Here is a 288,358-nt window from a genome sequence, read left to right as displayed (position 1 = left end):
GAACAATGCAATCTCTAAGTGATATAACCATTGAAAGGAATAATTTCTAACTTTGCCAGTTTGAGCTACTCACTGTTTCCCATCTCATCCTGTAAACAGTTCCATCACTCTGGCTAAAGGCCAATTAATTCTTTTACAGCTATCATATGGCACAAGCACATCTCTTACTTGAACTACCTCTTGACTACAAGCTCAGACAGATAGTCTTTTTGGAATCTCTTTCAAAAACAATCTCGAATACTTTGCAAGTAACCTATCCTTTTCTTCAAATGAGTTCCATCGATAGTGTCAAAATCAAGAGTACCACAATAAGTACAATTTGGAGTTACACGCAGGAAATGTGCCACTGTTAACCGTAATGGTTAGTCTGGATTCTCCAACAAATACGTGAATGGTCTCTTATTAATTGTATTCTCACAGTCACATAAAAACCATTGACATTTCCTTGTAATTTAGACTAACTCTGATAAGAATTCAGTACACCTTTCATACTGCATATCACATGCTTCCACCATCCATCATACCACAGTGCACTTGTTGTGCTAAAATTTCTTTTCATCTTCTTTAGTGCACTATCTTCTTGAATGACATTCCAGTCTATTGTTTCAACACCCTTTGAAGTGCCCACAAAGTTTGTTCCATTATGAGTGAAAATAACTGAAACTCTGCCTCATCTAGGAATGAATCTTCTCAAAGACAATAAAAACTTCTGTGCATGATGCAGTTATTAACACTGAATGTACCACACGGTACACAGAGCAGGTGAAGAAGACAATCCAAGCCTTCATCCTCCCTGAAGGAAAATAGGACCGGCAAGATCTGCACCTGCTACTCTTGCTAAGGGGACCGAAACTCTGCCTCATCTTAGCCATGAATCTTCTCAAAGACTGAATAAAAGCTTCTGTGGCCAATGCAGTTATTAACCCTGAATGTACCACACAGTACACAAAGCAGGTGAATATAACGATCCAAGAGTTTAAAATGCATTCAAATGTGACATTGTTGTGAATCAAATTCTAAACTTTTTTTTTTTCAGAGCAAGTGAATATAACGATCCAAGAGTTTAAAATGCATTCAAATGTGACCTTGTTGTGAATCAAATTCTAAACTACAGTCAAAAGTCTTTAATTCGGACACCCATAATCCGGAATGATCTATAATCCGGACCTCAAAGCTTCAAACTTTCTGCGCACAGAAACATCTGTAAAAAATATATTTGTGTTCTAAAACAATGACCCTGACGTTTGTTAAAAGCGTCACTTTGCGGCCACTTGTTTTCAGTTTTTTGAGTGTGTTCTGAGACGCCGCCGAGAGATGTAAACTAACTAGTAACTAAACTAACTAGCGGCTTTAGAGTAATTAATAAATTTTAGTATACAGTCCATTTTTGAGTTTTTGTGTAAAGTGATTTATTTAATTATGAGTTTTACTGAGCTATTGACGGGCCCATTGTTGGTCCTTAACGAGCTGGAGCTCGAATGTGTGTCAAAGTCGGAAGACAAGTGTTATGGAAGAAAACTTGTGGATTACTCTTAAATAGAAGGTATGTGGCCTTAATTGTAATAACTGTGTAATTGAAAAAGTAGATTCAAAATGTTTAAAAGTGAAAAAAAAAAGATTATCAGCGTATTGCTGTAGAGCTGAATTTAGACATTTCAGAAGCGAAAACTATATCAGATTTAACTGATATAATTAAAAACAGTGAAAGCTATAAGAAGGATCCTGTATTAGTTGAAGGTATAGATATTATCGACGAAAGGAAAAGTGACGAGAGCCGATTGCTCGAACTTGAGAAATTGAAAACGGAACGAGTGAAATCGGAACTAGAACTCGTGAAGTTGCGAGCAGAATCAAAGAGTAAAAACCTCATACAATATGAGAAAAGAGAAAATGTAGAATCTCTTGACTCTCTTATTAAAAGTATACGCACATTAACAACTAAAATTCCAATTAGACCAGAAGGTTGGGGTTATTTCTTTTCATCGTTAGAAAGGGCATTCATTTCAAAAAGTGTTCCAGAGAAATTTAAATCGAAAATTCTTCTAAATTTGTTGGGAGATAAAGCCACAAATGTTATTACATACATTAAAGACGACGAATTAGGAGATTATTCGAAGGTTAAAGAAATAGTGTTAAGAGAATTCGAACCATCCCCCCAAATTTGTTTAGAAAATTTTAGGAAGACACAACAGATAACGAATGAAACTTATGTGCAGTTCGCATCTAAATTAACCACAAGTTGGGATTATTATTTGAAACTGAGAAAGGTAAATGATTTTGAAACATTAAAACAATTAATGGTTTCTGATAAAATATGTCAAACACTTGATAAAGAGGTTATGTGTTTTATAAATGTAAGGCAAGGAAATTCTTGGCTTAAACCTGTAGAATTGGTGAAGGAGATAGATTTATATTATACATCAAAGGGAAAACCTGTAGTGGATAATTCTAGGTTAAGTAATAATAACAGTTATCCTAAAAATATGTCAAAGGTTTTTCTAACTGATATAAAAAATTCGAAATGTATTTTATCATGCGATGATATTCATCCTTTGTACAAATGCCCTGTTTATAAAAACATGACAGTTAGCGATAGAGTTGGGCTAGTGAAATCGAAACAGCTATGTTTCAACTGTTTAGGAAATCATAAGGTGATTAAATTGTGCAAAAATTCAGCAGCAAAAATTCTCTTGCGGTATTTGCAAAAAGAAACATCACGTGACTCTTCATTTCCCTAGCGAACAAAAAATAAACATAGTTGCACAGGTGGTGAGTCATGAAAATAAAAATATTCCTTTGAATTTGGATGCTTCAGCTCCATCATTTGAACCTGTGCAAGCTAAAACAAGTACTGATCAAAATTTATTATCAACAATGTGCAATCTCGCGAATGAATTAAAAGCTGTCTTACTCAGCACTTTTGTTTGTTTAATTAAAGATGCATCGGGTAACTTTTTTAAGGTTAGAGGTTTGTTAGACGTCGACGCTAATTCAAATTTTATGAGCAAAAGATTAGCAGATTTGCTTCAATTAAAGGGAGAAAAGACTAACATTTCTGTTTCAGGAATAAATAATTTGTCTTTGAATATAAAATCTAGAGTTAGTGCAACTATTTTAAATAGAGGCAAGAGTTTCGATTTAAGTTGAAATTTTTTGGTGGTTCCTAAAATAACAGAATATACGCCCTCTAGGCCTCTTGACATTAATGTTTCATCTTTAGATAATATCAATTTAGCAGATGACAAATTTTTTTAGCCAGGCCCAATTGAATTTCTGATAGGTGCAGAACATTTCTATGAGCTTTTAAAACCAGGTCAAATTTCTCTTCAGGATTCAAATTTAAGATTACAAAATAGTGTTTTCGGCTATGTTTTAAGTGGGACTCTTCCTGCTAAAGGGGAAAGTAAATTACATTGTAGGTTTATTACAGATAATTTGGAGTTAGAAAGAGCAGTAAGAGAGTTTTGCGAAATCGAAAATGTAGAAAGAGAATCTGAGATTTGTGAACAGCATTTTTCTCAAAAACTATTACAGGACTGAAACCAGAAAATATGTAGTCAAGATACCGTTTGAGAAAGATCCAATGTGTTTAGGGAATTCGAAACAAATCGCGCTTATGAGGTTGAACTTGTTGTGGACTCGTTTAAGTAAGGATGAAAATTCCTTATTATTGTACTCCGATTTTCTACATGAATACAGTGAACAAGGTCACATGACTGAAGTGAAAGATGAAGATGAGCAAAAGGGGAAATATTATATTCCACACCTTGGTATTTATCGCCCTGAGAAAAGTTCGACACCTTTAAGAGTAGTGTTCAATGCTTTGACTGCAACCTCAAAAGGTAATTCGCTGAATTCAATTCAGTATAATGGTAGTGTAATTCAATAGGACTTGTTTTCAATTATGGTACGTTTCCGAAAACATATTTATGCTTTTACAGCGGATATCAAAAAGATGTACCAAATGATATCGATTCATCCTACTCAATGGCAGCTATAGATAATTTTGTGGAAAGAGTCAATTAATGGTCCAATTAAAACTTTTGAGTTGAACACGGTCACCTATGGCACAGTAAGTGCACCTTTTTTAGCCATGAGAACATTACAACAGCTTGCTATAGATGAGTTCACAAATTTTCCATTAGCAGCTGCAGTTCTACAGAGTGACTCTTCGACAGTCTTGGCTTGGCTGAAAAAGGAGCCCTGTTGTATGAAAACGTTGCAGTGGTTCAAGAAATGACGGAGGTGCGACAGTGGCATCACGTCCCATCTAAGCAGAACCCTGTGGATCTCATATCAAGAGGTGCTGATCTGGTCAAATTTCAACTGTGTGAACTGTGGTGGTGCGGTCCCCCATTTCTTCTTCAACCTGTGATGACTAAATGCCAAGATGATATCCCCGAGGAGTCCGAAGAACTTTATCTTCGCGAATTAAAACCACCAGCAGTAAGTGAAATATGTGCACTTATTAACACTTATGAGCTATTAGAAGTCATCAATAATTGTTCATCTTACAACAAATTGCTAAGAGTAGTGGCTTGGTGCAAGAGATTCTTGCATAACACCAGGTATCCATTGCATGCTACACGCAGAACGTTGACAACCAGTGAACTTTCTAGTGCGTTATTGTGTATTGTGAAATACGTTCAAAAAACTTCATTTGTGACAGAAATCCAGTGCTTAGAAAAGGGTGCTCCTATTCCTAATAATAGTAAACTATAGAATTTGTGTCCATTTTTAGATCATGATGGAATACTCAGAGTGGATGGAAGACTGAAAAACAGTGACTTAAGTGAAATGAGAAAATATCATATGATTCTGCCAACTAAACATAATTTTACTGTAATTGTGATTAATCATTTTCATGCAGGTGCTGAAACAACCCTATCACTTATAAGGAGTAAATTTTGGATTGTTTCTGCAAAAAATTTAATTAGAAAAATTATATATAATTGTATGATTTGTAAAAAGGTAAATTCTAGGTCTGTGCAGCAACAGATGGCTGATTTACCAGCTGTGAAAGTGACCATATCAAGAGTTTTTGCTAAAACAGAACTCGATTTCTGTGGTCCATTTGTGGTAAAAAAACTTTGTAGGTAGAAGTAAACAGGTAAGAAAAGTATTTGTGTGTATTTTTGTATGTTTCACTACGAAGGCCTTGCACTTTGAAATTGTAAATGATTTAACAAGTTCAGCATTTATAGCAGCACTTAAACACTTTATTGCCAGGCGAGGTAAACCCTCAGATATTTTCAGTGATAATGGCAGAAATTTTGTGGGCGCTCATAGAGAATTAAGAGCGATTTTAAAATCTTTATTTAAGGATAAAAGTGAGGAAGAAATCAAAAGTTATTTGGCTACTGAAGGCATAAATTGGCATTTTAATCCTCCCTCTACTCCTCACTTTGGAGCTTTATGGGAAGCTAGTGTGAAATCCCTTAAATATCACTTGAAACGTGTGGTGGGAAAAACCATTCTAACTTATGAAGAATTTTTTACTCTAATTGTTCAAATTGAATATGTACTTAATTCTCGCCCTCTTTGTCGCATATCAAATGATCCAAATGATGTAGGCACCTGCTCACTTTCTTATTGGTTCATCTTTAATCGCATTGCCTGAACCTAATTTTACAGAGATTCCTATAAATCGGATAACTAGATGGCAAATAGTTCAAAAATTAAATCAAAATTTTTGGAAAAAAATAGTCGTCTGAATATTTAAACAAACTTTTAAATAGACCTAAATGGTATAAAGGAAAAGTAGAAATGAAGGAAGGAGATTTGGTTTTAGTAAAAGATTCGGATAATTACTCTCATTTAAAGTGGCATTTAGCACAAATTATTAAAACCCATCCAGATCAAGATAATATTATACAAGTTGTGACACTTAAAGATAAAAATGGAACCTATAAAAGGCCAATGACAAAAATTGTACCTTTGCCTTTTGTTAACGAAAAAGTTTCAGTTACTTAAATTTTATTTGTAGTTAATTATCAAGTTTGAGTTAGTATAATTGTTATCACCATCATTATTATTATCTTTGAAGTATTGTGTTTGTATTTTATAACTTGTGTTTTAAATTTATTGTTGAATGTAACATTCAAGGGTGGGCTGGATGTTGACGCCAGAGGCGCCATCTGTGAAAAATATATTTGTGTTCTAAAACGATGACGCTGATGTTTGTTAAAAGCGCCACCTTGCGCCCACTTGTTTTCAATTTTTTTAGTGTGTTTTGAGACGCCACCGAAAGATGTGAACTAACTATGCGGCTTTTTGAGTAATTAATAAATTTTAGTATACAGTCCATTTTTGAGTTTTTGTGTAAAGTGATTTATTTAATTATGAGTTTTACTGAGCTATTGACGGGCCCAAAATGTAAACTTATTCATGCTTTATGACAGACTTATAAATCTCTCATTTCCTTAATTTCCCCTAAAGAAGTAAATAAATAAGTTTCTAAAATTTGAAAATATTCCAGTTAGTTGAATCTTGGATAATCGGATTTTACTTAATATATATTCAAATAGCTATATAGCTACAAAATGTAACCAACTTTATGGCAAGTTCATATCTTAGAGATAAAACAGGCTGGCTGTTTTTATGGCTTACCCAATATGCTACCTTACACAATTTTTTTTTTTTTAGTAGTCTTTGACAAAGTCCTTATTTCCCTTAGTAGAAAGCCATTACATACTTAACTATAACTAAACAATCAACTAATATACAGTTACATACAGAATTTATGTCAGAAATGTTCTGTGCCTGAACAATGGGCATATAAATAATGCCAAGCTCCTTAAACATCATACCAATGCCTCTTGTAAACATCTACAGTCAAATTGAATATACAACTGCAAAAGAATTTCATTATATGGAATGAAGCTAGAGAAATTTACTATCACACAATAATGATAAATAAGAAATATTTATGTACAATAATATAAAAGTAAGAAACATCTTAATGGCAGTCTAGAATAACTGACTAAGAAAACACACAATTAACTTTAAAAAAAAATACAATTGCAGAAATATTATCCAGTTAATGTAATAAAAATATATTTACATAATCAGCAAGAAACGAAATTCCTCTTGGAAATCTTACAGGATCAGCAACCAATTTACCAGTTTCATCTCTGAATTTGGACATCCAGCAATCATCAATATTTATATATGTATAGCCCACATCTCTATAACCATCTGATACAAGTTTGTTAGCCATTTCCATAAATAGCTGTTCACTGTAAAGAGAGAAAAATGAAACTGTATAGTTGGTTTGGTACTCTTCTGTTATCAGGACAGATTCAGAAACATATGTATGTATACAAGTGTACATGTGTAAGGATTATGTTAATTTTATTAACCCTCTGAGCGTTATGGTCAGCTTTATCCGGTCATCAGAAGTTTTGCTGCTTGTCATATATTAGCTTATAATTTAAGATATTTTGCTTACCGTCTTTAATAATGCAAATATCAGCTTAATGAATGTAAGTTTGTGAAAATACAGACTAAAATAAGTAATTAGGCAAACTCAATTAACCTTTAACTGCTGTCAGCGGTCTATGAGACCGCGCGACATTTTCCATTAAATGCTTCCACCCCTTAGAATAATTAATGGTTATTGCCACTCTTAGTACTTTCCTAAACCAGTTGTCCAAGGTCACATACCAAGTTGCATTTGGCTAGTTCTATTTCTTCTTTTATTTTTTTTTTAAATTTTCCTCCCTCAGCGGTCTGTGGGACCAGTCACAGCAGATACGATTCAAATTTCGGCCAATAAAGTTCACTTTTCGTTGTTGTTACATATTTCGTTTTTTTATAAATATTCTTGAAATGGCTTCATGCAGAAAACGTTCTATATATCTTACCCAAGACCAAATTGGATAAATAGTTCGAAATTGGTCTAATTTACAGTTCTCTGATTAAAGTTCAAATGATGAAATTATTGAGAGCGACCACGACACAAATTCAGAAATATCTGCCCATGAAAATGAAAATCCATGTTGTCCTTCTACAAGAGATTTTTTATTGAAAAATATGAATTCAAATGGTCTATTCAAGAGCCCAACAAGGGTGTTCGAACTCGTAGTCACAATATTATTCTTTGTTCAATCTATTCAACTGCTCGTCGAACCCGACGTTGGCCTATGGCAATATTTTTCAGAAACTTGGTTATATGTGCAATAAATGCACTCGTATTATTTCAATCTTATCCCATTTGCTCTGAAAATGAAACAAAAAGATTTCATTTACAATTCAGTTGATGCAGTCTCCAGAGTCGTAGCTAGGGTTTTCAGCGCCCAGGGGCAACTGAAGATTTTGCACCCCTACTGCTTGCCAAGGATGGAAAACATTTAATTCTAAAATGTCGTAACATCAATTTGGTGCCCCTTGGATTCTGTGCCCGAGGCAGATGTCCCCTCTTGCCCCCCTCTAGCTACATCCCTGGCAGTCTCATATAAAACAGAGGATAACTTCATCGTTTTAACCTAAAGAACTCAAACTTACAATAAGAACAGTTTTCGGAATAAATGATGATGAAGGAAACATTGCGATCGAAGACGATAAATTAAAAAAAAAGAACGTCCTATGTTTGTCTCCCAAGCAAAAAAAGGAAAAGAGCTTACAAATGTATAGCATGCAAAGAACCAGTGTGTCTACAGTGCTGTAGAAAAGTATGTATAAAATGCAGCTCGAATTATAATTTTTAAAATAAAAGTTAATTTTCTATATTCTTATTAAAGCATTCTTATCGCAAATTTTAATGTAAAATAAAAAAGTTGAATTTTAAAATTTACTTCTTCCATCCAGATACATAAGCAAAGGAATTATTATCATAGTATATATTTTATTTTAATGAACTGATTTAAGTATAAAAATTGCTTTATATCTTCATGAAAAAGTTAAATATATGAAATTAAATAACATTTATTCAAATAAGAAAAATAAAACAATATCTTATTTTGTTTTTAGCAGAAGCGGTCTCAGAGACCGCTCACAGTAATTACGCGACAATTTAAGTCACAGTAGTTAAAGGTTAATAAATGCTGTTTAAATACTGATCTTCATCACAGATCTAAAGTCATGTAACGCTCAGAGGGTTAACAGTTAAATTTTAAGTTCCTTTCCTGTTGATTCTTAACTTCAACTTACTACTTCCGGCCAGAACGTAGTTTTAGAATCACGTCTGAATACATAATGAGGAAGAGCGGTATTTAACCGTGAAGTTCTTCAGTCTTAGCGAGAGAGTTACCAGGTAATCTGTCTGCACACGTTCACCTTTTTAGGCTACTCTCTCATAAGCCTAAAAAGGCAGACTCTTGGTGTTTCTGGAACCTATAAACTGAATTATTTCAGGATTTTTCGTGGATTTCAGGAGTTGGCGGATTTTTGGTATTTGACTGTATATTCAAAGAAGGTGGAAAAAAACAAATCAAATGCCTTTTCACAGGCACTGAAATGGGCACCACGAAACCAACCATCTATTAAAGAAAATGAAATCCTTAGCAACCAATGATATTTCCAACATGGTACTAAGAACATTATGGATTGAAAAATTGCCATGCAAAATTAAACATATATTGATAGCTAATAATGAAGGTATTGATATTGGCGATTGTAGCTGATAAGATTTTTGACATGCATTAACAAACTGAAGTGAATGTTGTCAAATGAGAATCAGCTCATTCAGCTACTAGCATCGGAAACTGAGGAGCAGCATAAAAAAATATCTTGCATTTTTTTTTTCTTTTTCGAAATCTGGTCGCCTTTTCTAAATGGGACTGTTAATGCTCTCAATTCTTGAATTTAAGCAACCAAACAATTTCATGCATTTCAGGAAATATCACTGCATTCACCAAAATTCACTGTTTGGTGTGGCTTCACAACAGATTTCATCAGTGGACCATACTTTTATGAAAATATTACTCTAACAAGACCACATAAAGGTATCGATATTTTGAATAGTTTTCTCATTCCCCAACTTCGGCACATGAAATTGCTGTACCAGGTAACTTTTATACAGGCCAGAGCACCACCACATACTGTCCTACGGGTAGAGCAGCCGTTGTGCCACCCTTTACAGAAGAAAGATTCATAAGTTGTTGTTTTTATTTTTTTTTTTTTTTTTTCATTTGCATGGTGGCCTCACTCTCCAGATCTAAACCCATGTGACTTTTTCTCTAACGTTATTTGAAATTTCAAGTCTAGCTTGGTGGAGTCCCAACCTTGAAAACCTTAAATAACAACATATCACTTGCTGCACTGAGCATTCATGGCGACACGTTACATTTTGGCCGTCGAGCATGCTGTGTACAGGATGCATTGTGCAATCCACAAGAAGGGTGGTCACATTGTAAGAGGTCTATGGCCATGCTGAGGAAGAACTTCTATTGAATAAAGTGCAATAGTGCACTGAAATATCATCTCTGTAACCCATTGGGGTAGTTTATTTGCTGCATTAAAGCAGCGTTGTACTGAATTTCTTCTTTACTCTTAATTTATCTAGTTTCAATAGCGTAAAGTACAAAAGCACTACATTTTCTTCTATCAGCAACTTGCAGAATTAATTTTTTTTCACAGTCTTTTTCCCCATGTCATCATTAGACTTCCTAAAAAATCTGGTGCCATTCCAACTGACAGATCCAGCTAAAGTTGGTTGAGTAGTGTCAGTTAATATATATATAAACCTACAGTTAAAAATTGAAGAACCTTTGTTATTGATTTATCTAGTTTCAGTAGCGTAGAGTACAACAGCATTACATTTTCTTCTATCAGCGACTTTTGGAATTAATTTTTTTCAGAGTCTTTTTCCTCATGTCATCATTAGACCTCCTAACAAATCTGGTGGCATTCCAGCTGATCGATACAGCTAAAATTGGTTGAGTAGTGTCAGTTAATATATATACATATACAGTCAAAAGTCTTTAATCCGGACTCGTCGGGACTTCGGCGATTCCGGATTATCGATTTTTCCGGATTATAGATCATCAGTTTAAATCTGGTAAGATGGCATGCAGAAATTATAAAACTAAAAATATGAAACCGTAATTTATAAAATAATGAGCAATTATGATCTAAAGGGTATCCAAATTTACCAAAAAAGAAGCCTAATATTTATTTGTTTACTTTATTAAACATTTCTTTTAACGCGCGGATGCGTAAAGCATACCTTACTCATAGCCGAAATTAGAAAATTGCAACCAGAAAACTATGTGATTTGTATTCGTGATATTTATAATGACGAGGAATTTGATTTAAATCATATCAAAGACGGAGTACATCGAAATTAAATACTACACTTAGTAAGGAATTATAAGCCGACTAAAATAAAAACATCTGCCCTGAAGATAACGATAGTGTTGACAGATCAACTTCCAGTTCATTGCGCGCCGCGCCGCGACCCCCCCCCCCCCCGCAGAGCAGCGTGAAATTGATAAACAGATTTCGGAACGGTTAGATAAACAAAGGATATGCTTTTATTCATTTTTTGTAGCAATTCGTTTTTTGTTTGATGGACATCGAAACATACTTTCGTTTTCTAGATCCTTTGGGAGCTCCAGCATCGGAAATTCTATTTGACATAATCGAAAGTTCAAGCTTACTTTTAGAAAATTGCTCTTACAGTCTGCAAAAAATAATACGCCGGATCCAATTTGAAGATTAAGAAACAACGCAATTATCAACATTAACTGAAATAGATAATTATATCATTTTAGCTTATACCGTCCGTCATACATTAAACGCGCACGCGAAAACGTATTCTGCACTTGCGCAGATGCATATGCGCAGTCGTAAATGTCTTGCGCACACGAGTAAAACACCTATGCGCATGCGTCAATGCGGCGCATGCGCAGAAAGATTTTAGCTTTGAGGTCCGGATTATAGATCATTCCGGATTACGGGTGTCCGAATTAACGACTTTTGACTGTATAAACCTACAGTTAAAAGTGAAGAAACACACACTGCTTGGCACAATTTTCCAAATCGTTAACTTTGTGAGCTCTCATGTCTTCAAGTTACAAACGTGAAACTGTGCTTTACCTCTAAATGGCAAAATCCTTTATCTTTCAGATATCAATAAGCAGCTAAACAGTCAAAAATGATTGTGGTGCCAGGCAACACCCATTCACTAATCACATCAAGCAAGTAGGCACTCTTCAACTCGGAACCACTCTAAAAAGACATTTGTGCATATCTCTTTCAATTCCTCCAAACACCCATCTTCCTTTCATGGCCTTCATACTTCATCTTCCCAAACTTACTTTCATCAACCTCAACAATCGTACCCACACCCTCCAATCTTGCAACTATCTCTTACTGTAACATGAATACAGTCAAAAGTCGTTAATCCGGACTCGTCGAGACTTCGGCGATTCCGGATTAAATCGCGTAAGATGGCATGCAGAAATTCTAAAATTAAAAATATGAAACCCTAATTTATGAAATGAAGAACAATTATGATCTAAAGGGTATCAAAATTTACAAAAAAAAAAGCTTAATATTTTTTTGTTTACTTTATTAAACATTTCTTTCAATGTAAGTTATTTAAGTTGCTTCGTTTTATGTGATAATACTTTCTCTTTAATTCTATAAACAGACATAATTTCTTCTTCAGTTACAAAGTTCCGCTGTTCAAGTCCCGTTAATTGCTGTGCCGAGAATACCGACTAACTTGTCAATCGAAATTTTTTCGTTTTCACTAACCTCTCTGTCACATTCTTCATGTCTTTATCCATTTTTTTGTCTTTATCCATTTGACTCATACCTTATCGAATTTATATGGCGTCAAGCTCAAGCTGTTAATGGCGAGGACGGTTTTCAATCAGTGCTAAAAGCAATAGCCAAAAGATTTCCGCCAAAAAAATAATTCTGCAACTTATTCAAATTCGAAACCGGAAGGGTTTAATTGCTATTTTATATTTTAAAACAAAATAATATAAAAAACTGTATTAAAAATTATCTGTAATTAATAAATGTACATTTTCTTTGTATTCATACTTTTTTACTCAAACTTACAAATCGCGTCAACCTGGTTGCGATAATACGTAAGTACCAAATATTTTATATCACATAACTTTAGAATTCTTGATTAAGTGTTAAATGTTGACAGACTCATTTTCTTTTTTATGTTTGTTGCACTATTTCTTTAAAAACCATACGTGGTGTTAACATTTAGTGGCGATACTTGAAATGTTGTAGTAACACAAAAGTAAAGTTTGACACTAATAGCACAGCTGGTGCTAATAATGAAACTAACAAAATAATTAATAAGTTCAATTAAATGTAAAGATACAAAACAATATTTAATAAATTATTAGACTAACAATAAATAGTTAAAAATAAAGTAAAATAATGGACCTTGTGTATTTGGGGCTCCAGCTGGAATTATAATTTCTCTCAAAACTAAGAAATAGCTCGACTAGACTTTAGCTGAATTTAAGTCCTGAATATAAAGTATAATGGGTACAAACACAGCCCCCTTGGAGCAATTTGGTGTTTTTTTTTTTTTTTTTTTTTTTTTTTTTTTTGTGTGTGTGTGTGAAAAGATAAAAGTTACTTACTGGGTGCCAGGCGATGGTTTTCGGGACTTTCTTAAAAAGGTTCCCTAGCTATCAATACTTAGCTTAAGTTGCCAAACATTATTACCTTATAAAGAGAAAATATACTTTAACAATTTAAAATACACATTTTAATTATAAGTAAGGACACGTGATACATTAAAAAAAAAAAAGAAACACATTCTTTTTAATATCCTTCTTTAATTTCTTTGCACTGTTCTCCCCAAGTACACAGTGATCTGTTTTCGGCTTAAAAAAAGCATCAGAAAAGTGCGCAGAGTCAGCATCATAATTATTTCAATTTTATGAACAATGATGTGGAGGTAATTGCAATTAATTGCAAAGGTACTCCATAATCCAAACACCTTAGTCCTAATAGTGGTTTAGAAACAGTCTCTCCTCATTGTTTTTTTTAGAAATGTTTCAAAAAAGTTCTGTATTCTTGGAGAAATTTTACCACAGTTTCTTCTACTTGTGGCAAATTCCATAAGCCCGTATTTTAAAATTAAGTTTAAAAGATAAAATGTGTCATGATTTGCTTATAAGAAACATTAAAATTTGGAAAACAATGAAAAGAACACATATGAAAATGGCGACGTTGATGAATGAAGGATCATTACAAGCACCATTGCTAGAATTTGGCACATTCCAAAAACTTGGTGACTTCTACTAAAGTGGCTGAGATAACATATTAAGTACCACATAATGTATAACTTTAAGGGATGATGGAAACAAAGATCATTCTTTTACCAGCACACTAGTAAAAAAAGGCAAAACTGTTAAAAGTGCCACTAATAAGAACAGAAAGAATGCTAGCAACAGTATGAGAATATGAAAGGAAATTGTAACAAAGATACGTAGGTATGAAAAAGAGGAGCAAAACAATTTCTCATCATATTCTCTCAATGATAAGATTCTAGCTGTCAAGCAGAATGTGACAAGCCAAAAGAAATTTGCCCCAAATCTGAGAGTTGATTTACAAGATGAAACCAAATATGAAATTCTATACAAGTGACAATTTTTGTCCTCCTGTATTCAGCTAAATCATTCTAAAACATCTGTAGGTGCTGTTTTCCACGGCAAGTCGCTAGTGTTGGACATGCATATCCAGGTTGATTACCTCTAGCACATTTGGAAGACAAAAATATTAACTGCTCTTATAACTTTATTGTATTTTCTGGAGAATAAACTTTTGACATGTGGGTGGATTTTTTATTTCAATTTACTTTACTCCAGGCTTTACGATCTCTGTCAAAGGGGCTTATTTGCCAGGGAAAGACGGGCATGCATTCAGAAATTAGAAGCAATTTTTAAGGTTCAAAAATAAATTTTCAAGTTGAACACTTTCTGCTAAAATTATAGTTCTATTACATAAAATAAGTGCCACAGTCATCTTATTCAGGGCTCCAAAGTACTCTGCTAGAATTAGGATTTATCTAAAAAAAAAACAAAAAGAGAGCTGGGATCCATCACAATTTAAGCTCTGCTTCACAAGGGTTACATGCCAGAAAGAGGTATCTTTGTGACAGACTTTTGAATAGAAACTGGCTTGTATTCACATTAGATAAGAAAAAATCAAAACGCTTATGAATCAGCCGATTCATTAAGGATTCATATTGCAATAAAACTACCAGCATTCAATAGTTCTACTATCTCTCATCTTGCTTGGCTCAGATATAAATGGGCTTGCTTGAGAATATACATACATTGTACCACGTGTCCATGTTCTGATGTTTAAGTTACTATTATCAGTTAGTATAAGTTTGCAATGATACTTATATAATCACTTAATTTTAAAAATATTTTTAAATGACACTGAAGAGATCTGAGGAAGACTAACAACAAAATCTAATTTCGGGAAACAGAGGTACAATGAAATAGCTCCATTTTTTATATGTACGGCTGGTGTTAGGCATTTTGCTGCCCAGTGCAAGTTCTATGGATTATAAATTCTGCTGCCTCTTTAAATTCTAAAAATGTTGCCACCCCTAAACTTTACTGCTCCGTGCCTCCCTTAATTCCAAATATTTTGTCAGCCTTAAATTTTGCTTACAGGTAATTTTAAAAATTTTGCCACTCCTAAACTTTGCCGCTCAGCATAGCTACACTCGCATCAGCCCTCTTGACATGTTAGGACAGAATTCATTGAAACTATGCTCAAAAAAGCAAAATGTTACACAACAAAAATTTTGAATATTTTTATGCGTTTGATCATTAGGAACGCCAGCTGCTGAGCAATTTTACTTCTCATGATACAAATAAAGAAACTTGTTTCTTCTTATCAATATAGCACTTTGTGTTATTTAAAATCATAAATAATGAAATGTCTTTGTTATTTTCTAAAATTAATTTGTTGTGCACATTAGCCTTTGCAGAGTAATTCTGTATTATAAAATGATCCCAAATGAATAATATTACAGACATTTGGGAGCAGTCAGACTTAATAATTTACAAAATAGGCTGGCTGCACAAAAGATTTCGAAGCTTCTTTACCACATATAATGAAATTATCTACACTTTTCTTAGCAATGTCTCCAAGAAACAGGCATTAAATATTTCACTGTACTTTACAAGTCAACAATTATTTTGTTGCAGAAAATAATCTCCTGCAAAGTAACATTATTTGTGATGCTGAAGTTAAACATCAGGTTTGTTGTTTTTATCCCTCTGTTAAATGTAGGCAGAAATCAGATATGCTGAATCAAATTTGCTTAGCACATATATTTTTTACTAAATTATATAATCTATAAGAAAGATACATAATTTAAATGAGGAAAACATACATACATTTCATACAAAATATAATTATAAAAACTATTTTCTCTTACAAGCTGTTTCTTATTTAGATATAAATGCTAACTCACAATAATCTACTATACATCTTTGTTATCTTCATCAAAACTTCAATCTATAAATACTGTATAGTATTATTCACAGACAACAGCTTTTTATGAATAAGAGTAACATTATTGATTTGCAGATATGTTTTGCATCTTAAGTCCTTGTACGTTTTTTTCAGTGTAAAATTCTACTGATTAAAACTGATCTGGTTATATACTACTAACATGGATTTAATCAATCATCATCAGAAAAGATCATTTATGTTATCCACATTGGTCAGAATATATTAATTGCTACATACTGCAATTAGTTGCAGTCATTTCATATGTTCAGAACAATTTATCAGAACTAACCGATTTTTAAAATTTTAATATTTATGCACTGCCTTCAAACACTAAACAGCTTAATTTTTATAAATGATGAACAATGTTTTCAATTTTTAAAAAATAGGATAAAATATAATGATTTTAGAAGTTTAGTCACATTACTTCATACAAACTTGCACAATAATCAAATAATCTTCTCGTTAACAGATTAAGTAGCAAATCAAGAACCTGCGACAGTACTCAAACCTGTAAAACCTGGTTTCTAGCCCTGCAACTGAGAGTAAATTAATTTTAAAAAATCTATGCACCAAAAATGTATAAATCAACTGAAGCAATGAAAACACCAAAAATTTATACATTTTTGGTGTTTTCATTGCTTCGGTTGAAATATTTTTTGTCTATACATTGAACTATTTCTAGCATAATCTAGCTGAAAAAATATACGTTCTATTTTAACATAAAACCAGCAGTAATAACAGTTTGGTAATTAAATGTTTCAGAGATTACGATTTATGCACACAAATACAAAAAATATACCTAATACAATTTTTGGGATCGTTCTCACAATCGACATTGCACTGAAATCGCTCCCATGCAAGCCATCCCATAGGAGGTGTTAAAGCGAGCCCATTATCTAAACATAAGGCACTACGAACACAGGACACAGTACACACTAAAAAACACAAAAGAAACACGCTCATACTTTAAACAAACCCGACTACCAAACCATAACAAATAGAAGTACAGTTCTTTTACAGTGCGGCGCTAAATCCCGGAACGCACAGGGAGGTCACGTGACATCTGTCAAGATAATGTCGCACCAAAAAGGTTAAGTTAGGTTATTTAATTATGGCAAAGTCTCAAGGGCTATCTGCCTGACGGATGCCTTCGTGGAGGACTTTCTAAGGGGGCTGGCTCGTATACACGTCACACATGGGGAAAACCACGAAAACGCCCATACAGCCAGCCTGTTCGCAAGATTCGAACCTCGGACCGAACTACCAGTGTTCAGCGACTGTACCGCTCGGTCGCTGGTGGGCCGCACCAAAAAGACTTCATTGATTCCCAACTCCAACCTAACCTTCATTTACCCCACTAGGGGCAGAAAGACTTAACAGATGATGCAAAACAAAACCTTTGTCTGTCTCATGGAGGTAGGAAAGGGGGGAGGGGCATTCCGCGCTAGAAGTGAAGCACTGCTTTGAAGCTTGGGTCACCAGACGGGGTGTTCTTTGTTTACATTCAGAAGCTCGCTTGACAAGATTCTTATAGTATTTCGACACACGACAGTTCCATAGAAATCGAAAAAGGGACACTCTCGCATGAAAGAAACATTCATAGTGTGATGGATAATAGCAATTTGTATAGTTTACTGACATTTACGCAAAAATCACATCTTGGTTATTTTTCGATAACTAACAACAGCGATTTTGATTATGAATTTGTTTTATAAAATTATAAGCTGTTGCACTACAAAAATATAGATTTTAAGAAAATTGCTAAAAGAGATCTGCCAAAATTTATTTTCTAGAAGATTTGAAAAGTTTGAAACTTGATGGCTAAATGTAAATATAAAATTATGTATGTTAAAATATTTGTAATTAGGCACATAGGTCAGATTAAGTTTTTATTAAATAGAGTAACGCATGCAAGGGCTATCTGCCTAAAGAGAGAGATGCCATCGTAGAGGAATTTTGAAGAAAAACTGACCTTTGAGTGAGTATTAAAAGTAATACTAATAATTTTCATTCAAATTATATTCATATATATTTTTTATGTAAAACTTTCGGGTGTATGCTAAATTAGTGTAAATTACTTTACACGAAAAATATAGTGAATGCACAGAAATTAAAGATTTGCACATGCCCGAAATGATAAATAGGATATATGTATGGGTATTTATGCATGTGCTTGCAAAAAGCATGTATCTGCCTTTGACAAGATACTTAAATATTCATTAAATTATTTATAAATGTATTTGAAATGAAGAATTTATTCACTTATAAACAACTGTGAAAGTACTGTGAAGAAATCTAATGATTAAATGTATCTAATTTATAATGATTATAAATGTTATCTAAATATATAATAACATTAATATTGAATTGTAAACATAAATTGAAATCCTGTTGACAAATACGTTATAAAACTATTTAAGCAAGAATTGTTCGTATTGGAAAGCAATCTGTTAAAAGGTATTGTAAAGCAAATGCTATGAGATGCGCACTTAAGAACGTAATAAAGAGTTTTGGAATATGTATTGTTGAAATGAAGGGTTAAAAAAAAAAAAAAAAATCTGATAAGTATAATTAAAAGAATTATTCCCTTTACATTTTATAATAACTCAGTTACAAGTTTTAAATAATACTTAAAAAAAAAAAAAAACTTATTTTATTTCCTTTCAAAAATGTTCAGAGAAAGTCAAATACTATTTAATACCTATTTAATTATTAGGAATTAGCGAAATACTTATTTAAAGTATTTCTCTAATTCCTAATAATTCTCTAATTTAAAATGAACCGAATAGAGCATTAATTATAAATTGACTTACATTTTTCGATTTAAAAGAAGCCAAAAAATCATGTCATATTTAAGAAAGTATTTTAGGAAGAAGCTTTATAAATAGAAAAGAAATAATGCATAATTTTAATATTAATAATACAATAAACTTTGATCTTAATTTTTGTACCTTAACCGAATAAAATCGAATTGCTTTAATTTTTTTTCTAATGTAATTAACGAAAACTTGTGAAAATATTTCATTCAAATTAAACCATTCTGAGAAAACTGTCCTGTGAAAAGTATAGCATTTAATTCCGTTCAGAATGAAATGTTGTTTAAAAATATGTTGTTTTCACATACTTAGGACTCTGAAGTGTTGTAGAAAAAGAAAATATATACATTTATATGTATATTTGCGACGTAATTACAAAATATTTACACCCGAACGCGTCAAATCCCATAGAACTCAATGGTAAATGACCCAATGTTTTGGTCACCACGTAGGGATCGCCGGTGCTTCAGAGCAGGGTACGGAAAAACTTGTTTAGGGCGACTCCATCTTACTTTCTACCTCCATTGTCTGTCTGTCTGTCTGTTCCTACTTCAATGGTAAAACGAACAGTACGGGTAACCATTAACTGCGTTTATTAGGTGGAAAACTGTGTAAAAAAATATATGTTTTAGTAAGTTATGTGATTAAACTTTTGAGTATTCGTGAAAATTTGACTTTTCTGGTAAGAAAGAAGTTTTCTTAATGTTATAATCTATATTTAGAGAGACTGTATTAGCTTTTGCTCTTTGTTACAGTTTAGTTACGTAATATGTATGTAAAACGGAACTGTTACATTACATATTTTAAATTTGCTATTAACGTTTATGCAGATTATAATGCTTGTGAGTATGTTCATGGAAATATTTGTGCCCTATATTTTTTGTAAGAGTACTTGATATATTTTGGATAATCTAATGGAATAAAATTGTGTGGTATATGAATTAGGTTTATTACTCATATCAGTCTTCTCTTAATTTCGGTATGATTGTTTGACATCTGTAGTGAAATAGTGTGCATTTAGTGAAGTAGGTTGTTATTATGTTATTGTATCATTACTTCCGTTTTTGGATATATTTCAGATGAAACGAAAGTTGGTGAAATGTTACCCATAAAATATAACAAGTCATATTATAAAATTCTTTACTTATTGAATATTTAATTCTTGTTGTAGTTGTGTGGAAGTTTTCTCGAAAGAAATAAGAAACGTCGAAAAAAAAATGTTAAATATATTTTTGGATTGTTTGCTGCCATCATTAATGTACCATCAACAAAAATGTAATGATTTTTATAGAGAAGTTTAATTTTTTTTTCATTTATAATCAGTTTTCCATGGAGTTGCATTGAACACTAAATGTAAAAAAGCCAAAATGGCATGTAATATTCAGTATTTATGGAAGTTATAAACTGTCATATTTTGACATTCACTGATCAGAACAATATTTTTTGTGCACTCTATAGTAATTTTTGAACTAATATAGATGCTGCTTCCAAAATTTACTGGTGGAAGTATCTGTGGTTGATCTTTACATTATGGTACCTTGGCGTTTTTTTGGTGAAAATTTGCCGACCAACTCTCCTACAGCAACCCTCTATTTTTTTTTCCCCGCCGCCATTTTGTCTTCACGAAGTAAAGACATGTTTCTTTTCTTTTTATCTACTGAACACTTCTTCCAACAATCTACTAGCCGAATTACACTTATGCTAGAAATTTTATATAACAAAACTGCTGGTTGATCTTTACATTACGGTAATTTGGCGAAAATTTGGCGACCAACTCCCCTACAGCAACCCTCTATTTTTTTTTCCCCGCTGCCATTTTGTCTTCACGAAGTAAAGACATGTTTCTTTTCTTCTTATCTACTGAACACTTCTTCCAACAATCTACTAGCCGAATTACACTTATGCTAGAAATTTTATCAAACAAAACTGCTTAATCATGACAAATATTCACTGCAAAATTCGGAAAAAGTGCACAATACCATACACCTTACGCGTTTTTCAAAATAACACATACACATAAACCATGTACACGCCGACTTATTTTTACTTAAAAAAACATTCCAGGATTGCACAAAAATGGCATTGCACACACTCTTCACTATATCCATGTACACTGCTTTTTTCTCATAAATTCGAAAAATTTCATGAAAATACATGACAATTTTCTCAATCTTTAAACCCGGTAAAAAGAACATATATGAAATTACCTGATCACGAAAAAGTATTTACCCTTTACAAATATGAACATTTCCACATATAAAATAAATAAAATATCCAAAAACTTTTACCTCTAAATCATCTATTACATTATACACGTCACCAACGAATTCATACATGAAGCATTACAAATATTTAGTATCAAATATTTAAATTATTTCCATGCACGTTTATTTCAACTTAAACGTAAACCAAATTCCTACAAGCATAAAATTCACAAAATAACTATCATTTCATTAAAATATCACTGAACCATGTACACGTCGACTTATTTTTACTTAAAAAAACATCCCAGAATTGCACAAAAATGGCATTCCGCACACTCTTCACTATATCCATGGACACTGCTTTTATCTCATAAATTAAAAAAATTTCACGAAAATACATGACAATTTTCTCAATCTTTAAACCCGGTAAAAAGAACATATATGAAATTACATGATCGCGAAAAAGTATTTACCCTTTACAAATATGAACATTTCCACATATAAAATAAATAAAATATCCAAAAACTTTTACCTCTAAATCATCTATTACATTATACACGTCACCAACGAATTCATACATGAAGCATTACAAATATTTATTATCAAATATTTAAATTATTTCCATGCACATTTATTTCAACTTAAACATACACCAAATTCCTACAAGTATAAAATTCACAAAATAACTATCATTTCATTAAAATATAATTAAATTCAAAAACACCACTTAAAATATACATGAGCACATACATTCAATTAATAAAAATTACCTTACAATCCTAATTACTTTAAACTAAATCATTGCTAATAACAATTTTCCCAATAATACCAAATTCCTTTCCACCTTACATTTCCAACAATGCATAAAAATAATTAAAAATACTAACTTACCTAATCTCCTTCAGAATCTTCATTACGTGGCGGATACACTTTTCTTCATTCTCTTTCAGAATCTTTAAAATCATACTTATCTTTCAAAGCAAGATACCAGGTAAAATAAATAACATAATAAAACATGTTTATTTCTCTCTCACACAACCTTAAAAAACATTTCTTACTATCCTTTTCAATACCACTAAATACCCATTTCGAATTCACTTTACTTACGGCCATGGGATCCAAAAATTCACAAACACTATTTCACACAACACAGAATAAAGCCAAATACAAAATTTCCAGATTTTTTCCCGATTTCCCCCCTTTTCCGATTAAAGAACCGTAATTCGTCCATTAATATCACATGACATATCCCATGATCTCTCATTTCCCCCACACAAAATAATGCGTAATCGGAACTCAGTACTGCTCACATTATTACCAAAGTCCCAGGTAGTAACCTTTATCGCCTCCAAAATGTCGTCAAACTACCAGTTACCGTAATGTAAAGATCAACCAAACTGCTTAATCATGACAAATATTCACTGCAAAATTGGGAAAAAGTGCACAATACCATACTCCTTACGCGTTTTTCGGTAAAATCCTAGTATACGGTGCAGCCTTGGCGCGATTTTGAAAATTATCGCCAACACCAAAAATGACCCAGAGAACGTCTATGTATATACTATACACTATCACTACATAGTACATACTATATAACTATGTATAACTATATACATTCTTTGAATGGCCCGTTTACTACTCATCGTATATGTTTCGTTTTTACTGCTCATCATAAAGTCGCCAAAAGTAGCCAAATCCCGTATGAACCGGATACTAGGATTAAGCCCGTTTTTCAAAATAACACATACACATAAACCATGTGCACGCCGACTTATTTTTACTTAAAAAAAAATCCCAGAATTGCAGAAAAATGGCATTGCGCACACTCTTCACTATATCCATGAACACTACTTTTTTCTCATAAATTAGAAAAATTTCACGAAAATACATGACAATTTTCTCAATCTTTAAACCCGGTAAAAAGGACATATATGAAATTACCTGATCGCGAAAAAGTATTTACCCTTTCCAAATATGAACATTTCCACATATAAAATAAATAAAATATCCAAAAACTTTTACCTCTAAATCATCTATTACATTATACACGTCACCATCGAATTCATACCGCAAGCATTACAAATACTTAGTATCAAATATTTAAATTATTTCCATGCACGTTTACTTCAACTTAAACGTGTACCAAATTCCTACAAACATAAAATTCACAAAATAACTATCATTTAATTAAAATATCACTAAACCATGTACACGTCGACTTATTTTTACTTAAAAAAACATCCCAGAATTGCACAAAAATGGCATTGCGCACACTCTTCACTATATCCATGTACACTGCTTTTTTCTCATAAATTAGAAAAATTTCACGAAAATACATGACAATTTTCTCAATCTTTAAACCCAGTAAAAAGAACATATATGAAATTACCTGATCGCGAAAAAGTATTTACCCTTCCCAAATATGAACATTTCCACATATAAAATAAATAAAATATCCTAAAACTTTTACCTCTAAATCATCTATTATATTATAAACGCCCCAACGAATTCATACCGCAACCATTACAAATACTTAGTGTCAGATATTTAAATTATTTCCATGCACGTTTACTTCAACTAAAACGTATACCAAATTCCTACAAACATAAAATTCACAAAATAACTATCATTTAATTAAAATATAATTAAATTCAAAAACACTACTTAAAATATAAATGAGCACATAGATTAAATTAATACATACATAAATACCCATTTTGAATTCACTTTAGTTACGGCCATGGGATCCAAAAATTCACGAACACTGTTTCACACAACACAGAATAAAGCCAAATACAAAATTTCCAGATTTTTTCCCGATTTCCCCTCTTTTCCGATTAAAGAACCGTAATTCGTCCATTAATATCACATGACATATCCCATGATCTCTCATTTCCCTCACACAAAATAATGCGTAATCGGAACTGAGTACTGCTCACATTATTACCAAAGTCCCAGGTAGTAACCTTTATCGGTTCCAAAATGTCGCCAAACTACCAGTTACCATATTGTAAAGATCAACCGTATCGGTTTTAATCATTTAGAATTCTTTTTTCGTGATCTGTTGTTTTATTGAAATAATTATTAATCTAGTTTATACTTAAGAACTCCAGGGGATGAAATCCAAGGGTAATGTACAGTAAAAGCTGAATTAGCTGGGGTTTAATCCTAGTATCCGGTGCACACGGGATTGGGTGACTTTATGATGAGCAGAAAAAACATGACATGTACAAAGAGTAGTTAACGGGTCATTCAAAGAAAATATGTAGTTAAACATAGTATATACTATGTGTGTATAGTATATATATATAGACGTTCTTTGGATCATTTTTGGTGTTGGCGATAATTTTCGAAGTCGCGCCAAGGCTGCACCGTATGCTAGGAATTTACCTTATCTGGAAAGTGCTGGATTCCGGATGCGTATAAGAAATGCAATTCATGGTAGAAAAGATGGGGGGGGGGGAAGTGCAGAATCGCCCACTGCTTGGTGCGTTTTTAAGAATTGCACATACTAGAAATCCATGTGCACATTGACCTATTTTCACTTTTAAAAAAAAAAAATCCCAGAATTGCGCACTCCCTGACCATGTTGACCTATTTTCATGTAAAAAGTCAAAGAAAATTGACAAACATCCAATTCTTACTTTTGTAAAAAAGTGCTAAACAAATAAGTGGGCTATTCTGCACTTTATCCAAAAGATGAATGAAGGGAAAAAATTATGGTCTAATAGAGTCATTTTATTTGTTATTAACTTAAATATCAAATGCCTAGATTTAAATTATGTAAAATTTCAAAATAAAAAATGCCATTTTAGTCACAAATAGTGAAGTAAAATGTATTTGATTTCAAAATTCCATCAATCATGAAATTGGCAGAGATATTGCCAACCTTGCATCAGTCATTCCAGCAAAAGCTTGAAGAATTAGATATAGCATATAATAAACAAAACAAAAAAAAAAAAAGTTCATCTTCGGATTATGGTAACTTGGCAAAAATTTGGCGACCAAGCCTGCTACAGAAACCTGCTAGTTTTTTTTTTTTTTTTTTAAACTGAACATTTTTTTTCCCAACAATCTGCTAGCCGAATTCCGCTTTTGCTAGAACTTTTATGGAACAAAAGTGCTTAATCATGATGAAGATTAGGTGCAAAATTGGGAGAAAGTGCAGAATCGCCCACTGCTTGCCGCGTCTTTAAGAATTGCACATACATGGTATCCATGTACACATCGACCTATTTTCACTTTAAAAAACATCCCAGAATTGCACAAAATTGGCATTGCACACACTCTTGACTTTATCAATGTACACTGCTAAAGTCGTAGCTAGTAACCTTTATCGCCTTACCAAAATGTTGCCAAACTACCTGTTACCATATTCCAAAGATTAGCCCAAAAAAATCGCTTGTCATAATTTTTCATGTGTTTTTCCATTTTCACATAAGTACCACTTTTCTTGACAACGAGGTTGTACAATTTTGAAAGTACTCTTACTGAATACAATTAAAGTGAAAGCATATGAGCCAATGTTTTTTAGAAAGTCCTCCATGAAGGCATCCCTTCCCTTAGCAAAATAGCCCTCGATTGCTTTGCCATAATTAAATGAATCAAACTTGAAAGCAAGTTCCAAATTTTAATCAGTTCTTCAAAATACGATTGAAAAACAGCTAACTAAATAGTCTGTTACTGGTTTACGTAAAGCCAAAGCAGATAAGTGTGATGTTATGCTTATGCAATATTGCAGCTAAATCGCACTGTACAGTGAAATTTTTTGTTCAATTCAAATTATCCTGTTTCTGTTTTAGATAGAGTTAAGAAATCTTTTATTTGCTTAATTTTCTATAAAAAAGAAATAAAAAGAGTCCTTTAAAAAAATGAGCTGTTCGGTTTTTTGAATGATGGATTGTCAAGCTTTGACCCTCTTTTCCTGTCACAAATTTCTTGAAAGGACTTGCTATATAAGAACAAAACTCACTATTTATGTATACTTATGTCCAACTTAAATACAGTTTTAAAAGAATCATACAGCTTAATATTTGAAGCATATGTACTGAAATATGTTGACAGACAAATTATCCCAAAACATCTGAGCGCATCTTTTTGTATTCTGCTTTAACCCTTTGCGGCACAGTGTGTCCGGTCAGGACAGACCTAAAAATTTTCTTCTGTACGCACAGAAAAATTGAATGGAAAAGGATTTATAGATTACTCTGAACCTTCTTTATTTATAGCAGATCGCAGCTCAACACAAACCAGTCCATATATTTTAGCCATGTTTAGTTTTTTAAGACCCTCATTTTTCAAAGAAATCTTCCAGGGTTGATCTTTACAATATGGTAACTGGTAGTTTGGCGACATTTTGGAGGCGATAAAGGTTACTACCTGGGACTTTGGTAATAATGTGAGCAGTACTCAGTTCCGATTACGTATTATTTTGTGTGAGGGAAATGAGAGATCATGGGATATGTCATGTGATATTAATGGACGAATTACGGTTCTTTAATCGGAAAAAGGGGGAAATCGGGAAAAAATCTGGAAATTTTGTATTTGGTTTATTCTGTGTTGTGTGAAACAGTGTTCGTGAATTTTTGGATCCCATGGCCGTAACTAAAGAAAAGTTTATCGGACACGTAATCAAGATTCTGAAGAAGATTAGGTAAGTTAGTATTTTTAATTATTTGAGGATATTATTTTTATGCATTGTTCTAAATGTAAGGTGGAAGTAAAGGAATTTGGTATTATTGGGAAAATTGTTATTAGCAATGATTTAGTTTAAAGTAATTAGGATTGTAAGGTAATTTTTATTAATTTAATGTATGTGCTCATTTATATTTTAAGTAGTGTTTTTGAATTTAATTATATTTTAATTAAATGATAGTTATTTTGTGAATTTTATGTTTGTAGGAATTTGGTATACGTTTTAGTTGAAGTAAACGTGCATGGAAATAATTTAAATATCTGACACTAAGTATTTGTAATGGTTGCGGTATGAATTCGTTGGGGCGTTTATAATATAATAGATGATTTAGAGGTAAAAGTTTTAGGATATTTTATTTATTTTATATGTGGAAATGTTCATATTTGGGAAGGGTAAATACTTTTTCGCGATCAGGTAATTTCATATATGTTCTTTTTACTGGGTTTAAAGATTGAGAAAATTGTCATGTATTTTCGTGAAATTTTTCTAATTTATGAGAAAAAAGCAGTGTACATGGATATAGTGAAGAGTGTGCGCAATGCCATTTTTGTGCAATTCTGGGATGTTTTTTTAAGTAAAAAGTCGATGTGTACATGGTTTAGTGATATTTTAATTAAATGATAGTTATTTTGTGAATTTTATGTTTGTAGGAATTTGGTATACGTTTAAGTTGAAGTAAACGTGCATGGAAATAATTTAAATATTTGATACTAAGTATTTGTAATGCTTGCGGTATGAATTCGTTAGTGACGTGTATAATGTAATAGATGATTTAAAGGTAAAAGTTTTTGGATATTTTATTTATTTTATATGTGGAAATGTTCATATTTGGAAAGGGTAAATACTTTTTCGCGATCAGGTAATTTCATAGATGTTCTTTTTACCGGGTTTAAAGATTGAGAAAATTGTCATGTATTTTCGTGAAATTTTTCTAATTTATGAGAAAAAAGCAGTGTACATGGATCTAGTGAAGAGTGTGTGCAATGCCATTTTTGTGCAATTCTGGGATTTTTTTTTAAGTAAAAATAAGTCGGCGTGTACATGGTTTATGTGTATGTGTTATTTTGAAAAACGCGTAAGGAGTATGGTATTGTGCACTTTTTCTCAATTTTGCAGTGAATATTTGTCGTGATTAAGCAGTTTTGTTAGATAAAATTTCGGTACTTTTCCGTTTCGTCGGCGCAAATCTCGCCAAGCAGACTTTATTGGCGACAACATACAGTATGCACAGAAAAAATATTAAAAAAATGTTAGTTCTAAGAATTCTTTTTTTGAAGGCATAAACATTTTAATATCGCTTAAAATTTTATAAAAAGCCAATAAATAAAGGCAATAAATTTGTAAAAAGACATTAATTTATGAATTTACTATGCTTTCATGGTTCAACATCCTGATTCGCCGGTTCATATCACGTGACCCCAAGCGATCTCATCTCACGTAAACTACTACAAAAATCTAATGCTCTCAGTAATTATCTACATTCATTTCAAGTTAAATCTTAATTTGGAACACAAGTTTAAATGCAAGAAATATTTCAATTCGTACGAATAGCTTACTCAGAAATTATGTAAAACTGCAGTGCTTTACTTCGCTAATGCATTCTCATTAGAATGGATGAATTTAACCCTTGACTTTATGTTTTCTATATTTTCGGCTTCGGGTAAGCGCTGTGATTGCATCCTAATTGACTTAATTACTGAAAATGGCCTTAGACATAAAACTGAACTATCTGATAAAAATTATATGTAATTATATGCCAGTATTGAAAGAAACAATCAATCTGATAAGAAAAAGCTGCGACTTGTTTTGAAAATGAGGCGTAAAAGGTTACCAGAGAGAATAATCCATTTGGCATCTGTTGTACCATTATTGGCGACTTCATCGCTTGCGCCGGCAAAACGGAAAAGTACCAAAATTTCTAGCATAAGTGTAATTCGGCTAGTAGATTGTTGGAAGAAGTGTTCAGTAGATTAAAAGAAAAGAAACATGTCTTTACTTCGTGAAGACAAAATGGCGGTGGGAAAAAAAAAATAGAGGGTAGCTGTAGGAGAGTTGGTCGCCAAATTTTCGCCAAAAAAACGCCAAGTTACCATAATGTAAAGATCAACCTCTTCCAGATTTTTTTAAGGTATAAAAGGAATTGTTTGAAAAGAAATTTCTATTTTTTTTTTTTCCCCTTCTGTATGCTAATCTCCTTATTCTATATTAGTTTTAAATTTTTACCTTGAAAGCTTGCCTAAAATCAAACGGCAAACCCTAGGTGTGCCCAGACCGGTCTCACCAATAATCTAGGACAACAGAGTCTGTATTCTTTGTTTGTCTGCATCTCATTGTTCAGTTCATTGACAACAATGCTCGTTTCGGCACTTTTTCGAAGCTCTATTTAATCAGTGTGCCACTTTGGTCACACCCACAGAATTAAAACGATAAGTGCTATCTTCACAAAATTTTACTTGTGTACTCCTCTAGGCCTAATTAGACTGCCTACTTTTTTTTTTTTTTTTTTTTTTTTTTTTTTATCAAAACTCCAACTTTAAAAGGTAGTGCGCCGGAAAGGGTTAACCAACCACACTTACAGATGGAGTTGATTTAGTATTTGTTTTTCAGCATTGCATTGACTTATTGAAATCTCTTGAGTCTTCTGAATGATTTAAAATAAAATGCAATTTCTATGGCTGCATTTGCCTATAAAATGTATACAAACTGAATAAACACAGTAAGTCATCTCCGAATTGAGTAGTTTCCTTGAGGATTCCTTGTGATCGAACAAAAGGATTCACAGTAACAAAAACTGTACTACTAACAACAGTATTAAACAGTAATCTTGTCTTTGGTTTTCTATTATTATCTTAATAAAGGAAATATTTAATAACTTCTTAAGATCTTGTATAAATTATAAATATTATGATGGTATTCCAAAGAGCTAAACTCCTGGTTTCAATCCTCAGTGATCTGTCAGGGAAAAAAAAATTATATGGTAAGATAGATGTTGACTGTCATTGAGTTTAAATTGTTTTACTCCTCAGTGTTGGTGCTAACTTGTCAAGTGCACAGAGAGCTAAAATTTTTTGACTGCTTAGTATTGATGTTAACTCGTTGAGCACACAAAGAACGGAAATTTTTTGACTGCCTAGTGATCTTTTTTAGACTGTTACTGTGTGTGCAGGAACGTGCAGCCAAATATTGTTTGCAGTTTGTAGAAATACTTTCAAGTGGCTATAAATAGAAAGCCTAGTAAAAGTATATTTCAGGGTATCCCTTGGAAAAAATTACCAACTTTTTTGTAGCAATTCTGTTTACGTCCAACACCCACCCAAGTAAAATGGTATCGAAAACATAATGCAGTAAAACATAATTAAAACAAAAGGAATATAATCTCAATAAACGACATTTTAAATCAAACAATGAAATAACATAAGAATGCAAATACATGTTATGTAATCTACACAATATAGGGTCTGCTATGGTTCCGCTACGTAGACAATACTTTTACCCTGTTTGACGTTTATAAAGATAATTTAAATAAAGTTTTTTCAACATCAAGTTTTTCCTGTTATTCAGTTCACTTTTGTACTTGAGACATGCAATTCTCATGTGCCTCGACATTGTGGTCACACGTCCAACTTTAGTACTACTGTTTACCATAAACCCTCATCAGTTTGCATTCCACTACACTTCAAATCATGTCATCTGACTAAACAAAAGTTAGCTTCATTTTATTCCTATGTTTTCCGTGCACTTAAAGTTTGCTCTTCTAAATTGGCTCTTGATCAGAACTAAATTCTTTAAAAGCAGTAGCTATTGACAGGGCTTTTCACCCGATATTATTAATCAAGTAGTTAAAAAATTCTCATCTCAACACACCAAAAGGCACACTCTTAATTTAGGAGATTTTTAGAATTCTGTTGTCATCTTTTTCTTTGCATAAGTTAGCTATAAAATTACACGTATTTTTCAGAAATTTAACTTTCATTTATTGTCCTATCAATAAAATTCCGAGTTCCGTTCTCAAAGACCCCATTCTGGATACAAATTCCTGGGGTATTCGCAGAATTCGTTGCCAGTGTGGTTTTATATACATTGGTCAAACTAAGAGAGCCTTAAAATTTCGCATTAAGGAATATGAGGCATATGTTAGAAAAAAGGAAACACAGAAGTCCTCTGTTGCCTAGCATTGTTGGTCCAAAAATCACACTTTCAATTTTTCTGTAGCCAAAATTATCCAAAAAACATCTTCCATTGGTGAATTAGATTTTCTAGACGCATTTCACATTTAATGACCTTAATTCCAATCTATCTTTGCCCTTAGCATTTAGGGAAATTATGTTTTAGTTCTTGTTTCATCAATAGGTGCCACCGGTAGCTTAATTTCAGTCCAATCATTTTTATCTTATCTCATTCATTTGCTCTTTGGCAACTGGTTGATAGTTCGTTAAAACCATCGAAACTAGTCCTGTGAAAATTTGCAAATATATCGCTGATTTTTGTTGTTTGACTTCTAAATTAATACTTGCTCGGTGTGTTATTTTACCTTAATAATAATGAGTATTTTAAAACTCCAGTTGTTATAAGGGAACAGTGAAAAAAATTGTGATTTCATTAAAAAAAAAAAATTGAAACTGAGAATTTATTAAAGGAAAGGAAGAAAAAATTAAAGATATTTAATAAATCTATGATAGATTTTGATGAATAGCATTATAAAACAACTAATTAATATCATATATGTGAATATATATGAAAAAGAATTTTTACCCAAAGATAAAAAAATTAATTCATCATTGTCATTAAACTGGAAAAAACGAAAGATATAGTTTGAACAATAAAATTCCAAATTTTGTAGCTGTAATTTAATTATACATAATTTATCTGGTTATGATGGACATTTGTTTATAAAAGAACTTGAATTCAATAGTTCAAAATTAAGCATTATTTCTAGTACTGAAGAAAAATATATATCTTTCACTTAAAATTTGGGGGTTGATCTTTGGATTATGGTAACTTGGCGATTTTTTGGTGAAAATTTGGCGACCAACTCTGCGACCGCAACCCTCTGTTTTTTTTTTTTTTTTTTTTCCACCGCCATTTTGTCTTCACGAAGTAAAGACGTTTCTTTTCTTTTTATTTACTCAACACTTTTTCCAACAATCCACTAGCCGAATTATACTTATGCTAGAAATTTTATAGAACAAAACTGCTTAATCATGACAAATGTTATCTGCAAAATTGGGAAAAAGTGCAGAATCGCAAACTCCTTGCCGCGTTTTTCAAAATCGCACATACACAGTAACCATGTACACGTCGACTTATTTTTACTTAAAAAAGCATCCCAGAATTCCACAAAAATGGCATTGCGCACACTCTTGACTTTATCCATCTAAACTGCTATTTTCTCATAAATTGCAAAAATTTGCAGGAAAATTTTGTGAATCTTTAAACTCGGCAAAAAGCACATATATGAAATTGCCTGATCGCGAAAAATTATATACCCTATCCAAGGATGAACATTTCCACTTATAATATAAATAAAATATCCAAAATCTTTTACCTCTAAATTATCTATTATAAACGTCACCAACGAATTCATAACAAAACATTAAAAATGGTTACAAATACTTAGTGTCAAACATTTAAATTATTTCCATGCACGTTTACTTCCACTCAAACGTATACCAAATTGCTACAAACATATAATTCACAAAATAACTATCATTTAATTAAACCATGTACACGTCGACTTATTTTTACTTAAAAAAACATCCCAGAATTGTACAAAAATGGCATTGCGCACTCTCTCCACTATATCCATGTACACTGCTTTTTTCTCATAAATTAGAAAAATTTAACGAAAATGCATGAAAACTTTGTGAATCTTTAAATTCGGTAAAAAGGACATATGAAATTACCTGATCGCGAAAAAGTATATACCCTTTCCAAAGATGAACATTTCCACTTATAATATAAATAAAATATCCAAAAACTTTTACCTCTAAATTATCTATTGTAAACGTCACTAACGAATCTATAACAAAACATTAAAAATGGTTACAAATACTTAGTCTCAAATATTTAAATTATCTCCATGCACGTTTACTTCCACTGACACGTTTACCAAATTGCTACAAACATATAATTCACAAAATAACTATCATTTAATTAAACCATGTACACGTCGACTTATTTGTACTTAAAAAAAATCCCAGAATTGCACAAAAATGGTATTGCGCTCACTTTTCACTATATCCATGTACACTGCTTTTTTCTCATAAATTAGAAAAAATTCACGAAAATGCATGACAGGTTTATTTAATTAATATCACAGCTAATTAAAGTTGTACAACTTCAAGAATGTCATCATTTAAATTTAATGTAATATAGCAACTTTTACTCAATATCAATAAAACAATTAACGTGCCAATAACATATCGTTGCAATTATCCTAACCTGAAATTTAAAAAAAAATTGCGAAAAGCAGCTGTTTCTTAAAAATGCCTACACTAACTAAATATATTCAAAATACAGTGAGGCAATCGTGTGCTTTATTCAACTTTAGAATATAACCTTGATTTGTATCTCCGGCGATTGAAGAATCCGTTGCAATCGGAAAAATGAGAATGGTATCAATGGATTCGCAGAATTTTTTAGAATCTGAGGATACCTGTCTCGAATTCCAATTCAGCGCCGTTCCATAGATATTTAAGGAAAAAGAATTTTGCTAACACAACGCTCTAGTGGAAGCCAGCTGTTCCCCCCGGTTGCTTTCGAGAAAGTATTTTTATCTCATCTAATTCCGACACAGTTGCCACTCTGAAAAATGAAATAATTTTTTCCCAGTTTTTAATTAATAAATCTGCCGATTATTGGCGTATGAAGATGAGACCGGTATCGATGGATTCGTTGATTTTTTTTGGAATCCGCGGATATGCGTTTCGAATTTCAACTCGGCGCGGTTCCGCAGATATTCGAGAAAACAGAATTTGGCATTCAGCCAAATCCCTAAAATAGGGAAAACCCGTGAAAGAAAGTGCAAAATGTAGGGGAAACGTAGGAGAAAATGAGTTTTTAATTAATATCTCAGCTAATTAAAGTTGCACGAAGATGCCAGTGGTCAATACGGCGAGCCACGGGAATTCCGAATCCAATGGTATGCTCCACTAAGCTCTACACCCAGCCGTTCCCGAAGAGATGATGTTACAAATACACAGATTTTAATAGTATAGATGCCAGTAAGGAAAGAAACAATAAATGTGGTAAGAAATGGCTGCGACTCGTTTTGAAAATGAGGCATAAAAGGCTATCAGCAAAGATATTCTGTTTGACATCAGTTGTACCATTATTAGCGTTTGCGGCCGGCAAAACGGAAAAGTACCAAAAATTCATTAGGCATGGATATTAGCCTAAAACTGTAAAAATTGAAAGATATTGAGTGTGGAAGATATAAATCTGATCTTATTGAGAAAAATTCAAACTAAAGAATCTTTAGAATATCTTATTATTCCAAAAAACTTCAGATTTTCAACTTTTTTCATATCTAAAAAGTGTACGTTTTTATGTAAATTCTTTAATTTTCTTAATACAGTCAAAAGTCGTTAATCTGGACTCGTCGGGACTTCGGCGATTCCGGATTATAGATCATCAGTTTAAATCTCATAAGATGGCATGCAGAAATTCTAAAATTAAAAATATGAAACCGTAATTTATAAAATAAAAAACAATTATGATCTAAAGGGTATCAAAATTTACAAAAAAAAAAAAGCTTAATATTTATTTGTTTACTTTATTAAACATTTCTTTCAATGTAAGTTGTTTAAGTTGCTTCGTTTTATGTGATAATACTTTCTCTTTAATTCTATAAACAGACATAATTTCTTGTTCAGTTACAAAGTTCCGCTGTTCAAGTCCCGTTAATTGCTGTGCCGAGAATACCGACTAACTTGTCAATCGAAATTTTTTCTTTTCACTAACCTCTCTGTCACATTCTTCATGTCTTTATCCATTTTTTGCAGCAATTCTGCTTTTTGTTTGTTGTACATCGAAACATACTTTCGTTTTGTAGATCCTTTGGAAGTTCCAACATCGGAAATTCTATTTGACATAATCGAAAGTTCAAGTTTACTTTTATAAAATTGCTCTTACAGTCTGCAAAAAATAATAAGCGGGATCCAATTCGAAGATTAAGGAACAACGCAATCATTAACATTAACTGAAATAGATAATTAGATAATTTTAGCACCGTCCGTTATACATTAAATGCGCAGGCGAAAACTTATTCTGCACTTGCGCACACGTATATGCGCAGTAGTCAAGGTCTTACGCGCACGCGTAAAACGCCTGTGCGCATGCGCAGAAAGTTTCTAGCTATGAGGTCCGGATTATAGATCATTCCGGATTATGGGTGTCCGAATTAACGACTTTTGACTGTACTTGTATTTTATTGCAAAATTTACAACTGTGGTTTTTAAAGTTTTTTTTTTTTTTCCATGCTTTAAAAAGAGGTAAAAAAAAGTATATATGTATATTTTTTAAAAAGTGTCAAGTTTTTGACAAAGTGAGAGAGAAACATAATTTTCACTCTATCTGTTCAGTTTTATTTAATTTAATATTTTGTTAATTCCAGCTTTTAAATATTAGAGAATCTTTCTTGTTTAGTGTGGTTACATTTTATCATAGAAAGTAATAGTGCAGGAGCTAGTTGTACCATTTTAATAAAATGAATGAATTTTTATATTTGTAATTTAATATATTTTTTAAATGAAAAACATGGTTAATTATAAATTTTAGAAATAGTTTTTTTTCCTTACCCTACTCAACATATTTAGAACAGTAAGCTGCAAATTACATAACAAAATTCTGATCATATAATATTTAATTGCTGCATTATTTGACAGTAATTTCTAGCCATGTCTAGTGTTTGTAGATAATCAGCAAGTAACAAAATAAAATTATATATATATTTTAAAGTTTTTTAGTAATTTCTCTTGTCACATGTATATTGATTGAGTTATGTGTATCTCATTTTAGTGTCTCAGCTCTGAATAAATTTTGTTGAGAATAATAATGTTAGCTGCTACGCGAGAAAGGAGAGCAAATGCGGGAAATCGCATGGCCATGTTGCTGGAGAGTGAAGATCCTGATCAGTTTTATACCAGTGTATATGGTGGATTTCAAGAGGTGAGTGAGTATTTATAAAATGGTTTTTGATTTTTAGTTTTAGGCCACATGTTAATTCTCTGTCGGTATTTAGCCGAAGTGGCACGCCCTTTTGCATATTATCATTAGAATCTGTATTTAAACAGCTTTTTATTAGCTAAATTGTTATAGTTACTACTTATATTAGGTTTGGTTTTCATAACTTCTATTCTTTAAGATTATAGTTATAGTAATAAAGAAAGTAAGAAAACGAAGGATTTGTAATTAAAATCCAATGTATACTAAGTGACCAAAAAATTCTCATGACTGGAGCTGGCATGCCAGTCGGAGGGTTAATGTAAGTCGGGAAACATTATCAACATATCAAAAGAAAACATGCTTCAGCAATTTAAAGTTCAGATTTTAAATATTAAGTTAGTATTATATGGTGCATTAAAAATATGCTTAGCTTTTTCTTGAAATCCTCCTGTAATTTTTTTGTATTGTTATTCTCTCATGTGCACTGTGATCTGTTTTCTCTTTAAAAAAAAAAAAAAAAAAGATTATTGTACAAACTTAACATTGTGCATTTACCTTTTTTGAGAACCCTGTAATTCCTCCCCCATGCTGTTTTTCTCCCCCTTGTACACAGTGATCGGTTTTCAGAAAAAAGTCGGGTAATTGCATAAACCCGATATCCTGCACAATCTTCGTATTGTGCACCAACATTGATCCTGATGAAACTTCATCATACTTTCTGTAACAATAAAAAGAGAGATTCTATTCTCAATATTTAAAAATAACAAATAGTAATCAAAAACAGAATACGTATTTGAAAAAGAAATATTTCATAATCCCACTGAATTGAGTCAGCCAAAACAAAATAGAGGGTGGTAGAATAATATCTGTCGAATCAGTTTTTTTATTGCAAAAAGTATAGTAAAATTCGCATAACTCGTGCATCTTCATTTTTCGTAACACCAGATGCTCGAATAATCTTTTCTTCAGAGGCAAACTTGTCTTTATATATAATTTAGTCATAGGAAAAACTAAATTACACTGTTTGATCGTAACTTTTAAGTTTTTTGCCTAACTTTAAAGTTTCTAACTTTTAAGTTCTTTGCCGAATACTTGCTTTTGTACAATTTTAAATATTTTCTTTTCTGCGATTGTACAAAATTGGTAGTAAACATATTAACCCTCTAAGCGACAAAGTTGTATATATACGGCCTAGAATATTTTTTGTGATATCTGCAAGAACGTATATCACGCTACCTGGAAAACCGGAAAAAGTCAGGGAATTTAAGTATTTTAGTCAAAATCTGGAAAAGTCAGGGAATTTCATACAACGATCCCGCCAAAAAAAGCAAGTTTTGCGCCGACGTCGGAAGAGATGACTTTTTTGGCGAATTGTGTATCACGTGAGTCATTCGGGCAGCTGGCATAGAGCCAATTTTCGCAGCTCCAATTTGATTGTCTTTTAGAAAGGCAGAGCAAGTTTCCTGCAACTTTTGGTTTCCAGTAACCTCGAGAATCGGGAGAATCGCATGTGCAGTGCATGAACTAAAGAAAGTATCTATTCTCGTATAACCATAATCAATCACTCACTCACTATTCTCGTATAAAACAAAATGGGTTTAATCTTATTGTACGATACCATGGAGGTTAGAATCAAAGAATATGTATTGTAAAGAAGGAAAACCTCTCTGCAACAGACGTGGCTCCGTTCCGCCATAGAAGGAAACAGCTGTGCATGCGCGATATATCTGTCGCCAAAGCTCGAAACCGGTGTCGAAGTTCACGATACCAAGAGTTCATAAAATGAATATTGTTTAAAATTTCTATAAACTCTAAAGGAAAAGAAAATATTTTTTGGCACAAGTAAATTAATTCATGGATTAGTTATTTTGAGGGGAAAAAAAACTACGAAAATCCTTTTTAAAAATTATTGCAAAAAATCGAATAAGAAACGTTCTTTGATAAAACGTTTCTTCTTGGATTTTTCGCAATAATTTAAAATCAGATTTTTGTAGTTTTCTTTTTTGTCAAAGAACGTTTATTCTTAACACGTGTTTCTCAATTTCCTGTACACATCGCGGAGAGGGAATTCTGGCCGCCAGGTTCCGTCGCCAAATCCCTTGGCAAATTTTTCCCTCCACATTCTAGCGGGGTAATAGCATTACGTGTATGGAACCTTTTCTTTACATAGACGTTCTTTGGTTAGAATAATCTTCATGTATGGTACAACAGGATTTGGTGACATGATGATGAGCAGTAAACGGGTCATTTTGGTCTTGGCGACAATTTTCAAAATCGTGCCCAAAGCCTTACCGTATACTAGAATTTTACCGCAAAATCTTTTTAAACCTTTTTTTTTTTTCTTCTTTTTAATAAATATCTTGTCATTTTGCAGTAAAATAAAAAAATAGTGATCAGTCATCTAGACTAACCATGTAATATAACTATTCGCTAAATATCGTTGATTATTCTAATTAAATTTTTAAGTAATTATTTTTATTTTTTTGTTATTCATATTATTTAATGCTGCTTCTTCCCTCTAAATTTATTTATTATTAGTAAATAATATTTCCAAATTTCAGGAAATTTTCTCTGGCATAATCCTGAAATTAATTCTAGCAGTATGATGACATACCATCACGAAATTTAATGCACATTTTTTTTCCTTATGTATGCTGCGAAATAAATATAAAATACCTCAGTTTATTAAAAAAATATCGTTAAATAGATTTTTCATTCGTTTAGCTGCAGAATGTCTGCAAAAAAAAGCCTTATTTTATTCCTGATTGGGCAGATTCTAATCTCAATCTTCAGGGAGAAAACAACTCCTATTATAATTATATTTGTGTTTCCAAGTGTTAAGGTGCCTTTTTAAGAAGACACCTCACACAAATTAAATTTACCTAAAATCTAACCTAACTATTTAGAATTGCGTTGTGATTTATAAGGACCGGATTAGCCTGGTGTTGAACTGGTGATGATCATGAGTAATAATTAAATATAACATACAGTTGTTATCCATTGTATATATCTTAAATTTTTTTAAGTTTCTTAAGTGGAAAAGTAAACAAATTTATCAAAAAAAGTATACCAAGAATAATTAAGAATAAATGACCTCTGGGATTTATTGAATAATTAAGTGAATTTGCTACACAATACAAGTAATACCATAATTAATTTACCTCTTAGCACAGCCAACATACATTACGTGGATAGACTGGAATTTTCTTGAAACAAACCTGGAAAAGTCAGGGAATTTCATTCTCCTGTTTGAGTGGCAACCCTGGTATATATACATGCATATTAAAATATGTCAAAGAAATTAAGACAATATATCAAAAGTGCACAAATCGAGGTATGAAATACTAAGAGTTTTTACATTAAAATAATAATTTGTTCTCATAGTAGTTTTGGGAAATTTGTGCTTTTTTAGCGAAAACCCTGGCTGCTCAGAGGGTTAAAGCAGCTATCTCTTCTTATTATATCTTAGCTGCAGATAACTGCAGATTTAAATGCTGCAGATGTTTTCTGTTTTTTCTTGACGCTACTTGGAGCGCATTCAAATCCATTCTCATTCTTGTGATCTCAATTAGAGAAAAAGTAAAGAAAATGAAAGGACACTTGCCATCTAGTGACAAGAATAAGACATTCTCCCACCTTTTGATTTTACATCAATGAAGAGAAAATCAAAACAAAATCTCTCAATATCAAACAATAGTTCAAGTTTGCAAATATGAAAAATTAACAAATGATGCTTTCAAAGGAGTGTTACACATCTAAGTATTTTCTTACCATAACCAGATAACATATTCCAGCTTACTGCAGTTAAGACAAACTTCTAAAATACTGAAAAGGGACAATAATTACTGCATCAAATTATATAATAGGTCTTACATTTTTATGTCCGTATCTAGTTTGATAGTTTATATCAGTTTCGCTCATCGGGAGAGTTGTTCATGATCAACTCGCTAAAAATGTTTGGTCTATCAAGTTCATGAGGATAAATATGTTTAACTGGTCTTAAGAGTTAACCCATTGCAGTTTCCCCTTTGACAACATGTACTTCATTGTCTTTTCTGGAATTTGTTTCTACAACATGACCTGTTGGCCAGTCTGTTCTCCTGTTGTCACTGTGAACAAATGGAAGTCATTTTTGTTAATAATTTTTTGTCATTAGTCCCAGGTGATTGTTAGGTAATATTTATATCAACCTCTCCCACTGCCTGCCCCACCATGAAGCGGTTGGGAGAATAAATTTCCACTGTATTCTCATAGCAGTAGAATGGTCTTATGTTTCTTTCAAGTTTTTCAATCTTAATAGAGAACCGGTTTGTTGATAAATTTTCCGTCAGCTCAAGGTGTATTTGTGCGGTAGACTGTGCAAGTAAAGAGCAAGATCCATGCCTTTTCTCTTTCTTCAAATAAAGAGGACCAGCTACATTGGCTCATCTCTAAAACAATCTTCAGGAAGAGGTGCTGCAACAGTTTCTAGATACTTTGCATTGTATCTTCTACAGGAAACACATTTTATCAGAACTCTACATACTATTTTTTATTCTTATGATCTTTGTACATATTCTCAGGATGCAGAAGTTCTGTCAGATATTGTCTAGTGTAAATTGTATACCAAGTATGAGGTAATCAAAAATGGTAGTCTAATTGATGAGCTAAGTCATGATTTTGGTGGCAATACAATTGAACAGCAAAAATTCTCTTCGTGATTTGTTCTGGTAATCTTGTTCCAAAACCAAATAAGGCCATTTGAATCAACAAATGTGTTTAACTTTTAAGTTCTTTGCCAAATATTTCCATCTGCACGATTTGTATCTTTTTTTTCTGCGATTTCTGTTTCAAGAACAGTAATTGTTTAGAATCTGGTCTTCTGCAATTATTGATAAGTCTACATATCCAAGCTGTTATTCTTAACATTTTGTAGTAAGGTGGATATTTTTTATTTTCTTTTGTTTAGGCTTGTTTGTTCTTTTATTCATCTTCGGTAATTTAAAAAATGGAGGCCCCTTCCACCACTGAGACATGGATAGGACATAGACCATGTGGACATTTCAACCACGACACGAAGTCTGCCAGATTTAAGACTCTAGGGAAATGACTCGATGCCTCTGTATCCCTCAGAGATCTAATTTCATTTACTCTGTTCATGACAAACATAGCCCAACAGTCTTCGTTCTGAATCCAATACAAGACATTTATTCTGTCCAGTAAAATATCTTTCAAGCAGAAAATCTTTCTTAATGAAATTCATCTGTTTGACACCTATTATTAACTCGTTGACTGCCGTGGTGGCCACGGGTAACCGGCACTCGACTTAGCTATAGCCCCATGCCTGCCACCCATGACCGCCGACTTGACAATAGTAAAATACATAATTAGAGTAAATATCAATACTGATAAATTTTTAAATAGTACCATTGTTACTATAATAGTTTGAAGAATAATAAATCGTAAAAATTTTAGTTATAAATCGCAATAATTGTCTACAGAGGGTGACCCCCACCATGAAAAATGCATTAAGCACGATTATGTAACTCGCATTGTCTTCTGTAGATAATATTTCAACATAATATACATTGCATAATGAAAATTTCAAGTTGGCATCATGGGCAAACCACGTAAAATGCACGCGGCAGTCAACATGTTAAGCATGATAAAAGCTCAAGTCTAGAAAGAGACGCAGATTTTAAAGGCATGAGCTTATATCATTTAACTACACTGAACCACTGTCCTGCCTGCGTAAACGTATTCTGAAGCATCACAAAATACATGAAACGATAAATCAGTTTCTTATTCAGAATCATTTAATGTCTTTTTGGAAACCTTCTTATCTTCCTCAAATTTTAATTCTCTTTTTCATTTCAGAAATTTCTTTTCTTGGTTAGTAGGTAATTTGGCGTCCCAGTATAATTTTCTTCTCCAACACTGTTGCATTAGAATTTTTGGAATTAAAGTTACAGGGCGCAGAAATCCAGTTGGATCAAACAGTTGACTTGTTAAAAACAAAATGATTCTTTTGATTAAATTTTCATCATTGTAGTCATTAAATTTTTAATTACAAACAGAACATCTGCTGAAACATCCGAGTTTAAACTAAAGTAGGAACAATTCCATCACTTAAAACTTCTTCCAAAATGTCTAATGTCTTTTCATTCTTAGTGCAAATTTCTGAAATATTTAATTGTATGCCATTATAGATCTATTCTCTTAGATCAAAACATGCTAGAAGCATAACTTCTTTTGACAGCCTTATAAATTTCATCAGTTATTTGGACTTGCTTGTGACGCAATTATCTACATATAGGGATTTTAGATGCTGTTTCTCACAAATGATCTGGAATGTTGTCTAAGTAATAACTCAGAGTAGCCTTTCAAAGGAAGAGACTCGAATTCACTCCAAACACTACTTGTAAGTGTCTAAAACTTTCTTATTATTGGGATCATTCTGCTTCCACCATCAGATTCTGAGCAAGACTCGATCCTTATTTTTTATTCCTATCTTCAAAAACACTTTTCAGGTGTTGGCTACTACCCTATACTCATACAAGTGAAATTTATGTAGAATGCTGGGAATTAATTCTATGCAGTTGTCTCCTTAGTCAGACAGTCATTTAAAGAGAGACTGTTCTTTTCTAGCAGAAACACTGAAGACTGACCGGATTTTAGTAATGGAATGTTCTTAGATGACTGCCCTGTGTGTGAAATAACATTTTGTTTCTTCTAATTCAGTAGGTTTTACTTTTAAGATTATTTGTTCATCAAACTATTGTTTGAAGATGCTTTCATAAGCTTCCGCCAGCCCTTTATTTTGTTAAGTCTTCAATGGTAGATTTCAGTCACCTTTCAGCTATTATCATTTGGAAAAATTTGGTGACCAACGCAAGGATACTGTCTGCCAACCACGTCTTCTGAAAATATTCCTTGGATTCTTCTAGTTCTTCTCTGGACTTTTATTCCAAAAGTATCTAATCCCTAGAGATCAGCAATATGTGCGGCAGAAACAATATAAGTCAATATAAGAAGATAATGAAAGTGTTTGAAAAGTTTTTCTTGTTAAGAATCGAGCATTTCATGAAGGTTAGAAAGGAAGGAGCGGCCAAAACGGAATTAGAAGTGAAGCACTGCTCCGAAGCTTCGGTCACCAGATGGGGTGTTTTTTATTTACATTCTGAAGCTCCCTTGACAGCGCTTGATAGTATTTCGACACACGACAGTTCCATACAAATCGAAAAACGGGACACTTCCACATAAAAGAAACATTCCTAGTATGATGGATAATAGCAATTTGTATAGTTTAGTGACATTTACGCAAAAATCACATCTTGGTTATTTTTCAATAACTAACAACAACGATTTTGATTATGAATTTGTTTTATAAAATTCTAAGCTGTTGAACTACAAAAATATAGATTTTAACAAAAAGTTATGCTTAAAGAATGAAAAATACCTCACCGTCCCTTTAAAATTGTATATGTTTTTAGATACCCTTCATACGGTATTCGCTACTTTTATTTTATGTTTCAAATGCCAAAATGTTTTAAATAAAATAATTTTTTTTCACATCCACATATTATTGTAACATGTACTTTTTAAAATTAGTGTAAATTACTTTACTCAAAAAATATAGTGAATGCACAGAAATTAAAGATTTCCACATGCCGGAAATGAAAAATATGAAACATGTATGGGTTATGCATGTGCTTCCAAAAAGCAGCCTTTAACAAAAAATTGTAAACATAAATTGACATCCTGTTGACAAATACGTTATAAAACTAGTTAAGCAAGAATTGTTCATACTGGAAAGCAATCTGTTAAAAGGTATTGTAAAACAATTTCTATGAGATGCGTACTGAAGAAAGTAATAAAGAGTTTTGGAATATGTATTGTTGAAATTAAGGGTAAAAAAATCTAATAAGTATAATTAAAAGAATTATTCCCCTTATCAGTCATATATTCCCCTTATATAACTCAGAAGTTTTAAATAATATTTAAAAAATAATCCTTATTTTATTCTCTTTCAGAAATATGCAGAGAAAGGTAAATACTATTTAAACTATTTCGCTATTAAATTAAAAGGTGCTCTAATTTCAAATGGACCGAATAGAGCATTTGGTCTATTCGGTCCATTATACTTTTCGATTTAAAAGATGCCTCAGAAGCTAAAAAATCATGTCATATTTGAGAAAGTATTTTAGGAAGAAGCACTATAAATAGAAAAGAAATAATACATAATTTTAATAATACAATAAACTTTAATCTGAATTTTTGTAATCCTTAACCGAATCAAATCGAATTTCCTTAATTTTTTTCCCCTGATGTAATTAACGGAAACTTGTGAAAATATTTCAAATTAAACTGTTCTGTGAAAAGTATAGCATTTAATTTCGTTCAGAATGAAATGTTGTTTAAAAATGTATTCTTTTCATGTACTTAGGACTCTGAAGTATTGTAGAAAAGGAAAATATATACATTTATATGCATATTTACGACATAATTACAAAATATTTACATCCGATCGTGTCAAAACCCATTGAACTCAATGGTAAACTACCCAATGTTTTGGTCACCAAAGATGGGATCGCCAGTGCTTCAAAGTAGGGTATGGGGAAACCGGTTTAGGGCCACTCCATGTAATTGATACTATGTGCAGTTTCAGTGGCATCATTGTTATGTTGTTTTATTATGCTTTATGCATCTGACATCACTATTATTTTTGTCATTCTAAAAGTTGTCATGTAAACAATAAGGCGTACCTAAGTTGTTCTCTTTAACTTTTTTTTTTTTTTTTTTTTTTTTGTGTTTGTTAATAAAGTGTAAAAATTCAATTAGCAATTACTTTGCGTGTTGGTTTTATAACAGTTATGGGATTTAGCCACGTTTATCTGCGCAAAATAAAGAAAATAAAGTAACGATGGCTATGTTGACATATCTGAATCGCGGATTTTTTTTACTTTCGTTTTTTATTTCAACACTTCGGCCTGAACATTGTGTAGGTAGAGTAGACGCTACAGTGTATCAATAGTCTTTTTTGCTGCATATTTCCTAGTTAATGAAGACGTAATATAGAAGCTATTTTTTATTTATTTTTTTTTTTTTTTCCAGTGTACCAAATTGGAAGGTTTATCCAACTGGACTCAACATCTTCGATAATTCCCTTATCGAACCAAAAGAGTCAGCAAACGGCGCGAATGAAAAGACGATACGCGAGTGCAACGAAGCTGCAAAAGCATATGCATATGCAAAGGCGAATGCGAAAGCTGCTGTGATCATTTGCACAAAAGCAGCCTATGTCTGGAACTATGCAACACCATATTTTTGGACATAGGCTGCCTACATTAAACCATTTTCGAACTAAAACATATCGTTTTTCTATACCTTCATGCATTCACCTCTTTATTTTCCTGTTTTCTTTAAATCTAAAAAAACTTAGGCAACATTTTCACTAATTTCTATTAAAAAAAGACAAAATACATGAAAAGAACCAAAAAAAAAAAAAATCAAAATAATTTAAAAATCAAATGAGATAAAAAAATATTAAAATTTCAGAAAAAACTATAAAATCGGGGGAATATTCCCTCTCTTCCTGAAAAATGTAAAAAATTAATCATTCATAATTCCTATTAATACTTGCACATATATGTGCCAACAATTTAATATGAATTATCTCACTATGTCTTTTAATAAAATTTTCAGATAATTGTTTATATATATTTGGGTTACAACTTTGATATTTCATAATTTCATTCCAATCTTCTACATCTTATCTACATTTATTAACTGCATCTTTTTCATTTATTGGATCATTCACATTTCCGATCTGTTTATTTTTCGAATCAAAAACATGACCATCTTTTGAATGCAAATAATTATCCATTTCTTTTCTAATACAGTCAAAAGTCGTTAATTCCGACACCCATAATCCGAAATGATCTATAATCCTGACCTCAAAGCTACAAACTTTCTGCGCATGCGTCTCATTGACGTAAGCTCGTAAGACCTTTACGGCTGTGAATATGCCTGTGCCTGTGCGCGTGCTCAAAATAAGTTTCCGAATGCGCGTTTAATGTATAACGGACAGTATAAGCTAAGCTAAAATTATCTAATTCAGTTATTGTTGCAGATTCCATTGTTCCTTAATCTTCGAATTGGATTCGGCTTATTATTTTTTGCGGACTGTTAGAGCAATTTTATAAAAAGTAAGCTTGAACTTTCGATTATGTCAAATAGAATTTCTGATATATATTTACTAATACGTAAAGGATCTACAAAGCAAAAGTATGTTTCGAAGTCCATTAAACAAGAAGTGGAATTGCTGCAAAAAAAATGGATAAATGCATATCCTTTATTTATCTAAACTTTAATGTTTGTTTATCTAAACTTTGTTTATGTTTAACGCCGCAGCGCGCAATGAATTGGAAGTTGATCTGTCAGCACTATCCTTATCTTCAGGGCAGATGTTTTTATTTTATTTGGCTTATAATTCCTTAGTAAATGTAGTATTTCATCTCGATGTACTCCGTCTTTGATATGATTTAAATCAAATTCCTCGTCATTATAATTCGCTTCGGATAGCGAAGAAAGTGACAGAGGTTATTGAAAACGAAAAAATTTCGATTGACAAATTAGTCTGTATTCTCGTCACAGCAATTATAGGACTTGAACAGCGGAACTTTGTAACTGAACAAGAAATTATGTCTGTTTATAGAATTAAAGAGAATGTATTATCACATAAAAAACGAAGCAACTTAAACAACTTGCATTAAAAGAAATGTTTAATAAAGTAAACAAATAAATATTAAGCTTTTTTTTTTTTTTTTGTAAATTTTGATACCCTTTAGATCATAATTGTTCTTTATTTCATAAATTACGGTTTAATATTTTTAATTTTATAATTTCTGCCTGCTATCTTACCAGATTTAAACTGATGATCTATAATCCGGAAAAATCGATAATCCAGAATCGCCGAAGTCCCAACGAGTCCGGATTAACGACTTTTGACTGTACTTTGATCCAATGGTTGTATTTTATCCACTGTTTCATTAACAAAATTTAAAAAAAAAAACTGTCATCAATATTATATTTATTTAAATCAACAATTTCTCTTAAATTTGCCAATGCACTCAAAACATATATTTCTGTATTAACATCCTGATCCATCCTTACAATTTTTCGAAATTTTATTATCCATATCATAATTTCCATCATTAGTTAATTTAAAACCTCCAGGTCGACCAGTTTTTCTTTTATCATCAAAGGATGGATAAATGGCAATAATTTATTAGAATCGAAAAAACTATTACTCCTATACTATCAATTAATATAACTTTTTGCCCTTTCATATAGAATTGGGTTTTTCCCCCTCTTCAACAATAAAATATATAGTTTTTAGCAGTTACATGTTTTAATTTATAATGCAAATTTAATGTTAAGTTTCGTACAGTATGTATAATTTTCATGATGGGATAGATCAAAAGCAATAATGGGATATAATTTACCATAGTATAAATAATCTGTCATACATCCTGTTCCTTTGTTTCTATTATTTGTAATTTCTAGAAAAGCTTCATACGGTTTATTCCAATCTTTACTAGAAAAATCCATATTATATTTTTCAGATGGTATGACTTTTGAATTTATCGTAACCCAACACTTGGTCATATCTAAATAATCAAATACCATATTATTTTTCTTATAATTTTCATTTCTGTCTATATATTGGAGAACAACATGTAATGTTAAAACTTCATTCGATGTAGTGTGTTAGGATATGATCCAAATTGTGCATTTTCAATTACGTTTGATTCATGAATGACATATTGATTCCAATGAATATCTATAGGTTGATTGGATAATAGTAATTGTTTATATAATATTTCTTCTTTATTTTTAAACTTAATATGAGCTAAAATGAGAGGTAAATCTTCAATTTCTGTTTTATAATCAGGATTAGCAACATCCGTATATATATCATATTTTCATTATTTTTTTCTCTATCAAATTCTATTTTTATTAGGAAATCTGTTATCGCTTTCCTGAAATATTTTAGAAAATCAAAAATTTGATCAAGTGGTAACCACATTGTAACGGATTGACTATCTTTTGTCATTTTCTATCTTTTATCAAATCCTTTGTTATAGTTTTCATTTTTTTTTCAACTTTTAATTTATTAGTTATTTCAGTGATTGCTGTTTGAGCTGTTACAAATCCATTGTTTTATATATTTTACTCGATTAGGATGATCACTCATATCAAAAAAACAAAACATATCAGTCGGTTGTGTTGTTGTATAATCAGGTGTATATTCACAAAGTCTTACAACATGTTGTATAATAGAAAAATAATCACTAGTATGTTCAATAGCTTTACCACCTATTGTCAGTTTTTTACCAGTAAATAAATCTAATCCGCAATTTGGTCTTACATTATCATTACCTACAGAATGACCGTTATTTTTCAGAATTTTAAATTTAATTTGAATATAAGACTTTGAAAGTTATTCTTGCTTCTTTATTTCTGATAAAAAAATTCATATTTACTAACTTTATTATATTCCACATTTGCTTTTTCTAATACTGACAAAATGCAAAATTTTACATTTTGGCTGCCAATAAATGAAGGGTTTTCGCTACAGCGCATCTGATCTGCACAACTGGCAGGATATTTAAGAGGAGAAATTACGATTCCAGGTAATAAATTCTTCATGAATTTCATTCTGTGTACTCTGGTAGACAGTAACTGTGCCTCGCATACAGGTGCGCAAACGATATGCGGAGATGTCAGAATTTGAGAGAGGTCGTGTAGTTGGGCTCTAAGAAGCCGGTTCGTCTTATCGGCAAATAGCTCGACATTTGAGCAGGAGCGATGCCGCTATTAGACGATGTTGGCAGGAATGGGTGAACTATGGCCACACACAGTGTCAAGAAGGAAGCGGTAAGCCTAGAGAAACGACAGAATGTGAAGACAGCAATCGTCTGAGCGGCACTCACAGCCCCAGATGCATCATTATCATCGATTGTAAGTGCAACTAGTGCTTCAGTGACCACAAGGACTATTCATATATGGCTCACAAAAAGAGGGCTGAGGTTACGGCACCCCTTGCGCCAACTACCATTGAGCTCTGTACAACGTCAAGCCGTTTGCAGTGGTGTCGGGCCCATTTGCACTGGAATGTCATTGAGTGGAGTAGAATAGTCTTCAGCGATGAGTCCTGCTTTGAACTGAGCCCCCAATAACCAGCGAAGGCGAGTCAGGAGACGCCCCGGACAGCGGTGTGATACCAACCTGACTGTCTTCTGGCAGACAGGCTGACAGCCAGGAGTGGTGGTCTGGGGTGCCATTTCATTTCATAGTAGGACCCCCATTGGTTGTCATCTGTCGCAACCTTACAGCACAGCGGTATGTCAACGAAGTTCTAAGGCCTATTGTGTTGCCCTCCATGTCACACCACCCTGGGCTTACATTTCAGCAAGATAATGCCTGCCCCCCACACTACACATTTCTACTGCTTGCCGAACATTACCTTGGCCAGATATTCAAATTACTATATTTTGAATATCTAATATAATCTATATACTAATCTAATTAAATCTATATACTGAATAACTAAGGCCCGTTGTGTTGCCCTTCATGTCACGCCACCCCGAGCAAGATAATGCCTGCCCCCACACTGCACATTTCTACTGCTTGCCGAACGTTACCTTGGCCATATGTTCAAATTACTATATTTTGAATATCTAATATAATCTATATACTGAATATCTAAGGCCCGTTGTGTTGCCCTTCATGTCGCGCCACTCTGAGCTTACATTTCAGCAAGACAATGCCCGCCCCCACAATGCACATGTTTCTACTGCTTGTGAAACATTACCTTGGCCAGCAAGGTCGTCAGATCTCTCTCCTATTGAGCACGTTTGGAGCATTGTGGACAGGGCCCTCCAACCAGCTCGGGATGTTGACGATCTAACACGCCAGTTCGATAGAATTTGGCACAATATTCTACAGGAGAGTATCTGCAACCTCTATCAATTGATGTCAATACGAATAACTGCTTGCATAAGGGTCAGAAGTGGACAAATGCGTTACTGACTTTTTCACTTTATGAATCTCGATCGCTTCAATAAATCATCCAATTTTTCTCAAACTGTAATCATTTGTTTTTCTGTACATGTACATCACCTCTACCGAGTTTCGTCCCATTCCAATAACTCCTTCTTGGTGCGTAGTTTTTTTTTTTTTTTTTTTTTTTTTTTTTTTTTTTTTTTTTTGTTTGTGTGTGTGGTTGTAAGAGTGTAGTTCATAAGTTCATTTAAGATCGGTCGTTTAATTTGTTTTAAAATATCGAATAATAATGAACGGCCTTTTTTATTTGATTTAAGTTGTGTTTTTACTTAATGTAATTCTTTTACTATTATAAAGTTGGTTGATTTGTGCTTTTGTTAAATATAAATCATAATTAGGAGTTTTAGTTTGATCAATCTGTAAAGTTACTTCATCTCCTGCAGATTTCAATTTATTAACCCTTTGCGCTCGAGGCGCTTTTCCGCTTTTCTGTCGGGTGAACCAGCAACTCGAGAGTAATCAGCCACTCCCGCTTATATCATGAATTCCTTATTGTTAACTTAAAATAATTTTAGTCACAATAAAACACTTTAAACTCGTATATTTTAACATTATACACATTTTTTTAACTTAATGAAATATATGTATTAAACATTACATTCTAAAATTTTGCTTCGTATGATATTTTACAAAACAATCTCCAATATGCATCCTTGGCTTGTCGGGGCATGTGTCACAGTAGTATACAGTTTGTCTTCTTTGAGAGCAAACCTTGCAATTTGTTTTTTGCCCCATCAAAATAATATGCAGCTTTCCATTTAGTCGGATCGCTTCAGAAATGCTATGTGAAGTAGAAGCTGTGCTGGGTTGTTTTTGTCGAAAGTCTCCTCTCAGTTGATCCACTAAAGTTTTCAAATATTGTAGGTGACTAAGCGGCCGTTCGTTTCTCTGCTTCTTTACTGATTTATAAAGAATGTATGAATTGACGGAGCAGATTTCCTAAATTTGATGTAATTTACAATAACATTGGGCTTTTTTATAACGACTTCAATATTGCCTCGTAGAGTTCTTCTTACAGGAGTTATTCCTGCATTATTCCAAGTAGTCCAAGCCGTCACAATCCTCTTGCCCTTCCATGCAAGAACCAAAATATTACCTTTACGATATGCACATGTGGTTCAATTCTCAAATTTTGGCTTTCGTATTTCACATGGCAGGTGCTTTCTATTTGTCATGATTGTCCCAGTTAAGTGGCACTTTTGTTTGCATAATTCTTCCGCCAATATGTCACTCGTATAATAACGATCCGTGAACATGTGGTGTCCCTGAACACCGGCAATTTTATCTTGTATCATTTTGTATTGATGTAGCGGTATTCTGGTTGATACCAGTAGATCGGGTCTTATCAAAGTCTCTGTTGTTAGAGATCCATAATACGGCAGAATAGCACAAATGAAGCCGGTATTTGAATCTGTGAGCGTATAAACCCGAATACCCCATTTTGTAGGTTTCGTTGGATTGTACGTAATGAATGATATGCGACCTTTAAATTTGACAGTCGACGCATCCACACTCTGCTCTCCGGTTACAAAATAATTCGAGAACCTTTCATTTATACATTCGAGGAAACCAGATACTAACTGCAAACGGGTTCTAGGGTTTGTATTTTCTGAGGGTATTGTCTTAAGGTGAAGTCTCCAAAATATTTGACAAAATCAGTCTCTCGTAAACGTGTCTGAGTAAAACGGAATATAACTAGTATCATTTTTCGACCAGTATTCTTGTATGTTTGCCAGTGGCATTGTCCCCATATTTATGATTGCCCCAATAAACGCCCAAAATTCGGTAACTGTTACATCGTACCATGATCGCTTTATAGAACGAGATGATAAGGTCTTCCCTTCCACCTTCCTTGCAGCGTTATTGTTAGTTTCCTGCACTATGTCAGTAACTAATTCCTCGGTGAAAAATAATTTGAAAAAATCTATTGGTTCTTTTATGTGTGCAAATATGTGCGGTCCTACTTGTCTTTCACCGGATACAAACGGTATTCTTCTGGGGATTTCTTCGGATTCTGTGCACACTGTCCATTTTGAAGGTTCAGTCTCTTCTGTACAATCACTTCCAGATTCACTATTGATTATTCGGATTTTTCGTCTTCTTGCTCCTCTAACGTCATCACTATCTTTATCACTTCCGTCTTCGTTCTGATGGGCAAGCTGTCTATGTAGTGATGTAATTTCGTTCGTTATTGCCGAAAAATTAAACTCATCTTTGCTAGAAGTAACTTCTTCGTCGTGTTCCATACTTATTGGGCTCAGTAACTTTTAAAGAAATACTGCGATAGGCAAGAAGTTTGAGTTCGAACTGATGGCGAAGACAGAGTCCTATCCGCTGTTGCAAGTATTTTTGAGATAAGACATTTAATCGCATAAGCATTGCAAAGACAACCTTTATTTGAGATAAGACATCCTTCCTTTGAGATAAGACACCTCGTAATATGATCTACAAAAGGCCAAGTAGATGTCTCAAGCGATATTCCTTAGGTCAAACACAAATAAACACATTGATTCGAATGGTGCCTCTCAGGCACCGCTCGCACATATGCAGTGGTGCCTGAGAAGCACCGCTCGAATGCAAAGGGTTAATCTGTCTGTCACTCAAATGTACTTTCTTTTTCATATAATTACTCATTTACTAGGATAAAAACTTATTAAAATATTGTTTTACATCTGTTTCATTCATAGTATAAATTTTTAATAACATAATTAACAATAAAACTATTTGATTAAATATTTTTTTAGGTATTGAGCCGATAGGAGGTATTTTATCTGCTAAATCTGATAAATTATCTAAACCTTTTCCTGTCATCATTTTCTCTTTAGAGTTTAGCCAATCAAGAACATTATGCAATTTTTTTCATGTACGAATCCAAATGACTGGAAATGTGTTCACTATTACTTTATATATATACATATATATATGTATGTATGTATGTATGTATGTGTGTGTGTGTGTGTGTGTGCGTGTGCATCTTTTGTTCTCTTAATAACAGACCCAGATGTTGCTAATTGTTGAGATTTTTCTTTTTTTATACTTTTTGCTTGTTTTATTGCATCTTTTAATGTTTCTTTATTTTCATTCAAAAATTCACTAGGTAATTTTAATCCCATGTCTTTAATTTTTATCAAAACTGGTATCGATAAAAGAATCTATTATTTCCCATAAGTTTAGTTTGTGTACCTGTTATAGATTTTTCTTGAAATAAATTTTCTAAATCATATTCAATTTCAGTTCTTGATGACTCTAAAGGTGGAAAGGATATATTTGCAAAACATCTTGAATATTTTTTACAACTTCTTTATTTGATGTCTCATATTTTTCTATTTCTATTAACATGTTTATGGAATTTATACAATACTTTTTGAACTAATTTTTCTCTCAATTGTTTATCTCTACTTTTTCTAATTTCTTTATCTAATTTTACTTTTCAGTATTTTGTTTTAACTCCTGTCTGTGGTTCCCCCCCCCCATATTCTTTTTCTAATTGATTCAAATCCATTTATTAACAGGAAATTTACTCAAGTAATTATGTCTCCATGAAGTGAACCTACTTGCCATCTTTCTTCATATATTTTAGGTTCAAATCCCAAAATTTTATGTAAATTACCTTCGGATAAATCAATTTTATAATTTTCAGCTAATTTAATAATACTGAAGATATTTTCTTCTATTTTTCCGATTTGAATAGGAGATATATATTTTTAAAATTCCTTTTCTCTTTCGTTTTCAGGTCCCTTAAATTCCTCGTTAAATAGTAAATACTGAATGCGTAAGTTCAATCTGTCCAATACATAAAATCCACTAGGAATTTTAATTTTAATCCATTCATCTCCATTCCAATGACTAAATATATTATTATTGTAAAAGTTGTTTATATTATCCCATGAAAACTCCATACTAAATTCTTGTAATGCAATTTTTGAAAAGTGAAAAGATTTTGAAAATTCTACAGTAAATTCTTGTGAATTCTCTTTTGCTTTTAAAACAAATGGTTTCATTTATTTAGTATTGAAAAAAATGACTAAATATATTATTGTTGTAAAAGTTGTTTATATTATCCCATGAAAACTCCATACTAAATTCTTGTAATGCAATTTTTGAAAAATGAAGAGATTTTGAAAATTCTACAGTAAATTCTTGTGAATTCTCTTTTGCTTTTAAAACAAATGGTTTCATTTATTTAGTATTGAAAAAATGGTTTAATAATAAATAATGGAGAAGTATTGTTCATACTGTAAAAAAAAGAAACCTACTTACGAAGTTTATCATAAAATTAATAAATTATAAAGTTATTGCAAATCTTGTGATAAAAAATATAAATATCAAAAGTTAATTTGCAAATGTGGAAAATGTTATACAAAAACTCATTTTCAAAGACATTTAAGAAGTCTTTATCATATCAGATGTCCTGAAGTCAAAGTGCTTTAAAAAACTCTCTTATATAAATGGAGCAACTAAGGGATGCAGAGGCCAACAAAATTCGTTCCATTTTGAAAAACTTAATATCAGACAACCTAAAGGAGCTAATAAGGATGAACTAATAAAAATATTGACTAAACATATAAGAAAAACAAGAGATTCTAAGTATGTTTTAGTTGATTAGGAGATTATAAGTATGGTTTAGTTGATTTATTAAATTTTGATGTAACAAATTATTTAAATAAAAAAAAGAAAGAATTTATTGAGAAACCTAAAAAATGTAATAAAATTAAGAAAATTTTTTACTCTTTTAATTTAAAGTATGATCATAAAATAAAAGATTTTAAACCAAAAACATCACAGTATGAGTCCTGTCCTATTGATTTAAGAGGAATTTTTTATCGAAAGACTACAAAAAGAATTCATCAAACATCATAAAAAAAGTAAAAGATCCATAAAAAAAATTTTAAACCAAAAACATCACAGGATGAGTCCCATCCTATTGATTTAAGAGGAATTTTTTATCCTGATTAATTTTTTATCCAAAGACTACAAAAAGAATTCGTGAAACATCCTAAAAAAAGAAGTACAATTTAAAAATGTATTAGATTCGTACAATTTAAAATTTAATAAAAGTACTAATCAATTCAAGCCTAGAGATAGTAAAAAGAACTTACAAGATTATAATCTAAAAAAACGTTTTTAAACCAGATTATAAAATAAATTATAATCATAAATATATAGAAAAACATGGTGTTTGGAGGAAGTATTATAGTGTCATAGCATTAAATAATTTAATGCATGTATAATATTATGATATTTTAAAAGATTTATTTAGAAGAGCGATCGGAAGAGTAAGAGGTAAAGTTGATGTTATTGTTCAAAGTCCTTTACTCAATGAACCTTTTCATCCTCCTATGATGTCCACTCAGGATGCATTTGAAACATATTTAGATGTTTTGAATCATAGAATCAAATACAAAGAACTGGATATAACAGAATGTTTATTCAAATTTACTGTAGTGGAATTACCAGGAGGTGCTTATTTAAAACTATTGAAAGAAGAGATATCCAACAAAAGCAGTATCTGTCAGATTAAAAATAATGATAATATTTGTTTAGCTAGATCCATAGTAACAGCTTTAAGTATTCAGAATCCTGATCATTTATGTGAAGAATTGAATTATGAAAAATTAACTAAAAATGATATTACATATATTAAAAAAATAATATTATTACAAAAAACATCAGCAGTCAAACTACATGAAATGTATGATATTGCTTTAAATGATGTTAAACAGTTTGAAGATTTTTTTAGATATTCAAATTACTATATTTTGCAGAGAAAATTTTAATCAAATAATATATAGTGGTGAAAATAGACCTGTAGGTGTATATTTATAAAAACAGAAATCACTTTGATGTTATTACTTCTGTTACAGGGTTTTTAGGAAAATATTATTATTGTCATCATTGTAAAGTGAGTTATAATAAAAAAGATATACATAAATGTCCTCTAAAATGCAACAGATGTTTTCTAAAAAATAGTAATTACGAAGGTGAAGAAATATATTGTAATGAATGTTTTAGATATTTTGAAGGTGAAAGATGTTTTAGAAATCATAAAGCTGTGATATGTTATGGAAATGTCCAAAATGCAATAATTTTGTTTCTTAAAAAAAAAAACTGCTTTAGGAGGGTTATGTCAAAATATTTGTATTAAAAAAGGTAAAATATGGTGTGTACCATGTAAGTTAGGTGGTGTAATGCACTGTTTAGATATGTGGGATTTGTTTTAATTAATTATGGGCCAAATTTGGTCAAAAGAAAAATAATGAATCCGTTTAAAAGACAGTAACCGTATTTCACTATGTTCATGAATCACTATGACAATAAATAATCACTGTGTCTTTCATTGCATATTACTGGTAAATTGCTAAATGATTAAAATTTTGAACAGTGAGATAGGTGCGAGTTTTAAAAATCGATTGTGTAAAAAAAAACCTGTTTTTACCCTTCAGAATTTAGTGTCATAATATTACAGAGGTTATTGTTTGGCAATTTTATATTATTTAAAATGATAGATGTAACTGCTTCCCCGTTACCATTTTGTAAACAAACTTCCATTCCAGAATTTATTTGTAATTCTTTTTTAAAAATACAGCTGTCATTCATGACATACAATGGCGAAAAAAATCCGATATTTAAAAGTTTATGCATAGCATTGAAAATCAATGAATTTGTTTTCTGATGTTGTTTATTACTTAGTGGTTTTTTTTTTTTTTTTTTTTTTTTTTGTGTGTGTGTGTGTGTGTAAATGTATGTTTTTATAAGCATGTAAAATTTTAACTTTTTAAGTTATACTTTTAACTAATTATCTTTGTGCTGACGTTTTATTACAAATGTATTTCAGTGTCTGTTACTGGAAATACTTCAAATGCACTAATAATCAATTCTGGCATTATGTATTTTTTTCATGTAATGAAAAAGGGAATTTATTTGGACTAACTTTGTGATACAACTAATTGCTAAAGGAATGTTGTTTTAGTATGTTAAATATTGTTAGCAAGTTTACTTAGTTTGGCAAAAACTTAATTTGAAAGTTACTGAGGACAACAGTTCCTATTATATACAAGGTTTCCCATAAATCTTGCGACAAACTTCTGGGAAAGGGCACATCATAAGAATTAAGAATTGCACAGAAACCCATGCCCAGAAATGTCATTGTATGCCACCAGGTGGTGCTGTACAGGAGAGTGCTAGTGGAAAGTGAGGATTGCCTTATTTGACCGGTAGGTACCATACGAAGAGAATGGATAGTTGTACAAACCTACTCCATCAAATGTGTGGCGCAACATGCGATTCTAACATGATGGAGTACCTACTTATTTTGGACTGGATGTTCGAAGCCTTGAACAGATCATTACTGCATCGATGGATTGGCCATGGTAGACCAGTTATCTGGCCCTTAAGCTTGCCCGATTTATCGAGCCTTCATTTCTTTTTGTGGGAAGCCATCAAAAGTGTTGTCTATCACGATCCTATTGTATCTGAAATGGATCTCGTGGTAAGACTCGTCTGTGCAGCTGTTACAAAGAAACTCCTGTTGTGTCAGGCATGTTTGGCAACTGATTGTGCAGTCTTCGAGCATCTGTTGTAACATTCAAGCTGCCGTACACCATTTGTATTCATGTCCAATTAAATGTTTCAAACTCTTTTTTTCTTTTCCCAAGTTCTACCTCTGCTACCACTTACCCCTGACATTTCTGGGCATGGGTTCCTATGCAATTCTTAATCCTAATGATCTGCCCCACCTTCCCCAGAAGTTTGTCGCAACATTTACAGGACACCCTGTATATAATACTTGTAATATTTTGGGAGATTCAAAAGTAAATATTTCCCCTTTGTTATCAAAGTCATATGTAATCAGCAAATTTTTGTGATTTCAAGTGATGCCATAATTAATTTACCCTCAGCGCAGTCAATGCGCATTACACGGCTAAACTGGAATTTTCTTAAAACACATCTGGAAAAATCAGAAAATTTCATTCTGTTTGAGTGGCAACCCTGCTTATGCAGTCAGACGTTGCTAAGCACTGGGCTCAAGGTGAACTGCCAATGGTCACTGATCTTTTTAATTTGTTGGCCTTCATTTTGAGATTTGTTTATATGAATTGTGCTTAGGAAAAACTTTCTATGGTCAGTTTGTTTCACTTAGTGTAAAACAATGCTTTCAGTAAGTTTAGCCATTTGACTGCTAAGGTTGTAGGTAATTAGTGAAAAGGTTTGCAATGACAATTCATCAGAAAAGAAAATTTTTCTCCTTTATTTACATTTGCATTTCTTTGAATATTTTTTGTTACTTGTTAAAAACCGAGAATAAGCTGTCCAACAGGTATAGGGTTGAGCGTCGCTGACAAGTAGTGTCTGTGCAGCATAGGGGCACTCTAAATGTACGGTGAGCCGAAAGTGCAAATAAATTTCATGATATGAGTTGCAGAGTTGCCAACTCTCCCGACTTAGGCGGGCTCTCCCGCCAACCCGATTTACAATATATTTCTCTCGATTCTTTCTTATTAATATTTCTCACGATTTTTATAGAACTTGGCTTAATACTTTGTTATATGAACCAAAAAAAAAAAGTGATTTTGGACATCTGAAAGCAACTGAATTTTCTCTAGATTGTATCTAAAACAAAACCTTGTTAATCAGATGAGAATTTCTGCTTTGTGAGTGACAGCATACGTATTCAGAAACATCGTTCCTCAGTTCTCCAATGGGCATCGAGCTCCACTGCGTGTCATCTGGCATATATTAGCCAATGAGCACAAAGCAAGCTCAAGGCCGTTATTTGATGTTCTTTCGTTATTTCGTTCATCTTGTCCTGAGTTGTGTGAGTATACGTGCCTTCGGGAAATAGTTTTAGAAATTATCATCGTTTGTTATGTCTGCGAGAAAGGTGAAATACTCGTGCACATTTCAAAAATCGTACACAATTGACTTTCCTTCCATTATTTCCTCAAGGAAATGTAATAAATTTGCGATGTGTACCGTGTGTCGTGATTTTTCGATTTCGCATGGTGGAAGGGCAAATGTTCTCAAACATGTGCGTACACAAAAACACAAGGACAACATGAGTTGTTTTGAAAAAAACGAAAAATTATATTTTTCTTCAGAAACAAAAGACCAAAATGTGATTAATGCAGAATTCTGTTCTCTGCCTTTTTACTGGAGCACAACCTGCCACTAAATGCATCGGATCACGCTGCAGTTTTATGTAGAAAAATATTTCCCGATAGTGAAATCGCTAAGAAATACTCAAGTGCAAGGACCAAAACAGGTGCAATTGTTAAAGAAATGGGTTTGAAAAATAAATCTTCAGTTATTGATTGCATTAAAACAGCTCCATTCTGCCTCTCTACGGATGGAAGCAATAATACCGATTCAAAACTGTATCCAATTGTTGTTTCTTTTTTAATCCAGAGTCTTCAGAAATTGAGTGCAGTTTACTTTCTGTCCCCACTTTAGGACATTCGACAGGCTTTAATATAGCACAGCTAATTATTGAAACTTTAAAAGAAAATGCAGTCCCTCTGGATAATTGCTTAGCACTTGGTGCCGATAATGCACCAGTAATGGTAGGCTTGAAGACTGGTGTTGCAGCCATCTTAAGAAAGGAAAATTCAGATTTGCAGATTATGAGGTGCACCTGTCACCTCTTAAATTTAGCAGCTGAAAAAGGGGCAGCTTCTTTACCAATAAATGTGGATGAACACATTGTTGATATTATTATCTTGAAAGGAGTTCTAAAAGAAAGGGAAAACTGAAACAGTTCCAACAGCTGCATAATACTGAAATGAGAAAATTTTGAAACGTGTGTACACGCTGGCTGTCTTTAAAGAAATGCTTATCTAGAATCCTCGATCAATGGAACCCACTTCTTGCATTTTTTAAAGTCCTCACCATGAAATAATGATAGCTGGCCATAAGTTATGCCAAGCATTTTTTAACACACTGTGCTTTATGGCAGAGTGTGTGAACACAGTATCAACAAACAAATTATCAGAAACTAAGCTTTCAAAGCAAGAAATATTTTTTTCGGGGGGGGGGGGGTAAATAATACTCTTCCTCTCTTTATCAGAAAAGTTAAGTAGTAGCTTAATATATGAAATATTAGACCCAATGAAATTGCAAACATGTTCTTTTATTCATTTTTCCTTGTCGATAATATTCACTGATAATATAAACAGATTGATGTTTATTTTGGAAAAACACTTATTATTTTATATGTTAGTATTATGCACTGGCTTTTATGAATTACTTTTTGAAAAATTTTTAATTAGTGTTTTTGAATTTTAGGAGGAAGATGATAAAGATTATTCATCTGAAGAGGAAGATAGTGAAGGCACAGATTCTGACATTTCAGTGGATGAAAAAGATGGACAGGATGAACCAGAATCTGATCATGAAGAAGAGGAAAAAACAAAACGGCAACGACGGGTTGTTACTAAAGCTTATAAAGTAACGTTCATTGTAACAAAATTTGTTTTTTAAACATTTTAAGAACTTGGCTGTTATCTTTTTTTTATCCCAGGTTTTGCTCACTAAAAATGTATGAAATATATATTATCAAGTTAATTACCTTTATTAATAACCATTGGCTACAGAGATATCCTATAAAAAAATTGTCTGAATTTGTTAAATATTATCTTTAAAATGTAAATTACAGTACAAAGTCCGTAATCCGGACTCGTCGTGACTTCTGCGATTCCGCATTAGGGGTTTTTCCGGATTATAGATCATCAATTTAAATCTGGTAAGATGGCATGCAAAAATTATACAATTAAAAATATGAAACCGTAATTTATGAAATAAAGAGCAATTATGATCTAAAGAGTATCAAAATGTACAAAAAAAAAAAGAAGAAGAAGCTTAGTATTTATTTGTTTACTTTGGTAAACATTTCTTTCAATGTAAGTTGTTAAAGTTGCTTCGTTTTTGTGCTAATACTATAAACATTTAATTCTATAAACAGACATAATTTCTAGTTCAATTACTAAGTTCCACTTGTCAAGTCCTGCAATTGCTGTGTCAAGAATACCGACTAACTTGTCAATCGAAATTTTTTCGTTTTCAATAACATTCTCTGTTACTTTCTTCATCGGAAGCGCGTATGGGTAAACGCTTTACTGGTTTTACGCGCATGCATAAGTTTGTGGCTTTGAGGTCCGGATTATAGATCATTCCGGATTGCGGTTTTTGTACTGTATTACTATGCATTTATTTTAAATATTAAAGAAAGCTGCAACTTAAATCATAGTAAAAATAACTGTGAATTTGAACTTTGGTTAAATTGCTGTCAAACAGAGGTTAGAACAGCATGCATGTTATAAAAATTTGGAAAAGATCTGTGCTGAAAAGTAAGCTGAAATTAAATGTGTAACTTTTTTATAAGTAAAAAAAAAATGACTGTGAACATTACAAAAATGATTTTTGTAATAAATCGCACCTGCTTTTTCTCGTGTGGCTCTAAAAACTGAAAATTTAAAAACAAGTAATTGTCATATTAAGGAATCCTGCATAAGGTATTAAATAAATGCTGAGCCTTCATATAATAGAATTTATTCATTGTAGCATATCAAGGTAACCCATCCACTGCATTTGTGATAACATTGTATTGGTTTGAAAACATTCCATTCCCAAGACATGCACACTGTTATCCTGTAACAGGATTTTAATGGGTCAAGGTAATTCATCCATTGTAGCTCTTGTTATACTCTGTTTGATAGGAAAATATCCGACTAGATTTTCGCATTTTGTTACTTCATTCTTCCAAAAAGCATTCCCTTCACAGTGGAAGTAAATAGTCATAGCATAGGCAAGTTTTTCTTGAAAATAGATAGTTGCTATAAATCACAAATGGCAGCCTCCAAGAAATAGCTGTTCTTCAATGTTGATGCAGTACATTAAGATGGCTAATATTTTGCATGCAGTCTCTAAATTGGAATTTTTCTGCTGATTTTCTGTGTGTTGATAGTGTTCTGTAGTTCCTTCATGCGTGGCCTTCACCATTGCCATTCCAGCACTTTAGGGTCAGTTTCTAGTCATTCTTTTTTTTCCATCTCAATGTGTTGACCTGCCCAGTTAATTGGTTAATTCATCTAGATGAGCATTCACTTAATCCACTGGCCCCTCTGAACTTTGGCAGCTCTGATTAGATGGCAGTCTATATGAGTTGCTTGCTGGGCTACCTTAAACTTTATGGTGGACACTAAAGCTCTATTAAATCCTTGACATGTGACATTCGCAGTGCTTTCTATATCTCAGGATCCCGTATGCCATCGTCCATGGTGAGCTCCTACATGTTTCAATAGGCTTTTGTAGGCAAGATTGTAACTGAAGTCTGCTATAGTCTTTTTAACACTTCTTATCAAAGCACAGCTCCAACGTGCTGTAATTCGAAATTTAGCCTCTGGTTTTCGTGAAGAGGTTGAAGAATATCCACTGCGTCTGCTCTCAAAGAAGCAGCGACATGGCAGGTATTAGTCTGGAAATCCCATCCATTTGCATCTGCCACTATAGAGAACTGAGCCTTATAACCTTGCTAGGAGGGCCCATCTTGTAAGTGGGCAGCGTGCGAGGATCCGAGAAGCCATGGGTAGAAATTTAAAACCTTCGGATTGCTTCCTGCTGTCGCTATGAATTTCTTTAAGCTGTCAACTTCTTTGGTGATAACAGAAATTGTAATCGAATTTTCTCTACAATCTGTTAGAAGAGACTCTCTGATTGGTTTTTCAGCAGCAGACTGCCTTCCATAGTTTCAAACTTGTTTTCTGTTATGGAAGTAATTTCTTTTTTCATTTATTTCCTCTTCATTTGTTTCAATCTTTTCTTGAACTAATTTGACTGCCTCTTCATCTTTTTCTTGACCTGCTTTCATCTCCTCATTGAAGGCAGCAAATGCTGCCATCAGCTGTCTTTATTGCTTCTCCATTGCTTAAAAATTTATTTTACCCAAAGGGACATTTTACAGTTTTGGAAATTAACACAAAAATACTCATGCAGCTCTTCATGATATCAGAGTCCAATCAGTTGCATTGCCTAACGCATCTAAAACGACAAAGCTTCTACAGAGATATCTCGATATTCCAAACGCTCGCTAAGCTAAACTACTACTCGGAAACTAGTGCTGTCCCAGGTCTTATGTAGTCTTTAGCCAGCCACTGAGAAATCTGTAGTACCTTCCATTTTTCAAATTTACTGGAAGGCATTTACAGTTAAAATTGCAAATATTGACCCATTCACAATATCAATTACACTTATAGAAGGGCCAGACAAAAATGCTGACCAGGTTTGGCGATTTTGTGCCAGTTTAACGAGTGGATTTTGAAGGTAAATAAATTAAACCTTTAAACATGGAATTGTTAGTAAAGAAACTCATCTGTTAGAGCCAATTTTACTAAAACTTTTAAATACTTTGAGTAATTTATTAAATCAGGAAAATTCTAATGAGGTAGAAATTACTAGTTTAAAAAGGATATATGCAGGGCTTTCTAGTTTTGATTCTGAAATAAATGATTTATTAGTCGCAGATTTTGATTTGGAAAAATATGCACATGAGTATTTAATTATTGAAAAATACAATGAGAAGATAGATGGAATTACAGTAAAAAGAGACATTTGTATAAATAGAATTTTAAAACATCAGTGTAACCAGTCAGTTTGTTCCTTTCCTATTCAAGTTAAAAGGAACTGAAATTACCAGAGATCAAATTCGTTAAAATTTATTGGTGAAATTAAAGTGAAGCACTTCGAATCTGCACTGGTGCCTAGAGATGACTCTGTGCTTAAGACATGAGCATCTTTTGCCGTAAACACTATCTTAAAATCATGTCGCAGATCCAGAATCCAATCCTCTTTTTATCCTATAAGCCTGTTTTTCTATTAAACTTGTAATTGCCTTGAATTTATTTGTGGATGTGACTGCAACTTGTTTTTCTTTAAATATCATGTGTCTGGTGCTAATAACCTGTCCAGGTTGTGCACCATAATCATTACCATTACCAGAATCCAATCCGTTTCCATTTACTCAATGATTAGTGCTCCTGTTTATGTCAGATGCACCCATCTTGTATCCTGTCATTTGGTTTAAGAGTTGGCAGCTTGCTAGAACAGTGTAGTATATCTTGTATAAATACACAGCTGCAGAATCCTTTTGAGATTCCACCATGGGAGAACTGTAAAATTCAATTTCTTGATACCTTTCAATACTAGGATAAATCTAGCACAAGTGATGTCATTTGCTGGCAGGTCTTTGCGAAACATAGACATAAATATAGGAATTATATCCCTTTTTGTACAGATGGATTAAAATCTCAATATCACATTGGTGCAGCCTTTGTGGTAGAAAAAACAATTGTGAGGCTTCGATTACATCCAACTTGCTGTGAACTTACTGCAGTTGATCAGGCTTTAACATTTCTCTCAAAACAACATTACAGGAATTTCATTATGTATAGAAATTTCTTGAGTACCCTAACATCATTCAAAGAGCCTACATATCATTCACATCCCATTATTACTAGACATCTGAAGCTTAATCAGACTCTACAATGTTGGGGATATCAGATTCTCTGTTCCTGCATCCCTGGCCAAGCTGGCATAAAAGGGAATGAACTAGTGGACATTACAGCTAAAACTGCTACTACAATGTTTTAATTCCCCGATCCCACTCACAAATATTAGAGTGATGATCAGCTGCAAAATTTTTAATAAATGGCAGAGGCACTGGGATGGTCAACAAACTGAGAAATGTTAAACCCACAACTGAATGCTGGCTGTCTACCATAAATAGAAGGGAGCAAGTTATTTTAACTCAGTTGAGAATAGGTCATTGTCGACTGACTGACAAATATCTGCTAAAAAGTGAAAAAAATTCCTCATTGTGCAAACTGTAATGCAGATCTGGCAGTCCACCACATTTTATTTGAATGTCATAGTTTTAAGTTTTTTTTTTTTTTTTTCCCCAATAGCATTTTAATTGTTTAAAATTAGATTTTAGAAACTTAATCCAGTTTTTAACTCTTTGAGGGTCGGTATATAAAATAATTAAAATTGTGGTAACATTTTGCGCGAATTGTAATTTATGAGTTCTAAGAACACAAAATTAGGATTTTAAAAAAATGTAGAGCGAAATTCTGAATTTTGAGAGTTTGTATATATTTTATACCAGGAGCCCTCGTAAGACTTTTCTTTTTCTCCCAGATAGTTCATTTTTGTTTTTTTAATCTATTTTTGTGTGCTTTTGATGTGCATCTATAGAGATGGGTGCTTCAATATATTTATGCAAGTGTAAAGTTAAAAACTTAAAATTTTGCTAGAAATTTAAAATTTTGGAAATAAAATTTATGTTTACGTAAACATTGATGATGCCACCCAGGTGAACATACTGATGTAAAAAACGGGTAAAAAGCTTTTGAAAGTGATTTAAATTCAATATTATTAGTTTATGAAAAAATTAGCAAATATGACACTGCATGCATAAAGCGTATCATGCTGTAATTGAACTATTACATTGTTACAAGGAGATGTAACTCGGGCAAAAAATTAAAAAATGAAGCACTGTGACTCAGCTGAAAAATAGTGTTCATTTTTGAAGTTATTGTGTTTAATGCTTCAGGTAATGTATAAAAAGGTCATGCTTCATCAAAACTGAAAAAAATAAACAGTTGGCCCCTTTTTTTTCTTCCAAAGATTAATGCTTTGCATCTAAAACTGACCTTAGATATTTTCCCTCTTTTCACCAACTGTGAACACTTATTTCGAAAGCCATGTACTTGCATCCTAACCTGGGGTGAGGAATTTCTCTTGTGTTCCTTAGTTTCTTGTCTGAAATTAACTAAGGTGATACCCTTAAGTATAAAAGCATGCTTTCAAATCATCAGGTTTTCTAATCCACTAAGATACGGACCTAAAGTGCATTTCTATTTCTCATGTTTATGAGCTTTCCTTTTGTGTGATCTTATCACAGCCTCTTCGTGAAGATTGCATGAACCCTGCATGATAAATTAGCTGTCGATCACTTCTTATCATTTTCGCTGCATTCTAGGATTTTGGAAAACTTAAAGTGATAGGTGTCGTTAGGGGCTAACATGTCACATTTAGCCCCTACATTTGTGTAACGGTTAAACGGTAGATGTCAATTTTGAAATTGATCAGTCTTTACCCGGGGAAAGAGTGAAGTGGTGAAATTAAAATTTTAGCTAAACAGAGACGAATGAGAAACTCAACAGGAGTAAGCAAAGAATAAAAAGAAACTAAAATACTTATATTCACTCTTAGCACAGGGGTCAGTGAACTCCCAATCCCCCACGAACACACTATTGAATCCTAAACAACTTGTAAATTAATCATAGACAAATTATTACATCACAAACAATTATAGTATAAAGAAATTCTGTCATCTCTCAGAGTAGAGAAGAAGCCTTGTCCTGCCATCTATTGGCATGGTACCCTCAGTGTAGACGCCGGTATATATTATATACTAGTTTTAAAGTCGTATATATAATCTTTTGTTAATTATCACTTCTGACTGAAATGAAGTAAATGTATAAGATTCAGCATGTGTATGTTATATATTTGCTGATTTTGAATGTTTTCTGCCCCTACAATAGAATTTATGAGTCTTCAAACATGATACCTTGAAACAAGGTGTATTAATTTAATAACAGCAAAATATTGAGCTTTCATTGGGTAGTACTCCCATTTAGAATCGAAAAAACACTAGAAACTTATCACTACAGCTTTTTGTGCAGTAAAAATAGCAATTTTTAGGCGGTTAAAAAATTGATAAACATCCGGTATATAGCCCTTTAAAGGGTTAAAGGATATTGACTTTTATTATAAACTGTAATCTGTTTTTATCTAAACTAAGACATTTGGTAATTGTCCACATGTAACTTCTTAAACATCAAAGAACACTGTTTTTACCCTTTGTTTGGAGAAAAATAACCTCATAAAGTTTTGTGGCAGAAATTACGATAAATCAAATCAAACCATTTCACAGATCTTTTTGTACCTCTGTAGGTGTTAAAATTAAGGCTACAATATTCCTATCGGTTTCTGTGTTGTCTGCCTAGGATACACCATTAAAATTTTGATTGCATATCAGAAAATCCTGATTTCAAATTATTTAATCGCCCAGTGACTATTTTCCCAATTACATCAACTCCAAACAGTATCTTAATATGTAGTTCATCTGATCCAACATCAGATAAAATTATTCCTTCTGTGGCAAGCTGTTCAGTCTGTTGTGAATCGAAACTCGTGATAACCCTGCACCGGCTGATCCAATACTGATAATATGCAACAAAATTTAAAGCTTTCTAATTGTACATCATACATGCTTCTGCAATACTTTCTCAGCCAAAAAGCGCATGCAATAACATTTCTCTCCCAGACAGAGGCAGTTTCAATGTAAGATTGATTCGTACTGTCGTCTTCTACTCTTATGTGTCTTGGTTTTCCTTTGTTATGTGTATGGCAATTTTTAAATATATAATTTTCAAAAAATGACTCCATAGAACTCTTAATATCTCCAGCATTTTTTTAATCCTTTTTGCATACATAATTCTGAACGCAGCAATGCATAATGCTGTGTGTTACATGTTATTCATTTTACAAAACTTTGGCATCATTTTGCCATGTGACCAGCTTTTAACCTTTTGCCTTATGAATTGAGGGATAATTCTGTGTGCCAGTTTCAATGAAAGCTTTTTTCATGGGTCTTGATCAGAAGCAGTTTTATCACAGGCCAAATTTTGTGCAAACTGGTAGACATTAATAGTACTGCGTTTACTAATTAATAAAACCACAGAAGTTGATTATTTTACTTGTATCATTTCACTTTTATTAAATCGTACATTAATGTTTTTATTTCGTACATTATTTTTATGGTTATACAGTCAAAAGTTGTTAATCCGGACTCGTCGGGACTTCGGCTATTCCAGATTATCGATTTTTCCGGATTTATAGATCATCAGTTTAAATTTGGTAAGATGGCATGCAGAAATTATAAAATTAAAAATATGAAACCGTAATTTATAAAATAAAGAACAATTATGATCTAAAGGGTATCAAAATTTACCAAAAAACAAGCTTAATATTTATTTGTTTACTTTATTAAACATTTCTTTCAATGTAAGTTATTTAAGTTGCTTCGTTTTATGTGATAATACTTTCTCTTTAATTCTATAAACAGACATAATTTCTTCTTCAGTTACAAAGTTTCGCTGTTCAAGTCTTACAATTGCCGTGTCGAGAATACCGACTAATTTGCCAATCGAAATTTTTTCGTTTTCAATAACCTCTGTGTCACTTTCTTCACTATCAGAAGCGAATTATAATGACGAGGAACGTGATTTAAATCATATCAAAGACGGAGTACATCGAGATGAAATACTACATTTAGTAAGGAATTATAAGCCAAATAAAATAAAAACATCTGCTCTGAAGATAAGGATAGTGCTGACAGATCAACTTCTAATACATTGCGTGCCGCGTCATTTCCCTCCCCCTGCAGAGCAGCGTGAAATTGATAAACATATTTCAGAATGATTAGATAATCAAAGGATATGCCTTTATCCATTTTTTGCAGCAATTCCACTTTCTGTGTAATAGACTTCGAAACATACTTTCGCTTTGTAGATCCTTTACATATTAGTAAATATATATCGGAAATTCTATTTGACATAATCGAAAGTTCAAGCTTACTTTTATAAAATTGCTCTAACAGTCTGCAAAAAATATAAGCCGGATCCAATTCGAAGATTAAGGAACAACGCAGTCTGCAACATTAACTGAATTAGATAATTTTAGCTTAGCTTATACCGTCCGTTATACATTAAACATATTATGCGCATGCGCAGAAAGTTTGTAGCTTTGAGGTCTGGATTATGGGTGTCCGAATTAACGACTTTTGACTGTATAACAAAAAAGTAAAAATATTCAGTTATTTAAATGTTTTCTGTGTAAAATTTATTGCATGAATCATAATAATTTCTAACCTATAAGTAAAGAATGTATTAGTGAACATTTTATTTAAATATATTAGGAGGAGTATTGTTTTATATTTTAAATCAATGACAGAAAATTTAAAATACTCCAGCGTGTGGTATTTCTCAAACAACCAGGAAACAAACTTTATCAAGTCTTTGCTGGTTTTTTTATGATGTTGAATCAGTATGTTTTGGGAAAAGATCCCCAGTTTCATCCTTGTAGTCTCTCTGGTGTATCTTCATTGGGTTATCCTTCATAAGCTGTTATAGTTTGATAGTGTAGTTTGCTGTAATAATTTTGTTATGTCTAGTGTATGTTCAGTTTTGCAAATATATTGCACCTATGCCTAACAATAAATGACCAGCTCATACATAGCAACTGTAACAAACAATAACAATAGCGTAAAAACAATCATACATCCGATTCGAGGTTGTTATTTTAGCAGAGAAAGGGATCTTTTGTCTGATACGTGGTTCTCCCTTTTGACTAGAACGAGACATTGTATGTGTGATACATGGCTCTTTCTTTAGCCAGAACAAAACATCATGTCTCTCACATGTTGTTTTAAGGTAAAGGATTAAACAGACCTGGCAGCACCTTTTTCGTATAGCTTCTGATTTCTTTTCTAGTAATGACATGCGCAGCTTTTGCACAGTCCTGGCTGTTATGATTTTTATCACGAAATAGGCACTTTATTTTATATGGTTAGATGATGCAGACAAAAGAGTTAGTTCAAAAGGCATGGCAGTTTCATGTATTTCCCCCCTTAACTTTTAAATGTGATACAAACCCATATTCTGCCATGTAATGCTCTTCTACCTCACTGTGGAAAAATATCGACTCTTCTAACAACTTCTCTTCGAGCGTAACTTGTATAAAGAATGTATTCATTCGCATTATGTATGTTCAGGAAAAAACATCCTTACTCGTATGCATTACATTACATGTGCATGTGCATTGAATAATTTGTAAATTTTAGAACCCAATTAAAAACTTATTATTTTATTAATAAGACATATGCACTTTTATTATTAAGACATGCACACTTTTATTTATGCCAGAATTAAAATGTCGATTTGCAACAGTATGGCTAGAGGAGAAAGTATTAGTAGTCTGAACAATGTGTTTTTTAAACTTTTCTCACTACTACTCATTTTTAGGAGCCTAAGAAAACGAATTTGAAGAAAGAAAGTACTGGAACTAAAACAAAAAAGGTTACATTTCAAGTGGAACCTAAAGTGAAAAAGATTGAACCTAAAGGGGAAGCTAAAATGAAAAAAGCTGAATCTCAAAGGGAGTCTAAGCAGAAAAAGGCTGAATCTGAAGTAGAGGAAGGTATGAATGTTTTCGTTACATACGTTGGTGGATATAAAAGTGTATAAAAGTGTACAAAAGGACTCTTTTTCATATGATGTGCATTTTGCCAATAACTTGTCATAAATATTACAAACTTAAATATAATTTCTAAATTATGCTAGTTAATATTAAAATACAAATGGATAAATGTATTGGTGTTTCATATGTGGGGTAGCAAATTTATTTGGTGGATGGTTGGTGTTTGATTCGGTGTTTCAGACATGTGTGAATGTGGTTTATGAGAAAAAACTAACAGTGGCAGGCCTTCAGTTGTAAATATTATTAATGCATTTTTACATTTAAAAACTTGTTTCAGCATACCATTATGTAACTAAATTTAAGTTAAAGACTTTTATTGTCTTATCAAATCACGAACGTCACTGAATTCCATTAAAGAAAATCAGCCTGAAATTATTCTAATTTATTATTCAGCCAATCCCTTAAAGTAATTTAAAAAAATCCCAAATTTTGAAATAAAGTAGCTTGGTTGATTAGTGTCATACAGGAGTCTGAACTTTTTGTTCATTTTTAATAATAAACTTCTACTCAGTATAACTAAAGGGATGAAGGTAATCATATGAAAAGTTAGTTTTAGTAAATTTTTTTACAATGTTTGTTTTAAGAGTGCTAAAACATCAATATTTGCATCATTTAAAACATTTTTATAGATGAAAATGCAATTCTAAAATCATGGCTTGTAAAATAAAGGCTTCAAAGCCTTTCATGCAAATGATGTATAATTTCTGTATGCAAAAGCTTTTTGTATTAAAAATATTTGCACTTGTACAAAAGCTTTTGTATATTTCTTTGCAAGAAACTTAAAAAAAGGCAAAAACTGAATGACAGAAAGAATAAGACAAAATGTCTTCAAATAAAGTTCAAGACATGGTTAAATTATTTAATGCTGGGGTTTATTATATTTTATTAAATTTCCTAATTCCTAAATTAACTAAATTAACATTTTCTTTTATAGCTTTGAAATAATAGAAAGAGCACTTATGTTCTGACTTAATCACTTTTGTTTTAACCAGAAATTAATTATGTAAAATATTTTATTTATTTTAAACTTGAAGTTAGGATTAATGAAATAATAGGATTATTGAAATGGTCCTTATAAGTAAAAAATTGTTTTATCAAAATTGATACGTTTGAAAGTTGCGTTATCTACAAAAATTTTAATTTATGTTTTCTTTTAATGGGTTATTTGAAAGTAGTATATTTAACTGAAATTGCAAGAATACTCATCATCTTAAAGATATTTATCAAAAAACTGAGTTTTATTGGAGATGAAACTAAAAAGGGGGCAATTGAAATGTCCTAGCAAGATGATAGATGTAATAGAATTAAACTTTTTTGACTGAAGATCCAGAAATGGTACAAGCTGTAGTAAGAAAATAAATATGTTTATGTAAACGTTATGTAGATATACTGAAGAATCAAAACATGATCTCATGTGGATGGCAAATGAACAGTTGGAAATGATACTTAACTGCTGCTCGGAAGGCATCATGCTTGCAATTACTTCTGCATGTGATTAGAAAGGCTGGTGATATAAGCAATTTGGATAGAGGGCAGTTTGTAATGACCTATCAGCTTGGAATGAGTATCTCTGAAATTGCATAACTTGTGGGTAATTTGCAACCTGCCTAAGTGGATGAATGATGGAGAAACCGTGGCATTGTATGTTCATGTGTTAACATAAAAAAAAAGGGTTTCAGAGACTGTCCACTTGGTGAAGCAAAATCAACAGCAGACAATGGTTCAGCCAGTGTATTGCACGTACAAATAGAAGGGTTTTGGAGCACACAGTTCAAACACTGTTGGATATGGGATTATTCAGCAGACATCCCACTCGAGTGCTTCTGTTTATCATGTGTCATCGCCAACTATGCCTATGCTGTGCGTGGAAACACTGACTGGTCATGTATCAATAGGAAGGAGTTGCTCGGTCAGATGAATCATAATTCTTCGTTATGTTGATGGCATGCCAAGGTAAAGCATCTTCCAGGTAAACAGTTGCTTCACCAATATGCATCAAGTCATAGGCATTCCGGTGGTGGTGTTATTATGCTTGATATGCTTTGGAGAACATACTCATGGGTCTATCCAAGATGCTTGGACCTTAGCACTGTGAAAAGGATTAGGATCATGAAAACTGTGGATTATCTCAGCATCATTACGGACCAGTTACATCCTTTTATGTCTTGTTTTCCCAACTGGAAATTCCCACCACTACCCATTAAAATTGCAATACCAGGAAGGAATGATCTGACGAATGTCAAAATCACGTGAAAGGAAGAAGTTGGGATATGCAAATGATTAGTGTTTTGGCGCATTTAGACGATGCAATAGGGAGAAACAACATCAGAAACACTGCATAAAAGAAGAGGTGTGTAGTGTATTTCTCATTTGGAAAGGGCTTTGTAAGGTAGCAGTTTGCTCAGAATATCGTGTTATGCTTCGAACAAGAGGAAATGCTTACCCGCAAGTTTCAAAATTCGATAGAGGCAGGATTGTTGCTTATCGAAAATGTAGATTATCGTTCTGTCATATCGCCAGTTGCACTGGTCAAGATCCAACGGCTGTTATGCGAATATGGAATCAATGGATTGCTGAGGGTCATACTGAATGGCATGCACATTCATGAGATGAAGTGAAAGGGTCACTTCAGTACTTGAAAACAGTATCATCTAGTTTGAATAAATTCAGAACTACCATTATGTTGACAGGGGTGAATACTCTTCACCTTCCCTCGCACAGTGGTTTTAAAATCATAAGTGGTTTAAGCCGAGCTTTATTGCTAGGCAATCGATCTCTCTACATCAGTAAAGCTGGTTTAAGAATGTTGCCTGAATGTTCTAACTTTTCAACTTGGCTTTTGGTATTAGGAGCCAATCAGTTATAATGAAGCAAACATTTGCCGATTGTTTCATGCAGTCAGCTTCTCATTTATGCACATTTCCCTTCCTTTGTTGGCTATGGCTTAAACCTTACTAAACAGTAGTGAATGGACATTGACTTTTTATGCCTGAAATTACAAAGCTTTATGATGACAAAAGTGTCACATGAATGAAACTTTCAGAAACAATATAATCACCTTGAGCCTGTGTCTAGAAATTCAGAGCTAAATATGGACCAACACATTATTAGAGATTTTTGATATTTTGGCCACTTGCTGTAAGTGCTTTGGTTATTTCTGATTTCTCTTAATATATTCGTAAAGTGTGTACTTTATACTGCATTTAATTTCTGTAACCTTGAAACATCTGGAGTTTAATATTGTATGTGATCACATCCGTAATAAATACCATGTTTCCATCCATTGATAAATGTGAGAATTTTCTAAAGGAGGCAGACTACTTTTGATTTGGCTTTGTTTTAGAGGGTGAGGAACATTTCAGCCTTTCAAATTGGTGTAAAATAATTACTCTTAATGCTCTTTTTCCATTGTAATTAAAGGCAGTTTTTAAATCTTTTGTTTATGCTGAGTGCTTATCTGACTTATAAAGAATGGTTCCTGTATGCATAATACTATTAGACACCCAGTCAGAATTTTTTTGTTTTTGCTAAACAAAATTCTGGTCTGAAGTTATATCTTGTCTAAAGCTGAAGGATTCAACATAAATTCATGCTTGCTGGTTTAACTTTTGGATTTTTATGATATTCTTTTATAATGTGAATCTAAAGCTTTTTTGGGGGGTAGATGATCTTCCAAGAAGTTAACGCTCCCATAAGCATTTAGATCTTTCATATGCTTTGTACCACAGACCAATATCTATTTGCTTAAGGTACCAATAGTAGCTGAAAGGATTACACTGCTGGTAACTCAGTTTGAGTTCTTATCCCAGCAGACTGGGCTGGCTACATGGGAGTGTATTACTGCCTACTTGTGTTTACCGAAATTCTAGATGGCTTTACTGGTCCAACCTACGGTTAACCCCCTTAACTGCCTTAGGCATATTATATACACCTTGCTCAGCCGATGCGTTAACTGCCCCGGGCATATATATACATCCTTCCAAAATACTATCATTTGCTGCTACCCATAAAATTATTCGCAAAGCTTTGGACTGCAACACCACAATGACCTTGACAAAGTGTGCGAAGGACGATAGTATTTCAGAAAAGTGTGGGGAGAAATTGGAGAGAGGGATGCGTCTAAAGTGGTGAAAGTAATGACTGCGCTGTATTGGCTGGTGTTTGGGTAAAACCGGTGGGTTTATATATATATATATTCATATTCTGTGTCCTCCGTTTTCATTTGCTTTTTGTAGTAGGTTCCAGGAATAAAAAAAGATAACGGATGTTTCCAACCCATTTATCCTTTTTGAATTAATTTTTGATGAACTGCTCGTGCTTCATATTGTTACTGAAATTAGCCGTTTTGTAGACGAGTATATGAACCAACACCTTGCTAAGAAAAAAATCGAACAAAATCGTGGCATTCAACCAGTTCAGAAGAAATGCAGTCAAAAAGTCTTTATTCCGGATTATAGATCATCAGTTAAAATCTGGTAAGATGGCATGTATAAATTATAAGATGAAAAATATGAAACCGTAATTTATGAAACAAAGAGCAATTATGATCTAAAGGGTATAAAAATTTACAAAAAAAAAAGCTTAATATTTATTTGTTTACTTTATTAAACATTTCTTTCAACGCGCGCATGCGTAAAGCATTCATTACGCATAGTCGAAATTAGAAAATTGCAACCAGAAAACTATTTGATGTGTATTCGTGATATCTATAATGACGAGGAATTTGATTTAAATCATATCAAAGATGGAGTACATCGAGATGAAATACTACATTTAGTAAGGAATTATAAGCGGAATAAAATTAAAAAATCTGCCCTGAAGATGAAGATAGTGCTGACAGATCAACTTCCAGTTGATTGCGCGCTGCGACGTCCCCCCCCCTGCACAGCAGTGTGAAATTGATAAACAGATTTTGGAATGGTTAGAGAAACAATTGTCATATACAGTTGACTTTTCAATGTCATACTTCTCGCATAATTTTGAGACAGATATGCCTTTATCCATTTTTTGCAGCAATTCCACTTTTTGTTTGATGGACATCGAAACATGCTTTCGCTTTGTAGATCCTTTGGCAGCTCCAGAATTGGAAATTCTTTTTGACATAATTGAAAGTTCAAGCTTACTTTTATAAAATTGCTTTAACAGTCTGCAAAAAATAATAAGCCGCATCCAATTCGAAGATTAAGGAACAACGCAATCTGCAACATTAACTGAAATAGATAATTTTAGCTTACCTTATGCTGTCCGTTATACATTAAACGTGAATGCGTAAACGTATTACGTTCATGCATAAAGATATTTGACACGTGCAGAAAGTTTGTAACTTTGAGGTCAGGATTATAGATCATTCCAGATTATGGACGTTCGGATTAAAGACGTTTGACTGTATATGTTTTTTAGGCATACTGATTGCGGATTTAGAAATTACGACATTTTGAGAATCTGAAGGTTTAATACTTACCGAGCAAATTAAATGTAGGGTTCCTATGGAAGTAAAGGATCATTTTCTCAACCAATGGATGAAATTAAAAACTCCATTATTAGCCATCAGAAAAATTAAACGAGTATGAGAGTGTTAAACAGAGTTTCAAGAGTGTAAATCCTAGAAAACAAGTTCTAAAACTTCAAGAAAGTCATCAAAACGTGAACAAAATGCAAAGTGGTTATCATAATAGACATAATCCTAAAGAAATCTCAAAAGATTTTAATCCTAAACGTATAATTAAGACAGAATGTAGTAATAAAATTCATGAAATTGAATTTGAGAAACAGAGACAACCTTGTGAATGCTGGTCCTCCTTGCATCTTCGACCTCAGTGTGATAAACTCAGGAATTTAGAAACTGTGGCATCCAATGAAACTGTACCTTAAATGAATTTTCCATAAATAGTTTTAAGGATATTATAGCTCCATATACCAGCTTAGGTAAAGTAAATGGCTATAAAATTCCCATACTTAGAGAAACCGGTGCAACTTTGGATTTAATTTGCGAAAAATGTACGTGAACATTCTTCCATGTACACGGGTGAAACCATGTGGATACAAACACCTCTGGAAGGACATCCTGTTCTAAATTACTCAAGCATTTGAGAAGAATAAATAAAATGTTTAAGTCACTTCTCGTAACCCTAGAAATGCCAAGCATCAGCTATGTTAATCACGTGATATTATTATATCCCATGATCCATTTGTTCTTTTATTAATATTAAGCTTCTGTATGTGCTTGTATTAACACTAATGTAGCTATCGCTTATATTGTTTTAGTTGCAGTTCAATAAGTATGTTATTAATGTTTTAATTCTGCATCTTATTATTAATGAATATATTATCGTATCATCCCTCATATCATCACCAAGAATAGTTTCATCAATGTTCCTGTGTTAACTGAGTGCACAAAAGGTAACTTGTATTTTGCTATCGTTATTCTTCGTTGATTATTGAGATTGATATTGTTATACATCCTGAAATTAAAATTTAAACTGTGCATATAATATATAAACTTTCTGAAACTGCTAAGTAAAAATTAATAATGGCACAGTCAAGTCTTAAAGATTGTATGCAAATAACGAAACTTAATTCCAAAAATTACGCTACTTAGAAATTCAAATGCTTTTAATGCGTGATGGGTTAGATGATCTTTATTCTCCCCCACCTCGAAAACGTGATGATGAATTTTTAAAGAGGAATAAACAAGCACGAGGTATAATAAATCTATGCATTAACGACTCTCAGATTATTCATGTTAGAGATGAAACGACTATCGCCGGTACATGGCTGAAATTAAATTCAGTTCACGAGTGCTCCAATTTGAGAAGCAAATTTATCTTTTGAGAAAATTATATTCAAAAAAAATGACAGAACACGTTAATATGATTGCACACATCACTCATATGATAGATTTAATCGAAAGACTGAAAGCTGTCGAGAATATTCCAGATCAGCATGTAGCTGCACTTTTGTTAGTTTCAATTCTCAAATCATACAGTAATCTTATAACCGCCATTGAAGCTAGAGAAAAAACTCTTATAACTACAGATCTTGTAAAAACGAAACTTGCTGACGAGTACAACAGAGAAGACTAGAACAACAAGCAGATCAAAGTTCTAGTTCTTCAACAGCATTTAAATCTGCAATAACTGCAAGAAATTATGATAATAATATTCAAAAGAAATTTTGTACCCTTTGTAAACGCAGTGGTCGTACTCATGAGTGTTATAAATTGGAAAAAAAAAAAAAAAAACAATTCTTCTCTTGATAACTCAAAATCAGAAAATCCCGTGACCAAACATGTCGGAAAATTGTATGAAAATTATATCAAAAAGTAATGCCATTACATTACTCCGAACAGACAAGTTAGTTATTCCATCAATTAATTGTTTATTAATAATGTCAACTAAAAATTTAAATTTATTTAGAAAATCAGCTGCTGTAATTGCTTTACCTACCAACTTAGCTAATATAAACTGAAATTGGAATTCTGTGTCTAAAATTTAAAGTTAAAATTTTGGTTCCATAAGTGGGAATTTTCCTTCCATAGCATTGGCTAAGTATAACTTAAAATCATGTACTGTTGTATTATGATGAGTTGCGGGAAGGAGGATAACATCAGCACCTTAGTCTACTAAGAACTGTGGTGCTATGTTCTTGTCCTTCACAAATAAACTGAACTTGCAGCTGTCATTAATATCAGCAACAGGGGAAGCCACTAATCCTGTTGCACTGTGGAATTTTCTAACTTTCACCAAGTATATGGTGAATAACATTTCTAAGGTTGACAGTGATCTCCAAATTTAAAGGGAAAAAATATTTACCTTTCGTATTGAATCACTTTTCCAAATGGCTATGATTTTGAGATGTTATTTTGGTGATAATGTCCCAAGTGTTGATCTAGAACGTTCATTTATTTGTATTGAACTGATTTTATGTTCTTTCTTGCAAATAAAGCATCATTAACATTAGTATTTGGTGAAACAGCATAAATTTCTTTTTCAGATCCCTAGTTCACCCATTTTAGTCAATTTGTCTTAATTTTAATTATTTACAAGAATATTTTTTTATAAAATCAGGCATTTTAGCCAGCCATAAAGATTTTAGTCCTTTTTTAAGAAAATCAACTGTGGCTAGACTTTTCATTTTCTGCGAAAGCTGACTTATAATCTCCTAGTTCTAATCCAGTAACCAGATGCTGAATTCGCTTGTTTTGACTTTCCGTGAAAACATTTAAAAGTCTGTCGCCATAGAATATTTGATTAGGCCTAGTGTCTTTAATAATGTATTTTCAGCACACTTGGATTCAAGCTGAGGATATCAAAAAAATTGAATTTACTTTCTTCAGTGATGATTTTTATTTATTTGAAATCTGGCTCGTAGATCGAACTGGGGAGGGGGGGAACTAAACATTTTTATTAGATGTGAGTTTTTATCTGTTCTGAAAATTTTCAATGAAATTTGAATATTTATTATAAATATTAAACAAAAATCAGTTGTTTAATTATTAATTTTTATTTTTAATAGGAAAGAAAAGAATGCGTGAATCTACTACTAGGAAATCTTTGGAAGTGCAGGAAAGGATTGAAGCTAGAGCTAAACAAAATCAAGATCGCCGTAAGAAAAAGATTCAAGGAAATGTTCTTACTCAAAAAGAACTTTTAGAAGAGGCTAAGTTAACAGAAATAGAGAATTTAAAATCATTAGGTAAAGTGCAGTTACTGAAATTCGAATTCCCTTTTTTTGCTCCATTGAAAGATGAAAATGTAAATTTTGTAATGTTACTGGAGAATTTCTTAATCTAAGTTTTCTTCTAGTTTTGTCTAATTTTGAAAAAACACAATTCACCTGGGGCCATGTATTGATCTGTTGGGTATTATAAAATTAATTCCTTAATGATCAGAATGCATACAAATGTAATTCAGTACTTAGCCTAAGATCCAAACGCTTCAGGACTTGTCAGATTTGAGATTTTCCCCAATATTATCATCAGTTTGAATCAATAGGCTGATATGTAGAAATAGCAAAATCAAAAATATGAAATAATGAAGCATTTATGACCTTAAGGGAATCAAAATTTAACCCCCAAAAGAAAACCTCAATATTAATTTCTTTGTTTTGTGCTTATACTTTCTCTTTAATTCTACACACATAATTTCTAATAATAATCTTCGTAATAATATACGTAATTTCTTGTTCAGGTACAAAATTGCATTTTTCCAGACCTGTCATTGCTACATTGAGAATTCCCACTAAATTGTCAGTCTAATTTTTTTCCCTTCTTGACAGCCTCTATTGCTTTAAATATTGTTATAGATATTATCTGGATTAACAGATTTTGCCATCTGTTGATTGATGATTGTCGTCACAATGAGAACTTCTGTTATCTTTATTATCACAAAATTCCATCCAGTGGAAGCTTCCCGTTTTGTTTGCAGAATGTAAAGTCTTCAGGTTTGCGGATATCATCATAAAGTTTGGCTTGCTTCCACTATACACTATTAGCAATGTATCGTGAGATTGGCGACTAGAGACGTTATTCCATTCAATTTTGTACTACTTCTATCACACACTGATGAAGTTAAGCCTGAATTGTGTTAATTTATTATATTTATGACTGTTTCCCACATATGCTTATCTCCATGTCCTGAATAAATATATTCCCACATACACACTGCACTGCAAATATATATATATGGAGACAGTTCTATATCTCCCATTCTACTGGGCCGATTGACGAAATTCAGCTTGTGATTTTCATGTCTCAAAAGCGCAACATAGGATATGTAAGAGATTTATAAATAGCATTGTTCTAATGTAGGTATTTTGACACAAAATCAGACTTTTTCTGAAATAACATACCAATTTTTTTCCATATTTAAATTCTATGACTCAAATTAAGCCAAACTACCAAGCTTTGTAAAAATCGCACCAGTAGTTTTTAAAAAATTAGCTCTCGAACGTTTTTTGCCGCAATGTTAATTGAATTTTATATATATTTATTATCTCTCTCTTTTTTTTTTTATTACACTTATTTCATTCTTCCTTTCACAATTCGAAATTGAGGTTCATTCCAAATAAAATTCACCCATTTTTTTATGATTTAATTTTAAAATTTGTATTTTCAAAATTGTCTAAAAAATTAGTTTTTCAAAATTTCTGAAGATATATATGAATTTATATATTTTTGCATTTTCAAATTTGGCATATTTGTTGAAAGCGATAAAACATCAAATGTGGTTTTGACACTTTGCTAAAATTATTCGGAAGTAGGAACAATGGGACTTTTTTCCCGCTCATGCACAATGTAAAAGTGTAAGAACAAGGTGCCCTTTTTTTCACTCCAGCATAATGGAAGGGAAAGGAAAATTGGTTGCCATATATTAAGAAGTTCGCCAAGGGAATTAATTATTCCTGGCGCAAACTGAAAAAAATTGTGCCAACATAAATTTTTGAATTTCTTCATAAATTTCACACCAAATTTTACAAAATTTAATATCTAGGCATAATTTGAGTCTTAGAATTCAAATAATGAAAAAAATGGGTATGTTATTTCAGAAAAAGTCCGATTTTGTGTCAAAATACGTATGTTAGAACAATGCTATATATAAATGTAATATATATCCTAAGTCCCACTTTCGAGACATAAAAAATGCAATTTGAATTTTGTCAATTGGCACGGCAGAATGGGAGATATAGAACTGTCTCCTCCTTTTTTGGCACAGTGTACTTTAGTTTTTTGGGGGGGAGGGTGCTAAACATTTTGCGGAAAGGTGTAGCACTGCCTTTTCACAGGTCTGAAATTTTGCTGCCAAGTGCCTCCCTAAATTCTAAAAAAATTGCATCCCAAGACCTTTCCTAAATTATAAAGATTTTGCTGTTCCTTTATTTATTTCCTCAGTGATTCTCCAAGTTCTAAAAATTTTGCCTTCCTTAAATTCTGCTGTCCTGTGCAGCTGTACCAGCTATGGCAGAATAACAAACCTGTTATTCTTAATTCGAACAGCACTAAATGTAATCTTTTGGGCTATGAGTTCATTTACCAATGTAACTTATGCTCACTTGTCTGACATGGTCAACCTAATGCCACGATAATCCTCGTGGCAAGGAGCGCAACATTATGCCTGTCGTTGGCAGCAGCCTTGAGCAGCTGGCAGTGTGATTTAGCTTAGTTCTGCCAGTTCTATCAGGTGGCAGTGTGATTTTGATGAAGAGCACTGGGGGGGCGAGGTTCGCCCACTTCTCTCCACTTCCACCAGACCACACGAGAGGACTTTCGACTTGCCACATATTTACAGTGCTGCCATGCTGCACCAACACTGTACATTTACAAATATCCATAATTTCTCTGGGATTCGAACCAGGGTCCTTCGGCACGGCATTATCCACTATACAGGTTGGGCAGCTCATTTACCAATAATATATGTACATGACATTTCTGTTAAATTTCTTCTCAGTAGACTCACCAGTTTGCAGTAGACTCCTGTTAGACATTGCTGCGTGAGTCATTTTTTAAGCTGTGGTTTGTTGATAATCGTGCAGTGGCAAAAGCAAAAAATAATAGTGATTCACCAGGTTGGGTGTCACTGCCGAAGTGAAATTATGAATCGGGGCGCTGCATGTTTATTTACCAGGGTTCGTAGCGGTCCTTATAAGTTCTTATATTTGAAAATAAAATATAAAGGCCCTTATAGGTGCTTACTTTTTCTTTAAATCCCTTTTTTTTTTTTTTTTTAGTGCTTATTTTGTGCTCTTAGTGCCCTCCTTTTTTTATGAACGCACTATTTTTTTCTGGTACCAAAGTCAAAACTAAATAAACAACTTTTCTTCCTAATATGGAATGTCAGATGGTGAGTCATACTCCCGGAAATAGATTTTCCCCTTTCTCTGCATTAGCATAACCTTTGGTGTGCACGAAGAGTACAGACAGGTGCCCGTCGTTCTATTGGTCAAAGAAATGCGAAAGCAGTAGAAAATTCCGGTACATTCAGCATTCTTTTCCTCCCACCTAAATACTACACACGTTTGAATTTCTATCAAGATCTTAATAATTTGCATTCTTGTTCCGCTTGGTCAGTTCATATTCGTGTTTATTATGATCGTTATGCTTATATTAGAGCATATGTATGAATATTTATAATAACATAGTTGCAGTAACTGCTGAAGTATAGTAAACTTTCAAAAATGGTTGTGTTTTAACATAGATTATCTTTCTAAGGAATAATATTCGGAATGGCTTAAATAAAGGGAAAGTAATCGAATAGTCAAAATAATTTTGTTTTTGTTTTTTTGCCAATACATTATACAGTACGGAGATTGGTAGGTTCTCCGCAAAATCTCGAATATTGAAACTGTTACAGTTCGCTGCAAAACAAGCAATGGACATTCTTTTTTTTTTTTTTTTTTTTTTTTTTTTTTTTTTTTTGTCACTTTCCAATCTGCATTGAATAGGTCTAAAAGTTCTGCAGTCTACCAACCCAAGCGAAAAATGATTCTATTCCGGAAATTTAACGTTGTCTGTTGAAAATTAGAATAAAAAACACCCAAGTTATTTAGTTCTTTATTCTCCCAATACCGGCAGCTGTTGATTCCGATTGCGTAATATCATGTAGGGAAGAATTACAGCGCATGTATTGCGCAATAACGCTTGCTATATTTTGCAGAGATAATTAATTTTGATGTTCTGTCCGAGATTTGTTTATGATCACTTAAAAGAGTTTTACTGTGCTTGCTAAGCAGAATATTTTTCAGTTCCATTGGTTTATTTTTGTATGATGCACATATCGAAATATCAAATGCATTTATTTAGTGGAAAAATTTAAAGAGTGGCTACAGTCTACACCCCCCCCCCCCCCCCCGCTCCTCTTTTTCAAGTTATGCTCGACTGTCCGATGTCCGAGCATTCGCCAATTTCCAAGTATATGCGGGTTAATTAAGCTTTTACTGTTAAAGGATGACTGCATGAAGCAACTTTCTGTCTTCTGATTTCAGAAATGTTCCTCTTTTTTACTTATATTAATTTGCTTGCAATATCTGTTAAGGGAAAACTGATATACAATGAAAATTTAGAAAATGTTCAGAATTTTGATTTAAATTATTTAAATATCAATATTGAGTGGAAAACTAAATTGTGTTTATTATTAGGTTCCATGTGAATACAATAAATATGCCTTATTATTATTTATTTTCTCTATTTTGAACTGAAATTTCATCATTAAATCTTGTAATATAGTTTAGTCCTGCATAGTTTTTTTTCCTCGCATTGTAAACAGATTCTGTAAATTGAACTGTTATTTAAAATTAAAAAAAAAAAGTAATTATTTTCCATGATTGAGGTTATGCTTATTCTCTCTTAATAAATACTGCATTTCTCATATTTTAAATTACAAGTCTAATTTTTAAGGTTATGCAGTTGTGTATAATGTAATTAGACAGGTGCTTATTTTTTTTTTTTTTTCTTAAAATGGGCTTGAAAAGTGCATATAGGTGCTTTTTTTTTTTAACTAAAATGTGTCTATGAACCCTGTTTAAGAGTAAATTATCAAATGACCTAATTTAAAGCATAAAAAGAATTTCTAACAAAAAATGTTGCTGGAGTTCATTTCCAATCATTACAGGTGTTGTCTGCATTTCAGAATTTGTACTGTAATGTCACATTTTGTGTTATTATAATACACTTGCCTGTAGAAACATACACAAGAAAAGTTTTAAGGAAGACATGATTCTATTAAAGAATAATTATTATCCAGAATTTAATAATTTTGTAACCTTTCATAGGCTTTGAAATTATTCAATTGTATCCATCTCCAAGTACATTTTTAGTTGTAATTGAATGCTATGCAAAATGTATTTACTTTTTCTTTCTTTAGAACTGTTGTTAATTATTTTTTATACTTTTTATGTATTGAAAGATCTTACTTAATGAGAAAAAAATAAAATATAGAATACAATACTTTTTATGTATTGGATGCTATATTTTATTTTTTTCTCATTAAGTATAAGTACTTTAAAGCAAATCAGATTTTGATGGATGTGTATAATTTTTAAGGCAGACTATGCATTAAATTTAAATTAGTGGTATATCAGTTTTATAAATGCTTGCCTATATCGGTTTTATCAATGCATTCATGTTTTCCTTTACCATCCTTTATTGCTTTCTTGCATGGTTATTTTGCATAAAAATAAGTTTAATTTTTTGAGTAGTTACTTTACAAATGATATTTTCTCATATGCTTAATGTTGCAATAACAAAACTCTGCAGAGTTACCGATTTTTCCATATAGCTGAACATATAGCCTTAATACATACCAATAGCCATAACATAACATAACATTAACATATAGCTTAATACATACTTCCATGTAGCCTTAACACATACCAAAGTAAATTTATCTCAGAGTAGGTTTAGGACATGATGTGCTTATCGAAATTAGAAATAAGTAAAATATATCTTTAAATGTAAAACAATCTTTGTGGTTTATGTGTTACGAGCAATTTAGAATTGCAGAAGACATTTTTTAACACTATTACAAGGGAATCACATTAAAAGCAAATCATCTTGCATACAGAGTGCTGTTTTCCGTCTTCTGTTTCTAGTATGTCACGTCAAATGATAGTTATCTCAAATCTTTTTCTTCTCTCACTCTCTCTTTTTTTTTTCCCTCCTTTTTTGTATGATGTGAAATAACTAAGCGTGGAAAATCATTCAATAATATTTAACAATAGACTAATGTACATATTTGCAGTATTAGACTGTCAAAACTGTTTTTCTCATTTTGATGTTCGAGGTTTACCTACTTCTTCCTCTCGTACGTACTATATATTATTTGGCTAACATATTTGAAGTATAATTGTTTTCATTCATAATGTTGTCTTACCTATAATTACTACTGTTTTAAAAGAAACTGTGAGATATAATTGCAGTAAATTAGAATGAATGGTGTGTGTGTATATATTATATTTCAATAATTAAACTTTTTATTTAACCCTTTCCGGCACACTACCTTTTAAAGTTGGAATTTCAACCAAAAAGTATTAGGCAGTCTTATCAGACCTCGAGGGCACATGTAAAATTTTGTAAAAATAGCACCATTTTAATTTTGCTCACTGAATGAATACAGCTGCGAAAAAAGCGCTAAAGTGGTGCTGGGAAGCATGTAATAGAGTAAAAGGTTTTCCCTACGATTAAAAAAACCCTAGATTCTGATTACCACAGCAGATTTAGCATTACCCAGGGTGCACCATGGAGAGCTCTTCTTGGTTATGTAATGATTACATGTTTGTAAATGAAGGAAAGCTAACTTGGGTATATGATATTTACATTTCATATTTGCACTTTCATCTATTTTTTCCCCATGGTGGTTGCTTTAGAAATGTTCATCTTTCTCCAATCTGTTTGCAAAATAATAAAAAATCGGAAAAAAAGAAACTAATATTAAATCTACAATTAAGGAAATATAAACTATAAAATAAAATTAAATAAGCATCTAAACTCAGAACTCTCAAAATGTAAGGCTGACAAAAAAAACGTCTGTCAACGAACGCAAAAGAAGAAAAAGCGAACTGCTCTAGTGAAAAATCTGAGCTAACTGATAAAATTACCCCCCGACCTTCAGAAAAACACCCCAGCAATTTTTTAGTTTATAACCAAAGCTCCCATCCCAAAAAAATAAGAAAAAAGGCGGGAAATGAAATAGATGTGTTTCTATTGGGAATGAGCTTACCGAAGAAAAAAACTGCAGTGAAACAAAGATACAGTTGTTGGTCTGGTCCTGATGTTTCAGTGATCGCACTTTGGGCACACCAGATGTTTGTCGTTCAATTTTAGGCAAGATTTCAAGGTAAAAATTTTAAACTGATGTAAAATAAAGAGATCATCATACAGCCAAGAAAATATATAAATTTCTTTTCAAACAATTCTTTTTATATCCTAAAAAAAATCCAGAAGCTTTCTTTGGAAAATAAAGGTCTTTAAAAACTAAACATGGCTAAAATGCATGGATTAAGCTGCCATCTGAATAAGGAAGGTTAAAAGTAACCTATAATAGGCTATAAAGCCTTTTCTTTTCAGTGTTTCTGTGTATACAAAGGGAATTTTTTGGGTGTGCCCTGTGCCAGAAAGGGTTAAACCTTATAGTTTTTATGTTTCAAATTAGTATTATGCTTTATGTTCTGTGTGACAGAAATGTTTCAACGCATGGAGCTTGAGAAGAAAAAGAACAAAGCAACCAAGAAGACATGCACTGGGCCTATGATCCGGTACCACTCTGTGGCTATGCCTAGTATTGAAGTTATAGAGGAAACCGATGGGTAATTTCTTTTTACAAAATTCTATATAAATAATTTATAGTTGTAAAATTTATTTTGAAAGATCAGGTATATAGAATTTTTGTAAAATTTACTGAGCTATTTTATAGAGGAAACAGCTGAAATAAGCTATGCATCATGTACAATTTCCTTTATCTGCCTAGTTAATTAATGAAATTAAATGTACCTTTTGCCGTGTGATAAATTGATTCTCACTAAGAGTTTGGGAATACTTTTAGTAGTTTTAGATGTTCTAACTGCAGGTATTTGCTGCATGTCTTATACGGGTGTCCAAAATTAAGGTGAACAAACCATAATATCCAAGAGAAAAATTGGTTTGTTCTATTTAAATTTTGTACACAGATGCTCAATAATTTCAGACAGCTAATAGTAACACGAGATAGTAAACAAAATAATTATTTTATGATGTGCAAATGGAACTACCATCTCAGATTTCTAGAATGGTGTAATTTTAAGGAGTGAGGCATTTCACACAGCTTTATTTGCTTCACAATCAACTCTCATTATATGAATAAGGTTATAGTGACAAAAAAATCTCATTTTTCAAAAAATGAGGATTTTAATGCCAAGTGTCTTAATACTCCCGTTCACAAGAGCAGATTTGACTGGTGGCGAAAACAAGTTCTTCCAACGTGTACCATTCACACGACGAACAAGCATTAACTGCCTCTCGGAATTGGAGGTAAAAAAAAATCTGGCAGAATGCTGTTACCTCTCTGGAGCAAGGCAAATGGGGAAATTTCCCATACTGCACTAATTGTACTAATTGCGTAGTTAACTTAATTTTAGTAAATAACATGGCTGACGTGCAAGTAACTGCTTGCTGGACTGTCAGCAAAACAATCTCGTTGATAGATATGTGGGAATACAATAGTATTCGAAAAAATTAGATAGAACCGTACAAGTTACGGAAATTTATGAACAGCTACAGACAAAATTATCTAATGCTGGGTATTCCAGAAATGCCTTTCAAATTAAAACTAAACAGATACACGCATATAGGCATCAATGCAACAGAGGGACTTGGTACCCCTTTGAACTTTCATCTACCTTTTATTCATATTATAAATATCATTTAGCGAGACAAAATGATTTCAAGCTGAAAAAAATTTGCTAGTAATTTCTTTTTAAATTTTTTGAAGAAAAGTTTAACAATTAAAATGTCTGTCTTCTATAATTTCCAATGCTTTTCCCACAGATTTTTTAATTGTATTTATTCCAGTATTCTTAATAGTTTTAAAGATAGATTTTGTAATTAATGAATTAATTTCTGAGGAGAAAATAAAACATTTTTGTGTAAAAACTTTGAAATATGAAAACCAAATAGGATCTCAATCACATTTTGACTTTAAATAATATTTCTTTTCAGTATTTCACAAAACCACTCTTTATTTCTATGAAGTATATAATTTTAAATAAGCAGTAACAATATTAAATTATTTAGTCCATATCTGTATAAGATTTAGGACTTAAAGGATTTAAGGTGGAGTAAAAGGATTTATTGAAAAAATGTGAACTGTAGAACGCAGTTTAAAGAATGTAAACTGTCTGGGGATGTGACATTTAAAGGGCTGTCAAAATTTTGAACAGCCTTTTTTATGCTAATTATTGTTAGATCATTTCGAAATTTCTCTTCAGGGTAGCAAGGGTTATTAAATTTTTTTTAAGCAAAAAATTTAAAAATTGGTAATTTTAGCGTTTTGGGAGGGATACGAGTTCTTTTTAAGAATATCTGGAGCCGATGGTAAAATTATTTTCAGGTTTTATGACCAAGTGGATAGAATTTTAGGATTCATAGATATCATGATGAAAACTATCAGGTTCACATTTGTGAGATCATTGCTCGCAGTGGATTATGGGTTAAGGGATGGAAGACGATGTGTATCTGAACAGGTCCTGAAGGCAAAACTGCTTCATATCCCCTTTCTCCTTAATACAGAAGGTGGCTGTGCAAAAGAGCGTTGCATATGAACGAGCCTTAAAAGGTGAAATTGTGCAGTGTCTCTTCCTTAAAACATTTTAATTATACTGTGTAGGATTTAAATATGATGACTTTTTATTTTAACTTGTATAACTTATTATTTACAATTATTTTAACTGTAAAACATGTGATGCACTCATGCACAACCTTTCAAACCATATCTTGATCATTTATAATCCAAAATTTACTTCTGACAGTAGGTTAGGTTGGGTGGGGTTTGTGCAACAAGATGAAGATATTTGACCCAGTACTCCTAGTAAATACATGACATTTTCTACATTTGGAAGTTTATTATAATTAAGTTGCTATTTGTAAATCTACCTCTTTCTTCTCTGATAAGACCTTGTTTTAAAATAGACAAAAATTAACTTAGTTTTAGAAGAAACTGTTATTGTGGTTTATCCACGCCTTATGATTTTTTCAGCATTATTCAGTTTTTGCAGAGTTAGAAGGCCCTTTTTATTTTCTTTTATAAAGCCAGTAAGTTTATGAACAAAACTTAATACACCTGTACTGCAAGCAGTTTTACTGATATTATTTTCTAAAACAAAGGAAGTAGAATTAACACTTAAGTCATCTATGTACGAGGCGTATTTGGAAACTAAGTACCGTTTTGGAAAAAAAAAAAATAGTAAAACAGTTTTTCGAATCCAATTTTATTTTTACATGAAAATACATGTCTTAAACTATTTTTCACCATAGTTTCCGCCAATGATCGAACACTTGTCATAAAGGGTGACCAGTTTTTGTATACCATCGTCAAAGAAACTTCCCGCCAGTTTCGATAACCACGAACGACTCCTTAGCATTTTTCGTGTTATCGTCAGATCCAAAGCGCTTGCCACCAAGCTCGCACTTCATGTGCAGGAACAAGTGATAGTCGGACGGCGCCAAGTCCAGGCTCTACAGCGGATGATCGAACTGCTCCCAATGAAACTGTCGAATTAACGATTAAGTGACACCAGCAGTATGGGGCCGAGCATTGTCATGGAGCAACACAATTCCTTTAATGAGCATTCCTCTTCATTTGTTTTGAATGGCACGCCTTAGTTTTGTTAAAGTCTCACGATATCGTGCCGCATTAATGGTTTCACCTCTGGGAAGAAATTCAGTAAGCAAAACGCCTTTCCTATCCCAGAAGACAGTGCACATGATTTTTTGTGATGACATTGTCACTTTGAACTTTTGTTTTTTCGGAGAATGAGTGTGTCTCCACTCCATTGATTGTTGTTTCGATTCTGGTGTGAAATGACACACCCAAGTTTCATCAACTGTCACAATTTGGTTTAAAACGTTTTCTCCCTCATCACTGTACCGCGTGAGAAATGTCAGGGCATTACCAAGTCGCTTTGTTTTGTGAACATCAGTGAGCATTTTTGGAACCCATCGGGAACACAGTTTGTGATAATTCAAGCGGTCAGACACAATTTCGAACAAAACAGTACGTGAAATTTGTGGAAATGCCTCTGAAAGAGTTGTCATTGTGAAGTGTCTGTTCTCATGAATTGCTTCATCAACTTTCCTTACCAAATCATCGGTGACAACAGAAGGCCAACCACTCCGAGCCTCAGCGTGGACATTTGTTCGACCTGCATTAAACATTCTTACCCACTTATCGCGTATTCACCGTAAACTTCTGTTACTTGACAATAAATTTCGGCCGGTTTAACATTCCTCGCGTTAAAAATTTTAATCACGGCACGAATCTTACAGTCAGCGGGAGTACTAATTGTCTTAAACATTTTGAATGTGCACAGCAAACTGAAAACACAACATAGAGCAACCAAAATGGCGACAATTGAAAGTCGGTGAACAAGAAAGACTAGTGCGCCTGCGCGGGACGCCTACCACAGCGCAGCGACGGCGCTAGAATGAAACGGTACTTAGTTTCCGAATAGGCTACTTAATAAATTCTTAAGTTTGAGTTCCTTGGTGAATTCTGCATCACCTAGATTAGACAAAATTGTATCACAAGGCTTCACCTCTTTTGTCAAGAATATTAGTACATGCGACCACAAATCATATGAACCTTCACTTCCATAGGATATAAACTCAAATGGGCTGTTACTAGTGCTAACTTGATACCATAGCATTGTGACACAACTTCATGTAGATTTTAACAATCTATTCACGGTTCCCCTTGGAAAAATATATAGGTCTGTGCGTCCACCCAAAGAGATGCCACCCCAAACACAGGCACTGCCTCTTCCGTATGCATCTCTCTCTTTCACGGATGTTTGATGGATGATAACGGGTTCCAGGTTCTCTCCATACGAAATAATGCCTGTTATCGTGTTCTAGACTGAACCTGGACTCATCCGTCATCGTGCCCACTGCAAATGGTCCCTCCTATGGCGTGACTTGAGCAGCACTCAAATGGTTGTTCGCCTCGCATACAAACGACCTTTGTGAAGCCTTCTACGCACAATTAACGCTGACACCAACCTCCCGGTACCTGCAGCAAGGGAGGATCTAAGAAGAGTCGTAGTAGTGGTTCTATTCTTCAGTCCACATAATGTCAAATATCGGTCATCAGCGCTCGTCGTAGCAGTTGGCCGTCCTTGGCTGAACCTCCTAGGTGCCAAATCTGTGATTTGAAATTGCCTCCAAAGTCTATGAACCATAGAAGGACTCCCATTTAGCCATTTGGCCACTTCTGTTCGACTTGACTATCCTGCCTCTAGTCTCCCAATGGCTCTCCATCGTAGTTCTGCACGCAAATGGTGCCTGGAGGTCATTGTTACGAATTGGCTATCTCAGATTTCTGATGTCGATGTCACTGTCACAGCGAAATATGTGGGCTTGCTCTCAAACTTGGACTTTTATGCTCCTTGCAGGTGACGTATTCCGAGTGCAGCACCACTAATTTGCATATTGGAGTTTCTCAGCTACTCTTACTTAGCAACATATTCGAATATTACACAGTTTGGCTTATTATTGAGGGAGTTATCGCTATTTTTGTGATTTTTCCTTAATTTATGATAACCAGTGTAGTATCAGTTTAAAGATTACAATTATTAAATTTTCTTGTGACGTGTTTATTATTCTAGTATTTCTGATAGTAAAGGCAATGTTCCTTTTTATAAAATTCAAACGGTGAAAGAAAGCCGGAATCAAATTTTTGTTTTATAATATCTTTATTTTTTTTTCTCTAGCGCTCGGTTTTTACTTGTTACTAAAATGTAATTCCTTGTTCATTTCAGTCATGACAACACTTCAGTAGCTATTGATGGATAAAGTAAAAGATAGTTATTGTAACTAATAATAATTGTTGCCTACATCACCCTCCTACCAGTAGCCAAGTTATGTTACTCTGAAAACATGGTGAGACAGAAGAGACAAATATCTATACAATACACTGATACAAATATATACAAATTGAAATTATGCACAGAAACATAGTTAAGCTTTAAATGAATATGAAAGAGTTTTAATTTCAAGAAAAGCCAATAGCATCATTGAAACGAACAGGAAGTTTTACTTTTCTTCCATCGCGTGTTGATTTTTAGGTTGTTCTAGTTGCTGACTTAGCACTGATGTATGATCATTTTTTTAAGGAGACGATGGTTCATTAGGTTGTAACACATAACCTGTCTTTAATCTATCCACGGAGATATTAAATTGTTTATTTTTAATTGATAGAAGAAAATATTTCGGGGTTCTTTGCAATACCAAAAAGGGGCCTTCATATGGGTGCTCCGAAGGTTTTTTTTACTTTCTCAACCTGCAGAAACACATGCAAACATGCTTAAAATATTTTGTTTACATTTGGATTGGTAGGGTTTTAAGAGGGCCATCTGATTTCGAGGATTACTTGCAAAATTATCATTAGCTATTGGCAAGTTTGATTCTTCAAAAAATTTAGCAGGTAATAGCTTTGCTATAAACTGTTTTAACTATTGTATATTTACAGTCCTCCTGTAGAGCAGCTCGCAAACCCATAAAAACTATTGGTAATTTTCTGTCCAATAAAGAGAGATATGACATCTAATAGTTTTTTTAAAGTACGGTGTAGACGTTCAATTTTCAATTACTCTGAGGATAGTGAGAAGTTTTATTGTTTACTTTTACACCACATTGCAAGGCCAAATTTTGAAATAGTTCTGAAATAAAAAGTTCCTTTGTCAGTAATAACACAAGAAGGTGCAACAAATTGGGTAATCCAATGTTCATAAAAGGCTCTTGCTATACTTTCTGCAGTGATATTTGATAATGTTACCACTTCCATCCAAGAGGTAAACCGATCAATACACGTAAAACAATATGTGTATTGATTAGAAGGTGAATAAAGCCCAATTAAATCAATGTGCACGACACAAAATCTTTCATCTGGTGCTCGATATTGAGAATATTTCGGTTTTGTATGTTTAGTTAGTTTATTTTTCTGACTGTTGATAAAATATAGGGCCCACTGTTTAACATCTTTTTTTATAAATTGCCAAATGAATCATCTCGTAATTTCTTTAACATTACTGAGGATTCCGAGGTAAGCTAAAAAAAGAATTGTATTAAATATTTTCATCCGAAAGTTTTTAGGTATGAATGGTCTGATGTTGGAAGTGGAGATATCGCAATATAAGTTTTCCTGATGGTAATAGGTGCTGCTTAATATGCATTGATTTGGAATGTTATTTCAATTGTTGCAGTTCATCATCATTAATTTTTGCATCCTTGCATCTGTTAACAGGTCAAAATCAACAACAGGTGAATTGAAGTCCTCAATTCTAGATATCCTCTCTGCAACCACAATGTTTTGACCACTTATATGGCATAGGTTAGTAGAGAATTGTAAGAGATATTGTAGCTTTCTAAGTCGTCTGGGAGAGGCTTTGTTATTATTATGTTTAAAATCAAATGTATGTGTTTGAAATGTTTAATGGATAAGTATATACCCAGAAGCTTGCAGTCGTAAGCGCTATAAGTTTTCTGAGCATGATCATTTTGGAAAAAAATGCAGTAGGCTTCCATCCATTTAGTTTTCTTTGTTGAATAACTAAGTCCAATAGCCAAATCAGATGCGTGTGTGAGAAGTGTCAGAGGGTAATCCGAATTGGGGTGGGCCATCAACGCTACTCGAGCAATAATATTCTGTTTGCATTTTCCAAATTTTTTGTGGTCTCATTGGTCCATCGTATTTTGTGTCGATCTTTTATTGTAGATCCTTTCAAAGCTCATAAAGAGCAGCTTGAGTTTCTACGACATTTTTTATGTAATTACTATAGAAATTGATTGTCCCTAAGTAGGAATGAAGTTCATGTATAGTTTCTGGCGATGGATATTCTATGGTAGCTTTAATTTTTTGAGGTAGAGGTTTTGAGCCTTCAGTGGATATTTGATAGCCCAAAAAGTCTATTACAGGGACTCCCGAAACTGATTTGCTAATATTAATTTGGAGACCATATTTATCTAAACGCTGAAAACTTTTAAGATGTAAACAATGTTCTTCCTCACAAGAAGGGGAAATCAACACATCCTTCAAATATGGTAACACAAAGTCTAAGCCATAAAAAACTTCATTGATGAACCTCTGAAAGGTTGCAGGGGCATTTTTGAGACCAAAATTCATTATGTTGAATTGGTAAAGACCAAAAGATGTGATGATGGCAGTTTGTTTCTTCATCCTTCGTCTGCTACTGAAATGTGAAAATATGCTTTAAAAGGGTCGATTTTAGAAAATATGGTGAGTTAAAATATGTTGAAAATCATGAATTCGAGGAATGGTATAACGATCAGGTATAGTTAAATTATTCAGTATTCTATACTCGCCACACCATCTTTCTTTGTTACTATGTGTAAGGGACTTGGCCCATTCTGAACTAGAAGGACTAATGATGCTATTGGCTAGCATGTATTTGAATTCTCTTTTAGCTGTTTTCAACCGTTTAGGGTCTAATTGTCTTGGTTTACAATTTACAGGTTGTCGTTTAGTTACATTTTGATGTTTCACATTATGTTTTACACAAATAAGAAAATTTGGTTGTGTTATATTGGAATATATGGCAAATAAATTGGAATATTAACAAAAGCTGCTCGTTGTATTTACACTTTCATTAATAGAGATGGGTGCAATGTCACCATAAACTGCAAGGTTTATCACACCATCAATTAACCATTTATGCTTTATATCAATTAATAAATTGAACTTATTCAAAAAATCTGCACCTGATGCGGGTTTACTAATTTTTGCGACAAATCAGAATTGAAATTCTATGTGCAAACCAAGATCAAGAATTAAAACTTCTATTCCGAACGTATTGATTTCTGTATTATTTGCAGCATATAATTAATAGTCACTAATAAGTTTGTGTTTCGCAGTACGAGGAATAAGGCTTACCTCTACTCCTCTGTCAACCAGTTGTTTTGTCCGTGATAAATAAGCAGAATCTATGGCAATTTTCTTTATTTACAGTAGCAGAGCCTGCCGCTAATTTTGATTTTCCAGCAGGTTATTTTTCCATGCAGAGTGGGCTTTGCATCTGTCAGGAAAACACTTTTCACGAAAATGGAAATAACAGTATTTGCTATTCAGATTATAACGGTTGTGAGACTTACTTTGATCATAAGAAGATCAACTGCTATATCTTGAGTGAGAACGAGAATTCCTTGTGGCACTCAGTTTTTCTAGTTTATTATCCAAATTTTCAAATTGTTGTCGTAACTTGGGAGTGGCATCTGCTCCTAGAGAAACAGCACTGCTGGCACAGTATAGTTTTTGTTTCAGTTGCATTTTGATGATACAATCAGCCATTAGTGCCAGTTTTTCCATATCTTCATCACAAACGATTAAAATAATGTGTTCACAGAATCCGGCATTTTCTGCAGGAGAAGTGTTTTTAAAACTTTATTTAAAAATGCCATCAGTAGCAAGATTTTTCCTTTTTTTGTAAAAGTTGACTAGGTTTATTGTCTCCAAGTCTGTGCCTGTAAGCCATTTGTGTAGACAGTCATTTTCACTCTTTTTAAAAGTGTTTAGAAGACGTTCTTTAGCAGCAATATATTTTGTTTTGCTATTGTCACTTAAGTTCCACAAACTTTCAACAAATTTTGCTTCCAATTCCGAAACTAAGTAGTTGAATTTAGTTTCTTCGGAAGTTACTCCACAAATAGAAAACTGTGCTTCTATTTGGTAAAACCATATTTTCGGCTTTTCAACCCAAAAAGGAGGTATTTTCACACCCATGCTATTTCTTTTGTCTCCGACTCTTCAGGTTTTGCCATCTTTATTTATAATTCCAAGGTTACCAAGGATGATGCCATTTGTTCTTTTTTGTAAAATTTAGATGGCAAAAGAAAGCAAGAATCAATTTTTCGTATTATACCATATTTATTTGTTTTTCTATCACTCAGTTTTTACTTGTTACTAATAGGTAATTCCTTGTTGATTTCAGTCATGACAACACTTCAGTAACTATCGATGGAGAAAGTGAAAGGAGAGTAGTAATTAGTTAGTAGTAGTTATTGCGACCAATAACAAATGTTGCCTACACATGTTTCTATGTTTATAACATCAATATCAGTCTTATGCTGTCAAAAGTCTGTCATTGAAGCATTTATTGCATATACAGTACAAAATCCGGACTCATCGGGACTTCTGCGATTCCGGATTTGTGATTTCTTCGGATATTAGATTATCAGTTTAAATCTAGTAAGATGGCATGTAGAAGTTATAAAACTAAAAATACGAAATAATGAAGTATTTTTGATCTAAAGGGTATGAAAATTTAAAAAAAAAAAAAAAGCTTAATATTTATTTTTTACCTTATAAGGTATTTCTCCCACTTTCCAAGCGTCCTTCGTGGTGTAGTGGTTCTGCACACTGGGCCGGTATTCCAGAGGTCTGTGGTTCGAATCCCGGCGAAGGCGGTTGCATATTTTTCATCTTTTCTACTTCCAAATTACCTAATGGCTTTACAACCTTATTAAACATTTCTTTCATTGTAAGTTGCTTCGTTTTTTGTGCTAATACTTTCTCTTTACAGACAGACATAATCTTTTGTTCAGTTACATTGTTGAAGTCCTGTAACTGCTGTTTCGAGAATTCTGACTTAACTTGTCAATCGAAATTTTCTCGTTTTCAGCAACTTCTCTGTGACTTTCTTCACTATCGGTAGCGGTATTTATTTTCTGGATCTAGAACCATACTACAGATTTCGCCATTCATTAATTGGTTGATAATTGAGAAGCAATGTCAACATAATGAAAACTTCTTTTATATCATCTTCATTTATTACCCCTTCTCCACATTTCTTTACAAAAACCTTTAAAATTAGCGGCTATCATCTTCAAATTTAGCTATCCTACACTATACATATTTGGCTATGCCTCATGAGCTTGGCGACTAACGACAAGTTGTTCCGTTAAATTGTATCTTGCATTGAGACAATTAAGCCTCAATTGTATTAGATTAGTTATTTATTATACTTAACGTCTATTTCGTGCACATGCTTAAGGCAAGCTTTATTGAGGGCTGGCTCTAGATATCTTACCACCTGATGCAGTCTCTGTGGGTCCTAAATTCTGCGACTCGGTGCGACCGTACGAGCCCTGGCGCTTGTTCTGGATTTTTGTGAATAACAAATTAGTTATTCTTGATTCAAATAGCCCTAAATGTAATCTTTGTGTCTATGGGTATCATCAACAAAATCTATTTTTAGCATATGGAAAGAAATTTTTGGTAAATTTTTCTTCGTCAACATTTTTTAGCGCATTTAACTTAAATCTGTAATCATTGCCAAGTGTAATGTCAACATAAACGGGTACCCTACTCCTTTATTAGTCAATTGCTAACATAAAAAAAAAATTGTTTAGGCATCGCTACATGAGTCATTACTCAAGTTGTCATGTGTTGATAAACATGCGGTGATGAAAGGAAAGTATAAATAATGATTCGCCAGGTTGGCTTCAGATCAACGATGTATCTGTGTGGAATGTTTCAGTTTGAGATGTGTGCCAAGCAGATATGCAGCAATGGAGCCAAATTACTGATCGTACAAATTTATGCTAAAATGATTGTTTCTTCAATAACAAGGTATTTTATTTAGGGAAATGAAATTAAGGATCGGGGCTCTTTAGATGCCTTATTATGCGCAGAAGGGGGGAATCAAATGCCCATGCGTAAAGCCTATGAGAAATAATTTGTTTATGGTTTTGAAGTCCGGATTTTAGATCATTCCAGAAAATGAACGTTTGGATTTCGGACTTTGTACTGTATAACTTTCAATACGATGTTGATATGCTTCTGTTAAAACAAATCTTCATTTAATGTTAAGGTGCATTAAATCATTAAAATTTTGAAATTTATTTTAATGATTCTGTCCGATTTATTGTGTTGCAGATACTGGATTCTAAAGTTTAAAAAAAAAAATTAATTTTGAGTAAGTGCTCTGAATTTATATGTTGGCTTCAAACTGTAAACCAGATTTTAATTGAAGAGCGGCCAAAGGTTCAATGATTTTTATTCTCCATATCTGATATTGGATGAAGAAATAAATTCTATTTTTATTTTCAGTACATGTTGAAAGTATTTCCGCTCTTTTGGCTAATTCAGTAGCAGTATTTAAAATGTGAGCAAAATATTGATAGATTTTTGGTGAAGCAGCATCAACCCCAAAATAGAAAATCATGTAAATATATGTCATCATAGAAAATGCATCAGAAGTTATGCATCAACCCCAAAATAACAAGCAAAACTTCAGAAAGGTGAAGCGGCTCCCAGCAGGGGCCCTATTCATTCGCTCCCAGCGGAATTGCCATGGAGGTAGGAAGTAAGATGGAATGGCTCTAATCGGTTTTCCCCATACACTGCTTTGAAGCACTGGCGATCCCTTCGTGGGTCATTTAACCCCTTAATTGGTCAATTTTTTTCCAGAAATGTTCCAAAAAAAGCATATTTTTTATTGCATATAATTAAAGGCCTAACTTAGTATAAAAGGAAAATGAAAGAATTTTTTAAAAAATTTTGATAAATAATGAATTTAAGCATTTTTTTATTTTATAACTTTGTGTAACACAAATGCCCCTACATGTTGGCTTTTTGTAATCACGGAGTTTATGCAGTGAAGCCTATTATACAGATCTCACGAACTGCAAGTCTAAAAGAAAACTTACCATACGTTAAAAATTCATACTTCCAATATCATTGTTGAGTAGTCCTTTTTTGTGTGATACAATTTAAAACACGGTGTCAGACAAAGTCCTACATCACAATCAGGACAGAAATACCGTGTTTCCTTTCGGATTCTCTTTCCACTTTCATTCCTCCTGGAACAGCATACAACGCATTGTCTGGCAGGTCTTAATTTTTTTCTCTGTTGGAGCAATAACTTCTATGAAGTGTCTCTCATTGCAAGTCATCCCAGAATGGTATTTCTAGATAATTCTGTTAACAAGATCAAGTCTGAACTGTAACTGAGTTTTCTTTCCACCTTTTTTACAATATACGACATACGAGTTCCATACGGCAATATCAAAAATGTGGGAAAAAAATTTTCTATAATATTTTTTTCCTCTCTTTCTAATGACTTCAAAATTTTTCAAATTTTGGTCTATGCGGTCTACTCCTCCCATTGTGTTATTGTAATCCATAACGATTTTTGGTTTCAGTTTCGTTTCAGAGCGGACCTGTATTTCTACCTTTGCAGTATTATGAATAGTAGACAGTAATGAAACATTCTTTTTGTCCAGCCACTTCATAACAGTAACTTTTCCTCTCTGAAATGCAGTAATTTCTCCTTTTTTTAGTTTTTTCTTTTGCATTTCCTTTGGGACTTCTTTTCTCTTTAGATTCAGGGTGCCATATGTATCCGTTCGACACGAAATTGATTTATCAGCTAATTCTGGCGACAAATAATAGTTATCCGTCGTAAGACAATATCCTTTATGCAGTAACGGAGCATCATTGTCATAACAACTTGTGACGAAATACATAGATTTGAAAACTCTGGTTTCAGAATCGTGTTTTTGCCTGTGTATATTATTACAGAGCATACATAACCAGAAATCGATTCGCACAGCATGAAGCATTTTATTCCAAATCTTGCTCCTAAAAAAGGGGAATATACTGCTTCCACCCTAATCTTCCTTTGAAAAGCATAAGGCTTTCATCTATAGTTACATCACGTTGTGGTGTCACCGTCGAGCGAAACTTCTCATTCAGATGTTTCAAAACTGGCCACAATTTCACTAATTTTGGGCATTCGTGACTTTGTGCATCAAATGCTGAATTATCTGAAAAATGTAAGTATCGTTGCAAAAGGTGAAATCGACGATGAGTCATTATTTGGGGGAAAAAAGGCATGTACATCTCTTACTCCAGTACTGATCAACTGCGGGCTTCCTTATAATTCCTTGCAGTATAACCAGAGCAAAAAATATATGCATCTCTTCCTGAGTTGTTTGTTTCCAAAATTTACTTCATGAGAATTTTTTTGCAGTGCTTGACTGGATGCACTGTGTCGCATATCTGTTTGTTTCTTCCACAATTTTATTCATCAAAGAAGAATCAATAAATGCTTCATAAAATTGTAGTTCATCAGAAGTATCATCAATTTGTATATTTACTGCTGGAACACCAGTAAAATTTAACCTGGGACACGGAAGAGGCAGGTTTTCTACATCAATTTCAATAAAATTTCTAGCAGAAGTCAAGTCTTCATCGGAGCTGATCTCACTACACGTGTCATCTGAAGAATTATCCAGAACATTACAAGACAGTTCTGAATTTGTATCCGAATCATTAGAAGCATCTAACAATAAAGTATCATCATCTATTGTATCATCCATAACTAAAGAGCTTTGAATTCACAACCAAAAAACCGTGTAGCAAAACTTTCAAGAACCAAGAATGCAAAATATTTTCGACTTCCGGTAACAAAAGAAAAAACTAGTTAGAATGATTTTAAATAGTGTGGAAAAGCTACACCATCTATTGAAATCTTCTAATACTAAAGCCTCTCTTTCAATATATTAAAAATACGGGCAAATTAAAATAAGAAAGGGGGAAATATCGATGCATGTACACCGTACGGGCAAACCAGATGTGCCCAATGATCAGTAGCCCGTACACTGTACAGGCAAACCAGTTAAGGGGTTAAGTTCAATGGGTTTTGACACGATTGGATGTAAATATTTTGTAATTACATCGTAAATATACATATAAATGCATATATTTTCTTTTTCTACAATATTTCAGTCTTAAGTATATAAAAAGAATACATTTTTAAACGACATTTCATTCTGAATGGAATTAAAATGCTATACTTTTCACAGAACAATTTGCTCAGAACGGTTTAATTTGAATGAAATGTTTTCACAAGTTTTCCTTAATTACATTAGAAAAAAAAATTCAGGTAGTTCAGTTTTATTCAGTTAAAGATTACAAAAATTAAGATCAAAGTTTACAATTAACACTCTAGTCCAGGGGTAGGCAACGCGGCGCCCCCGATCGATTTTTAATGCCCCCTGGCTGGACTAATGTAAATGTATGATAGCCAGAGCAATTTACTTACTCTTGTCAAACGGCAGTATACAGCAAGTACTGTCTGACCACGTATTCCAGATCTATGTAAACATCCGGTTTGGGGCGGAAGTGGGCACGTCTATGAGTTATGTAGGGGTGAGTGCAGTAGCCCGGTAGACACAATGTCCCCTGACCTTCGATTTCACCCACACCCCTTCGACCTTCGAGAGGGAAAAATACCTGCGCTTTTCGCCCACACACCCCTTCAATTAAACTGACCCATCTTGGCCCTCAGCCAAACTGCTCTCGCTAGCATGGTTAGACAGTAGTCAGTTGAGTTTAGGATTGTGCATAGATTAGCAGTTTGCTAACCTTGAGCGTATCTAATAACACGCACGTATTTTTTGTTAGTGTGTGATTGTATTTCGAATAGACCACGCGTAGACCGTGCATTTAAAACTACCAAGTAATCTGAAATAATTCTTTTCTTTCAAAACCCTTCATGGATAAATGTAAAAGAAAAAGAACATATTATTTTAACGATGAATGGGAACATCTATATTGTTTCTTTGATTACAAAGGGAAGTGTATTTGTTTGTTGTGTAATAATAGTGTGGCGATTCCCAAGAAAAGTAGTATTGAACGACATTTTAAGACCGCTCATACCAATTTTGATAGTGACTATCCAATGAACTCTGAAATTAGAAGAAAAAAAATTATTTCTTTAAAATCTTCAATAACTAACCAGCAAAGTTTTTTTACTAAACCACTGCAACAACATAAAGCAGCAACGATCGCGTCATATAAAATATCGCATTTGCTAGCTAAGAATAAAAAACCATTTACAGATGGAGAATTAGTGAAAGAAGCCATGTTAGAAGCTGCTGATTCACTTTTTGAAGAATTTAAAAATAAAAATTAAATAGTTTCAGCTATAAACACGTTGCAATTATCAGCACAAACTGTTACTAGAAGAATTGAACTAATTGCGGAGAATTTGGAGGCAGAATTAGCAAATGATATGGAAAATTGTATTTTCTTTTCGCTACAGATGGATGAATCCGCAGACGTGACAAATATATCACAATTAGCAATTTGCGTGAAAATGGTATTTTCTGATTTTACAACAAAAGAAGAATTCCTTAAAGTTCTGCCATTAAAGGGAAGCACCAGAGGAGAAGATATCTTTTCTACTTTTAAAAAGTATATAATAGATGTAAAATTTCCTGTACAAAAGTTATCGTCAATTACAACAGACGGGTCACCAGCGATGACTGGTAAGAAAAAAGGATTTATTTCATTATGTAGACAGGATTCCTTATTCTCGAAATTTATTTGTTATCATTGCCTCATACATCAGGAAATGTTATGTGCAAAAACAATCGGTTTTCAACACGTATTTACGATAGTAACAAAAATTATTAGTTCCATAAGATCGGGAGCTATGCAACACAGATTGTTTAAATTACTTTTAGAAGATGAGGACGTTCAGTTCACAGATCTTCTTTTACATACTGAAGTGAGGTGGCTGAGCAGAGGTAAAATACTTGAGCGGTTTATCATGCTTTTGCCACAAATAAAGGAATTTATTGCATCAAGAGGCGAATTTTACGAGCAATTAGAAAATAAGGATTGGCTAATCGACCTCGGATTTCTGAAAGATATAATGGCAAAGTAAAATGAATTAAATGTAAAAATACAAGGGAAAACTCAGCATATCGCTGACATGATTAGTGCAGTAAATGCATTCAAATGCAAGTTAGTGTTGTTGAAATCCCATCTATAGAAAAAATCATTATCACATTTTCCAAATATAAAATATACTGTTGAGAGTTTAAATTTGAATAATGAAAATTTTACTGCTACATCATATTTAGAAATTATAGATAAGCTAATAGAAGAGTTTTCTTCTAGATTTGAAGATTTTGCAGCATTAGAACCCGTTCTAAGATTTTTCATAAATCCATTCAATGTTACTGAAGATGATGTCCTTGAAATAGTTTCAGTGTGTTTCGAGCTTCATAATATCGAAGACCTAGAATTAGAAATAATAAACTTGCAAGTGATATTATTTTAAAAGCTCATAGTAATGATAAAATGTTTTGGAACTTAGTCGATGAAAATAAGTATCCTATTTTAAGGAAATGTGTGCTAAAAATTTATTCATGTTGTGCAACAACATACAATTGCGAGTCTTTGTTCTCAAATATGAAATATTTGAAATCAAAATACCAAACAAAGCTTAATGACTCACATTTAGATAACTGTTTAAGGACCAGGAACTCTAAATATATCCCCAATTATAAGAAATTAGCTGAAAATATGGACACCCAAGTTTCACACTGAATTATATGTATCATTATGTATGACACCAACAAATTAAAGTTATAAAAAATCTTTCTTTTTTTAATGCCTATTTATACCTGTTGATTATCTGTAAAATATGTGCCCTTGGTGATTTTCAAATTTAGTATTGCACCTTTTTAAGGACAAACAGGTTGCTGGCCCCTGCTCTAGTCGGTTCATTTCAAATTAGAGCAGCTTTTATTTTAATAGTGAAATACTTTCTAAAATATGATATGATTTCTTAGCTTCTGGGCCATGTTTTAAATCGAAAAATCTAAGTAAATTTATAATTATTGCTCTATTTGGTCCATTTCAAGTAATAGCACTTTTTATTTTTAATTTCATCCGTAATTTCAACAATGCATATTCTAAAAATCTTCTTTATTACCACCTTAAGTACGTATCTCATATTGCTTTCCAGTATGAACAATTCTTGCTTAAATAGTTTTATAAACATATTTATCAACAGGATTTCAATTTATGCTTACAGTTAAATGTTAAGGTTATTATATATTTAGATAATATTTGTAATCATTATGAGTTTAGATACATTTAATAATTGGGAGTGCTTCACTGTAATTTTCACATTAGTTTATGAATGAATAAATCCTTCATTTCAAATACATTTATAAGTAATTTTAATAAATATTTACGTGTTTTGCTAAAGGCAAATGACTGCTTTTTGCAAACATATGCATAAATCCCCGTATATATTTCATATCTATGCATTCAGTATAGTTTTCGAGTAAAGTAATTTACAATAATTTAGCATATACCCAAAATTTTTACATAAGAAATATTTATAAATGTAATTTGAATGAAAATTTCATGCATTATTTATCATATCCACTGAAAGGTCACTTTTTCTTCGAAATTCCTCTACGATGACATCTCTCCTTTAAGGCAGATAGCCCTTGCATGCCTTACTCTATTTAATAAAAACTTAACCTGACCTATGTGACTAATTACAAATATTTTAACATGCATAATTTTATATTTACATTTATCCATCAAGTTTCAAACTTTTGACTTGAAACACGTTTTAGGATACATTCATCATCAAATTTAAATCTTCTAGTAAATATGTGAAATCTAAAATTTTGCCCCTTTTTAATTATGATACTGAGAGCAAATATTGAAATATGCTCCTGTTAGCCATTCTTTTTGTGTAGAAATGAGACCTGCGTACGTTAAGCGAGCACAAATCTCGAATTTCCGAGAAAAAAAGACTGATGGGAAACATTTAACAATCTTGAATGAATAAGATGATTCATGGTCGGACCTTCTTTGGCAGGATACACAAATGTTTTCACCTCCGTCAATTGCCCTGTTTTCAAATTCTTAATAAGCTGTCTTGATGATGTGGCACGTTCAATTGTTCACATCATCTTGATCGCACAGGGTACTTTTGCCGAATTTGCAAATGTATCCGTTTTTTGTTCCACACATTTATGTAAAACTGTACATAATTTTACACAAATGTAAGGTTACAAATCAAAGCTAACTTATTGGCATATCTGTATGTATATTTATTAATTTTGATGGGGATTGCAGCATTTGGTGATTTAATTTTTACAGCATTTTTTAATTAACCCAAATAAGTAAAATGTGTAAACCCAATGTGATCATTTTTAAGTTATATAAAAGTAAAATAAGTTTAAAATTATCAACTATAAAGCCTCTCCTCTAAAAATTTTTAAAAAGTACATGTCACAATAATATGTGGATGACAAAAAGATTATTTTATTTAAAACATTTTGGCATTTGGAACATAAAATAAAAGGAGCGAATACTCTATCAAGGGTATCAAAAGTCGTATACAATTTTAAAGCTACCGTAAAGTATTTTTCATTCTTTAAGCATAACATTTTTGCTAAAAGCTATATTTTTGTAGTTCAACAGCTTAGAATTTTATAAAAAAATTCATAATCAAAATTTCTGTTGTTAGTTATTGAAAAATAACCCAGATGTGATTTTTGCATAAATGTCACTAAACTATACAAATGGCTATTATCTATCACACAATGAATGTTTCTTTTATGCGGAAATGTCCTGTTTTTCGATTTTTATGGAACTGTCGTATGTCGAAATACCATCAGAGCGCTGTCAAGGGAGCTTATGAATATAAACAAAAAACACTGCAACTGGAGACTGAAGCTTCAGAACAGTGATTCACTCATAGTGCCGAACTGGCCGTTCCTTCCTTTCATGCCACTATGGAAATTGGTGGGGGGGAAAGAAAACATGAGCATATATATTGCTTGTTGGTTGCTTAGAGCAAGATTTTGGTTGGACGTATATGTGCTTGCTAAGCGCTTAAAAGAGTATTTTAGTTGGGTATATATATATATGTTTGCTGGACGCTGAACCCTCTGACTGCTCAGTTTGTGGACCAAAATCACTTCCCCCTCTCTCTACCATATTTTTAATCAATATATATTGGAGAATTGAAAAATGCACTTTTTTCCCCTAGAAAATATTTTTTTAATAGATTTTTATCTTGAGAAACTAAGTTGCCAGAAAAAACAATTTCAAATGTTATCACCAAAAAAATTCTTTTTTTTAACAAAATTTAGTCTAATTACAGTTAATTTCTATTTATTGCATAATATAAAACCATAAAATGTATAAAATTTAAGAAAATGTAAAGCGCTGAGGGAAAAATACCTTAGTAATGCAGTTTAGTATGATAGAGTTCAAAACAGGGTTCAAGGCAAAGTCCAACTTCACAGTTTTTGCACCAGATTCAATAAATCTAATTAATAATTTAATTGAATAATCGAGATAATCACTGAAGGTTTTCTAGTAGCCATTTCTGTAAGAAAAAAAAGCAAAAAGTGAAGTTTGAGCGCTAATACCACGTCCTTTCAAATGCCGCAATTTAGTGGACAACTAATGATATCTCTTGGCCGAAACGTAAACTAAATACCTAATACTGTATATAATTTATTTCAATGGTTAAACAGGGAAAAAACAGGATGCACTCCTCAATAAAGTAAGAACAACATGCCTGCGGAAATCGCGGGATAAGCAATTTTTGCTACATTTGAGTTGTGCGAGAAAATCAGCCAGATGGTTGCAAGCATGACTTTGGTTGAACGTTATATATATGGTTCAGCCACTTGAAGGGTTACGGCTTTCCTACATCTGTAAAAGGCCACTGCATGTACTAAGCTATAGGGGGTGAACTATACTAAAGAATTAAGGCATAATTAATGCCAATTAAATGATAAACATTCCACAGACATGCTGTGGCATGTTCCCTTAACTAGATATGATGACTAAGTGAACAGTTATCCTCTTTTTACATAAGGTGGGACTGAATGGAGCAATATGCTACCTTAACTGTAATAAACGACGAAATAACTCCGTAGCTAGCATAGCAACATAGCTCATCTGTCCAGTTAGAAATGTTGAAAAATTAATTTTTAAAAGAAAACCTTTAACCCTTTTAAGGCGGGCGTCCCATATACACATTTCCTAAGAACGTCTCTTACAGCCAGTCGTCCCATCCACGCATCACTAGAGTTTGCATTCAGAGGAAGCGTGATGCGTATACGCATTTTAAGCTAGAATGTTTTTCTGAAGGCCACTAGTTGGCATTCTATGTCTATTACTTTTGAAATAAACTCAATTTTAGGTTCCTGACCTTGAGTTTGATGTATTCTGTCTGACTTTGGTATTTTACTCATCAACTGTTGCGAGGGTGGGGGGAGGTAAAGTGTAAACAGAGGTGGGCTCTTTAAATCGCCGCGTGATAATACAAATATTCTGATTTATATCCAATTCCTTATTTTATTCTATTTTTTCCCTCTACTATATATGGTCTTTTAGGGCTAATATGTTAAGTTCTGTTACGTTTTGCATTGTCTTCAGATATATTTCCGTTTCTTCTCTTTTATTTCGGAGACCTCACCTCCAGTCTATTATGGCGGGAAGGCCCTATTTATCAGAGGAAGAATACCCTCGTATGGTTAATGAACCATATAACTAATTCAGATGAGAGCAATGATTCTTTTTCTAAAGAGTTAGAAAGTGATACTTCTTCGTGCTTCGAGATTTACCACACTCAGTCTTCATTTTAAATTTTGTTACTTCTTACTGTAAATAGTCTTTATTGTGTTGTTTTATTAATTTTAAACTTTATTGATTAATTTTATCAATTAAAACTTTGGAATAATTTGAATAGCACTTCCAAAAATTATTTTACAAGATCAGGAAATTTTTAAATATATTTTCATGTAAAATAAAGGAAAAAACATTATTAAGGGCTAATTTTAGCATATATAACAGATGAAGTAATAATCTAAAATGATAACATAAATTACAATGCTAGAAGTGAAACTTTTTTTAAAAAATAAAATTAGGTTTAGCGATGCAAAACCTCCATCCTTTACGGTGACTGCCTTCGATTCCCTTCTGTCCCGCACGAGCGTCTTAAGCAAAGGTGCACCGTCGTGAAAATGTTAAATCATGAAAACATATTACAGTCAAAAGTCTAATCCGGACTCGGCGGGACTTCGGCGATTCCGGATTATCGGTTTTTCCAGATTATAGATCATCAATTTAAATCTGGTAAGATGGCATGCAGAAATTATAAAATTAGAAATATGAAACTGTAATTTATGAAATAAAGAGCAATTATAATCTAAAGGGTCTTAAAATTTACAAAAAAAATCTTAATATTTATTTGTTTACTTTATTAAACATTTCTTTCAACGCGCATATGCGTAAAGCATACATTACGCATAGTCGAAATTGGAAAATTGCAACCAGAAAACTATTTGATGTGTATTCGTGATATTTATAATGACGAGGAATTTGATTTAAATCATATCAAAGATGGAGTACATCGAGATAAAATACTACGTTTAGTAAGGAATTATATTCCAAGTAAAATAAAAACATCTGCCCTGAAAATGAGAATAGTGCTGACAGATCAACTTCCAATTCATTGCGCGCCGCGGCGTTCCCCCACGCCGCAGAGCAGCATGAAATTGATAAACAGATTTCAGAATGGTTAGATAAACAAAGGATATATATGCCTTTATCAATTTTTTGCCGCAATTCCACTTTTTGTTTGATGGATATCGAAACATGCTTTTGTTTTGACATAATTGAAAGTTCAAGCTTACTTTTATAAAATTGCTCTAACATTCTGCAAAAAATAATAAGCCAGATCCAATTTGAATATTAAGGAACAACGTAATCTGCAAGATTAACTGAAATAGATAATTAGATAATTTTAGCTTAGCTTACACTGTCCGTTATACATTAAACGCGCACATAATGTGTTTACACATACGCAGAAAGTTTGTAGCTTTGAGGTCCGGATTAAAGACTTGACTGTAGTAATATCTAGAAAATACTTTTCTAATGCAATGGTAATTTTTTATTTCTAGGAAGGAAGAAAATAAGACAGTAGGTCAGTATTCAAGAAACTTTATAACATTCACAGATGAAGATACAATGAAAGAAACTTTTAATTATGAAAAACCTGAACCTGTAACTAGAAGTCGATGTGTTGTGACTGGTTTACCTGCAAGGTATTTTGATCCTCTTACGAAACAACCTTTTTACAATTGTACCGCATTTCGAATCATTCGTGAAGCTTATTACCGTCAAGTGGAGAAAAAGGTTAATCCTGAACTCCCACATGTTGCCAAGTGGTTGGAATGGAGAGAAAATGTTAAGGCCGCAAGACAAGTATCAAAAACCTTCAGAACACCTTAAAATTTTGTTTCTGTAAATTGCCATAATCTTTGGTACATTTTGTTACAATAAATTGTCATCTTTATTAAAATAGTGTTACAGTAAATTGCCATCTTTATTAAGATTTTGTTGTAGTGCGTGTTATGTGTATTAAGATTGTGTTATTAAATGTATTTGTGTATATTTTAAGTTGTTTTAATTTTTTTTAGAATATAAATGTTTGAGTAAGTGAGTTGCAGTTATCATAATCTGTATTCGAAAACTGTAGGGAGAGTCGGCCAAATAATTTTGAGTATTATTGTGTTTTACTTAGACTGTGAAGTTTTTTGCAGTTAATTTGCACGTCCAATCACATAAAATAATTATTATGAAATGGTTTTAATGGATCCAATGTTTTTTTTTAGATTTGGTAACAAAAATATCATAGCAATATACAAAGGAAATTGTTTTTAGTCTACAATATTCAGTGAACCATTACAGCATTGAAAAGAGATCCACTTCTGTCAGAAATATTTTAGGAGATTTGAGCATATTTTTTGTTGGGTTAAAAAAGCAGGGTATAAAATTAGTTTTATTATTATTATTATTATTATTTAAATAAGACTAAAAAATTGTACATCACACATTGAAGATTTTCAAAGTAATTAAAGAAGTAAAAACAATATTAGTAGAGATCCAGCTAATAATTAATAACAGACATGGAGATCTGTGCTTAGTGTTTTAATATTATTCAGATTGTTAATTAATAATAGATTGAATTTGAAAGAAAAATATTGTGCGCTTTGCCAAATGGCAACTTAGTGCCATGTGGAATATAAAAATATTTTATTTCTGCCAAAGTGCCAACATATTTCTTTTAAATTGCAGAGTTGTTGAGTCAAAAAGTCTAGACGTTAGCGGCCAGTGAAGAGAAATATGAGCCCCCTCAGTCAAAACTCTTGAAACATAGGCAGATGACCCAGTGTTTAAACCTGTGAAGCCTTTTTTATGCATCACAAATGTATTTAATCACGATTGATCAAAGTAGAGAACAGCATTTAAGGAAGGCCATGTCAAAATACCTTTTATAAATTGAGTATTTTATCCACTGACTGTTAAAGAGACTATTCAACACATTTATATTTCTTGAAGATCTACTGAAGTACATCATATTCACACACACATTGTGGGCAAAAAATGGAATATCAGGTTTTAATGAATGTTTCCCGCCACAACAAATATAATCTGCGCAAACAGTTCGTGTTGCCTTGTTTAATCATATTTTATCAATCGATTTTTGACATATAAAAAAAACTTTCTTTAGAACACTGTGTTGTGTAATTTAAAAAATATCATTAAGTGCAGCGTGTCTGAAATGGAACTATCATGCTATCATTAGAACCATCATTTTGAAAAAGTCAGCTGCAGAATGTCACCAAATCATCTGTATAGCTTTAGGTACTAATGTATCATATGACACTGTGAAGGTAGGCTACCAAAAGTTCAAAAACAAGAACTATGACATTCAAGAAAGCAGAGCAGCTGGCCGGCCTACTGATGTTCATGATGCTCCCTATGAGAACTTATGGAAGAATATCAATATGCAGCCACTTGAGAGCTTGCTAAAGTGTTAGACATTAGTGCCATGTCAGTAGTAGGCATGTAGCAGCTACCTCTAACATGATTTATGTTTCATGCATGCGTAATAGACATATTTTCAGCATGGTAACCTTCGTCGCTTGGCCAAAGAACATCTATGTATGTTTGGTTTGGCGATGAATTCACAATTCAGACTTCAGTGATGCATAAGTGAAGTGCTGCGGAGTGTGGAAAATTTGTTCACTCTGTGCCCAATTTTGCAAGCAATTATTTACTGGGGACTTAAAAAAAGTATGGGGTCAGCTTTGTGCCCAAATATGCGAGAATTTTTTTACAGGAGACTTTAAAAAGAATTTTGGGGGATAGACGTTATTCTTTCTTCACTTGTGTTGATGTTTATTAACTGCTTAACCCTTTGAAGGATGGTATATAAAATAATTTATTAAATTGTGGTAAATTTTTGCATGAACTATAACTTATGGACTCTAAAGACACAAAATTGAGACTTAAAAAAAATCTAGAGCGAATTCCTAAATTTTGAGAGCATTATATATTTTATACCGGTTAATGAAATGTATACAAACAAAAGTCTTTAATTCGGACTCGTCGGGACTTCAGCAATTCCGGATTATCGATTTTTCCGTATTATAGATCATCAGTTTAAATCTGGTAAGATGGCATGCAGAAATTATAAAATTAAAAATATGAAACCGTAATTTATGAAATAAAGAGCAATTATGATCTAAAGGGTATCAAAATTTACAAAAAAAAAAGCTTAATATATATTTGTTTAATTTATTAAACATTTCTTTCAATGTGCGCATGCGTAAAGCGTACGTTATGCATATTCAAAATTAGAAAATTGCAACCAGAAAACTATTTGATGTTTACTCGTGATATTTATAATGACGAGAAATTTGATTTAAATCATATCAAAGACGGAATACATCGAGATGAAATACTACATTTGGTAAGGAATTATAAGCCAAATAAAATAAAACATCTGCCCTGAAGATAAGGATAGTGCTGACAGATCAACTTCCAATTAATTGCGCGCTTCGGAGTCCCCCCGCAGAGCAGCGTGAAATTGATAAACAGATTTCAGAATGGTTAGAGAAACAAAGGATATGCCTTTATCCATTTTTTGCAGCAATTCCACTTTTTGCTTGATGGACATCGAAACGTACTTTCGCTTTATAGATCTTTTACATATTAGTAAATATATATTGGAAATTCTATTTGACATAATCGAAAGTTCAAGCTTACTTTTATAAAATTGCTGTAACAGTCTGCAAAAAATAAGCCGGATCCAATTCGAAGATTAAGAAAATGCAATCTGCAACATTAACTGAAATAGATAATTAGATAATTTTACCTTAGCTTCGTCCGTTATACATTAAACGTGCATGCGTAAAAGTATTACGCGCATGCATGAATGCATTATGCGTTGACGCATGCACAGAAAGTTTGAAGCTTTGAGGTCCAAGATTATGGGTGTCCGGATTAACTTCTTTTGACTGTACCTATATATATTTTATACCCTCTAAGACTTTTTTCCAGGTAGGTGCCAATTGTTAATTTTTGATTTTCAAATTAATTTTGCATACTTTTGATGTGCATCTGTAGAGATGGGTGCTTGAATATAGTTATGCAAGTCTGAAACTGTAGAAATTTAAAATTTTAGAAATAAAATTTATGTTTTTATGCACTTTGATGATGCAACCCGGCTGAACATACATATGTAAAATATGGGTAAAAAGCTCTTGAACTTGATTTAAATTCACTATGACACTGCATGCGTAAATTATCATGCTGTAACTGAACTAGTGTAATAATTACAAGGAGATATAACAGCCAAAAAATTTAAAAATTGAAACACTAGGACTCGGATGAGAAAGTATGTTGCATTTTTGAAGTCATATTTTATGCTTTAGATAATATGTAAAAAAACCATGGTTCATGCTATATGAAGAATCGCCCCCCGTACACACACTTTAGATTATCGAGGACCGTAAGGGCCCCTTTTTTATTTTTCGTAAATATAGGTTGTAATATATATTTTTGTTCAGGAAGAAATGCCGTTAAACAACTTTATTATTTTACTCAGTAGAGGTGCCTATATATATTATATATCTGTATTAAAAACGTAGACAGTCAAAAGTCGTTAATCCGGACTCGTCGGGACTTCAGCAATTCTGGATTATAGATCATCAGTTTAAATCTGTAAGATGGCATGCAGAAATTACAAAATTAAAAATATGAAACCGTAATTTATGAAATAAAGAACAATTATGATCTAATGGGTATCAAAATTTACAAAAAGAAAGCTTAATATTTATTTGTTCACTTTATTAAACATTTCTTTCAATGTAAGTTGTTTAAGTTGCTTCCTTTCATGTGATAATACTTTCTCTTTAATTCTATTAAACAGACATAATTTCTTGTTTAGTTACAAAGTTCCGCTGTTCAAGTCCTATAATTGCTGTGTTGAGAATACCGACAAATTTGTCAATCGAAATTTTTTCGTTTTCAATAACTTCTGGGTCACTATCGGAAGCGAATTATAATGACGAGGAACTTGATTTAAATCATATCAAAGACGGAGTACATCGAGATGAAATACTACATTTAGTAAGGAATTATAAGCCAAATAAAATAAAAACATCTGCTCTGAAGATAAGGATAGGGCTGACAGATCAACTTCCAATTCATTGCGCGCCGCGGCGTGAAATTGATAAACATATTTCGTATTTCGAAACATACTTTCGCTTTGCAGATCCTTTACATATTAGTTATTATATATTAGAAATTCTATTGGACATAATCGAAAGTTCAAGCTTACTTTTATAAAATTGCTCTAACAGTCTGGAAAAAATAATAAGCCGGATCCAATTCGAAGATTAAGGAACAATGCAATCTGCAACATTAACTGAATTAGATAATTTTAGCTTAGCTTATACTGTCCGTTGCACATTAAACGCGCACACGCGTATTCGCAACCGTAAAGGTCTTGCACGCACTCGTAAACGCCTATGTGCATGCGTGAATGCGACGCATGTGCGAAAGTTTGTAGCTTTGAGGTCCGAATTAATGACTTTTGACTGCACATAATCTTTTAATTATCAGTTTTGATTGAAATGCAGTAAAGATAAAAGGTTCAGCATGTGTACGTCATATATTTACAGATTTTGAATTTTTTCTTTCCCTCCAATAGAATTTATCAATCTTCAAACATGATACCTTGGAACGAGGTATATTAATTTCATAACTGCAAAATATTGAGCATTCATAGGGTGGTGCTGCCATTTAGAATCGAAAGGAAACGCTAGAAATTTACGATTATAGCTTTTGGTGTAGAGAAATTATAATTTTTTCCGAGGTTAAAAAATTGACAAGCAACCGGTATAAATTATATACCGGTGCCCTTCAAGGGGTTAAATTCATGTTGTAGGTTTTTGTAGTGCGCAGTAATCAATTAACCATATTTTACACGTATTTCCAAATGTATTTTTGTTAAGACATTTCATATTATATTTACTGTTATCATAAAATTTCTTTTCAAATCCATGCCTTCCACAAAGGCATGTCTCATCCTAGATAAATAATTCTTGAGAGCTTAACATAATTAATTTAACCTGATCTTACAAATTTGTTTTTTATTTCATATTTACAGTTATAAAAGTTCATATTTTAACAGGCATTCAGAAAAATAGTTTATAAAATAATAAATATGTCCTTTCTTTTCGTATTCTTGATTACATTATTTTGTAAGGTATTTCTCCCACTTTCCTAGCGGAGTGTAGTGGTTCTGCACTTTGGGACGGTATTCCAGAGGTGTTCAGTTCGATCCCTGGCGAAGGTGTTTGTTCATTTTTTATCTCTCCGGCTTTTCCACAAAATTACCTTCCATACTAATCATGCTAAATATAAGAAATCAGTAACAGCTTAACTTCTTCGAGCTTAATTCCTGCAACGTGACAAAATTTAGTGGAATAACAGCATGTCTTTAGTTGCCAATTTCATGATACATCGGCAATTCTGTATAATGGACTCCAGATAATAATGCCAACGAAGCTTCTCATTATGCATGCGTGAAGCATAAACCATGCTGGGGCTAGACGCTACTGTAGTAGTAGGCAAGGCTATTTGGGATACGGAAATGACGTCAAAGAAAAGGGCTGGGGCCTCCCACCATCTGGGATGACATGATATTGCTATCTTGGAACCACAGGATCAAGTCTATACATCGGTCGAGATTGATGTCGGAAAACCAGTCAGGATTCTCTTTCCACTCCGCAGCAGACTAGAGCGAGTCTGATCCCTTCAAATTCCTTCCGGAAGTGACGTTTATTGCACAGCAATTAGTCTGTCTCAACTCTACAAGGTTCAGGGGAAGGGGGTAGTTTGTTTTCGAAAGTGCTGTTTCGCACGTGCTCATCACTGAGGGTGGCAGTAGCAAAAGAAAAAATTACTAACCAGTTCGAGTAAATGGTGAAATGTTTCGAAAAAATCCGCAGCTGTTAAGTGGTGAACTTGATAGCACATTTAGTAAAGAGCACAAAAAAGCAATGGGAAGAATTAATAGATATTTTAAGCACAGAAAGAAATGGCCTTTCCTGAGACGTAGCTAGAGGGGGGCAAGAGAGGGCATCTGTCCCCGGGTGCTAAACTGATGTTACGACAATTTTAGAATTAAAGGTTTTCCATCCTTGGCAAGCAGTAGGGGGCACGAAATCTTCAGTTGACCCTGGGCGCTGAAAATCCTAGCTACAACTCTGAGCCTTTCCAAAACTAGATATGTCAAGAAACGTAAGCATTATTTTACGAATGATCTTTTGCAAAATAGAAATTTCCTAAAAGGTTACGTGTTTCTAAACTATTTGTTAAGAGGAATTTTATGATTAAAACATTTTTTTGTCTTAAAAGGTTATGCAATATTGTCAATAAATCATTGAAATGTAGCATCGCGTACGTGTATTTAATATTCCTATTAAATTTGAATAAAAAACTTTTAGCAATGATGATTATATCAATAATTTTATTTGTTCATGAATTATACGTATCATGTAACTACAGATATGCTATGTATTGTAGATATCAATAAGCAGAAAATTTTGGAATGATGCATTAAAAAATGATTTGCTACTGAGTAAAAATATAACAAATTTTTAAGAAAAGTAATAGTAGGGAAAAAAATATATAACTATAGGTTAAATCTCAAAGCATACTATCTTGCATATAAATGGACGCTGTAGCATCTGATTTCGAGAGTATCAGTACTCTACCCGAGAACCTCTGTGTAGAGTAGAATGTAATGTAACTGCGTAAAAAGCGCATCGCTGCTGTCTTATGAGTTAGAAATAAATGTTTGTGCCGTGAACTAGTCTGTTTTGGTTGCGTCATGCATTTCACTGAACCCACACCGCTAGACACAATAGTTGGCGACGAGGATGGGATCGTGAAGCCACAGGCTCCGGACAAGGACATCGAACAAAGAAGTGAAGCTGTGCAAACTTCAGCCGGACTTGAAACATCGTCAGTTCCAAGGAAAACTGAGCCAGTCAATCCTGATAAAGAGTTGCAGCAACCCTAGCCTGAACTTAGACGATCTTCGCGCATCCGCATAGCTCCTCAGAGATTGAATCTCTAAATAAGTGGGGAGGGATGTAGCATCTGATTTCAAGAGTATCAGTACTCTTATACCCGAGAACCTCTGTGAACGAGAGTAGAGTAGGATGTAATGTAACTGCGTAAATAGCGCATCGCTGCTGTGTTATGAGTTAGTTAGAAATAAATGTTTGTGCCGTGAACTAGTCTGTTTTGGTCGCGTAATCCACTTCATTGAACCCACACCGCTAGACACAACACACGCACACATGTATACACTGCTTGACATTGAAAATGCAACACCAAGAAGGAGTGGTCAGAAAGTGATGAAATTTGGAAGAAAAGAGACAGCAAGCAGCAATAAGTGGGCTTTATTTCAAAATGATAGAATACAAAGCGAGAACGGCGTCGGCTCAGTAGGATGTAGGACCACGGACAGCGATGCACGAAGAAACACGTCTAGGCATAGAGTCAATAAAGCTGCGTTCAGATGGGGGTGTAAAGGGCATAAGTGGTTAAAGCCGAGCTCCGTTGCCAAGTCCCAACCAGTCTGTGCTACGTCACAAAATCTGGTTATGGCTCGTGGCATAGGGTTCAAAGTTTTCAACTTTACGCCTAGTTTGGGATAAGCGTCGACCAATCAGAGCGAAGCTAAAATGAAGCGGCGTTCTACAGAAGATTTCACTGTTACAAAACAAGCAGAGTGAACGCGGGAAATCAATCGAACAAGAGAACAGCGCTGGAAAGTTGTAGACACATTCACGCATGCGCAAATTTAGCTTCTCTCATTGGCCACGGCTTACACCCCATTCTAGCAGGTGTGAACGGAACTCCCGTATTTTATGCTCTTATGACTATGCCTCTATGCCCTTTACGCTTCCGTCTGAACGCAGCTTAAGAGTGCGGATGGTGTCCTGAGGGATGGCTTTCCGTTCCCTTTCAACCATTCGCCACAGTTCGTCTTCTGAACGAGACAAGGGCAGAGTCTGCAAACGGCGTCCAATCACATGCCACACATGTTCGATTGGTGACAGGTCAGGAGAGTACGGTGGCCAGGGAAGCATCTGTATACCTTGCAGAGCATGTTGGCAGATGCGAGCACTGTGTGGTCGGGCGTTATCCTGCTGAAAAATTGCATTAGGCAGCCCCTGAAGGTAGGGGATTGCCACCGGCCACAATACATTATCTAAGTATCGTTGGGGCGTCATAGTGTCTTGAATACGAACTAAAGGTGACTTGGAATCGTAGACAATAGCGCCCCAAACCATTATGCCGCGGTGGGGCGTTCCACAGTTACTGCCGGATTAGATCTGTCCCCACGTCGACGTCACACACGTATGCGGCGACTGTCACTGGATAAACAGAAGAATGACTCATCTGAGAACACGACGTTTCGCCATTCTATCATCCACGTCGCTCTAGTCCGGCACCATTCTAAACTTTGGCGTCTATGCTGTGGGGTCAATGCTAGTCTTCTTAACGGACGCCGTGATTGCAGGCCACGTTCAACCAATCGACGAGAAATGGTTCTGGTCGGCACGGGAATATCCAGGGTATCTTGCACATGCTGCAGAATCGCGGTACAAGTGACTTGCGGGACCGCCACAGCTTGTCGGCGGATGCGTCGATCCACGCGTGCTGACATCAATCTGGTTCACCTGCACCCCTCCTTCCCACACTTCCTTATCCCAACCATTTTCGCCATAGTCGATGCACCGTGCTTCCATCCATGTGGGTATCAGCTGCGATATGAAGGACCGACCCGCCCTTCTGTTCGATCACCATACCCCTCGTAAAATCGTCTAGCTGGAAATGCCTTCGTTGACGGCGGCCTGGCATTCTCTCCTATTACACGTATCCTCCGGGACAAAAACCAACTTTCTTCGATAATTCGTCTGGCAGAAATAACGACATGAATATTGCCCACTCTGCACGTTCCTTCCCGTATATCTTACTTCACGGGCGTGGAGAGCTGCGCATTTCACATCATTCGCATAACTCAGTGACGTGCGTCTACTCTAAAATTTGCATAAATTTCTGACCCCTCCTTTTTGGTGTTGCATTTTCAATCTCGAGCAGTGTATTATATAAAATGGAAGGAAAAATTACATAACTGCACATTAAGCAAATGAAAGGATTTTCTGTTTATATAAATGTAACTTAGCATTCTTCTGTGTCATTAAATGCAATTATAGATACGTGGGTACCATCTACAGCGCCGATGACATCAGGAAATCCAAACTTTCGATTGAATTGTAATTTTATTTTGTTTCGTTGCAAACTCTTTACTGTAAATTTTATCCATTTGGTAAAAATACCAGAAAAAATAGCGTCTGTAACTTCTCAAATACGCCAACTGGAATATTTCTGACCAATTTCTTTCTTCTATGTATCTCTCATTACCAAAATATCTCTCGTAACTTCCAGAAGCATAAAAGTTTAAGGCACACAAAACCTGTTTTAAATAAATAAATAACTATATACATATATGTAAAACTGTATTATAAATATATTAACATATGCAGTGAAAGAAATTGCAATACATATTCCCATTTATACCCTTTCTAAATCGATCTCAGCCCACCAGCGGCCGAGCGGTAAAGTCGCTGAACACTGGTAGTTCGGTCTGAGGTTCAAATCCTGCGAACGGCTGGCTGCGTGGGTGTTTTCGTGGTTTTCCCCATGTGTAACGTGTATACGAGCCAGTTTCCCTTAGAAAGTCCTCCACGAAAGCGTCCCTCCCCTTAGGCAGATAGCCCTCGAGACTTTGCCGTAATTAAATAACCTAACCTAACCTAACCTAAATCGATCTCACCAGCGGCCCTGCGGTAAATAGCTGAACACTGGTTGTTTGGTGCGAGGCTCAAATCCCGTGAACGGGCTGGCTGCATGAGCGTCATTACCAACGTATCTCTGATAGCCTCTAGAAGCATAAAAGTTTTAAACACACAAAACCTGCTTTATATAAATAAATAACTATACAGATATATATAATTGTATTATAAATATATTATCGTATGCAGTGAAAGAAATTATAGTACATATTTACACCCTTTCTAAGTCGACCCCACTAGTGGCCGAGTGGTAAAATCGCTGAACACTGGTACTGCGGTTTGAATGCAGCGAATGGGCTGGCTGCATAGGCGTCATTACCGATATTTCTGCCATTACCAACATATCTCTGGTAACTTCCAGAGGCGTAAAAGTTTAAAGTACACAAAAACCTGTTTTAAATAAATAAATAACTATATATATATAACTGTATTATAAATATATTAACATATGCAGTGAAATAAATTGCAGTACATATCCCTATTTATACTCTTTTCAAATCGATCCCAACAGCGGCCGAGCGGTATAAACGCTGAAAAATGATAGTTCGGTCCGTGGTTCGAATCCTGAGAACGGGCTGGCTGCATGGGCGTTTTCATGGTTTCCCCACGTATTCCTCCATGAAGTCAACCTTACCTTAAGCAGATGGCCCTCGAGGCTTTGCCGTAATCACATAAAACCAAAAGCAAACACTTTTTAAATCTGAATAAAAAATACGCAAAACTGATGTAATATCTAAAGGTAGGTCACATAAAAAATTTGATATATAATTATAAATCATGCATTACAATATTTACAACAATTTAATTTAACTGAAAATTATATAGGAATTTAACTTGTTATACAGGAGATTCTAAAATTAACTCAAAGCAGTTTAATATGAATGTTGAATTTAGGATGTGCATAAGTTGAATATATACTGCCTATTCTTTAATGTATTACATCTTTATACATTGCAAATTAAAATAAAAGTAGAGGCAAATACATTATAATTTAAAACATAAAATTTATAAATTACTCATCAGAACATGAAATTAATTATATTAATATATGCATTAGATTAAAAATTACAATTTAAATTAAAAGTAAGCACTTCTTTACATGTGAATAATGAAAACACCAAATATATTGTTTTCACTAAAATTGAATTAAGGAATTGCTTATGTGTTAGATCAATAGCAGAAGCCTATACCATACAGATATGAAAACAAACGAATTATTCCTTACCTTTAATTCAGGAGTTGTTGCTGTCTTTGATGTGGATGCTCCGGTAAAGTATGGCCTTAGTTTGTTCACGAGTCCTTTAAGTGGAAATAATCCAATAAAAGTAGAATCGGCAGCATCAAATTTATTTCTTTCGTGAAGCACTCGAGTTTTTTGCAAACCTTAAGAATTTAAAATGTCCATTACTCACACTTCCAAAAACTATCCGTGATTTCCACCGCCTTCAGTTTAGCTCTAAACCACAGTCAGAAACTTGGAGGGCGCTGCGATCACTGAAGCAAGAGGCTGCACGTTGGCAGCGCTCTGTAAAAAAGTGTAAAACATTCCTTTCTTCTTAGTGATTCTCAATTAAATTACTTTGAAATAGTGTTTTTTCTACAAAACCTACAGGTTTTCAAAAGATTTTCGGCTCCGATGTTGATGAGAATGAAACAGCGGACAATGTGAGGACATACTACGAAAGCCTGGAATTTTAAGTTAAGTACCCTTCTTTCAGCTAAACTAAATCAAATTTCTATAAATAAGTGCCTTTAAATCAATAAAGTTTAATTTTTCATCAGTTTTTAGCATTACACAATACTTGAAATTGCTCATTGCTAGTGGCTTCCTTTGTGGTTACAATTCCAAAGAGACGCCAACATTATCAGTTCACATCTGTCACCACTTACAAAGGCCACCCCACCTTATCTTGTTTTGAGGAATCTCGTGAGAGGGAAAATTGGGGATTCGGGGCATCGCGCTACTTCCCTCTCTGATATTCTGGTTTCTCTTTTTTTTTAGATTGCTTAAATATATTTTCACCTTTAAATAATATTATACCTCACCGATTTTTTTCTCATACTGTTCCTTGCTGTCTGTTAAATGTCCATATGTAAGGGATGTATTATTCTTCACTGCCTTAAATAAATTCTTAGAACTATGAGCTTATATAAATAACAGTATGCCTCATTGTGTTATACTAGCATTAATTAACAAGTAATAAATTATGATAGTAAAATAATTAATCTTGTAATAAATTATGATAGTTAAATTAATAAATACTATGTCTAATTTGTGATTTTAATACATATACTCTGCAATTTACACACACACACACACACACACACACACACACACACATATATATATATATATATATTGTGTGTGTGCGGTTGTGGTCTTGTATTGTATACGGTTCTATGTTGTTTGTCTGCTACTGTTTTTTGAAAAATGTATGAAAATTTTGGGAACGGAAATAGCATAAATTACTTTAGTTAAATTAATATATACTTTTGTTTGATGACTTTTGTTGATGTCTCAGGATGCAAGCACACATATTACTTTGTATTCCATGCTAAATACCTTGATACGAAGCATTTTAACACTGTCAATATTTTTTTTCCCAGCAACCATTACCAAACACACTCACTATTCACCATTACCAAACACACTCACTACACACACACACCTGTGAGACACTATTTATTGTAAATGAAGACAGCTTCTTCTCCTTTTAGCTACACTCATGGACACAGTCGTATTTTAGGATATTTTCTACTTTTCCTTTTCTTTCTATAGGCCTTTTTTCCCCTCTATTATTTTTGGGCCATTTATTTTAAATTTTATTTTGTCCCATCTTTTCTTCCTGGCCTTTCGAACAAGTACAAAATGTACGAAGTTCCTTTTTACTCTCCTCAAATACAAAATTGCCCCCCTTTCTATATACCTTTCCTTCGCACCTTTGCTTGATTTTTCGCCCATCGGTGCAGAAAGACTTAGCGGGTGCAAAACAAGACATCTGTCTTACTTTGTCTGTCTGTCTGTCAGTCAGAAACTTAAACGGCAGCTACACAGCTGACGGAAAAATTTCACACGCGTCGATCTCTGTAATGATCAAGACGATGACACCAAACTCGGTCTCTGTCGAGTGGATCGCAAAAAAGGAACTGTTCTTCCATCTCGACGGTGTGAAGACTGGGGCCCCCATATGTCTTCGTTTTTATTTCGTGGCAAGAGCCATTTTTTTCAATGTTTCATTTTTGTGGGGATGGTTTTTTTTTTTTTTTTTTTTTGTTTTTTGTTTTTTTGGGGAAATGACAATATGTTTTCAAAGTTTTTATTTTCTGGCATTTATTTTCCCCATGAAGCACATGTTTTGGAATTACATCAGCGTTATTATGTTTTACTTATTTAATTATTTAGTACGTCATTATTTTTAATTATTATTTGTTTTTATTTAATTACTTCTAATTTAATATAGTAATTTTTAATGAATAAATTTTATGGAATTGCACGAAGTTTAAAAATAACTCCCACGGTCGGGTTTCGAACCCACTATCTCTGGGATGGGAGACACATAGTTACATCAAGACCACACTTTATTTCAAACTGTTACTTCACCTTGACCGCACTCTTTGTTCATTGAGCTTGAGCAGCGGAAACCATTGTGATAGTATAGTGTGAATAATTTGTCAACAGAATTATCTGTTGCCTGTAATTCAGGCCACCTTGCAACAGCTTTTCTAATTATGGTAAATAATGAAAGTCCGTTACATAAGTTTTTGAGTTCAATAATAAATTTTATTTTGTCTTTAAGAACATCTAAGAGCACGCCAAACTTTAGCTCAGAGGTAGATTTCTCACAAGAACTGTTAGTATTTCTCACAGTATTAGGATAATATATGCCAAGAGAAGTGGTAAAAGTGCCGGTTTTCGGCTGTGTTGGAATGACTTTATCGTTAGAGTTTTGGATTGCTTTTTTAACATTTCTCAGAAATTTAGCACAACCCCTGTAATTCGCAGTGTGACCAGTTTGCACACAAATTGCAGCGTTTCAAAATGTTGTGGACTACAATTTTCCGCTCGGTACGGGCCGGCACATTTAACACAAGGAGATGTCAATTTGCAGACTTCTGACGAGTGGTTGAAATGCCCGCAATTGTGGCATTGTACCTTAAATTTAAGTGGTTCAATAGTTACATTAAACAACATAATATTCTTAATCTCATAAATCCGATAAACATCTGGATCATTTCTTATCTGAACCTGAAAGACAAGCATTTTAATTGGTTTCTCAAATTTCTCGCTAAATGTCTAATAATCAATACATTTATCATCCAAATACTTAGTAATTGTGCCGTGATCATCCTCATTTTGGGAAATATGTTCAGGAATTCATCTTTTTAGCGCACAGAAAAATTAGTTAATGAGTTCTAGTTAGTGCAAAGAGTTACAAGTGTTACATTTAACGTTAGAAAGTTTTTAGACTTTAAAGTCTTAAACAAGGTCGTTTAGAGACCTTTAATTTTCGACAATTTTAAGTCTGGTCGGGAGTTATGAAAGGATTATGTTAATTTAATTAACAGTTAAATTTTGAGTGAAACTTCCTTTCCTATCGCTTCTTAATTTCAACTTACCACTTCCGGCCAGAACGTAGTTTTAGAATCACGTTTGAATGCAAATTGAGGAAGAGCAGTGTTTAACCGCGAAGTTCTACTGGCTTAGTCAGAGAGAACCAGAGATTCTGGCTAGCACGCGTCCGCCTTTTTAGACTACTCTCTCTTAAGTTATTGTTACGCTCGGGTTCGAAGTCAATTAGCGTTAAGGGGCTAACTCCGTTAGTATCTTGATAGTTTCGGCTATATCCTTTTAGTTAAGATTAGTTAAGTTTTAATTCTTAGTTTCCTAAGTTCAAGCCCGAGTGTCGGCTTTATTGTACAACTCGAAGACGGAGTTCTGTCGAACTTTAGTTGGAATAATAAAGGGTTATTTCACCCTTCTCACTTGTTGTTTTCTATCTCACGAACTTAAGCGATTATTCGCATACTTGTTCTTAAGATTCTTCACATTCAACTGAAACTTAAGATACACAGTGGAGAGTCTTACACTACCATAATAAATTGTTTCCCCCCTTTTTTAAATTAATTTAGTCCTTCAGTGTTCTTGCCTTTTTTTTTTCCACTGTGGAAGGCAGTTTATCTTCTGTTATTTTGACAATTCGACACTAAATTTTACCTCTTTGAGAACCCTAATTTTGATGATAATTATTTAATCTTTGATGATGTGGGGATAAAGGCATTAAGCCTATGAGCTTCGTAATTGAACCCTTCCTTGATCATGCCCCTTGTTTGGCGTCATGGCTGTTCTCGGAAAAATATCCTCCTTGTCCTAATAATCCGACGCTAGCGCGGAGTGAGGCTACTATAAATCTCTAGTAGTATCTGTAGTAGCTCTAGCGCGGACCAGATTCTCTTCTCATCCCCTCCCATACCTTCTTCTTTTAGCCTTAGATTGCTTATCAGATGCCTAGTAAAAAATATTTTCTAAATCTTGACACTCGAGAATAAAATAAGATCTTCATCGTAAATCATAGTGCAATAAAGTAATGGGAATGCCTCGAAATGTCCAAGACAGAAATAAAATCCACGGGTAAGATGTGATTCTTAAGCGAACAGACTGATAACATTGCAGATGAGCAGTAGTAGTTGAGATAAGGCATCTGCAATTTTATGACAGAGTGGCATGTGTCACGTGAACTACGTTCGCGGTTGGGGATTTAGCGCCGACCAGGGGTTGGCTGCAAAATCTACCATGATAATAATGTATTTACAAAAGGCGTGTCTCGAAAGCGTGGTCGATTTTGCAATGCAAGAGCAGTTGCCGTGATAAACATTGCACTTCGCCCCTATTTCTCACTCTCGAAGTGCAAAGGCTCATTCGCACGGTGCACTAATAGTGGTTTTCAAAAGTTCGTTCCTTGCACTTTAATAAAATCAGTTTATCTTGCGGTTTATGTTGTGTTAGAGCTATTTTCGTCATGTCGTTGGAAATTGCTTCGGGTTTTAGTATAAAGTTGGATGACACAATCGAAGAATATTTAACGTATGCTGAGGTGGGATTTGTAATTTTACATTCCTTTATTAAATTTATATATATTTCATGATGCTTCAGTGCTAGTGAGATAGTCCGTTCTTGGAGGGGGATGTGCGATTCTGTTCAAGCAATCCAATTATTTTCCCACTTTTAGTAGTTTATTTTGTATTTTATGAGAGCAAATATGCCTACTTTTTCATATTTTTCTGTGAAAGCTTTATTTAAATATATACATATTCGAGAATAAAATGATTATTATTGCTTCAAGTAATCTAAGTATTTGAATACATGTTTTCGAATTATTGCACAATTTAATCCCCTTTCTAAAATTAAATTGTTATATCTATTTGTCGCAGAAAATGTAAAGTGAACTTTCATTTTGTAGTTTTCCGATTTCATGTAAATCGGTGTTTTTTTCTGCTTTTGATGTCAGTAATAAGGTCTTTCTTTCATTATCTTCTGTTTACTGTGGTGCGCATTTTGCGTTAATATTGCGTTTCAGTAAAATGTTAAAATTTAAGAATTAGTTTACTGTATTTTACTGTAAATTCCCGTTCACTTAGTTCTAAGTATGAGTGTGATTCAAGTTTTTCACTGTTTTACATGAACAGGCTGTAATTTTATGTAAGTGATAAACATTAGAGAAGTAAAGTGCAATGAAGATGTTATTTTGAAATTACACTGTGAGTTTATGTCCCTTCCTTGAAAAAATAAGCTAATCTTTGATAAAGACTTATATATACACATTTCGTTTTATTCAGATGCTATGAATTTGCTGCACGTTTAAAAAATACAGTGTAATCATAAAATATGGAAAGAGATTGTATCTCTTTTAGGAAATCACTAAGCAGTTTGTAATCTTTTATTGGTTACTAAAGCAGAAATGATGCATTTTATATGCTTAGCATTGAAATTCAACTTTCATTTCGAACTCTTAGTAGTATGTATTCCGAAGTGATAATTGTGAAATAACATGTACAAACCTTTTTATGATTGATATGCATTAATCATTAAATGTAATTATGAAGTGTTTTATGTAAAAATGTAACTTGAGAAAGAGATTATCTCAAATTGGAAGAGAAGCATGCCAATGTAAGATTTGGAGTTAAGTGAGAAAGCAACCTTAGCTTGGGATAGGTTTTGAAAATGTTATCGCTTTCAAGGGCGATCAGACGGGGATCTTCACCGGAGACCTGTGTCTTCCTTCAAGAGCAAGAAAATTTCTGCAAAAGTCATGTAAAGTTGTTTAGAAGTCTTTAGTGTTATTTGAAGTAATTCAGCATTTCATATTTGTTTCACCAGCTGTACGCTAATAAGTCCTAGATGTAAAATGGCATTTTTCTTTTTTGTTCTTCATCTGTTTTCGAAGAGCAATTTTTTTCTTATAAAAGTAATGACAGCTTGACTAAAAGCATTTCTTTTTCTGGTTGTAACACTCTATAGTTCCATTTTTATTGTGTTTCTTTTGTAAGCTTATTTTCCAGAGTAACTATTTAACGATTCTTTACTACTTTTTAATATTAACTGTGTTGTAAACAATGTTATATCAGCAAATATTTCCCATTCACAAATTGGTAAAAGGTTACAAGTGGGTGCCCCCACTTTTTTTTTAGATTTTTTTTTCGCCAAGATCGCCACTAGGGAGGCACAATGTAAGGATCGCTGCTACACAAAACCAAAATAAGAAGTCAGAGAATTGCACAAACTCCATGTCCATGAACACATCAATCTATTTTCACTTTAGCATCGAAGAATTGCATAAACTAGGTACTGCACACTGCCTTAACCCTTTCCGGCACACTACTTTTAAAGTAGGAGTTTTGATAAAAAAAAAAGAAAGTAGGCAGTCTAATAAGGCCTAGAGGAGTACACAAGTAAAATTTTGTGAAGATAGCACTTATCGTTTTAATTCTGTGGATGTGCCCAAAGTGGCACACTGATTGAATAGAGCTTCAAAAAGAGTGCTGAAACGAGCATTGTTGTCAATGAACTGACCGATGAAAAGCAGAGAAACAAAGAATACAGACTCTCAGTTGTCCTAGATTATCCTCAGATGTCCTAGATAAACCCGGTCTGGGCACACCTAGGTTTCGCCGTTTGATTTTAGGCAAGGTTTCAGGGTAAAAATTTGAAACTAATATAGAATAAGGAGATTAGCATACAGCCAAAAAAATAACATAGAAATTTCTTTTCAAACAATTTCTTTTATACCCTAAAAAAAAATCTGTAAGATTTCTTTGAAAAATGAGGGTCTTAAAAAACTAAGCATAGCTAAAATATATGGACTGGTTTGTGTTGAGCTGCCATCTACTATAAATAATGAATGTTCAGAGTAACCTATAAATTCTTTTTCATTCAATTTTTCTGTGCGCACAGAAGGAAATTTTTAGGTGTGCCGCAAAGGGACACATCAATCTACACTGACTACCAATAAGTATTTGGACACCTATGAAAATGACGATATCTGCGGTCCAAAGGTATGCCATGGACTCCGCCGGTATATATCGTGTCGGAAACAGCATCGGCTTTAGTCGCATGCAAGATGCCTTGCAGTTCGGAGCTCTCTGATTTCGAGAAAGGTATAATTATTGGGTATCACAAATGTGGCCGATCCTTAAGAGACATATCTAGCGATCTGAAGTACCCAATATCGACAGTAGCCTATGTGATTAAGAAGTGGAAGGTGAGCGGTGATTGTCGGAACGTGCCCCGAGTCGGCTGACCAACAAAACTGGGGGATAGAGACCGACGAGTGCTGTTCAGAGAAATTTGGAAGAACCGCACCCAACCGATAGCCCTCATCCGCGAGGAGTTTCAACAGGCATCTAGGAGTATTGTTTCAATGAATACCATTCGTAAGGAAGCACATCTGCTTGTTTTTCATGGTCGTGCTGCTGCCCATAAGCCTTTGATCACAAAGTCCAACCGTGCTGCTCGGTTAATGTGGTGCAAAGCACATCGAAATTGGACCGTAGATCAGTGGAAACGGGTTCTTTAGGGTAACGAATCAAGGTTCACCCTTTACCGTTCGGATGGCAGGGTCTGGGTCTGGCGTCTACCTGGAGAACGTCTCTTGCCAGAATGCATTGTGCCAACAGTCAAGTTCGGCGGAGGTGGAATTATGGTCTGGGGGTGTTTCTCCTGGTATGGGCTGTGACCCTAGGTCCCCATTCATGGTAAGCTCAACTCCGATGCCTACTGCACTATTTTGGATGACAATGTGCTTCCTACGTTGTGGCAGTTTTACGGGTTGGACCCCTGTTACTTTCAGGACGACAATACCGGTTGTCATGTTTCGACGTTAACCAAGGCTTGGTATGATGCCATTGGAGTTCATCGAATGGACTGGCCTTCCCAGAGTCCAGACCTGAACCCTATCGAGAACCTCTGAGACGAGTTGCATCGCCGAATTCGGGGGTGCACTACCCGTGCAAAATCGGTGAAGGAACTTCTATGTGTTCTCCAAGCCGAGTGGAAGAAAATACCACTAGCTGTCATACAAAGACTTGTGGAAAGTATGCCCCGGAGGGTCCATGCTGTAATTACCTCTTGTGGAGGCTCTACCAACTATTGATTTTGAATAAAGTTAGTTTTTCTTTTCTATCACAGGTGTCCAAATACTTATTGGTAGTTGGTGTATTTTCACTTAAAATCAGGAAGTTGAAACCAAGTTAAAACTATCGTGGTAACCAGAAAAGTGGTTTCAGTGTCAAAATTTAGCAAAATTTGTTGCCAATTGAAGGGCACATAATTCTACCCTAGAGCCCACATATTTTCTATTAGTGCAATAAGACAAAGGAAGTTTTAATTTTTTGAGGTGATCATCAAGTTTGTGCTGTTATTTCAAGCTTCTGATTTGTGTTCAACGAGATAGCCATCTATTTATTCATTGCTACCTGCTAATTATTGCTACCAAGTGTGTAAGCAAATAAAGTTTGACTTTCTTAAGCAAGAAAATGTAATTGTTTATTTAAAATATTTCTTTTCAAGTGTTATAGAATAGAGTCAGATTTAATTTAAAGGTGAGAATGACTGAATGAAATGATATTTAGGTAGATTCAACGCAACATATACAGTTTATTTTTAATATCAGGTTTTATGTTGTGCATCTTGAATTTCTGGAGATGAATTTTTAAAATAGCAGACTTATTGTAATTTTCTGAAAATTATTTCAGGTGCTAAACTGGATTCTGAATACAAAAATTAGGTTGCAATTGTTTATTATTTTATATTTCTAACTTTTTGAATTTTTAATGGTTTAAAGATTCCATTTCCAGTTCAGAAGACCTATGCTATGTAAGGGGCAACTGATCTGCAGTTATGTTCAGAAAGTCCACAGCTTTCGTGGTCTGTTCTACCACAACTAAGGGGCCCATAGCTGTCCATCAAAATGTTTTCTGAAGCAAAGCCCAGCAGCCTGTGTATGACATGCTGTACAGGGGAGGCGGGAAGCAACTGTTTGCTGGGATGATGGCTTACCCTGACTCGACCATCGACGTGATTAATGAGAAATCATGATGAGTCCAACTAGGCAAATGTCTTCCACGTATCTATGATCCAGTCTCGATGTCCCCGGGTCCTCTGTAGGTGTAGTTGACAGTGACGCTTGGTCAACAGAGGCATGAGTAATACATCTGCTGTGTAGTTCCATATCCAACAATGTCCCCAGAACTGGGTTTTCTAAAACTGGGGACAAGCATTTTATTGGGCTGTTAGCTGAGCTACTCTGCCGACGATTTTGTTGTACCAAGCAGGACAGTCTCAAACATATTTTTCTCTGATGATGCGTGGACATTCAACATCTCAGTGTCTACTGCTAGTTTCACCTTCATTTATCCACTTTGCATAAATACTAACAACGGCAGTTCCTGACCAGCCTGCCAGTCGTGGAGATACTTGTTCCAAGTCTTCCGGCCATTACAATCTGCCTTCTATCAAATTCGCTTAGATCAGCAGCCTTTCCCTCACTTGCAAAAGTAAGTGCAATAATGAGTCCTTACCTTCTCCAGCAGCAGTTAAATGGCATTCTTAGTTAATCATGTGCCCTCCAAGTCATCCAGACACGTTCATTGAAAAATGTGGGGTAGTTATCATGTTGATCAGTGTATATGCACGAAATGTTACGTGATGCACGAAATGATATTGAAATATTCAACAAGAAGCATCGCATTCTAAGAATTATTGAAGAAATGAAATTTACCTTAGCGAATCTGTTATAGAAAACAGCATATCCCTAATATTTGAACAGGGGAGTAGCTAGAAGAAGGGGCATCTGTCCTTGGGCACACTAATCAGTGGATACAAAATGATGTTATGAATTTTTAAAATGAAATGTTTCCCACTCTTAGAAAACAGGAGAGACTCGAAATCTTCACTTGTTCCCGGATGCTAGAAACCTTAGCTACAGTTCTGAATTTCAAAGACTATTTTAAATGCATTTTAGTTGTGCTTTATGAAGTGCTGAATATATAAGATTGTTCAGAAAATATAAGTAAAATTTGAAGGCATTGTTTTTCTATGATTTAAGCTCTATAAGTTATCCTAAAGTAAATATTAGTTAAGCATTCAAGATTTTACGTCGAGTGGTTCAAAGTTGGTAACTAAGGCAATTTTAAAATATCTCTAACACTCTAAGAAAAAGTATTGAATGAGCTTTCTGTGTTTTTGCATAACTCTTCCTTCGTTATTTATTGATAGTACAGTACAAAGTCCTTAATCCGGACATCCATTATCCGGAATGATCTATAATCTGGATCTCAAAGCCACAAACTTACGCATGCGCATTTGATGCACGCGTCCGCTATGCATACACGTAAAGCCAGTAAAGCGTTTACCCATGCGCGCTTCCGATAGTAAAGAAAGTAACAGCGAATGTTGTTGAAAATGAAAAAATTTCAATTGACAAGTTAGTCGGTATTCTCAACACAGCAATTAGACTTGAACAGTCGAACTTTGTAACTGAACAAGAAGTTATGTCTGTTTATAGAATTAAAGAGAAAGTATTAGCACAAAAAATGAAGCAACATAAATAAATTACATTGATAGAAATGTTTACTAAATTAAGCAAATAAATATTAAGCTTTTATTTTTGTAAATTTTGATACTCTTTAGGTCATAATTGCTCTTTATTTCATAAATTACGGTTTCATATTTTTAATTGTGTAATTTCTGCATGCCATCTTACCAGATTTAAATTGATGATCTATAATCCGGAATCGCTGAAGTCCCGACGAGTCCGGATTACGGACTTTGTACTGTATTATGGGCTTCCCAAATCAGTAATTCAGGGAGTTTAGATTTTGACAGTAGTATAATAGTATGTTTTTCATCCGTAGATAAAGGAGTTTTCTGAAGCCTTCCAGTCATTCACAATACAGCTTCATAATCTAAAAATGGGATTAAGTATAGCAACTCAAGAGTCTTTTTTGGTAAAGGCTTGCCATTCTTCAAACAATTAATTTCCACAGGGAAAAGCGTCCTTTTAACAGTTTTTACCGAAAACTGTTCAGCACGATTATATTCTTCGGTAATAAGAGGACCCATTATACTAGTTTTCCTCCTAAGAACATCAACAAACCATAATACCCAAGAAATCACCTTCAGTAGTTTGCATATGCAACTAAACCTATTAACATCAGTTACCTGTTTGGAAACAATTGCGGAGCTAAAGCTTTATATTCAGCTTCAATCTCCTGGTCTGTTGAATCATATTCAAATCTCTTTGGCTTGGGCAAAGTACTCTTCCGGGTACAATAACCATTTTGGGCCCTGCCACCATTTTTTTTTTTCTTTTTTCTGAATTTAACAAATCTTTTCTGGTTAATCCTCTTGTTAACAAGTCTGCAGGATTATCTTTACCTATACAGTGTATGGGCTCTTTAGTTTCTTGAATTTCTAATACTCTGGAACAAATTGCTTCCACTTCGATGCTGTGCCTTTTATACAGTGTATAAATATTAAGCTTCTTTTTTGTAAATTTTGATACCCTTTAGATCATAATTGCTCTTTATTTCATAAATTAGTGTTTCATATTTTTAATTGTATAATTTCTGCATGCCATCCTACCAGATTTAAATTGATGATCTACAATCCAGAAAAAGTCCTAATCCGGAATCAATGAAGTCCCGACGAGTCCGGATTACGGACTTTGTACTGTATTGATCAAATAATTTGAGTTATATTTAGCAGAGAGCCAAACATTGTGCTAGAGAAATTTTTCGTTAAATATACTAACTCATTAGCTGAAGGACTGTGGGAGGGATTGTTCGTACTGGTTTCCAGAGTCTACTATTCCGAAGTCAAGTTTATTGAAGACATTCAATATTCTGTTCTAAATTGTTTGGCCAAGGGAGTATATACATTAGTAAAACCTGTTCAACTGTGCAGACAATCGACAGCAAATGCCATGAAAAAATTTGTGTAATGACCATAAACCTATTTAGGTTTGCAAAATATTTGAATATAGTTGATGCTTTTTTTCTGCCATAGGAATGATGATTTGATGAATGATTTGCATCATGGTGACTCTGGAAGTGTTACTTCATTTCCAGAGGTGAAACAATAACCACTTTAATGCAGAAAATTTAAATGCTCCCCAAAATGAAAATCGACTATCAGCCCAAATGGAGTTGTGGCACCCTCTATTTTTCAACACTGATACTAATAAAAAGTAATATTTAACAAATATTTATTAACAACATGATTTGTTCTATGTAGCAGGAGTCCTTTTTCGGTACTTCGCTGCATTTTTTATGTAATAATATACCTCTAAATTTGCTTATATTGAAAGAGTAGGCAAACAAACATTTGTCAATAAACCGCCTTATAGCTTTTATGTCTGTCATAATTGATCAATCTTACATATATAATCTTACATGTATAATCTGCTTTATTCCGTGTATGGTTAACAGAGCAAGCTGCTATATCATGGGGTTTCAAGAATGAATCATAAGAAGACAGGATTATTTGTAAATATATAGTGTGTTTGCGGCATGGATGCACTTAAAATTCCATGGAGCCAAAAGTCACATTTAGGGCTTGATGACAAAGAGATTGGGTCAGATATCCAATGTTTCATCCCCACAATGCTCTTGATCAAAATTTGGCTGTGGATGGGGCAAAATTTTAGTTTCACCTGTAAGGTGCACAAGGCCGTGGCTAATGACAGGCCTCTTTTCCTCTTGTTCATGATGAATTCATACATGTGATTTAAATTTTAGTTCAAATCAGGAGAAGGAACAACAACAAAAGTATACAGGGAATTGTTATTAGTTAATTAGGATGCAGTCTCATTGATACCAAATCACTTTCAAACTGATTTTGGATACTGTTAAGTCTGACATTTGGTATTTCACCTTGTGATAAGCGATCCATCTGATAGTTGCCCATCTTAATGGATGTGCGATATAAACAATAGTTACCCATGAAACTGCTAATATTTCTTGGAGAAAGCTTTCGGAAGGTGTACATTTTTATGTATATTTAAAGTGTGCTATTACTATTTTCATTAAATACTTATGGTACGTTACCTTTGTTTTTAGTATGGTAAGAATAAAATTTTGATTCTGTGATTTTTTTCGGAGCAATTTATTTCAAAAAGGAGCATTTTATTAGACAGCTTACCTGAAATTAATATATGACTGATATATAAATATTCTTTAATGCAGCTAGCAGTTTTAAAAATGGTGTTTAGATTTTCAAAGATTAAGTTGAATTTTTAAGTAATAATTGTCTAAAAATCTGAAATGCTTTGTAGTTGAATTTTCTTTATAAATTTCATCAAGGCAAGGAGTGGTCCTTCCAAAAAGATGTTGATGCAAGTTAGAACTTAATTTTATTATGGTGTAATTTTTTTTTTGGTAGCATTTAAGAGAGAAACAATGAAATAAAAAATATGAAATACTGTTAAATCAAGTGGTGCATTTTGTAAGCCACATTGTTTTATGTACTAATCAAATATGTTGACATATTTCTTTCTGCATGAATATTTTATATATTTACATTCAAATATTTCCTTTGAATCGACTGTTAAGTAAGGAATTTAAATTATTTTAGTCAGAGGATGATTTTTAGCAAATTTTAATGTACTGTCTATCTAAAGAGAATTTTTACTTACTAATTTTTACTTAACTTAATCTCTTTATTTTCCCAGGGTCTTTCTACTGCAGAAGATGTAAAAAAATTAGTATTGCAGAAAAATTATAAAGAACTTGAAAAAATCATGATGAACCGTCTTACATTTGGCACTGCAGGTGAGTTTGGGTGGTAATTGCCATACTGTATTCGTAAATTTCTATGATAAATGCTTTACATAATTTAATCTTTTTAAAAGAAGGCTGAATAATTTTTTATGTTGTTTATCTGATTAATCTATATAGAGTGAAAGAGGTGCAGTCTGTTGGGGGAAAAAATTATTTGAAAAAAATTAGTAATATCACTAGAAAATTAAATGAGATTCTTGCATAAAGAACATGTTGTCCATTTTTTTCTTATTTTTATTCACATCACATATAAAAACATATTAGACTGAAAAAATCCAAATGTAATTAATCTGAGAAAAAGGAAATAATAAGCTAGCTTAATACGAGAAGAAAAAAAACTGTTGCATAGAATTCTCAAGATTTTTTTTCATAAACAAATAATGCGAGGCCTGCCAGGAAAGAATTCAGATGACCACAATTCACGTCATCTGATTGCATGATCATTTTATTTTTAACAACTTGCCCCACCATGAACCACAAGAGGTTCATCAAACTTGTATATAAACAGTATACATTCATACTAAAAAAAAACACTTGAGTTTCAGACACAATGAAAAAAATATATATCATCTAAATAACTGAGAATTTAAATGGAACATTATCCAAATTCAGAAAAACAATAGTCACCTTTTTAAGATTATTCAATGGCCGCCTCTTAAGAGAACATACTATAACTATGTGAACTTAAGCACTTTTTAAATAATTAAATTTGTGCATGGATGTTACTAGAATTATAAATTTTAACAGAATAGTTCAAAAAATAATTAACAGCTGTAAAATGATATACTCGCAATACATATTTGTAAATCAACACTAAAGATAAAACTTTAGTTCTAAATTTTACAAAAGTTGTACAGGTCGTCTGATAACCTATGACTCTGTTTTTACCTTGCAAACCCTCTCCTTGCCATCGCTTCCAGGAAATAATTCAAGGTTCTTCCCAATCTCCAAAAATTTTGGATTAAATGATTCTCCTTAACTAAAACTATCATTAAATTCGGGAACATTTAAAACTATCATTAAATTCAGGAACATTATTCTTAATCAACCTCGAATGGGCAGATCTTAAATTCAACGAATATTCTTTTTTTTTTTTTTCCCCCACCTGAACCAAAAAGGAATTCATTAAGATTTCATGATAATTATAGGCCTGTATCAAAGAATTCCTGGAACAAAAATTTGAATCAAGGTGAAGGTCTCCCAAAAAGCAATGATGATATTCTTTTTCCTAAAAGGAAATGTGCTGGAGTTAAAGCATGCGGTTCAACTAAGTCACTTTCAACGTAGGAAAGTCGCCAAAAGTTAATCATCCCTTCAATTTAAATGAGAAGATTTTGCAACTGCTCAGTGGTCAGAAATGACTTTCCAAGGATTGTCCGTAGAGCGACTTTCATGAAACGCACCACATATTCATAAAAGCCTCCCCACCAGGCTGGCTGCTCTTTCAGCAATATACTCCCACTTAATTCCGTTAGCAGAGTAAAAATGTTTTACTTTTGGATGATTCATTAATGACCAAATTTGTTTCAAGTTCAGCACGTTTGAAAGTATGTGCTTTGTCAGAAAAGATTAAAGAACACAAGCCTCTTCGAGGTAAAAAACGTCGAAAGGCAAGCAAAAATGCGTCTGTCATATTACTGACTAGTTCCAGATGAACACCTCTTGTAATAGCACAGGTTATCAATAGAGTATATTGTTTATTTTTACTATCTTTCACAAATAACAGACCAGCATAATTGATCCCAGTTACCGTAAATGGGGCTGATTGTTCAACTCGGAGAGCTGTTAATGGAGCAACTGGTCTTTTGGGGAAATGATAAATTTGCAAATAACACACTTACCAAGAAGAGATTTTATAACTTGTCTGACCATCAGTATCTTGTATTTTTCAATCACCTGCACTGGAATGAAATACAGTACAAAGTCTGTAATCCGGAATGATCTATAATCCAAACCTCAAAGCCACAAACTTTGAGCATTTGATGCATGCGTCCGCTACGCATGTGCGTAAAGCCAGTAAAGCGCTTACCCATGCGCGCTTCCGATAGTGAAGAAAGTAACAGAAAAAATTTCGATTGACAAGTTGGTCGGTATTCTCGACACAGCAATTACAGGACTTGAACAACTGAACTTTGTAACTGAACAAGAAATTATGTTTCTTTATAGAATTAAAGAGAAAGTATTAGCACAAAAAATGAAGCAACTTAAGCAACTTACATTGAAAGAAATGTTTACTAAAGTAAACAAATGAATATTAAGCTTTTTTTTTTTTTTTTTTTTTTTTTTTTTTGTAAATTTTGATACCCTTTAGATCAAGGATGTCAAACTTGCGGCCCACAACAAATATTTTGCGGCCGGGCCAATATATCGGCAAATAATAATATATAATAATAAAATAACATATCAACGAAGAAAACAATGAAATGTTTACTGCTAAGTAATTAACGATAATTTATTCAGTGTTGTTAGATTACTCACAGTGAGCTGACACACACTATTTAAATTACAAATGCGTCTGAGTAGCTTGCGTTCAGCTACCTTCGGCTTTTGGGGGACACGTGCACTCAGAACTTGTGTGCATCTTCCGATAGCCGAATGTGGCCGAACTCATGGTCTCAGTTTTCCAATCATAGTTTTGTACGATATATTGGTGCATGCATGTGCATGCACTTTGCTTTATTATTAATTATTACTTAATTCATATAGTTACGGATTTCATAGTTATTTATTTAGTTAGTTTTCTTTTTTTAGAATTTTAATTAGATTTGCTTCATGTTGCCTTAGCAACACAGATGATTTTTGAAAAGACAGCTGCGTTGGAAGGTTAAAAATAGAACAGCGCGTGCATTTAATACCTAATAAATAAATATCTCGTAATTGCTGTTGCCATCCACAAAAATCCAGATATTTATAGATGTTTCCAGTATATTCGAGAAATTAATTATAAAGCTTATAAAAGCCAAGAACAAACAACTCATCTCAGTAGTAGCTGTAGTTCTAGCAAACTGTTTGTTTACTTAATGCTCTGATTGATTTGTAGCGATTTCGCTGTGAGATAGAATTAGTTTCTCTGCTTCGTTGATTGATTTTTGCTAAACGTTTGACATTTTGTGATATTGTTAGAATATTTTTGAAGAAATATTTCAGCATTTTGATTTATCTCTTGTGGAAAGAATAAATTTTTGTTAACTTTTTAACGTTAACCGTGTTTATTCCAGCCCTTTGTATTCAGTATGTCTATATCAAAACCAAGTGGTAGTAAAATTAAACGAAAAATCTCTGACGAACATAGAATATTCCAAGTAAAATGGGAATTAGAATATTTTTGCTGTGAAATAAAAGATAAAATAATCTGCTTGATATGTAATAATACTATTAATGTACCAAAGTTATATAATATTAAACGTCATTACGAACAACACAAATCGAAATATAACAATTACGAAGGATTAATGAGAGAAAAAAAGTTGAAAGAGCTCAAGTTAGGAGTGAAAAAGCAACAGTCCATGTTTAGTAAAGTATTGCAAGAAAGTGAAGCGGCGGTGCATGCAAGTTACGTCTTGTCCGAGTTGATAGCTAAACATTCGAAGCCTTTCACTGATGGTGATTTCATCAAGGAATGCCTAATGAAAGCTGGAGAAATTGTTTGTCCTGGAAATGTGAAGGCTTTTCAATCAATTTCATTGTCTCGAAATACAGTTGCGGAAAGAGTTACTGATTTAGCCGCGAATTTAAGTGATCAGATCAAAGCAAAATCATCTAGTTTCGAAAGTTTCTCCATTGCCTGTGACGAGAGCACGGACATTAGTGGCAAAGCTCAATTAGCAGTGTTTTTTCGTTCTTGTGACAAGAATTTTAACATTTTTGAGGAATTACTGGAACTAATACCGATGCCTGGTACTACCACAGGAGAAGATATATTTACTTGTGTTTTTGGACTTCTGCAGAAATACAATCTACCTTTGGCAAAATTAAATTCTGTAGCTACAGATGGCGCTCCATCAATGACCGGGAAAAACAAGGGCTTCGTAGCATTACTAAGAAAAAAACTTAGTGAAATTCACGGTTCAAACATTCATCATATGCATTGTATTATACATCAAGAAGTTCTATGCACGAAAGTAATAAATATGGAGAATGTTTTGTCATATATAAAAAAAGTTATAAATTTTATAAGATCTCGAGGTTTAAATCAGCGTCAATTCACTGCTTTCTTAAGTGAGTTAGATAGTAAATATTCGGGTTTGTCCTACTATACTGAGGTACGTTGGTTATCTTGCTCCAAGATTCTCAAACAATTCTGGGATTTGAAAGAGGAAATATGTCAGTTTTTAAAAACGAAAAATCAAGACGTAAGTTTGTTTTACGATCTAATATGGATACAAGATTTATCTTTCTTGGTTGATATAACCAAACACTTAACCGATTTAAATTTATCGTTACAAGGAAAAGATCATATCATTACGAACATGTTTGACATAATTAAAGCATTCAAATGTCAACTAGTTCTTTGGGAAAAACAACGTAAAAATGAAGATTTGACGCGCTTCTCGACGTGCAGCATGAACAAATCAAGTTTAGATGATACTTGTTCGTATCAAAAATACGCAGAAAAAATTGCAAATTTAACAACTGAATTTGAAGCGAGGTTTAATGATTTTAGTTCCCTCGAAGACAAATTTTTTTTTGTTTTCTTCGATTTTGTCACTAAGTATTGACTCAGTACCGAGCCATATGCAAATGGAGGTGATCGAGATTCAATGCAACTCAAATTTGAAAGCAAAATTCATTGAAGTGGGTGTGCCTGAATTTTACAAATATTTACCAGCCAGGTTTGAAAATACTCGGAAATTCGTATATGAAATTATTTCCATGTTTGGTAGCACTTATTGGTGCGAGCAGTTATTTTCAGTCATGAAAGGTAATAAGTCTTCTATTAGAAACCGTATTAATGATGCTCACCTTGGGTCAGCGTTGAAAGTTATCACTGCAAACAAAATTTCTCCCGAAATAGGAAAGATAATAGCAGAGAAGAGGTGTCAAGTATCAGGATGTAAACATTAAATGTTTCTTGTTCTTTTCTATATAAATATATATATAGGTTTATTATTGTATTATTCGAAATAAATCTACGTTTCTATGAATATTGGTTTTTTTTTTTTTGGCGGCCCGTCTAAAGTTAAACCTTGTTTGTTTGGCCCAAGTGTACCTATGAGTTTGACATCCCTGGTTTAGATCATAATTGCTCGTTATTTCATAAATTACGGTTTCATATTTTTAATTGTATAATTTCTGCATGCCATCTTACCAAATTTAAATTGATGATCTATAATCCTGAAAAAACCCTAATCTGGAATCGCCAAAGTCCCGACGAGTACGGATTACGGACTTTGTACTGTATTTTATTATGGGTTTCCCAAATTAGTAATTCAGTGAGTTTAGATTTTGAAAGTAGTATAATAGTATGTTTTTCATCCGTAGATAAAGGAGTTTTCTGAAGCCTTCCGATCATTCACAATACATCTTCATAATCTAAAAATGGGATTAAATATAGCAACTCAAAAGTCTTTTGGTAAAGGCTTGCCATTCTTCAAACAATTAATTTCCTCAGGGAAAGCATCCCTTCGAATAGCTTTTACCGAAAACTGTTTAGCACGATTATATTCTTCAGTAGTAAGAGGACCCATTATACTAGTTTTCCTCCTAAGAACATCGACAAACCATAATACCCTAGAAGTCACCTTCAGTAGTTTACGTAAGCAACTAAACCTATTAACATCCATTATCTGTTTGGAAACAATTACAGAGCTAATTATAGCAGAAGTTTTATATTCAGCTTCAATCTCCTGGTCTGTTGAATCATATTCAAATCTCTTTGGCTAGGGCAAAGTACTCTTCTGCGTACAATAACCATTTGGGTCCCTGCCACCATTTTTTTCTGAAGTTAACAAATCTTTACTCGTTAATCCTCTTGTTAACAAGTCTGCAGGATTATCTTTATTTATATAGTGTATGGGCTCTGTAGTTTCTTGAATTTCTAATACTCTGAAACAAATTGCTTCCACTTCAATGCTGTGCCTTTTATACAGTGTAGTGCAATTATTGAATAACTCCGGAGAAAATAATGTTTTCTAACTATTTAAAGAGATTTTTACAATATTTGGTTAATTTTACACAGTGTATGGGCTCTGTAGTTTCTTGAATTTCTAATACTCTGAAACAAATTGCTTCCACTTCGATGCTGTGTCTTTTATACAGTGTAGTGCAGTTGTTGAATCACTCCATAGAAATAATCTTTTCTAAATATTTAAAGAGATTTTTACAATATTTGCTTAATCTTGCTGCAATTACTGCACCCATGAATTCTAGTCGGGGCAGTGTCACGTTTTTAATTGGCACAACTAGTGATTTGGAAACTATGATGCTAGTTTTAAAAGTGCTTTGTGATGTCTTGAACCTAAAGTATGCCACGGCTCCAAAAGCTTTTAATGAAGCATCAGGGAATATATGGATCTGTAAATCTTCTTCCCCTTTCAGATTTGAGCCGGGAAAATAATGTCAAGGAATCTTCAAATTTTGAAGTTCTTTCATTTCATTACACCATGCTTGCCATTTTTCTTTAATTTCTCCAGAAAACACCTCATCCCATTCTACACCTAACTGCCTCTGTAAAAAACCCTTCACTCAAACTAGAAATGGAGAGATAAGTCCAGAATTGCAAAATTCATCAGCCAATTTGTATCACTAGAATTTTTAGGATCTTTCTTGCAATAAAATTCTATTACTAAATCCTGAGGTAAATGTTTTAAAAAAATTTTTATTAGCAGATGAGTGTAATTTCCGGATGCAACTCCCATAGAATTTAAATTTCTTATACTAATTTCACTTTCTTCATATAATTTTCGAAGTGCGAGGAGATTTGAAGGAAACTTAACTGGATCAGTTTCTAATAGTTTATGCATAAAACAACTAATAAAGTGTTCTTATTTACCATCTTGCTCCTTTAACAAACACGAACAGGATTTAGAATTTTTTTCGTAAGTGCGAATCCCGAAACAGTTCTGTAAGCATCATCCAAAAGAAAAGATTTTAGATATATGAACTTGTCAACATTACTTAATGACTCATTAGAGTCAATTGCACTTGAGAAACTATTGAAGAATCCTTGAAATAAACTAGAATCGCCATTAAAAGTGGGAATGCATAATTTAGGCAAATTGATAGAAGATGATGCATTGTAAATATTCGAATTAGAAATGTTAACATTTTGAGAAGATTTAAAATGTTCAGTTTCATACTTTTTAAGTTTGTTTTGATTTTGAATTTAACATTACTTATAGATTAAAATTATACTCGAGTGAATTTTGAATTTGCGTTTCAAACATTGTACTATCATGAATTAGGTCTTCGATTTTCAAGTTTCAAGTTAGAATTTCATTCTATTTTTCTTCTAAACTTAACAAAAATTCCGACAAATTCTTTTGAACGCTTTCATCTTAATTAATATCCAGACTATCAAAATAAGAGTCAATTCTAATTATTAATATTGTTCAACCACTTCTAATGACTTTGCTCTTGGATTTCAACTTATCAAAAGTTTCCATTTTATACATGAAACAAAATTGAAAGTGTCAACAATTCAAGTGATAAATAAACTATTAAATTACAAAGTGACAGTACTTGCAATTCAAGTGCTCAAAAATTACCCTAGTGCAATTGAAAGAAATAATCCAAACAATTCTCGCGGGTTTCTAGCACCGTGAAAAAAATAATATCACTACAAAATTAAACGAGATTCTTGCATAAAGAACATGTCCAGTTTTTTCTTATTTTTATTCACATTGCATACAAAAACATATTAGATTGAACAAAATCCAAGCGTAATTAATCCGAGAAAAAAATAATAAACTAGCCTAGTGAGCAAAAAAATCCTTTACATAGAATTCTCAAGATTTGTTTTCATAAACATTTACTGCAAGGCCTACGGGGAAAGAATTCAGAGAACTTCAAATCACGTCATCTGGTTACATGATAATTTTATTTTTAACAATATTGTTTGATAGTAATGACGATCCATAGTGATAAGACAAAGATAAAAAATTAATTAAAAATCAGCAGTCAAACCATTTATTCAGCAAATGCAGGTCCACATTTTATATTAGTAAAGTCAAAAGTCGTTAATCCGGACTTGTCAGGACTTCGGCGATTCCGGATTATCGATTTTTCCGGATTATAGATCATCAGTTTAAATCTGGTAAGATAACATGCAGAAATTATAAAATTAAAAATATGGAATCGTAATTTATGAAGTAAAGAACAATTATGATCTAAAGGGTATCAAAATTTACAAAAAAAAAAAGCTTAATATTTATTTGTTTACTTTATGAAACATTTCTTTCAATGTAAGTTGTTTAAGTTGCTTCGTTTTATGTGGTAATACTTTCTCTTTAATTCTATAAACAGACATAATTTCTTGTTCAGTTACAAAATTCCGCTGTTCAAGTCCCGTAATTCCTGTGTCGAGAATACCGACTAACTCGTCAATCGAAATTTTTTCGTTTTCACTAACCTCTCTGTCACCTTTTCCATGTCTTTATCCATTTTTTGCAGCAATTCCACTTTTTGTTTGATGGACATCGAAACATACTTTCGTTTTGTAGATCCTTTGGGAGCTCGAGCATCGGAAATTCTATTTGACATAATCGAAAGTTCAAGTTTACTTTTATAAAATTGCTCTTACAGTCTGCAAAAAATGATAAGCCCAATTCAATTCGAAGATTAAGATACAATGCAATCATCAACATTAACTGAAATAGATAATTAGATAATTCTAGCTTATACCGTCCGTTATACATAAAACGCGCACGCGAAAACGTATTCTGCGCTTGTGCACATGCATATGCGCAGTCATAAAGGTCTTATGTGCACGCGTAAATGCCTATGCGCATGTGTCAACGCGGCGCATGTGCAGAAAGTTTTTAGCTTTGAGGTCCGGATTATAGATCATTCCGGATTATGGGTGTTCGAATTAACGACTTTTGACTGTATGATGTTTTGTTAATTAACCTAATGAAATTCTTGAACTCCACATATTCTATTGTCACCTGTTATCTAATCATACATATATATACTTTGATCATTAGATATGTTTTAAAAATTTGTAATATTTTAATAGCGTAATTATTTAATGATATTTTACTATCATCATGAGGCTCTTAAAACAGGTCTGCTAGGCCTTAAATATAGGTAGGTGCTATCCAAACTGGCGTGCTGTTTACTGTTCACAAAGGGTTATTAATCATGTGAATTTTTATTTATAATTGAGTCTGTAAAGCAATAATTTAGAAAAGCTGCAGTTGCGTAAAGCATATTTAATATAAAAATAAGGTATTTTCATAAACTAAGCTTTTCTTAGTATTGAAAAGTTTAAAATTCTGAGATTTTTTACCATGCAAAAGCCATTCTGTTTCAAACTGCTTTGATGACTGTTTATTACTTTATTTTAAAAAGTTATAAAGCGCCAGACTGTCCCATCTCATAAGTGAGTGCTGAGAGTGTTGTTGAAAAATAAATGTCCATTATGCTCCTGATCATTTACACGAGTTTAACAGCTTACGTTTATTATTCATTATGTCTTATTGTAGTGATGAAAATCTACAGACAGTGAAAATTTTTCAAATGTAAAACAATATTTATATAAGTTATATAATAGTGCATTGATCATTCAGAACTGATCATTCGATTATTTAAATGCAACTTTAAAACATTTTTGGAAGAAAAAATTCTAAAATCAAAATAAACATTCCTGCCAAAATGGAAGTTTTTTCCAAACTTAAAGTTCAGATTGGTTTGAAAAAAATGTAAAGCTGATTTTATACAAACAAAAATAACAATATCAATTAAAATTAGTTATTAAATCTCTGTAAAGAATCCTTAGAGTTAGAATATGCTATAAAAAAGGAAGTTCATCTACGAAAGTAAATTTTCTTACGAAAATTCGGCAGCATTTTGGAAATTTAGAAAGTCATAAAACATTGCATTGTCAAATATAACATAAATATTTACATACAGAGTGAGCCAAAAGTTTGTTAAAACTTTAAAAATTCTTAAAAAATGAAATTGTGATAAAGAAGTGCAGTTTGCAAGAAAGGACGGTACAACTCTGATAAACGCCCTAATTTCACCAAATGTGGCGATATGTGTTTTGCACTGATTTTTGACGTGATTGTGTGTTGTATGGCAACCATGTCGACGTTGAAAAATCTTTTGGTGGAGTAGTTTAATTGCTAGTTGGTTCGTGTCGCGTGTGTTTTTGAAATGGCCTATGTTGTGATGAAAGACATGGTGGGAAGGTTTCAGCCACGTATTTTAGATTGTGTTCAGAGTAAATTTAGTATGAAACGGTACGATGTTGGAGTTGTTAACAAGTCTTTTGTTCACGGATGTATTTATGGGGATCATAGTGTATTTTTGGAATTTCTGTGGGAGTCGGGTCTTTTAAAACGGAGTTTGACATGTCCGAAATGTTAAGCTGATATGAGAACTCGGACGAAAAATGGTGTTTCTGATAGACTTGTGTGGGTTTGCAGTAAAATTGTTGCTGATAAAGTATGTGGGTGTCAGCGGAGTTTAAGGTTTGGATCTTGGTTTTCGTGTAGCAAGTTAACGTTGGAGGAAGTTTTTATTGTTACTTTCGAAATTTTGAATCGTAGGAAGGCATGTGATATAGCAAAATCGTGGAAGTTTTCTTCACAGACGTTGTGTGACTGGCGAAATTTTATTAACGAATGTATTTTGGACTTTGTATGCTCTGTATCTGAGAAGATAGGGGAGAAAGATATTTCTGCTTTTAAAAGAAGCTTTCATTATGGTAAGTGCATTTTATTTTATTGTTTTTATTTTGTAGAATATTATATTCATTGTTTTTTGTATGAATTTCCGTTTTTATTGTTGTTTTTTGAATTGTCTGAAATTTATTTTAGTTTATTTTCTTGATTTGTTTTTAGTGTAGATTGTGCAATTCGTAGATGTTTTTTAAAGTTGAAACAGAACGCTGTGTACATGGTGTTCTTTGAAATTTATTGTTGTTATGTTAATTTATTAAAGCGAGGTGTGCATAGTTCGTAGATTCATTCGTTGCCTACAGTGTGCCATTCGTAGATGTTTTTTTAAGTTAAAACATGTCGCTGTGTACATGGATTCTTGTCAAATATTTTTGGTTAGAAACTTTACGTTTTTGCTATCTAAATTTTTTGTTTTTGTTTTTCGGATTTTTAGCTTAAATCGTGTGTTCAAAACGTAGTTTTTGCATGTGCGAGAACCGTGTTTTTGGAGACATTTTAGGCTTAAAGTTCGAAATGTAAACAAAAAATTTAGATAGTAATATGGCAGCGTGAAGTTTCTCGCCAAAAATATTTGGCGAGAAATTTGGTGACTTGAGGGCGCATATCAGAGTTCCGAAAGGACTCATGAGGAAGTATATTTTTTAGCAGGGGGGGAATATATTTAAAAATATCACCGGTAGAGGGCGCTGACATGTGAGAGATTCAGCATAATTGTGGAAATTAACTTTGAAATAAAAAACCGTGATACATGAGGATTTTTCATTCGCTTGCGGAATGTTATCATTACCAGAGCGAATGTTGCTGGTGAAGTTGTTCTATTTGAAACGAGAGTCAGCAACTGTTACATTATAAAAATTTTGCACAGCAAAAGGACTGAAGACAAAGAATGGCCCTATATCATGTTCTGGAATAGTGAAGCTTCTCAAACTGTTTGAAGAAACTGGCTCCTTATAGGATCAGTCAGGAAGTGGAAGACCCTCGTTGGGAAAGGACTCAATTCCTGTCGTGGAAACCACTATGAATGATATAGCGGAGGAATCATCCATGGGAAATAGTAATGCTCGCATAGCTGGAAAGGATATTGGATGTACCTCGCTCATCCATTTAACGTGTCCTCCATGGGATATTGCATCTCTATCTCTATTATTTGCAATCACTGCGTGAGTTATATCTGGGAGATGCAGCTATGATCCATTTGCCGAGTGGTCTATGTCAAGAATTGAAAGTGACTCTCAGTGGTTGTTCAATGTTTTTTGAATGGATAAGTCACACTTCTCACTACACGGGATGTCAACACCCAGAACAATTGTATATGGGCAATGTCAAATCCTCATGAATACACGATGAAGTCCAGCCAAGCTAACGGTCTGGTTTGGCTTCACCTCATCTTTCATTTTCGGACCACTCTTCTTTGAAGAACTGTGTCACATTTCTGGCAGAAGAGCATTTATCTTACTCTTTTGCATGACAAAATCGTGCCTGCATTTAAATCAAAGAGGTGTGTTATCTGTAAAAAACTGTGTGTAGGATGTCGCACCGCCACACTATGCCAATCCAATAAAACAGTTCCTGTTGAGAATCTTTGGTGAAGACAGAGTGATTAGTCAAAACGGCAAGATCGCATAGCCTCCACAATCACCCGACCTCACTCTGGCTGTGCATCTATTTGAAATCACTTGTGAATCATGTATCACCTTCAAAATCAGCCAACTTCAAAGATTCTATCTGTCACAAGGTTTTCACAATTCATTCCAACATGTTGCCTTCAGCTGTACCAGGCATTGAGAATCGCCTTAGTTGTGTCATACAGTATTCTGGAGATTATGTTGAGCAATTGCTACTGAAAGAATAAATTAATGGAGCGTACTTTTGACCCATTCATTGTGTTTTGGGTCATGAGTGCCCTCTCCTGGTGACATTTCAAACCAAAAAATTTTTCACTGCTAAAAAAAATCCAACTCCCTTGTGAACCTGAATTTTTAAAGTTTTAACAATAAACTTTATATGCATTTATTTAGCATTATGTATTTTTAAGTGAGCAGAAGTGTTTGAAGTCTTTTGTATGTTGTTTAGTTTGCAGTGAAAAAATTATGTATTTCTTTGTTAAAAAAGTTCATGGTATAAAAGTGTATTAAAATTTGCAATACTTGAATTTGGTTGCTAGATGGCATTTGTATATTCTGTATAGAAGAACTGTGGGAAATGGCATTATCGTGGATGGTGGAATTCATGTTGTAGTGTCACACCATATCTTGGAATTCATCAGTGCAGTGTCACATTTTGAGCAAACGGCGTTTGATGAAAGATGCTTGAATTTCTTTGATGAGAAACAGGCTGTAGACCATATTTGGCATTCTGACTTGTAACTCTTTTCTTATTGAGATGAGTCTGTGGTGTCAAAGTTTTGAGGTTATTCAAGCTATGCAAAATGATGTGATCAGCAATCTGCGACAGATATTTAAAGAGACTTTCTGCCTATTCTAGGAAAGTCAGGAGCATTGAAACTAGCAAGTGTGTGTTTCAGTAAATGCTGTGTCAGAGATGGCTAGGCAATAATTTTCAGGATTATAAATAAAAGTACAGTAAAAGTCCAGAAATGCGCAAAGCTTGGGACCAGAGATTGTGCGGATTTTAGGATTTCAGGACAGAAAAGATAAATCATGATATTCAGACTAAAAGTGCAAAATAAATAAGGCATATTACATACATTTAATTAAATTATTATATATATTATTACAATAACTTATTATATGCATTAAATTATTATTACATATATAAATTGATTATATTATTCATTGTATTATATATACTCGAGGTTTGCCAATTTCGCCTCATGCAAAGATTTCCGGTTTCGGATTCCAGTGTTAGAATCGCTGCTGCTGTAAAATTTCAACAGCTTTTCTTTATTTTTCCGTATATCATACACAATTGTATCACAATTCCATACGATTCTGCTATAAAATGCACGTCTCCATCTTTTTGCAGAATTTGCACTTTTTGCATTACCGTCAATCCAATGTGCTTACATTTTTCAACGTTGCAAGCAGTAAAATCATGAGTGCGTTTCTTATCTGTAATTGTATTAAAATCAGGAAATTGAACAAACTCGCCATCGTGTGTAGCTGTGGCATTGGGTATGATAAATAAAGCGAATAGCTGTTGTAAATGTGATGTGATTATCTTCAAACTAATATTTAACCCACATTCTAACTTTGACTGCAATTTTCATGTTGCATTACCATAAAATTTGGCTGTTTTTAAAATTTTTATTAAAAAAATTCACAATCTGTGAAGCTGGAATTCTTAAGAAGTACAGCTTCATACATTGGGTGAATTTTTGCTTTCTTTATTGTTGGGCAAAATGTCATATTTCTGCAGAAATGCAGCACTTTCATTTTCATCAGCCACCAAATATCACAGTCTCAGTATGATTAATTATGAGAAGACCAATGTACTCAGTATGAAAAGAAACAGTAAACAGAAAAATCTTATGCGGACGTGACATGACTTCCTCGTATGGCCATATTATATGCATTTTTTACTGCATTTCTTTTTTTTTTTTTTTTTTTTGTGCAGGTGCCAAATTTCTAATTTTATTTTTCATAATGAGTATTATAAAACTTTACCAGGTATTACTGCAGAAACCAGGAGATAACATACAAAAGACTTCAGACAAATCTGCTAACTTAAAAATTAAATTTTGTTACGTGTCGATTTTTTAAAAAAATTTGACATTGCCGAAACATGAATATTTTCAGCATTTAAAACACTTCTGTAATTAAAAGTATATGACTACAGCCAAAGATTGTGAAAAGCAAGGCTGGGTAAGGAAGTTGGGTGTACGATACCACATGCACACATATATATTTGGTACTGCTGATTGCAATAAAAGTGGGAGGTACACAACTAGATGCTATAGGAGTTCCATATAAAAAATTTCAATGTTGTATGACTAATCGCTTTTGGGTTGTGCAAGATACATATATACTTACGAATTTCAGATGTAACAAAAAACAATTCACTATCCATTTTAGAAATAAGAGTCCTTTATTCTGTCCATATGTACAGGCAGCACATGAAAATTTGTCTAAATAGATTTAGAAAATGTGATATTTGAATATATACCACTGAAATATGATATCTGCAATTTTTCATGATTACAGAATTTCCTTTTCTTTGTGCAAGAAGAAAGTAAAAATGATAGTTGAATTTCAGAAGTACAAATCCACACATACCTAAAGAGGTGTGTGCTTCATGCATATTTGGGTTCCATGTAAGTCCTTTTGGGGGACATCCTGATTTGCTTTATAACTATGTTGCGACATATGGCATTGCCTCATAGCTATGTTTAACAAATTTCCTGATGGGTGTGCAGATAATCAGGAAATACCTTTTATATTTTTGTTTTGAGAATTGCTGATTGTGTCTCAAGAAATAGCAATCTGAAATTTGGGAATTGCAAAATAATGCTGCTTCACCAAACATCATGATTTTAAATATTTTAGTTCTTGATTTACAGCAGTATAGCACCAAATTTTTCTATCTATCTATAATTTTAGCTAAGATGATTAATGTGTATCTTAAAAATATAGAAACTCGGTATTTATCGTTTTCTTCTAAACTGCATGTGGGGTGCTGTTCCCTGATTTTTATAAACATGGAGATGTATTTTACTTTTCCCTATGCAGTAAGCCTCAGAAAATTACATAAAGCATTTTAATATGGCTACTGTATTTCTGATTTGTTAGATGCATTCAGGGTTGCCACATTACCTGGAAAACTGGGAAAAGTCAAAGAACATAAATATTTAAGTAAAATCTTGAAACGTTGGGGAATTTCATACAGCAGTCATCAAAAAAGGGATTTTTTTGCCAACATTGGAAGCAGATCACTTCCTTGGCAAATTACATGTTGCATAAGCATCATTCCAGCAGCTAGCATAGAGCTAATCAGAATTTCTTTCAGAAAAGTAAACCAAGTTTCCAGTAGCCTCCAGAATTCAGAGAGCGTGACTCGCGTTTTTACGTGAAGAACAAGCAGTCTGTACATGTTGAACGAAAGATAGTTATGCCTTTTGGTTTAGAGAGCTTATTTTTCTGTTGTCATCTCCAATTTGGTTAGCGAAATTTTGTAATCTTTTACACATTATTAATAAAAAAAAATCGTATGGTTACTTAACATTTAATCGTATTTGCTTGGTAAAATGATAAGAAGCCATGTAGTGCATTTTTAAAGGAAAAGAAAACTGTTCGTAAAAGAAATGATGTTAAAAGAAATCTGTTGCCTTTTTTATTCACATTATTTGTCATTATTAAAAAAGTCAAATTGAACTGCTAAGCTTTTGAACATCATTGGTGGCGTGGATATATTATCATCGGACTTCAAAATTATGGAAGAAAATTAAGTAATTTGTTTAGTAAATGCCAAAATACTTATTTGTTCTGAGTTTGATTTTTAGATAATTTGCATTTACAATTTTATTTTCAAGAAATAAGCGGTGATTTTACTCATGGCCAAATTCAGAAACAAACGGACTACATGTAATGATGTTTGCGCAGTTCTCTTTACCCACTTGGTGTAGTAAAAATAAGTAATCAGTTCTTCTCCCACTTGAAATTTTTGATTTTGCTCAGCTGTTCCCCCCATTCTCATACATAAAAATAATTTTTCCCCCAATAAATTCCTTATTTGTCATTTTGTAGTAACTATTTAAAAAAATAATATTCAGCCATCTAGGGTAGCGGTTCTCAACCTATCGACTAACGCGTACCATCTAAATAAAAATTGAAAAACTTAAGTACCACCATTACATTTTATAATGATCATTTTTCAACTTTGCAATAGAAATGTTAAAAATAAATATATTTTGTCATTGCACAACCTATTGGCTATTTGTATTAAATATGCATACATAAAAATAGATTAAAAATGGCTTACGATTTTTATTATCAAAATTTAAGTTATAATACTTTAATTCTAAAATTTAGTGCGAAATTTGGACCTGTTTAAGAGAGACAAATTTCTTTGGTCTTATTTCATTTAGTTTTAACCGTAAATTAAGATCCACTTTTAATTTTGTTCTGTATTTAATTTTTAAATATAACATGGCAATATCAATTTGAACAAGAAAATTGGTGGTGAAATAGGAATCTGAACAATCTATTGGTGTGAACAAGGAACAAGAAAATCCTTGTTCACACCAATAGGTTGTTCAAAAAGCCAATAAAAATTTAATAGCTTTATTTGAAATGCCTTTAAAGTTATTTTTTGTTTCAGACAGAAGTTAACAAGTGAATTATTTTTTAAATTTTCAGTTTGAGTTCGATCACAGGAAATTTCTATCAATTTTTCTTTTTCTTCACGAGATTTTTGAATTTAATACTTAAAAATACTTTTTCTTTGAGTACCACCGGGTGAGAACCCCCTGATCTAGGGTAACCATTTAATGCATTTGCCAAAATACCATTGATTACTGTAATTCAGCTTTTAATCTTTTTCAGTCTTTAAGTAAATAACTTTATTTTGATGTTATTCATATCACTTGATGTGGCCTCATCCTTCTAAATTTATTTGTTAAGAATACTTTCAGGCAGTTTTCTGTGGCATACTCATTAAACTAATTCTATCAATTTGGTGACATACCATGACGAAATTTAGCACACATATTTTTTACTTATGTACACAAAATAAATTTTAAATACTTGAATTTATTTTAGAATATTCTTAAAATAGATTTTTCTTCTTTCCTTCAGCTGTAAAATGTCTACACAGGGTTCATAGCGGTCCTTATAAGTGCTTATAAGTCCTTATATTTGAGAATAAAATACAAAAGCCCTTATAGGTGCTTACCTTTTCTCTAAAGCACTTATTTTTTTTTATTATTATTTTTTTCTTTGGTGTCTTTTTTTTAACAAACGCACATTTTCCCCCCATACCAAAGCCAAAACTAAATAAACAACTTTTCTTCCTTATATGGAATGTCAGAGGGTGAATCAAACTCCCAGAATTAGCTTTTCACCCCTTTCTCTGCATTAACATAACCTTTGGTGCGCACGAGTACAGACAGGTGCACGTCGTCCTATTGGTCAAAGAATTGCGAAAGCGGTAGAAAATTCCGTTTTATTCCGTATTCTTTTGCTCCCACCCAATACTACACACATTTGAATTTCAATCAAGATTTTAATAATTTACATTCTCGTTCCGCGTGGTCAGTTCATATTTGCGTTTATTATGATCGGTATGCTTATATTATGAGCATATGTATGAATATTTATAATAATATATTTGCAGGAACTGAAGTATAGATAAACTTCAAAAATGTGTAAGTGTGTTTTAACCCAGTTTAGTTTTCTAAGGAATAATATTCGGAATGGCATAAATAAAGTGAAAGTAATCGAATAGTCAAAATAATTTCTTTTTTTTTTCCCAATGCATTATACAGTACGGAAGTGGGGGTTCTCTTTCTCCACAAAATCTCGAATATTGAAACCATTACGGTTTACAGCAAATGAAGGAACGAACCTTTTTTTGGGGGGGGGTCACCTTCCAACCTGGATTGAATAGGACTAAAAGGTCTGTGGTCTACCAACCCAAGCGAAGGATGATTCTATTCCTGAAATTTAATGCAGTTTGTTCAAAACTAGAATGAAAAACACCCCAGATTGGCAAATCTCTCTATTAATCAATATGCGTATGGCAGGGATATCCCTTGGAGAGTGACGTGTCCTGCTCAGTGATAAATATGCCACATGGGCATATGACAGTAAAAACTGGACGAAGCAGAGGGGCGTTTACCTTTAATTAGTTATTTATTCTTCGAATACCGGCAGCTGTTAATTCTGATTGCATAATACCATGTGCGGAAGAATTAAGACGCACATATTGCGCAATAACGTGTGCAATATTTCACAGAGTTAAAGAGTTTTACTGTGCTTGCTAAGTAGATTATTTTTCAGTTCCATTGCGCTATTTTTTTATGTGATGCACATATCGAAATGTCAAAAGCATTATTTAGCTGAAAAATCTAAGGAACGGCTACAATCTACCCCCTTCTTCTTTTACCAGTTACGCTCGACTATCTGGAATTTTCAGATATTCGGCAATTTGCCAGTTAGTTAAGCTTTTACTGTTAAGGGATGACTGCATGAAGTTATTTCCTGTCTTCTGATTTCAGAAGAGTTCCTTTTTTTTACTTATTTTTACTTAAATTACTTTGCTTGCAATATCTGTTAAGGGAAAACTGTTATACTATGAAAATTTAGAAAATGTTCAGAATTTTGATTTAAGTTAAATTGTTTAAATATTAATATAAGTGGGAAAATAAATTGTATTTATTTTTAAGCACCAAGCAAATATAATAAATATGGCTTATTATTATTTATTTGCTCTATTTTGAACTGAAATTTCATCTTTAAATCTTGTAATATAATTTAGTTCTGCATAGTTTTTTTCCCTCTCATTGTAAACTAGTTCGGTAAATTGAACTGTTATTTAAAAAGAAATATATATAATTGTTTTCCTTGGTTGAGTAATGCTCATTCTCTCTTATTAAATACTGAATTTCTCATATTTTAAATTACAAGTCTAATTTTTCTTTTAAGGTTATGCAGTTGTGTATAATGTAATTAGAAACTTATTTTTTTTTCTTAAAATGTGCTTGAAGAGGGCTTATAGGTGCTTATTTTTTTAACTAAAATGTGGCTACGAACTCTGCTGCAAAAAAATGGTATTTTTTAATCCAGATTGAGCAGATTCTAATATCAATCCTCAGCAGAATCCATGGTTGCAACTTATTGAAGGAGCTTCTTACATGGCAAGATGCATGTTTCGCCAAAAATAAAAAAAATGCTTAAAAAAATTACATGGGAAAGAAAGCAATCACAAATCACATAAACAGTGTAAGGTATAAGAAATTCATTTCTATGAATATAAACTCAAAACGTTTTTTTAAAAAAATTCTGTAGAGATAAAAGCAATTCTGAAACACAGTACCCTCTGGCTCCATTTGCTGAATCATCAAATTTAAATTTCTTTGCAACTAAGAACAAAGTGTTAGCTGCAGAACTATAGTGAATTGTGAAACTTCTTTGTTCACATATTTCTTTTAACCCTTTCCGGCACGCTACTCTTTAAAGTTGGAATTTTACCAAAAAAATTTTTAGGCAGTCTATTTAGGCCTAGGAGAGTATGCAGGTGTAATTTTACAAAGATTGCACAAACCGTTTCCATTTTGTGGGTGTGTCCGAAGCGAACACACTGAGCCGTACGAGCTGCGATAGGTGAGCATTGCTGTGAAGCATGTATTACAGTAAAATACTTTCTCTATGGTTTAAAAACAGTAGAATCTGATCTCTGTAGCAGATTTAGTATAACCCAGGATGCATCACGGGGAGGCCTGCTACTCTACACCCCCCGTCCAGAAAAAATGGGGGGGGGAGGAAACTCTCATTGCTTCGGCAATGCTGAGCCTTCTCCGAGCCATGTCCACAATTTAAAAATTTATAAGAAAAATAATTAAAATACTATAATATTTACAATTAATTATTGACTAGAAAAATAATTATTAAATATATATACAAATAAAAATCTACAGAAATCATGAAAACAAAGCACAGGGTTCTTCAAAACCAAAAACAGAAGATCACTCCCACATGACAGGCACTACCAGTATAGTGTGTTCAGTCCGAACACACCATACACTATACGCAATATTTCAAAGATAAAAATTAAAAGTAATGCAGAATATGCAAATTAGCATACGAACAACAAAATTATATAAAGATTTTTTTTCATTGATATTCTTTATATTAAAAAAAATCTGAAACATCATTTTGAAAAATCAGTGTCTTTAAAAACAGAATATATCTCAACGTTAATGATTTGCTTGTGTGGTGCTGCCATCTATTATTCATAAAAGAGATAAAAAGTAACCATTAGTGTAGTTTTCGTGATATTTATCGATTATTTTCAGTGTCTAAAGAGGGAATATTTTTGGTGTGTTCTCACTGAACACACTGCACCAGAAAAAGTTAATGCTTTTAATGATGCTGTTCTTCTGTTTCAGAAAATGTTTGATGACAGCAATAAGGCTTAAAGCTATGACTCTGGGGTGTACGAAAATTTCATATTTAGTATCGTTTGGTTTAGGTCCATACTTCAAAAAGATGCTGATTTCTGATCACACTGACTTCATAATATGCTTCAATGAAGATTTAAATATAATTGTCCAAATAGATCAAATAGACCTTTTTGTTAGACTTTGGCACAGTGTGAGGAATGCACAAGATACCTCATGCCAATTTTTTTTCAGGCATGTTACTACTAATGGCCTTCTGCGAAATTTTTTGAGGGAGCCTCAACTAGATAATAGAAATTGCTCCAAGTACCTTTAGATGGACCAAATCTTAAATTCCTCAAAGATTTGAAAGAAAATTTAGCAAATAATAATGACTGTCGTACACTACCCGACTTTGAAAATGCAATACCAAGAAAGAGTGGCCTGAAAATTATACAAATTTCGGTAGATGCAAGTTATCGACTTATGCGAATGATGTTAAATATGCAGCTCTCCAGTGCATGTTGAAGAAGATATAAGGGAAGGAACCTGCAGAATGCTCAGTTTTCGTGCCATTATTTCTGCTAGGGAAATCATCGTAGAAAGCTTGTTTTTTGTCCCAGAGAAAACATATAATAGCAGAGAATGCCAGGCCATCGTGAACCGAGATAGTTCCAGCAAACGGAAAATTTTATGAGAGGCATAGTGATTGGATAGAGAAGGGTAGGCTGGCCCATATGGCAAATCTCAGCTCACACACACACCTAGACGCGTCCACAGTGTACCGGCTGTGATGATGTTAGAACAAGGAAATGTGCTAAGTTCAAGAGGTGCCAGTGTGACCAGAGTGACGTCAGCACATGTCGATCGATGCATCTGCCGACAAGCGGTGGCGTATTCGCAAGCCATTTCTACCTCCATTCTGCAGTATGTTCAAGACACCCTGGATGTTCCCATATTGACCAGAACCATTGGCACTCGTGGCATCCATTAAGGAAGACTGCCATTGACCCCACATCATAGATACCAATGTCTGCAATGGTACCGGGCCTTGAGCGATGTGGACAATGGAATGGCACAGGGTCATGTTTTCAGATGAGTCCCACTTCTGTTTCTCCATTGATAGTGGCCATGTGTCATTGATGTGGTGACAGGCCCAATTTGGCAGCTATTGTGGAATGCCACACCATGCAGAAGCACAGCATCGTGGTTTAGGGCACAATTGTGTACGATTCCAGGTCACCTCTTGGTCATATTCAGGGCACAATGATACGTGGATGATGTGCTGCAGCTGGTGACACTTCCCTGCCTTCAGGGGGTCCCAGTGCCCTTTTACCAGCAGGATAATCCCCTACCACACACTGCTCGCATCAGCCAACGTGCTTTGTGAGGTGTACAGTCCCTGGCTACCATTCTGTCCTGATCTCTCACCAATCGTACACATTTGGGATGTGATTGGACACCCCTTGCAGACCCTGCCATTGCCGTGTTCAGAAGGCGAATTGTGCCAAATGTTTAACAAGGAACTGAGAGCCATTCCTCAGGACAATTATCCGTAGTCTCACTTATTCTATACCTAGATATGATATTTCGTGTGTCGCCCACCTAATTTATTTATTTTAATAAAATTATTAATTAAAAAAAATAAATGAACTGATTTTAATAGTGCTTTTTAATAAGAGTTTTTTAATAGTGATAATGTAAGTACCACCTTTAAAATGTTTGTGACAATTATAAATATAAAATATAAACGTTTCAGGAACTGATATTCCTAATTCAATATTAATTAAATTTTTGAGAATTTTATTCCTATATTTGTTTTACACTAAATATTATATTTATGTTTTATTATTAAAATGACATTATAAGACTAAAGTTGGGTGCACAGTGAATTGCTGTAATTTATTCAATTCCAAGATTATAGGTCCCTAATCCTTCTTATTGATAGGCCTTAAAAGTTTGTAATTTTCTTGTGCAGCCTTGTACAAAACCTGAATTATGCTCTGTGTAATTAAATTATCACAAGTTAATTGTATTTTCTTACTTATTTAAGATTAATTAAATGATTTTTAGAAAGTTTTTATTTTTGAAATCTCGGCAAATCAGATACATCTTTTATTTATATAAAAATTGGCTGTATTTTCTTTGTGTTTCAAGCTGTGCTTTAGCCTCATTAGTCCCAGAGCACTGCTAGTTCTGATCAGGGTTCGATTCCAGGCAAAAAGGCTGGCTGCATATGTATTTTCATGGTTTTTTGTATGTCTGTATGTGTAGTGTGGATATGAATTAGTTCCCTTAGAAAGTTTTCCACAAAGTCATCTATTGCCTAACACTGATTAGTAACCTTCTTGTGCTTTGCCATGATAAAACAAATAACAAAGTTATGCTTTAATACAATTTCTTAAAAATACATGATTATTTGTTCTCATTGGGTAATTTTTGATTATCTGCATCTCACAGAAATGTTACACAAAAATATTGATGAGGCGTCACCAAAAGGTATTTATTTGTTGAACCCACTATGTCGTGAAAAAGTATTTATGTGGCAAAACAGGTATGAGAGTTGCAGATGGGGATTTGCACTTTTGAAATTTAACTTTCATTTTTCTTATTAGTGTTTATTTTGGCATTGAGTACATTTATTTTTGTAATAATTAATCATACTGTAACTGTGGAATGTGTCCTCTTTAATTTTCATTATGTTAGAGTGCATGTGTAAGTTTCAACTATTCCCTGGGCAATCATGACTATGGCCAGGGCAAGATGCCAAGTTTGCAATTTTCTGATATTTTTTAGTTTCAACAGTTCTATTTGCAGGAGAGTCAGAAGCTAATGGTGTTTCATCCATATTTATTATGTATGATAAAAATATTTTTCTCATTAATAATATCTCTTGCCATATTTTAGAAAAGGTGCTTCTTTATCCTACCTGTCCATCATTAATTGTTATCTGACTGTTCTGGTATGCGGAGAATTTTTTAAAAACAAATTTCGTAAATCTGCTACACCAGTAATGCCTGCCTTTGAAGTCATTTATGTTTATGTGTTGCTTGATAAATTTTGCGTGTAAGTGAATTTTTATAGTCGAAATTATCATTCCTTTATCCCTAATCCTCTAGATTTGGTCATCTTATAGTACCACCACTTTTAGCTCGTTTCTGTTGTGACTCTCTTTCGGTTCTCCAATATAGACTGCATCCCACATCCACTTCAAATTCTCAAGTTGCTGCTCAGTTTCCAATTTTTTCAATACTGTTAATTACATTAAACTTAAAACTAGCAGTATAACTTCTATTCCATCTTGGTGTCATTTTCAAAAATTTTCTGCATCCTTCTTATTTAAAAATTATCCAATAAGTACTCGTATTAAAGTTGATGGGATCTGTCGCTGGCAGAATACCAAGAAGAATCAATTCATGCTGAAGGGGCAGAATGAAGAAATGCATCAGAGTTCATTATTGCAATGGAAGGGGAACCATGTCCATGTTTGGAGAGCACCACAGGAGATATAAAGTAGAAAGGGGAGGGAAGGAACATTGATGGGTCCCGAAAGATCCATCAAGTGAAAGAGGAACATTGATGGGTCCCGAAAGATTCATCAAGGGAAAGAGACAAAGACTATTCAAACTGATGTGAATGCTGATTTGAATGAGGGAAGAATATAATTGTTCCATGATCTCATTTGGGATGAATAAGGCATGTAGGACCATTGGGAAAGAATATAAAAAGAATAAAGTGACTGAATGGTATTTTATGTGAGAGTAGCACCAAGATGATCAAAGCTGTTTACGGTAACTTCTTGTGAAATGCATTTTTTTAAGTGCACATTAGTGTTGCATCTGTAGAATCAACATACCTTCTGAAACTATAAGTTTTAGACATTTAAAGGCTGCAGTGTTTCTTCTAGAAATTGTATTATCACAATCACCTAAGAACAGTTCATAAACTACTTTCAAGTTGCAAGATTTCTATAATAATGTAACATCAGAAATAAATAAAAGCCAGCCAGATGCATTATTTTATATGCATTTTATTACTTTAAGAATAAATAATGAAAATGAATCCAGACAATATTTATATATTTTACAGCCACTGGATAACATTCAGCTGTCTGCTTTAAGATCTCTTTACTTTCCTTCCCGACATTTTCTCCAAATGAATTACTCTAGATAACTTGGACAGTTCAATACCTTATAAAATACAACTTCATGGGATGCACTTTTCTACGTTCTGCTACTAGGCAAAACTCCATATTTCTGAAAGAAATGCCACACTATCGTTTTCATTAGCAGGCAAACTCTGCAGTTGCATTTTAATTCCTTATAAAACAAAAGAATAAATAAAAATCACACACTAATCGCAAGCAGAAAAAACAAAACAAAAAACTCCTCAAATTCAAAAATAAGGGGCATTTAATGGGTTGCTAGATAAAGTTCATTTTCATAAAGTACATTTATCCTACTTTGGTGACATGGGAGTTTGTGTGGTGATTCTTGTCATGGTTGGGCAATGCGATAGTCCCAAATCACCTGTTTATTATAATCATGTACAGTAGAAGTCCAGAAATCTGTGAAGCTTGGGACCAGAGGTTGTGCAGATTTTAGGATTTTGTGGATTTCAGGACAGAAAAGGTAAATCATAATATTCAGACTAAAAGTGCAAAATGAATAAGGCGTATTAGATGCATTTAATTAAATTATTATATACATTATTACAGTAATTTATTATATGCATTAAATTATTATTACATATATAAATTGATCATATTATTAATTTACATTAGGCTCCTCTATTTTTAAATCAGCATGGCTCCTCTTTTTTAAATCAGCATGAATCTGCTTCCCCTTTTATCTCAGGAGCGGTCCTGAAATTGGTACCCCATTATTTTGCCGCTGCCGGAATCACTTGTACAAGACAGCATCAAGGTTTGCTGATTTTGCCTCATGCAAAGATTTCCGGTGTTAGAATCATTGTTTCTGTAAAATTTCAACAGCTTTTCTTTATTTTTCCGTATATCATACACAGTCCGTGTTGCAATTCCATACTATTCTGCTATAAACCCAGGAGTAGCACCTGCCTCCATCTTCTGCAGAATTTCCACTTTTAGCATTACGTGTTTACGTTTTTCAATGTTGCAAGCAGTGAAACCACAAGTGCGTTTCTTTTCTGTCAATGTATTAAAAAGTGCTGGAATTTAAAATATTCATAATTTATCAACAAAATGTCTGGATAAAAAAAACAGCAGCACTAAGCAATCTCGTGAAATAACAAAGCTCAGAAAATACAAGAACGTTAATCGTGAACTTGAAAGAAGAGTTGAGTGAATCGTCTGCTTTTTTATCTCGATGCAGATTGGAGGGGAAAAAACTTTTATCATGATGTCAATAATTTGATATTTCCATTATGACTCATTATTATTCGGTAATTATGACATCATTATTCAGTAAGTATTTTTTCTTTGATATTTTGTACTCCATGTTGCAGTTTCCGGAACCTATAAACTGAATGTTTATATTTTGAGAGGCAATGCGGATTTCAGGTCGGCAGATTTTCGGTATTTGACTGTACTTATATTGTGTTGATCTGGAACACTTATTTGCATTATAATATACATTTATTTTCACCGAGTATATTTATTTCATGCTTTATTTTTTGTTATGCCAAATTTTTGTTTTTTGTATGATTATTTCCTCTGAAGTATATAGTTCCAAGTCTATTATTAAGAAATATTGCATTATTTTTGTAAGCTTCAGTAGTATAGAGGCTGGCCTTTCTGTTACACTAAAAAACTGCAGCTCAATTTGTCAAGTGACTGAGTACCGAGTAAACGAGTTTACCCAGAAGAAATATTTTCCAGAGCATGTAGTTTGTGCGGTTACTGAGTGTATCAAGTGAGTGAGTTTAGGAAATTAGTTGTTTTCTTGAATAATATATTTTTTGGTAGAGTTGTAGAGGATGTTTTTGTTTGATGCAGAATATTTTGGGGAAATGCTGGATGCATGGTTGAGAGAGTTGGTGTCATTGAGCGAGAGAATTATTATTTTTTTTTTGGGGGGGGGCTCTGTTTTCTGCTTCTTTTCTGATATGAAAGTATAAATAAAGCGTATATATTTAATACTTAAGTAGAGAGAGCAAGAAAGAGTGGCATATATTGATGGTTTTCAGTGGCTGGTAGAAAACAAAGGGAAAGACATCATGTCTAAAAAGCAAAGACAGAAAATCAGCAACCATTATTACAGGTAAATTGGGTAACTGCTGTAAAGAAAATGAAGTTGAACAAAGAGGCAATTTGAGTATTACAGAATGTAATAAACTGGAATGGTATCTCTTTGAAGTTTGAATGAATCTTTTATAGTGGAATTTTAGGATAAAATTGGGAGTTGAATGCGAGCATCAAATTGTATCGGAATCATTTCTGTGAAATAATAAAGACCAGATTGCGTGAAACAATGTATCTTAATTTTCAAACATTGGATGAATTACTTATTGCAGAATTCAGTGAGAATGGATTTTGTGGAGAAAGTAGCTCATCAGCCATTATCTCAGAATTTTTTTAAAAAAAAGCTTAATGATGTGTTGAATATGAAACTCTCAAGTCATTACGAGACTCTCGATATGGATACTATTCAAGAGTTAAAGGAGGATTTAAATTGAATATTTTTTTCCAGTGTCAAGATTTGTGAGAAGATTTTATATCACTGAATGTTCGAGATTTTGAGGAAGATGATCTTTGTGATGCAATGCTATTAAATCAGAATGCTTCAGCAGTGGTTGTAAATGTGATATTCAGATGTTTACTTGAGAGAGATTTTTTTGGAAGTTATGAAATAACTAGAGTATATTTGGAGTAGAAAAGAGCTACAGAAAGTGAACAAAAACTTTTTTCCCTCAAAATCAACATAGAAGAGGAAAAGTAACAAAAATGGATAGGTATGTGATCAGGTTTTTGTATTGTTTAATTTCTTACAGTTGTTACATTAATTGTGGTTATATTTCATCAAATGAAGGGTTGTGTATATGGAGACTAATTGGACCTTACAAATACTATGTGTATAATGTCAGAGTATGTTGGAAGAAAACTTATTTTTTCCAAATATGTTTGTAAGGAAGTAATAAAACTCTTAAGTTATTTATGTTATATCTGGAAAGGCAATGATAAACTTTTGAAAGCAGACATTATTTGTGTACAAATGATGGTGGAGGAGTTTATAAAATCTGTAATTACTGATCTCATCATGTATAAAAATTGTTTCACGTGAAAAGGATGTACAAGAATAAGAAAAACTGTTCAACTGTAGTTCTATATCTTTTATTTTTCCCATTCTTTTTAGTGTGTTTTTTTCAGTAGAAAGGTAAATTATATTTTATTACTAAAGTTTTTTTTTAATATTTATATTATATAGTAAGAGTCTATGATTAATATGTATCATTTGATTCAAAGTTTTTATACAGTGAGCATTACACTCTATTTTATGTTGTCTCTGTTGTAAAAAGTCATGCTTAAATTAAAACATCTGAGTTCTTGTTTGATTATAGGTCCTAGTCAATCAGGTAAAACTTCATTAATACATGAAATGATATGAAATTGTACATATGATCCCATATTAAAAAGGGTGATATGGTATTATCATATTCTGCACTTTGGCTTTTGTAAGAACTCAATTTTGAACTTATACAAGGTTTTCTTGAGGTAAATGAAAGAAATTGTGGATTTATTTACTGCCATATATATTAATTTTACAAAATTTAATCCCACGTGTGAAAGTAATGGTGATATTAGTTTGAATAATCATTACATTATTTTGTTAAAAAAATGGAAGGGATATCAGAATTGTTTAGGTCATCAGTTACATTCGCGAACCTCAAGTTTCTTGTCAAATGCTTATACACTGGTTATCATAAATTAAGGAAAAATCACAAAAATAGTGACAACTCCCTCAAAATAAGCCAAACCGTATAAAATTTGAATATGTTGCCAAGTAAGAGTAGCTGAGTAAAACTGCAGTATGCAAATTAGTGGCGCTGCGCTTGGAATACGTTATCTGCGAGGAGAATAAAAGTCCATGTTTGAGAGCAAGCCCACATATTTCACTGTGATAGTGACATCAGAAATCTGAGATAGCCAATTCGTAACAATGACCTCCAGGCATCATTTGCATGCAGAACTATGATGGAGAGCCATTGGGAGACTAGAGGCAGGATAAAGTCGAACAGAAGTGGCCAGATAGCTAAATGTGAGTCCTTCTGTGGTTCATAGACTTTGGAGGCGATTTCAAACCACAGATTCGGCCTCTAGGAGATTCAGCCAAGGACAGCCAACTGCTACGATGAGCGCTGATGACCGATATTTGACATTATGTGCACTCAGGAATAGAACCGCGACTCCGACTCTTCTTAGATCCTCCCTTGCTGCAACCACTGGAAGGTTGGTGTCAATGTCAACTGTGCGTAGAAGGCTTCACGAAGGTGGTCTGTATGCGAGGCGACCAGCCATTTGCGTGCTGCTCACATCACGCCATAGGAGGACCGTTTGCAGTAGGCACAACAACATGTCCACTGGACGTTTAATCAGTGGAGGGCTGTTCTCTTTACGGATGAGTCCAGGTTTAGGCTAGAAAGCGATAGTAGGCGTTATTTAATATGGAGAGAACCTGGAACCCGTTATCATTCGTCAAACATCTGTTAAAGAGATGCATACGGAAGAGGCAGTGTCTGTGTTTGGGGTGGCATCACTTTGGGTGGACGCACAGACTTTGTCCTCCATGTCTTTCCAATGGAAACCGTGAATGCTCCGGTTTATAGAGATGACATCCTTGATGCTTATGTGCGTCCATGTGCCGGGGCAATAGGTGATGCTTTCCTGATACAAGACGATAACTCAAGACCACACAGCGCTCGCATCATAGATGATTATCTTCAACAGGAAACAATTATGCGCATGGAGTGGCCAGCTTGATCTCTGGACTTGAATCCTATCGAGCACGTTTGGGATGATTTAGAGAGACGTCTAGCTACTCTCAGTCTGCCTCCTGAGACCGTTGCCACGCTTGCAACAGCTTTGCAAGAGCAATGGCTCTCGCTTCCTATGTAACTGATAGACCGCATAATTGAAAGCATCACGCATCACTGTATGTGCTGTATTGCTTCTAGAGGCGACCATATTCCCTACTGAAGGTACTTTTCCTATAGCAAACTGACACCTTCGATTTGTTCATTTTATACATGTGCTAATTTCTATACTACCATAATTGTCTGGTAATTTATTTTTATGTTATTTGATACCTTACTATGTGTTGTATATTGTGGGTAAGTTTCATAAAATTCTGCATGTAACTTTGTCAGTAATCGTGATTTTTCCTTAATTTATGATAACCAGTGTATAAAAGCAAGTGCAAATGGTTATTTAGTTATGGTTATTTAGTTATCAATTTACGTCCTCAAACGGAGGAGGAATATCATTTAACTTTTTGAAGGGCAGTAACCACCTTTTCTGTTGAATGTCTTAATCACTCATGTGAGTGGTTTTCAAGACTGACCGTTTCTGACTGTTATCAAGTCCGTCTTCAAATAAATAAGCATCCGTCATCGAAGACAACATCACAACGATGTGCACTCTGCAGCACCAAGAAAAAGCCTGTAGGAACAGTGTGAGAATGCAGCACATGCAAAGTTTCACTCTGCTTGAAAAAGAAAAATTGTTTCCGTGAGTACCAAAGAGACTGATTTGTAGGGATGTGCTCTGTGGGCAGTGGTCACTGACACTAACCACCAGAACTAGTCATTTTTTCACGCCTCTTGGACAAAATACATGGTGTGACGCAAAAAAAAAAAAAAAAAAAAAAAAAAACGAGACTGGTCCAATAAATCATCGCACATACAAAATCAGTTCTCTGTGACATTATCACCTTCAAAGTAGTTCCCCTCAGCATTCACACTCTTCCACATTCAGTGCTACCATTGTTGGTAACAGTTCTGGAACAAGTTTTGGAAGGCCCTTCAGGAGATTCTCCGTTTTTGCTTGAACCTCTTCAGCTGAGGTAAAATGGCTTCCCTTTAGGTAAGATTTAACTTTAGGAAGTAAAAAAAGTTGCATGGAGCCAAATCAAGTGAATGAGGAGGATGCCTCATCACAGTAATGTTTTTGCTGGTCAGAAACATCTGCTTGACAGATAGGGCTGTATGAGCGGGTGTATTGTCCTGGTGCAACAGCCATCCATCTCGCCACATCTATGGCCTTTTTTTTCACGAAGTCTTTTTAGTACTTCAGTGTAGTTAACAGTCTGACCACTAGGAGCCCATTCAATCTTGGGGTTGCCCAGCATATTTATCACCTTTCGCACTGTCCCTCCCCCCCTGAAAGCCGCTTATGCCATTCAAACATACATGCATGAGACAAAGTTTTATCTCCATAAGCCTCGGTTAGCATTTGAAATGTTTCCTCCATGGCTGATTTCTTAAGATCCACAAGAAACTTGATGTTTATTCGCTGTTTGGTTTTTAAATTAGACATTTTTCCAGCAGAATGCAGTTCCATGTGTTCACTTAATGACATAGTACTCCTCACTGCTGTGATCGGTTAACACGTTGAGGTTAACACATCGGTTAACACATCGGTAACGCGTATTTCTAAGGCAATCCCGTTCAGGTCACGAATGCCGCTTAAAAGCGCTGGTATTGTAGGGCCAGTGATTCTTATCGCAGTAGAAGATAGTTTACGTTTGGAATGTGATTCCTATAGGCATTCATTCAACACATTACGTTGTTATGTTTACTGTGTTTCAGTGACCCTGTAATAAATCAAAATTAAGTAAATTTTAAATACATTTTCTGTAATTCCATAAAACAATGTAAATTTTATAGACATGCTGACTTTATGTTACATGCTGTCAGCCCGCTGTGGTCGACGCGGCCTAAACATCAAGTCTAGTGTCAGCCACAGATGGCTGATGTGGCGCTAAAGGTGTTAAGTCGAAACTGGCCGCATGGATAGGGAAGGTGTGTGATATGATGTCACCAAAACAGTTGTTGCCAACTCTGTTTTCAAGCTACATACTTAGTCTCGCCTTTTCCTGCCCCTCAAAGAATTAAAAGAAAGTCTTTTTTTTCAACAGGGTTTGGGTATTATTTGTTACATCATCCAAAATGACCAAACACAGTTAAAAAAAAAAAAATTAACATGTTCTTCAAATCCTTGCCTGTTCACATCCTTCTCATTGCTTTGAACTGCCAACGATGTTCAAATAAAATCTTTGTGAAATTTGTTTAAACATATTAGGTGGTAATATGTCTATTACTATACAGTAGAGTAAAAAATATAAACATATTTAAAGAACTCTTACAAAACAATCATGTAGCATTCAATAAAAAAAGGCATGTTAGTGAACCAGTCAGGTGGCTTTTTACCTCTTATAGCACCAGCCATAATATTTGTCTTAAGGGGCATAATGGGACACACAGTTGGTAATAGACTGTACTAAGAATCATGTATTTTCATTCTTTGTATATATCTGAGCAAAGGAACATTGCTAAGATAGTAGCTTTGGTATCATCGCACCATTTGCAGGAAACAGAATTAAGACTTGAAGGTGATATAGGCACATTGATAGAAAAAACTAATAAGCTTATGATCTGATGGGAAAATTACTTAGTCAGTATATGCACTATCATAGAAGAGTTCATGCTGTACTGGAACTTGTATGTGAGTGTTGTGAATAAGGAAACTCCCAAGGATAAATTTGCAGTTGATGTAAAAAATGACTATGGAATTTTAAGATACGCTGTCACCTCTTCATCATTATTCTAGCCCTCAGGGGGTTCACTTTTGTGAGTACGGGTGTGGCAATCCCGAGGTACCCTAGCCCTTCAGGGGATCATCTTCTTGGTGAGACAAGTGTCACAATCCTGGAGCCCCAGTGATCTATCCTCTTTTCCGTCTCCTCTCCTCTTAGCTGGAACTCTTTTCCTTTCCTTCTCCCTTGTGGTTTCTCTCTACGGTGTTTGGGGCTCATCACGAGAGACTGGAGCATCCCTTGTCTCTAGTTTTTGAGTGGCAAGAAAACTGCCCACGTGTTTGCCGTGCATGGAGACCCGTGTCGCTGGAAAGGAGGGTCCTGGTAGTTGAGGGGCGAGGTACTGTCCCCAACACACTGCTTTGGCCTCTGCTTCAGCTAAACGGGAGGCACCTTAGTCGTCCTCACGGGTGTCAATCAGCTGATCACTAGTCCTTGTGTCAGTGGCTTGGGGTCAAGCTCTCGGGAGTACCTGCTTTCAGGAAAGCCGACTGTGGGGCTTCAGTTTGCGTATAGGTCCGGCTAGCCCTAACACAGGAGTCTGTGTTCCCTTCTTGGGTTCCGTGGTGGGCGGGGTCGTCGGACCCGAATCTTTTCTTCTTAAATATGGCTTCTCTATTTATTCTTAAAAAACCTGAGTCGAATGAAACCAACCAAGATATTGAAATAGTTGACAAATCCATCAATAAGAAGATCCGTACAGATGCAAATGCCAAAGATATTGAAATTGTTGACAAAACGACTAGCAAGAAGATCCGTACCAATTCAAATGCCAAGGAAAACACTGAAAATCCTCGCTTGCTCGTTGTCTCTAGTCCTTCTGGTGAACTGCAAAAGATGTCTCCTTTTCTCGTAAGCAAATATATACATCCATGTATAGGTGAGCCAAGGAACATAAAGCGTCTCCGATCAGGAGACCTGCTTATTGATACCCTATCAGGCACCCAGTCTGCTTCTCTTTCCCGACAAACCAAATTTGGAGAAATATCTATAACTGTGTCAGCACACAAAACACTTAATTCTTGTAGAGGTGTGTGATCTCGGAGATCGACCTTCTGTGTGTCTCTGAAGAAGAGTTCATCTCCGAGTTAGCTGACCAAAATGTGTGTGGTGCTAGGCGGATCAAGATGCGAAAGGAAGGCCAGTTGATTGACACGAAACACGTGATCCTGACCTTCAACACGCCTGATCTGCCTAAGAATATTAAGGCTGGATATCTAAATCTTCCTGTAAGACCTTATATTCCTAACCCTATGCGATGTTTCAAGTGCCAGCGTTTCGGCCATTCTAAGATGTCTTGTTGTGGCAGCCTCACATGCGCCTGATGCTCACAGATTGGTCACGATTCTGAAAATTGTATTGCTGCGCATTTGTGTATAAATTGCAAGGGTCAGCACCCAGTATTTTCATGCCTGTGCCCAAAATGGAAATCCGAAAAGACAGCTCCAATCAAACAAATCATATGCCAGTGCAGTTAAAACAACACATAGCATTGCCACCCAAACATCAATAGGCACGCAGACTGTACCAAATAAAACCCAACCGACTACATCCACCAAAAAAAAAGGAAAATGCAACTCATTTGATACAAAAAAAAAAAAAAAAAAAAAAAAAAAAAAAGTCATTCAAAGTAAACCTAAAACTGAAAGTCACAAAATAAATAATAAAAATAGAAGTCCTAGCAATAGCTCTCTTGACGATATGATTTCTGAATCTGCGGATTCAGACACTATGGAAGTAGAAGAGGGTCTAGAAGTTCCCAGGCATCTACTTCCACGAAAAACAAAAGAACAGCACAGAAAGAGAAAACCATTCATAATGGCCATCCTCGTGTCATGGAATTGTCGTGGTTTCCACCGAAATTTGCTTGACATCAAATCTATAATAAATGTGTATCATCCTGTGTGCTTAGCTATACAGGAAACAAATCTGAAACCAGAACAACATGCAAAACTTCGGAGGTTTTCTTTCGTCTGAAAGGATAACCTTGCAGGTGAGCGTGCCAGTGGAGGTGTAGGTCTTCTCACCTCACTCGACTATCCCTCAAGTTCCCTTTCTTTGACGACATCCCTCCAAGTTGTCGCTGTACAAGTAAATTTTCATATTGTAGTTTCAGTCGTTTCTCATTATTTGCCTCCTAATGAGCACATTGATCAGCAAGATTTAAATTGTCTTATAGAGCAGCTGCCTGAGCCTTTCATTATAATAGGAGATTTTAACGGCCATAGTCCGCTCTGGGGTAATAAAGATGCAAATTGCCGAGGAAGACAAATTGAGCGAATGATTGAAGATCATAGCCTTTGTCTCCTGAATAATGGGCAGGATACGTACTTCCATGAGCCTTCAAGGACATTCCACGCTTTTGATCTTGCCATCTGTTCACCATCTCTGTTGCCATTTTGCACCTTTAATGTCGGAAATGATATTTACAACAGCGATCATTATCCCATTTTTGTGTCTCTTGCACGAAGAGGAGCAAACCCCATGTCTAGACTCCCTCGGTTTATACTGGACAGGGCAGACTGGGAACTATTCTCTTTCTCCGCAGAGCTCGCAGAGGAAATGGTAGAAGATGTGCATATCGATGACGCTGTTGAAGCTGTTACTAATACTATTATTCAGGCAGCTATGCTTTCGATTCCTAGAACATCAGGAAAAATACTAAAATATTCGAAACCGTGGTGGAATCGCGACTGTCATGAAAAAACAGAAAAAAGCATGGGGTATTTTTCGTAGATATCCTACTCTGCGAAACCTCATACCAAAGCAACCAAACCAAATGCACGAAAAGTAAGAAGGCAGAGCCAGAGAGATTCCTGGATTTCATATGTGTCATCAATAACATCCTCTACGCCTAGTAAGCGGGTTTGGGAAAGAGTTCGAAAGCATGCGGAATATATAAAGACCACTCACTTTCCTTTTTGGAAAAAGATGGCCGAGTGATTAGCTCCATAGAAGAAATTGCAAATACTATTGGTGAGACATTTGCTGCCGTTTCTTCCAGCAGAAACTATTCACCTGCATTTCTCTCTATCAAGCAGCACTCTGAAATGAATCCCATTGCATTCAACTCTTCCAAATCTGAGCCTTACAATAGAGCATTTACTATGCTGGAATTAAAGAGAGCTTTGTTGCAGACACATAGGTCTTCTCCGGGTTTTGATGGCATAAATTATGAAATGCTAAAGCATCTGTCCTGTAAGTCACTGAATGCCCTTCTCACTCTTTACAATACAGTGTGGAAGGAGCATACTTTTCCCAGTGCATGGAGAAGAGCTGTTGTAATTCCTATTGCTAAGCCAGGGAAAGATCATAGGAATCCTTCCAACTGTCGGCCAATTGCCCTTACGAGTTGCGTATGCAAGCTGTTTGAAAAAATGGTAAACAGCCGCCTAGTCTACTTCTTGGAAAAGAATAATATTATATCGCCTTATCAAAGCGGTTGTCGAAAGGGGAGAACAACCGTAGATAACATGCTCCTCTTAGAGACATCCATTCGAAAAGCATTAAGAAGAAGCCACCTTGTCTCGGTATTCTTCGACATAGAGAAAGCTTATGATAAGGCATGGAGATACGGTATACTTCGCGATGTTCATGAGAGTGGCTTGCGCGGCAACCTACCAATTTCCATTCAGAATTTCTTGAACACTAGAACTTTTCAAGTAAGAATTGGCTCTGTTTTTTCGGATGTTTTTCAACAGGAAGAGGGTGTGCCTCAAGGCTGTGTGCTTAGTGTAACCCTGTTTAGTCTGAAAATAAACTCTGTACTAAAAGAACTTCCTTCCACCATCTTGGAATCTCTATATGTTGATGATCTGCAGATTAGCTGTCGAGGGTCAGACATGAGATACGTAGAGAGGCAATTGCAGATGGCTCTGAATAAGATCCAAGAATGGTAAAACAAAGAGGGATTTACATTTTCCAAACAGAAAACTGTGTGTGTTCACTTTTGTAGGAAGCGAGGTCTCCATCCTGAGCCTGAGTTATATCTGAATGGTACAATTATTCCAGTTACGCCCGAAGTAAAATTTTTAGGAGTGACGTTTGACCGAAAATTGACCTTCCTTTCTCATGTTTTAAACCTGAGAAAGAAGTGTCTAAAAACACTAAATATTTTAAAAGTGTTGACGAACACCTCCTGGGGTGCAGGGCGTTGCTCCATGCTTCGAATTTACAGAGCGCTTGTCCGCTCTAAACTGGACTATGGCTCAGTTGTTTATGGATCCGCTCGACAATCAGTATTGTTAAAACTGGATCCTGTTCACCATCAAGCTCTGCGGATTTGTTCAGGAGCTTTCAGGACCTCTCCCGTCCAGAGCCTGTACGTTGACTGTAACGAACCATCACTTTATCTGAGGCGTGATCAATTGTCCCTCTTGCAATATTATAATATCCTATCGCAACCTGAACATCCCAATAAGCTGTACTTTCTCGATAATGTGTGTAACACTTTATTTTAAAACGCTTCCATCCTGTGTTCCTACCTTTCCTTTAAGAGTTCGCCCTGTCATTGAGGAACATTCCCTCTCTGATATGCACCCCCAAGCAGTACAGAATTTTGAAATTCCACCTTGGGAAAATTCACGGATTCAGCTTTTTGATGTTTTCAAACATCACGTGAAGGCAAGCACTAACGAGATCGTTTGCAGACAACTTTTCGCTGAGCACAGGCACAAATATAGCAGTTATTATCCGATATAAACAGATGGATCAAAGTCAAATGATCATGTTGGATGGCTTTTGTATTTGAAAATTACATAGAGGGCAGATGCCTGCACCATGCTTTCTCAGTCCTAACATCTAAACTAACTGCAATATATTATGGTCTTTTGTACATCTCAAAGCTCTGCCGCAAAAAGTTCATAGTTTACACAGACTCGTATAGTGCTCTTAAATCTTTGGAAGCTTTTCCCAACACTCAGAATCCTGTTTTAGTGGATGTTCTCAAAATTCATATAAATTTAACGATTCAAGGTTATGAAGTCCTGTACTGCTGGGTTCCTGGACATGCTGGAATAAAGGGAAATGAGCTTGCAGATATCGCAGCCAAATCTGCGGTTGAACTGTCCAGTCGCCTTATCCCTAATGTACAAAAGACCATAATATATTGCAGTTTTAGAGATATCTGCAGTGTCATCAAGGGAAAGGTCCGAAAAAAATGGCAGCAAATTTGGGATGTTCAGCATCACAAGTTGAGAAACGTCAAGCCTAGAATTGAGCATTGGGATTTTGCTGGAAATCGTAAGGAGGAAGTTCTTTTGACTCGCCTCAGAATTGGTCACACTAGATTGACACATAACTACCTTTTAAAAGCTGAAAATGAGCCTGTGTGTTTTAATTGTAATGTTTGTTTATCTGTTCGTCATATTTTAATTGAGTGTCCATGTTTTAATAGGCTTCGCCAGAAATATTTTAATAGCTGTGACTTGCCTCTCGACCGTTTAATCGGAAGAGAGGTCAATTGTGGTTTGTTTTATTATTTGAAAGAGACTGGCTTTTATTACCAAATGTAATTTGTTTTGAAGACTGTCTAGAATTTTAATATGTGCTTTTAACTTGTTTTTATATGACTTCATCCTCTGGATTTGGTACATTTGTCTACTTGTTTTTATTTATTGTATTTTAACTTCATCAATTGTAATCACCCCATCTCGTGTTTGGCGCGTTTTAATCATCCTTGGTTTTGCGCCATAATCTCTCACTCACTCACTCATCATTATTCTAAATTCATACCATTGAGTGTCAAAAAGTTAAATCAATGAAATATGCATGGAATGAATTTGGAAAACCATCCGTCCATGTTTTAATTTACATGTTGATATCTTCTTTTGCCTTTTATTTAGTAATGTAAATTAATTATTTTTTTATATAGGTTTGCGTGGTCGCATGGGTCCAGGTTATGCAGCTATGAATGAATTAGTCATTATACAAACCTCCCAAGGGTTAGCTGAATATCTTAAGCGGTGTACAGACCTATTGAAGAAGATAAGGGGAGTTGTTATTGGATATGACAATCGTCACAACAGTAAGAGGTATGAACTTCATATAAAATTTACTACACACATTGGTGGATAAAATACTTGTTGTATCAATATTTGTGTTTAGTATTCATGTTTATTCAGAATATTATTATTTGTAATTCAGGAGATCTCATTTATTTATCCCCCCCCCCCGCTTTATCAAAAATACAAAGTACTGCAAGAGTATGTAACAGATGAATGTTCTTGCTGTAGTCATAGCATGATATAATTTGTTCTGATTTGTATACTTCGTTTATTATTAAACTGTAATGTGCTCTTTGTGTCCTTTTTTTCATCCAATTAGAATGAAAAATACTTAATGATTCATACTTTCCCTTGTGTTTTGAAGGTATAATCAGTAAACAACTGCTCATGATAAAAGAAGTAGTATGTTAAGGAAGTGAAAGCCATTCTGTATTCTTAAAAATCAACTCGGTCTAATTTTCTCAAATGGATAAAATAAGCTGTTTGCTCCTTTCTTCACAGAAAAATAAGCAGATCCAAATTTTAAGCTTCACAAAAACGAATGAAATATGATTATTGAATAGTGGTGGAAAATTTTTTTCAGTAGAACTAAATATATTAAAGCACTTTATATAGTACATAAGACAAAATAATTTTGATCATATTTAACTAAATGTCTAAAACTTTAAACCTAATTATGCTTCTAGTATATCATTAACCATTATTCTGTATTAAACAAACAACAAAAGTTATCTTCTCAACTCTGGACTTCAGTTGTGGCAGTTACTGCCACATGATTGTCACCAAAAGGTCTGTTTTAAGTAAGGTTTGCTAACATAAAACTTCTTTTATCTTGTTAGCTAAACCACTAACTTCTTTTATCTTGTTAGTCACCAGGCCATTAATGCATGAAGCAGTTATATTGAATCAGTGTAGATTCTGGAAATACACCTGTCATTCATTAATAGTGGAACAGCAAAAAAATTTATTGTAAAAGTTACTTCAACTGTTGAGGGCAATAATACAGTAGAATTCCAGAAATCCACAAAGCTTGGGACCAGAGGTTGTGCTGATTTTAGGATTTTGCGGATTTCAGGACAGAAAAGATAAAGCATAATATTCGGACTAAAAGTGCAAAATGAATAAGGCGTATTATATACATTTAATTAATTATAATATATATTATTGCAATAACTTATTATATGCATTAAATTATTATTACATATATAAATTGATTATATTATTCATTGTATTATATATACTCGAGGTTTGCCAATTTCGCCTCATGCAAAGATTTCTGGTTTCGGATTCCGGTGTTAGAATCACTGTTGCTGTAAAATTTCAACAGCTTTTCTTTATTTTTCCATATATCATACACAATCATATCGTAATTCGTATGATTCTGCTATAAAATGCACGTCTCCATCTTTTTGCAGAATTTGTACTTTTTGCATTACCGTCAATCCAACGTTGCAAGCAGTAAAATCACGAGTGCGTTTCTTATCTGTCCTTGTATTAAAAAGGGCTGAAATTAAAAATATTCTTAATTTATCCACAAAATATCCGGAAATAAAAAAGGCAGCACTAAACAATCTTGTGAAATGAAATAACAAAGCTCAGAAAATACAACGTGAATCGTGAACTTGAACAAAGAGTTGGGTGAATCGTCTGCTTTTTTACCTCGATGCAGATTAGAGGGAAAAAACTTATTTATTTTATCTTATTTTTTTAACTTTTTTATATCAATAATGTGATATTTCCATTTTGACTCATTATTATTCGGTAATTATGACATCATTATTCGATAAGTATTTTTTTCTTCGATATTTCATACTCAATGTTGCAGTTTCCAGAACCTATAAAACTGAATGTTTATGTTCCGAGAGGCAACGCGGATTTCAGGTCGACTGATTTTCGGTATTTGACTGTATCAAATATGACTGACTGAAAAATATGGTAGGAAAACTCCTCATTACTTGAAAAGAGAATTCTTTGGCAGAGTTCACAAATTGTTCTCAAACTTGCAGATGTTTAAGCATCATGAATGCTAAAATAGTAATATAATCATCGGGATAAATTGCTTTCCATTGCACTAATAGAACCAAAATTCCCCAGAAAATTGTGCATTAGAGTTTGTTCAGTTTTCTGTGTTGGATATTCTTCAATATTTTCTGCATTTGTTTGTTCAATTTGAATTTAGATATGTGTTTTTATGTTGCTACCCGTGCTCAGCGCTTTTAGCTGCTCTGCCATTGGGGGATCCAAAGTCTTATTTAAAATCTTGTTTCAAAATCTTCTGTTCTGATATAGTCTGACAAATGTTGTAGTATGAGGGTTAGGGTTATATGAATATAGCAAAGCATACAAGAGTTATCGGCTTTCGTAGGGCCCTTTCTGTGGGAAATTGGGTTATGTTACACATGGAAAAAACCACAGAAACCAAACAGGTAAGTATCCCGTGTGTTTGTTTGGGTTAGTTCCGAGGTCGAACTGGCAGTATTCAGCGGTCTTAAGCATTTAAGCACTGGTGAGGCTGAAAGTGAAAAATAAATATTACCCCAACATTCTGTATGATATCTAATTATCTACTTTCTATCCTGGCTTATGTTCACACATAGGCTTTGACATGCCTGCAATGCTACAACTAACTGCAGATCGCCGGAACAAAGCGTAACATACTTCAAGCTAATCGTCAGCATACAGCGGTATTTGGAACTTGATGTCTAACTAATAAGTAAAAAATATTTCATTTCTGAAATAATCTTAAACCCAAATTTAGTTTTATTTATTTATTTTTAATATAATCATTTGTACAACTATGCATCAGTCTTAGCACTTCATTTCTTTCAAACAACATTTTGCATTGAAACGAGCAAACAAATTTGAAATAAATTGTATTTAAAACCAAAAATGACAATCAAGTTTTTAAAGACAGTAATTTCTTTTCCAAAACTATTAAATATATTAATGTTTATTGCTGATTATTAATTCAGAAATTTAAAGAAGTTTCGTATTATTTAAGGTGTATCTTATGCATGTACCGATTACTAATCTGTAGGCTTATTGATGCATCCATATTTTAAAACACTTTGCTTTATGTGTAGTGTCAATATGAGACTGTTTTCCTTAGAAATTCATCCACGGAAATATCTCTTTCATTAGGAACATAGACCTCTTGTGCTACATCTCCAAACATCAATTTGCAGGATTTTTATGCATTAATCACCTGAAACAATTCAGACTATGACATTATTCATACAGGGAAGTGCTAGCCAAGATACTACTTGGAGCTTGGTACTACTCAGAGCAGAACTAAAAGCACCAGTAGTAGAATAATATAAAGTGTAACTTACATGTTCGGGGAATTTCTTAGCTGCAATTCTACGATTTCAATTAATCTGAACACATGACAATTCAGTAGCATCTAATCAACGCACTATAGACAATTTAATGATGATGAATTCAGTAAAAAGTTTTCCAGTATGGTAGAAAATAAATGTTCAGCTTGTTTCGATATCAGTACTATTCCACAGATTGCATAATGCATTTTCATTCTTAAAGATAAACATGTGAAACTGAAAACCAAATTTATGTGCACATTTTGGATATTAACTTTCTGAGTACATTTCAAGTATATAGGTTAATATTATTATTCTTGTTTATACATATATATGTGTACATTGTTGTTAATTGAATTGTGTTAGTGCTTTAAAAAAAAAAAATTTCTCTTGCCTTCCAAAAATTGTATTAGTATAGTATATTTCTCTGTTTTCAAAATTTAGAGTAACAAATATTTTTTCAATATAATGAAGTACCGATCCATCTCTACTTAGAGTTTGGCAGTTAGTAGATGTACTCTGGAGATAGTTGAAAATCACATGTGGTTCATACGCGTGATCAGGAGCTAGCTCCATGGTGCACTACTTCTACTACTACTACAACTGCAGAAATTGGAACACAATGTTAATTAGTATTAAATTTAATTTATAGTAACATTGAAATATTTAGTAATGCAGAAAAACTGATCTCTGGAAAATAAATAATAATTCATCTTTGTGTCTATATATTCATACTACTGTTTCTCTCAGATCTATGTTTATGACCTGAAGAAGGAAAAAAAAAATGTTTTTATCAATATTATTGGGAAAACTGAACAAAGTACTTCAATGTTTGACATTTACGAATGGCTTTCTATCTTAAGCTGCATTCAGACGGCGGTATAAAGAGCATAGAAGCATAGTCATAAGGGCATAAAATACAGGACATCCGTTCACACCTGCGAGAAGGGGGTCTAAGCTGCAGCCAGTGAGAAAAGCTAAATTTGCACGTGCGTGGATGTATCTACACCTTTCGCGTGCTGCTTTCTAGCTCGATTGATTTCCTGTGCTCGCTCTGCTTGTTTTCGTTATTTTGTGTCATGGCTTTTTCAGCTCATTACAAAGTTTTACTGGTTCAACAGAATGCTCTTTTATCTGCCCTTCTTATAAGCCAAGAGGCAACGGAAGAAGGTAAAAAAAAGAAACAGAATGAAAAAGTCTGAAGATATGTTTTTGGAAAGACCAATAATTCACTGGCACGTATTTCTATGGAAAGCAGTATGATATATTTCTGCATTGTACTGTAGTACTCTCTATACTATAAACATGCACATGCATATTTATATATATAAAACCTTCAATTTTTATATATAATTTCTCGTACAAGAAATATATTTTAAATATGCCTAATTAAAAAGAAATCTTGAGAATAACTGACAGATAGCCTGTATATAATATTTTCCCATTTTGCAGGTGTGAAAGCAGTTAAGCGGAAAACAGTACTTTCCATACATTATCATTTCTTTTTTTTTTTTAATTTTCAATCAAAAGGAACATGTTTCTGTGACAGTGAAACATGTGTGCTTAGCACTCCTTATTCACTGTCACTGTCGATCACTACAGTAGTTGGCTGCACTATCAGTATCAATTATCACTAGTACTAGTATCCCACAACTAGTCACCATGACCAGCAACCACAACTAGTACAATATCAAGAAACGTTCAACCAACAATGTATTTTATGCTCAATCATTAAATACATTTTACTGTGTTGCCAGCTGTTTGTATTCATCTATTTCTAATAATTTGCATGTATAAGCCACACATCTGAATTTAATTTCAACATATGCTGTCATTTCTATTTACGACCAATAACTCAAAAGTAATTTCACATTGACAAATTTTAGGTACCCAAGTCTTCAAATACAACAGAATTATGAACATTCATACCTTATCCAGAAATTTATACCAGAGAAATAGCATGAATTTAATGATCAAAATTCCATTCAAATGATAGTAATAAAGAGTGGATAATAATAACAAATACTATTCATTAAATTATAGTCCTTGTTATGAATTATGTGTGCTATTCAGTTTCATTAAAAATAAATTCCTTTCATGGAGAACGTAATTAAAAAACAGAACAGAACTTCAACAGGAGACAAAACTGTCTAGACTTTATTTTAAAATTATTTCACTACATTTTTTCCTTCTTGGAACTCATAAGAGCATTTTCTCAAAAGATTAATCTTTTATTACTTATACAAAGCTTACACCATTGAATTGACTGTTGTGACTATCCTTAAACAGCAGATTCTTGATATTGATTTGATGTTTTAGTAAAATTAATTCATGAAGTAAGTTTGGAAAGAAAATCAGCATTTGAAGCAAATAGCAATACAATATTTCCAGCTTTTTCAATAAATTTATTCTTAAATACGAAAATAATTAAACAGGAAGAAAATGATAGCAATAATTAATACAAAAATAATAAACAGAAAGAAAGTAATAATAATAATTTACACAGAAATAATAAAATTTTTGCAAGCATGAATGTTTTAAGGAATTTTAATAATAAAATGAAAAATATTGGATGGGATCAATCATCTACAGGATCATACACAGCGTGCGTAATCCTGAGCTTAACTTTCACTTTTCAGGAGTTTCATCCATATTTTTCAATTTATAGTGAAAACCCATTAAAAAATGCATGTCATCATCGTAGATTTCTTGCGAGATCAACTCATTATTTCGTACAGATACGATTACAACTCATTCGGATATGATGTACTCCGTATTAAAAAAAAAGTCGCCTTCTATTCTTCTAAAAGAACGTCTATTCATTGCCTTTGATGTAACAGCGAAATCGTCTAAAGAAAGCTGCTTCATTTTAGCTTCGCTCTGATTGATCTACGCTTATCCCAAACTCGGCATAAAGTTGAAAACTTGGAACCTTGTGCCACGAGCCTTAAACCAGATTATGTGACGTAGCACAGACTGGTTGCCTTGGTAATGCAGCTCGGCTCTAACCACTTATGCCCTTTATGCCCCCGTCTGAACACAGCCTTAAACTCTTAATTGCAACACATTTCAGCAGGCAGTTATCTTCACATTTTTGCTAGATTTCAAAGGGAAATGAAAAACGTAGGTCTTTTAGGAAAAAATAAAAGCAAGGTGATATTTTCTCATTTGAATAGCATTCATGTAGTATTTAAGAAACTAATTTGCTGTATCAAATTTAGCTTAACTATTTTCTGTAAAATGTCTAAAACATTTCTCAAAATTAATTCCATTAGATTTGCAAACTATTTTATGTTAAAATTAGACTTCCCAGACGGTATTTTATGCAGTGGGGATAGAGGCTTCTTGAAAGGACCAACCTGCGGGTGACAAAAACCCTCCTATGTTGTAAATTGCTTAGTAACGAGTGATAGCTTTGAATAGGGAAGAGATTATATTTCTTTCCCCTCTTTTTTTTTTTTTTTTTTTTTGTGTAAACATTTTGTCATTCTGTTTTTATCAAAATCCAAATGTTAAAAAGATACACTCACTGAGATATTAAATTTTACTACTGTTATGTATATAATAAAATAATTAAAAAGGCCTAGCAGCAAAAGGATGAAAGAATTGAAATTTTAATGCAAATATTCCCATTTATTTCGAAAAAAAGGATTTCTCTTTATACCTTCTGCTAATTCCTAAGCTTAAGAAAATAGACAGATAACTGTATGTTATTTCTTCTGTCATCATGCAGTAATGAAAAAGCAGTGCCAGAAAAAGTAAGATTAAAAAATTTGTGAGAACAGGAATAATTTTGAAAGCTGCACAAATAGGAAACTACCATGCAGAAACATTAGGTTCCCCCCGAAGCAAAAAATATGAAAATTCACTGATACACTCACTGTGATTCGAACCACTGGCTCTGCTTCCATTTATACCAAAAGAACACATTATAGAGGAATACCATAATTCCTTTTATTTTCTTCCACTATATGGGCGATTGAGAAAAGGATACCCAGGCGACCTAGTTGACGTGAATTATCGAGTGCCACGCTTTAGTTCGGATACACTGTAAACATTGAAGTTTTTTTTTTTTAGCAGAAAATATAAAAAATTAGTTAAGTTCTCCACGTGACTCGAACTTCTGTTTGCTGGTTGCAACCACCAGTACTAGAGCACCCAAGGAGGAATTTGATAATTCGCTATTATTAAAATGTATATTGAATGGATAATTCTAAACTTTCAATAGCTTAAAAGTGATGTTAGTACTAAAATTAAATTAATTTATTTTATATTTTGTAAGAAACAAAACAAAAAAAAATATTTATTAGAATGCCAGATCTAGCTTTTCAATTCTGTATAATTTAATACACTAATAACTAGAAATTCTTTATATATATATTTTTTTATATTTTTAAGGAGCAAAATAAAATATTAATATATGGAAATAATTGGTAGTATCACTCTTATTTTAGTATATATATTTATTTGAAGTAACTAATTGGAAGCTGTAATAAGGGAGATTTTTTGAACTTATGATTTTAATTTAGAAGCAAAAACAGAAACAACTAGCTTATCTGTACAAACTAGTACAGTTAAGCTAGTTGTAGCTTTAACTTATCTTTTAAAACAAATAGCTTATCTATCAAAACTAACTCCTTGCTAGAAACATTGTATTGCTAACAAATGTTTACATTGTTAGCATTTAATCTACGATATTGAGGAATACTTGACTATTAATAGATTAATATCGATATTGCATATTTCCAGGAAATCTATTCTTCCAATTCCCAATTTAAGTTCCATGTTCTTTTAGAGTAAACAGCACATTAATTATATTGCACTGAAGATTACTGTATATGCAAGGATAGAGAGAAAAGTATTTTACATCAGTTAGATTTGAAATTGCTAAAATTATCTGTATTGAAGGAAGCATATAGGGAACAAGTGTTTTGTTTTTTAAAACCAAACTGCAATTTTCAAATGCATAATTTTCGCTTCATTCAAATCTGAAAAATGAGACAATTGTATTATAAGAATACTTTATCAGAAACAAAGTAAAATTAGATAATTTGAGATTGTTATTCAACCGATACTTAAATAAATTTAAATTGCGATAATCTAACAATAAGAGTAACAATTGAACTCTTTTTGGAATTTTGTTTTAGCAAAGGCATATTAATGGCCAAAAATTCGTGGGAATGTGTGTTGTGTGTGACTTATCTCACTTGTCTGATAGTAACATCAGAACAAGCCCACGAAATTCATCGTGGCAAGGAGTGCAATATTGTGCATGTTGTTGGCAAAAGCCTTGAGCACCATACAGGTGACAGTATGACTTTGCTGAGTTCCACTCTCAGTTTTGAAGGAGAACATCCCTGGGAGATGGGTCTAAGGATATCCCACTCTTCTTCCCTGCTACTAACCTCTCGAGAGGACTTCCAGCTTGCTGCATATTAAGATGGACACTATACATTTACAAACAGGCATGCCTTTTCCGAGATTTGAATCTGCACCCATTTGTACCGCAGAAGGTTTCCCTAACCACTGTACCATCTAGGCAGCTAAGTGAGTGTGTCAGTATATCAAAAGATTCAAGAATAAATGCTGTTAAGAAGGCATTGCTCACCCATTCTCAGTTGAGATGATACATACTTAAAAACTTAGATGTAAAATGTTACGGAGTTGCAATCAATTACGCAAAGCATAGAAAATTTATTTAAATTGACTTGGATAAGAGTTACCTTAAGAAAAATTCTTACAGTTTCATGAATAATTCCTTTTTCTAATGGGTCCCTTTGAAAGTATAACGAATTTTAGAGTATTTTTCTTCGTACGAAACAGAAAGTAGGGAAACTTTTAAATGAAAATTGGCAAACAAATTTATTTAAATTGTCTTTAATCATTCATATATTCTATGTCATTTGAGTGCACTAATTGTTCCTTGAGATACTGCAATGCCGGAATATAAATTGTAAGTGTGAATTCCACAAGTTCAAACTGAGTCATGTACGGGCAGAAATATTGTATGAATTTTTTTTTTTTTTTAAATTAAAAGCTGAAAGGTTTCAGATTTTAAATTACATCCAAAGGAACTTTTGTGTTACTTTTGTGTTGGATTTTTTTGTGTTACTTTTATTTATTAACCCATTAACCTCCAAAACTACAAGGAATGTTTCTTTTCTCATGAAAATAATAACAAACATTAAATTAAGCATTTATAACATAAATTTACATTGAAAATAAAAAAAAATGCTCTTACCCGTGGAAAACGTGAGTGTTGCGTTCATGCAACTTCAGCGGAATAAGACTACGGATGTTTAGTGAGCAGGATTGTACTCGTGTGATGTTTCTTTTGAGTGGAGCGCATGATTACTTTTTAGCTGTATAACGTTTTATAAATCTACAAATCACTTTACATGTAATTAATCTAATATTAAAATATACATTGTATTTCTTTTACAAATATAGATTATTTCATTTGAAAGATTCAAGCATGAAAAGCTTGATAACAATCATGATGTAAAGCTATATTACATACTTTGCATCTATAAACAGTCTGGCTATGGTACTCTTTACAACAAAGTCTTTTGTTATCAACGGACTTTACGATTAAATGTCTACTATCTCCATGCAGTGGTTTTTGAATGCTGAATTTACTAGGTCTTCCTGTTGCTGATCTATTTCTGGCTGATTCTACACTCTCAATAGGTGTTTGCAAAAGGAATAATGCATTCTCGCATCTGAAATCTAAAAGAGACTTTATATTTCCACTTGTAAAAAGTGGTGATATTTAGTAAGTTTAGATACGGTCTCACCTCATATAATTTATCAGTATTGTCAATTTGACTATTATCAAATGCAAATTCTGCTTCATGTTCCGGTACTGCAAATGTGATATTGATCCTCGTACAACAGGAACAGAAATGTCCTTATCAAAAGACCAATACATTTTTTCTTGAGGTAAAGAATGATATCCTGTGAGCAATAATATTCCAATAAATCTTCTCATATAGGCTTCAGATGCAATAAATTCTGGGCGTTTTTTTTTTTTTTTCCCCGCTGAGCGTATATATTTGTCTGTTCTACGAGAAGAGAGTAAATGTCTAAACAAAACGAAAATCGAAAATCTGTGCACTAGTTTTACATTGCATTTTGTCTTTTATAATTTCTCTTCTATCTCTTTCTTCATGTTCTTCCTGAGACATAACTAACAGTTATTTTTTATCCACTTCAAGATTTCAGTCTTCTGCTTTTTAAATTTTTTGGAAGAGTATAGCTGCTTTTAGAAGGCGAAAACTTACTTCTTACGTGAATTTCAACTTCCCCAGCAGTATCATTTGGTAAAATATCGTTATCATTATTTAAAACATTGCCATTCCTTTCTTCTTCGTCACTAGATTCTGCAATATCTGGGGGAACAACAACAATATCAGTTTCATTCTGGTCATTATTAACATTATCATCATCTGTTTCTTCATCAAAAAATCTTTGAATGGCATCTTCTAATGTAATATACCTCGTTCTAGGCATTTTTAAACAACCAGAACATGAACCAGAACATCGAAAGGAATGAGTGAAAAAGGAGATTGACTACCCGTTTCCTGCTGATGTTACGTCAGCGCAACACCTGTTTTCCCTTCCTTCCCAACACAAATATAATCATCTGACTGATGTAATGTTCTGATAAACTGTGACCTTGACTAAAAATAGATCCCTCATAAAGACGGCGATTCTTTCGTTAAATATTTTCAGCAAAAATACCCGGTCGAAAATTTTGCTTAAAGTGTGAGATTAATTATTATAAACAAAATGATTGTTGAAGGCAAATATTTTTTTTACAGATATAATCTTCATAATATTCCCTACACAAAATCATCTGCTGATATAAAATATCTTAGGTAGTTATATTTATGTACGCATTTATTTTGACCGACAACGCAACACCAGCGGTTAATGGGTTAAATAGCATGTTCTTTGCACTTAAACCATAAAATTCAGTTCAAGAGCAATATCACAAAAGAGTTTGAAAATGAGCGTATCTTTAGAATTTCCGATACACAGTCTCGCGCGCTGGCAATAAAAATGTTTTTATGTACAACATTGCCATTGCTCGCTTTGAAATCCTTGAGTTTGTTAATCAAAAATTCGTTAAAGTTTTACAGAATATGAAATCGATAATAAAACAAACAATCTCAAATTTGGACTGCCAGTTGCCTATATTCGCAGTAGGATTACAACATTCAAAATTGGATGGCTCTAGGTACCGTTATTTTATCACATTGCGAGAAACATACATACATTTGTGCAGATTCTTCATTATTTAATTTCTTTAAATATAATACAAGATGATAATGTTTTGTGCTAACAGTTGGAGAAGTGAAACGGTCATTCAGAATGATTTGACGCAAAACGGAAACAATTGTCCCTCAGGGATAATGCCCCTTTGAATTAATAAAAATTTTTTTTTTAAATGTTACAATTCATTTAACTGTGAGATTTAAAAATGATTTTCAAATTTTGTTTTATACATTTAATTTTTAAAGTGTGGAAGAGGGAGAAAATCCTGTCTTTGAATGCTGATAAATAGTTCTTTCTAGTCTGGCGTAAGATTGAAACAAATTCATTTGAATTTCTGTTTGATTTAGAAATGCAGTGTCTCAAATCAACTCAAATTTTAATTTTAAACCCCATATTGCTAGCAAATACACAATAGCTGAAATTACCAAAATGTTTTTTGAAAACCCCCAAAATTCTAAAAATTGCTTTAAAGTTCAGAAAAACCTAAGCTAGGAAAATTATTGTTTGATCAAAAGATCAAGTATTTACGAGGATTAGTTTGACTATTAGCGACCAATTTGTGCCCCCCAAAAAATCTCGACCTATATATAAATCACAGAAAGTATCAAAACTCAATTTTTCTTTTGGGACATTGCTTTGGACACATCTTGGAATTTCGATCTCTGTCAACAGATGTAAATCTTCAAGCCATTTATTGAACTCTATACCTATAATATCTAATTTCCACAAAACAGCCACAGAAGAATTTTTAATCAGTAAAGATGTCACTAAGTGGGTTGAAGTTTCGTCAAACCTTTCTTCGGACATGTTTCCTATGATAACCCATCCTAAATAAGTTTCACATGCAGTCAAATTGGATTTCAATGTACATATTCTTCTTGTAAGTATATTACCACACTAATCTGCACCTATTAACAGATCAATATCAGGACAACCTTCTTCATAGTCAGTGAGCCAAATTTTATTTTCTGTTAACTTTTCTTTATATAGGTCTCTTTTCAACCGAGGAATGTTGCCACAAATGATCTGCTGATCCAGAACCTTTATGTTACAGGAGAAGTCTCCTTTCAAAGATATCAGGTTAACGTCATAAACATAATGCTCCCTTTTCTCAGTTGTAATTCCCCCAAATAGAGAGTGAATTAAGATTCTCTTTTCTGTAGGCTTCAAACCTAGTTTCTTAGCTGTTTCTTTAAGAATGTAAGAATGTTGTGAACCAGTGTCAATGAGTACATGTACTTGTAGCTCTTTCCCGTTAGGCTTCAGTTTCACTTGTAACGTTTGAAACAATATTTCATCAGAAGTGCATAAGTTAAGACGAACTAACATCAGATGACAATGTCTTCTCAAGTTCCTGTATGTCACCTTTCATCTTATTTCCAGGGAGTTCCGGGCACATCAAAAGCGAATGATTTTTACTGCTAAGAACACATTTGATGTTGGACTTGAAAAGTTTAGAACAATGTCCAATTTTTAAACAGCCAAAACAGGCCTTTTTGTTTTTTAAAATTTCTTGTTTTTCTTGAAACTTGAGTTTACTTGCAGAAAAGCAATCTTTACTTTTGTGCAGTTTGTCACAAAATATACAAAAATTGTTTTCTTTTATTCTCTGTTGTTCCTGCAAACAAATCTGCTGCTGTCGGTGGTTTACTAGGAACATAACGCTGTATTTTCCCTTTCTGAAATTTGTGTTCTTTACCTACAAATCCCTTAGCTAAACGAATACGTTCTTCGCCTTCAACTTCAGCTTTCAGGAACAATAATAAATTTCTTAATTTCTTCCCATAAGCATTTTCTTCAGAAGAATCGAATTTGGTGTTAACTATAGGGTTTCTTAACCAAACTCTAAAAATGTCTTCCAGAATACACAGTTCTACAAGAGGGAAAAGTATAGCTGAATATGTATCGGATGTTAAGCCTATGGACTCCAACGCTCTTAGATGTGAATCTAATTTCGACGTATCTAATTTTCTTTTTTCTTCGGTAACATTTTTTACAACAAGGTTTAAAAGTTTGCGTATATAAAATTCAATTAGTAATTCCTCCCTGCCGAATCTTGATTTTAAACATGCAATAGCTTTATCAGAATTTTCACATGTCGGTGGGTAACTATCGACAATATTGCGAGTTCTAGAGCCCTCAGTCATGCATTGAATTAAATATTGAAATTTATCTTCTTTCACAATACTTTCATCGTCATGCATTCTTTCGAATTGGCTCCAAAAGGCAAGCCAATCTTTGATTTCCCCATCAAATTTCAAAAGTTTGTTCTCTGGTAGCTTTAACTTTCGTTTTTGAACGGGCGAAGAATCAACAGAACTTTCAGTTTTAGAAATTCTATTTAAATACGTTTACTTCTGCCTTTACGAAATTTTCATTATATTCTTATATTGTCGTGTACTCATTCTGATGCTTTTTATCGTCTTTATCTTCTAATAATAAAGAGCTTATTTCTTGATCCATTTCAGTTAGCTGACAATAAATTCTATTTAAATTAGCAAAGTTAGGTGTAACACTCTCTTCTTTAACATTATCTGCCTTTAATAAGTCATTCAAACCATTAAAACACTTTGTGAAGTTAGCTCTTATAGGAGAGCGGTTTTTAACAAGTAATTCCATTTTCAGAATAATAGGTAATTCAAAATAATGTACCTTTAATATCATGTCCGAGTCACCATGTTACGTGACTCTACCTGAATTTTGTTCATTCAATCGGTACTCCATTAAAAGAAACGTAAAGAGAGATTTATAATGAAGTAATATGGCCAATCCACCCAATTAATTCACTGTAAAACAGGCAATCCACCTTAATGCAAAATCGTGGTGCATTTTTTTTTTTTTTAAACATAAAAATGATACAATATTACCAAACCGTAAATTTTAACCTTTAAAGAAATTACATTTGTACAACCGTTGAGATGCTCGCGACATCTCATATCAGTTGTAAACTCCGCTATGTAATCGAGGTGACGTGCATTTGCCTGGGGAAGGCCCTGTCAGGCTTTTGTTGGAAGGCAAAAATCCCTTTTACAACACAGGGAGACCCGATCCTTGTTGTAGCCACCAGTGATACCAAAGAAGGAGATTCAAAAAGGACTTCAGATACGTGTATTTGGGTATATGCAGCCAAATATACATTTTTACCAAGTTTTTGAAATCTATTAATTTTTAAACCGTGTAAAACCGAAATCGTGTAAATCAAGGGATGTGTGTAAGTAATTTTATAAGGCCTTAAATTTCTGTTAGCTTAATTTCTTAAATATGAAAAGTTTTCTTTTTATTTTATGATAAACTAAGCAAATTTCAAACAAAAATCACTAGTTTCCATTCAATGACATTTTCCTTTTCTCGGCTGGCCCTGGACCTCATTGTGGTGGAACTCGCTTAGCTGGCCATCCATTTGATGACATTTTCCTTTTTTCTGTTGGCCCTGGACCTCATTGCACCAGAACTCACTTTGCTGGTCTTCCATTTGACTTTTCGGCAGGCTTCTTTTTCTCTGCTGGGGGAGTCAACTGCAAGATTTGCTCGTCAGTACCTCTTGGTAGGCTTCCAGGTTCCTAAAAGAGATCTTTCAAAACTTCAAAATCATTTCGAGTGTAATACAGTTTCACTTGATCAAAATTAGCCGCTGTTTTCTGTCCATTCGTATCCTTTAAATATAAAGTTAATCTAATTTTCTTGATGAGAAAAGGCCCGTCGAACCTGGGCTCAAACTTGGTGACTTTTTTTCTGGCATAGATGAAGAGGAATGTTTCATTTTCAGTACTTTTTGACCTATAGAACATTCCACCCTACCGTGTGTTCTTATCATAGTATATTTTTTGTTTCTGTCTAGCTGAATCTGAGTTTCTTATCGCCTCATCTATGATTCTGTGAATGTCCTTTAACTTAAATTTGTCTTGCCTTTGTTGCACAAAATAGAGTTTATCTAAGGGAGCTAAAATTTTCCTCCCTAAAAAGAGTTCTACATGGGTCTTTTGCATAGTATCATGTTTCGGCGTTCTTAAAGCAAAAGCTAATTCACTGACACAGGTATCCCAACAGTCATGATAATTCTTAATGTATATCCAAATAATTTTAACTATATTTTTGTTTATGTGTTCCGCTATATTCGATCGCAGCCGATATTGTACTATTTTCAGATGGCGTATGCCAAGTTCTGTGCAAAGATTTTCAAATAACTGACGTACAAATTGTTTTCCATTATCAAATATTACTTTTAATGTGGCCCAGTGTTTTGAGATATATTTATTTAAAAACAAATCTGACATTATTTTTGCTGATGCACTATTTCCACCCATTTTGAAAAATGGTTAACAATAGTTAAGAGAGATCTGTTCTTATTTAGCCTTGTTCTGAGGTAAGGTCGGAGCAAATTGATGCCCATCAACTCATTGGAGAAAGTGGTTTTTATGTTATGTAAGTACCCAGCTTGGTTATAATTAACATTGTTAATTGGCACATATGGCATGACCTGATATATGCTATCACGATTTTCTGTAACTGTGGGAAAAAAGCTTTGCGGACCCTTTGGAATATTTTCCTAATACCAAGGTGGCCTGATATAAGTAAATCATGCATCTCTTCTGGAATATTTAACTATAGACCCGCTGGGCTCATTGGCCGGTACTCTTGATTATCGTTAGTAAATTTTGTGTAAAATAGCAATTTATCAATGATTTCATAGTGGGCTGCCCTGTTTCTGATTCCAATAATGTCCACATGCTCAATATGTTTGGGGTTTTCGAGATACACATATGTAAAAACAAATTCAAAAGAATTCAGGGTCCATCTTCAATTCTGCAGTGATTTTTTTTTTTTTTTTCAGGACTCTATTATTTTCAAGGTTAATATCATTCATCTGATGGTATTTCCCTCTTTGTGAATCTTAATTCTTAAAAGGGCATCTGCGACAACATTTTCCTTCTCCGGCATGTGTTTTATTGTTAGATTGTACTCCTGCAGCTTTAACGTCCAGCGTATAAGCTGAGTGAAAGATTTTTTCCGGAATACAAGCAACCAACTGCCGGGGCGCTATCACCGGGTTGCTTCTAGGATAAACTCGAAATTTCTACACTGGTGCTAAGAAGCAATAGTTTCTCTTTCTGCAGTGGTTTAATTTTGTTGAGTCTGATTCAAAGTTTTACTGAAGTAGGCAATTGGCTGCCCTTCTAAATTTTGGTCCCCTTCAAGAAATTTGCATACTGGTCCAGTTTTCACCTCAGCCCTCCTCATGAAACAAGTTTTTTTTCTTCATTTGAGAACCAGGAAGAGTTCAATTATCTTTGTGAAATCCTTTATACGTAATCTCTAATATGAGCACATTCCTAAAAAGGATGCTAATTTTTGGCTGTGTTAGAAAGGTGGCTAACTCTTGGTTACTAAGATTTTAGAACTATCTGTTTCTATGCCTTTTTTTTTTTTTTTAATTTTATGTTCGAGGTATCCAAGTTCCTTCACCACAAATTTACATTTCTTGGGATTCACCTTGAGGCCGGCTTCATTTAATAATGAAAAAACTTCTTTTAAATGCTCTATGTGCTCATCGATAGTGTCACTTGTAATTATGGTATCATCTAAATAGATGTACTTTTGCGTTGGAGGGGTTTTTATATGATATACATTACCTTCTGAAATGTAGTCGGAGCTCTGCTTGAGCCAAATGACATTCTCCAAAAGCATACGTGCCGGATTTCTTTATAAAGGTGGTTTTCTCCTCATCTTTGAGTTTTACTGCAGTCTGAAGTATCTTGATGTCAGGTCAAGTGTTGTCGCATTATTAATGAATCATATTTTTCGGATTATCTTGTCAATTACTGGCAGGGGATATGTAGGATACTTTGTTATACTATTTCGTTTATGCTAGTCCATGGCAAACCTCCAGAAATTTGGATCTAATGGTGGGAGGCCGTTTTTCTTGCTACATAAAACTACCAGGCTTGCATAGAGGCTACTGCTCGGGATAATTATTTTATTGGCCAGCATCTCTTTAATATGCTGCTCTAAAATATTTTTTTTTAACATGGTCACACCTATATGGCTTAGACCGAACTGGGGCCCACCAGCAGCCCAGCAGTAAAGTCGCTGAACACTGGTAGTTCAGTCCGAGGTTCGAATCCCCCGAACGGGCTGGCTGCATGGGTGTTTTTGTGGTTTTCCCCATGTGTAACGTGTATACGAGCCAGTTTGCCTTAGAAAGTCCTCCACGAAGGCATCCCTTCCCTTAGGCAGATAGCCCTAGTGTGCTTTGCCATAATTAAATACACCACACCACACCAGACCGAACTGGGGGGGGTGCATCACCAACACTTATCTCATGATTCACTGCTTGGGGGAATCCTGGTTTAGATTCAAGCAATTTATTAAAATTTCTTACTAAAGCTTGGATTTTTTTCTTACCCTCTTTCTGGAGGTGGTTCAATCCTGTTTCTGAAGGTGCTCCTCGTTCTTCTGCAGCCTCCATTAGAACCAATAAAGTTCTTAAAATTTAAGTTCGCACTTGCTGCATGTAAAAAATCAACCCCCCCCCCCAAAAAAAAATTACGGGAGTTAACAAATCTTTTACTACAAGGAAATATATTTTCTGAGTTTCGTTTTTAATCTGTATGTGCGGCCCTATTTTCCCAACGCACATACACACTGTTTACCTCGGGGGGCAATTACTTTTACCTGTGGTTTTAAATGGTCTGTACCACAGTTAATTCTTTTAAAAAGTGTTGCAACAAAAAGCCGCACTGCGTCCCAGTGTTGAGTAAGGCTGTAGTAGACACGTTGTTTAACAAAATGTGAATTTCGGGCGAGGCAAAATTCTGTACTACTATGCTATGTCATTTTATCTCTGAGGGGTTTTTCTTCACAGTGGGTGATCTGACCCTCTTTTCAGCCACCCCTCTCTTCCATAAGAACAAATTATTTTTGTTTAAATTTTTGATTGCTTTTCATTATTAATGTATATTGGCCATAATATTTACTGTACAGATTTAAATTTTTCATAGAGTGAAAATAGAAATTTCTGTTCTTGGTTGTAATCATTCATTTATCATTGCTCAGATTCGTTTGTTTGGATTCTGGTGGTATTGTATTCTGATTCATTAGTTGGATTCTAGTGATATTTTTCATTTGCATGTGAATTAATAGTATAATTTATAGTTTAGTAAAAATGTGTTTTAAATTATTTGCTTTTGTTTTCTCCTATTAGACATAAAATAAAAGATTACGCAGCTGTTAATTGCAGCACCAAGAAAAATGCTTCATACTCAGCTTAGCAGTTGTAATTCCAGCACATGCAAAGTCAAGTTTAAAATCTGACTTACATGCAAAACAGAACCATGAAATGCAAATCTCAGTTATTTCTTATTTTAACAGCAGTATATAAGCATATACAACGCACAGCAAGACAAGATTATGAGTAGCCGTTTCATTTCATAATAGGCAAAATCGTAGATGGTTTCTTATTCCATTAAATCCAACTAACACATGAGCATGTATTATAAGTCTGTTATTTAAAATAGGAACTACAGGCTAATTTTGCATTGCCTGTTTACATTCATGACCTTCTGAATTACAGATGCAGCAGACAGTTCTTGTCGAATAATTTTTATGCACATTCTATTTCTCTTAAAGATATTTAGCATCATGAGAAGTGTGTTGAAAAGGGCTGAAATTAACTACAATGTCAAATTGGTGGAGAAAATATGTGCTGTGTAATGATAATGACAGACGTTGCAGTTGTGAATGAGGAGGGCTGGCGATGCCCTCAGAACTATGGTTGGAAGGTTAATACAATTATACATGCATGGAGACTGTGGGCAGAATAAAGTTGTATGCATAAATGTGAGGGGATTGGAACATCTATAAATACCACAGAATTAGAAAATTGATGTTGGTACACTGGGAAATGATGGATCATGCAGCTGTTTCTGTAGGACTGTTACACATTAGGCTCTATATTTTAGCATTATTCATCATTCATTGCTGTATGATAGCTATATTTTGGCATATATTTTTGCTGTTTCCTCTAGCATGACACACTATAATGATGTGGAGTACAAAGAAGCTGGTATCGGGAATGGGAGCAAATCAGCTTCGCTGATGAGTGTAGATAACATCTGTGAATCCATGATGTCTGTGTCTTTTTTTGCCATTACAATAAGAAGACTGCACTGAAGACCGTCATGGTGGCTCTATTATCGATATCATTACATGAGGGGATATAATATTTCAATTATGCTCTTGCTTTTATGAATTGCAAGGGCTATGTTTAGTCAGCGCTACATTTGTGAGGTACTGCATCCAGAAATCTTATCATTGGTTTGTTCTAACAGGACAGTGTTGCTGCCTATGTGACACACATTGTTTGACATTTCTAGTGCGAGCATCAAGTATTAATTCTTTTTTGGACTGCATGGTTTGCCATTTTAATCCCACAGAATATGTGTGGGATATAATCGGTAAGAGATAGATCCATATGTCATCTTGCACCCCAGCAAAAGCTGACTGTGGATACATTTTCAATCTGTACATAATGGAATTTTATAGACAGCCATCCAAAATTTGTATTGGCCATTACCAATCCTTGTGTGATCTGTTATTAGGTGTGAAGGGAAACAAAAAGTGTATTCAATTTAACATTTTCCTTTTAACTTAGTTTGGAAATTTTAATCATTCACATCTTATATCAGGTGTATTTTCCGAAATAAATATCTTTGTTTTAACTGATGGCTTTTGTGATGTTGGAGCTTCTCTGAATAGTAGTGTTTAACTAATTTCCTCACATTTTGCTCTGATTGCATCTAATTTTTATGATGTATTTATGATATTGATTCTCATTTAGTTATATGTATGTATATGTGTATATTATATATAAGTAATTAAATGAAATGCAAATAGGTATGTTTGTGTTTTATTTAATTTTTATTTGCCCAACATTTATATTTATTTGCTTTACATGGCAACCCCCAAGTAGTTTTGTTTAACCCTACTCATGCTTTGTTGCAACTGGTATGTGAATATTAAAAAAATTTCTAGGTTTGCTGAATTGGCAGCTGTAGCTTTTCTTTTGAGAGGTTTTACAGTTCACATCTTTTCTGATATAACACCCACACCATTTGTACCTTTCACTGTAAAGACATACCAGTTGATAGCTGGAATAATGATTACAGCCAGTCACAACCCCAAGGATGATAATGGATATAAAGTAAGTTATGTTGCTCAAATTGTTCAGTTAAATTTAGTTTCAATTTTGTACCTGTTAATGAATTATCATCATTGTTAAATTACTTTAAAACTTGATTAGAAAGATAGGTAATTGATAAACAATACACAAATCATATGCAGACTGTAAATATGCATAATTTCAATAGCAGTAATTAATGCAGTAATTCTGAATATCGTATACAGTACAAAGTCCGTAATCCGGATGTCCATTATCCGGAATGATCTATAATCCGGACCTCAAAACCACAAACTTTTTTGTGTATGCTTTATGCATGCGCATAATGGGATACATTAAAAAATGCTTGGCATAATTTATGGCCAGCTACCATATTTCATGGTGAGGACGATGAAGATGATAGCCGAGAATTTGAAGGTTTTTGGACATCACAAACTAAAGGTGAAATTTTCCAGTTATTGGATTTTGTAAAGAAATGTGGAGAAGCGGTAATAAATGAAGATGATATAACAGAAGTTTTTCATTGTGACGACAGTACCCCAATCATCAATCAACAGATGGCAAAATATGTAGTATTCAGAAAATACCGCTTCCTATAGGTGGAACTTTGTAACTGAATAAGAAATTATGTCTGTTTATAGAATTAAAGAAAAAGTATTAGCACAAAAAACGGAGCAACTTAAACAACTTACATTGAAAGAAATGTTTAATAATGTAAACAAATAAATATTAGGTTTTTTTGGTGTGTAAATTTGGATACCTTTTAGATCATAATTGCTCTTTATTTCATAAATTACGGTTTCATATTTTTAATTATATAATTTCTGCATGCCATCTTGCCAGATTTAAAGTGATGATCTATAATCCGGAAAAACCCCTAATTTAGAATCGCCGAATTCCCAACGAGTCTGAATTACGGACTTTGTACTGTATTGAATCTTATGGGAAGTAAACCACATTGTACATGCTAATTTCTTTCTTAAGAAATTGAATTGACTTTTGCATTTATTAACTGAATAAAATATTTTCTTTTGGTGTATTCTATTTTATAAGTTCTTAAATTAGAACTTATGCTCATACGGCCAAGAGTATGTCAAAATCTACTCTTCCAGAAGGAAAATGGAGTATGAAAACCATGCATATGTAGTTACTTTATTCTTTACTTCTCTAACAAGCTTCAGTTTTTCTGGGAAGACTTTCAATTAGGGTTTTAAATATTAATGCTGAAAATCGCCTTTTATTCATCCATAACCAAATTAGCATAATTATATCACAGATTCTGGGTGATTTTGTAGTGGCTGGCCGTCATCTTATCTGTTCATTCCATTATGTATTGAATATAGTTAAAATTGGGGTTGTATTGAAGGCCAGCCAGGCTCTTAACTTCATTACACCAACAGGACAAAAAATATAATTAATTAATATAAAAGTAATTCACGAATATTTTAATAAGTGTAAATGTTTACTCTGCGTATATGCAGAGTAACATACTAGTTGATATCTTTTTTGGCAACAGTTTTGATGTTGGATTTCTTTTTAGAATCCAATGCTTAGTTAAAAAAAGTTTTACTACTGGAGTTAAAAAATTAAGGATCTGTTAGTTGATAAAGGATAATATCAATAAAGAATAATACAGTACAAAGTCCGTAATCCGTACGTCCATTATCCGGAATGATCTATAATCTGGACCTCAAAGCCACAAACTTACGCATGTGCATAAGGCATTTATGCATGCGTGTTCAATGCACGCATGCGCGTAAAGCGTTTACCCATGCGCTCTTCCTATAGTGAAGAAAGTGGCAGAGAGGTTAATGAAAACGAAAAAATTTCGATTCACAAGTTAGTCTGTATTCTTGACACAGCAATTACAGGACTTGAACAGTGGAACTTTATAACAAGAAATTATGTCTGTTTATAGAATTAAAGAGAAAGTATTAGCACAAAAATCAAAGCAACTTAAACAACTTACATTGAAAGAAATGTTTAATAAAGTAAACAAATAAATATTAAGCTTTTTTTTTTTTGTAAATTTTCATACCCTTTAGATCATAATTGCTCTTTATTTCATAAATTACGGTTTCATATTTTTAATTGTATAATTTCTGCATGCAATCTTACCAGATTTATTTGATGATCTATAATCCGGAATCGCCGAAGTCCCGACGAGTCCAGATTACAGACTTTGTACTGTATATCCTTTATTTAAAAATAAAGGATCACTATGACAGTAGTATTCAGTATTTAGTTCAATAAAATTGCATTAAGGTAGTTTGTCTTTGTCTTCATGTTATTACGTTTTCTTAGCTGAGAACCTACAACTGGTGACGTGGAGCATTCAACTTGTGTATTTAATATGAGTACCGATAGCAAAACTGAAACAATGATGTTAATGGATGCCAAAGCAAATAAAGTGAGCATGAAAATTCAACCATTTAGGCAAGAAAAACCACATTTGGTTTTACCAAGTCGAACTCCAAATTCAAATAAATAAAATCCCCACTGAAGAAACTAGATTCAGTTATATTATGAACTGAAGTAAACTGAAAATATTTCATCAGTTTCATGCATCCTGGAATTAGATCAATTAGAATCCTAGAATTAGATGAACAATAAAATTAATCTCCAAAATTTATTCCGTCAAATATCAAGAAAGGTGTTCAGCATCGGGGGAAATTTTGTAGTCGATGTTGAAAATCTAAAATATCCCAGCACATGAAATCAGTATTTGGCAAATATCAAAATCCCTCAGAAACATTTGGCGAAGTACAACTGCATAGCAAGGTTTGGAAAACCCTTGCATTTTATATCTGAATGAGAATCATCTGAAATATTTCAAATCTTGTCAAGAATCTATGACATTAAACTTTCACTTTCTACAAAATCACTAAAGGCTACTTTAAAAGCACATAATAATATAATTTAATTTGGAGTGAAATGTCACCAATTGTTCTCTTATGCCTTCAAACAACAATCCATGACAATACTCACTATACAATAGCAGGCAGAGATGACATATGAAGAAAGTATTAAACTTTCTGGAGAATTTTTTGAAGCAAAAGTAAACCATACACCGCCAGGAACTTTTCTAAATTAGTTACAAAAGTAGATGGAATTAATCTTATTGAAGGAACCTCAACATATAGGTATTTCTCAATTATTTGTACATAAAGATTTTTATCAATCTGTCCCATTTTTCTTTGCATTGACAGATTTCAGAAGCAACTCGGATCTCCATGTGAAGGTCCACATTCTGTTATGAGTCGTTCATCAAAATTACAAAAGGAATCTACTAGGCAGTTTTTCTCATTCATTGGGGGGGGGGATGCTTTTCATCAAACCATTTCTCTAATAATGAGAGTATCGGAAAAGCAATGTAAAGAAAATTATATGATAATAGAGAAAATACTAATGGACATTATATTTGAGATAAGCATGCTAGTTAAAGGTAGAAAAACTTACATAGCCATCTATTTCAGTAGTTAGAATTGAGAAATGCTCAGTGTAGACCTTGTGTTTACATTTTGCTCACTATATTTCATTCGAGCTGATTGAAAATCTGGAAACATCTTTCTGTTTGATAGTTATATTAAAACATGCTGTAAATTTTCAAATGAAAGAGAGTGTACTATACTATTATTTTCTCAATAACACAGTACTGCAATTATATTTTTTTCCATCTTTAAATATCTGTATTTAGTTTGGGAATGACCTATGAAATTGGCATAAATGGATTGTTGAAAAATGGAATATTCGGTCTTCTTCAAGACTTGTCTCATTGTTGCCTTTTATTTCTCATATGAAAAGTTTATTTTAAATATTAGTTTATGTATTGTGTAAATAAAATTGTTTTAAGTATGCCTTTATTTTGAAATGGTGTATCTCAAATTTGTCGTGCTTTTCCACAGGTTTATTGGTACAATGGAGCTCAGGTACTATTTTGTTTTATTTTTAATACAATTCTCTTATCAAGATCTGCAAAACTTCTTTTTTAATTTGGTAATTACTTTTATTTTTTAGATTAATTCTCCACAGGATAAACGTATACAAGAGGAAATTGAGAAGCATAAAAAACCAATACCAGGTTCTACTGATACTTCTTTAGTCTGGACCTCGTATTCTTGTAGGGACCCTTTGGCAGAAATTACTCAGATGTATTTTGGTGAATTAATCCCTTTTCCGTCTGAGTAAGTTAAAATAAATATTTTACTTTTGTAGTTTCAAGTTGTATGTGGAATTATATTTCAGTAAGAATATTATTTGCAAGCATTTATTGTGTTCTGTGAAATAAAGATCTTTTGTGTCAATTAGGGGGGGGTGCAGTTGGAGCGACAGGCCATACAGTTTAATTATGGTATAGGTAATAATGTCATGCAAAAATTAATACCAGTTATAGGAATTTGGAACAGAGTTTTACACATACATTCCAAGGCAGGTTTGCCATAAATTTGACAGCAGAAGTATTTATGGTCATGTAGTTGACTGCATGAATGATAAAGATGGGTGTTAGCAACATATTTTATATTCTTGTTTATTTAAAACCTGAACGTATATGTACAGTGCCTAATGTTACTGCAATAAATGATTCAAGCTGTATATACATCCACCATCTACTAAATTCATCCTCGGATCAAGATACAAAGAAACCAGTTTGGATAAAATCAGGTAGCTTCTTAATATAGTTGCTGAGAGTACTTTTTTTAAATCCTGCTACATATACAAAGTTTTGCATCAGATTAAAAAAAAAAAGAAAAAGGGCTCTAATGTTATAAAAGATGAGATATTAGCACTAAATAAAAATGAGGTTTAGAATCTTGTAAAAATATCAGCAATGCTAAAATCATTTACTGCTGATTGGTCTTAATATGAGTGTCCAATCCAGACAGCACAATGCAAAGATACCAAGCAAGGTAATTAGTCAAAGAGGGTACTGTGATGAATTACAACCTGTTTTAAATGTCGAATGTGGGGCAATTTGCTGTTAGGAAGGGTGGTCATAATATTGTTGCATTTTATACGGGTTCACGGATTTGGAGTGATTGACGACAACACTTGATGAAAAATCGAAACGTGGTTTATTTAGCCAGTATTACTCAGGACAGCTTCAGAAACATGTTTACAGTTGTTAAAAACAACTATAAACATGCTGAAACAATCAGCAACACAGCCTTCAGGCTATAATGGTGAAGACAGCTTCATGGCAAAGCAGTAGAGTACAGCTCCCAACTTGCTTAAGTCGTTCTCGGAACTCAGCGTACTCTTGAGGCTCTCCATGCTACAACTCGCGACACACTCGACAGCCTCAATGATGCACACTCACATTACGCTTAATGGCGAACTCAACGCTGGACTACAAGACACTGGTGATGCCCTAATTTGAGATATGCCACTAGACTGATGATTAACTCGATAGACTGCTGCTCGTACATAAAGGGTTTTTATAGCTTTAGCCTGCCTTGAAAACATTCTTGATCAAACTGATGAGAATTCATTCTAGAATGTCCTCAGTTTATGGGGTATTGCCAATTTTGGCACCAAATAGGCGATTTTGCACCAAATATAGCAACCCTGCATTCCCTTGTCATTTTCTAGCAACCCTAAATCTGCTTTGCCGAGAAGCTATTTTACCACAGCTGGACATTTCATAACAATATTTTGGCCGATCGCTGCAATTCAGATTTCTAGTGTGTTATAAATAGTTAAAAGTATGTGAATAATTTTAATTGAATATATATTTAAATTTTAATTGCTGTAATTGTGTTAACTTTGTTTTGAATATTTTCACTGTTTATGTTTTGTTGCATTGGTGATGTTAAATTAAGTTATTCATGCACCAAAATGTGCACTTGCATTATCTACCTTCATTGTTTTTGTTTTTAGTTATTTTTTTAAAGTCATTTCTTACTTTCTTTTTTCTAACATTTAAATAAACTTGAGTCAATAATTTTAAAGACAACATTTTGGAAAGACAGCAGTTCCTCAAATTGCTAATTTCTTACTTCTAATCTATATCTTTTGTTTAATTACTGTTCTTTTATCAGTATTTAATCATTTACATAGGATATGAAATGTAAGCTGATATTGTGTGTCATTTTCCAGTGTATATATTTGAGATCACTAATTTCTGATTTTGAATACTTTTTTTTTTTTTACATTTTGAAAAAATTTACTGAACTAAAATAGAAATTTTAAAATAATTTTTTTCAGTTATTGCATATTTCTCATGTAATCATTGAATTTAATGACATTGCTTTTTATTGCCCGTGAGAAATACTGAATTATTTACATACATATGTATAATTATGGGGGAACAAATCAATTATGTCTTCAGATTAATGTGATGGAACAAATAATAATATATATGTTCATTCAGACCTTGAGCGAATTCTAAGATTTTTTTATTTGTTTTTTTATTTTTTAGATGTTTAGTGAATTTTGGATTACTAGATGCAGGAGAAGCTGCTGAGTGGAATTAAGACTGAACTAATTATTTGTCTGTAATGTTATTGCATTTTATATTTTATTTTATTTTAGGGATCTTCGAAGTTGCAAAACCAAAATAACTTTCACTGCTTTGCATGGAGTTGCTCACTCATATATGAAAAAGGCTTTCCAGTACTTTAGATATGAAAATTTTATTCCAGTGCAAGAACAAATGAGGCCTGATCCAGATTTTCCAACTGTCAAGTTTCCTAACCCAGAAGAAAAGAATTGTTTGGTATGTTTGAACTGCCTGTATTTATGAAGCTGTAGCAAATTTTACTTGTGCAGAATATGCTAAATTTTTATTATTCCTGTATTTATGTGTGGATTATAAATGTGTAAGCCAATATATGTAATTATAACAGTCATTGTACAGATGTTTCATTTTTTATCCTTAAGGGTAAAAGCAGTTCCAGGATCATGTTGAAAAAATGTTTCAAACTTCTGCACAGTTTGTTCGGTTTATTACATGTTTCAGTGGTATGTTGCGGGGTAGGGGCTAGTTTTTTAATTTTTTAAATACTGTGGGAGGAAAATTTTTATTATTTGAAATTCAAAATATTCTTTATGTTTACACTTTTTTTAATTGTAATGTAAAAAATAATTATTTATTTTGGAATGATAGTAATTTACTGTGCCAGTAATCTTCTGGCAGAGAGGATTTAAGTTTCCATTTCATTTATACTTAACATTTCTCACTTTTTTGTTTAGAGTTCATAATTTTGCTTAACTTGAATTTGCTTGTTTTCCAATGTGAAATATGATGAATACCAATGTAAAGTGCTAATCTTTGCTAGTGTGCCTTCCATAGAAAAAATATATATAAAAGTCAAAGCATTCAATTGTGCTGCTCTAAGAAAAGCTTTTCATGAATTGTATATTGCATTAAAAGCAACATTCGGAAAGTATTTCTGAAATTTTTATCATCATGTTACTATGCCTTTACAATTCATATGCCTTGCTAAATGTCACCACTAGTTATACTACTATGCCTTTATAATTCGTGGGATTTGACTAAATGTCACCACTGCACAATTTCATGGTATTCATTCTAAAGTCAAAGGAGCATATATAGATTTTTCAGTAGATCTTTCATACCCCAGCATTGCAAACGTGTCGCATTCTAACAACCTCAATGTCGCAGTAACGTTGTAGGAATGGCTTATTGTCCGCTTTTTGCAATGTCGCATTGCGACGTTGATGTGAAGTCAGACTGGGACTTTGATGTGAAGTCACATTGTGACATTGCTGGGAAGTCAAGCTGCGACTTTGTTGTGAAGTTACACTGTAATATTGTTGGGAAGTCACACTGCTACATTCATGTAACAACTCATTTCTACTTAATATAAAGCCGTAGAGTGACATGAATGCAGCATAATAAAGTGCCATGAATATAATGTCACTAAACATGTAAATGGATGCCATGCAACGTTGAATTGCTAAATGATTAGAGTGATGAACTGTTTTAGAGAACAGGTAATTACAACAATGTTTTAATGATCCAGTAAGGTATTATATTTTTCAAGGTATTAAAATACTTCTGTAATATTCGAAATTTTTAAATAATAGAAAATATCCAATATAACCATTTGAAATTTTTTCATCTTACTGAGGTTGTATCTCGCCCTATTAAGGTTATATAACTGTAATCAATTTATGTTTATTACATATCTGTATAAACTAGAGTGTACAGAAAATGCAGAACGTGTTACAATATATATGATGCAAAAGTTATCATATGGTCATTTTCTAACCGTATTACATTGCTTTTGAATATAAGCTGTCCAGAAGCTACATAGTTTTGCTTTCATTCTTTACAATTTAATATTTAAAGATGGTTCATATTTATCCAAAATTTCTAAATTGTATTAAAAATTTGAGTTCTTATTAGAACTTATTAAAAATTTAATTTTATTTCTTAATTTAACACCCACCTTCCCCTCTCTATCAAAATAGAATTATTTCAAAAAAAATATTCTTTGGCTTGCAGTGTTTATAATAAGTATATTTCTTATAATAATAACTATATTTCTTAGTACCTTTTTCCCACTCATTCTAAACAGAAATACTGAAAAAAAAAAAGAAAAAAAAAGAGCTATTTGGCTTGGAATATTTTTTTTTAACAGTTTAGCTTTTAATACTGTTTTCTCTTCTCCATTTCTTTCTTCCTTAATTGCTTTCCTTCCAGAAAAAGAGCTAAATTATTTTGATAACTGGATGAAAGAAAAACCATTTTAGTACTATATTTATTGGAAATTAACATATTTTATTATCTTGTTATATAACGAAATGTTTTGTTTTGAATTGAAAGATTTTATAAATCAACAATATCATAGACTCCAAATTAGTTAACTACAATCTTCGTTTCCAAATTAGCGATTTGTTGTTTAATCTATAATACTGAACAAAGTTATGGGTACAAAAGTAAGTAGCTGGGAAATGTGGTTATAGAAACTAAATTACAGGAAATAAATATTTATTGTTAGTTATATTAGTTATACAAAACGGGCATTCTCTTTATTACTCCATTGACCATTATTACTCCATTGACAAATTACAATTTTATGAGATTTTTAAGCTATAAATTTAAAATAACTGTCTTACACTGCATATCTTCAATATACTTAAATAACTGTATTATGGTACAAATATCGTATAATTTGTTTCATTTGATGATTAATGTGAATCATTTGTTTTAAATATTTCAGCATTTCCTAAATGTATTTTTCCGTTCTCTTAACAAATAGAATTATGCAAAAGCGTAACAAATTTGCATGAATTAATTATTCCAGTTCACAAGACAATTATTGTTACCAAAGCTGACTTACGAAAAATCTGTGTTACTCACTTCTGAGAATATACACTATACTATGACCTTCACAACAATGCTTAAATACTATTCGTAGCTCATATGGTAAACTGAATGAAACTCGGCTGTTTATGCGTTAAAATACACAAGCTCTTTTATTTAATCAACACATACGGGGAGTAGACACTTATTGTACACTGACTTGAATGATAGTAGAAATGCAAAAATTTAGCAATGATGTTATAATTTTTTTCACTAGATGGGAATTAAAGAAACACTTTCCTTAGTATACTTTTAATTGAAGAGAAATAGATTATTTTATTTCTTTAATATAACAAAATGAAAACACAATGTGAAATGAAATATGAAAACACATTTATGCCTTTCATTTTAGAAACTACGCAATTAAAACTGAATTTCAATTATGTACTTAAGTTCAAATTGAAATTGGCTGTATTTATGAAAATAAAAGTAGTTCCACTACTTAATTTTGTAGGAATAACTTTATAACTTTTGTTAAAATTAAAAAAACAATGAAAATATAAAACTCCCCCGCTTACATTAAAAGAAATATTTGTTTGTTCCACAGTAAAATGCAGCGCAATTATACGGAGTTTTCAGGACCTTCGATTGACTCTCCAGGAATTCATTTTCTGTTATGAAATTTCCAAATTTATTTGCTTATTTAAATGCGGCAAAGAACTGAAATCTGTCCCAATAAAAAGAATTCCATGAAGTTATATTATACCTTAAAATCAGTTTTTTTCTCCTGTTTGGCAAAGGCTTTACTTTAATTATCAGTGTTTTATAATATGCGAATTTCCAAGTTATCACAATGAAATTTTTAAATTCTTCTGTGAAAGATTCCTTTCTTAATTTTTCTAAGCTTTTTACATATGATTGCAATCAATGTCTATTTCTGCAAATGGTACATTAAAGCAAAACTAGATATAAGCTTAGGTAATTAAATTAGACATAATTAGAGGGTTAGATGTAATTTTTAAGTTTATAATAATAAAATAAAATATCTTGTTTGCAGAAGTGAAATATATTAATTTAAAATAAAATTATTATTTTGAATAAAGTTTATCAGTAAAGCTTAAATATACATTTCGATTTATAGTAATTATGGGATTATTAACACATAAAATTCTTTATATTCTTTGATGCTAATGCATTTTCATTGATTCTTGGGTGATTACATGCATAGGATCTATCCATTGCTACTGCTGATAAACATGGCAGCACACTGATCTTTGCAAATGACCCTGATGCAGATCGACTTGCTGTAGCTGAAAAACTCAATAAGTAAGCTTATTTTTTATCTGATGCCTAAAGCAAATTTCTCTTGCATTTGTGGTGCACAGACTTTATTATTATTTTTTTATTTTCAGTGGCGAGTGGTACATTTACTCAGGAAATGAAATAGGTGCAATGCTAGGATCATGGTTATGGGACAAAGCTTATAAAGATTTACCTGTACATTCTGGGACACAGAAAAGAGTTGGAAGAGGTATTTTATGTTCCGCATTAAAAATTTCATGCTTGAAAATTTGGATGCCAGTTATATTGTGTTGTAATCTTTAAGATATAGGAACTAAAAGGTATGTTTTTTGAGGAATTGATAAGTTCATTAAAATATGAAGCATTCTGTTAGATTTTTTTCCCCTATGAATACCTTTTTTTTTTTTTTTTTTTTTTTGTTCATTCGGTCGATCAGTTATCAATCAATCGATCCCAACACCAAAAAGAGAGACCTAAAGAAACCAAAATTTAGGTGGCTTAATAATATCCCTTTTAGCCTTAGCCAACCAGCTAGCTCCCTTCTCATTGACAGCGGAGAAGGGCATTTGAATTAATGTGACTGGAGTTAAGCCTTGTATAAAATATTTTGAAATGTATGTACTGTTCTAAAGTGCTGAACTAGATGTTGTATCTATTATTGTATATAAAGAATGTGAGATTGGATCTGAAATTATAAAAAAGGAATTTTCAAGTTTGGTGTAATTTAGTCTCCCTACATATCATCACAGGTGGCATGTCTGTGCTATATTTGAAAGATTATATATAAACAAATTTTAAAAGGAATGGGGCAAGATTTGTACATTGTGCATAGTTGTGAATGCTAAGAGAACATCATTGCAAAAAGACTAGGGTCAAGAAGGATGTTTTTTGATAAAGAATAGAAAGAACAACACAGTCCTTAAGATAGCCCATTATGAACTATGTGGTATCTAGGTTTTAGCATATGTGGAAGATGCCCTTGTTCTTTTGTGGTTGATGCAGTGCTGTTCAGCTTTGATAATCTAAAGGTGTATGGCACTTTTGCCTACATTTAGCTTATGTTACTTTAGCAGCTTCTTAAAAACTTGAAAGTTACATGGTCCACATAGGTAAAAAACCTTCAATTCCTAATGGTCTCATTCAAAACCAAAGGATTTCTTACTGGCACGTATTATAATATTTGCTATCGGTTTCAAAAATACAGTGAATGCGCAGAAAACAAACATTAGCACATGCTGAGAATTGATAATATTAGATACACTATAATCATAAGCAATTTTTTATGATTTTGGTTGTAATCCCACAAAATATCAGTTGCAAGACTTGAAATTCATAGTAGACAGTCACAATGGAGTACATAAAGGAGAAAGAAAGTATAGTAACAAAAACATGACTAGGACATATATAGTATGGAATAAGTAGGAAAAGGCTTGGTTAGTGTAGAGAGAAGGGTACCCCTTATATAATCATGAAGTTGTTGTTTCATTTATCACCAAGTTGTTTCATTTATTGCCAAGATGTTTCATTTATTGCCAAGATGTTGTTTCATTTATTGCCAAGATGTTTCATTTATTGCCAAGATGTTGTTTCATTTATAGTAGCATGGGTAGTTGAATGTTATGGAAACCCTAATATGACGTAATCAATTGCATGATTGCTGTAAATTCATAAGGGCTTGTGTGTGTTTGTTGGTTAGGAAGTATATTGTTTGTTTTGTGGTTTACATGGTAAAATGGCTGAATGTGGTAAGATTAATTTGAAGTTTCTGCGCAATTTGGAAAGAAAGGGAAAAAGAGCATTACTTGACTGGTGTGTAAATTAAGTTTTACTTAGTAGCCAGTATTAAGTGTCCTGTTTGTAGGAAGGAAATGCGTACGGTCGAACATCAGACGATAAACGGCGCTACGAAGGATATTTTTGTCTCTTTATTTTGTGAAATTATGTGGTGAGACCAGTATACAGATTTTAGTTCAGATAATTTTAGGAAGTTTTTGGATGCTGTTAAGGAATTTTGTTTGACTGAAGACATATTAATTCGTAAGTAAGGTAAATGGATATTTCCTTTGTCTATTGCAAATATGAATTTCTTTTTTTATGTTATTTCATTGTTTCATTTAAAATGTAGTTTATGGAGATTATATATATATATTTTTTGTTGGCTGCTCCTTTGACTTTTTAAGTGAATATAGTTCGATGTGTACATGGGCAAAGTCAAGGGAGTGCACAGTGCCTAATTTGTGCAATTCTCTGATGATTTTTGAAGTAAAAATAGGTCATTGTGTACATGGGTACCGAGTTTGTACAATTCTTTGTCTTGTTACTTTCGCTACACAAGCCAAAATAACAAGTCAAAGAATTGCACAAACTCGGTATCCATTTACCGCCAAAATCGCCAGTTTTTGCCAAGGGATACCCGTAAATATATTTTTAACAAAGGCTTTATTGAGAGAATGGTGTTGGTCCAAAAAACTGTCTGGCCAAGAGGGAAAACAACAAATCAAAGCTTGGTAAGGGACATGTCCTTTCCTAGTAGTTGATGTGTTGCATTGTCCATCAATACTCAACACCAAAGTATCTAAGATTTCCCATTCTTCAAAAAGCATCTGTTTCAATTGTTTGGTGTTTTGCAGAGGGTAAGATCATGCTGCCTGGTGCCTGCCTCAAATATCCCACACATGTTCAATGGGATTTAAATTAGGGGAGCACACTGGCCAATCCATTCTGTAGATATCGTCACTTTCCAGGAGCTCTTCAACAGCGTGAATCCTGTGTGGCCATGCATTGTCATCCATAAAAACTAAGGCATATAAACTTTTTACAACTTTTTGTTAATTTTTCTTTGTACTTTCATGCCACACATTTATTCTACAATTAAATGTCTTCCCCCGTGTTGTCCAGAGGAATAGAAGTATAAAAGTGAAAACAGTGTTCTTTGTACGTGTCTTTACAGACTACCAACTAACCACAATCTACGTGTTATTAGAATTTCATGAGAGTTCAAGGACACACAAAGCCCACCAGCGGCCGAGCGGTAAAGACGCTGAACACTGGTAGTTCGGTCTGAGGTTCAAATCCCGCGAACGGGCTGGCTGCATCGGCGTTTTCGTGGTTTTCCCCATGTGTAACATGTATACGAGCCAGTTTCTCTTAGAAAGTCCTCCACAAAAGGCATCCCTCCCTTTAGGCAGATAGCCCTCGTGTGCTTTGCCGTAATTAAATACACCAACACCAAGGACACACAAGACCTCAAGGACTCCATATTTACAAAACTGCACCTAATGTACTAAAGAGAGCATGATTTAACTGTAAGTTTTGGCTGGAGTGCCTAACTTACTCATGTACTCAACTTGATTTGCTTTTAAGCTTTTCAATTTGCAAGTTTCAATCACATTTCATTCAACAGTTCTTGTAACTAGGAAAGTGTTTTATTTTTTTTAACCAAATATGTGTATGCGAATACTTTTCACTATAAAATAAAATGCATTGAATAACTATTTGCAATAGAATTCAGCTTGTACTTTACATCGAGATTCACAAGTTGTTTTGAATTTCTTAACATTTGCACTCAAGTTTCCTGATAAGAGTCTTTTGGACTAAAATTGTATTCTTATTTCATGATTACATTGACGTAAACACAGAAAAGTACAATATAACTTTATAGCCCTTTTGCTCGTTGAAAGAACTAGAATAACCTCACTTGAGGTGAAACTTAAATGAATTTAGCAACTAGTCATTCTAGATAAAATATAAAACTGAACTTTACAAATGTGAAAATAAAATTGAATTATTTTCTCAATAGTTGATTGCTTGTCCATCCGTTTTTTCACGAACTCATTCCAGCTGGGATAGCCCTTCGTTTGCTGGATCCTAAGCCTTTGTCGAGGTTGGTCCTCTGGTCCATCATTGAGCTTCCTCTTCCTTGCTGCCTCCATGAACCTTGGCCTTTTACTGCGAAGCTGGTGGTCTCGGATTGCTCCAGCTGTTGTTCTCGCTTTGCTGAGCTTTCTGCTGGACCTTCCCTCCTTTGTTCACGCAGTGGGCCACGCTAGGTTTTCCTTGGTGCATCTGCAGCTTGGTCGGCTGGATGTTTATTACGTAGTTGTCTTGATATGGGAACCTCTCCGAACTTTGGGGCTGCTACTAGGTTTTTTTTTTTTCTTTTTGGCATTTTCTCGTCCCTCGTAGCTCCTTTGGTAGCTGCCATCGCTTCATGGAGTCGCTGCATGTTGTTTCCTTTTGCTTTCTTGCTTCCGTTTGTTTTTTGTCCTTTCTTTGTCTGTTCTCCACTTGTCATCATTTTCCTTTTGGCTGCTGGAATATTGACTTCGGTATGATTTTGCTCAGCATTGGTGCTGCTCATGGCATCTTGATTTTTTTTTGCAAAATACTTTTAAATATTTCTATTATAGTAAAGTTTAATTTTATCCACATTTGCCTCTATTTGTTCCCTGTGTCTGCATTCTAAGTAGACTATGGCTTCTCTCTTTCGACTACATATGATCTCTGAAACTTGGGACAAAATTTGGGAACTCGCTCATCACTTGCCGATGATTGGGAGTGCTTTATTTTTAGCACTTCGTCTCCCACTTGGTAATTTTCTTCTCTCCGCCTTATGTCATAATATTTCTTTTGTTTTTCTCTTGCCCGTCTGAACATTCAACTGCTTCATCTAGTTTGTGGATATCATTTATTTGGAATTCTGCGGCTCTTTTCTGTACAAAAAATAATTTATTCAGAGTTACTAATTTTCGGCCTGAGAATAACTCAGCTGGGCTTTTCTCTGTAGTATCATATTTCACTGTTCGTAATGCATAAGCTAACTCATTGGTCCTGCTATCCCAGCACTTGCGATAATTTCCCACATAACATTGTATTATTTTCACTATGTTCTTGTTTACCCATTCTCCTGTGTTGGCCTGCGGCCGATAAGGCACCATTTTTAGGTGGTGTACGCGAAATTCTGTACATAGCCCTTCAAATATCTAGGAAACAAACTGTTTGCCATTGTCAGAAATTAATTTTAAGACATATTTATTTAAAAAAGAATCTGGTACTATTTTTGTCGAGGCTCTTCTCAGGTGAACCATCTAGAAAAATTATGTACTATTACGAGTAAATAGCGATTTTTATTTTATTTCACTTCTCAGAAATGGACTCAACAAGTTGATGCTGACCAATTCATTAGGAAATGTTGCTTTTATACAGTCAAAAGTCGTTAATCCGGACTCGTCGTGACTTCGGCGATTCCGGATTATCGATTTTTCCGGATTATAGATCATCAGTTTTAAATTTGGTAAAATGGCATGCAGAAATTATAAAATTAAAAATATGAAACCGTAATTTACGAAATAAAGAACAATTATGATCTAAAGTGTATCAAAATTTACAAAAAAAAAAAAAAAAAGCTTAATATTTTTTTGTTTACTTTATTAAACATTTCTTTCAATGTAAGTTGTTTAAAACATTTCTTTCAATGTAAGTTGCTTCGTTTTTTATTTGATAATACATTCTCTTTAATTCTATAAACAGACATAATTTCTTGTTCAGTTCTGCTGTTCAAGTCCTATAATTGCTGTGTCGAGAATACCGACTAATTTGTCAATCGAAATTTTTCCGTTTTCAGTAACCTCTGTTAGTTTCTTTGCTATTGGAAGCGAATTATAATGACGAGGCATTTGATTTAAATCATATCAAAGGCGGAGTACATCGAAATGAAATACTACATTTAGTAAGCAATTATAAGCCAAATAAAATAAAAACATCTGCCCTGAAGATAAGGATATTGTTGACAGGTCAACTTCCAATTCATTGCGCGCCACCGCGGCATTAAAGATAAGCAAAGTTTAGATAAACAAACGTTAAAGTTTAGATAAACAAAGGATATGCCTTTATCCATTTTTTGCAGCAATTCCATTTTATGTTTAATGGACTCCGAAATGTACTTTCGCTTTGTAGATCCGTTGCATATTAGTAAATATAAATCGGAAATTCTATTTGACATAATCGAAAGTTCAAGCTTACTTTTATAAAATTTCTCTAACAGTCTGCAAAAAATAATAAGCCGGATCCAATTCGAAGATTAAGGAGCAACGCAATCTGCAACATTAACTGAAATAGATAATTAGATAATTTTAGCTTAGCTTATACCGTCCGTTATACATTAAACGCGCATTCGTAAACGTATTTTGCGCACGCACACACACAAATTCACAGCCGTAAATTTCTTACGCGCATGCGTCGTTTTGACGCATGCGCGTAAGAAATGCAGAAAGTTTGTAGCTTTGAGGTCCGGATTATAGATCATTCCGGATTATGGGTGTCCGAATTAACGACTTTGGACTGTATTTTTACATTTTATATTTTTAAAGTACCTGGCCGGGTTGTAGTTAACACCATTATTTAAATGGGAAGTATGGCAGCACTTGACATACGCTGTTATGAACTTTTGTAGCTGCACAAAATATACTGCCTCAGAAACTCGCTTTACAGTTTTTCCTGATTCCCAGCTGGCCAGACATGGGTGAATCATGCAGCTCGTTTAAAATATTTAATCTTAATGTGAAGTAACGTTGATTTCATAATTTTGATTTGCAGATTTTTAATGAAAGAAGAGATTGTCAATGACTTCATAATTTTCAGCTCTGTTTCTATTTACGTAATGTCTGGGTGCCCAAATTGATCTGGATCCTTTAGTTAAGAAGAAATATTTTAAAATTCAGGATCCCTTTTCAGTTCTTCAATAATTATTTCTCATAAGTCAAGTACTTTCGCTGTTAACATCGCACATTTTAATGTATTTCCGTCATCATCTAAGTTTATTCTTAACAGTGCATCAGCCACTGTGTTTTCTTTACCTGGGGTACGTTTTATGATTAAATGTTAACTCGCACAGTTTAAGTGCCGAACGGATCAATCTCAGTGAAAAATAATATATAAATGAGTATAAATTTCCTATGGCCGCATGATTTGAATAAATTTTAATCGATGATTTGCCAAATAAAACTTGGAACTTTTGTACCGCTAACAACACTGCATGTGTTTCTCTTTCAGTTGCAGTATAATTGCTCTGTGTTTATACTGCAACTGAAACTGCATTTAGGGTTTTTGAAAAATAGGCCACTGGTTTTTGTTTCTGTATGTAGACTACTGCACCCACTGCAAAATTGGAAGCATCTGGCGAAATTTCTAGGTTTCATCGCTTTCCGGGACTTTTAGCATGGGGGCTTCGATGGCTGCCTATTTTAACTTTTCAAATGCTGTGATGGCCTCAGCTGTTCACTTAAAGCAAGTTTTCTTCCTTTTTAACTGTAACAGTGGTTCTGTGATTTGGGCAAAGTCTTTAATAAACGTCCTATAGTAAGAACACATCCCTAAAAGGGAAGGAAGTTTCTTTGCCATATTTGGCGAAGGGTAATTTATGAGTTTTCTGTTTTGATGCCTTTGCTGGATATTTTGTATCCTAGATACTGAAGTTCTGGGACAGTGAACTTGGATTTTGCATCATTTAGCTCAGAAGAAGGGTGTATAAGACCCTTTTTTTTATTCAAGCATAAAATTAACAAATGACCCAACTTGGGTTACAGCAAGCCAATACTTCTGGTTTAACAGAAATACATAACAAATAATAATTTCAAAGTGTGGTAGGCTCACAGAATACTTTAATGCACAGAAAGAGCTCTGGCCTGAAGGCGAGACAAGCCTGAAGACGAGAACACATCAACGTCGCTAACGCAGGTTGCTAATAATCACAGCACAACATAGCTTGGAATAGGCAGACATGCTGTAAACTAACTTCCGAAACTCTTGCTTAAATGACACTTCATTCTACCTTAATCTGAATAAACTCTCACTATTTACATTCTGGCATGAAAAGCATATGTGAAAAGAGAGTAATAAGAAAGTCTTTCAACTTAAAATGAACTATTGGTTAAAAATAAATAGATAAACCTTACATTTTGTTGCAAGACTATCTGAATTTTATTCACTCAGTCATTTCTTCTTCAGTTAAAAAAATTTAAAAAGAGGAAGAAGTAATCAAAATAAAACTGGCAGTCGATTTCAGTATGGAAACATGGCACATTTCCGCCTTTCTTTTTAATATTCTAAATATAAAACTAAAATAAAGTTATGTCAAAGCATAAAAAATAACTCTTAAGGAATACGTGCATTTAGACAACCGTTGAGCTGTTCTCAACATAGCTTCTAACCTTTTGATTTATGGTGGGTAGAACATAAATCAAAATACAATATACTTAACAAGGAGAGTAAACAGTTGTACTTAATTCAGTTTTGCAAACAATAAAAGAAAAAGAATCTAATCATAATGTGAAGGATTTAATGTTGTCTTACCACTAGCCTACCACATTTAATTTTAACTATTTTTCAGCAAAGTTAATTTATTATTAGCTTAAATATTGGAACTGTTTTTGTTCAAATAAAAACAAGCTCTTTTCCATCCCTTTTAAAGGATACAGTCATTACACATGATGGATCCATTCACCGGCAGCTGTTTTCACCTTTGCAACTTTAACATAATTATTTTGACTCTGCATTGGGTCAACATCTCATACCAAATGGCCAGTTAAACGTAAGGAACTAAATAAAGTAGGCAGTCCACCAAAATCATTAAAATAAAACAGGCTGCAGGCAAACCACCTAAGTAATCAAGTAAAAAAAGGCAGTGGGCAATCCACCTCAGTGTGAAAACGATTTTATACAAGTTGATGACCAGAAGGTAAAAATATGGGACATATAAAATTACTCTGTGTTGCACAATTATGTTGACTTTGGAACAGTTCAATAACTCGGTGCAACAGCCGGTCCAACCCAAGTAATCAAATAAAGCAGACAATCCACCTAACTGTTAAAACAATTTTTTGCAACTTGATGATCATAAGTTAAAAATTAGAATGCACAAAATTATCTGTATCTTTTCTTCAAAGGATTTTACGTATTCAGTATTTTTAGATCTTCATCTGTGATAATGCAGAGTTTCCAACTTTGATTTTTGTAGATTCTTCTCCTTGAAGGATTCTTTCTGAGCAACAAATTCTGGAACAGGTAATTTTTCCTTCAGTTTGTGATTTGAATTTGTAGAATTTCGAAAGAATCACAGCATCCAAGCTGTCAGTTGAATTATTCTTGAGTATTTAGAAAAACCTTGCAAGTACCATTTTTTGTTAAAAGCAGAGCTGGTTATCAAGGCCATTTTCCCCTGTTTTCTTTCTTTAGAAACTTCTACATTTAATTGAATCTCAGAAACAGGCCAATTTTTTTCTTCAGAATGTTTAAGCCATGGTGGGCCCTCCCATGATTCTGAGCAAAACTTGACAGAACAACTTCTAGAAGGGAGGTCAGCCAGTTTGTAACTTGCAGAGATATGCTATCATTGGTCTTTTGATATTGAACTTCTTATTTCCTTCACTCAATTATTAACAAATGTTCTCCAAAGAAATAAATAGGTTGAAGCATCAGTCCAGCAGGTGCTTGGAATTCCTTTTAAAGTCCATGGAAACAATAGTCCAAAGAAACAATTTAGTAATAATAACCAAAAGTTTCAACTTAGTACTCCCAGTTCCTTACATGCATACAGTTCTGAAAACAATTCTTTGAACTTGGAAATATTAAACAGAATTTATTTACCGGTCTTGAATAAATTCCAGTTTTTCAAGATAAGAGTTTTAAAAGGTTTAAATAACTGCTCTGATTTGCAAAACTCAATGTAAATAATCAAGTAGAAATGGTTGATGAAGTTGCATTACAGTTCGTTAAAATGCTTTAAATCACTAGAAAGTTTTCATGGCGGCAAAAGTTTCAACATCAGGAGGGGGATATATGTAAAATATAACAAAATGACTGGCTGCTTTAAGACTAGCGACCTAAAAATTTAGTGTTCTGCGCCTGAAATTCAACCTTTCTTCTAAATTATATAACACTTCTTGAAAAAGGTAACTAAAACTAAAATTAACCAATCACGGCTTGGCTTTACATTTGCATCTATGTAGTATAAATACTGCTTTGAGCAATTATGCCTTCCTTTTTCCCTAGCTTCTGCCATGCCAACAAGTCTGCGCTGCTCTGCTTTCTTGCTTGAAATGACGTATCTTTTACTTGTTTATAAAAACATTTATTGTATTCAATGATGATTGAAAAGTAATTTGTCTGCAAAAGGATGATTTGAAATGTGTAAAAATAAAGATGGTGATTCTTCAGTTCAGTTTTGTTAGCTGCTTCATTAAGCCTTCATCCTCAGCCACTACTGTTTTCGAATGCAAAAAATTAAAGTACCGGATTCATGACTATGCATTAAAATATTACATATATTTATAGGAATAAGTAATCAGTACTCAAAAGTTCAATCTTTGGTAACTTTTGTTTTTGAATGGGTGAAGAATTAGTGTAACTATCGGCTTTAAAAGTTTTGTTTTTAAATATATTTAATTATATTTCTACATTTATATTTCTACTTTTATGAAATTTTCATTATATTCTATTACTGTATACTTATTTTGATATTTTCTGTCATCTTTTAGCAACAAAGAGCTTATTTTGTGTTGTATTTCAGCTAGCTGAGAATAAATTTTATGTAAATTAGCAAAATTATATCTAATGCTGTCTTCCTTAATATTATCTCCTTTTTAATAGTTCATTCGAACCATTAAAGCACTTTCAGAATAATACGTAATTTTTAAAAAAAAAGGTAGCATTAAAATCAAGGAACAATATTTAACATAAATTAACCATGAAATTAAAAGGTGCTCTAATTTGAAATAAACCGAAGAAGGTAATTATTATGCAGTGATTTTTTTTTTTTTTTTAAAGATACCTAAGAAAAGCTAAAAATCATTACTTATTTGAAAAATTATTTCAGAAGAAGCCTTTGTAAATCGAAAGCTAATGCAAGATAAACTTTATTTTTCTATTTTTGTATTCATTAACAGAATTAAATCACCCTCACCAATAGCCAAGTCATTTAACACTGATAGTTTCACCTGGGTTCAATGCCAGGCAAACGAGCTGGTTGCATGGACATTTTGGTGGTTTCCCTATTTTGTAGTGTAATTACGAGCCAGTTTCCCTTAAAAAGTTCTCCATGAATGTATTACTGATGCAGAAAGTGCTTTCCCATAATTAAATAAACCATACCAAGCTAAATAAAATGAAAGTATCTTAAAATTTCTTTGTAATGTACTTAACATGTCAAAATATTTTGTTAAAATTAAAATTATTCTGAAAACAGGAAAAGTAATAGCATTTAGCTCCACTGAGAATGAACTGTTGTTTAAAAAGGTAATCTTTGACATATTTAGGAATCTGAAATATTATAGGAAAAAATATACAGTACAGTCTGTAATCCGGACTCGTCGGGACTTTGGTGATTCCGGATTAGGGTTTTTCCAGATTATACAGGGTTTGTACAATCCTTCAGAGTCCTTAAAAGTCCTTAGATGTTTTTAAATCAATTTTTGGTCTTTAAAAGTCCTTAATTTTAGGCAAAATCAGGAGAAGTTCCTTAATTTTAATCATCTGAAATTTCTCTATATGTTTTACGACTGCCATTTTGAGTGTGAATTAGCATTTTGGAGGAATATTTTTGGCGATTTACTGATGTGTATGGTTACCTTTTGAATAGGTTCATTGGCTATAATTTGTTTCTATTTCTAATATAAATTATGGGATACTCGCTCTAAGCAAGAAGTAAAAGATAAGCATAGCGAAATTCATTTTTTTCTAATAAAGAGCTCTTAAACAACTTTTCGCATTTGAGGAGCTCTTAAACAACTTTTTGCATTTGAGGATGTGAATTCTTTTATTAAACGATTCTAAATTTGGCGACTTATCCACTGGCGATTTTAAGATCAGTTTCTATAGAGAAAATTTTTAATTCCGAGATCTGAATTTTTCGACGATTTTTTTTTTAAAACATCGTAACATTGATAAATGTCATTAAAATAATGGTAATATATTGAAATTATGTTTAAAAAAACATTAAAATAAAACATTTTTATTTTTCACTGTCATATTATAAAGTTTCATTTTGACAACTTATTATACAATATTTTGAATCTGAAAAATAAACAAGGTATAATTCGATAAAACACAATTTACGAAATAGCTCTTAGCAAAAACAAAATTAGCTATGTAATTAATTAAAAATGTCTTAATTTTTTCATAGTAAGAATGTTTCTTATGTAATTAATTGTCTCAGAATATTTAGAATTCTCAGAATATGCATCAGTTTTTCTCTATAAAATTAATTTTACCCTTTTTCCCTCCTTTTTTTTTCCAAAAATTTCTGGCCTTTTGCTTCTACAGAAGTGGTAGGGATAATTTTTCTTTAGGATTTTAGACATGCAGCTTGGAAAGTTTAGATAGATTTGAAGGCAAGATTTATGTAGCTACGATTCTCGAAGATTCGAGAAATATGTGACAAAATAAAAAATATCTCCATGGTATCAATATGTAATGGATTTATTTTACAGAAAGTTTGCAATGAATTTCTTACTTTTTGGAGAACGTCTGGAAGAACAATGAAAATACAATATTTGAATGTTTTACTTCTGATACTAGAATCTTAACGTGTTTTCTTCCCTTTATTTTGTCTACTTTTCATTAGACACAAGCATAGAAAGTATCAAAAATGCTTCTAACCTTACCGCATGGGCAGGCATTATAGAAAGGGATTTTTTTTATTTATAAAGAAATTGAAAACTTGCAATTTAAAAAATTAATCTAATATGTCTTAATGCACCATACACATAGCTGGCACTTAGCATTTTCCCACTCAATGCAATCTATGTAGGTCCTAAATTCTGTTGCCTAGTGCCTTTCTAAATGCTTCCAGTGACAGTTCTAAATTCTAAAAGTTTTGCTATTTCTAGATTTTGTTGTTCGGTGTGTCATTAAATTCTAAAAATTCTGCCACATCAGCTCAGTAACCACCCTTTACCATATATATTTCATATTTTTTCTGAATATTCATATTACTAAAGAAATAAAATTAGCCACTTTTTCTGTACATTCTAAATGCATTTTAGAATAATTTTTAGATTAACTAGATTTTAGATTGTAATCTAAAATTGTAATTTTAGATTTAAAATTGTAATCTAAAATTGTAATTTTAGATTGATTTTAGATTGTAATCTAAAATTAGATTGTAATAATGATTTTAGATTTTAATTGTAATGTAAAGATTTTTAGATAACTAGATTTTTAGATTAGTGATTTTTAGAATAACAAAAATCCTTAATTAAATCCGAAAAATCTAAAATGAAAAGGAAACGTGTTGAAGAAAGAAACTGAATGCATAAAGAAAATTATTCTTCAAAGATATGTACAGTTTTTATTATGTAAATTACCCAGTTATTTATGATTTCAGCCTTTACTATAATTTCCCGATTTCCTCATATGATAGAGTTACTGAGCCAGATTAAATTAAAATTAAATTGTATAATCTTTGACCACTAATCCACATTTCTAGTTTGAATTTGACTGTTCTCGTTTAATTACTTCACCGTGAGCTGTAATTGATTTTGTTAGCATCAGAACGTGTTTTTATATTTTAAGTTCTTTTTAAATAAGAGGCTTATTTAAACCTTTGTCTGATATTGTAGGTACTTTGAGACATAGCGATAATATGCTTCGCGTCTGTTGAGAGTTTTGGACTATTTAACTTTTACCAAATCAAGTAAGCCCTCATAGGCACATTGGGGTGAGGTTGACAAGTTAGGAGATAAAGCACGCAAAAACTAGCAAGATCATTGGTTTGCATATAGAGACAAGATGCTTAAAGACAAGGAAATCATCGATATAAACTACCCAAAATGTCTGGGAAGGCTTCAAATTAAAATGAGGTGTGAATATTTTGTTGAGTGCTGCTACAAAACATAAATGTTTTGTAGCTTTTAATGTGTAATTATCCTAATATCGTTTAAGAATCAACTGTGAAATTTTATTAGATTGTGATTTTAATAGGGTTTTTTTAACAAATATTATTAAAAAATAAAATGTAATAGTGGCCGTGTAAATCCATAATGAGTAATGTTAATAAACTACTTAATTTAATTATTGATAACTAACTGTTTACCCTTAAAAATTATCGTTACATATTAAAGCGAGTTATTGCCTTTCATTAATACTCACTGTGGTCACAAGATAAAATACAAAAATGTAAAAATTCAAGTAAAACTTATTCATTGCATCTAGTGAGACTTAAAATAATACAAAACAACTTATCACCGCTGGTGCTTTAACGGCTTAGTGGAGCCTTAAAGTATATTGACTGGGTTACAACCCCTGGAACTCAACCCAAAGCTACAATTCTAACTGCATCAAACAGAGCCTGACTGACTTTCAACACTTGCCAAACGTGTCTACATCAAGCCTTTCGGGTTTGTTCGAATCAGCAGGTCTCTCTTTAGACAAGCAGCAGCGGTGACAACATTCAGTCTTTTGTTATGAATCATGCTGATTATGATCGTACTTCTCATTTTAACTTATGCAGTTTGACATAAAATCTACCTTCTATTTACTAAACGTCTAGACCACAAAAATGTGACAAAATGAGACATAAAAAAAGATCAACATAAAGCTAACTGTTAGTAAAACATAAATGTCACTTATCTGCTTTCAAATATGTACAACTATTATAAATGTAAAATATTTAATGCTACTTGATAAATTGCATAAAGTTTATTTTATTATCAAACTTATTAATAATTATGTTAATTCATGTTTAGTAATAATGCATACTACTTAGGAATAGTAATAATGCATACTACTTAGGAATCTATTTTATTTTTAGGATGGTATTATAAAAGTGAAATTCAGGCATAGATAATATTTTTAACTAAATTTATTCAGTTCCCATGTGCTCATAGGTCCTTAATGTTTTTCATTAATGGTCCTTAAAAGTACTTAATTTCTGTGTGCAGAAATGTGTACGAACCCTGTTATAGATCATCAATTTAAATCTGGTAAGATGGCATGTAGAAATTATACAATTAAAAATATGAAACCATAATTTATGAAATAAAGAGCAATTATGATCTAAAGGGTATCAAATTTTACAAAAAAAAGCTTAATATTTATTTGTTTAATTTATTAAACATTTCTTTCAATGTGCGCATGCGTAAGGCATAGCATACATTACGCTCGTGCCTAATGTATGCACATTCTGTACGTGCATGTGCAAAGTTTGTGGCTTTGAGGTCCGGATTATAGATCATTCCAGATAATGGACGTCCGGATTACAGACTGTGTACTGTATATATATGTCATGATTCCGGGAACATAGAAGAGGAATTAGCTTGCAGTTGTCATAGCTGAGCATGAAGGCATACATATTATTAAGATAACAAAACATGAACTTGAAGAATTTCCACTTTTTATTTTCACACTTACAAAATCATCTCAATGGATGTTTATCTAATAATAATGAAATTCGAGTCATTTCTATGATTCAATCATGATGAAATATGATAAACTGCTATATACATTGATTCTTAAAATTAAGACACAGACACTTTAGACAGGGAAGCAAAGCGAGGTGATATTAGCAAGGTGAGCTAGCAGAAGAAGTGATGTAATTAACTGCCAGGGGTTTTTATACGAGATTAGGTGTGATTCTAGATATAAGCTATGATTGGTTAGTTGTTAGTTTTGGTTACCCTTTTCAAGCAGTGTTGCATAACATCAAAAGATTTCGAATTTAGAACAGAGGAATTTAGGGGGAGATTACCAAATCTAGCATGTTAATTTTGATGTTGCCAATTATTTTTTAAAACAGCTATTGTATTTTGTTGTATTGTACACATATAAATATAGTATGTATCCATACATATGCATATCTATATATGTAAGATACGCATTTATATTACAAATTTTTTACAGAGATGATTTTAGTGCAGTTATATGTTAAATTGTTATACTTTGCTGTGTAATGTAACATGAAAAATCGAAAGAGACAAACTACATCGGTAAAATAAGAATACAGGGGCAAGTCGGTTTAACATTGAATAAATGTACATCTTTGTAAATTGGTGAGATATCACCAATCTGGCAGAGTTTTGGCACTAATATTTGTTCCCAAATTTGGCGAGAGATCACCAAAAGTCGCCAGACTTGGCGACATTTTGATCCGTTCCCTGTATTGCCATAGTACAAGGTGGATGAAATTAAAAACACCCCTACTCTGAGCTCTCTATACATCGAACTACTGAGTGTAAAGGCCCCAAAATTGTTGAACATACTATTCAAGACATAGGGAAATGGATTACGTTAAAAAAATTAGTTCCAGAAACACCGATAGGTGGCACTGTGCAATGGAAAAATATGCTGAAAAGGCACAACTAATCACACACAAAAACAAACAGACATGAGGTATGGAAGTATTCCATTTTCATTTCTATTCTGATATGATAAAAAAAGAACACAAAAAAGTTAAGAAACTTAAACTGTCTTTGTAACTGCAATTTTGCTCTCTGGCCATCTTGTTCTACAGATCTTAATCCATGTGATTTTTGGCTGTGGGGTTACGTAAAAAATCTTGTTTATCAATGATGTCTGATAACTTTGGCAGATTTGAAAGAGAGTATCACTCTGCATATGAAAAGCATCTCAATCGACCAATTACGATCCGCAGTTGAACAAGCTGTCCACAGACTGCAGATTTTACATCTTGAAGAAGGAAACCATATTGAGCAGCCTCCCTTGCATCAGTAAGGTCTTTGTGATATGAATGGTACATTCAAATTAAATGTGTTATAAAGTGTATTTTGTGTCTTTTCAGCATATGTTCTGTTGTACAGTACCACCTATAGGTGTTTCTGGAACTAATTTTTTTTTTCACGTAATTCATTTCCCCATGTCTTGAATAGTATGTTCAACAATTTTGGGGATTTTACACTCAGTAGTATAGATGTATAGAGGGTGTTTTAATTTTAACCACCTTGTAGGTACTGTAATTGTTCACTATATTAGCTGTAACCATAATTCAGCCCTTATAATGCCTTACACTAATTTGGGGAAACAAAGTATTAGAAATATTTTGGCAGCCCGCTGAAAACTATATAATGCTGGAGAGAGCATCTGCTTTCAGTTGTCAGCTGTTAGAGCGAGTTCTGAATGCTGTCTCTGGTTTACCTTTGCTCTTTAGATGCATTTTTTATTGCATTGTGTTTAACATTCATAGTAGTTTGAAGTGTCACGACTGATTGTACTCTGAGATAGTGTGAAAAGTTATATGACTATTTCTGTTGAATGTTCTAGGTCTCTGAAGTGTGCCTTTTGATAGAAATAAATTTAATCAACTTATTATCGTACATTCAATCTATTGTAAACCCGTATCGATGCAACAATATGTGTGATGTAATTACAAAGTGTGTATTTCTGAACATGTGTAAACCTATCGATGACAAATCATTGTATGTTTTGATAAACAACAGTGAATGTCTGATTTCATCAAGCTAGTGAAGAGGTGAAATAGATTCATTCTACCTCATCTGTTTACTATTCCTCTCCTGTCCTTCCTCCTTGAGTCGGAAATTCAAGCTACAGTGAGACTTGGTGTGAAATATTCATTCCAGGTGCATCATCATTGTATATGTCTTCAATGATGTCAACTAGTGCCATGGAAAGCAGCCTAAAATCTGTAATATTAATTCCCCCCTTGGATACTGTGTGTTGGACATGACTCAGAATGAGCTCTGTGGAAATCTGCATATCAAGCTGTATTTATCAATAATATTTCAACCCTGATTTAGCATTACGATATGGAGAGGAATCCTCTACAGTAGTATGTTGTCCCTTGTTATATAAAACAACATGGCAGCAAGCATTTAAAACAGAATAGTGAACCCATTGTGGTGTCATTAATGAATGATATTCAAGAGAGCTTATTTCAACAAGGTGATGCTCCTCTTTGTATTTCAATTACAGTCCAGCATGCTTTTTAAAGTATTAACATATCATGTGACCAGTAAAATTTCTCACTCTCTGCCATCAAACATGTATATACATTATCAGATATCAGGTCTGTGCTCTTCCCCAACCAATGATGAATACGCAAAGCATGATGCAGCAGGCTTGGAATGTTGCATGAATGCCTGGATTCTACAAGCTTGGAATTCTAACCATAAATCATTTTCTCATGAACAAGACATGCATGTCTTGTTGAACATCGATGTCTGATGATTACAGTGATTATTGATGCGACAAAAATTCTTATTTAAACTGGTGCCATGCAGGTACAGTATGAATGTCAAGTTCGTAACTTGCATGAATTTGCTAAATGGTACTGATAAACGCTGTCTGGATTTCATTCATCTAGCTTACCTACTTATAATTGGATTTTATATTCTATCAGTGCAGATTCTTATTGGCTTCTTAATATGGCATTCAAATTTATCCTATTTTTTATACTGAAATGTGGAAAGCATGCTGAAATAAACTTCCAAACAATATTTCTTTTATAACATAATGAAGAACTGAAAGTGAAAATGACATTTGCATTAAAAAATATACAAGCATTAATAGAATATGCAACAAGCTATGCTGAAACACAACTTTTTTAATTTTGAACAATTTTTAAAGAAACATTAGGCTTTACGTTATTTGTATCAATTTTTTAATCTAATACTACACTATATTTTTATGTATAAATGTCTGTGTATATTATAAATGAATAAAGAATGTATGTGTTGTAATGCAATATGTATGATTATTATAGCCAGTATGAGAACAGTAAAATTCACTGGTAGCATATTTACATAAAAAACAAAGTCTTAGAAATTCTCATAGTGCATGCCATGAAAACTGAGCATAAAAAATAAATAAGATATTATTTGAGATGTAGATAATCATTCTAACCATAGTGTCCATGAGCAGTCAAATGAAAAAGTGAATCTGGTATTTCAGCCTTGGTCGAAATCCTGGTAAGAAGTTTGACTGCATGTCATTTTTCATTTTTTCCTCATGTGTAAAGTGAATATGAACCAGTTTCCCATAGAGAGTCTTCCATGAAGGCATTTCTGCTCTTAATCAGACATTTCTACCATGCTTTGCGATAATCTGGTGTAATTCTTACTATGAGAGATCTTTTAAAATGTGTGCTGGAAATATTTGAGAAATAATTTGTGCTGTGAATTTAAATGTAACAATATAAATAGGTATTCTAAATGTAATCATGAGTGACTCATTGTTAAAGCAATTCTTGAAACTTTCTGAAGTAAGTGTTGTGTGTTTAAATATATTTTCTAACAACATGGTTATAAAAGCACTATTCTAGAACATCTTGTTGAACATTCTGAATGCACAAAACTGTTAGTAAATAATGTAAAAGTTGTGGGACTGCTTGGGGTAATTAGAAAAAGACACAGCTGCCAAGGACTTTCTAAGAGAAATTGGCTGATATTTATTTATATTGCCTGAGGAAAAATGCAAAAACTGACTTGTTATCAGGCCGCTGAACTTCCAGGATTACTATAAATGAAATTATGATCATTCAGCTGTTTTAAAGTTTCACACATTATAAGCATTTTATTCATTTTTATTTATCATTTTCTCTCCTCTTTTTATATCTGTCATTCTGTATTATACAATTTAAGATATAAAATTTCATGTTAAAAATTCTGGGCCAGAGAATAAATTTTTATAATCACCATGTATTATGCTTTTATTGAACATATCTTTAGTACATAAGCTGATTATCAAGTTCATTGAGCCTATATTTGTTTTTAGATAAATGCTGTATGATTTCAAGTGCAGTATCTTCAAAAATTCTTAAAAGCATTGCTACAAAAAATAAATTTCACTTTTTTGTAAGTATATACTTTTTCTCTTGACTTTTTTTTATATGTAGATTTTTAGATATTTTAGAATATGTTTTACATATTAGTTTAATCCTTTGCTCTTCATAAGCACTGCTGTGGCAACATGCATATTTTGCTACACAATTTCATATGTGCTGTTACAGTGACAACAATTTTTTAGTTTGAATCGTATCATAAGAGTCCCTGTAGTGCAGTGGCTCATGCGTCACACTATAGGTTTAGGGTTCAGTCCCCGGTTTGCCCTCAGGGGGCTCACTTTTGTGAGTACAGGTGTGGCAATCCCGAGGTACCCTAGCCCTTCAGGGGATCATCTTCTTGGTGAGACGGGTGTCACGATCCTGGAGCCCCAGTGATCTATCCTCTTTTCCGTCTCCTCTTCTCTTGGCTGGAACTTTTTCCCTTCCCTTCTCCCTTGTGGTTTCTCTCTACGGAGTTTGGGGCTCGTCACGAGAGGCTGGAACAGACCTTGTTTCTAGTTTTTCGAGTGACGAGAAAACTGCCCACGTGTTTGCCGTGCGTGGAGACCCGTGTCGCTGGAAAGGAGGGTCCTGGTAGTTGAGGGGCGAGGTACTGTCCCCAACACACTGCTTTGGCCTCTGCTTCAGCTAAACGGGAGGCACCTTAGTCATCCTCACGGGTGTCAATCGGCTGGTCACTAGTCCTTGTGTCAGTGGCTTGGGGTCAAGCTCTCGGGAAAGCCGACTGTGGGGCTTCAGTTTGCGTATAGGTCCGGCTGGCCCTAACACAGGAATCTGTGTTCCCTTGTTGGGCTCCGTGGTGGGCGGGGCCGTCGGACCCGAATCTTTTCTCTTACAAACATGGCAAATTCACATATTTTTTTATTAAAAGATTTTGAAGTAACTCCAGTCTCTCAACCTAGTTCTGAAACGTCTACTACTAAACCAGTCACTCAACCTAGCTCTGAACCATCTACTAATAAACCAATCATTCAACCTAGTTCTGAAATGTCTACTACTAAACCAGTCACTCAACCTAGTTCTGAAAATTCTGCAAAAAAATTACGGACAGATGCAAATAAAAAAAATCAAAACAATAGTCCCCGTTTCCTAGTCATCTCTAGTCCTTCTGGCGAAATGCATAAGATGTCTCCTTTCGTAATAAACAAATACATCCAGTCTTGTATTGGTGAGCCGAGAAATATAAAGCGTCTCCGCTCCGGAGACTTGCTTATTGATACAAACTCAGCCACCCAGTCTGCTTCTTTACTTCAGATAACTAAACTTGGGCAAGCGAATGTCAATGTAACACCACATAAGTCACTGAACTATTGTCGTGGTGTAATCTCAGAATTCGACCTTCTGTATGTTTCTGAAGAAGAGATCGCTTCTGAGTTATCCGAACAAAATGTCTGCGGTGTAAGGCGGATCAAGATGTATAAAGAAGGTAAGTTGATAGACACGAAACACGTGATCCTTACCTTCAACACGCCTGATCTGCCTAAGAATATTAAGGCCGGATATTTAAATATTCCTGTAAGACCTTATATTCCTAACCCTATGCGATGTTTCCAATGCCAGCGTTTCGGCCATTCTAAGACGTCTTGTCGTGGCAGCCTCACATGCGCCCGATGCTCACAGATTGGCCACGATTCTGAAAATTGTACCGCTGCGCCTTCGTGTATAAATTGCAAGGGTCAGCACCCAGCATTTTCACGCCTGTGCCCAAAATGGAAATCTGAGAAAGAAGTACAGACTCTTAAAGTTACCAGGAACATCTCGTATGCTGAAGCCAGAAAACTAGTTCAAAGCACACAGTTCCAACAAAACAAATCATATGCCAGTGCCGTTAAAACAACACGTAGCATTGCCACCCAAACATCAATAGGCATGCAGACTGTACCAAATAAAACCCAACCGAACACATCCAACAAGAAAACGAAAAAGTCAACTCATTTAATGCAAAATAAAGAAACAGTCATTCAAAGTAAACCCAAAACTGCCACTAAAAAAGTATCAAACAAAAATAGGAGTTCCAGCAATAGCTCTTTTGATGAAATGATTTCTGAATCTGTGGATTCAGACACTATGGAAGTAGAGGAGGGTCTAGAATTTCCCAGGCATCTACTTCCAAGAAAAACCAAAAAAGAGCACAGAAAGAACAAACACCAGTCATAATGGCCACCCTCGTCTCATGGAACTGTCACGGTTTCCACCGAAATTTGCTCGACATCAAAGCCATAATTAATGCTTATCATCCTGTATGCTTCGCAGTACAGGAATCAAATCTAAAACCAGAACAACAGGCAAAACTTTGAAGGTTTTACTTCGTCAGGAAAGATAACCTTGCAGGTGAGCGTGCCAGTGGAGGTGTAGGTCTCCTCACCTCACTGGATTATCCCTCAAATGTGCTTTCTTTGACGACATCCCTCCAAGTTGTCGCTACTCAAACAAATTTTGATATTGTTGTTACAGTCGTTTCTCTGTATTTGCCTCCAAATGAGCATATTGATCAGCAAGATTTAAATGGTCTTTTAGAGCAGCTGCCTGAGCCTTTCATCATAATAGGAGATTTTAATGGCCATAGTTCGCTCTGGGGTAGTAAAGATACAAATTGCCGAGGAAGACAAATTGAGCAGATGATCGAAGATCATAGCCTTTGTCTCCTAAATAATGGGCAGAATACGTACTTCCATGAGCCTTCGAGGACTTTCCACGCTCTCAACTTTGCCATCTGTTCACCGTCTCTGTTGCCATTTTGCACTTTTAAAGTCGGAAATGACCTGTACAACAGCGATCATTATCCCATTTTTGTATCTCTTGCACGAAGAGGAGCAAACCCCATGTCGAGACTCCCTCGGTTTATACTGGACAGGGCAGACTGGGAGCTCTTCTCTTCCTCCGCAGAGCTCACAGAGGAAATGGTAGAAGATGTGCATATCGATGACGCTGTGGAAGCTGTTACTAATACTATTATTCAGGCAGCTATGCTTTCGATTCCTAGAACATCAGGAAAAATACTAAAATATTCGAAACTGTGGTGGAATCGCGACTGTCATGAAGCACTGAAAAAACAGAAAAAAGCATGGGGTATTTTTCGTAGATATCCTACTCTGCGAAACCTCATAGCCTTTAAAAGAGCCAAAGCAAATGCATGAAAAGTCCAAAGTCAAAAGATCATGTCGGGATGGCATTTGTAATTAAAGACCACATAGAGGGCAGACGCTTGCACAATGCTTTCTCTGTCTTAACATCCGAACTAACTGCGATATATTATAGTCTTTTATACATCTCAAGGCTCTGCTACAAAAAGTTTATAATTTATACAGATTTGTATAGTGCTCTTAAATCAATAGAAGCATTTCCAAATACTCAAAATCCAGTAATAGTGGATATTCTCAAAATACATATAAACTTAATGAATCGTGGATATGAAATCCTGTACTGCTGGGTTCCCGGGCATGTGGGAATAAAAGGGAATGAGCTGGCAGATATCACAGCAAAATGTGCTGTTGAACTGTCCAGTCGTCTCATCCCTTTTGCAGACATCTGTTGTGTTGTGAAACAAAAGATCCGAAAAAAATGGCAGCAACTTTGGGATGTTCAGCTTCAAAATAAATTAAGACATGTAAAACCTAGAATTGAGCACTGGTAATTAACCAAAAATCGTAAGGAGGAAGTTCTTTTGACTTGCCTCAGAATTGGTCACACTAGAGTGACACATAGCTACCTTTTAAAAGCTGAAAATGAACCTGTTTGTTTTAACTGTAATGTTTGTTTATCTGTTCGTCATATTTTAATTGAGTGTCCATGTTTTAATAGGCTTCGCCAGAAATATTTTAATAGCTGTGACTTGCCTCTCGACCGTTTAATCGGAAGAGAGGTCAATTGTAATTTATTTTATTATTTAAAAGAGACTGGCTTTTATAACTTAATGTAATTTGTTTTGAAGATTATGTCTTGAATTTTAAATGTGTGGTTTAAACTTGGTTTTATCTGACTTCATCCTCTGGATTTGATACATTTGTCTACTTGTTTTTATTTATTGTATTTTAATTTCATCAATTGTACTCACCCCATCTCGTGTTTGGCGCACTATAATCATCTTTGGTTTTGCGCCATAATCTCTCTCTCACTCACTCTCTCACTCAATCCCCGGTTTGGGCAATGTTGACTCAGCTTTTCTGTTCTTGAGTGGGTTGATAAATTGAGTACCAAATTCACTTGGTAACTAAGCACTAGGGGGGGCCTGTGACAAGCTCATCTTTTGTACTGCGTTTATGCTCATGCACCCCAGGGCTCACATTCAAGAAAACAGATATCAGGGCACTGCAGGCCATGCCTCATCAAGGGCTATTGTGCCATTAAGTTAAGTTTTAATCTTATAATATGCGTATTAAGTATACAAATCAAGTGATTTCTAGTAAGTTTGAAATAATTTTCTGACACTTAAGGTGGTTTTTAATTGTAATATGTATAGAAACAATGTGATGGACACTTATTTGATTGCAATGAAATTACTGATAAAAGGAGAAGCAGCTGTAATGACAGCGATACTGTAATGGCATTGGGGAGGGAAGGACAGTACCTGTACTTCCTCAGAAGTATTGGGGCTGTACAAGATTAGTTAACATGTATGTACGTAAAGACAACAAAGAGGAGGAGGATGTAAAACCAGGGAATATTGGGACATTTATACTATTAAGCATAAAATGCATGTAGGAGCACACCATGACCAGTTTCAAAAAGTGAACTTTAAAATTTATTCCTTGTAATATGTGTTAAGACAATGAATATAGCAATTTTCAGCTTTTGTTTCTTGGTCTAATAACATTTTTCACCAGGCCAAAAATTCTTTTCTAGTATTTTTACTATTTCAGTTTATGGTGGCATTCTTCCTTAACACTATTTTTCTAAATTATGCAAATTTGTAGTATGAATTGTGTACAGGAAAATAAACTGTAAATTTATTTGATTGTAGTTTATTTCTTTTACTACTAGTGGATCATATAGGGTGGTGCGTAAGAGTGGAAAATTTTGAAGATGACATGATGTGCAGTAATATTGTATATATTCTTGTGTAACTCTGGATATAAGAAGTAAGCTATTCTATATAAAAACAAAAACAACTCACTTTTTTAAAATTGTTGTCCCTTTCTAAGGTAACATTCCTACATTCAGAAATGGATTTCTGTCATACCTTTCTGCAGTAATGGGACAAGTCTCTTCACATATTATAGCTTTGAGTTCATCCAGTATATGAGGATAAGTAGCAAACATACAATCCTATCATGGCCACATAAAAAGAAATCACTTGTATTCAGATCGGGCAATCATGCATGCTAGTTCATATCACCATTTCTTGACATGATGTGCCAGCAAATCAAGTCTTGTAAAGTGAAGACTGATATCTTCACTGTGTTGGCTACAGCTGCATCTTGCTGAAACTATGCTAATGAGTATGTTGTGCAGAATGCTGCAAACTTTGCTCGATCACTGTATTTACTGGTTGGATTAGTCTCTGGAGTGTGTTCCAGTAAATGCAGTTGTACATGTTTCAGGTTCATTGTTGACCCCATTGCTTCAAACCTTTTTGCCCATTTCTTAACAGCGTGGGCCAGCGGAACCGTATCACAACACTGAAAACAGTGCTATGCAGCTTCACAACTGTTGTTGTTTTTGTAATATGCTTACACCTCGATAGTGCACTGCTACTCTGTAGCAACTGAAATGGCATTTTATATGCTACATATTCTTGGTATCACACTGTTTGTATATGTAACAATGGCTGTGTACTACACAATTCAAAATCTCCCACTCCTGTATATGCCCCAGCAAGCATTTAAAGAATTCTAATTAGACAGTATTAATTTATATCTACATTAAGATGTTTTATATTGGTAGTTGTAAATGCATATATCATTTTGCTGACACAAAATCGTGCATGCACTGTAGGCTAAAAAGTTGCATTGGTTGCCAATTGATTAACTGAACTATAAAATGTTGGGTAATATGTGAAAATTAGCCTCAATTAAAGTAAAAATATGGCGAGATAAAGTGTTCTTATTTATGACTGTTCATGCATTGCTGGTATTAGATTTACTTTTTAGTTTCCTCGTGTTAAGTGTTTCTGGGGATTTCATTTTCATCCCTTTCTTTTTATAGGTGCTATTTGAGCCAGTGGTAATTAGTATTTCTTTTTAACAAATATCTTAAACTTTCAAATTATAGGTGATAATTTTTATTACACACTGAGAAATTTTATTATGTACAAAATTTTTAGACATTAAGAGACAAATGAAAACTGTCATATTATTAGTTTTGTTGGGATGCATTTAAATCTCGTTAAAAGAAATTCTTAAAATACATTTGTCCACTGATTTACCCTTAAAAAAAATTATTCCATTAAACTGCTACATAAAATTGGAACATGCTGTATGAGAGAAAAAAATTATAGTCCAGTAAGATAAATTGGTACTGAAAAAAAATTGTTAAAAAAGATAAATTGATACTGAAAGGCTTAAAAATCCTTTGATATGAAAACTGCAGGATTTTTTTCAGGTGTTGCTGCAAAAGTCTGAGATTATAGAGAAAAAAACTTTCAGTGACAAAACTTTTGAAGTGGTGTTCATTTCTAAATCATTTACTTGTAAATCGGAACACTTGGTTACAGTCTCAAAATGAAGTTGATAGATAGTAGGGGATGTATTGTTAGGAATTTTGTACACAGATTTTAGTGCAGTTATGTGTGAAATTGTTGTAATTCTCATGTAATACAACATGAAAACCTAGAAAGTAAGAATACATGGGGAAGCTTATTTAACATTGAGTAATAGGGTTCTCCATAATTTGCTGAGATATCAGCAAACTAGCAACGGTTTTGGCAACTAATCATGTCCCCGAATTGTGCGAGAAATCGCCAAAAGTATCCAACTTGGCGACCATTTCACGACATTTTAGTCCGGTCCCTATGTCACCGTAATAGGTAGTGCAATTGATCATTATAATTAGCTGTAACCATAATTCGGCCCTCATATTGCCTTTCAATAAGAAAGTACTAGAAATATCTCTGCTGTCGGGTGAAAATTATACAAGATGAGAGAGAGTATCTGCTTTCAGTTGCTGTTGTTAGCTGTTAGCTCAGCGTGAGTTCTGAGTATTATTTCAGGTTTAGCTTCGCTCTTTAATTATGCTTTGCATTGCGTTGTACTTAACGTTCGTACTAATTTGAAGTGTTACTACTGATTTCACTCTGATGCGATGAAGATTTATTGGAGTATTTTTCTGAAAGATCCAGAACTCTAAGTGTTTGTTTTGATAAAATAAACATTATCAACCTATCATTGGACCTGTGTGCATTCAATCTATAACGAACCTGTACACATGCAGTACGTTTTGCTGTCAGGAGTGGAGTTGAATGCCTGCGACAAAAGTTACGAATGAGCAACTAGGACAGTTGGTGACTGCCTTCGCTGCATTCCAAGAAAAGATGGATCCACATATGATGGTAAGACCTCCTGGCAAGTGTATAAGACACAGCTTTCTGTAGTAGTGGATATGAATGGATGGGATTCTACAGCTAAGGTCTGTCATCTCATCGTTTCTCTGATAACAGACACAGCTGATATCTTTCAGTTTCTTTCCAAAAACCTTTGCTTTGGAACTTCTGCTTAAAAGATTATTGAAGGATTGAATTAAAATCTCATCAACAGATGCCCATGGAAACCCTTCAGGAACTTGCCATGGATTTTGAAAGGCTCTCTTATCTTGCCTTTCCGGAGTGCCCGAGAAACAAGAGAAATCCTGTCCCTTCAGCAATTCATCGACAGCATCCAGAACCCTGAAATACAGAAAGCTCTCCGAATGATGCATGTCAAGCATTTAAAAAGCACTCTAGTGTAGGCCATGAAATTCGAGACAGCCCAGCAAGCAATTTGTGGAGACCCAATCAAAGCTGCGCAAGTCCAGGAGCCAGTGGATCGACTGATTGCTTGCATAGATGATTTAACCAGGCAAGTCAATGCCTTGAGAGGGAATAGGAGAGGCAACAAACCTACCAATAAAGTGCTGGAACTGTGGCAGTGAAGGCTATGTATGAAAGAACTGCAGAACAACCCAGGGCATGGAAAATAAGACCACGCTCCAGCAAGGTTGCAAGAAACAAATTAGTGGCCATCTCTTGGAGCGGAGTTCAAAAGAATCCATTTTAATGTGCTTCAGATTTCTGCAGTGAATTGCAGCAGGAATAGACTTTTCATCTAGGGACATATCAATGGAGTTCATTGCATTATGACTATTTTGGCAGGAACCAATGTTAATATCATCCGAAAAGATCTGTCTCAACAGTTGGTAGGTAAACTTATCTGGATGCCACCATGTGTTACTCTTCAGACTGCGTCCAGGGATAAAATCAACATCAGTGGAAGGTTAAACATTAACATCACGTGGCATATGTAGCAAGTATTACAGACCCTTGGATACTTGGATTAGACTTTCTACGGAAATAAAAATTTTTCCTTGGACTTTAAAAATAACAATTTGCATTCTGCCTCTGAGGGCATAGCCCTATTTGGAAGGAATGATGAAGCAGTCGAGTCTGCCCACCAAATCATAGCTCAAGACGATATCAGACAGGGTTGCCACGCTACCTGGAAAACCTGGAGAACCGGGAAAAGTCAGGGAATTCGAAAATTGACCAAAATATTCAGGGAAAAGTCAGGGAAGTTCATACAACGATCCCGCCAAAAAAAGCGATTTTTGCGCCGACGTCGGAAGAGGTAACTTTTTTGGCGAATTATGTATCACGTGAGTGTCATTCGGGTAGCTGGCATAGCGCCAATTGTCGCAGCTCCAATTTGATTGTCTTTTAGAAAGGCAAAGCAACTTTCCCGCAACTTTTGGTTTCCAATATTCTCGAGAATCGCATGTGCAATGCATGAACTAAAGAAAGTACCTGTTCTCATATAAAACAAAATGGGTTTAATCCTAGTATACGGTACCATGGAGGTTAGAATCAAAGAATATGTATTGTAAAGAAGGAAAAACTCTCTGCAACAGACGTGGCTGTGGCTCTGTTCCATCATAGAGGGAAAACAGCTGTGCATGTCTGATATATCTGTCGCCAAAGCTCGAAACCGGTGTCGAAGTTCGAAGGTCACGTTATCAAGAGTTCATAAAATGAATATCGTTTAAAATTTCTTTAACCACTTGCGCTTAAAAAGACGTGCCACACACATCAAGATGCTTTTGTCTCAAACCGCGAGCGACGTGAACACCACGTCGATAAGCATTTATCGCAAAAATGAAAATAACGTGGTGCACACGACGCCTAACAACGAGATTGTTCATTTCTCGAGTTACAGCTCTGGATTGCACTCGCAGATGCGGAGCGGCGTAAATGAGACACTTTATGGCTTGTTATATTGTAGCGCACGGCACCGCACCGTGAAGTTTAGTCTTAGCGCAAGTGGTTAAAAAAGGAAAAGAAAATATTTTTTGGCGCAAGTAAATTAATTCATGGATTAGTTATTTTCAGGGGAAAAAAAACTACGAAAATCCGTTTTTAAAATTATTGCGAAAAATCCAAGAAGAAACGTCCTTTGATAAAACGTTTCTTCTTGGATTTTTTCGCAATAATTTAAAAACGGATTTTCGTAGTTTTCTTTTTGTCAAAAAGCGTTTCTTCTTAACACGTGTTTCTCAATTTCCTGTACACATCGCGGAGAGGGAAATTCTGGCCACCAGGTTCCGTCGCCAAATCCCTTGGCAAATTTTCCCTCCGCATTCTAGCGGCGTAATAGCATTTTACTTGTATGGAACCTTTTCTTCTTTACATAGACGTTCTTTGGTTAGATAATAATGGGATTTGGCGACATCTTGATGTGCAGTAAACGGGTCATTTTGGTTTTGGCGACAATTTTCAAAATCGTGCCAAAGCCTTACCGTATACTAGAATTTTACCGCAAAATCTTTTTAAACCTTTTTTTTTTTCTTTTTAATAAATACCTTGCCACTTTGCAGTAAAATAAAAAAATAGTAATCAGTCATCTAGGCTAGCCATGTAATATAACTATATTCCTTAAAATATCGTTGATTATTGATTATTCTAATTCAATTTTTAAGTAATTATTTTTATGTTATTCATATAATTTAATGTTGCTTCTTCCCTCTAAATTTATTTATTATTAGTAAATAATATTTCCAAATTTCAGGAAATTTTCTCTGGCATAATCCTGAAATTAATTATAGCAGTATGATGACATACCATCACGAAATTTAATGCACATATTTTTTCCTTATGTATGCTGCGAAATAAATATAAAATACCTCAATTTATTAAAATAGATTTCTTTCTTTCGTTTAGCTGCAGAATGTCTGCAAAAAAAAAAAAAAAAGCCTTATTTTATTCCAGATTGGGAAGATTCTAATCTCAATCTTCAGTGGAGAAAACAACAACTATTATAATTATATTTGTGCTTTCAAGTGTTAAGGTGCCTTTTAAGAACATACCTCACGCAAATTAAATTTACCTAAAATCTAACTTAACTATTTAGCATTGCGTTGTGATTTATAAGGACCGGATTAACCTCGTGTTAAACTGGTGATGATCATGAGTAATAATTAAATAAAACATACATTTGTTATCCAATATATATATCTTAAATTTTATTAAGTTTCTTAAGTGGAAAACTAAACAAAATTATCAAACAAAGTATACCAAGAATAATTAAGAATAAATGTCCTCTGGGATTTATTGAATAATTAAGTGAATTTGCTACACAATACAAGTAATACCATAATTAATTTACCTCTTAGCACAGCCAACGTACATTACGCGGATAGACTGGAATTTTCTTGAAACACACCTGGAAAACCTGGAAAAGTCAGGGAATTTCATTCTCCTGTTTGAGTGGCAACCCTGATCAGATTACCAGCCAGAACAAAATTTTTACTTCCTGGACCCATGGCTGAAAAGAGAAATTTCCATTACGGTGTAATGGAATACCCCAACAACTGTAATGTCCTATGAAGAGTACTTGTAGCCTCAGCTCACGTCAGCCTACTGAGGACCAGTTATTAGAAAGATGAAGTGGTTGCAGTATGTACTCCAGTGACCTAAGTTGAACTAAACAGTGACCCTCCAGAATCCATGTCTTTGGAGATCCTAACATTAGAGTTATTGCAGAAGCTAAACATGTCTTTCAAGAATTTTACGATATTTTCTTCTGCTCATCTTCTGACAGAGGTTGAACCAGCAAAGAATGGATACTGAGGATCATCCAACAATCAAGCAACATTCGAGATCTCTACCAATTGCTAAACAGAAAGAGGTAGGAAAACTTCTAAAGGGTATGCAAGAAAGTGACATTATTGAGCCTTCAGCAAGTCCTTGTCAGAAAGAACTAGATTTTGCATTGACTGTTACCATTGAACAAGTTCACAAAGAATTACAGCTACCATATTCCTAGAATTAATAATATTCTGGGCGCTCTTTCTGGAAGCAAGTGGTTTTGATACTTGATTTAAAGAGATGATATTGGGAGGTAGATATACACCTTGGTGACTGAGAAGAGACAGTGTTTAAACTACCAGATAAAGGCTCTGGCAGTTCAAGGTGATGCCTTTTGCATTCCGTAATGCACCGGCAACAGTCAAAAACCTCTTAAAGACCGTGATGAGAGATCTTTAATATGAAGCTTTGCAGATATACCTCAATGACATCATCATCATAAATCTTAAAAGAGCATTTAAATAATCTTAAGAGAGTTGCTTCAGAAACTGAAGGAAGCCAATCTAAAGTCCCACCAAATGTAAACTATTCAGATAGGAAGTGACTTAACCTTGGACATGGCATCTGAGCCAAAGGTGTATATATGGATCCAGGGTGAGTGTCAGTAGTTGAAGACTGGAAGTGCTCCAAAAATGCCCATCAGCGGGGAAGTTTCCTATGGCTTTGTACTGACTATAGGAGATTTGTGAAGGACTTTTCTCCTATCACAAGACCTCCTTCATAAGCTGACAGTGAGCAAGCAAAAGTTTTTATGGATAAAAGAATCTGAATGTGCATTTAACAACCTGAAGGAACAGTCTCTAACGTCTCCAATCCTGATGTATCCTCGTCTCAATGAACCATTCATTCTTGACATGGATGCAAACAATGAGAGTGTAGTGCTGTTTTGTCTGAAGAAACAAATGGTCAAGAATGTGTGGTTGCATATTGGAGCAAGTGTTTATCTAAACCAGAGGGGAATTACTGTGTCACCAGGAGTAAGTTGCTCTACATAGGTAGAGCTGTAGAACATTTGCATCAATATCTCTATTGCAAAAATTCCTGCTCCGCCCAGATTATGCTTCATTGACCTGGGTCTTAAATTTGAAAAATTCCAAAGCTTAAATAGTAAGGTGGATAGAGAATATGACAAAAACTATCCGTCATTGGAAGGGATCATCACATGGAAACACTGATGTCCTGTCTAGAAGATCCTGCCCAGAAGGCAGCTAATATTATTCCAGGGTCGAAGTAAAATACGAGCTGGTTTATCTGGTCATACGTAAAGTAACAAATTCAACATCGCCTCACCCAGCACCATGGAGTGATGAAGAGGCATGGAAGACCAGTTGAAAGGCAGCGACATTAAACGCTTACTTGAATTAATGGGGTATTCAAACAGGAAACCCACCTGGCAGGACATCTCTATCTTTAGCCCTACAAGAAAAGAATACTGATCTCTCTGGGACTCACTGCAGATTCGAGATGGCATCTTGTACCAGATGTTCGAATCGGATGATGAAAAAGCATTCCAATGTCAGCTGATACTTCCTAGATCCCGGATTCTGGACATCCTTCATTTCACAGCAGCACTACAGGAGGCCACTTCGGAATAAGGAAGACTTTGTATAGAGTTCTACTGGAATAATGCAAGGACTAACATACAAAAGTAGTGCCAATCATGTAATGTGGATATGAAAGCACCAAAGAAATTGAACCAAGGAAAGCTGCAATGTCTCCATCTAGGAGTGCCTTTTCAACGCATCGCATTTCACTTGCTGGAACCTCTGCCTTGAACTGCTAATGGCAACAAATGAATCTTGGTTATGATTGATTACTTCACCAACTGGCTTGGAGTGTAGCCTATTCCTTATCAAGAGGCCGTCACAGTAGCAGAGGTAATGATACGGCAGTGGATTTCCAGGTTCAGAGTGTCTCTTAAGTTACATTCTGATCAAGGAAGAAATTTTATCTCAGCTCTAAATAAAGAACTCTGCAAGTTGCGCTGAATTGACAAAAACGACACCTTTACATCCCCAGTCAGACTATATGGTTGAGAGGTTTAATCGAACCATCCTTAATAACATCTGACTGGTGGTTTCCAGAGACCAAAAAGACTAGGACAAGAAGCTACCCTTTACTGGTCTATTGCAGTGCTGTCCACGAGACTACGGGCTCCCCATTGCAAATGCTCTTCGGTCATGAGCTTCATTTGCATTGTGATCTCTTGTTTGGTCATCCTTCGAATGCAGCTTTATCTCCTAAGGAGTACATCCAAGATCTCCAGGCATGGTTTGAAGTGATGCACAATTTTAATGGTATGGCAGAAGATGAAGATCTGATACGACACAAGAGCTGCAGGTCATAGTGTTTTTTTTATATGTATATAATAAACTTTATCAACTTATCATTGGACCTGCATGCATTCAATCTATAACAAACCCGTACACATGCAACAATTTTTTAAATATTTTATTCCTTTATGATAATTACTATTTATTTATTCTTCGTGACAGTGAACTGCTTTTTAAAGGACAGGTTACTATTCTAATATGCCATTGTATTGGTAGGGAAATTGGTGGCGTAGCCCTGAGTCTGGGTTTGATCCTGGGAGAGGAAGATGAAGATCCATCACGACACAAGAGCTACAGGTCATAAAGTGTTTCTTTTGATATAAAACTTTATTAACCTATCATTGGACCTGCATGCATTCAACCTATAACAAACCCATACGCATGCAGTAGTTTTTTTAACATTTTATTCCTTTATGATAATTACTAGTTATTTATCTTCATGACAGTGAGCTGCTTTTCAAAGGACAGTTTACAAGTCTAGTATGCCATTGTATTGATAGGGGAATTGTCTATCATAGCCCTGAGTCTGGGTTTGATTCTGGAAGAGGCATGAGTATTTGTAAGTGTGTAGGATTTTTTTTCAGAATAGGGACACTTAGAATACAGTTGAGCTAGATAACTTCTCAGGATGTTGGCAGCAAGAGAAGGCGGTGAAAGACCCTTATATCCATCACCCAGGGTGTTTTCCATCAAAATTTTGATAGAACTTCCTCTTTTTCACTGATGTAATTTGGTCATTCTCTGTGGTGCACCCTGACTAATGTTATCAGTGATGAGACACCGAAATAATGAATGGCTTGACGTATTCCAGCAAATGTTTTTGTATGACCCAAAAGCACATCAAGTGTTCAAAAATTGTGCATATCCAGAATGGATGTTATTGGCAAATTGCTTCAATCAGTGACACTCCTATGCTATTACAGATAATATACTGAAGAGCAATTGAATTAGTGATAGCTGGTGTTATGCAAATTTTAAGCTGTGCATAAGCCTGGAAGTGACTTACGGATGAGGTAAGCAGAAGTTTGACAAGATGAGTGCTGCTCACGGTATGAGAAATAGTCAAAAGCAAAATGGATAAAAGTACGGATCAAAGTGCATTTGATCATCAACAAATGGGGGCATTCCAATTTGGAAGTAGTCAGTCATTCTGATTTTCATGTACTACTTTGTCAAGAGTACGTCAATTCCTCTAAAACAATTCATATCAGGCCAACTGTCACAGACAACAGTGTGGATGGCCGAAATCGTCTGTGGCTAGCCCACATTGTAGCAGCGGATTAATGGGCTGTGCGATGGATCATCCATGAACTTAATGCTGGTATGCGACAATGTGTAATCTGTCACACCATACAAAACTGTATCCTCTCAATGGGGTACAGGAATCATCATCCTGCAAGAATCCCTGTGCTGACTACACAAAACATAATGCTATGATTAGCATGGTCATGGGAACATCACCAATGGACCGTTGAGATTCACTTAGTTACATGCCGCTGGCAGAGTATGTGCACAGCTTAGAAAGTCCTCCACGAAGGCATCCCTCCCCTTAGGCAGATAGCCCTAGTGTGCCTTGCCATAATTAAATACACCACCACACACCACGTGCACAGCATAAACCACATGTAGTGATGGATCCTTCCTGCCAGCAGGGAATTCTTCATTTTGGTGGAGGTAATATTCTTTTCTGGGGAGTGTTCACATGGACTGAAATGGAACTCCTGGTATGTGTGACATCATCTCTCACAGATGAATATTACTGGGATTTCTTTGACGACGATGTGCTCCCATATGCTTGTTTTCAACAACCCACTAGAGAGATTATCTTTCAACAAGACAATACACCATACCATTACTCCCAAATTGTATCAGAATGGTTGGATGAATATTCCACTGATTTGCACATTCTTTTCTGGAATCCTTACCTGAATCCAATAGAGCACAACTGTGTTGCAACTTAAAGACATGTTCAAAGCTCTATCTTCTATCTAATCTTTGTGTATCGTGGGAGATTGTCCAGGAGTCATAGATACATATGGCTTACCATGCCATCTAGTGTCTTTTCGAGTCCATGCAAAGACAAATCACAGCCATCTTCAAGGCGAAAGGTGATGTTACTAGAAGGTATCCCTGATTCAGTCTCTTTTCAGTGTATTTCACTTGAAATTTCAGTCGCTGTTGCATTGCTTTACAACACATAAATTTGATTGTGATGTCATTTTCAAGCTCTGTTGGTAATTATGATATTCTTAATTTCATCCATTTTATTTACTCAAAAGAGACAGGTAACCACTTCATTTCTGATGCTGAACTTTATCAGTGTATCAAAATCAGGTTACTAAGTGGAAAAACATTGTCTTGTTAGGTTCATAAAATTTGGGAAGGTCCAGCGGCATTGTTAAGATCTTGTCACTGCTAGTTGGTATTAGACTTAGCCATTTTCATGGGCACCTCTATGATTGGTATAGTGAATCAATTGTTCCTGATTTAATTTTAGTTAGTTTTAGTTAATGGCGATTTTTGCCAGTAGAGAATGCATGTTCATATGGACTTTTGCTGCCAGTGAGGACAGAGTATAGGACGATTTTATCTGATGAGTGCTTTAAAGATTGTTATAAAACAGCCATCTGTGAATAAGCAATAAATAGCCAGGTCTTTCCTGGAAGTATTATTAAATACTTCAACAACTTTCCTGTGAGAATGTTTTGTGAAGTGAAGGTCAATCATAAAATTTGATTCTGCTAGAGAAAAACGCATCCCTATCTTTCATCAAAAAGAAAAAGGATGAAAAAAGAAATGAAAATAAAAAAAAAAAAAGTTTTTCAAACTAACAGCACATACTGTAACTGAAATTTTAAGTGATATATTACTTGTATATAGGTGTTATCCATTGGAATGAGTTGCTGTTATCCATTTTATAGTGTCTACAATTTTTGGAAGTTTGATTTGCGGGACTTTTGAATCACTCTGTTATCCTGTCGATGGGGGAAAATTTATTCCTGTAGCCTTATTAGTTGAATATGCTAAATATTGTGTCTGAAATGAATGTTCCTCATTGTTCTAAGTTCCCTCCCCTCAAAAGACACCCGAAAGTATCATATCAGATCTCATTAAACAAAATGCCAACATTTGCTCAAGAATGCAAAGAAATCTATTTGGACTTATCAGAGAAAACGGTAAAAGATCTGGGGCTTTGTTGGTCAAAATTTGAATAGAGCATAGGCAATAACCTTGTGTGCTTGGCCTGATTTAAATAATTAAATCCATCTCAACCAACCACAGGTAAACAAAAGTCTCAAAGAAAACAACACAATGGCCTAGAGATTTATTTCTCTTTAAAAAGATTATTAATACCAGTCATAAAATAGTAAATTAAAAATTTTTATTATGTAAGTTCTTGGGTTTGTCTTCTATCATATGTTAGCAGTATAGTTAAATTATTTTAAATTTTTGTGTTGAAAATGATTAAAAACTTGGCATCCAGACTGAGGGTGATTTCAGCGATAAAAGTATTGGTTTTTAAAAATTTCTTTTAGAAATTTTGGAACATTAATTAGGTTGTTATTGAAATGTGATAAAAAAATATTCAGGTAATGTGTTTGTGTAAAAGTAATAAATAGTTTTATTTGCATTTAATTTCGAAGTTGTTTATGAACAATTTATATAAAAATTTTAATGTTATAAATGTGTTTCAGTATTCAGAAAAGTATTTTAGTTAAATTTTGAAGCTTTAAATCCTCTACGTAATTTACTGCAAATCAACAAGCAGATGTTTGCATCATAAGCAAATTAATACATTGTAGCCACTGTAAAAAGTACTCAGTGCTATCTCTTTTCAGGCCATTATATTAGGAACTTCATTAGAGAAAGTCTAAAAATTCCCTAAGTGTTTTTGTAATACTTGTGTAGAAGTTACATTACAAACGTTCTTGATGCTAACTTCAGACCTTTTCCTTTTAATTTAATTTAGTGGACCTTTTTTATTGTGTTCAGTAATCAATCTTGTTTTCATAGAGCTGAACAATTATATGCTGATGCTTTGTTAACCCTTATATCAATGCCTAAGGAACTTTTTTTTTCTATGGTTTATTGCAGTTTTTGTTTCATATTGAAATACAGTAAAATGATTTAAATCCCTGTTATCTGAACAATTAATTCACTATGTAAAATTTTAAAATGTTGATCAGTAAATGACCCAGATAACTATCTGCTTTTATTCGTATATATCATTGAAATTTTAAATGAATCAAGCAAATTTCGATGAAAATATGTAAATTGTTGAATAACAATAAAAGGACTGTTCTAAAATTCTGCTCCTGGTATAAAAATGGTTATTACTTTATTGACCATTTTCAAAGTCTCTTAGACAGTAATCATTTTCCTCTTAATTTATCTTGGAGGAAAAGTTCTTTTTATCTTGTGTTCATAGTTTTCCTACTACATTTTAGTTGAGTTCAAATCCTTATATATTTTTCATTTGCTTTTAGCTTTTAATATTTTAGCTTATCATTATTCTTTCATGATTCTATTTTATTTTTGTAACTTGATAAAATCCTTTTGTAATAGTCTTAAATTTTCAAGAATGATGAATATTTCTGATAAAATATATAACTTTCAGTTTAATCTATCATGTATGTATTTTTACGCTGTGAGTTTTTCCCCCTTTTTTGTATTTTAAGCTATTTAATAAAGTCATCAATTGTTTTAGTATAATCATACTTTGTTCTATAGTCAGTATTTTGTTTCTAACATAACATGCCTCTTAAATTTATCATCAGTGTTTCATCACTGATTTTTTGTGATGATTATTATTTTAAAACCAATTGGTTTTTGTATCTTAAGAAGATCATGTCAGGCTTTAAAAAAAAATATATGCCAGAGCATGGAACTGACCTAACCTAACCATTTTAAAAATATTCAGTTCTTTTATTTTTAATTTTCCTGCCCATGTGCAAAAGTATCACAGCAATTTTTCAACTTGGGTGGACTGTAGCATATAAAGATATTTAAAAGGATTCATCGATAATCATTTTCAATTTCAGATTCATCACTTTCAGCTCTATCATTATTCTTATTTTCTCCAGAAGCTGTAAAAATTTTTTTTTAAAAAAAACCTGTCGTTTATTTTGTAGGAAATTCTGAATTAGCATTTCATCATGGGTATCAGAAACTGCTTCAAATAATTTTCAGGTTTTCTCTCTTTCCTTAATTCTTAATCATGAGAAGAGAGAGCAGCAGTTGTTTTAGCAACAAACACTCAGTGTTAATTCTCGACGTAATTTATGGCATGTTAGCTGAAATATATCTTACTTTAAATTGTATCTTGCAGACAACTTCTTTATTTACTGCAAAAAGTAAAGTAACAAAAGAAACATATCTTATGCAATATATATTACATGTAAAAATCATTTGTTTTGAGTTGAAGCTACTTTCCTAAAACAAAATTACTTGAAATTATGTTCACAAGTTATGTGTAATGTAAGTTCCTTGACATTTTATGCAAAAAGTGAGCTTTGATATTCTGCAAGAGGGATAACTTGAAACACTGTGATAGCTGTAACTAAAGAAGAGATTGGAAAGGGCCTACCCTTTTTATTCAATTATAACTAATTCAACACAGCTGTTTGAATTTCAGTATATACATTCTCATTGATGTACAGAAAAATGCTTTGGTTCTAAACATAAAGGTAATTTTTTTTTTAACTTATCATTTTTAATCAATCAACCGAGGCAAATATAGGGTAATGAATAAATGTAGCATAAGGAAATGCTTCATTATATGCAAATTTTAAATTGCTTCTCAAGGAAATAATTTTTGAGTGGTAATTAATAACTAACAGCTCATTCCGTTTCTGTCTATTCAATTTATTAAAATTCTAGTAACACTTAGTAAAAAATATTTTCAGTCACGCTCTTTGATTAAATAGTAATTACTGAAAGGAAAATTTAAAGAGTAATTTTTATTTTTGACATTTTTTTAATAATTCTGATACATTTGATTAAAATTTTCTACATGGCATACATCATTTAAATTCATGCCTGTATTTGTAACTCTTGAAGAAAAAAACTTTGTGCTCAATGGTATTTTTATTAAAATTTTTTTCAGTTTTTCTATCTAATTTCTTGAAATTCCTGCCTCTAGTTTTGTGTATATATCCTTGCTTCGCATTTTACATATTTTGCTCTTAAAAAATTTTTAATATTTAATCACCTGCATTTACACTCTTATTACTTCTTGGTTAGGAAACTTTAACTGGTTTCAAATGGATGGCCAATAAAGCCTATGACTGGATGCAAGAAGAAGGAAATCGGTTTGTGTTTGCATTTGAAGAAGCTCTTGGTATGTATCCAGAAATAGTTAAAATTTCATACATTGACATGAGTTACATTTAGGTATCCAAATGTATGGTCCTAAGTTTGATTTGGTTTATTTGATTACATCAAAGCCTTGAGGGCTATCTGGGGAGGGATGGCTTTGTGAAGGGCTTTCTAAGGGAAACTGGCTCGTATACATGTTATGCATAGGGAAAATCAGAAAATGCCCTTGCAGCCTGCCCAGTCGCGGGATTCGAACCTCGGACCAATTTACCAATGTTCAGTTACTTTACCACTCGTCTGCTGATGGGCATATATGGTCTTAAGAAATAATACATAAAAATATTTAACAAGTTTTCTATAAATATCTGCATTTGCATTTTATAATATGTTATAATAGATTTAATATAAATTATAGTCTCGCGCATTTTTAATAGTTCCATTATGATATTTGCTTTCGGAAATTTAATTCTTAAAAGTACCGCTTCCATGTACCTAAAAACCACGGTTTGCGAAATGACTTTTCAACTTGTATGGAGAATCTTGTATTTCAGTATCTTTGTCACTTTCAGCTGAGTCATTGGGTGCATTTTATTTTAATTTTGTTTAATCAGACATTATTGACATTAAACGTACTACTGCTGTTTGTAAACTTTTGATTGCAAAATTTTCATATATTGTTATCACTTTTACCCTCTCTTGAATTTATGATTTTTTTTCCATGAACAATAATATATACAATCAAGTTTAACAGCATTCATCTTTTTATTCTGGTAAAAGTCATGTAGTCTACTATTATTTATCATGACGGGTCATATGGCTCGCAGATAATTGTACTGCTTTATACAGGGTTCATACAGTCTTTGAAAGTACTTAAAATCTCTTAGTTTTATTAAACGAACCATTATGAGTGCAATTAAACACTGTGGAGGAATATTTTTTGGCAGTGCATTGACAGTGTATTTGATGAGTGAACATTTGAGTTCTTTACTGCTATGTTTGAATTCTGTCCTGCTAGTAAAAACGGTAGATACTCCAGTTATAGGCACCAGGCCCTACCTTGGTTAAAATATAAATGTTTCGAAATTAGTTCTTTTTTACGAATGAAGAGTTCACATGCTGCATTTAAAGGAGAAAAAAAACTTTTTGAAATACGAGTTCTTTAGTTATGCGGTGCTAAATTTGGTGACTTATCAACAAGTTGGCAATTTCAAGATCAGTTTGTATAGAAAATTTTTTATTTGGAGATCTGTGAAATTTTTTATGGTTTTTTTGTAACAAACAAAATAACATTGATAAATATCATGAAAATAATGATAATATATTAAAATAATATTTAAGAAATAAAATTAAAATAAAAGGTTTTTCCTCCTGTCAGTGTTCCTATTATTTTTACGAAATCCAATAAACTTATATTAGTCTAATTACACAGTGCTTTTTTTCTCCTGTCAGTGTTCCTATTTATTCAGTTGTTCCTATTTTTTTCATATTTCTGTGGCTTGGAAATGTTTTCATTTTGAAAAATGAGCAAAATAGTGAGCACAGTCCTTAAACACTTGAAAATATAAGAAAAAGGTACTGTAAATTATTTTAAAATGAATTTTCTTGTTTATATTTTTTCATGATAAGAGTTTTTTCCAGTGTAATTATTTCAGAATATTTAAATGGGTATGTGCTTTCTCTTAAAAAGTCATTTTACGTTTTTCTTTTCTGAATTTTTTTCAATCTTCTGGTATTTTGATCGTACAAAGTTGGTAAGGATAGTTTTTCTTTCGGATTTCAGACTTTGCACCTCAAAAGGATTCGAAGGCAAGAAATATAGACCTGCAACTCCAGAAAAATGTGTCGAAATGAAAAATGTCATCATCATCATGGTATTAACACATAATGGACGTGTTTTATTGAAAATTTGTTAATGAATTTCTTATTTTTAGGAAAATTTTTAGAACAGTGAGAACAAAATCATTTGAATTTTCTCCCTTTGATCCCAGATGTCTTTTTCTTAACATGTTTATCTTCCCTTTATTTTCTTATCTTTCAACTAGACTCAAGAACAGAATAACAGAATGTTCTTTAGAATAACAGAAATCTTTAATTAAATCTGAAAACTCTAAAATGAACTCAAACTCATTGAAGCAGAAATTGATTTTGTAAGAAAGATAAAATTATTCTCCAAAGGTATATTGTTGAAACATTAACAAACTAGGGAATGAGGAGAGACTAACAGGAGTGTTGATTTGTTTTTTGGAAAAAAAAAAAAAAAAAAAAAACCTTAACTGCCACGGAAAACGTACAAGATTCATTTCCCAGTGCCACAGTTTTTCACACAGGCGTGCATAGTTATGTGAAGTATTAGGGGGAAAATAAGTGTAAGTTTTTTTATTTTCTAAAAACTGTTTACTTTCACAAAATAAAGAATAAAAAAAAATGAATGCACAAAATTTAATGTTTAGGATAAAAGTATAATAAAAAGATGTAAGTACAATAAAAATGATGTTTTTATAATAAAAAAGATTCCTAAAATGGAGTTTCTGTCAATTCATTTTTAGACCAGTAAAGTGTAATATGAGGTTTCAGTGTTATACCTTGTGAAATCAGTATTCCTAAAGACATATATTTCTTCTGAACTGGTTGAATGCCACAATTTTGTTCTTGATTTTTCGTTTGCAAGGTGTTGGTTCTTATACTTGTCTACAAAATGGTTAGTTTCAGTAACAATATGAAGCACGAGCAGTTCATCAAAAAATAATTAAGAAAGATAAATTGGTTTGAAACATCCGTTATATCTTTCTTTATTCCTGGAACCTACTACAAAAAGTAAACGAAAACGTAGGACACAGAATTAAAAAAAAAATACATTTTACTCAAACAACACCAGCCAATGCCGCACAGTCATTACTTTCACGGCTTTAGACACATCCCTTTCTCTAATTTCTTCCCACACTTCTTTGAAATAGTATCTTCCTTCGCATACTTTGTCAAGGTCATTGTGGTGTTGCATTCCAAAGCTTCGCAAATAATTTTACAGGTAGCAGCGCAAAGCAAATGATAATATTTTGGAAGGGCATATATATGCACCCGCAGCAGTTAAGGGGTTAAAAGATGCTAATGAGAAGGAAACTGATGTAAATTAGCTAAAATATTGGTAAAATTTTCAAATTAAAAAGACACATAAATGTTGTTAGTAGTTGCTACAAAATATAAATGTTAATGTGTAATTAGACTAATATCAGTTTAGAATAATTATCATAAATTATAACTGCTGTAAAATATTCATATTGTTTTCTTAATTGAGATTTTTTAGAAGTAAAAAAAATTATAATTGTAACCATGTAAATGTGTTATGACAAAGGATATTTAATTATTTTTAAATAACTGATCATCTTTAGAAGTTATCTCTACATGTTTTAAGGTGAGCTTACCACCTTTCCTCAATCCTTATTGTAGATGAAAGATGCAACACAAAAATATATAAATTAACATAAATTATATTCCTTACAGCTCATGAGACTTAAAATATAACAATCTTGCAACACAAAAATATATAAATTAACATAAATTTTATTCCTTACAGCTCATGAGACTTAAAATATAACAATCTTTCACCTCTGGTGCTTCAATGGCTTATTGGAACTTTATATTAAATACTGTATATTAACTGGTTACAACTCCATCATATCTACATGAAGCTGTGACCCTAACTGAGTCACAGTTAAATCTGTATGAATCTTTGGACTGAGAAAATACATGATAAAATGTAAAGGAAAGAATCAACATAAAGCTAACTGCTAGTAAAATTAAAATAAAATATCACTAATTTTCTTTAAAATATGTGGGACTGTTATAAGTGTTTCAAGAAATCTTATAATTTAAAGCTAAATACCTGGAAAAAAAATTTATGAAGCTGATTTTGTTCTTGAATTTGTTTTATAATTAAGTTAAATGTTAGATTATGTTTGATAATAATGCATCCTACTTATAGATTAATTTTATTCTTACAAACCATTAAAGTGAATTACAAAAGTAATTCACTTTAGTTCAGCCAAAGTCCATAGATAATGGCTTTAGTTTATTCAGTTCCTATTTGCTGGTAGGTCCTTGATTTTTTTATTCATGGTCCTTAAAAGTACTTAATTTCCATGTTCAAAAATGTGTACAAAGTCTGCTTATAAATACTGAATTTATTTTCTGAAAAATTTGTCGCATCAGATCCTAAAATGTGATGTACATGCACAATCCATGGGTTGTATAATTTTCCTGAACATATCTGAAGCAATAGTTGTACTGTGAATTCGGTTTAAATTAATTGTTTAATAAAATTTGAAGTTGCAAATGCCATTTTCGTGACAGAAAAGTTGACGAAAATTGTTCAGTTTATATTTTATTTTTACAGAGTTACTCAATTCGTAATTTTTACTCAGAAAAATGTCCACACATTCAGCACACAGAGTCGTGAAATAAATACCGTAAGCAAAGACAGGGTTCGTAGCGGTCCTTACAAGTGCTTATAAGTCCTTATATTTGAAAATAAAATATAAAGGCCCTTATAGGTGCTTACTTTTTCTTTAAAAAGCTCTTATTTTTTTGTTTTTGGTGCTTATTTTTTGCTTTTAGTGCTTTTTTTTAATGAACGCGCATTTTTACCCCGTACCAAAGCCGAAACTAAATAAACAACTTTTCTTCCTTATATGCAACATCAGATGGTAAACTTCCAAAAATTGCTTTCCCCCTCTTTCTCTGCATTAATGTAACCTATGGTGCACGCGACAGTACAGACAGGTACACGTCGTTCTATTGGTCAAAGAATTGCGAAAACGGTATAAAATTCCGATACATTCAGTATTCTTTTCCTCCCACCCAAATACTACACATGTTTGAATTTCTATCAAGATTTTAATGATTTGCATTCTCGTTCCGCGTGGTCAGTTCATATTCGTGTTTATTATGATCATTATGCTTATATTATGAGCATATGAATGAATATTTATAATAATATAGTTGCAATAACTGCTGAAGTATAGAAAAACTTCCAAAAATGGGTGTGTTTTTACACAGATTAGCTTTCTAAGGAATAATATTCGGAATGGCTTAAATAAAAGTCAATTTTTTTTTTTTTCCCAATATATTATACAGTACAAAGGTTGGGAGGTTCTCCCCTTTCTCCGCAATATCTCTTAATTATTGAAGCAGCGGACTTTTTTTTTTTTTTTTTTTTTTTTTTGTCACTGTCCAATCTGGATTGAATAGGACGAAAAGTTTTTGCGGTCTACCCAACCCAAGCGAAGATTGATTCTATTCCGGAAATTTAATGCAGCCGGTTGAAAATTAGAATCAGAAACACCCCAGATTAGTAAGTCTCTTTCTTTTCTTTTATTTAGTTCTTTACTCTCCGAATACTGGCAGCTGTTGATTCCGATCGCGTAATATCCCATGTGGAAGAATAACGCCACACGTATTGCGCAAGAACGTTTGCGGTATTTTGCAGAGATAATTAATTTTGATGTTCAGTCCAAGAATTGTTTATGGACATTTAAAAGAGTTTTATTATGCTTTCTAAGCAGAATATTTCTCAGTTCCGTTGGTCTATTTTTATATGATGCACATATCGAAATGTCAAAATCATTTAGTTAGCCGAGAAATCTAAAGAACGGCTACTATCTCCCCACTCCTCTTTTTCCAGTTACTATCCGGAATATTCGGCAATTTCTGAGTATGCGGGTTAGTTAAGCTTTTACTGTTAAAGGATGGCTGCATGAGGCAATTTCCCGTCTTCTGATTTCAGAAATGTGCCTCTTTTTCACTTAAATTACTTTGCTTGGAATATATGTTAAGGAAAAACTATTATGCAATGAAAATTTAGAAATGTTCAGAATTTTGATTTAAGTTAAATTATTTAAATATTAATATGAGTGGAAAAATAAATTGTATTTATTATTAGGTGCCAAACGAATACAATTAATATGGCTTATTATTATTTATTTTCTATATTTTGAACTGAAATTCCAATACTCGTTCTCTTAATAAATATTGCATTGCTCATATTTTAAATTACAAGTCTAATTTTTCTTTTAAGGTTATGCAGTTGTATATAATGTAATTAGACAGGTGCTTATTTTTTCTTTAAAATGTGCTTGAAAAGTGCTTATAGGTGCTTATATTTTTAACTAAAATGTGGCTACGAACCCTGAAAGAGTTTTCAGAAACTGACAAAGGTAGACTTGTAGAACTGTTGTTAGGCTGTTCAAGATGCCTCTTTTATGCCACGAGAGTCATCTTTTGTTTGATTTCACCAGATGTCGCTATTAGTGAAAACCAGCTTTAGCCAACATTGCACATTCTGCAAGTATGGAATTGGTTGAAAATGCGGGGAAAATAATTGTCGCAATATCAATCAGGTTTGTGCAGTGAACTATAGAAAGCTGACAGTTCTGTATGTGTTTTTGCCGCTAATTTCTTCATATTATTTAAACGAAGAATATAGTCTCAGATCTCTAAATTGGCATCAAATTTATCAAAAATATGACATTGCAGTTGCTGTTCCCTAAAATATCTTTATTGCATACTTTATACTGCCAGAATCTATTGTCATAATAATTTGAGCTGAGTTGAGAGTATTTAGAGTTACATTCAGAAAATATTAATGTACTGAAAAAAAGGCTGTTTATACTTTTTCTTAAAGGAAATATATATATATTTCCCTTTACAATGTAGGAGAGTATATTTTTCCAATTTTCTGTAAATTATTTTTCTAACACATATTTTTCACTATTTAATAAAATGCAGACATTCAAAAAGAGTCTAACTAATTTATGTAAAACAAACATTAATTTTAAAATATAACAGTCGAATTCCTTACAAACCATATTGTGAGAATATTGTACACTTCTGTAATATTATATACAGTACAAAGTCTGTAAACCGGACATCCATTATCCGGAATGATCTATAATCCGGACCTCAAAGCCACAAACTTACACATGCACGTAATGCGTTTACGCATGCGCATTTAATGCGCACGTGCGCGTAGCATTTATCCATGAGCGCTTCCGATAGTGAAGAAAGTGACAGAGAGGTTATCGACAACGAAAAAATTTTTATTGGCAAGTTAATCAGTATTCTCGACAGAGCAATTATAGTAAATGAACAAGAAATTATGTCTGTTTATAAAATTAAAGAGAAAGTATTAGCACATAAAACAAAGCAACTTAAACAACTTACATTGAAAGAAATGTTTAATAAAGTAAACAAATAAATATTAAGCTTTATTTTTGGTTAAATTTGATACCCTTTAGATCATAATTGTTCTTTATAATTGTTCTTTTCATAAATTATGGTTTCATATTTTTAATTGTATAATTTCTGCATGCCATCTTACCTGATTTAAATTGATGATCTATAATCCGGAAAAACCCCTAATCCGGAAACGCGGGTGTCTCCATGAGTCCGGATTATGGACTTTGTACCGTATTACAGATGTGTGAATTTCGCTTACGAACTAGATTTCCTTTCACTTCCAAACTAGATTTGAAAACTGCCAATTACTTAAAGACTTAGTAAATAGACTTTTGTAAGTTCAAATTGAAATACTGGCAAATTTCTCAGCAATGAACTTTGTTGCACAATACACTTCAAACATCCTGTTTATGATTCACTAAATATTTAATAAGATTTTTATAAAGCATCAGTATGTTTTTCCTCATTTCATCGTCAAAGCAGTACGAAGTTTCAGCTTTAATAAAATAATGGGTAGCTTATTTATCAACCACCATGAGTTATATGTCCCTGTATCTTGAAAGTGCAAACTTCCAGAATACAGCTCTTTTGTTGATCAACAGCACCAGCATGTAGTTACTGATAATTTACTTATCACCGAAGACCCAACTTAAAGACAGTGAAATTGGGCATTAGTATTGTATCAACCAGTTCAAAAATAATTTAAATACTCTCATAGTTGGTACATGCTACAAGACCAACTTGCTTACTAGACTTACTTAGAATGGAAAGATTGATTTTTTACAACTTCATACACAAAATCCCTTCTACCAGCAAGCTTCATCACTTATATTATGGAAAGGAACTCGAAAATAAAATTTGGCCACTGTGAAAAATTTTTTATTACAAAAATTGACAAACAACAGCTTCAGTATTTTACAAAAAATGTTTCATTAGAATATTTTTCAAAAAGAACAAAATACTGTTGCCTACAAAAAAGTCAATACAAGTGCTACTGTCATCCAAAAACAAATTAAAGCTCTGCATCCTAGACTTAAAATTACAGCTAACACCAATAACAACAGATTTTCTAACCTTTTTACTCCTAATTAAATTAGAATTTAAGAAGAGGTTTGACTCCTACCTATCAAATGAAGGTAAGGGAAAGGTTTGGGAGTGTCTCACCAGCTCAAAGCCAGTTATTCCAGATTTTCCTCGTCCTGCAACCGTGACATTATTTCATCTTTTGACTGCGCTTGTTTGTTGTCTGAATGCCCATCTTTTTAAAATTTGACTTAAGGACTCTTCAGTCAGTACTCAGGGTTGCCACGCTACCTGGAAATCCGGAAAAAGTCAGGGAATTCGGAAATTGACCAAAAAATTCAGGGAAAAGTCAGGGAATTTAAGTGTTTTAGTCAAAATCTGGAAAAGTCAGAGAATTTCATACAATGATCCCGCCAAAAAAGGCGAGTTTTGCGCCGACGTCGGAAGAGATCACTTTTTTGGCGAATTGTGTATCACGTGAGTGTCATTCGGGCAGCTGGCATAGAGCCAATTTTCGCAGCTCCAATTTGACTGTCTTTTTAGAAAGGCAAAGGAAGTTTCCCGCAACTTTTGGTTTCCAGTAACCTCGAGAATCGCATGTGCAGTGCATGAACTAAAGAAAGTACCTGTTCTCGTATAAAACAAAATGGGTTTAATCCTAGTATACGGTACCATGAAGGTTAGAATTAAAAAAAATATGTATTATAAATAAGGAAAACCTCTCTGCAACAGACGTGGCTCGGTTCCATCATGGCGGGAAACAGCTGTGCATGCGCGATATATCTGTCGCCAAAGCTCGAAACCGGTGTCGAAGTTCGAAGGTCACATTATCAAGATTTCATATCGTTTAAAATGTCTTTAAACTCTAAAGGAAAAGAAAATATTTTATGGCGCAAGTTAATTAATTCATGGATTAGTTATTTTGAGGGTGGGGGAATCTACGAAAATCCGTTTTTAAAATTATTGCGAAAAATCCAAGAAAAAACGTTCTTTGATAAAACGTTTCTCCTTGGATTTTTCGCAATAATTTAAAAACAGATTTTTGTAGTTTTCTTTTTTGTCAAAGAAAATTTCTTATCATGTGTTTCTCAATTTCCTGTACACATTGCAGAGAGTGAAATTCTGGCCGTTCCGTCGTCAAATCCCTTGGCAAATTTTCCCTCCGCTTTTTACATAGACGTTCTTTGGTGAGAATAATCTCCATGTATGGTACAGCGGGATTTGGCGACATGATGATGAGCAGTAAACGGGTCATTTTGTTCTTGGCGGCAATTTTCAAAATCATGCGAAGGCCGTATCGTATACTAGAATTTTACCGCAAAATCTTTTTTTTTTTTTTTTTTTCTTTTTAATAAATACCTTGTCATTTTGCAGTAAAATACAAAAATAGTAATCAATCATCTAGGATAACCATGTAATATAACTATATTCGCTAAAATATCGTTGATTATTCTAATTAAATTTTTAAGTAATTATCTATATTTTTATGTTATTCATATCATTTAATGTTGTTTCTTCCCTCAAATTTTTTTATCATTAGTAAATAATATTTCCAAATTTCAGAAAATTTTCTCTGGCATAATTCTGAAATTAATTCTAGCAGTATGATGACATCACGAAATTTAATGCACATATTTTTTCCTTATGTATGCTGCGAAATAAATATAAAATACCTTAATTTAGTAAAAAAATATCATTAAATAAATTTCTTTCTTTCGTTTAGCTGCAGAATGTCTGCAAAAAAAAAAAGCCTGATTTTATTCCAGATTGGGCGGATTGTAATCTCAATCTTCAGTGGAGAAAACAACTCTTATTATAATTATATTTGTGTTTTCAAGTGTTAAAGTGCCTTTTAAGAATACACCTCACACAAATTAAATTTACCTAAAATCTAACCTAACTTTTAGCGTTGCATTGTGATTTATAAGAACCGGATTAGCCTCGTGTTGAACTGGGGATGATCATGAGTAATAATTAAATAAAACGTACAGTTGTTATCCAATGTATATATCTTAAATTTTATTAAGTTTTTTAAGCAGAAAAGTAAACAAAATTATCAAACAATGTGAATTTGCTACACAGTACAAGTAATACCATAATTAATTTACCTCTTAGCACAGCCAACGTACATTACGCGGATAGACTGGAATTTTCTCGAAACATACCTGGAAAAGTCAGGGAATTTCATTCTCCTGTTTGAGTGGCAACCCTGAGTACTCTTTGTAACTCTGGACAGTCCATGTGTTATTTCTAATCCATAGTCCTATTTGGGAGAGCTTTCGATTTCTATATTCGATTCAAATCCCTACTTCAGTTAAGTCTTAATGACTTTATTTACACACATCTTTTATATTACAATATATACATAATTTGAGATTAATTTCAAATCAAAAGATGGGGATTATCCCCCCCCCTTCGTATCAAATTCTATCAAGAGAAACCGAGTGAGTGACCGCTCCCCTTCCAAGTTCGTTTTTTTGACTCCTCATTGCCACTGGCAGAAGCGAAACTTTTGCTCATTTCACGTTCAAGTTGTAACATTTCTCCCACGTTTTGGTTTTCCACAAAGTATGAAAAAATCAAAACAATTGTGAAATGAAAATTGAAATCAGAATATAAGATGAGTAATTTAAATCTTACCAAAAATTAATTTTATCGAGGCATAACAAATATCTTGAATATTGTAAACTTACATTCTTTAAACAACAGGCAAAAAATTCTTTACTGAAAAATACTAGTAAAGAGATTAGTTCACTAAACTGGAAAAATCAAATTGTATACAAAATTTAAATTCAAAGAAAAGAATAAAGAAAACAAATAATAGTGGTACTGAAAACAAAATTAAACTAATTAAAGTTCATTGGGTTCACAACTTTTCTGCCATATCTAGTAAACTGAATGTTTTTATCAGAAATTTCAAGTTCACAGTCTTTGGTATTAATTACTAAATCATCCTTTTTACCAGTATTTCTCGAAGATGTGTATGATTCAGTAGTTTTAAGCTTGAAGATAGATTCTTTATTGTCTATCTCCATTGGAAATGCTCTTTGAACTGGTTTTAACAGTTCACCACTAGATGTTTTTACTTTCACCACTCTGATGTTGTTCTCTTTTCCTGCGTATGTTTCGATTCAACGACCCATGGGCCAGTCTGTTCTTTTCCTTCTATCATCCTCTGCGAATACTAAATCATATTTCTTGATGGTTTGCGAAGGTATGGTTTTTGGTCGATGTACTAACAGTCCAAGATAGTCATCTCTAAATCTTTTATGAAATTCTACACATAATTTTTGGTGGTATCGCCACCTTTTCGATAAGTTGATTTTATCCAAACTGTCAAGATCTGGAACACCTTCAGTTCATACATCCTGAATCAACATAGATGGAGTAAGTGCACATAAATCGGTGGAATCTTCTGACTCGTATGTTAATGGTCTGAGTTGATATTTGCTTCTGCATCACATAGGATAGTTAACATTTCTTCATATGAAAGTAATGCTTTTCCCAGGACTCTTCTCAATAATTTCTTGATCATCTAAACCAGTCTCTCCCACCAGCTGCCCCATCATGTTGTGGTTGGTGGATTTAACTTCCATTGAATTTTCATTGTCAAAGAACTTCTGATAATTTGGTTCCAGCCAACAGATCGGAGTAAATTTCTTGCCCCTACAAAATTTGTGCCATTGTCGTTGTACACTACTCTAGGTCGTCCTCTTTGTGCTATGAATCTTCGAAATCCGAGAAAAAAATCCATTAGTCGATCAGCTTTCAATTAATTTTAAATGAACAGCACGATAAACTCCACAGGTAAAAAGCAAGATCCAAGCTTTTCTATTTTCCTTTAAATAAAGTGGTCCTGCTACATCAAACACTTGTCACTTCAAATGTTTAAGGACCTTTGACTCGATCTTTTGGGAGAGGACAAGGCACTATATCAAGAGCTTTCGCCAAGTGTTTCTTACACCGAATGCACTTCGATATGACTTTTTGTATTGTTTTTCTTCCTTTTATTATCCAAAATTTTTGACGAATATTGATCAAAAGAACTTGAGTACCAGAATGTAAAAGTTGTAAATTGTAGTCTTGTATCATTCTTTCGACTAATTCATGTTTGGATGGAAGTACAATGGGACACCGAAAATTTTCATCGTCACGTCTTCTCAAAATCTTCGTTTTCAATCTTATAATCCCTTCTTCATCTCTGAAAGTAAAATGTCCCTTCAACTATTTTTCACTAGAGAATGCTTGTTGAACGATCTTCAATAATTTCCTCTCCGTAATGTCTAATTCTTCAACACTCAGGGTTCTGTCATAATTTCTTCCTCCATGTCTACAATTATTTATGAATCTTAGAATCCAAGAAATCATTCTCACAATTTTAAAGTAACTTCAAAAGTAAATCAAATACCATTTTTCAGCGGTGATATTAGCCAAAGTTGAAATAATGTTCTTTCGCTTTTTTTCTCATGATTTCCTCTTCATTAGTAATCACTTCACTAGTTGACCACTCTTCATCATTCTTCATAAGCCATTCTATTTCACAAAACTTTTAATCGAATGCCCTCGTGATGGTGTATCTGCTGGATTTGAATTTCCTGGAATGTGATGCCATTCAGATTCTGATGACAAATTTTGTATCTCTTTTACTCTATTTGCGACAAATGGCACCCTAGTGGTCATCTCTTTGGATCCAAGAAAGAGCAGTATTCGAATCTGTCCAATAGTTCCTAGGAACGTTGTCTAATTTGAGTGTTTGTAAAGCAAGAGCTGCAAGTCTAACTCCTGTACAGCAAGCTAATAATTCTAGACGACTTATAGTCATTTTTCTTAATGGACTCACTCTACTTTTAGCTAGAAGAAAATACACCAATGCATTTTCACTTGTTTCTTTTCTTAAATAAACCACACATCCATAGGCTTGTTTACTTGCGTCACAGAACATAGGAAGACTAAGACTTTCATTTCCATTTATATCTAAAGCCCTTGGAATTCTAACACTGGATAAAAGTGACAAATCATCAATCCACGAATAGAACTCTTTCCCTAAGTCTCTTCGGGTATATTTGTATCCCAACCAAATTTTAACAACCATGTCTTTTGTATGAGTAGTTTAGGTGTTAGCGTTATCAGACAGAGAAAACCCATAGGGTCGAAAATGCGATGTACCGCAGACAACATATTTCTTCTAGTAAGATTCAGTGGTTTGTCAGTAGCAGTCTTCACCTCACAGAAAAGGCTATCATCTTCCTTATCCCTCAAAATTCCCAACACAGGAGTAGGTTCTGTACTGTCTTCAGATTTCAAAAGATAAGTGTGCTCCCACCCTCTCAGATCAAATGATGCAGAATCTAATATTTGTTTCGATTCCTCAATGAATCGCGTATGTGTGTTTCTTCATCAGGAACAGATGTGATGCAATTATCTACGTAGAATGATTCTTTTAAATTTACCACTGTTTCAGGATATTTAGACGAATTTAGATCAATGTGATTGCTTAGTACAGCAGCCAATAAAAAGGGACTGCAATTCAATCGAAAAACAACGCGTTTGTCTTTCCTCTTCGTCAAAGTATTTCCACCATAAAAATCGTAAGAAATCTCGATCACTCTTATTCCCTGACATTTGCAAAAAAGCCTTTCTTATGTCTGAAATAACTGCTATTCTATTCTTGCGAAATCTTAAAATTATAGGAATAATTTGTTCCAGCAAATTTGGACCTTTTTCTAGGCAATCATTAACCCTCTAAGCGGCAAGGTCGTATATACGGCTAGAATATTTTTTGTGATATCTGTAAGAATGTATATATACGTGCATATTAAAATATGTCAAAGAAATTAAGGCAATATATCAAAAGAAAACAAATCCAAGTATAAAATACCAGGAGAGTTTTTACATTAAAATAAAAAAAATAATTTGTTCTCATAGTAGTTTTGGAAAATTTGTGCTTTCTTAGCGAAAACCCTGGAAGCATCAAATACCGGTCACAATTTTCTTGTCGAAGTTTCTTTGAATACCCTTTTATGTGGTAAATAGTGACACTGGTTATTCATTTCGTGTTCAGGGATTTCTTCTATAATTCCTTCATTTAACCAATCTGTGAAAACATTTTCGTAATCCTCGAATTTGCGCTTTTGTATCAACCGGTGTGGCGTACTGTTTAAACGCTGTCTAGCAATATCGAAATTTTGACTTAAACAGTCCTTTTCTATCACCCAAGCAAACTGAACCTCATATCTTCCCTCTTCAAAGGTAACAGTTTCATTAACCCCTTAACTGCCGCGGGCGTATTTATACGCCTTGCTCAGCCGATGCGTTAACTGCCCCCCAGATGCGCAGCCGATGCGTTAACTTTGCGAATAATTTTAGGTGTAGCAGCGCAAAGCAAATGATAGCAGTTTGGAAGGACGTATATATACGCCTGGGGCAGTTAACGCATCGGCTGAGCAAGTCGTATATATACGCCCGCGGCAGTTAAGGGGTTAAAATAATTCAATGCGGCAATTTCCATTTCCCTTCTCCATTTTGTTTCAACAGGGTCTTGAATACTGTATAAATCTAATTTCCACAAATTTTCAATCTTCGATGTGTGAATTAATAAAGAAGTCACTGCGAAGGCATGAATCAAATTTCCGCTATCCTCAATGTGATCAAACAGTTTTCCCATTAAAATCTAACCCATTTTGGTTTCCACTGTAACTAATGTTGAGTTCAAACGTTCAATTTTGTCCTTTACGAATTTTCAATAATTATCAGCTCCAATGAACAAAGATACACTGTTGTTGTCTAAAGATTCGTGATCAACATCCGCTAAAATTGTTCCCCTATCTTTTAACATTTCCTTAATATTTTCTGGAAAATAGTCTAGCTCATCACTCTATATTTCACCAGTCTCTAAAACCTGAATAATTAATTCCTAGTTATCAAAAATGTTTTTTATTTTTACTTCTACTTGCGCACAGTTCTGTTTGGTAGGCACTTGAGATCCGAAAGTATGAATCATTCTTTCTTCCCTTCCCATGACTTTTAATCCCAGTTGTTTAGACAGACGTTTCTGAATATACGAGCATTGACTAGTGCTGTCAAATAAACAACAAACTAATTTATTTCCTGACTTACTTTTAAGTTCTACTGTTGCTGTCTGTAAAAATATTTTATTCCTGCCGATGCTAATGTGATTGCACGCTTAATTTTCTACACCTCTTGATTGCAATGTTTCAGGTTTTTTCTCATTTTTGTAACAAAGGGTTGCATTATGTTTTTTGTGGCAGTACACACAAGAGTTTTTCTCAAACATAACATCTGCCTTGTAATCTCAGTACATCTCGTTTCTCATTTGCACTCATATTACACTTTTCACTATTATGTGTGCTATTTTTGCAAAAAATACAATTTTCTTCTTTTACGGGAGCTAATAATTCTGCCGCTGATGAGGGGTTAACTTTAGGGTTAAACTTATTGATTGTGTATTTAAAATTACTTTTGTGTTTGTTGAAGTGTTTATTCTTTCCATTCAATGGAAGGAATTTCGGTTCCAGTTTGTTAACTGCATACGTTTGTTCGCGGCATTCAATTTCGTTTTTCAAAAAAGCAAGCAATTAAAGCTGTCACATCAGATTCCTCTTTTGGATCACGCTTTTGGTGATATTCGAGAATCAAATCATGAGGCAATAATTTCAATATCGCATTTAACAAGTGTCTGTATGAACCCGAAGTTACTCCTAAATTACTTAAACTTTGAATGTTTATTTCGCAAGCGTCGTGTAGTCTTCTTGGTGCATTTAAGTTAGAATTTTAACTGTCCTATATCCAAAAGATTATTCATATGTGATTTTTATAATTTTATCTGGTTTTCCAAAGCGTACTTTTAAAAGTTCTAAGTACGAATCGTAATTGTGTTCGGTTAACTGAAATCCTTCAACGACATTATATGCTTGCCCTATCAATAATGATTTCAAGTATACGAATTTTTCAGTCTTGGTTAATGCTTTATTCTGATCAATCGCAGCTTGAAAACTGTTAAAAAATTCTAACCATTTTCCTGCATCTCCTGAAAATTTGGAATATTTAACTTTGGCAATTTCATAGCCGATGACGATACATTTATTTCAGAAACAGATGTGTTCAAAGAATTTGCATCTGATGCATTTTTTCACAGACAAATTTCCATTACATTTATTCAATCTTATTTGAATTCTAAACTTTGCTGACATAATTTGTTCATTGTATTTATCACTTGCAGAAATATCTTTTTCAAATTCTTTAGCATCTTTTAACTTGAGTTTCGATTTGTGAATTCAACATTTTCAACATGTTCTCTCTTTCGAGAATTGTTTCATTTATCTCCTGCAATTCCTCAATGTTTGTGTTTTCAATATTTTTTGACAATAAAGATTCTATTTTTGTAATTAATTTCGTAACGCTACTGCGTTCATTCGTACGTTTCTGCTTCAGTTTGTCTAAAGCTTCCATGTTTAAAATTGACTAATCACAATACTAAAACTCAGTTTTTTTCCAAATTTTCAAAGAAAAAAGGAATTGCTTACCTGTTTACAGGTAATCTGTCGTCTAATCTTCGAAATTCTAATCCAAAAGTCCCTTGGTGAAGGCACCACTAAAAAATTTTATTTGGGAGAGCTTTCGATTTCGATATTCGATTCAAATCGCTACTTCAGTTAAATCTTAATGACTTTTTATTTACACACATCTTTTATATTACAATATATACATAATTCGAGATTAATTTCAAATCAAAAGATGGGGATTATCCCCCCATTGCATCGAATTCTGTCAAGAGAAACTGAGTCAGTGACCGCTCCCCTTCCAAGTTCGTTTTTTCGACTTTTCGTTGCCGCTGGCAGAAGTGAAACTTTCGCTCATTTCGCATTCGAGTTGTGACACCATGGATAAGGAGCATATTAACGAATGCACTGCACTATTATCTTTTGATTCTATTGCTCTTAGTGTTTATAAATCTGTACTTTAATAGTCCATGGATAGGGAGTGTATTGACAAACGTACTGCACTATTATCTTTTAATTTTAAGTATTGGGAAGCAAGATAAAGATTAATGGTTTAGTGGCCAAATGTCTGGGATTTACTAAATTTAAGCTAAACATCTTAATGAATTACATATTAAAAACCCACTTTGTTGTGCAGGCATTTAAAAAATTATATTTGCAGGTGATAGTAACCTAGTGTGTGTGTGTGATTATGGCAAAACCTCGAGGGCTGTCTTCCTAAGAGGAGGGATGCCTTCGTGGAGGACTTTCTAAGGGAAACTGGCTCATATACACGTTACACATGGGGAAAACCAGGAAAACGCCCATGCAGCCAGCCCGTTCGGGGGATTCGAACCTCGGACCGAACTACCAGTGTTCAGCGACTTTACCGCTCGGCCGCTGGTGGGCTGATAGTAACCTAGAAAAATTCTTTTGTTTCTTGTCTGAAATATCAGTTACTGTTTATTTTGATACTCTGTGCAGATGTGAGTGGTTTCTTCAGCCAAGCTGTTTCTTGTAAATTAAATTGTGATTCTAATTGCAGTTATAAGTACAATGAATGTTATTTTCTGTCAGTTACTTAATCTGTGTTTGAAGAATATTGTGTAGATTTATAAGCATAATGTTCTATAGCTACACTGTTTCCAAGCCTAGATTATGTGCAAAATTAAGAGCACTGTTTAAATAATGCCTATCTTTACTAAAAGTATTAAAGCAAAGACACTAATTATGCTGCCGAAAAATTATGCAAATACTCAATGTACACATGTGTGTCTACAGAGCTATATGACTGTGGAGGGGTTTTCAGTGATTTGTATGCTCATATTCCTTCATGACATTTGCCATATTTCTCGTAAGGGTTGGATAAATTTTATTAGGCATTAGGTAAAATGCATAGTTGTGAATGTGTGGATGATGGAATGAAATGAAAAACTGTTGGTAGATTGGGGCATACCCAGTCACAAACACAGGTAGCTACAGAGCTCAGTGTCATCTGCAATTTCTGAGAACAGTTTCAGGACACTGAAATGATATCAAGAAGACCTGGACAAGATCAAGCAAGACCCTAGAACGAAGAATGAGAATCATATTTTGCATTTTCAGGTTGGTGATGCAGGACATCTTCTGATTCACACCTCTCACATGAGCTGTAAGCTGTTCCTTGAACCAGAGTTTCATGGGTTACGGTTGCCCGAAGGCTTTATCAGATAGGACTGTATCCCAGAAGACCTGCTTTTTGCATCTACTCACTGCAGCACACAAGAGAGCATATTTAGCATGATGCAGGCAATGTGTGTCTTGGATCAGATTTTAATGGAGCACCGTATTTTTTTACAGACGAGCTGTGATTCAACCTGGACACTGATTTTCTGCATACCTGTATATCAGGAGAGGCCTGGAACATGATACTATCCCTCCCTTATCAGGAGAAAGTACCATTATGCTAGTGGAGGTGTAATGGTTTGGGCAGGCATTATGTTGGATGGCCGCACATCCCTACATGTATTTGACAAAGCCTGCATGACTGCTGGGGTATAGAGAGATTTTAGAGCCCTGTGTTTGACTTAGCACAGTTGATTCTGGATTCCTACTAATGGGCAACAATTCATCCACATGGTTCAGTTGGTCATTGATTACCTGGAAAGTGAGGATATTCACCATATGGATTAGCCAACCAGATCTGATCTTAAGTGTATAAAGCATGTCTCTTCAGAGCGCAATTTCATCTTGTCATCCCTCTCTGAAAACCATCCCATGGTTGAAAACTGCCTTGCTGCAGGAATAGGATCAATTGCCTCCTGTCCTCTATGCCATCATGCTGTGCGACCTGTTGGCTGTGAGAACTGTATATTAGACTCATTTTTAGTTAGATATCACAGCATGGATTTTGGACATCCTTACACTAGGAACTTTACTGATAATCATGCATTTAACTTGTCCATTAGTTTTTCAGAAATTGGACATATTGTGTAGATTCTCTTAATTTTGTACACAAATGTAATTGTGATAAATTTAGCATCACAAATGTGTAAATTTGGAGAGCTGCGCATGCCAGCAGCCATGTTGGTTGGATGTTTGAGTGCTCTGATTTGAAATCTTAATTCTTGCTGAATTTTGCCTTTGTGATTCTAAAAGTGAGTTTTTCTAACATATTTGTGTTTCGGTTTCGTTTTATGTGCTTCTTATTTCAAGACCAAGTGTATTTTTTAGAAGATGTGAATGTTTGAAAATTCCATGTCACGGAACCAGCTAATTTGCATGGACGAATATCTTTAGCAATGGCTGCTATTGAGGATGACGTGGTTTTACGATGTTCTTGAAAAACACTGCAAAATTATTGAATTAGCGCTTCAATCTAAATGCAATATGAATCAACAGGTGCGTGAAGAGGCCAGGCAGGCTCTGGGTGAGTTGAAATCTTCCATTTATAAGAATTTTGAATGTATCAAAGCTGTTAAATTTATGGATGCATTTAGGGAAAGTTTGAAAGACGCCATTTCAAGACCTAGTTATGCTAGTTTGGTGGCGTCATCTGATGTCACGAGGACTAATGAAAAGTCCTCGATTTCTTCGGATTATTGCTTAATTGTAGACTCTGAAAACTGCTCTTTTGATGATGTTAAGAAAGTTATTAATGAAAATTAATGAAAAGTCTCTGGAATTAAACACGTCCTTGCCAAACAAGAGGAATCCTGTTTTACTTGTAAAAAATGTGCCAAATGAAATACCTAATGAAGATATTCTTAAAGTGATTTTTGAACAAAATCCCAAAGTTGTTGAATCTGATGAAAACAGAAGTATGTGTAGAGTTCGTTTTACATTAAAAACCTTCCAGTTCACGAGGCACGTTGTGATTGAAACGCACCCTATGGTTCGTAAACGTATTCTGAATCAAGCCAGGTTGAAAATTAATTGGAGTGTATGTGAAAGTGACTATTTTATTATCATCAATAGATGTTTTATGTGTCTTGGTCATCGTGCTGATGAATGTCGATAGTGAACAGCCTGTTTTAACTGCTCTGGAGAACACAAAGCAAAGGATTGTTCGAATATGAATGCTGTAGCTTGTATAAATTGCATCCGCTTCAGTCATAAAACAAATAACAGTCATAAAAAAGTGAATGTTAATCACAAGCCCTTTTCAGTATGCTGTCCTAGTCATGATTTTATGAGAAAGAACATTCAATCTCGAATTGATTATGGCTAGATTGACTAGATGCATTCTAAAGTGTGTGCAGAATACCTTCATAAATCTAAATCTGTGACACAACAGCTCATTTTAAATATGGAAGCTGATAATATTGACTGTGCTTTGGTTCAGGAGCCTCATTATCATAAGAATTTTCTTCCAGGATATCCTGGCACTTATAGACTCTATTGTGATCCTAATTCTGACGATGTAAAGGCGGCAATCATCATTCGATCACGGGATCTATCAACATTTCTTGATTATAAAAATACGGATTACAATATGGTCACCTTGGATATTATTGTTGGCACAACTGTGCTCACTCTTTTTTCATACTATTTTGAACCCTCAAGAAACATTGATTTAGATCTTCATAAAATTAGTCAAGTCTTTATGTCCAAAAATCTTAATCGACTGGTTTGGTGTATGGACTCTAATGGCAAATCTGAATTATGGTTTAGTCCCTATTCAGACTCTTGTGAAGATAAGCTGAGTGAATTTATTTCTGCCAACAATCTATTTGTTATTAATGAAGATTATGGACCTACGTTTCAGGCAACTCAAGGTTCTAGTTATATTGATGTTACTGTTATTGGCTCATCTTCTCCAGGATGTTTCGAGTTGGCGGCTGTCTGAAAAAGAATCCCTTTCTGATCACATGATGATTGAATTTGAACTTTGCCCTTCTACGTTCTTACGAGACACCTCAAATGTTCCTTTTAAAATCTTCAATACAAAGAAAGCAAATTGGGATCGTTTTCAAAAATTTTGTTCTTCTCGCGTCACCCATTTCATTGATATTCTTAACGACTGTACTGACGGTTCTTGCCTAAATACTCTTGTTGAGAATCTTAGTTCTGTTCTTCTCCAGGCATCTCTAATTTCCATACCTGTTAGGAATCATGGTAAGTACAATGTTCCTTGGTGGTCTACCGAAATGTTTTGTATGTAATGCCTCTAGGCGTGGGTTTCAGCGTTGTAAAAATCCGCCTCTTAGAGAACTTTATAAAGGTAAATATCTTGAATGTAGAAAAGTGTACAAATCAAAAGCTTGCAGATGCTAAATCTCAGTCTTGGAAAACATTTCTTTCGACCATTGATGTTCACAATGTATGGAAAAAGATTTACACATATGGAGTTAAAAGAGATTTCATGAAAGAAATTGAAATAACTGGTATTTGTCTTTCCACTGGAGAGACAACCAACTCTTTAGAAGAGACAGTTACTGCTGTGCTTCAGAAATCTTTTCCCTCGGATCTGGAGGAAAATGATGATGATTTGCATAAGGAATACCGTCAATCTGCGCGTACTTCTTATTCTTCTTTTGTTGATCATATGTTTTCCTGTGATGAAGTTAATAGTTATTTCAATGCTGGAACCAAATAAATCACCTCGTCCTGATTTTATTTCAGATGAGATTATTAAACAGTTTCCTCAATTTCTCCATACACTTTTTAACATTTGCCTAAATGTTCGCATTTTCTCACGTGTTTGGAAATATGCTCAAGTAAATCTTATTCCTAAAGGAAATGAGTCTAGGGTTCCTCACCTAGATAACCTTAGATGTATAAGTTTACTTTCTGCTTTAGGTAAGCGCTTGGAAAACTTATTAACAGAATTTGCTAGTATCACCGCCATGGAGACGTTCTTTCTGGTAATCAGTATGGTTTTACACCTCAAAGAAGTTCTGAAGACGCTCTTTCACGCTTGAATGAAATTGTTCAGAGAGGTAAAAAGAAAAACTTGCACACTATTTTGGTCTTTTGGGATATTAAGGGCGCTTTCAACTATGCGTGGTGGCTTTGTATTCTCAATCTTTTCAAAAGAGTGGAACTTCCAATGAATATTTTTTCACTTGCTGCTGACTTTTTAAAAGATCGGATGGCCAAACTGCGATTGGGCTTGGCTTCTGCAATCCATCACTTTAAAAGGGGTTGCTCTCAAGGCTCAGTTTCAGGACCTACATTTTGGAATATTATTATTAATGATCTCCTATCAAAACTGAAAAATCTTGCTTGTTGTGATACTATAGCCTTTGCGGATGATGTCTTGTTTTGCTTCCAGAGTAGGGACCTTTCTGCTACTTTTTTACAGGCACAAGAAACTTTTAAATCTCACCTCCGACTGGTCAAAGGGATTTAAATTAGACTTTAATCCTGATAAAACCAGGGTTATGATTATTGAAAAGAGAAACATCCGTTATGATGCATTTCAGTTATCTCTCGATGGCACCCCTTTGACTGTGGTAAAGCAAATGAAATATCTTGGGGTTTTTCTCAACTGTAAATTTTCTTGGAAGCAACACTTAACTTATATATCAGAGAAATGTGATAAATTACAGCATGGATTAAGTCGTATTGCACGCAACACATACGGTATTGATTACAATGTTCATTCACTTGTCTATAAACAAGGAATTGCACCCTTCATTATGTATGGCTCTAAAGTCTGAAGTATATCGCTCAAGAAAAAGATAAATTATAGATATTTATGATGCGTTCAAAGGCGAATACTTCTGTGGATATCGTACCGTTAGCTACAAGTCTGTTTATGCAATTTCTGGTTTTCCTCCAATTGACATTGCCGTTCTTCATTCTGTTGCTTATAAAGAAAATGTTTCTGCTTCTGCTGTCTCTCAGTTTGATTGTATTTTACCTCCATCTGATCTTCCTCCTTCAGAAAGAAATGCTGTTAATTATATTCAGTTTAGCAATAAATCGTAGATGATTCACCTGTAACTTGCTATACTGATGGCAGCAAAATTGATGGCAAGGTTTGTCTCGCATTTGTTGTCTTCAAAAATGGTCTTGAATTTGAGCTCTTCCAATTTAGAATTAGAGATGAATGTACCATTTTTATAGCTGAACTTTTGTGCTTAAACTTCGCCATCAAATGGGTCTCTGAACAAAATAGTGCTGTTTCAGACTATCTCATTTGTACTGATTCCCTTTCATCCTTGGAGATCTCAAAATGTATTTCTTCTTCTAATAATATCATTGTCGAGATTAAAAAAGAATTGAATAACCTAAAAGATAAAAATATTTCGGTTGCGTTTTCATTTGTTCGTGATCATACAGTTGTTGTTGGGAACGAACGAGCCGATTTCCTTGCTAAGGCTGCGACTAAGCAGGAAATTGACACTTCTGTCAATATCCCTAATTCCTTTTATAAGAAGGTCATGTATGAAAGTATTGTGGAGTCGTGGAACCACAAATTCATTAATTCAAATAAAGGGAGGTTAACTAAGAAATTTTTCCCTTCTATCAAGATGAGATTGTCATGTCATCACTTCTTCACAAATTATAAATTATCCCAATTTCTTACTGGCCAAGGAAATTTCAAAAGTTATTTGAACAGATTTAAGTTGAGCTTCGAGTCTGTCTGCGATTGTAGCCTCAGTGGAGAGGAGAATGTTGAACGTGTGCTTCTTCTATGTCCTAAATATAAGAACGAAAGAAAAGTCTTGAAACTGGAACTGAAAAATTTTAATATTAACTGGCCTCCAGAATTTTACCAATTTATTTCCGAGAGAAGTGCTTTTAACACTTTTTGTCAATTCATTGTGAAACTTTGTAATCATCCTTAATTTGAATTCAGTTATTTCTTCTGTTTATTTTGTATCGTGTTTCATACTTACTTCTGTAACTCCTATGTGGTACATGGGGAACTTATTGTGTTTCTTTAATAAAAAAAATGTGTAAGTTTTGAAAAAAAAAGAAAGCTTGATTCCATTCAGAAATTAGCCTTGCTAACTTTCCGTTTCAAATTTAGGTATGTTTAATATTGGTCACCTAAATCATCAGTTAGAAAGAATTAAGGGATGTGTCATTAAAAGTTCTACTTTTTGATTAGAAAAAAGTTCACACACAATTTCCAAATTGCGTGTGTTCACAAAAAAATTCTTTCAAAATAGTGAAAATTTTAGTTTTGTAACTAGCATTTTATATATATTAATTTTAAAATTTTCGATCTTGTATCCACAAAATTTTTGTGAATTTCCCTTAGAAAGTTCTCCACAAAGGCTTGTCTCTCCATAGTCAGATTTCTTTGATATGTTTTTCTGTATTCGTTTTAACAAATTTCTCAAATAGTTTTTTTTTTTTTTTCCCCTCTAGTAATATCCAAAATGCGCTCAGCTACTACAGCAGTTAAATGTTGTTATTAAATTTTAAATGTATTTTAAGTATATTTCAAGCAACGTTAAAGTTTAATTTAGCAATATAATTAGCAGGGCAGTGATATAGTGTGCAGACTTCTCAGGTTCAGGAAAGTGACATATATGGTTTGTAATGTGGATTGTTTACTTCACCGTGTATTATAAGCATAATCATAAAGCATGTCTAGTCAAGTTGCAATTTAAGAATTGTCAAGGGACTTTCCAAATTAATGGCAAACTGGGAATATTCTTAAATTCCCCTGGTTGTCTTAATTCAATTTTTGAGGTGATGTAAAATATATTATCATCCATTTTATTTTATTATATGTGATAAAATGCTAAAGTTTTTTTTTCTTTTATTTACTACTTATTCATGTGCTGTATGTTTTTGGAGAACAAACTGTTCCTTTCTAAAATATTTCTGGTTTTTATGCATTCTGGACCAGAACAGTGAGAATAATTGTTAAATGCTGGTTGACTTGTATTTAATTCTTTTGGTGTTGGTATTCTAAATTGTTTTTATTTCTTATGACCAATTTTTATTATTGTGTTCATCTGTTAAATGTTTCTGTATTTTGTTAAGCCACAGATAAATAACTACTATAAAAGTATATGTAATTTATTTAGGCTTTATGTGTGGACCTAAAGTGATGGATAAGGATGGTATTCAAGCTGCTATGCATATGAGTCAAATAGCAGCTTATTGTAATAGACGAAACATTCAGTTGTATGACTTTCTTAAAGAAGTATATGTAAAGTAAGTTTTAAGCATTTATATAAAATTCCCATTAGCAGCTATTTTACTTACAACAGTATTGTATGCATGTTGAAATGGAAATGATAGTAAGTAACCTCTCGGTATTTATCTTTCATTATATTAGTATAAAACCCATTGATTATTTTTACCCAGCTAATCTGTAAAGCTCAGTGGAAATTGTCTTTCATTGTTTAGTAGGGTGCCCTAGCCGTTTTGCTAGGTGTGTTCTTTTAAAAACAATATCCCCCCTTAGTTTCTTATGCTGTAAATTATGGATGCACAACCTGTTGTCCATGGGCAAAATGTGGCCCACAAGTGGTCATGAGAAGAGCCACTCCCTGTGTCACCAAAGCAAGTTTCAGTGCCTGAGTGTGAAAACTACTGATAGCCTGTGCAGTATACAGATTAAGGAAGAGTCTGTGGTATGACGTAGCACAAGTGTATTTGCATGCAGGCACTAGTAAAAAGGGAGAGAAAAATATTTGCTCGGATTGCGAGCGTTGCATTAATTTTCTTTGCGTTGTTGCACTTTTGGCTTTGTGACTATGCATTGTTTTATCACTTGTATGTTTATTTTCTTTTCAAGACCATTAAAAAATTTCTTGCTTTGATAATGATATTTTGAAAGAGGAACCAACATAGAATTTTGGGTCGTTTTTGTTCCAAGCCCACCAGCAGCCGAGCGGTAAAGTCGCTGAACACTGGTAGTTCGGTCTGAGGTTCGAATCCCGCAAACGGGCTGGCTACATGGGCGTTTTCGGGGTTTTCTCCATGTGTAACATGTATACGATCCAGATTCCCTTAGAAAGTCCTCCACAAAGGCATCCCTCCCCTTAGGCAGATAGCCCTAGTGTGCTTTGCCGTAATCACAATAAACCAAACCAAAATCATTTTTGTTCCACGTGGTTTTAATAGTTACTTGCCATGATAGATGGATTAAAAACAAAAAGATAGAGGGCAATAATAGGAAATTTTTGGAGACTGGGTCTTTGAGATACTTTTTTGTGGAGCAAGATAATAGAATTGCATGCTTGATATTTTACAACTAGTGTTTTCAAGAGTATAATATTACAATAAATGACACTATGACACAAAACACTCAACATTTTCAAAGCCTGAGGGAGCGGACTGAAATTGTAAAATAGAATCCCTTTGCCATTCCCTTGTTGCACGAAGGAATGTATTTACAAAGGCATCTTCACAATTAGATAACTGTGTTGAAGTTAGTTTGGGAATAGCAGCCTTCATTGCTTAAAGTGGCCGCCCATTTACTGAAGGTAATTTTTCAAAGAATTGTATAGTGTTGGCATCCAAAAAAGTATGCCCTGAAGCTATGAAGAAATTTAAAAATGTGAGTGTCAGCAGAATGGCAGTTCAAAGAATTGAAAACTTATCTGTTGATATTAATGAACAATTACAGATTGCTACTGCCAAGTTTAAGTACTTTTCTCTAGCAGCTGATGAGTCAACAGACATTACTTCACCTCAGCTGCTTTTGTTTGTTGCAAGAATTTCTGAAAATTTTGAAGTAACTGAAGAACATGTTGGAACAAGTTCAGTGAAGGGGTTAATAACTGGAGCTGATATTTTATCCTGCATTTTAAATTTGTGTCCTGCCCACAATTTTGATATTAACAAATTTATTAGTACAGTACAAAGTCCGTAATCCAGACTCGTTGGGACTTCGGTGATTCTGGATTAGGGTTTTTTCCGGATTATAGATCATCAATTTAAATCTGGTAAGATGGCATGCAGAAATTGTACAATTAAAAATATGAATCCGTAATTTATGAAATAAAGAGCAATTATGATCTTAAGGGTATCAAAATTTACAAAAAAAAAGCTTAATATTTATTTGTTTACTTTATTAAACATTTCTTTCAATGTAAGTTGTTTAAGTTGCTTCTTTTTTTTGTGCTAATGCAGTCAAAAGTCATTAATCCGGACTCGTCGGGACTTCAGCGATTCCGGATTATCAATTTTTCCGGATTATAGATCATTAGTTTAAATCTGGTAAGATGGCATGCAGAAATTATAAAATTAAAAATATGAAACCGTAATTTATGAAAAAGAACAATTATGATTTAAAGGGTATCAAAATTTACAAAAAAAAAAAGCTTAATATTTATTTGTTTACTTTATTAAACATTTCTTTTAACGCAAGTTGTTTAAGTTACTTTGTTTTATGTGCTAATACTTTCTCTTTAATTCTATATAAACAGACATAATTTCTTGTTCAGTTACAAAGTTTCGCTACTCAAGTCCTGCAATTGGTGTGCCGAGAATACCGACTAACTTGTCAATCGAAATTTTTTTGTTTTCACTAACCTGTCTGTCACTTTCCCATTATCCATTTTTTGCAGCAATTCCACTTTTTTGTTTAATGGACATCGAAACATACTTTCGCTTTGTAAGATCCTTTGTTAGCTCCGGCATCAGAAATTCTATTTGACATAATCAAAAGTTCAAGCTTACTTTTATAAAATTGTTCTAACAGTCTGCAAAAAATAATAAGCCGGATCCAATTTGAAGATTAAGGAACAACGCAATCTGCAACATTAACTGAAATGGATAATTAGATAATTTTAGCTTATACCATCCGTTATACATTAAACGCTTATGCGTAAATGTATTATGCGCATGCGCACACGCATATGCGCAGCCGTAAAGGTCTTACACGCATGCATCAACGCCACACATGCGCAGAAAGTTTGTAGTTTTGAGGTCCGGATTATAGATCATTCCGGATTATGGGTGTCCGAATTAACGACTTTTTGACTGTACTTTCTCTTTAATTCTCTCTTCTATAAACAGAGATAATTTCTTGTTCAGTTACAAAGTTCCACTGTTCAAATCCTGTAACTGCTGTGTTGAGAATAGCGACTAACTTGTCAATCGAAATTTTTTCGTTTTCAGTAACCTCTCTGGTCACTTTCTTCACTATCAGAAGCGCGCATGTGTAAACACTTTACTGGCTTTACGCACATGCGTGGCAGACGCGTGCATCAAACACACATGCGTAAATGCATTACATGCATGCATAAGTTTGTGGCTTTGAGGTCCGGATTGTAGATCATTCCGGATAGTGGATGTCCAGATTACGGACTTTGTACTGTATCCCTACTGATGGAGCTCCAGCCATGATTGGAATTCAGAATAGCATGGGTAGTCTATTGAGAAACCATTTGGATGATCGAGGCAAAGATTTGCTTGTGTATCAATGTATCGTACACAAAGAACTAATGAACTAATTTGACTGCCTAATGACGGTAGTGAGTGATGCCATCAGTTTTATTCACTCACATGATTTAAACCACAGGCAGTTTGAGGAAATCCTCGAACACACAGATTAACCAAATAGTGATCTCATAAATACTCTGAAGTACGGTGGTTCAGCCATGTAGAGGCTTTGAAGAGGTTTAAGATTTGATTGATGAATAATACAATTCCTTGAGGAAAAAGGCAAGCAAACTAGGATGTTAAAGAAACCATCTTTCAAATGTGACTTAGCATTTTTAGTGTATGTGAAACCTCATCTGAATGACATAAACTAAAAATTGATGGGGCAAAATCAGTTCATCAGTCAACTGGCCGTTGCAGTATGTTTTCAAACAAAAGTGGTTGTTCTTAGCTTAGCTGTCAAAATTTTGTCAATTTTCCGTACCTGAAGAACTCGAGGAAAATTTTCCTGTTAAACAACTGGATTATTCAGATCAAATAAAGATGCTGCTTACTTCATTTGAAAAGCAAATTACAAATTTTGAGGTGCATAAGGTTAAATTTAAAATGTTTGGGGATCCATTTCGTATTTCAAGCTTTGTAAGTTTAAATGTATGTTTGCATGCATTCTCATTAACAGATTTATTGAAAATCAAATTTAAAGTACTTCTGAGTAATTCTTTAAGTTATTTTATTGCCACATCCAAAAAAAAAATTAAGTAAATGATATTAAATGAGGTTATGTGTAAAATACAAACTACTTGTCATCTGAAAGCCAACAATTATGCTGAGGAAACACTGCATCTGGTGATTGTTTCTTTAATCCCGTCTTCAGAAATTGAGTGTAGTTTACTTTCTGCCCCCAGTTTTGAAGGAGATGCGATGGGGTTTAATATAGCACAGCTAATAATTAAAACTTTGAAAGAAAATTTAAATCCTCTTTATAGCACTTGGTGTCCACAATGCACTGGTAATGGTAGGCTTGAAGATTTCAGTCTTGCAAATTATGAATTGCTCCTGTCACTTATAATTATTAAATTTATTAGCTGAAAAAGGGGCAGCATCTTTGCCAAAAAGTGTGAATGAAAACATCATTGATATTTATTATTATATTGAAATGTGTTCTAAGAAAGGGAAATTATAACTATTTCAGCAGTTGCAGAATACTGAAATAAGAAAATTTTGAAATTAGAATGTACATGCTGGTTATCTTTAGAGTAATGTTTGTCTAGAATCCTCCATCAATGGAACTCACTTCTTACGTTTTTTAAGGAAAAATTAAATACTTCTAGAGTTAAGATAAAAAGGCTCTATTGAAAGTTATAAAATACCTACTTAGGTAAAGTTATTGCTGCTAAATGCCCAGTAGCTGCATGGGCATATAGGTTTCTCGCAAAGCATGTCGAAAACGATGTTCCTCCAGCAGAGCGGAGGAAGAAGTCTGCTGGCTGAGCAGTGTGAGTCAACAGTGGACTTAGAGTTGCCAGAAAGTAGCAGAGAAATGCAGGGTTGCTAGATTTGGCGTGAAATCGCCCGTTTGGCGATATTTGGCGACAAAATTGGCATTATGTCACAGATGGAGCGAGCACAATCTAGAATGCATTTTTTTGTGGTTTTTCTTAATATTCTTGAAGGTAGACTAAAGCTATGTGTACCCTGCCTGTACGGTGAGAAAATAGTGTGTCGGGAATTCAGAGATTTGCTTGATAATGATCAACCTAGTCAGCAGCTGTATTTTAAAGTTTTGCTGTGAGGCTGACTTCACTATTATAGCATGAAGGCTTGTGTTGTTGATTGTTTCAGCTTGTTCATCGTTGTTTTTCGACGAGTGTAAACATGAACTGTCCTCTATAATAGTGCTTACTGGCGAATAAATTGTGTTTTTTAGTTCTTCATCAAGCATTATCTTCAATTATTCCAAACAAAATGGAATTTTAATTTACAGTGAATTGTTTAGAATAATGTTGGCTATCCTTAAAATTCCCCATACCAATGCAGAGTGCGAGAAAAGTTTTCAGTAATGTTACTAAAATAAGAACTAAATTTAGGTCCAATATTAGTAATGTCCTATTAGAAAAATTTTCGGTTGATCTTTACAATATGGTAACTGGTAGTTTGGCGACATTTTGGAGGCGATAAAGGTTACTACCTGGGACTTTGGTAATAATGTGAGCAGTACTCAGTTCCAATTACGCATTATTTTGTGTGAGGGAAATGAGAAATCATGGGATATGTCATGTGATATTAATGGACGAATTACGGTTCTTGAATCGGAAAAGGGGGGAAATCGGGAAAAAAATCTGGAAATTTTGTATTTGGTTTATTCTGTGTTGTGTGAAACAGTGTACGTGAATTTTTGGATCCCATGGCCGTAACTAAAGAAAAGTTTATCGGACACGTAATCAAGATTCTGAAGAAGATTAGGTAAGTTAGTATTTTTAATTATTTGAGGATATTATTTTTATGCATTGTTCTAAATGTAAGGTGGAAGTAAAGGAATTTGGTATTATTGGGGAAATTGTTATTAGCAATGATTTAGTTTAAAGTAATTAGGATTGTAAGGTAATTTTTATTAATTTTATGTATGTGCTCATTTATATTTTAAGTAGTGTTTTTGAATTTAATTATATTTTAATTAAATGATAGTTATTTTGTGAATTTTATGTTTGTAGGAATTTGGTATACGTTATCAGGTAATTTCATATATGTTCTTTTTACCGGGTTTAAAGATTGAGAAAATTGTCATGTATTTTCGTGAAATTTTTCTAATTTATGAGAAAAAAGCAGTGTACATGGATGTAGTGAAGAGTGTGCGCAGTGCCATTTTTGTGCAATTCTGGGGTGTTTTTTTAAGTAAAAATAAGTCTACGAGTACATGGTTTAGTGATATTTTAATTAAATGATAGTTATTTTGTGAATTTTATGTTTGTAGGAATTTGGTATACGTTTGAGTTGAAGTAAACGTGCATGGAAATAATTTAAATATTTGATACTACGTATTTGTAATGCTTGCGGTATGAATTCGTTGGTGACGTGTATAATGTAATAGATGATTTAGAGGTAAAAGTTTTTGGATATTTTATTTATTTTATATGTGGAAATGTTCATATTTGGAAAGGGTAAATACCTTTTCGCGATCAGGTAATTTCATATATGTTCTTTTTACCGGGTTTAAAGATTGAGAAAATTGTCATGTATTTTCGTGAAATTTTTCTAATTTATGAGAAAAAAGCAGTGTACATGGATATAGTGACGAGTGTGTGCAATGCCATTTTTGTGCAATTCTGGGATTTTTTTTAAGTAAAAATAAGTCGGCGTGTACATGGTTTATGTGTATGTGGTATTTTGAAAAACGCGTAAGGAGTATGGTATTGTGCACTTTTTCCCAATTTTGCAGTGAATATTTGTCATGATTAAGCAGTTTTGTTAGATAAAATTTCTAGCATAAGTGTAATTCGGCTAGTAGATTGTTGGAAGAAGTGTTCAGTAGATAAAAAGAAAAGAAACATGTCTTTACTTCGTGAAGACAAAATGGCGGCAGGAAAAAAAAATATAGGGTTGCTGTAGGAGAGTTGGTCGCCAAATTTTCGCCAAAAAACGCCAAGTTACCATAATGTAAAGATCAACCAAATTTTCATTAGCAAAAACAAGTTAACCCAAAGAGTTTCCTCCTTCATGAAAGCAAAATGTGCATTTCTCAGCATTTGTACCAAAACTGGTTAAAGTATTATTTTTCTATTAAAATGCATAAATATTAAAGAAGTTTGATAATGTAGGTATTTTTACTATTTGCATTTAAGAATTAGTAACTGAAATTTCAGATGTTAATTAGTTATTATATAAAGTTGATTCATTATTAAAAGTAGATGATGTTTTTTGTATATTTTTATCATTTAAAAGAATCTTTTTGTCATTGAGGAAAATTCTGATTTCTTAAACAAATCTCCTTATTTTTTAGTGCTGTATGTTTGCAAGTATGTGGTATTTTTTAAATATACCAGTAGTAATGAATTGTTTATTGTTAATTGTGATTTTTTAACATGTACACATAATGTCATCCTTATACTTTAGTGCTGTGCATGTTAAGACCTTTAATTATGAAAAAATTATTTGATGTTGAGCAATAAGAGAAAACTATTTCATAACATTTTCTTGAAGTCATTATCTTAAATTTTAGGCTCGTTACAAAGTGTTTTGATGGTCACGAATAAATGTATTTAATTGTCTGGATCAAGTTAGGAAGTAGTTTGCTTTGAGAAGCATCAAAATTGATGCCTACTTACCTTCTTAGAAATGCTGCTCACTTTTAGAGATTACCATAAAAGATTTCACCATACGATTATTTTTATCTACATGTGAATAGCATTTCAACATCTAATTTTTTATCATTATGTAATTTTAGAAAAGTTTTTTCAGTTTACTTAAATATTGAGAATTTATGGTTCAAAGACTTTCCTTGCAAGTTGTCACTATACAGCCATTTTTAAATATCAGAAATATTTGTGATATAACATGCAACACAAATTTTTCTGACCTTATAAGTAAATAAGGTTCTTGGGACTTTCAATCAGATCATTTATAATTGCACAGTTATTTTTGCTTAATGTTAGAGTATTAGATAAATTAATTTTTAATATCTTCATATTAATTTTACTATGTATTTAAAGCATGAAAACGTTTTTCGTTTATATCAGTTTATAGGTATATTTCTTGTATGTATATGAAAAATATCATCATGTGTAAAAGACATTTGTTGGCAAAGGTTTTTTCCCCCCTTTTATGTAATTTTGTTTCATTACCTATCCCCATTTCTGGGTAGGGTGAGAATACACTTATTATGACAGGACTACATACAGAAGTTGTCCAAAATAATGGAAAGATCAGATGGAAGAATTGTACACTTTTAACACAGGATGGGAGCACCTTTGGCATCCAAAACTGATTGAAATCGTTTTGGAATGGAAACATACAAGTTCTGAATGTTGCCATTATGTATTTTATGCCATTCTTCTGTCAGAAACTGTTCCAGTTCTTTAAGAGATGCTGGGAAACCAAAAAAGGGGACCTCACTTTTTCCAGTACTGATTATTGATGGCTCATAATATAGTCACTTAAAATGGTTATATGCAGTCAATGACTTTTATTCTTTCTTATAAAGGTATGAGAAGCAGACAGTCTGGTCCTCAAGGTTTTGCTAATGTTTTTTACACAAAAACTCATCCTGGTGTGGGAAATAGAGTAAAGGTTGGCTCATCTGAAAAAAGTGCTTGTTTCCATTGATCGACGGTGTATATTCTTGGTACTATTATAATCTCTGTTTTGCAGTTCTGTGTGAAACGAGATTTTGAGAAAGCAGCTCTGTTGTAAATATATTGCTTATGTTTTTAAACTGGGCTTTGTATATTCATGTTAAATCTGACCGGTTGCCCCCCCCTTTTTTTTTTTTCATTTTGATGTAATAGCATCCTTCTGTCTCAATCAGTAAGTTTCTTTTTTGTCCCACAACTATTTCTCACTGACGATCTTCTATATTGTTATGACTTTAGACACAGTACCTTTTCACATCCCCAATAAACCACAATTGAAATTTACAGCTTTACACAACCTTGAAAAGTTATGTAAAATAGCCATACGAAAACAGTGATATTTCCTTTGACCACTTACTTTCTAATGAATAAAAGTAATTTTTTAGTTTCGTATAACTTTTTTTAAGTGTAGCGTTTCCATTATTTTGAACACCCTCTCTCTGAATTCCAAGTCTTAATTGAGAATATTGTGGAATAATGCAGAGTTTTGTACCCTTACTATCAGCTAACCTATAGTGTGTTTGGCATTAGATGCACATTTTTCTCCAGGCTTCAGACTTTAGCTGAATGATACGGTAGTTGGCTTTGCACCATACCACATGGGAAGCTTTAGACCCAAACATTTACTCATAATAAAAAGCCATTACAGTAAATGTTATGTACAGTTTTAAATGTTTAAATAGATATGATTAATTTATATTTAGGTATGGCTATCATGTTTCCTGCAATTCCTATTTTATTTGTGATAATCCAGATGCTATAAAAAAGTTTTTTGAAAAGTTAAGGAATTACAAAGGCCAGGAAGGAAAGGTGATTCTTTTATTTTCTGTTTTTTATATTTAAATTCTTATATATTTAAAGTTGTTATGCTTATATGTGATTCTTTTCTGCAGTATCCTGAACGCCTGGAGTATTTTGATATAGGATGGTTTGAGTGGATATATTTTCCTGTGAAAGATGTCAGAGATCTTACAACTGGCTACGATAGCAGAGAACCTGATCAAAAGGCAGTATGTGGAATTACATTACTGAACTATTATTTTTTAATATTTAAGAAAAATTGTATGATTTTAAGCAATATTATTTTCAAGTTTTCATTGTTCTAAAGCTTAGTCTTTTTCATGATAAATTTAATAAAATTTTACATTTTAATTTGTATATTTAATTTTGTTCTTAATTCATTAATCTTCTTGATGCTTAATAAAAGCATGAAAAAGTTCTCTGAAAAAAAAAAAATAATGTAACTGTTAAAGCTGTAATCTTCTATTTATTACTAATATTGGATACTTTAATGGGAACTTTTTCATAATAATTTTCATTAAACATTTTTAGTCGCATATATTATTTATTATTACATATGAGCTATAACATGATTAAATGTATACATGTGTTTACAAGTCATTGAAGATGCTAGATATTTAGTAGAGCATCTTGTTTCTCAAGTTCAGTAAACTTTTCATGTTTATTCCACACAAACCAAAGGAAAGGAGGTGTTGAACATTATTCACTTTACTATTCAGAAAATGATTTAGAAAGGAAATGTATGTGGTTTATTGCGATAAAAGTAGATGAAACAGAAATTTCTTAAGACTAGAAACTATAAATTTTGCTCACATGGAAATATTTTTCAGAGTGACATATTTTAATTCATGAAGTGTATAGCTATGATGCTTACTATAAAATAAAATTATTTTAGCAAGTAATATTAAAAGTCTACATATTGAATTCCGGTATATGTTTCTGTATATACAGTATGGCTCTAATGTGTGCAGTTTATGAAAGAGACACTTCTGTATCTCCCATTCTAATTAGCCGTGCATCTGTCATCTTACTCGATGAACAGAATTTCTTCCATTAACAATGCAAAACTTCTCTCATAAACATGGTAATAAAATGTGTACCCCATCATGCATAATTTTCAAATGTCTCTCTGATAAGAAGTTCTACCATTCAATGCTTTCCAGGAAGAATAATAGGAAATCTGAAGTCTTGTATAGCATCTAGTTTTTCCTTGATTTTATAAATCCCTTCTTCATCCTTAAAGATATTTAATGACTTCAAAATTTTAATATGATAAAGGGAAAAGAAAGATTTCATCAAGAAGAAATTGATGATGTAAAATTGCTCTTTTGTTTAGTTATGCTCTCACCCGTGTTTTTCGGATGCAAGCCAAAGGTGAATTGGCAGTCACCTTTAGCTTGTTTAATAGGCTTAGCTAAACTAGACGGTCATAATTCCATGCGTTTGGCAAATGTATGGTTGGATTTATCAGCCCATTTTAAAGTTGGCCATGCATGGGTTTCTAACTGAATTTTTGCTGCAGAATCCTGTCTTTTGCCTTACATTAAAAATATAGAGTATAGGAAAATTCACAGAGAGAATAATGTCTGATCTTGAAAAAGTGCTTACCAGTATTGCTACACAAATTGAAAATGGCATTGGCAATGATGTGTCGGTTGAAGAGAAGAATACTTCAAAGATGACAACATTGAATAATCTCTTAAGTTCACTCCGCCCTCACTATATGTATGTATATAAAGTTCAGAAATATTTTTTACAGGCATTGTTATGTGTTATTGAGACTTGGAAAAAAAAATTTCTGTTAGAATGTTATTCAGTATATCTGTATTCTAGGTTTTGCCATATGGTCCAACACAACAAATGATTACCTTCTATTTTGAAAATGGATGTGAAATGACACTTAGGACATCTGGCACCGAACCGAAAATCAAATATTATACAGAAATTATTTCTACAAAGCCTGAATCGTATGTATACGTTATACTATTTTTTTTTTAATTTAAAAAATTTTAATGGTTTTTTAAACTTTAGAGAACTACAACAAAATTATTATTTTATTTTGTCATTTCCATTTCAGCGAGTGGAAAAAAGTTGATGAATTGCTGCACAAGATGGTTGAATTGCTAATAGAACAGTGGATTCAGCCTGAAAAGAATGGTTTTAGCTCTCGACCTATATAATTTACATCCTGTAAAAATGTTATTTTTCAGTAGTTTTACTTTTGTTCTTTCATTCCTCTTGTTTATTAATGATAAGTTCATCTTTTGTGATTGTACAAAGTAAACGTGAAAAACCTTATGCATAATATTTTAAACTGCTCAAAACATTATCATTCATTACAGTCTAAGATACACAGCTGCCTTTTAGGGAGATCTTATGTGCAAATTTTCCTAAAATGTGCACAGAAGTATTTAATTTTTGTTTATATACATTGCTAGTCACATAGTTTTACAGTTAGTTAAACCTAGTCAATGGCATAACATTTTGCCTGTCTTTAACACAAATGATTTAGCTTTTGGTGAATTTCCTAATGAATTCTTGTTGTGTCTGAATGACTTAAGATTAGATTTATTGCAAAAATGGAATACTAATATATTTTTTCTGTGATGAAGGATATGCAATAATACATATGAGAAACTTACGTTGTTGTACTCATGAAATCGCCAAAAAATAAAATTTAATATAGTTGATCTAGTCTTTGTTTTGTTTTTTAAAATAAGATACTGTATATCTGAATAAAGTTTATGCGAGTTTTAAAATCTTCCCCCCCCCCCTTTTTTAAATTTATCTTTTTAATCCGCTTAAAATTGGTGTACGTTGTGCTGATATTATTCATATTGATAAAATGATTGTTTATTTCCTCATTTTAAAAGTAATTCATATTTAAAAGTTCCGAATGCACCTAAATATATTAATGTGTGTATACATATATATATATATATATATATATATATATATATATATATATATTAATATTGTTAATGTCTGCTTATATCACATAAAAATATTTGATTAGTTTATGCATTCCTCATAAATCTTTTTGTTATATTTTTAATATGAGAGTTAAATTATATGAAGAGATCTCCATAGAGCATGCAAATTTTAATGTTGCTTTAGTGTCTGTGATTCAATGCTGTAGTGTGAATAATCTTTAAAGACATTCGACAATTTTGCTTTGTTTAATTTATGTGTGTAATATATTTCATATGTTTTAAACAGCTCTGAGTGCTTTTCTAAGAGAGCACTGAGAAAAGCTCTGAGTGCTTTTCTAATTCCTTTAAAAATTAAACTGCCTTTCCTATTATAGGGAAATGATAGTTGTTAATTTTAAAATTTACCTCAACTGAATAACAGTTGTATAGTAGTAGTAATATATATATATGTGTGTAAGATAAAAAGATATATAAATCAAAATTCTAATTTTAATTTTGCAGCTTTCCTTTGGCTATTTCTGCTTTGTGTCCAAAACATAACTGCTTACAATAAGCCTATTTAAATGGTGTCAAATTTAAATTAGTCTCTGTGATATGGTTCTTACATGATGCTAATGTGACACTTTTGTGACATTTTAGACAACAACGATTTCAAATTTGGGAGCCAAAATTTAATTTTAGTGAATGGGAACAAAATTGGAACTATATCATCTGAACTGATATTTTATCTTGAATATGTTGCATTCTGTCTCTAACTTTGCTACTGCCAGCTTGCTAATGCCTGCTGCTGCTTCAGATATGCTTCAAAAGTTTAAAAAGGTACCAATATAGTTCTTCAAGATGAGGTGCACTTACTGTGCCAATTTGTGTGCTTAAAAAATGTTTGTCATCTAAATTTACTAAATATTAAACTGCCCATGACTGCAAGTATCTCCCTCTTGTCTTCTAAATTATTATTGTCTGACAGAATACCCGGAGTCTGCTAGAAAATTCCTGCATCAATGAAAAGTTCATCTACCAAATAAATGTGTTTAATGTTCAGTCTTCTCTTCTGAACTATTATTGTTATACTGTGCTTAATCCAACAATTTATGAAAAAAAAAGGGATATCTGAAAATCCAGTATTGCCTGTTTTAAAACACAGTTTTCAACAGCAAACATCATCCTGCATTTACTTTTTTTTTTTGCATTTCTGCAGATTTTCTTCTGCTAATCATCCACAGTGAAATATCGTTCATGATTAAAAGTTCTAATTTCCAACAAAATTTAACTCCTCCCATATTTTTGTTAAATTGGGTTATAGTACTAGGTTGCAAAATTTGAGATTTTTCTTTCAAACCTTTCTAATGCCTTGAAACGTGGATTAAAGGCTCTATGTAACCAAATTTTGTTGCTGTTGTTGCACACTTGTTATCGTTCCTTTTAACTATAGTTATTTCATTCCTTTCGTTGAAACAGTAGTCATATGTACCAGGATTTTTCTTTTTTAATATCGTATCATGCATGAAAGGGCAAGAAGAAGCATATCTGTTGTTTCTAATTCTGTCCATGTCTCTGAATCCTTATGTTTTTAATTCAACCAGCAAATCATAAGAATTAAAAAATTGTAAAAAAATACAATGTTGCTATTGAGATGAATTACAGGTTGTGGCAATTTTTTCACTACTCGTGTTCCAAGCGGTTCTTTCGCTATAGTTTCAGGAGTATTGTCAAAACTCTCCGCACCACAATATAAGTCAAAATTATAACAGTACTTCACGCATGGCCCAAAATTTATAGCCTAACCGTATGGATTTGCCTTTAAGAAATTGTTTGAAAAAATGCTAATTGTAATATCCAATCATCATTTCATCAACAGATAGAAATTTACCAAAAATTCCGAATTTTTTAAAACTATGATTAATATGCATGATTTATTGTGAATGTCCATTCCGATTTTTACATTGCTGCACAACTACTGTTAGCAAAATGGATTACAGATTTAATTTCTAAATACTTATATCGAGACATTGCATTCTTTATCATCGATACCATGATATCTTCTTCCTTGACCAGTAATCATGTTCGCTACATAAAGTATGGTAGCCAGACAAAATTAAAAATCCAACAAAACTCTTCAACTCATCAATTATATCTGAAAACTTTGGCTTATTTTTCCACTTTTTCACATATCTTTCTGTCTCATTTATTATAAATTCATAAAATTCAGGAGTTAAAAATTCTTTAAAAATTTCAAGTGGATTCATATTTTCTATAATATTTGAAATGCTCTTAAGATTTCAGCAGACAAATTACCATCTTTGTTAAAAGCATAAGTAGGGTTATTTTTTGGTCCAATTCGCTTTTAAGTGATGATATTTTGGCGCAAGTGAAACAAGTCTTTTCATTCCCGGTTGTTAAAACTGAAATAGTTTTTTCATCTATTGAATTAACAGTGCTCGGAGGACAGTCAAAACTAACAGGATCTTCATCCATAGTAATTATTTGCCCTCTTTTCAAATATTGTTCTTTAATTTTCTTGGATGTCTACTCCAAAAAAGCTATCTTTTTTTCAAGCCAGTCTCGGGAAGCTTTTGTCCAACTGTTGTTTTGGTCATGACAGATAATTTCTTTAGCTTCATGAACTTGAAACATCAATTAGGTCCTCCAACAAAATTTTTAATGCCATTTGGCAAGCAATTTGCTTTGCTTGAAGGCAAATTCTAACTGTTGATGCTGATAATCCAATTTCTCTCCAATCTGTTGTCTATTTCTCTAAATTATCTGCCAAAAAGTGCCAGGCTATGACATCAGTCTGAAGAGACCTCTTATTCTTAGGCATTTTCTCTTAATTCTTCTCTTTTGGACTTCCACCGCCGAATATATCGCTCGTCAACTTGAAATTCTTTAGCCGCAGTGCAATTTCCAATTTTGATCGCTTTCTTCACTATCGAAAGCTTTAAAGCAGCTGTATAACTTTTTCTTCGAGTAGGAGCCATAATAATATTTTTAAAGTGTGAATGATAAAGTAAACAGAAAGCAAGCTACACAGGAGGACACAATTTTTAACGTGTAAATATGAACTTGGCAAGTAATCATTGCTATTTCCATTAGAAAACATGTCACAGTAAAACATGGGCAAAACCATAAAGTTTAGCAGAAAGTACATGCATTACCATGTCTTTACATAGAGCGTCACCTAACTAGAATTTGAACTTCATGCAATCTGAGGTTAGAGTATTGCCGTGAATTCTTTCTGTTTCGCTTGTGCATAACTTACAGTCTGAACTAGAGAAGTTTTAAGGAGAGAGGGAAAATAAAATTCCGTCAGATACTCTGCAGACCTAAATTTTCAACTTTTAAACACGTATATGCCATGGCTTATCTACCCAAAATAACGGTAACTCGTTTTTGATTTTCATTTTCATTACTGACGCTAGATGCAAATGCCAGTTGCTCCGTAATATTAGGTCCAAAGTCTTTTTTTTTTATTCACATTGTTCTTTTACCTCTATTTCCTCCTAACCTTTCCTAAACAAATTTCTACATCACCTGACAGATCTTTTACCTGATGGAGTAATGATTTCACCATCATCAAAGTGCTCTTCATCAGTTAACTCAACCACATCAAGTGGCAAAGCAAATATATCTGATTCAATCTCTTTAGAAAACGTATATTCTAATACTTCTTCAGTGATGTGAAACACCTTATAGACACACTGGACATTCTGGAAAAAATGAGAAGGGGAAAAAACAGTATTAGTTACCACCAAAGCCCAGCAACGTATTTATAGATTGGCATGTTTAAGCTAAAAATTTAATTATAAGAACTGTTATTTTTCTAATCTAAATAACGCAGAACAGTTAAAGCGGTGTTGAAAATGTAGAACACATAAAAAAAGTACAGCTTACTTTTAATTTTTTTTTTCCCTTTGGATACAAAATCAAAAGATGTGCTCTGAAGCATCACATGGCTTACTTCAGACGTTATCTGCTGGACTGTTGGAACATTCTTTCCTTTGGGGTGTGGCCACATGTGTAAGGAAATTGGCCAATTACAAGAAGTGATTAAAACATATTGTTCTCAGAGGGCATTCTAAAAGTAGGTGATCTGTAAATAGATCACTGGGTGGTAATGGGTTAATAACTAGATTTTCTTCGCAGCAATATTAACAGGAGTGTATGGATGAATAAATCCTCCATTCTCAAATACATTTATAAATAATTTAATAGGTATTTATGCATTCATTTAAAGGTAAATGCAGGTTTTTTACACGAAAATGCCTAAATTTTTCATTTTCAGCAGTGCAAATCTTTATTTTCTGTGCATTCACTATATACTGGAGAACCAAAACATTATGACCACCTACTCATTAATGTGTTGTGCAACCTTTGGCCTGCAAAGCAGCTGCAACTCACCTTGGCATGAATGTCAGAAGTTCTTAGTAGATGATTGGAGACAAGTTGTGTTAAATGTCTAAGCAGCAGTCATGCAACGTCGAGCTATTCCGACGTGGTGGTGTTTGAGCTCTGAGCTGCCACTTCATGATATCCCGACTGTGCTCTATCAGTATAAGATCTGGCAAGTTAGGTGGCCAGGACATTAATTAGAATTCATCCTGATGCTCCTTGAACCACTCATACAGTTTGTGCCTTGTGACGGGGGCTTTGTCCCAAGTGCAAGATTCCATTTCGGTTGGGAAGACAGATACCATGTAAAAGTGAAACTGATTCGCAGTTATGTTCAGATGATCCGCAGCTTTCATGTTCTGGTATACCACAACTAAGGGTCCCTGAGACACATATGAGAACATTCCCCAAAGCATAATACTGCCACACCAGCCTGTGTATGTCCTGCTGTGCAGGGGGAAGCAACTGTTCACCTGGAACATGGCGTACCTTGATATGACCATCGATATGATGAATGAGAAGTCATGGTTGAAATAATCGATTGTGGAGTCTCAATTTTTTTTCAATTTATTTTTTAAGAAAATAGAATTCTATTATTTTTAGCATAGGTAGGTATATTTGCTTATCCACAATGCTGAGTGCACTGCATATAACAATATTATGTTGGTGGCAAAAATGTATTTTATTGAAAACATTTCGATGTTTGGAACGTAAAATAAAAGTAGCAAATAATACTGTCAAGGGCATTGAAAAAAGTATAGAAATTTTCACGCTTATAACCAGTTAATTATAAGGAGATTGAGCTTTACAATATGTTATACTTTTTTGATGTTTTGAAATTTTGAAGTATCTTAAGGTGTTTATCATTTCTTACTCATAACATAAGCATTTTGCTAAAGTCTGTATTTTTATAATCTAGTAGCTTAGAATTTTATAAAACAAACTCATAATCAAAATGATGGTTGTAAGTTATTGAAAGATAAGTAAGATGTGATTTGTGCAGAAATGCCACTAAACTATACAAGCTCATGATCATTTTGCCCCTCGCTCCCTATTTTAACTTCGCTAATATTTCTTGTCCTTTATGCTTGATCAGATAACCTGGCTCAGTAAAAGTAGGCGGCCCGTGCACCTCTGATTAAAAATCTAGTTATAACCATGTGCAGTGCTGATAAGGACCACGTGTTTCTGTGACTCCTTCTCCTATTTTCTTCTTTCTCCTGATGAGGAGGGACCTTTAGCTGCTCTCGAAATCGATTGAGTGTTTCATTATACCTACGCTAAATACAAGATTGTTTTTTATGATTTTGATTATACAAGCTCATATTTTCCATCCAGCAATGAATGTTCATTTTGTGCGGGACATACCAGCAGCCAAGGTGCAAAGTCACTGAACCCTGGTAGTTCCAAACGTGCATTTGATTCCAGGTGAATGGACTGGCTGCTTGAGAGTTTTCATGGTTTTCCACTTGAAAATCAGCCAGTTTCCCTTAGAAACTCCTTTTGAATTAAATTTGATTTTAGTTTTGTTGAGTCTGGCCAAAGAGGTTTTCGCAGTCATAATGTGCTTTGCCATTAGGGTTAAGCACACTAAAGCTATCTGCCA

General features: G+C 33.5%; 3 protein-coding genes across 8 annotated transcripts in view; 2 read left to right on the top strand and 1 right to left on the bottom strand.

Annotated features, from left to right (window-relative positions):
- Positions 1 to 17,783, bottom strand: part of LOC118184115 (alpha-N-acetylgalactosaminidase-like) — a 53,062-nt gene extending 35,279 nt beyond the window's left edge. The window contains exons 1-3 of one of the 6 annotated variants that reach the window (XM_085808141.1): positions 17,427 to 17,778; positions 13,560 to 13,644; positions 7,064 to 7,238 (exon numbers count right to left, since the gene is read on the bottom strand). In XM_085808141.1, coding sequence (XP_085664267.1) covers positions 7,064 to 7,225 — 162 coding nt within the window. In that variant the 5' untranslated portion in view covers positions 7,226 to 7,238; positions 13,560 to 13,644; positions 17,427 to 17,778. Of the gene's footprint in view, positions 1 to 7,063; positions 7,239 to 13,559; positions 13,645 to 16,420; positions 16,568 to 16,885; positions 16,909 to 17,260 lie in introns of those variants that run through there. The other 5 variants (XM_085808143.1, XM_085808142.1, XM_085808139.1 and 2 more) reach the window with 5 other exon arrangements.
- Positions 17,784 to 19,801: 2,018 nt separating this feature from the next.
- On the top strand, positions 19,802 to 109,816 carry LOC118204633 (vacuolar protein sorting-associated protein 72 homolog). Its single transcript, XM_085808067.1, has 7 exons — positions 19,802 to 19,959; positions 36,195 to 36,344; positions 60,732 to 60,893; positions 70,589 to 70,763; positions 79,338 to 79,517; positions 86,993 to 87,119; positions 109,324 to 109,816. The coding sequence occupies exons 2-7, from the start codon at positions 36,231 to 36,233 to the stop codon at positions 109,652 to 109,654; spliced, it is 1,089 nt and encodes a 362-aa protein (XP_085664193.1). The 5' UTR covers positions 19,802 to 19,959; positions 36,195 to 36,230; the 3' UTR covers positions 109,655 to 109,816.
- A 15,690-nt stretch (positions 109,817 to 125,506) lies between these two features.
- On the top strand, positions 125,507 to 282,120 carry Pgm2a (phosphoglucomutase 2). Its single transcript, XM_035366369.2, has 16 exons — positions 125,507 to 125,744; positions 134,877 to 134,976; positions 173,545 to 173,704; positions 194,305 to 194,473; positions 198,355 to 198,378; positions 198,467 to 198,633; positions 200,981 to 201,164; positions 204,949 to 205,046; positions 205,133 to 205,251; positions 224,760 to 224,839; positions 244,675 to 244,771; positions 269,975 to 270,104; positions 279,334 to 279,439; positions 279,523 to 279,639; positions 281,264 to 281,397; positions 281,508 to 282,120. The coding sequence occupies exons 1-16, from the start codon at positions 125,670 to 125,672 to the stop codon at positions 281,608 to 281,610; spliced, it is 1,863 nt and encodes a 620-aa protein (XP_035222260.1). The 5' UTR covers positions 125,507 to 125,669; the 3' UTR covers positions 281,611 to 282,120.
- The last annotated feature ends 6,238 nt before the right edge of the window (positions 282,121 to 288,358 follow it).

This window comes from Stegodyphus dumicola, chromosome X1, assembly GCF_044657685.1.
Source record: "Stegodyphus dumicola isolate Sdum_Otavi_A_Nest chromosome X1, ASM4465768v1".
Taxonomy (NCBI): domain Eukaryota; kingdom Metazoa; phylum Arthropoda; class Arachnida; order Araneae; family Eresidae; genus Stegodyphus; species Stegodyphus dumicola.
Note: the sequence above shows the minus strand (reverse complement) of the source record. Positions and strands in the feature narration are given on the sequence as shown.

What these genes read in the sequence shown, in the direction of transcription:
- Pgm2a (XM_035366369.2), top strand. Translation starts at nt 125,670, where the DNA reads ATGTCGTTGGAAATTGCTTCGGGTTTTAGTATAAAGTTGGATGACACA. An exon ending in AATATTTAACGTATGCTGAG is followed by an intron (nt 125,745 to 134,876) that starts GTGGGATTTGTA and finishes TTATTTTCCCAG; the next exon opens with GGTCTTTCTACTGCAGAAGA. An exon ending in TCTTACATTTGGCACTGCAG is followed by an intron (nt 134,977 to 173,544) that starts GTGAGTTTGGGT and finishes TTTTTTATATAG; the next exon opens with GTTTGCGTGGTCGCATGGGT.
- LOC118204633 (XM_085808067.1), top strand. Translation starts at nt 36,231, where the DNA reads ATGTTAGCTGCTACGCGAGAAAGGAGAGCAAATGCGGGAAATCGCATG. An exon ending in TTGTTACTAAAGCTTATAAA is followed by an intron (nt 60,894 to 70,588) that starts GTAACGTTCATT and finishes ACTCATTTTTAG; the next exon opens with GAGCCTAAGAAAACGAATTT. An exon ending in TGAATCTGAAGTAGAGGAAG is followed by an intron (nt 70,764 to 79,337) that starts GTATGAATGTTT and finishes TATTTTTAATAG; the next exon opens with GAAAGAAAAGAATGCGTGAA.